This window comes from Miniopterus schreibersii (assembly GCF_964146895.1).
Source record: "Miniopterus schreibersii genome assembly, chromosome: 12".
In the NCBI taxonomy this organism is placed as follows: Eukaryota; Metazoa; Chordata; class Mammalia; order Chiroptera; family Miniopteridae; genus Miniopterus; species Miniopterus schreibersii.
Genome location: NC_138112.1, coordinates 71614054 through 71853924, shown reverse-complemented (window position 1 = coordinate 71853924; position 239871 = coordinate 71614054). Strand labels below are relative to the sequence as shown.

The 239871-nt window shown below is 60.3% G+C and overlaps 3 protein-coding genes and 1 long non-coding RNA gene across 6 annotated transcripts; 2 read left to right on the top strand and 2 right to left on the bottom strand.

Moving 5' to 3' along the window:
- Nucleotides 1-13699: 13699 nt before the first annotated feature.
- FADD (Fas associated via death domain) lies at nt 13700-19109 on the bottom strand. The gene is made up of 2 exons (XM_081152668.1): nt 18164-19109; nt 13700-15746 (listed from the first exon to the last, which is right to left on the bottom strand). The coding sequence occupies exons 1-2, from the start codon at nt 18981-18983 to the stop codon at nt 15394-15396; spliced, it is 1173 nt and encodes a 390-aa protein (XP_081008794.1). The 5' UTR covers nt 18984-19109; the 3' UTR covers nt 13700-15393.
- A 158-nt stretch (nt 19110-19267) lies between these two features.
- Nucleotides 19268-20659, top strand: LOC308564434. 2 transcript variants are annotated; one of them, XR_013999951.1, is made up of 3 exons: nt 19268-19328; nt 19403-19507; nt 19630-20659. It is a non-coding gene; the product is annotated as an uncharacterized lncRNA (long non-coding RNA). The 2 variants fall into 2 exon arrangements; XR_013999952.1 differs by lacking the exon at nt 19268-19328 and having other exon boundaries at nt 19335-19507.
- A 3588-nt stretch (nt 20660-24247) lies between these two features.
- ANO1 (anoctamin 1) lies at nt 24248-143865 on the bottom strand. Of its 2 annotated transcripts, XM_081154003.1 has the most exons (27): nt 143792-143865; nt 93205-93374; nt 87021-87350; nt 77513-77611; nt 76695-76846; nt 75153-75207; nt 71933-71984; nt 69661-69726; nt 69121-69176; nt 66914-66955; nt 61591-61655; nt 60653-60787; nt 56895-57055; nt 53131-53213; nt 49777-49848; nt 47097-47174; nt 45893-45967; nt 43294-43495; nt 43055-43166; nt 41916-41973; nt 40145-40245; nt 39176-39321; nt 35914-36066; nt 30833-30885; nt 29796-29980; nt 26804-26909; nt 24248-25865 (listed from the first exon to the last, which is right to left on the bottom strand). In XM_081154003.1, exons 1-27 carry the CDS (start codon nt 143847-143849, stop codon nt 25623-25625), a joined length of 3108 nt encoding a protein of 1035 aa, XP_081010129.1. In that variant the 5' UTR covers nt 143850-143865; the 3' UTR covers nt 24248-25622. The 2 variants fall into 2 exon arrangements, with proteins under 2 accessions (XP_081010129.1, XP_081010130.1); XM_081154004.1 differs by lacking the exons at nt 47097-47174; nt 49777-49848.
- Nucleotides 143866-217692: 73827 nt separating this feature from the next.
- FGF3 (fibroblast growth factor 3) lies at nt 217693-222849 on the top strand. Its single transcript, XM_081153864.1, has 3 exons — nt 217693-217916; nt 220182-220285; nt 222338-222849. The coding sequence occupies exons 1-3, from the start codon at nt 217700-217702 to the stop codon at nt 222677-222679; spliced, it is 663 nt and encodes a 220-aa protein (XP_081009990.1). The 5' UTR covers nt 217693-217699; the 3' UTR covers nt 222680-222849.
- Nucleotides 222850-239871: the final 17022 nt, after the last annotated feature.

Below are 239871 nucleotides of genomic sequence, written 5' to 3'. Positions count from 1 at the left end.
CTGTGGTGCAGACACGCCAGTGGTCTCCCCCTTCAGTGTTAGCTTCCGACCTCACTGCCATTTCCAAGGTGTGCCGGCTCTAGCCTAAGCTGGACGGCAGGGCGGGCCTAAGGCTCACGGTCCCAGCACCTTCTCCTGGTCCTGGGATGACGGGTGACGCTCCCAGCTTGGCTGGCACTGATGCGAACCCTGCCACTGCCCCTCCAGCCCAGCCTTCTCAGAACCGGCTGGCTGTGACTCAGGAGGAAGGAGGAATGGGGCCTGTTTCGTGCGCTGTGAGCATGGGGGTGGGGATTTTTGAAATTTGCATTGAAATATTGAGCTCTGAGCAATGCTTCCCTTGAGGCAGGGCCAGCGCAGAGCAGGGCTGTCAAGGAGCTCCCAGCCCCCGAAAGGTCACATCTCGTAGCCACCAACGCCGAACCAGAGGCGGCTCTGACCAGAATACAGAAGAACCCACGGTTGTGCCTGGAGGTGCTTCCACCACGGATTTCCAAGAACTGATCCCCAGAGAGGAGCCAGGCAGGCTCCGCGCCCGGGCTCTGGGCAGCGGCGGGCGGGGGCCGAGTGTTTGAGCCTCGCAGCTCACGGAGAGGCCTGTCCACTTAGCCCACGGCGCTGCCGAGCTCGGCCTTTTTACATCAGGCAGAGTGGGAACAGGCCCCGGCTCTTTCGGGGGACCTCTGGGAGTTTCCACCGTGGGAAGCTGGAGAGCAGATCCCCTCCCTGGGGACCAGAACAGGCCCTTCCCCAGGTCTGGGTGCAGAGAAGGTCCCAGCAGGTGTGGGGAAGGGGCCAGGGAGCAGTCTGTCCCTCTGTCTCTCTGTCTCAGTCTCCGTCAAGGAGCAGGTGCTCGGTCATCACCACAGAGCCTCCCGGCGGCCCAGTCCAGGTGACAAGCCAGTGACAGGGACAGCGTTTTCACGATGCTCTCAGCCACCACAGGGAAGGTCCCCACCCAGCCATTCCACCTGGAGTGACTGTCTTCCCAGCCCCGCTGGGCACCTCCCTGCCACCCAGCCCACCCCGCAGGCTCCTCTGGACCAGGGAAGAGGGGCCGGCCTCCCTGGCGGGACCGGATTCTCAGCCGCAGTGATTTCTGGAGGCCGACGGGGAGAGAAGAAACAGGACGGGCAGATCCCGGGAGGAGATTAGCCCTACGCGAGGAATTACCCAACGTTCCTTAATTACAGGGCGGACGGGGGCAGAGGAAAGGGCTGGGAGGAGAGCGGGACAGTAGCCAACTGCACTGGACAGGGGGGAGGCCGAGGGGGGGCCGAGCGGGTCGGGGTGGCAGGCGCTCGGCCACATGGTAGCCACCCGCAGGGGAAGCTCCAGCAGCCGCACAAGACCCCTCATCACACTGGGCCGCGGGGAGGCAAGGTCCCGTCCCACACGGGCCTCAGCTTGACCAGGAATCGAACCCACAACCCTCCGGTGTGCAGGCCGACGCTCTAGCCACTGAGCCACACCAGCCAGGGCTCACCTCTCCTCTTTTGCGTGAATGAACTATTTCATAATAAAACGTGTTTTAAGGGGCAGGGGACTCGGGAATCATGTTCTGCACACTCCAACCCGTGGCTCGGGTAGGTCTCCAAAGCTCTCTGAGCCTCAGTTTCCTCACCGGTCACACGGGGTAGATGACGGTGCCACCTTACAGAAGGGGACCATTGGCAGTGCCTGGCTGAGGCCAATGCCCAGGATGGGACCCCGGCGGGGAGAGTGGCATCCAGACCCGCAGCTCTTCCCTGTGGCAGCTCAGGTCCTTTCGGTAAGACAGGAAAAGTGGGCTCTTTTTGTTGCATAACTTAATTCCTTTTTACAATAGAACATACGCCTTCTGGTAAATACCTTAAATTCGGACAGGGGCCGGCCACAGTGCCTTGGCTCAAAGTCCACAGTGCTCACTGCACTACGGTCCCCATCCCTGCTGGTGGCTGAGGAACAGGCGCCCTCGGCCCCTGGCCCATCTCTCACAGGCGTTGTCAGCTCTGGACACCAGAAGGTGAGTGGTGCCCTGCGGCCCGGCCCACAGGCCCCTTCCTCCCTCACTGGGCCTTCTGGGACTACTCCAAGTAACGGCCAGCTTCTGGGGCAGGGGAGGCCATGGGACCGCTCTGATCACCCCCTGAGCCCTGTCCCTCCCCCTCCCCCTCAGCGCAAACAGAAGCCCTGCGCAGGGAGAGCCTGCCCACAGCAACGCTGGCTGAGTCAGATGACATCTTCCCTGGCTCCCAACACACTTGGAACAAAACCCACAGCTCACTGGGCTCCACTCCTACCGGCCTTCTCTGTGGCCCTCAAACCTGCTGGGCTGGTTCCCGCCCCAGGGCCTTTGCACTTGCTGCCCCTCCTTGCCCAGAACACTCTGACCTGGCTCTTCACGTCTCTCAGTCACTGAGTTCTCACGGCATAAAGTCACCTCTTGCTGGAGCTCACCCTGCCAGGTGGCCCCTTCCATCTGGCCTGCGGCCCCTCCTCCCTCTGCACCGGACCAGGACCGCCTTACCCTGCCCTCACTGGCTTTGGCTCTGGTGGGGAGGGGAGAAGCCAGGAGCCTCAGGCAGTGGAGCAATGAGCTTGGTCCTGGGAGGGGAAGGAGGGAGCCAGAGAATCAGGCGACTCCAGTTCAGCTACTGCAAGTCTACGTGGGTGACCGGATGGGAAGGTGCCACCTCAGGCCCAGGGAGAGCAGGGCAGTCTTCCTGGAAGAAGTCACGCTGGCCCGGCCGGCGTGGCTCAGAGACTGAGCATCGGCCTATGAACCAGGAGATCGTGATTCGATTCCCAGTGAGGCACAGGCCAGGGTTTCGGGCTTGATCCCCAGTGGGGGGCGTGCAGGAGGCAGCCGATCGATGACTCTCATCATTGATGTTTCTCTCTCCCTCTCCCCCTCCCTTGCTCTCTCTGAAATCAATAAAAAATAAAAAGAAGCAACGTCAAAGGAGGGTCAGGAAGAAGGAGACTCGGTCGTGTGCGGGGAGTGAGGGAAGGGGTCCGGGCGAGGGCTGAGGCAGGCAAGAAGGACTTGGGAGGCAAGTGCTCACTGAAGAGGCGGGGAGTCCTCTTGGCCCTTTGTTCCCTCTTCCCAAAGATCTGGGGGGACTCCTTTGGCTCTGCCTGAGGGAAGGGAAACCCCAGGAGGGAGAAGGTGGCTCCTCCTACCAGCTCCTTCTCTCCGTTCTCTGGGGCGCCCCAGGAGGCGGAGGGGCCCCCTTGCTCCCTTTCCCACGGCCCGCAGCAGGCTGCTCCCGCCCAGGGGCGCCGGCTCAGCTCCAGGGGAGCGTGGGACGCTGCGGGCTCCCCCGGGTCGGGCCCTGCAGCAACCTGCCTGCCCGGGGTTAACGAGCTCAGTGGCTCGTGAGAAAGACGATGAAGACGTCTAATAAAACCGAAGACCGCAGCCAAGCAGACCAGAACACCTCACCACCGGCCTTCCCCAGGGCTCCCGGCGGAGCAGAGCCCACGGAGACAGGCGGAGGGGAAGGGGAGCGAGTCCCGACGCGGGGACTCAGTGCTGGGAGGACAGAGCGCAATCGCGGCCACCCCGAGGTCTAGAAGGACCTGGCTTGGGGCCGGCACCTGCCCTTCGGACCTCTGATGCTCAGGCCCCTGTCCTATCCTCCCCAGAGCAGATCGCAGGCCTGACCAGGGTGGTTCCCACGGTCCCCCTGAAAGCAGCAGCCGATGACATTCCAGCACTTTGGATGACGAGTGGCAGTGGTCTGTGCAAAGCCACGTGCTCGGCGAGGCCCCGTGTCTCCACAGCCAGGCCACCTGGTCTGCGTATGTGCTGCCGGTTCCCCATTTTCTGGGTGACTCTGGGCAGGCAGCTTGCCCTCTCTGGTCTCCTTGCAGGGGTGACAGTGGTCCCGCTGGTACTATCAGTGCTGCAGTGCTCGGGCACTCCCACAGGGGGCCGCAGTCCATACCTGGGAAGGGCGCATGGCAGGGGCTCAACAGTCCCCAGCTGAGGTCAGGCATTTCTGCCTTCTCTGGGCACAGGGTGGTGGCCGCCAGGGGCAGATGCTCTACAGCTGCCAGGGCCATGGGTGCAGATGCCCACAGAGGTGGTGTGCCCTGCGGGCCCAGCGTGGGAATTTAAGAAGGCGCCCCGCTACTGTGGCCGAGAATCAGAGGGAGACCTTGGGGGCCAGGGCTCTTGCCAGACGAAAGCAGAGATGAAGGATCGGAAGTGAAAGCAGCAGATGGGAGCAGGTAGTGCCTGTCCCCCCAAACCCCCCACCCCCTGTGGGCGCCACTGGGCCAGCTCTGCTCTGGGCAGTGGATCCTGAACTGCAGTCGTCATTGTTACTGCTCAGTCTTCCTCTCTCTCTCTCCCTGCTCAGGAGGAACAGGTGTGTGTGTCCCAGGGGCTCCATGTGTGGCCTTGCCATGGGGATGGAGAGTGAAGGGGATCAGTATCGAGGTGAACAGGTGCCCCTTTTCCAACACTGGGGACTTGCGACAGATCCAACGCCCCGCCCAAGCCAGGAGGCCAGACCCCCATCACTGTTCACTTCACATGGGCATTGTATGCTACACGTGGGCACTGTCCTGGGAGCTGGCAGTGTCCCTTCACAGGGAATGTCCCCTATCGTCACCTGCCTGCTCTACCTTCAGGTCTCAGCTGAGATGCCTCTTCTCTGCAAGTCACGTGCCTGCACCATGTGCTCTGTGGAGCACGTTTACTCTACATGATCTATCAGAGCCCAGATGCTATAGAGTCAACTCCTTCTAATGGCATATCTCCTCCATCTGACAGTTATCTCCATGAGGGGAAGGACTGGGACTGTATTGTCATGATCTCCTACCCACCTGGCAGAGGACCTGGCACATCATGAGCATGCAATAAATAATGGATGAGTGGATGGCACTGTTGGGGTTGGATAAATGGTGGATGGATGAATGGATAGATGATGGATGGATGGATGGATGGACGGATGGACGGATGGATGGATGGTGGATGGATGGATGGATGGATGGTGGATGGATGGATGGTGGATGGATGGATGGTGGGTGGATGGTGGATGGATGATGGGTGGATGGATGGATGGATGGATGGGTGGATGGTGGATGGATGATGGGTGGATGGATGGATGGATGATGGGTGGATGGTGGATGGATGATGGGTGGATGGATGGATGATGGATCGACAGTGGATGGATGGATGGATGGATGGATGGTGGATGGATGGTGGATGGATGGATGGTGGATGGATGGTGGATGGATGGTGGATGGATGGTGGATGGTTGATGGATGGATGGATGGACGATGGATAGGAGGTTGGTTGGATGATATAGTATAAACAAAGGTGCCATGAGGGCGGCGGGGGGGGGGAGTCAGGGTTAACAGAAGGAGGATTATTAGAGGAGTCAAGAGGGCAGCACTCTGGTGATAGTTGCAACTTAATGAGCTTTTCCTCTTTGCCAAGCCCCAGTCTGGGTACATGTGTCACATGCCTTCATCCTCATGCCAGCCCTTGGAGTGAGTTATCTTCCCCTTTCCTAGACCTTGTTTCATTGGTAATTATTACTTTAATAAAAATTTAAATAAGGAACACTTGCTTGATACAGCATTTAAAAGGTGCAGTAAAAGTTCACTTTCCCCACTGCTGAGGCCCAGGCTGTTGTAGACACAGCAGCAGCTCAGTAAAACGTATCGAGTTGAGTATTTTACATGAAGAAACGGAAGCTCAGATTGCTTTGGGAACTCGCCCCACATCTCACCGTCACCTACTTCAGGTGTGTAATCAGGTTCCTCTCAACAGAGAGGGAGTGTGGTGCGGGGTGCGGGTGTGGGCGGGTAGGTGGGGGTTGTAGACAAAGGCTCAGTGGCAGGAAAGTCATGGTGCGTCCTGGGGATGGAGTGGAGGGTCGTGTCAGAAAACACGGTGAAGCTGGAGTTGGCACCAGGCCTTGAATGCTGGGCTGAGGAGGGAGCGACCATCCAGGCAGAGGAAAAGGGCAGATGTCATCTTTTTGGGGCTTGGAAGGCAGGAGGCCAGGGCGAGACGAGAAAGCTGATGTTGCAGTGGGGCCACCCAGAGCCGAGCCAGACGCACTCCCTAGGCCACCCTCTCACCGCCGGGCTCAGGGAAAGAACACGGTCCACGGCTCCTCGCTGGGCCCCGGGGCGGGAAGGGGAGCTGGTTCCCCACGAGGGGGGCGGCTCAGGCGGGGGCCGGGCGGGAGCGGCGCCCTCCCGAAGCTCCCAGCTGCCCGCCTGGGGGTGTGCACCGCCCGCTGACATTAGGTAGCAGTGAGGTAAGGGACTTGGCTCTAACAGCACTGAGTCACATGATGAGAAAGCCGGTCCCTTTTCCAATGTCCATCCATCCTGAACAAACCGAGGTTCAGTCTCACGGTTAAGCAGGCGAATGATGACTAATGTTTTTCGTTTTTTTAAAAACAAGAAGAGCAGCCCTCAGACTCAGAGCCTTGAAGAGCAGCCGAATCTATCGGTAGTTTCAGAATATTACCTTTTCACTGTGTTCGTTGCTACAGTCGTCTTCTACTTGCTCCAAGCGATGCTGTATGCATTTCAGTCGGTACGAGGTTGGTGGTAAGTTTCTGCGATCCCCGAGTCACAGTGGCTTCAATGCGAGATGGTTTCTGTCACACAGATGCAGCCCTGAGGTGAGCCTTCGGGGGCTGGTAGAGGCCCCACCATCCAGGCTCCTTCCACCTGTTGCTTTACCCCTCGTGGTCCAATATTGCTGCCAGTGCTCCAGCCACCATGCTTGCATCCCGGCCAAAAGGAAGGAAGGGGATGCTGCAGTGCTCATTTCCCTCCCTTTAGGGATACCTCTGGGATGTTCCAAATGTCATTTCGGTTCACATGCAGAACTTCATGGAATGGCCACCTCTGGCTGCGAGGGAAGTCGGAAAACAGCCTGGATTCTGGGCAGCCATCCACTCACCCCAAAATCAGGGATCTCACGTAAAACAGGAAGGTGTGAACAGGTACTGGGGACCCTAGTAAGTCTGCCGGGAACCGCTTTTCTTTCCTGATGGAGACATCAAGTTTTGTTTTTTAATCTACAGTTAAGTGAGGAAAGAGCATCACTTTAAAGAAAAGCTAAGTCATAAAAGAACAGGTGGAACCTGGCTGGCTCTGGGCTCAGCGAGGTTCAGGAAGCAGGCGGTGAATGCAGAAGATAACCTAAGGACCTGGGCGGAGTGGGGGCAGGTTCCATGCTTAGGGTGAGATCTCAGGCCCTGTGGGGAGAGCGGCCCGGAGCAGGAGAGATCAGAGGCAGGAGCCCCAGGGGAGCAAGTACTTGCTCCAGAAAAGAGACAGAAAGGGTCCGAGCCAGGCCGGGGAGCTGGGCGGCTGGAGAGCAGGGAGGCCGGGAGAGCAGGTGGGCCACCTGCCTGCTGAAAGGGACGCAGGGCTGGGCTCCCAGGAAAGCCCACCAGGCCCGGCGAGGAGGGACCTGGGGCATCAGCATCAGTTTGTTTGCTTTGGAAGTAGGAGCGCGGGTGGGGGAGCTGCCATGGGGTTTAGTTAGTTATCTTAAAATTTTATTATTATTTTTTAACCCTTACTTGAGGATATTTTTCCATTGCTTTTCAGAGAGAGTGGAAGGGGGAGAGAGAGACACATCGAGTGGCTGCCTCCCCCTGGGGACGGAGCCTGCAACCGAGGTACCTGCCCTTGGCTGGAACTGAACCCCGGACCCTTCAGGACGCAGGCCGACCCTGTAACCGCTGAGCCACACTAGCCAGGGCAGCCATGGGGTTTAAGAATAAGAAAGATTTGGAGCACAGGTGGTGAAGTGGAGACGGGATAGGTCAGCGGTCACCAGGTCAGAAGTGGCTGAGAGGCACGAAGGGGTCAGCTGAGCCACGCCCACGGGTGACCCTGAATAAGTACTTGGACAGAGCACTGCCCAGGGCGGGGCAGGGGGAGGGCTCCCGTGCTGGTGCTGACGTCGTCCGCATTGTCTCACTGTATCCTCACAGCGCAGTAAACCTGTCACCCTCTGTCCCCCGGATGGCGAGAGGAAGCTGCTCTCCATTGTCTTGGGCTTGCGACCAGCAGAGCAGAGCCATGTGGGGACTGAGCTTCCTGCACTGGTGCCCTGGTGCCCAGAACAGTGCCTGCCCTGCAGGATGGCCCCTGAGAATGAGGGAGGGAGGGAGGGAGGGAATGAGTGAGGGAATGAATGAGTGAGTGAGGGAATGAATGAGTGAGGGAATGAATGAGGGAGGGAATGAATGAGTGAGGGAGGGAATGAATGAGTGAGTGAGGGAATGAGTGAGGGAGGGAATGAATGAGTGAGGGAGGGAATGAATGAGTGAGGGAATGAGTGAGTGAGGGAATGAATGAGTGAGGGAGGGAATGAATGAGTGAGGGAATGAATGAGTGAAGGAATGAATGAGTGAGGGAATGAATGAGGGAATGAATGAGGGAATGAGTGAGGGAATGAATGAATGAGTGAGGGAATGAATGAGTGAGTGAGGGAATGAATGAGTGAGGGAATGAATGAATGAGTGAGGGAATGAATGAGTGAGGGAATGAATGAGTGAGGGAGGGAATGAATGAGTGAGTGAGGGAATGAGTGAGGGAGGGAATGAATGAGTGAGTGAGGGAATGAATGAGTGAGTGAGGGAATGAGTGAGGGAGGGAATGAATGAGTGAGGGAATGAGTGAGTGAGTGAGTGAGGGAATGAGTGAGTGAGTGAGCGAGCCAGCGAGTGAACGAGCCAGCGAGTGAACAGAAGGGGTGAACAGAAGGGTCCTTCTCTGGCCTCTGCGCTCAAACCTTCCCTAGCGAGCGAGCCTCACGGAACCCCCCTTCCTCCGGGAGGCAGCTCCCAGTGGGGAGCATCTGATTTTCCCAAAATAAGAGGGTGTGGGGACCGGAAGCGTGGCTCTCTGTGCTCCACCCTGGCGGCTCCAGGCAGGAAGCCAACGGACACATTTATTTCCAGCACCGGCCCTGCTTCGAGCAGAGTATTTTGGGAGCAAACGCGCCTTATTTTAGTTTTTGGGGTTGCTCGGTGCTGGGCAGACTCCGGGCCATTCACGCAGCTGGAGACCGCCCGCCCGCCTGCCCACCCGCCCGCCGGTGGTGAGCCAGACAGCCTCCCCTGGGAGCCGGACAGCCTGCGGACTGGGGTGGGCTCCTCCCGCGCCCCAGCTGGGCCACGTTCTGCGCCTGCCGGGTCCATCTGGGAGCAAGAAGGTTCTGCAGGGCAGGCCAGCTCCCAGCCCCCACGCCCCACCTGGGGCCAGTCACCAAACTCTGAAAGTTAAAGTACAACCCCTAGGAATCTGCTTGTTTTGTTTTCTCATTTTCCGATGAACAAGCACATTTTACTGGTTGAGCCACGCATGTAGTCATCTCAATGCCCTGCTTAAAATATATCGCTGACCCCTTTTGTCTAGAAGATAAAATCGAGGCCTTTCCTTCCGCCCCAGGCTTTGAACACTCTCCTGAACCTGCCTGGAACCAGCCCCACTGATCAGCTTCCTGCCTCCCAAACAAGCCCTCTACGTTCATGCCTCCTGGCCTTTGCACTTGCTGTTTTCTGAGCTTAAACTGCTCACCATCTGGTGAACTCCTACTTATCCTATGAAACCCAACTCAAAAGGCCCCTCTCTGAAACACAGTTATGTGTCCTGGGAATTGCATGGGCCTTGGAGTCAGGAGACTTCGGTTCCAGTCCTCGCCCCACCTGTGATCCGGCAAATTACTTCACCTCCCAGGACTCCAGTCTCTTCACTTGTCATTGTCCTGAATGTCAGGTACCACATCCTACTCATCCCCAAGTCCTGTCCTTCCTCCCCATTGCCTAAGACAGTTACTACCCCATGATGGTAATAAGTCAGCCATTAACTTCCCTGGTGTTTCAAGTTCTGCTCTAGGAAAGGTGGGGCACCCCCAGCTTTACTCATAGGAAATCCAGGGGTGGGGGTTCCACACCAGTGAGCAGTGAGTGCTCACAGGCAGGGCCACATTCCTCGGGTGGGTTGGCACTGGGTGCACAGTCACAGGGCTCCCAGCTGCGGAACTTAGTGGGTGGGCAGTCACAGGGCACCCAGCTGCGGAACTCAGTGGGTGAGCAGTCACAGGGTGCCCAGCTGCGGGGCTCGGCGGGTGTGCAGTCACAGGGTGCCCAGCTGCGGAACTCAGTGGGTGAGCAGTCACAGGGTGCCCAGCTGCGGGGCTCGGCGGGTGCAGTCGCAGGGTGCCCAGCTGCGGAACTCAGTGGGTGAGCAGTCACAGGGTGCCCAGCTGCGGAACTCAGTGGGTGAGCAGTCACAGGGTGCCCAGCTGCGGGGCTCAGCGGGTGCAGTCACAGGGTGCCCAGCTGCGGAACTCAGTGGGTGAGCAGTCACAGGGCGCCCAGCTGCCGGGCTCAGTGGGTGCACAATCGCAGGGCGCCCAGCTGTGGGGCTCGGCGGGTGTCAGAGGCAGCCCAGGTCCTCCTCCTGGGGAGGCCGTGAGCGCCACGCTCCGCCTGCCTGCGCCCAGGCGGAGGCGGGGGTGGGGGTGGGGGTGGTGGGAGGAAGGTGAATCACGCCCCCGTTTGTTTTACAAATTGGATGACGGAGCCTCTCAGATTAACCAGAAAACAAAACCAAAACCAAAACCCGAGTCCACCACCGACTCATGCCCAGACTGGAGGAGGGCCAGCTTCAGTCCAGGGCTCAGCTCCGGGCATCTGATTTGCCCCGAAGGTGACCACCCGCCTCCTCAGGAACACCCTCCCCGTTCCCTGAGCTCCGCATTGGCAGTGGGGGCAGTTGTCACCTGGGGGCCGGAACCCCACAAGACCACGAGGAGTCTCTGGAGCACTCTCCCCCTTGCCCCCAAGGCCTGGGCTCCCCTCCCCCGCCCCGGCTCCCAGTCCAGACCCGAAGGCCAGGTCGAGCCGGCAGTTCGAGTCCCTCAGTTGGTGAGGAAATGGTCCTCCTGCCCCCTCACTGCTGGGGCGACCTCAGGGCTCCGCCCAGGACTGAATCAGACTCCCCGTGGGTGGGCCTGGGCTTGGGCAGTTTGAATGCATTTCCAGAAGATTCTTCCTTGGGGCAGGTGCTCCACTCTCCTCTCCCTGGCCAGCAGGCACCCACACTCCCGAAGCTCTTACTCCAGCCCTGACGAGGCATCTCCTTGCCCAAGGGAACCCTCCCGTGCAAGCCCTGAGGGCGTCATCAGGACCCAGCATCCTTTTGTGGGCTGCCCCTGCCCCGGCCACTGGGTCCACTTCTCAGGGCACCACCACCTGCCCCAACCTCTCAGCACTGCCCCCTCTTTCTTCCCCATCTGCATGCCAGGCCCCAAGTACCCTGGAACCCGGTCCTGCTCGCCCTCGGCCTCCGCGCACTGTCCCGAGCCCCCTCCATTGTCCCGCCCTGGCCCATTCAGGCAGCCCGAGCCGGGTCCCCCTCTCCCTTCTCCAGGTCTCAGGCAGCCAGAGCAGCAAATCCGATCACACCGCCTCCCACCGGCACCTCCTCATGAGCAAAGCAAGCGGCTCAGCCACTCAGTGATGTTCCTCTTGGCTCTGCTGTCGGCTACGCCGGTGTCACTGTGATGGTGTGACAGCCCTGGGAACAAAGTAGAGGCCGATGGGTCCTTACTTGTGTCCCTACCCTCTGCTGTGGGAGCGAGTCACAGAGCCCTCACGGCACCTGGGAAGGAGGTGCCAGGACGTGCCATCTTGTAGATGGGTTCAATCGCCCAACGTCACCTCAAGCAGCTGCCGAGTAGCAGAGCTGCTGGCAGAGGAGAGAAAGCAGCTGTGCAGGCTGCTGGGCACACCTCCTGGGCATCGCTGTGCTGCGGACTAGTGCTGATCCCGAGGGGCCCGGGTGGCCTGGGAGCCCTTGGAGCCGGTCCCTCCAGCCGGAAACCCCCTGGAAGCAGGAACACTGACCCAGACTTAGCGATGAGCAAGGTTTTACAACAATGTTACTTCGATCCACACAAACAGGCCAGATGGCGGCTTATGCTCCCAGCCCTCGTAAACTCAGAACATCAATAAAATGACAAATTAGAGAGATGCCTGCAAATAGGATACAGTTTAGATGAATAGCATAATTAAACGGTTAATTTAATGGGAAGTATTTTATTGCTGTAAAACAGACATAAAATGTACCCCTTTCAGCCATGTTTAAACATCACTGAGCTGGCTCACAATGTTGTGCAACCATCGCCACCCTCCAGCCCCGAGCTCTGCCGTCTCCGAGCAGCTGCCCCAGCCAGCAGCACATGCAGTTTGGTGGGACAAAGTTGTCACCTCGTGTCTACACCGTCATCAGGAGGCCTTGTGCCCCCTGGAGTCTGGGGTGACACAAACGGCCGATGGTTTTCTATTTAACCCAAACCAGTAAAGCTGCACCCACGTCACGTGGCTCTCTCAACCAGGACCCCACTCACCCAGAGTCAGCTTCTGTTCCTGGTGACAATGTGGGGGGTACACACGTGTGTCTCTGGTCAGTGTCTTAATTTAGTCAGACTTAAACACTGAGGGCTTCTTTGATAAGGGATTTCCATTGCAGATCTTCCCTGTAAGAGACAAGTTCTGCCTTTGTATCTGCAGATGGAGGCTGGGCACTTTCTCAGGAGCACGTGACCCCAGCATGTCTGCTGTCCAGTTCCAGACACAACCCACACAGCAACCCCAGGGTTAGAAAGCGGTCCGAGCAATGACTCAGAAGGGTTATCATGGAAATAAAAATGCAAGACAGAAAAATGTGCAGAGAGCTTGCAGCTCTAAAAATACATTCCGGGGTCTGGGGATGGGGGATGGGTTAGAAGGGCTGGGATGGGCAGGAAAGAGCAGAGCCTGGTGTCCAGCAAGGGGGTGAGGCTCACAGGGGGAGGGGGGCGCGCAACAGCAGGAGAGGGGTGGGAAGGAGATGCCTGAGAGGTAGTCTGGTCTAGAGGAGCGGGTGCTGTTATACATTGGACAGGTAGCCCCGGGCAGGAGGCGGCTCAGGTCTGCACTTTAGGTGACTGGGCAGGTGGTGGTCCCAGGCACAGAACTGGGCAGGGATGGCATGGGGGATGCTGAGCTTGAGGTTTGCAGCAGGTACAATGCCTGCCCCCCAAGGTGCCCACGTCCTAGCCCCCACAACCTGTTATGTTCTCCTGCATGGCAAAAGGCGTACTCCTGGCAGCGGACAATATGGGTCGGGGTGCCTTAGGGAAAGATGCAGGAGGAATCAGGGACCTGGGGTGAGCGAGGCCAAGGGCCCCTGCTCCCTCAGGGACCCAGAGGGCTGTGGACGGGTGCTGGGAGGGGGTGTGCGGGAATGGCCAGTGGAAGGAAACAAAGAGCATTTCGAGGAGAGTGGTTGAGAGAAGTGTCAGATGCCCGGGGTTGAGCCTGAGCAGGTCTGCAATGGGCTTGCAGCCTGCAACCTCAGCAAGTGCTGGGAGGACAGGCTAGGTGAGGGCTCCCATGAGTGACCAGTGACCCTGGAGGTGGGGTGACCGACAGAGTCTGTGTGTGTCCAGGGAGCAGGCCGCTGCTGTGTGGAGGGGCAGAAGAGTGTGAACTGGGAAGACTCAGGAGGGGCGGGCTGAAGACCAGGGAGTTTACCCTTCGTTCCAGGAAGCAGTAGATCAAATTCCCCTTCGTTGGCCTGAAATCTGAGAAATGCAGGTCTTCCCCTTCTCAGGGGAAAAGGGCAGAGAGAACGAAACTCAGCCTTAACATCAGCTTTCAAGGCAACCACGTGATTCACCAGCACCTTTATTAGAAAAGTACATTTTTGTGATTGCAAAAAATGTGGTTTTTGTCAATTGCTACAAGAAATCCTTGTCCAGAACTTGTAGCAGCTCCCTACTTAGGGTGGGTGAATGTTGAGGACACGGCTCTGACTGGACACCAGTCACATCTGTCCCAGGAGGGGCTATGGAAAGACCCTGAATACTCGCCTGGGAGCAGCCTTCATCACCGGTGCATAAATGCTGTGTAGCAATCGGTTCATGCGTGGGGATGAGAAGTGACCCTCCAGAACCAGAGGCCCAAGTATCCTGAGACCATGAAAAGCAGCAGAACAGCCTGAGATCCCCCCAAGAGGAATGTCACTGCTCATTGTGAAGGCACCTAAGAAGCAAGTAGCCACAGATTTGAAAAATAGTTATTTCTCTAAGGCCCTGTGTAAGGAGATGGAACCCCAGAGGCAGAGCCCAAGGGCGATGCTGGGTCGGATTCGAAGCACATGCTCTTCAGGGGCAGAGCACCCACCAGTGTGGGTGACCACACACATCAGAGAAAATGTGGCAAACACAGTATAATAACTGACGTCAGAAAAGCCCATCTGTGCTTTTCTACACAGTGTATATATTTTCTCGTATGTTTCCTTCTTTACAAAGCTGGGGACACTGGGCCTCGAGGACAGGCTGCTTGTCCTGTTCAGCAAGCCTCACTCCTGGGCTCGGTGAGTCCCGTGAGAACCTCTTGACCACGAAGGGGCTAGCTTAACAAAGCTGCTTCCATCAGGCCTGGAGCCCAGCTTCAGGGGGCAATTTCTTGTGCAAGTTCATCCCGCTCTACAGCTCTGACCTAGGAGGGGCCCTAGCTGTGGGGCAGTTTCACGTCACCCACCATGTGCCCTAATCTCACCCACACGAAGCTCTGATTTGAGTTGCAAGACTCAGCAAAGGTGATGGGTGATCAAGTGCTTCCTGCCTGTGATGCTGGTACTGGAGGGGCCTGCAACCAGGCCTGTGATGGGCTGGCTAACACCTGTGTCCTGGGCAGTTTTGGGGGTGAACGGGGCAGGGCCACTTCTGTTCTGTGTGTTGCTGTGGCTCCAGCTCCAGGCACATGAAGTATCTGTTGAAGGTGTGGGGGCCCAAAGGCTGGATCCGAGCTTAGAGGGGACAGTGTGTCTAGGACCTCAGCAACCGCCAAGGCGATGCACGATATCCCACCACATGCAGCTTTGCCAAGGTCATAGCTGGAAGGCCTTCTGGTGCCTCTGGAGGGAGGCAGGGCCTAAGCGAGCCAGTGCTGCCCTCTGCAGGTCCGGGTTTGCTGGGGGTGACACTCCCCTCTTTAGAGGCCGGGTCAGCTGGGAGGAAATGCAGTCACTCACAGGCGGAGCCCAGAACCCCAGAACCGCTGCAACGGAGATCGCGGCTGAGACACGGCTCTTGAGAATGTGTGATGCAAAATCACAATAGAGACAGAGAATTATCTGCAACGGAGGTTTCTGCTGGGAAGGCATCTGCTCAACAGAAGCAGGAGGATGGCTTTTTAAAATGACAGGATTCCTAGCCCCTGGCCAATTGTTAACAGAAAGCTAGTGACTCTGACACAAAATAGTAACCACGGAACCACAGGGGTCATAGTCTGGGCCCCCAGAAGGTACCCGCCAAGTTCAGACTCTGGGGATGCTGTGGTCCTGGAGGGGAGCAGGGGGTCAGGAGACTCCTGGCGTGGGGGTGTCCAAGTCCCAGGACATGAGGGACAGTGTGCTGCCCGTGCTCTCGTTCTCGCGCTGGAGGCCCCGGGCCTGCTGGTCCTCCTCGACGAGGTCCGCCACCAGGTTGAGCCGGCAGGCCCGCAGCGCCTCCACCAAGTGGGCTGCGGCCGCGTTCTCCCCCGAGGAGCTCTTCCAGACACGCAGCGACTCCCGCACCTGTTCTGTCAGGTTCCGGGGATACTTCACCTCGATGGCGTCGATCTTGGAGTCAGACACTTTGAGCTGACGGGCCAGTCGTCTCCAGTCCTTCCCCACGTGGTCACATATGATGTCAAACGCTGCACAGAGGTCTAGGGGAGGGAAGGACAAGATGACTGACCAGAGGCTTTGGGGTGCTCCTCAGGAGACAGATAACCTGATGGGCTTCTCATGCTGACCCAAGTGCTGGGCACACAGAGGTCCTCCTGCAAAGGCCGAAGTCACCCGGTCGCAGAGGGGCCGGGAGGTCAGAGGCCCAATAGTAGCTTCTGATCCTCCCCAGCCAACGCTGCCTCAGAATACTACCCAGGAGGTATGGCCTGCTGGCGACCCCATGGCTGGGGCGGGCTGTAGTGAGGCTATCTGCTTAGGACAGGGGAACCGGAGGAAGGGGCTGGGAGTTGTCCGAAGGAAGGAAATGGGGTTACTTCCCTATCCCAACTGGAACTGTGGTCCTGAAAGGACATATCCATGTCAAACCCCTGGAACCACCAATGTTAACTTGTTTAGAAAAGGGCCTCTGCAGGTGTGATAGAGTTGAAGCCTTTGAGATGAGGTCATCCTAGATTATGCAGGACACTAAACCCAGTGACGAGTGTCCTGATAAGACATACACAGAAGAGGCCACGTGACCATGGAGGCAGAGACTGGAGTGATGTAGCTACAGCCAAGGATGCCTGGAGCCCCAGAAGCTGGATGAGGCAGGAAGGATCCTCCTCCAAAGCCTTAGGAGGGAGCGTGGCCCTGAGACACCTTGATTTCTGATTTTAGCTCCCAACTGTAAAAGTCCATTTCTGTTCCTTTAAGCCACCAAGTCTGTGGGGATTTGCATGGCGGCCCCAGATTGACCACCAGTCTCTAGTCCCTGGCTACCATGCTCTGAAGTGCTGAAGTTACTGCTGAGGTCAGTAAGCCGGGCACTATAGAAAACATAAGACTGTTCTGGAATGGGGAGGGAAAGGGGAGGAGGGAATGCTGCATGGACGGCTCCTACAAACTCTCATCTCCAGCTACAAGCCCGAGACACTTGTGTTATGATGACCGTTTGTACAAATAAGGAAAACGAGCACAGAGAAGGCCAGTGTTTTTCCCAGGTGACACAGCTAGACCACGGCACAGCCAGGATGCACAGCCCTGTGGGTCTGAATCATTAGGCTAAATCACCTTCTGCAAGAGTCACAAAGAATCACCCCTTATCAATCCCTGCACCGGCTCTCAACCTTCTAGTGCACTACCTACCCTCCAACATACAGTAACTACACACACAAAACACACACATAAACCTAAACTGCTATCTACAGCATGTGATCTGCCTTCTAAACATACCAGATCAGCGTTCTCCCTCACCAAATATCCTTGAAAATAGTTTTCCGATGTTCCAGTTTGTTTGCCTAGCACTGCGTGTGTGCATACATATAAATATATGAAACCTCAATTTGCCTACTCTTAGGCGGAGCTGTGCTGTCAGCCTGCCATCAGTGTCCCATTTATACCCTCTTTGGGTTCAATGATAGAATGACGGAGTCCAGGCTACAGCCCGAAGCCTGTGAGGGGTGCCCCAGGCTCTGAGAACACGGCCTTTGGCTGAGAAACTCCACTTAACTCCAGCCTCACTTTTACTCCTGGAAACCTCTGCAAGCCACAGGCGCAGGGGGCAGAGGGGGTGCCTGAGAGCGGGGTAGGCCCCGCTACACAGCGGACTCGATCGGAGGGGCAGTTTAGCGCCTAATACCCGCCGCCCGGAGGCCACAGTGCCCGGCTTCGGCCGCAGCTCCCAGCTCCGTCGGTGCCTGGCCAAGCAGTAGGGGCACAGCCCTGAGCCGACCCCGCCCCTGCAAAAGGGGGACGGCGGCGGGTGATGCACCAGGGACGGGCTTACTGTGAGCACTCACAGGTGACGCGCTGGCATCAGCGAGGGCAGGCCTGCCGGGCGCGCCCGTCGTTGCTGCTCGCCGCCGTCGGCGGGCAGCGGCTCCGGCTGGGCACCGAGCCCCGGCAGCGGGCAGGCTGCCCCCGACCCTTCCCCACCCAGCGGACAGCGACGCCTCTTCCTTCCGCGGGTTTTCTCATTTCCCCGGACCGAGCGGGAGGGCGGACACAGCACTGCGCTTGGGGGGGGGGGGTCCGCGCGCCGCACCCTAGGCTGAGTTCACTGTCCCGAGCTGTGCTTCCCCCGCGGGTGCCCGGAATCCCCGGCGGGCCAGAGGAAACCGCGCAAACGCCGACCTGGCCCCGCTCGGGCGCCCGGCAGACGCGCAACAACGCGGGCTGGGCGGGCGGATGGGCCCCGCGCCCCCGGCCCCCTCCTTCAGGCTGTGCCCCTCCCCCCGCCCGTTCCCCATCCCCCCGGCCCCCCGTTTCCCACCCCCTCCGCCCCTCCCCCGGCCGTACCCCATTCCCCGGCCCCCTCCCCTCGCCGTTCCCCCTCCCCCGCTCCCCGGCCCCTCCCTCGCCGTTCCCCCTCCCCCGCCCCCTCCCCCTCCCCCGCCCGGCCCCGGCCCGCGCCCACCTCGCTCCTCCGGCGCCGCCCGCCCCGCCGCGCCGCCCTCGTAGTCGTCCAGCAGCCGCAGCAGGTCCCGGCGCCGCAGGGAGGCCAGCAGCTCGCGCAGCAGCTCGGGGCGCTCGCCGTCCAGCTCGTTCTGCTCGAGCAGCACGGAGAAGAGGTCGACGCCGCTGCCCGCGCGCTCCAGCTTCCTCTTGCTGACGCGGCCCTGGCACAGGAACTTGAGCTGCGCCAGCTCGTCGCTCGAGAGCCCGCTGGACACGGCGTGCAGCAGCACCAGGAACCGGTCCATGGCGGGCGCGCGCCCCGCCCGCCGGCCTGCGCCCGGCTCTCCTCCGCGGGCTCCCTGGGCCCCAGCCCCGCGCCGCGACCCCGCCAGCGGAGGCCCAGCGGCACCGGCTCCCGGCTCCTTCCGCGTTTCGAGAGGACTCCGGAGACCGCGCAGGCGCCCTGAGCCCGAGCGGAGCCGTTTCCGCCTGGGGGCTGCGTCGGCCTCTGCGCCTGCGCCCTTCGGCAGGAAACCTGGGGCCTTGGGGTCCCGGGGCCGGCTGCCGGCGGGAGCGGGGGCGCCCCCTGCGGGAAGGGCCGTGCGGCCGCGGTAACAGGGGCGGCGGCTTGTTGGCACGCGCGGCGCCGCGTGTCCTCCGTGCCCCCGACGCCCGCGAGCGGGAGGCCGCGCGGGGTCACTCGGGGCGCACTTAGTGCCCTCTGACCTCGGGGTCGGACCGGGGCGCGCGCTGCTCCAGCGCCCTGGGCCGACTGGGTGCCGGCGGCGGTGCTGCGGCGCGCGGGACGCTGGGAAGGTCCCGGGCCGGAGCTTAGTCATCGGGACTGTTCACAGGAGGCGGGTCGAAAGGGGAAAGGGCGGGGCGCCCGAGGTCCCCGCACCCCGGCGGGGGGGGGGGGGTCCAGGGGCAGCAGGGGCCCAGCAGGTCTGCAGCGGGTTCCAGGGGCAGCAGGGACCCAGCAGGTCTGCAGCGGGTTCCAGGGGCAGCAGGGGCCCAGCAGGTCAGCAGCGGGTTCCAGGGGCAGCAGGGGCCCAGCAGGTCTGCAGCGGGTTCCAGGGGCAGCAGGGACCCAGCAGGTCAGCAGCGGGTTCCAGGGGCAGCAGGGACCCAGCAGGTCAGCAGCGGGTTCCAGGGGCAGCAGGGGCCCAGCAGGTCTGCAGCGGGTTCCAGGGGCAGCAGGGACCCAGCAGGTCAGCAGCGGGTTCCAGGGGCAGCAGGGGGCCCAGCAGGTCAGCAGGTTCTAGGAGCAACAGAGGGACCAGCAGGTCAGCAGCAGGTTCTAGGAGCAGCAGGGGGACCAGCAGGTCTGCAGCGGGTTCCAGGGGCAGCAGGGGCCCAGCAGGTCTGCAGCGGGTTCCAGGGGCAGCAGGGGCCCAGCAGGTCTGCAGCGGGTTCCAGGGGCAGCAGGGGCCCAGCAGGTCTGCAGCGGGTTCCAGGGGCAGCAGGGGCCCAGCAGGTCTGCAGCGGGTTCCAGGGGCAGCAGGGGCCCAGCAGGTCAGCAGCGGGTTCCAGGGGCAGCAGGGGCCCAGCAGGTCTGCAGCGGGTTCCAGGGGCAGCAGGGGCCCAGCAGGTCAGCAGCGGGTTCCAGGGGCAGCAGGGGCCCAGCAGGTCAGCAGCGGGTTCCAGGGGCAGCAGGGGCCCAGCAGGTCTGCAGCGGGTTCCAGGGGCAGCAGGGGCCCAGCAGGTCTGCAGCACGGCTGGGGCAGGTCAGGGCGGCAGGGGCAGGTCAGGGCAGGCGCAGATTAGGAAGGGCCTCACAGGCCAGGACGGCCGGCTTCTCCCCCTGAGATGGAGCCCCTGCAGAGTGTGAGGAGCAAAGGCATCTGAGTCACACACACACACACTTTTAATTGAGAGAGAACTCATATCCCGTGTAACTTACACTTTTGAAGTGTACTGTGGGCGAAAAGGGGCCACATGCTAAACTGGACAAGCTCAGGAAAGGCCTGCGGGCGGCCTTGCAAACTCAGAGACCTAAAGTAACCACAAGGATGGTCTGAAATGAACACTTTTTTACTAAAAGCAGCTTATGGTGGGCAGTTCTGTCCTAGGCTAGAATCTTCCCTGACAAAGGTTAATTTTCACCTTAACTGAGCCTGTCTTTTGTCTTTTGCATCTATGGTAACATATCGTTGGGATGTCAAAGTGATTTTCCTTTTTCCAGACCCTTCAAAGCCCAGGCCTTGCTCTGTGGAGACCACAAATCCCCTCATGGTTATTGAGTGAATTGCTGACTGTTAACTATCCTGCACCCACCTGAGAAACAAGCGTGTCCATCATTTGACTTTCTATCCGGTCCCAGAGGTTTCCCCGCTTTGCTTTCTCCCGCCTCGCTAACCTGTCACCCATGGATTTCATTTAACCCACTTACGTCTCCTCTTTTGATTGTAACGCATAAAACAAGGTGCAAAACTGCCAATCTCAAATCCGTTGAGATTCTGCTTCTTGGCAGGTGTCGACAGTTTGGCTCAAATAAACTCACACAAAAAAAGTCTTCACAGGCTTGAATGTTTTCTTACGTTAACATGATGATTCACCGGTTTTTCGTATATTCGTAAGATTGTCCAGCCCTCAACATTAGCTAATTTTAGGACATTTTCAATACCCCCAGTGGGAACCTGGCACCCATTAGCAGCCGCTTCCTTCTCGCCTCCTCCCCCCCAAACTGGGACTCACACCACTCGCCCCCCGCAAATGTTCAAGCCTCCACATTTGCGGCAGAGGGAAAGAGAAGGGCTCAGCCTTCTTTAGATTTGGGGGCTGGACATACACGAGAGGAACTGAGGGTGCTGCTGGGGTCTGAAGGATGGACTGTCCCTTGACTGACCTGGGAAGGCACAAGTGGCTGCGTTTGGGGGAGGACCTTCTAGAGATGTTGACTGGGAAGTGGGGTGCAGAGACCTGGGCAGAGATGCGAATTGGGGAGTATTCTGCAGATAGATGGTGTTTGTAATGGTTAATTTTATGTCGGCTTGACTGGGCTGGAGGCTGCCCCGTAGCTGGTAAACCATGTTTCTGGGCGTGTCTGTGAGGGTTCTGGGAGAGATGAGCACTTGAATCTGTAGACTGAGTCAGGCAGATGGGCCTCCCCGGGGGCGGGGGCACCATCCAGTCTGCCGAGGGTCCAAACAGAACAAAAAGGCAGGGCCCTCTCCGCTCTTACTGCCCTGAGACAGCGGTGCGCCTGGGTCTTGGATTTTGGGCTCAGCCTGGGACTCGCACCACTTGCGCCCCGCAATGTTCAAGCCTCCTGACTCGGACTGAACACACCACTGGCTTTCCTGGTCCCCCAGCTTGCAGACGGCAGGTGGAGGGACTTCCCGGCTCCCGTACCCCCCGAGCCAGTTCGTACAGCAACCCCCCCGTGCAGGTCTCTGTATTTCCCATCGGTTCTGTTTCTCTGGGACACCTGGACTCAAATAGTATTTCGAGTCACCTGTAGAGGGAGGGCAGGAGGGAAAGGGGACCAGTGGCTGAGCACTGGGGGTCCCTCCATGTAACTTGTCCGCAGAAATGTCCAATCAAGTCCTCTGCCCATATTTTTAAAAAATATGTTTTTATTGATTTTAGAGAGAGAGAGAGGAAGGCAGAGGGAGAGAGAAACATCGATCGGCTGACTCCTGCACGTCCCTTACTGGGGATCGGGCCGGAAACCTGGGCATGTGCCCCGACTGGAAATTGAGCCGGGGAACAGCCCTCAACCGACCGAGCCACACCGGCGGCCAGGCCTGCCCATTTTCACTTGGGTTGCTTGCCTTCTTGGGGCTGAGTTGAAGGGGTCACTTACATATTCCAGATATGAACCCCACATCAGGTAAGTGATATGCAAATGTTTCCTGCCATTGCGTGAAATACCGTTTCACGCTGTTGTGTCCTTTGGCGCACAGAAGTTTTAGCTTTTGATGAGGTCCAGTGTACAGGTTTTTCTTCCATGTTAGCGTGTTTTAAGGAGAAATAAAGGCATGTTTCACTGGTTTCCTGGATGCAAATCGGTCATTTGTGCGGCTGAGCAGCAGAGTTGTTCACCTCCCTGTTTCTGTCTCCACCCCTCAGCTCTTTTGTTTCCCCCTTTTTGGGTCTGTTTTGGTCTCTCTCATTCATGAGGATTCTGAGCTTTGCTTGGGGGTAGTTTTTTTTCCTAAAGAAAAAGCCTCCTTCCTGGGGGGCAGGGGTATGTGGCGGCCAGAATAACACCGCGCCCCCAAGATGTCCACATCCAAACCCCAGGCCTGGGAGTAGGTTAGTTCTCCCGGCAGGGGCGGTTCTGCAGGTGTGATGAAGATTAAGGATTTCGAGAGGGGGGTTTATCCTGGATTATTCCGGGGGACCCAATCTAACTAGAGAGGTGGCGGCTTGAGAAGGAAGGACGCCCCGCCATCGCTGGCTCGGAGATTGCGGGAGGGGCCGGCCCTGCCGACACCTTGACGTCGGCCCCGTGAGACCTGGCCAGACGTCTCACTTATGGAACTAGGGGTTAATCAACGTGCGTTGTTCGAAGCCACTACATTCGTGGTCATTTGCCCGGAGAGCAGACAGGTAGGCGGCGCTGCCCCCCAGCTGGGCCTTTTCCTCCGCGTGCAGAGCCTCAGGCGGGCGGCAGAGGGCGGCAGCCACCAACAAGCCAAACCAGGGACGGCGTTTGTGGCCCAGCGTGGACTTCCGTCAGGACCCTGGCTACAGCTGGGTGCGGAGGGGTGACCGGGAGGGAGCCCCCAGGGAGGCTTCCGAGGTGCCACGACACCCTGCTTCTGAGTCCTGGCTACAGAGGTGTGTGTGGGGGGGGCCATGTGGTTGTGCACTTAAGGTGCGTGCAGTTTTGGGTCGCATGTCTATAAAAATGGGGGGGTAGGGGTACAGGGGAAGGGAAGGGGAGAGTGAGAATGGATCACAGTGGATAAATAACGGCAGAGCTGAGGAAACCAGGCCTCAGTTTCACAAGGCTGCCTTTCCCAGGTGCGCCCCAGGGTCCTGGCCGCGGGGCTCACGCCGCCCGAGGAGGGCTGGCTGAGGTTCCTGTGCCGCCCAGTCAGTGCCCGGGGGGGCTCCTCTTCCAAAGGCTGTGGGAGGGTGGGCTGTGTGCTGCGGGCAGAGGCATGAGACCTTACCTTCCAGGCACCCCGACCCCCTCCACCAACACCCCTGCCAGCCCATTCCAAGGTCCACTCAGCTCAAAGGCAGAAAAGCTCGGTTGTCAGTCTGTCTGCCTGTCATCCACGCACCCATTCACCCATCTACCCACCCACCCGCTTATCCATCACCCATCCGTCTACCCACCTGTCTGTCCGCCTGTCCGTCCATCCGTCTATCCCAGCTCACAGGGCTGTGCTGCCCGCTGATGTTTGTTGCTAACAAATGTCCCTTCTTTCATGAAATGATGGTGGCTCTAGGTGGTGGTTGAAAAACAGGTGTCCCACTTACCCAAATGAAAACACTGGCGACTGTGGGCCAGTCCCCGAAAGGCTGGGGGGGAAGTTTAGCTCCGTGAAATCCCCAGTGCTACTCTGTTGGGTTGGTGGGGTCAGGGGTCAGGATTTGGGGCTCATGGAAGAGGCTGTTGGGAAGGTGTGACAACTCCCATCCTGACACACATGTGCACACACACATGCATACAAGCACATACAAACATGCACATATGTGCATGCACAAACCCCGACACGTGCACACGCAGAGGCACACACAAACGCATATGCACGCGCAAGCCCCTGCACACACGTGTACACGGACACATGCATGCACACACATGCACACGCAAGCCCCTGCACACACGTGCACACAGACACATGCATGCACACACATGCACACACATACCCACAGAGAGAGGAAGTCTCAGGAACACCTAGAGCATGTCATGTGTCCATCACCAAAGGAAACGGTGCCTCTAAGTCCGGCCCAAATTCACAGCTCAGCCACGGGGCTCAGGACATAGGAGACACCTCGGGAGCTCCCTCGGGCAGATGTCACCGGACAGCGTTCAGTGAGGAAAGTGTCACCCACCCACATTTACTCAGGAGAATGTCGAGCCACCGCCCTCCGGATCTGTGCACAGTCACTTAAAAAAAATGGTTTCCGTGAAAGGATTTTTGGTAATCACCTGGTTTTTAATACAAGATTCATATACAAAACCCCCGTTTCCAATGACTTCCTGTACACGAGAACACAAGCATCCCGATCGTGCGATTTCAGCAAACAAAGGACATCGCGGCGGCCTGCGGGCCCTGGCGGAGTTGGCAGCTGGAGGATCGAGGAGCGTCAGCCCCGCGCCGCCCCGGGCTGAAGCCGAGCGCGTGCCTCCCGCCTCCCCGCGCAGAGACCGCTCTCCCTGCGCCCCTGGGCGCCCGAGGAGCTCGGGGGAGCCTCCAGCCAGTCTACCTGCAAATCCGGTCCCCGCCACCCGCGAGACCTGTCTGCACGAGCTTTTAAAATCCTAACTGTCCAACAGGAACATTCCTGGGAGTAAAAATGTAGAGAAGTGTTACCAAAATAGAGGCCTTTATTCATAAAAATCTTTGGTAGTAACAGTATCTTAAATTCCTCTCAACGATATCTGGTTAACTAGTAAAAGAAATTCCTTCCACCTTTGAGCTACAGGAAAAACCCCTCAAATCCACCGTAGAGTAGATTGAAAAAAACTCAATAAATATCCTACAGCTGTCGACGGACCCCCTGGGAGCCGTAGGACTTCCCGAGACCCTGTCCCCCCAGAGATGCCTCCGAGTGACCTCTCGCTGTCTGTGGTCCTGTCCCGGGTTTTCCGCCCCCCCAGGAAAATGACAGCTGTGAGGTCGGCTCGCTGGGGTGGGCAGGTGTGTAGCTGACGGTGGGGACCCCCAACGGGCTGGTCGCCGGCTCCCTCGGGCCCTGCGCCCGCTGGCTCTCCGGGAGTAAGCCGGCCGCTCCCACGCCCGCTGACCCACGGGCCGGCCACCTGTCCTGGCCAGAGCGCCCGACTCGGAACCACGGGCAAGCGGCGAACACTGGCCCGCTCTCCCGACCTAGAGGCGGGCGGTCTCGGGGGCCGGGCCTCAAACGGCTCGCTCCTCGACCAAGTCTCTGGTCTCTTTCCACGCGGCACCAGCAGGTGCCCGGTGCCTGGCAGGCCGGCAGCACCTGTCAGGGCACCAGAAGGATTGAGGAAGGTGTGTCGGGGACCCCTCTGCTCTCCGCCGCCCCGGAGGAGACGCCGGGGCCAGACCCGCGGCTGCAAAGCGCAGGCCCCAGCTGTGCGATCGCCCCAGCCCAGCAATCACTGATTAACCTTGAATAGAAAAGATAAAAAAATTCCCTGCGTAATGGTTTTGTGCAAAAACAAGGGGAAGAAAAAAAAAAAACCAACAACAGAAAAAAGATTTAAAAAAATGTTGTCCTATCAGAAGGTGGCCGTCAAGGTTTGCCGCAAACGCAGGAGCCACCGGACCTGGTGGGGGTGGGGCGCCGCTGCCCGGAGAGGTGGCGGGGCGCTACAGGGCCCCCCCGCGGTACTCGGGGCCGTCCTGGCCGGCTCCGGGGCTGTGGTTGTTGCACGGCGCGTCCTTCCTCGGGGCCCTCTCCATCCACGTGTCCAGCAGCTGCTGCTTTCCCTGCTCCTCCCGCATGAACAGCTCGACCATGAGCACCTTCTGCTTGTGGACCTGCTGGCTGATGTCCTTGGGGATGTCCGGGATGACCCAGTCCACGAAGTCGCTCATGAACATGACCAGGTTCTGGAGGGAGAGTCAGCGGGTGGGCGTGGGGAGGAGGGCCCCGGGGAAGGCTCCCCACCTCTGCCCACCCGGCAGCGCCACCCCCCTGCCAGTGACCCCGTGGGCACCACCTTTGAGCTCCTGGCCCTGGTTTTCCAGAAGGTATCACCAAGGCAGGAAACCAGCCAGCAGCCCCTTGGGACATGCTTGCCAGCCTTCTTTTTAATAAATGTTTATTTATTGATTTTGAGAGAGGGAGAAAAGGGGGGGAACATCGATTTGTTCCATTGTTTATGCATTCATTGGTTGAATTCTTTCTTTTTTAAAAATATTTTTAAATTGACTTTTAGAGAGAGAGGAAGGGAGAGGGGGAGAGAGAGAAACATCAACCTGAGAGCGAAACCCTGAACGGCTGCCCCCTGCACGCCCCGCCACTGGGGATCCAGCCTGCAATGGGGCATGTGTCCTGACGGCCGGGAAGCGAACCTGCGGCCTTCTGAGGCATGGGACGACACCCAACCAACTGAGCCGCACCGGCCAGGGCCATGGGTTCAATTCTTGTATGTGCCTTGACCGGGGATCGAACCCTCAACCTTGGCGTATTGGGACAACGCTCTAACCCAACCTGAGCCACCCGGCCAGGGCGGCCACCCTTCTTGAAAGACTCTGAGCTCCGTAAATAGGAACCGTCTCTGAAGGATTCTGGATTCCGTGGCTGGGAGGCTTCAGACATGACCCGCTGGTCACGCATCACCAAGTAAGACAAGTACCAGGCTTTAAAGAAATTAGGAAAATAAAATAAAAACAGCACACACACGGGTGGAACTTAAACTGACGGATGACTCCGTGGGCACGTCCCCAGGTCTCCAGGCGCTGAGCCCTGAGGCCGGCCAGCTCCGGCCTCTCTCACCCTGTCTGACGTGAATTCTCAAACTCCTGGGTGCAGGGGCCCGACGTACCTGGAAGACAATGACGAAGGCCAGCCGCGCCGCCAGGACGGCCCAGAAGTCCTTGGAGATGTCGTACTTGTGTTCCGACCACGGGGGCTCCCGGTAGTCTTTGTACCTGCAAATGCCGCAGGAGTCGGGGGCTGCCAGAGGCCCTCGGGGTTCTGCCAGCGCCCTGGGCGCCTGAGCACCAGGGGAGAGGCAGTGGGGGCAGCCCAGTCATCCCGGGGGGCAGGGAGTCCCTCTCGTGTTGGAGGAGGTGGCCAGGGACCACTGTGGGCTGACGGGGCCCAGGGGCTTTGAGGAAATGAGGGCCCAGAAAGTCCCCGCCGTGGGCACACAGAGCGGGCTCTGCGACCATCAGGTGAAACCCTTTTATCCAAAAGAAGCCCCACCTGAAGCCCCGGTAGATCACACAGAGCAAGCGGGCTTCCCTGGCTGAAGTGGGTGGGGTGCCCTAAGCCTGGCTCCCCCTAACCTCCCCCCAGCCCCCACTGTCCACAAAATCCAGGCGGGGTCCCCTGAAACCCAGTTCGAAAACCACCTGCCCGGTCCGTCCCCTTTGTGGGGAAGCAAATGGAAATACAAAACATTTTCTCAAGGTGGCCTGCATACAAGTGGGGTGGTCGGGGCCTGTCAGGCAACTGCCCCTCGGGGCCCAGCGCCTGCGGCCTCCTGGCTGTTACCCCCTTACCTCTGCCTGATACCTGTCCGCCCCCTTCCCGGTTATCAAGTTCAGATGTTGCCTATTGACTTCCTGCTGGGAGAGACCAGCTCCTCACAGCCCCCCCCCCCCCCCCAGGCCCTGCCTCTGTCCCTCATTCCGAGATGATCTTTATTTATTGTCTGTCCACCGTTCCACCAGTGGGCGTGACGGGCACCTCCTGAGCTTCAGTTCTCTCCGTTCCCTTCCTCTTTCACAGAGGTCCAGAGATGCCCAGGACAGAGCCCGAGGTCCTGTCTCCACCTAGGCCCATCCAGCTGCTCCCTGAATTCAGAGGGCGCTTCGGCTTAAAGGGGCTGACACCACTCTGCACTGGAAACGCGCTGAGAAAAACCCCACAGTTTCCAGGTGAGGGACCCCCGCTGGTCCCTGAAAAGCTGATGTTAGAGACCAGGAGGGGTGGCACCTGGCTCTGTGAGCACAGCAGCCTGGCCTGCACCCAGAACCAGGAACTGCCTTGCTGTGTACCCCTGCGCCATCACCTGGCCTCTCTGGCCTCTGTCTGGCATTCCCTCACTTATTCCCATCATGGGCATTTATTGAGCAGCTACTACATGCCAGACCCCCATCCAGGGTGCAGATTCAGCAGGGAACGCAACAGACAGGGCCCCTCACCCACAGAGCTTTACGTCTGGAATGAGCTAGACGGGAAGGCTGAGCTGCCAACCCCAGAGATAGGACTGGGCTGGGAACACAGTCTGGTGCCAGCTGCTGAGCGACATGAAAGTTGCACAACCCGAACTCCGATGGGAACAGGCAGCCCGTGCTCTCCCAGCATCAGAAGCCACACACGTTTCTCCTCCCTCTTCTTTCTGTGCTCAAGGCCTGCTGCACCGGGACACTGGGAAATGTGTTTGGGTCACCTGGCAAACTCCTATGCATCCCTCAAAGCCCACTTACAGACCTGTCCAGATGCCACCCCCTGCACTGACCTCCATCAGAGATGATCTTATTTTTTCCTGGCTTGGCTCTCCTCAGCCACCTGCTAGCTGCCCGGGGAGGGTAGTAATGATCATGTCCTCTGTGGGGATGGCTGCGAGCCTCCCATGAGACAGGCCTGTTTTAGTGCAGGCACAGGTGGCAGCCAGCAGCATCACAGCTCTCGGCTCTGCTACGCCGCCTCTCTCACACCCACAGCCCCGGGCTGGGCTGGGCGCCACGCCTCCCGCTGCCAGCTCCTCTAGGAGGTGGGTTGACATGGGTGCGGCCGGTGCAGGCGTGGGGCTCCCAGCACCTGCAGCCCGTGATCACGGCCAGAGGACAGGGTGGACCTGGCTAAACTCGAATTCCCGGGAGTGCAGCGGTCTGGCCCACGGGGTTCCGCCTCCACGGGGGGAAAGCAACAAGACACTTAAAAATACGGGCCTTCGCCCTGTCTTCTTGTCTTCAGCCCCGAGCGGCCAGGACACCCCCACTGATGCATGGGACGGGGGGCTGCTTCCTTAACCAAGGCCTGTGACCCGCTTCCTGATCCTCAAACCCAAGGCTGACCCCACAGACACCAGCACTGGCACCTCTGAGGGGGGGTCCTAATGAAAGGACCACAGACCCCCCCTTCTTTCCTCTTAATCACTCTGCCTCTAAAATTCCCGTTTAGTTAAGTAGGTCAAGCCCGAGGGTGTCCTTGGCACGAATGTTCAGTGTGAAGGTGTCGGTGCTCCTGAGTGACGGGGCTCGGGCTCCGCCCGCCTGGCCCCTGGGACACCTGCCTGCGGTAGGACCAGGCAGGGGGTGGAATGGGTCGCCCTGCCCTTTCTCGGGTTTATGTGCCCACCTGTGTGTGTGTTGAAACACGGTCCCCTCCCTGACACAGAGCACACGGGGCACCACGTCACTGTTCCCTGATCACTCAGGGCCACCAGGAGTGTCTGCTGTTGCAACGGCACCAGCCACACCTGCAAAGTCCAGTGGACTCGGTCCTGGGCTTTTCCTGACTACTGGGCAAGAGACATTCCTGCCACTGGGGCCGCGGAGGGGAGGGTACAAAGCAGGAGCTCCTGGGGGGCCGTTCTGCCACCCAGGAGATGATGCCAGCACGGAGGAAACAAAGTTGGGAGGCAGCACCTGGAGAAGGCCCGATGGCAAGCTCTGGCGCCTGGATCCAGCCGTGCCTGAAGCTGTCATGGACTTCGTAGTTAAAGGTACTAAGGGATTTTTTTTTTTCCTGAAGCAAGATTGAGCTGCTCTGTGACTTGCCCCTGAAAGAATCCTGGCTCGAACCGGCTTCTCCCCGAAACCCAGCCAACAGGGCTCTTCACAGAGAGGGGCGAGCAGCAGTACCTGCAGATGTGCACCTCGTAGCCCAGGTCCAGGGGGTCGTTGGGGGCTGTGCCATCCTGGAAGTCGCTGACGTTGAAGGAGGAGAGGGTATGGTTGACGAAGCCGTGCATGGTCCCGTTCTTGCTGTACATGTAGAGGTACACCAGGCGGGGGATGAAGTCGGACGTGAAGGAGATCACAAACGCCTGGGCGGGCACAACGGGGGTGAGCGTGGGTCCTGCGTGCTGGGCCCGGCCACGCGACACACCCTGCCCGGAGTTAGCAATGTGATCGAGACGCCCAGTGAACAGATGAAGGGGGGTTGGGGGCGCTCCTGTCAGCCCCCCTGGCGGCCGGAGGAGCGGGAAGGCGTGGGATGAATGCTGGCAGCCTCTTACTGGCTGTGTGGCCTCGGGCAAGTCACCTAACCTCTCTGTGCCTCTATTTTCTTTTTGCCACACAGGGCTGACAACACCCACTGGACAATCCTCAGACCTTGTTTTCAATTTTTTTAAAAGATTTTTTTATTGACTTTTAGAGAGAGAGGGAGAGGGAGAGAGAGTTTAGGGAAACATCTATCGGCTGCCTCGTGTGCACCCCCTACTGGGGACCAAACCAAGCACATGTTCTTGGCTGGGAATCGAACCTGCGACCCTCTGGTGCCCAGGCTGACGCTCTAACCACTTAGCCACACTAGCCAGGGCACTTTTTTTTTTTTTAAAAAACACACACCAGCAGAATAATTGCCTATGAGGAATCTCTCTCAATGTCTCTCCGTCTCTCTCGCTCTCGTTTGTTCTCAGGACTCTGGGGAGAGAGTGGACTTAGGGGTCAAGGTGGGCATGCAGGAGACTTTCACTCAAGGTGGCAGAAAAAAGTTGAGGAGAATTTGTGATTCCCGCCCAGAGCCCCCCACAACGTCTCAACACGACCAAGGGACACTAACAAAGAGGAGACGCTGCCACCAGCCTGCAGCCGCACCCAGGTTGGAGGCAGAGGGTGCCCAGCTGCCCGGCAGCTCTGCCAGGGCCTCCCTTTGCCCGACGGATGTCACTTACGTTGATGATGACGGCAAGCTTCCCGACGCCTCTGAGAATGTTGTACCAGATTCCTGGGGCGGGGCGGGAGAAGCACAGGGTTAGAGAGGCTCCCGCAGCTGGTCTCGGGCCTCCGGCTGGCAGGCCGGTCTGGGGGCCCTCGGACACCTGCTGACGCCCGAGCCTGCGCGTGGCTCCTGCAGCTCCATCAGCTGTTTGTAAGCAAATCGTAGCTTCTAAACGAGGTGCTTAAAACCAGCTGGCCCTTAAGTGTCCCGAACAAGCCCCCGGGAACCTGTTTATATACTAACTGGTTTAGACAATGCCTTTTTTCTAGAAAGACAAAGGTTTGATTCAGGTGTAGCTCCCGCCCATATGAGCCCACGGCATGGAAACTTGGCCCGAGCCCATGAGGTTTGGTGCCTAGCACTATTAGACAGCTCTTTTTTTCTGTCTCTATATATACATACTTTTAAAAATATGTTTTTATTGATTTCAGAGAGAGGACGGGAGAGGGAAAGAGAGAGAGAAACATCAATGATGAGAGTCACTGATCGGCTGCCTCCTATATGCCCCCTGCTGGGGATCGAGCCCACAACCCGGGCATGTGCCCTGACCGGGAACTGAACTGCGATCTCCTGGATCCTAGGTTGACACGCAACCCCTGAGCCACACCGGCCGGGCATCTGTCCGTATTTTGGGACCGGCCTGAAGTAGTGACGGGGTCAGAGAGCAAAGCCAGGGCCCCCGGTGGGTGAGGCTGGGTCACGTCCTGGGTATAATGACCATTTCCCATAGCACCTGGTCCCAGGTGGGCAGAGGATCGCCGCCCTGCACCAGGAGCAGCTTGAGCTCCTCCATGGGCCCAGGAAGGAGGCACCTTATCTGGGGGCGCAGAGCAGGCCCTGCCAGTTAGGGCCTCCACGCTGTGACTCCTGGGAAGGGGCCCAGCACCCCCTGCCTGATCCCCACCCCACCCTAACCCAGTCCTGTTGGGCCAGGAACCCTGTTGCTGAGCCAGATTTGAGACGGACGATAACTGGTGCTTCTTGGAAAGGGCAGGAGAGGCCCGAGGCCCGTTAGTGTCATTGTCATTACTGAAGAATGGGGGGGGGGGGTGGAGTTTCTCTACCCGGGGTGGAGGCTGCTTCAGGCCGGGAGAACAGTGAGCTCCTGGGGCGCCTCCTAGCCCTGTTTTGGGGGTGCATGCTGATGGTCTGCAGAGACATGAGTTCAGGTCCCTGTGGCCCCGAAGCTAGAAACCATGGGCTTGGGGCAGCACCGAGGCCAGCGTGTGAGATGCTGAGCTCTCTTGCCCCCCCCAGCCCGGCCTGTGACAATTCTGTGACAGCAGCGACCGACCATGCCTGCATCAGCAGTCCCTGCACCCATGGGAGCTGTGACCTAATCCGGGTACAAGCTGGCTGTGGCTCCTGAGAGCAGGAACAGGGTCACAGGCACGTGGCTCCGTGGCCGTGAGAGCATTTTCCCATGGGTACCATTCACTCGTTCATGCAGGCCACCTGTGGGCCCAAGTCTGAGATCTCCAAGCTGGGGTGCTGGGCACGGGTGAGCCCGGGGAAGGCTGAGGTCTCCGGGTAGCGGGCTCCCGCGGGGGGCAGCCCCTGAGCTCAGCACGAGGAGACAGGTCTGTGGCCGGGCCAGTGACTGGCCCAATCAGCCAAGAAACGTGGCAGCAGGGAGCAGGTGGGCCAGCCTGAGCTTTCCAGAAGTTGGGAGCTAAGCCCGTCCTACAGGTGCCACAGTGTCTTCATGTGGTGGCCGGTGGTCTTCTGTGAGACCCCCACACCAGAATCATGGGGTCGTGCTTAAGGGCACCAGGGCACCAGACCAGCCTGTCTCGGGGTCTGACTCTCCCCCAGGCGCTTGGCCGCACTCCACAGCGGGAACCACCGCTCTGCGTGCTGATCCCCAGGAGCCAGGAAGATGCTCTCGGGGAAAATCTCTGGGTTTCCTTAACGAAACCTCGCAGGGCAAAGCTGCCTTCTTCTGGGCACCTCTGTCACTCTAGAGGCCCTAAGCCCCATTTCCAAGAACACGACAGGGAGGTGTTTAGTCACCCCTGACCACATGCAGCGCCGGAGCTGAATACAGGCAGGAGTTTGTTACCCGGAGGCTCTGCAGAAAGAGGCTGAGAGCAGGAAGCGCGTTCATCTGGTGTCAGAGGTCAGGGCTGGAAGCTGAAGCCGGTTCCCACGCACAGGGCTGGGTCCCCTGCGGCGATCGCCACGCCCCCTCTCCATGCCCAGGCAGGGCAATCGGGGCGCCGTGCCTTTGTGGCAGAGCTTGTCCCGGCCACCCCACCCCATGGGTGCAGGTCGCGGGGGCCACTGGGGCCCTCTGTCCCCTCGGGGCCCCGCATGGATCACAGAGAGAATACAAAAGCCTCTTCAAGGAAAGCTTACAGCAAAGCAAACCGGTGAAAGGAAGCAGATTATGTCTTCAACCAACCGTACAGGAACCGGGAAGCGAGAGGCTGATCTGCCAGGACCAGAAAAAACCCAGCAGCTGCGAGCCAAGCCCCCGCAGGCCCGCGGCCAAGCCTCGCTTGCGGTGGGAACACTGGCCGCAGTGGACCGTGGAGGCCGGAGGCTGCCCCAGGCTCCTCTCCCCCTGGTGGGTTTAGAGTTTTAGGATGTTGCCGCAGGGGACAGCGAGGGCTTTGCCAAACAACGGGCGCCAAGGCAAACACACGCCTGCCTGCCGGGGACTCGCCTGGGGCCTCCGGGCACCTGAGAATCGGGCCTTTGTAAGAAATGAGGGCCGGGGAGGCCATGCTCGCTCCTTTACTGCCACTGCCCGGGCTCCGGATTTCCCAGGGACTCTCCGGGGCGCCTGGCAGGCCACCCACTGCCCGGTGAGGCCTCTGGTGCCATCGGAGCTTCTCAAGGATCCGCTCCTCGTGGATGTGTGCAGAGCCGGTGACACAGCTCTGTCACCCCCCTGGCCTCGGTCTGCCATCTGGAAAGTGGGACCCAGGATCTGCCCAACCTTCCTCAAGAGGCTCCTCGGAGGCCCCGACCACAGATCACCCGGGAGAAGTTCAAGTCCAGGCCCACTTGCCAGGGTCGCCCGCGGAGCAGGCGCAGCGCATAACGGGCCTGCTGCGGAGTCTCAGTCTCCAGAGGGGCCCTGCAAACGCGGCCTGGGTTTGGGTGGCCCGTAGCGAAGACTGGCTTCTTACATTTTAACGTGTGAGATGAGAATGTGTGAGACCTGGCTGCTTGGACACGAGGACATGGCCTCCCGGTCCACGGAGACTGACCGTTGACTCCCGGGGGCTTTCACAGGCTCGGGTGCTGAGCTCGGACCGTGTCGGGGGGGCCACGGACGAGGCAGAACCAGGGGCCAGAAGGGGCCAGAAGGGACTCGGAGCGCCAGCTAGTTCAAGGGCCTCAGCAGCCGCTGCAAATCGCACGCGGAACCTTACAGGGAAGGGGCAGGGAGGGCGTCTGCGCTGAGACGGAGGGAAGCTAAGGTGTCAGAACGAGGGTGGTGGCCGCCACACTTGAGTCCTGGCTCCCACGTCCCTCCCCATGGAAAGCCAGGGTCTCCAGGCTCCTCTCAAAGCTGGGCCCCAGGTCCCCCCACGGATCCCACAGCTCGAATGTGGGGTTGCTCCTGAACCAGATGAAATCACCGACACGTGACCATGTCCGAGCCGGGGAGATGGAGATTTCCCACAGTTCACCCCAAGAGACCACCCTTGTGACGGAAGCTGGAGTCCCAGCCATCTCGGAGGTGGATGGTGGGGGTGGCGGGTCTGGCCACCATCGGGGGGTGGGCCGGCCAGCAGAGGCCCAGGCTCGGACCAAGGACAGGGATGGGATGGCCGGGGGGCAGTTCCAAAGAGGACAGAGGAGCTCCTGGCGGGGCTGATGGAGGCCCTGCATCGTGGCAACATCATACCTGGGCTACGAAACGGTGAAATGGGTAACTGACACCCTACGTGGGAAAGGCCCGGGGTGTCCTGTCACACAGCTACCCAGTCTCTATTCTGGTAAAAGGACAACATCTCCAGCATGCAATTCATTCCAAGAATTAGCACTGAAGTTCTGTCCCCGATACGACTGTTACATAACAGATATAATGAAAATATTTTTGTAATTCTCTAACTCAAGATAAAATCACAACACTTTTTTTTTTTTCTCCCATCATGAAAACTGGGTCCCAGTTTAAGCGGACTGACTTTAACACCTTGCTGACAGGTCACGATGGAAAAGTAGCCGGCAGCATGGGTGAGTCTGGCTTGAAACAGCCAGCCGGCAAGGTATTAAGATAAGACGGCAGGGTGCTTGTCGGTGCGGGCTGCCTCTGGCCGGGGTGCACGGGGCTCTGAGACCCACCACCCGATGTCCCCACATCCCTCACCACCCCTGGACAGGCAGGCACCCACACTGGCTTAAATGCCTCTGGTGACGGGGAGCTCACTACTTCACAAGAACCATTAGAAAGTTATTTCTTGTGCTGACATTAGATGTGTGAGCCCCCAAGGCCCAGCCTCTTGTTCACACGGGTGAGGAGCCCCTTAAAGACTTAAGGTTAAAGCGCTTGGGCTGCCCCTCAGCCCCGACCCCTACAGGCAATGGTCTTCCTTCATCAGGGGAAGGGGGGGGTCCTCCCTCCTTTCCTTTCTTTCTTGCGAACATGAAATGATTAAATGATACCCTACATAGGAAGCCCTTGTTAAGCAATTAACATGAGCTTCCCCGTCGGTCTAGCTCTGTGCTCTGGGGGGTGGTGCGCACAGATGTCCTGGTTGGGGAGGGGATGCTGAGGGTCACCAAAGGGAAGGACAGCGCTTGAACCTGGGGCCGTGGATGCTGAGACATATCCGCGACTAACTCTTGCCCAAATATTCTCATGGCCAATACATCTCAGGAGTCGGGAGGTGGGAGTGGGGGTGGGGGTGAAGGAGCCTTGGGGTCTTGCATCACCCCCGCCCAGGGTCTCTGAGTCTCCTTCCAGGAAAGGTGCAGCGAGGAGCCGTGGGGGCCCCGTGCCTGGCCCCACTTTGATGGCTCTGGCTCTTGCTCCCCCAACCCCGGCACGTGCTCTGACCCGCCCCGTGGGTCACTCACCGATGTCTTTGGCTCTGACGGCCACCGGCCTGCGCAGCTCCGTGACAAACTTCTTGGCATCCAGGCGGATCTCGATGATGTTATTCAGCAACGCGAACAGGGGGGCCAGGGGGAAGGACGCCACGAACAAGGTGACGAAGCCAAACTGGATGACTGTAGAGAGAGGGGACTGTCAGCACGCCTCACGCCGCCTCCTACATGGGGGTCCACTGCCCCACGAGCCCTGAGCTGACCGACTTGGTCTGGCTGGTGCCCTGCCTCAACCCTAACCCTAACCCTAAAACCCTAAAACCCTAAAACCCTAACCTAACCCTAACCCTAAAACCCTAACCCTAAAACCCTAACCCCAACCCCTCCCATGGGCTCCCTGCACACATGGAAGACGGTGACCGGGGAGTGTGGCTCTTGAACAATGGGAGTGAATCCCCTTATCACACATTTAATCTTATGTCAACATTAGAAATTTTTAATAAAAAAATAATACAAAGTAATACTGAATGTAAACTGTAATTGAAAAGCAAAGGAAATCATTACTAATGGGAAAAGGGCCCGTGAGCGCCAAGGCCCAGCCTCGGTCATCGTGCCTGGGCTGGGAGGGACCTCGAATAGGGCCCTAAGCTCCCATCAGCCACAGGGTCCTGGACGTGGGGGGCCTGCCAGCACATCCAGGGCCCCTTCCACCAGGCCCCGGGGAGCCAGGCAGGGACCACCACTGTCCAGGACGACAGGGCCCCTGCCTCAGGATCCTCCCTCTCACTCCTCATGAGCAGGCCGCCTGCCTCTGCGGCGTCTGCCGGGGGCGCTGCAGCCAGCACAGGGCTGGCGACCGGAGGGGACAGGGAAAGGTTGCTGAGCAGACCGAGTGGGGCTGCTGGTCCAGGAACTGCACACAGGACCCGGCCAAGGTGCCCCGTGCCAGGCGGTAAACAAGGAAGGGACAGAATGTCACCATGGGCCTGGGCAGCTGAGTGTGGCCATTGTCAGCTCAGCGGGGTGGGGTGGGGGCTCCATGTGGACGCTGGTCCTATCTGAAGGCTCTGGGGGTGATGGGGCCCTAGGACAAGCTCAGCACGCAGGCTCAGTGTGCAGGCCGGTGGGGGGGCTGCTGAGGCCGGGGCCATGGGCGCCCCCACTCCTGTTGCACTGATGGGCCAGGAATGGGGGTGGGAGGGAAGCTGGAGCCTCGATGGGGCTGGGGCAGGGATGGGCCATTCTCGGATGGGCCTTCGCTTCCTGTGTGCAGGCCCCTGTATGCCCTGGGTGCCAGCCTAGGGGGCCTCGAGGGGAAGAGGGGCAGCGGGTGCAGAGTGACCCCTGGGTGAACAGGACAGAGGTCTGGAAGACTCACACAGAGGGCCCCGGATGGGGCGCCCCTGGCCACTGCAGGAGCTTAGTTTAAACGCTGGTTCTCTGGCCCATCTCTGGTCTGAGCCAGGCAAGACCTGGGACTGTGGATTTTAAAACAAACCCCTGGGCCCAGCCGGGCATGGCTCAGCGGTTGAGCATCGACCTGGGATCCAGGCGATCGGGGTTCGATTCCTGTTCAGGGCATACGCCCGGGTTGCGGGTTCGATCCCCAGCAGGGGGCATGCAGGAGGCAGCCGATCAGTGACTCTCTCATCATTGATGTTTCTCTCCCTCTCCTTCCTCTCTCTGAAATCAATAAAGGTCTATTTAAAATAAATAAATAAATAAAAATAAAACAAACCCCTGGGCAAACGCAATCTGTGGGCGCTGTTCCGCGTGGGGAGGTGGTGAGGGGCAGGGCGACCTTGGGTGGAGGCTTCTGTTTTATCGCGAGCCTTCCCCGTGCTCCCGTTGGCCCAGCCGGTCCATATAAGTCCTCCCAGCTTCCCAGTGAGGCGTGGGGCACGGGTGGGCCGCCCCCTGGGTGGGCAGGAGGAGCCTGTCCCAAGATCTAATTTCATCAAACCCAGGGGGGACCATGGGACTCAACCTCCAGCCATCACAGAAATGAAAATCTGGGGAAACCTCCGTCTCAGCCCACCGCAGGCTGCCTCTCCCCTCCCCTCCACGCGGGCAGCAGGGGCGGCCCTGCTCCCGGCCCCAGGCTGAGCTGAACGGCCCACCTGCCTCTGGTTCAGCCTGGATTTTTATCCAAGCGGAAAACGGAGAACCTCATCCAAACGCAACACTGTCCCTTTGTTTGAAGCCTCAGCGCTCTGTCCCTTCCGAGTCAATGGCCCGGGGCTCCCTGCGCGATCGTCTGGGGAGCTGGGAGCCGCGTTCATGGACCAGCCGGGCCAACGGGCGCACAGGGAAGGCTCGCCGGCCACGAAGCAGACGCCCCCACCGAGGTCACCCTGCCCTCCCCGCCTCCCTCCCGCAGCAGCGCCTGGCTCCGTCTGTCCAGGGGTTTGTTTTATTTTATTTAATTTATTTTTAATCCTCACTCGAGGATATTTTTTTCCCCATTAACGTTTAGAGAGAGTGGAAGGAAGGGAGAGAGCGAGAGAGAAACATCGATGTGAGAGACACACTGATTGGTTGCCTCCCACAGGCGCCCCCGGTGGGGCCAGGGATGGAACCTACTACCCACGTGCATGCCCTTGACCGGGCATCAATCCCTCTGACTTTCAGTGCTCCCGCCAATGCTCTGACCGCTGAGCCACGCAGGCGGGGTGGGAACCAGCATTTAAAATAAGCCGTCCGTGGCGGCCAGGGCGCACCCCCCGCGGGACCCCTCTCTCCCTCATCCGTTCGTCCAGCAACACGCACTGAGGGCCCACTGCGTACCTGGACCTGTTCTGGGTGCAGGGGGGACTCTAGAAAGGAACGAGGGGAGCTGACAGCCAGCGGGTGATGGGAACCGTGAAGCAGGGGAGGGCAGCTGGGCGGCTGGGCAAGGCGGGGCTCCCCCCTCCCAGCAGTATGCTCAGGGAGACCCCCCGGGGTGGACATTCAGAGCCAACTCCTGGGGAAGGGACAGAGGGAGTCATGCAGGTATTAGGGGGAGAGCATTCCCGGCACCGCTAGTGCAAGTGGCCACCTGTGTCTAGGTGACAGAGGGGAGGCCTGTGTGGCCGGAGCGGAGGGAGGAGGTGGGGAGGGGAGACGGGCAGGGAGGCTCCGGGTGCTTGCCGGTGGCCGCACCTGGCCTCCCCCATCTGCCCCCGCTCCGCCCGAGAGCTCCGCGCCGCCCGGGCATCCTCCGGGCCCTGGCGGCCTGCGGGGACAGTGCGGGCGACCAGGCCCTGGGTGGAGGGCCGCCCCGGCCGCCCGCCCCGCGGCCCGCGCTCACTCATCTCCATGTACTCCGGGGTGAGGCCCGCGAAGGGCTCCAGCGTGAAGTCCGCCTCGTACCGCTGCTTCCTCTTCAGGTGCTCGCTCTGGGCGGCGGGGCTCTGGCGCTTCAGCCGCAGGTAGCGGATGAACTTCTTCATCTTCCTGAAAACGCCACGGCCCGGCCCTCAGTCAGGCTGCCGGGCGGGAGTCGGGGGCAAGGGTCCGCACCGGGCGCCGGGCTTCAGACTCCCGGGGCCGTCCTTGCTGTGGCCTGGGCCGGGCTGCTCTGCCCACGGTCCCCTTTGCCCTTTCCCCAGACGCAGGGTCAAGGGTCACCGTTTTGTTTGCGACATAAGGAAGCAGAGGCCCAGGAAGGGCGATGACTGCCCGAAATCACAGGGAGGCCCTGGCCGGTGTGGCTCAGGTCAGAGCGTCGCCCTGTGCACCGAGGCGTCTCGGGTTCGATGCCTGGTCAAGGGCACGCACCTGGGCTGCCGGTTCGATCCCCGGCCCTGGTCGGGCACGTGTGGGAGGCAACCAATCGATGTCTCTCTCTCTGCCTCTCCCCCTCCCTCCCACTCTGAGAAGCAATAGATAAAATATCCTCGGGGGAAGGTTAACAATAAATAAGAAGATCAATAAAATCATGGGGATCCCTGAGGGTGCTGGGGGTCTGGCTGTACCTAAGGGACCCTGGGAGAGAGGAAGCCAGTCCCAGGGCCTTGAAGAGGGACCCGGCCGCGGTTCCTGAAGGATGCTGGGAACGGAGGCCCAGCTTCCACCCGCAACCTCAGCACCCGTGGGTGCCCCGCATCCCCAGCCCGTCTGGGAGCCGAGTCACAGGCGCCCTCCCCTCCGCTATGGGGTGGTTACTGCCCTGTCCTCCCCCTCTGTCCGCGCCATGTCCCTGTGTCCCCCCGCCCTCCCCCCAGCCCCTGGCCCCCCGCGCCAGGCGCCCTCCCGCCCCTGGCCCCGCGGCACTCACGGGATGCCGATCTCGAAGAGGTTGTTCTGGATGAGCTGCTTGCCCAGCATGATGATGCTGAGCTGGATGCAGAGCTCCATCAGGCAGCCCCCCGGGGCGCACTGCGGGGAGGGCAGCTGTGAGACCCCGCCCCGGCCCGCCCCGCCCCGCCCGGGACACGGAGGGAACCGCAGCCCCCAGGGAGGGGAGCTCGGCCTTCGCGGGTGGGCCCGATCCCATCCTCCGCAAAGCCGGGTCCGCGTCCTAACCCCGGAACCTCCGAATGGGGCCTTATTTGGAAACAGGGTCTCTGCAGACGTGACCACATTAAGATGAGGTCACACGGGAGCAGAGTGGGCTCCCGTCCAGTGACTGGTGTCCTTATAAGAAGAGAGACGGACACACCGAGAGGCCGAGCGAAGCCGGAGGCAGAGTCCCAGTGACGCGTCCGCATGCGAGGGAGCCCCAAGGCTCGCCTGCGGCCCCCAGAAGCTGGGGGAGAGGCCTGGGGGAGCCCGCCCGCCACCTTCGGAAGGATACAGCCCTGCTGACACCTTGATTTTGGACACCCGGCCTCCAGAACCGTGAGAGAATCCCTTTCTGCTGTGCTGAGTCTCCCCGTCTGTGGTACTTCGTTCGGCCCCCGGGGAGCCTGTGCCCCTGGCCTGTGGGCTTGGGGCCGGGACCAGGCCCGGGGAGGGAGCACAGGCCAGGGCCAGGCGGGCAGCGCTGGGGCTGATCTCGGGCTCCCCTCCTCGCCCACGGCCAGTGCCCTGCCCCTCGCACCTGCTTCCTGTCCACAGGCCCTGCACGGCCCCGCAGGCCGGGGTCCACATAGTTGGGGTGCCACATGGTGAGCCGGCCAGCCACCTCTTCGAGGCCTAATGCCCTGTCCTTAGGGGCTTGTGTGGCCTCAGGCTGGGGGCCGGGCAGGTGTGACGGGTGAGCTTAACTCATCGGAGCAAACAGAACTCAGGGGACACTGGGTGACCCCCTGAGTACAGATGACCCTTCTCTGAGTCCCTGGTAAATCTTTTTATAAGTTTACTTTGCAGAGTCATCATGTCATTAAGAAGATGGTGATGTCCTTGGCTTTATTCTATTCTACAAAGGCACGTCCCCAACTCCTTCAAACACCGAAGAGTTCGACGGGGCGCCAGCGACGTGAAGGGCGCGTCACAGCCGAGAGCAATGCTGGGCTCTTCCCAAACACCCGACACTGTGGGTGAGGCCCGGGTCGGGACGTTCGGAGGCTGGCACTCAAGGGGTCGCACCTCTAGGCTGTGCCCTGGGCAACTAGATCGCCCTGTACCTGATGTCCACCCCAACCTTCTCTACCCTGTTTCGCAGGGTCTTTATCAGGGAGACACCCCCTGTTTTCCCAGAAGCCCAGTTATTCTGGGAGTTGAGCTGCTGACCATTTCCCCTGAGACCAGGGTCCCCAGCAGGCTCTGAAGCCTCCGCTTGGCCTTTACATCTCAGTGTTAAGGAGAAGGTAGCTGAGTTTAGTTTTTCCCTCATCTTAACCAAAGAGAAAAACATTCACGGCCTCATAGAAAAAGGGAAAAAATATCGGTGTCGTTTCGTTTCACCAAATATGAAGAGGCTCCTTTTAGGGGAATCTGTACGGACACCCCTAATGCTGTCAGAGCCAGGCCGCCACCTGGGGGGAGAGGGACCCCCAGGGGAAGGAGGGAAACTGCCGCCTGATAGGGAACCCGCCCCGTGTGCCCAGGGGACAGGAGGGGAATCGGAGCGGAGGGGGCACCGGGGGACGCGAGCATCTCCTTACCTCTTCCATGCGGAACGACCGGAAGATGTACACGTAGTCGCCCGGGCGTCCCACGAACCTGTCACGGTTGGGAGGCAGTTAGAGAGCAGGGACCCGGCTTGGGGACCCCAGAGGGAGGGGGGAGCAGAGCGGAGATTCCCGAAGTCACGGCCCCGAGTGCAGACAGAGGCTTCTCCCCGCCTGTTCCATTGGCTAAAAAACAACCCCTGGGGTTTCTGCTGGTCCAGTGCTTGTGTGGCTCCCACACCCACGCGGGGTAAGAAATGTAACAGGACATCAAGTGGCTGGGGGGACAGAAGGAGGGACCCCAGGAGGGGACTAAGGTCAGGCTGCCACCCGCCAGGGCAGGGCCACAGAACCCCCAGGGCCCTGGGTCAGGCGGGGTGGGGTGGTTCCTGGGGCTGCCCCTCAGCCTCCTGTGGGATGTGCGGGCTGAGGGACCCCCGGAGGGGCAGCTCCAGGGGCCTGGACCCCTTGGTGGGGCTCTGGGGCCCCCGGGTGGGAGGAGAGTCCAGGGTCTTGTAAATTACATGATGCCTTGGGAGGGGCTCTGGGGTCAGACCTGCCAGCCCCAGGGGTGGTAGGGAGTCTCGGGCGGGGGGGCCACAGGCCTCTCCGAGCCCAGGATGACTCCGAGGGTCAGGCATGGGGTTCACCCTGTCACCAGCCTGGGGCATCGAGCTGGGCAGCAGCCACACTTCGCGCACCTTCTCCACAGCCCTCGCCCTCAAGTCATTCCGACCCACTGTGGAAGAACCTGGAGCTCACTGGGGTCCTTGTTATCTGGGGTGCTTGTTATCTGGGGTCCTTGTTATCTGGGGTCCCCACTGCCGAGGGCCCTGCTATCTAGGGTTCCTTCTGTCTGGGGTCCCCACTGCCCAGGGTCCCTGCTGCCTGCGTCCCTGCCCCCTGGGGTCTCTATTATCCAGGGTTCCTGCTCCCTGGGGTCCCTGCTGTCCAGGGTGCCTGCTGTTTGGGGTCCCTGCTGACCGCGGCCCTACAGGAACCAGCACCCGGCGGCAGTGAGAACCACGCTGACTGCTCTGTCCTGGGCCAAGGTGGCCCCACGGGTAGGACACAGGGAGGGGAGCCCCACGGCACCGGGAGGGCCCGGGGGGGACAGGCTGCGAGGGTCCTACCGGCCCTTGAAGAAAGCCACGTAGAAGATGGGGGTGTAGGAATTGACGAACTTCAGCAGGAAGGCCTTGAAGATGAGCCTCTCCTCGAAGCTCTTCTCGGTCTTCGGGACCTCTGGAAGGGCGAGAGCGGGCCGCTGAGACGCCGGGCTGGCCGCGCCCTCGGCCCGGTGGGCTGCTCGGAGGCGGCGGCGCCTCAGGCCCGCGGCAGGAGGGAGGCCCGGCCCGGGCGCCGTGCTCACCGATCCTCGTGAGCCAGCGGGCGATGCAGCCGTAGACCTCGTCCAGCAGGATGATGACCACCAGGTTGAGGATGACCGCCGTGGCCGTGACCGTGACCCGGATGTTGGACCGCACGGAGGGCGAGGAGTTCATGGCCAAGGCGGCGGCGGTGGAGATCCTGTAGATGATCACGCCGAGGACGATGGCGAAGGTCACCGCGATCTGCAGAGGCGGAGGGGATGCCCGCTGGGCCGCCCGGTCTCACCGGCCCGCTCCCTGTGCCCCAGCCCAGCCCTTCCCCCACCCCAGGCTTCCCGTCACCCCCCACGCGTGGGGGCTTCGTGGCGTTAACTCCACAGACACGGGCGAGGGACTAGCTTCTGTTTTACAGAAGAGACGGAAGATCAGAGAGGTCAGGGAACCCGCCAGGTCACACAGCACACACGCTGGGATTCACCAGCCCGGCTGGGCGATGGATGGCAGGCTGACCACCGGGAGGGGGCTTCCCCCCAACCTGGTGACTGTGCGGACGCAGGGACACTCCTGGGTGGAGCACAGTTTAAGGGGGGTGGGTGGGGGACGGGGTGGTCTGATCCCGGGTGGGCGCTGCTGCAGGCCTGGCTGGGACAGTCAGATCGAACCCCTTTTCTCAACCTCTCTGGAGCCACCAACACCCTCTGGCTTGTCCCCAGGAGTGAGCCCCTTATCCTGCCAAACCCGCTGCTGGACTGGAACGTCCCATAAAGCTCGGGTCGGGGCGGCCTGAGACCGGGGTGGGGGCTGGCTGCGGTTACGTCTGTTCCGTGTGGAGCTGCCTGTCTGTCTGACTTCCTTTGCCTGTTCCTTGAAGACCCTCATTCGGCCAGAAGACCCTGTCCTCGCCCTGTCCTGCCCTAGGGCTGAGGCCACCTGCAAATCCGACCGCAAGGGGACACCGAGAGACGCAGGCTCCACGCTCCTCCCGCTCCCCCCTGCGTGCCCCGTGTGCTCGCACATTTACTCCCATCAGGGAGCGGAGGGGGCCCCGGCTCCCTAGGACGGTCCTGAGAGGCTCTGAGACAGTCCTGGGGCTCTCGGGGTACACTGGGCATCTGTAGCTGGGTTCACCTCTCAGGGACACCGCAGTCAGCAGGGTCTCCTAGCAAAGCTCTTATTTTGAACTTCGGGCTGTGACTCTGCTTCTGCTGGTGACTAACGGGTGACCACACCCTGCCCAAGAAACGGCTGTGGGCCCCCCCCCCCATGGAGGGGCCGCCCTGTAGGAGGTACAGGTACACTCCCCGCCGGGCCTGGGAACAGGGCTTTCCTCGGAACATCCCAGGCTCCTGCCAAGAGGCCCCTCCCGGGAAGGCCCCGCCCTGGCCTCGGAGATGCCCTTGTGCCAGCGCGCAGAGGGGCAGAGAAGGCGGCGGGGCCTGCAGGGTGACTCAGCACGGCTCCCCTCCCAGCGGAAGCGTTGGCACATCCCTGCGACAGGGAGCCCGATGCAGCCTCCCTGCCTGGGTACCTGGGTACAGTTCCCCTCTGGGAGGAAAGGGCCTCCAGGGCCGGGGTCTGGCTGGTGTGGTCACTCCAGTGCCTCTAGGACGGGGAACACGGGGCACATCGTGGACATGCAGCCAAAATCTATTCAGTGAATGGAGCTCCTGAGGGCTCGACAAAACTCACTGATGCATCCGATGGGGCCACCAGGACATCAAGGGCCAGTTCGCTCCCTGCCCACCATCCCGCCTGGGCTGGGGAGTGACATGCGCCCACGTCCCTTTCCCTGCAGCTAGAGGGGGCACAGGAAATGGTCTGACCAGTGAGACACAAGCAGAGGTTGCGGGCAGGTCTCTGGAAAGCTCCTTCCCCTTGGCCCTAACCCTGCCCCCTGCCTGGAGAGCAGAGGCGATGTTGGCGGTGGAGCAGCCCCGTTGTGACTGAGAGGAGGCACAGGGTGGGTGAGGCGGTCACTGAAGCCAGTGTCCTGTGGCTTTGTGGAGCTGCCAGCCCAGCCCTACGCTGCCCACTGCCTCACTCCTTATGTGAGGAACTTAAAGCTCCCCAAAAGGCCGTCCAAGGAAGTGACATGTAGCCAAGGGCTCCTTGCTGGGGTGCGGAAGGGCCCAGCCAGCCTCCCTGCCTCCTGCCACCTCCTCGCGGGTCCTTCTGCAAGGTCACTGCTGCTTCTCTGCCCGGCGCCTCGGTCTCCTGCTTCCCGCACCCCCTGCCCTGCGAGGTGAGCCCTGGGGAGGCTCCGGGCCGGGACCATGCCACCCTCAGGTTATCCCAGCACTGAGCCCAGAGCCTGTTCAGAGGGGACACTCGTGTGCCTTTGGGGCATGTGCTCCTGGGCCTTCTCAGTTTCGTCTTAAACAATGTCTGTGAAATCTGGTTGGAATGAAGAGTTATATGAACGTGCCACCGTCACAATGAAAGGTGGGCATCGGGGACCCCGGGAAATCATCTCACCGACCCCAGGGCATGTGGAGCCCCCCTGGGGACCACTGGGGAACTCCGGCTCCTTCCCATTCCAGGGGCGCCATCCCACGAGAGGACACCTGCCGCGGTGACGGCCGATCCCGGTGCAGGGAGAGGCTCCCTGAGGTCCTCCCGCCTCCACCTTCTGGAACTTACCATGAAGATGATGGACACCAAGTTGGTGAAGTAGGCTGGGAACCGGTCTCTCCAGGTCAGCTTCACCTTGTCGGTCTACAACATGGAACAGTGCTGGTCACTGTGGGAGCCGTCATGGTGGGGAGGTGTGTGTGTGTGTGTGCATGTGTGCGCGCGCATTTGCACACGTGTGTATGTGTGCTGTGTGCGTGCACGTGTGTTGTGCATGTGTCCACGTGTGTGCTGTGCACGTGTGTTGTGCATACCTATGTTATGCATGTGTGTGCATGTATATGTATGGTGCATGTGTGTGTGCGAGTGTGTGTTGTGCATGTGTGTGCATGCCTGTGTGTGTTGTGCGTGTGTGTGTATATGTATGGTGCATGTGTGTGCATGCGAGTGTGTGTGTGTGTTGTGCGTGTGTGTGCGTGTGTGTGTGCTTAGGTGCACACGAACTCAGACAACAGAAATACTTGGAAACACCTTAAAAAACCACATCTGCAGGTGATGCGCGGATGCAAACATCTAGTGTTCACAGAAACAGCGGGGGTCTCATGACCTAGGAAATGTCCTGTCACAACAGGAGCCACAGTCCTTTAAAATGGGCCTCTTCTAGTAATAGTAGTAATAATAATAATATAATAACAACATCGTCAAACGCTTTTCCAAGTCAGGCAGAGCCCCGTCGGGGGACGCCGCGGGGGCGCCCACCCCTCGCTGGCCGCTGGGCGCGAGGACGGAGGCGCCGGCCCCGGGGTGAGACGACAAGTCCAGGCGCCGCCTGCTGCGCGGCCACAGCGGGCCGCGGCGACACGCTCAGGAGGAACCTAAGCAGAAGCCTGTCCCTAACCTGGGGTGTTTCAGGAATCGGGTGGGATTTTAAATGGCAAAATGCCAGTGCTGGGTCCAAGACCGCCGCCGGGGACAGGACGCAGCAGGCCCCTCGCTCCGGGGCGGGCGACATGCATGTTAACGGGGAGACGGAGAACCGGCGGCAGGCGTGGTGACAAGCGCGGCTCGCGGCCCCCCCACGGCCCCACCTAGCCATGCAGTGGCATCTCCACACGCGTCACAGCCCGGGGGTGCGGCAGGGAGGCGGAGAAACACAACGTGAATGTTAAAAAAACAAAAACCAACACAAAAGTCAGAGTTTGTCGGGGGGGACGCAACGGACATTGGTCCTCACAGACAGTCAGACTCGCACGGCCCCGACACAGAAAGGTACCAATTTCACCCCCGCCATGGCTGTCTTAACCCTCTGCTTCCATTTGTTGGTAGACTCTTCTGGAATATTCCGGTGCTTCTGGGGGGGGGGGACAAGAGAGCACCACGGGTGAGGCAAGACCGCGCCCAGGCCCCCGTCGCCCCCGCGGTGCGCCTGCCGCCGAGGCCGATCCAGCTGCTGGGCGTCGCAAACCAGGGAGAGCTGGCAGGGACCCCGTCCTAACGGGAGGCTGTGACTCGGGGGCCGGCAAGGTCGCGGACCGAGACCCCCCACGGAGGCCCCGCGGGCTCCGAGATGCCCGGCTCCCGCGCCGGCCGCGTCACCCGCACGGCTCGCCGATGCAGACGCCGAGGGTGCTGAGCACCTGGTGCCAACAAGGAGGCCACCCGGAGCCGCGAGTTAATGTGCCGATTCATGGTTTTTTCCTAAACGAATCTGGTGCCACAGCTGGGGGGAAATTAGGACCGGAAAGGAGTCGCTGGGAGCCAGTGAAATAGAGAAAATAGGGTGTGGCCCCCAGAGGCCCAGGGGGCCTGGGGTCCCGTCACAGCCGCAGAAATGACCCCACCCCTTGCTGTTCTCAGGTGATCAAAGGTCTCTGGTCAAAGCCGAGAGGCGGAGTGAGCGGGGGTCTGACGGGCACTCCAGGCCCCCCCCAGACCCGCCGTCGGGGCTGGTTAAGTCCCTCCACTTAAGCAGACGTGACATGTGCCACACGGCAGCATTTATTTCCCCTCAGGAAGGGACGTAACACCTGTCTGTGCCCACGCTAAGAGGTGCCACTGTGAAGCCACGGGGTGCACTGTCCTGGGGCTGCCGCCCTGAGCGAGCAGTGGGGCTTTGGGGGCATGGTCCCCGCGCCTCTCCCTCAGGAGGGACGACAGGGCCTGGGGGGCAGAGGAGCCCCTCAAGGCCACGGCGGCTGCGCAGAAGGGAGCGTGCACGGGGCTCACGCCTCCTCATCGGTGAAACTGGAGACAGCCTCCTGATTGGGGGTGACGGCTCGTGCTTCTGTGGTTCTTTCCTCTGCACCCCGAGTCCCGCTCAGACTTGAAGTGTGTGTGTCCACAGAAGCGCACCCTCTCTGTGGCCGCAGGAGCGCTAAGCTGGATCCCTGCTGCCACGGACACTGGGGCCCACGAGGGGCCTCTACCCCCTAGATGGGATGCTGGCGACTGCAACCCCCTGGCCACTAGGAACCAGTAAACTCTGTCCATGCGAACAATGACAAGGAGAGATAAACTCAGGGGACTGTCCTAATCGGCCCCGGAGGCTGACAGTGCAAACGGGACAGCAGGCCCTGGAGCTGGGACGAGCATCCTTCAACTGTCCCGTCCCTCGGGCGCGGATGCGAACGTCCCGGCACAGTCAGGCGCTGACAGGGGCCCCGGGGCTCTGCGCTGGTCCCAGGCCATGTGAAAGCACCTCCATTAAAAACAGCCAAGCCCCGCCAGAGGCTTGTGAGGACTCAGGCTGCGCACTAAGACCGGACAACAGGTTTGGGGGGAAAAAGGGGAATTTACTATGAAAAGGCGATGGCCTCGAGAGCATCACAGAACCAACACTCCTCGGCCTCGTTCTCACGGCCTATGAGGGAAACAAGGAACTGGCCATGTGCTCAGGGGCCGGGCTGGGCAAGCCCTTCGCCGTCACTCTTCAGCACAGAACACGGGGGCGAGACGAGGGTCCGTGTGCCCCAAACAAGTCGCAAAGCTAGAGGGTCTCTGTGCTGAATGCTGGCTGAAGCTTGAGGTCACATTCAGGAGAGATCAAGACGATAGATCTGGAATAGGTTTGACGAACTACAGCCTATGGCCAAATCTGGCCCCCAGATTGTTTTTATAAATAAAGTTTTATTGGAACACAGCCGGGCCCATTTATTTACCTGTTGTCTCTGGCTGCTTTCAAGCTTCAGTGGCAGAATTAAGTAGTTGTCACAGAGGCCTGTAGAGCCTCTAAATATTTATTATCTGGCCCCTGTCTGGGGGACCGGCTTCCAGTCTACACTGTGGATGGACACACAGAGCTTGCTGAGCCCCGGTCTACACTGTGGATGGACACACAGAGCTTGCTGAGCCCCGGTCTACACTGTGGATGGACACACAGAGCTTGCTGAGCCCCGGTCTACACTGTGGATGGACACACAGAGCTTGCTGAGCCCCGGTCTACACTGTGGATGGACACACAGAGCTTGCTGAGCCCCGGTCTACACTGTGGATGGACACACAGAGCTTGCTGAGCCCCGGTCTACACTGTGGATGGACACACAGAGCTTGCTGAGCCCCGGTCTACACTGTGGATGGACACACAGAGCTTGCTGAGCCCCGGTCTACACTGTGGATGGACACACAGAGCTTGCTGAGCCCCGGTCTACACTGTGGATGGACACACAGAGCTTGCTGAGCCCCGGTCTACACTGTAGATGGACACACAGAGCTTGCTGAGCCCCAGTCTACACTGTAGATGGACACACAGAGCTTCCTGAGCCCCGGTCTACACTGTGGATGGACACACAGAGCTTGCAGAGCCCCGGTCTACACTCCTGATGAACACACAGAGCTTGCTGAGCCCCGGTCTACACTGTGGATGGACACACAGAGCTTGCTGAGCCCCGGTCTACACTCCTGATGAACACACAATGTTGGACTCTTGGGAAAACCATGAGCACTGGCCACCATACCTCTTTGTTCTTGGATTCTTTCCTAAGTGACTTCTCCAGAACTCTAGCTTCATACTCGGCCCTGGGGTGGTCCTGTGAAAGAAACCAGGTTGGCCTCGTTAATGGTGACTGAGAGATCCTCGCCGTGAGCACGCATGCGAGGTTCCGTCCACACATTTGCCCGGGGCGCCCTCTGGGGCCAGTTCACAGTGGGCTGTTTGTACCGTGTCTGATTCAGAACCCGCCGCGCGGCCTGTCCGGGATTCCCCCCCTCATTGGGACCCCAGCCCGTCGGGAAGCCGCAGAGCCTGGCTCCGTGTGCCCGAGGCAGCGAGGCCTGTGCCCGGCGGCCCCCTCCTCACTGTGAACACCCCGCTGTGAACTGGCCCCAAGGACAAGGGCGGGCTATGGGGGCGTGGGGGGGGAGAGACGCGGCCAGTGTCAGCAAGCGCAGACAGCCCGGGGGCCAGGCTCGGGGAGCCCAGGGCAGCTCAGCGAGGGGCGCGGGAACGGAGGAGGGTCAGAGAGGCCCAGGTGCGGGAAGCCGAGCCCCGCCCGCGGAAAGAGGCGAGAGACGGATGAAGCGCCAGAGAAGGTCCCTCTTCCCGGGAGAGAGGCTGCAGGGAGACAGAGCGACAAAAGGTTCCAAACCTTGACGGCCTCCTTCAGGGAACCGGAAACGTAGAAACAAAAACAGAAAGACTCCGTCACTTGCGTTGTTTTCAAAGGAACAGGCCACACCCTCTAAAGACCATTTTCTTATGAGCCGGGACGCGGGGGATGGACCCGGGTGGACGAGCAGCCCGCGGGGGCCGAGGCTAACGGCCGCTCGCTGCTTTAGGGTGACCGTTCACGCTGCCCCTTCTGTAGCTCGGTTGGTTTTGGAAAGTACCGGGCAAGAGCTGGACGGACTGTCTCAGTCTCGGCTAAAGGGGGCACACGGGCCGAGAGACGGGGCACAGGCCGAGAGACGGGGCACAGGCCGAGAGGTGGGACACAGGCCGAGAGGTGGGGCACACAGGCCGAGAGGTGGGGCACACAGGCCGAGAGGTGGGGCACAGGCCGAGAGATGGGGCACAGGCTGAGAGACGGGGCACAGGCCGAGAGGTGGGGCACAGGCCGAGAGGTGGGACACAGGCCGAGAGGTGGGGCACAGGCCGAGAGACGGGGCACAGGCTGAGAGACGGGGCACAGGCCGAGAGGTAGGGCACAGGCCGAGAGGTGGGGCACAGGCCGAGAGGTGGGACACAGGCCGAGAGGTGGGGCACAGGCCGAGAGGTGGGGCACAGGCTGAGAGACGGGGCACAGGCCGAGAGACGGGGCACAGGCCGAGAGGTGGGGCACAGGCCGAGAGGTGGGGCACAGGCCGAGAGGTGGGGCACAGGCCGAGAGGTGGGACACAGGCCGAGAGGTGGGGCACAGGGCGAGAGGTGGGGCACAGGCCGAGAGGTGGGGCACAGGCCGAGAGGTGGGACACAGGCCGAGAGGTGGGACATAGGCTGAGAGACGGGGCACAGGCCGAGAGGTGGGACACAGGCCGAGAGGTGGGGCACAGGCCGAGAGGTAGGGCACAGGCCGAGAGGTGGGGCACAGGCCGAGAGGTGGGGCACAGGCCGAGAGGTGGGACACAGGCCGAGAGGTGGGGCACAGGGCGAGAGGTGGGGCACAGGCCGAGAGGTGGGACACAGGCCGAGAGGTGGGACACAGGCCGAGAGGTGGGACACAGGCCGAGAGGTGGGATACAGGCCGAGAGGTGGGACACAGGCCGAGAGGTGGGGCACACAGGCTGAGAGGTGGGACACAGGCTCCTGCTCCTGGTGCCAGCACCGGGGCTCAGACTCCGTGGAGAGGCTGCCTTTATGCCGTGGATGATTCGCTCCCCAAAGGGTCCCTGGTCAGCTACGGGGGTGTGTGTGAAGGGGCCACTCACCCTGGGGACCTCATTTATTCCCCTTGGACCTCGTGCCCAAGGGCTCCAATCGCCACCCCAAAGTCAAGTGCCCGAGGGGTCGGGGGAAGGGATGATGGGACTGTCCCCCCCAACTTTCCCCGGCCACAGGGACATCATGAAGACCTTCTAAATCTTTTTCTAAAGCAGGACGACTCCTGCTTTTGTTGCAGCTGGATCCTCCCAACGGAAACGGTAACAAGGAAAGACCCTGCCCAGGTGGCTGGCTGACCCCGGCTCCGCCCCGGGGGACAGAGCGGCTCCCGCGCCTGGCTCACCCCTAAAGGGCTGCGTGTCAGCACACGGCCTGCATCTGTTCTGGTGTCGCCACGTGCGAGACGGGGCAACATGGAAGAGGGTTGAACACACAGGTGGCTGGCTAGCAGGTTACGGGTCGTGGGGAACTTCCTGCCCTAAGAGCTTCACACCCACTGCCCCTCTGGGACCCCCTCCAACCCTCTCGAGTGAGGGTCACAGTCCGCATTTGAGTAGGGCCGGGAGGCACAGAGAGGTTAGGCAACTTGGCCCACGTCACACAGCGAGGGCAGTGCCAAATCCGCATGGCACCCGGTGGCCTGGCCCCACCACTAAGCGCTGTGCCCCTCCCCACGGACTCCGGTCCCCTGGGCCCCCAGCAGCACTGTGAGCGCGGAGCCCGCAGGGGGCTGCGCTCGATCTGGCTGAAGAGTGGCCAGCGGACGCGGTGTCAGGAGGGAGCACGTGCGTGGGAGATGCAACAGGAATGCTGAAAAAGCGGCAGATTTTCACATCCCAGTGAAAACGCACAGGGCTCTCTCTCTTAAAAAACAAGCTCGGCAGTTTATAAAATTCAGTGGCGACCAGCACAGCCGCACCTTACGGCCCTGCCCGGTGCCCGGCCAGCCGAGGGGACCCCTTTCCTTTGCCATTCCCACTCGCCCCGGGGGGAGTTCCGGCTGGAGCTGCCCACGCGGGCGGCAGCGGCCCCGCTTCTCCGAGGAACCCCGGGGAGAGCCCCCAGCCGCCTCTCTTGGGAAAGGGACGCCGCGGGCATCTGGTTCTCCCTCCATCAGGAAGGGCTCTGCCCCGCTTCTCCGTCACGCCCAATTACTGGCTCCCAGAAGCGTGGTTTTGGCACCCGGGGCAAAGGCCCACAGCCGCTCTTGGGGACTTGGCCTCATGGGCGGTGGCGGTTCCCTCCCAGGCCCGCCCGGCCTCCCCCGGCCTCGATGAGGTCAGCGTGGTGAGCCGCCCGACCGCTGGCGGGTGGCACATCCCTGGGAGCGTGGGGATCAGAAACACCGACAGACATCACACGGCTGCCTGGTAACCGGGTGACTCAAACACGGGCGGAATGAGAGCAGGCGGGGCGGCCGCGCCTGGGCCGGGGCCGGGGCTCCCTGTGAGTTCCGGAGTGACGGGAGGGGGACCCGGCGCCACCCACTCACCTCCTCCTCTTCGAAGCCGGTGAGGTCCCAGCGGTAGTTGAGCCGCATCTGTTTCCGCTTCCAGTGCTCCATGAAGGTGGCGGCTGGGGGCAGGGAGGAAAGCGGAAAGTCAGGGGCCCGGCCGCCCCCCAAACACCAGATGACATAAAAGCTTTCTCCGCTTCTGCACCATTTGGTGAGTGAGGGAGACGTGGTGCTGGGCCCAGCGCGTGGCAGGAATTAACCCCTTCAGTCCTCCCAGCCACCCCGAGGCAGAGCCGACCCCTTTTCCATTTTACAGATGCAGACACTGAGGCCCGTGGCGATCAAGTCCTAGCCAAGGTTACTCATCCAGCCAGGGAGAGGCCAGGCAGGCTGGTCCCAGAGCCTGGGCTCTTAACCAGCCTGCTCCATTGATCTTGGGGGGGCCCCCAGGCCACAGGTGGAGTTTCTGTGGCCAGAAAGCGCGAGGGGCGGGCCAAGGCCACGCGCTGAAGCCTCAAGCCCACACACGTGGCCCGGCGGCTGAGCTGCACTCTCCAGCGCCACATCCTGCTGCGTGTTTCCAACACACTGAACACAGTTCAAATGCCGCCTCCTCCAGGAAGACTCTGACCCTTCTCCTAGGTTTCAGGAAGAAACTAGCTCCTCCTGGGACCGCTCCTGCTCACGGTGTCCACACTGCGCTCCACCACGACCCCTGTCCCACGTCAAGGGGCCCTTCTGGTGTGTGAGGCGGGGCGGGGCCTGGTTCACTCTGGGCTTTCTCAGACTGTGGGCCTGGGAGCCTCGGTATCAGAATCCCCCGGGGAGCTTTGCTAAAAATGCAGATTCCTGGGCCCCACGGGCTATGTCCGGAACAAGCCGTGCGGGTCGCCCTTGAGCACGAGGCGTGTGCAAACACTGACCTGTCCATCGCCTGTCTTCCTTCCACCCATCCCCGCATCAAATGAGCTGGCCGCATCCATCCCACGCCCGGGCCCTGTCTCGACCTGTCCACACTTCTTTCCACCCGGGCCTGACTCCAACGTCCCTAATTCTGGCTGCCTCCTCCGCTGGCTACGGAACCCCTCCCCTGAACGCGGCTGCTGTGACCTTGGCATGACCTTGCAGCTCCACCAGATGCCCTTGGCTCAGCCTCCCAGCTGTCTTTTGTGCCAGGTGGATCATCAGAGCCCCTCAGACCTGATGCTGGAGCCCCAGAGGCCACAGGGGCTCGGCTCTGACCGGTCTGGGTGCCTCTGCAGCTGCGCACAGACCAGCCCCAGCTCCCCAGGGAGGTCCGAGCTCCTAGGGGCTGGGGTCTGGTCTCCCAAACCTGTGGGCTCTGGGTGCAGGCCGGGCTCAATCACTCAGACTCCATCGGGGCAGGGCCACACACCCTCTTTAAAATGCAACACAACCCCCTGAGAGTAGAGACCAACTTCACGCACAGCGGTCCCCAACAGTCATATGTTTGCTCCACGACCCACCCATTTTTTGAGCGGAGATGGAGCCGCAGGAGCAGACTCCATCCTGCCTGCAGTGCTCCGTGGGGACGGGACTCAGGCACAAAGCTCCCGAGCCCTTCACTGTCTCACCAAGTCACCGGGCGCCCCCCTTATTTGTCCTGCGGACACGAGGTAGCTCATGAACCCGCCACTGGCCTTTTCAATTCCAGCAGGAAATCACAGCCTGGCCCTCCCTATGTCCCCACCCTGCTCAGGGCGACTCGGCTGTGTCACCCGTCCAGGCCCCTCGGACCCCGGGGAGGGGGTTTCCATCCTGCCTCTGCCATTTCATCAAAGCTGGGACCACCTTCCTCCGGCTTCTTAGAGCTGGGCTCAAGTCAAATAATTTCCTTTGTTCTGCACGACACTGACAAGCAGTTAAAACCCATGATTACGCCATGATTTCAGAAAATTGATCCCGGAGAAAGGCTAAACGGGGACTCAGAGTTGCTTCATGTGACACCGAATTTGTGGCTCTGAAATGTCAACCATTCCAGGCAGCAGGGAGCTGAGGTCTCTGGGACCAGAGCGCCAGCCCGAGAGAGTCGGGCCCCACCGCGCGTGGAAGCGAGATTAGGACAGCAGGCTGGGGCCATCCCGGGGACACAGCCCGCTCCCCTCCCACAGGAACAGGCTTGGGGCTGCTCCGTCCCTCTGCGAGCGGAAATATTAACAGCTCGAGGACGGAGAAAGGAAGGAAGGACACAGTGGGTGACGAAACACCCGTAGGAAGACAGTCCCCGAGAGGGTAATGAAAAAATAATTGAGCACGGGATTAAAAAACCAGCAACTCAAGATCTCTGCTAATTATGCTCGAAAGGGAGTGTGAAAGGCCCGGGGACAGAGGGACTGTCCCCCCCTCTACCCTGCGCAGGGGCGGCCGGCACATGCCTCTCAGCCCAGCAGGCTCTTTCCCGCTGCTTCTGCTTTGACTTCCAATAATCTCCTTTTTCCTAAAGTAAGAGCTTCACGGGAGCGGTTGGGTTTTTGGTTATTTCCCCCTGTGGGAATGTGCAGACCGAACTTGCCCTTGACTGCGTGACGGGCAGGTGCATTTGTGTCTCCCGGGGGGAAGTGGAGCTGGAGCAGGCGGGGGGCAGACAGCGGGGGGCAGACAGCGAAACAGGTTTGCCCTTTCCCTCCTGGGGGTTGTGGGGGTGCGGGTGGAGCCATCTGTTTCTCCCCCAAGGATGGGCTGTTGGTAAGGGCTGGCCAACACCTCTGAGGGTGTGAAGCGGCACTGCTTAGCACATAGTAGGTGCTCAGTAAAGAAGTGTGGAGCAAGCAAGCTGGCCGCATGGTGCGAGCTGAACGGCTGGCTGGCTGGCTGGGCAGCTCTCTACCCGAGTGCCCCTCACTGCCCGCTCTAGGTGAGTCTCTGCTCCCCCAGGAGGGCACAGAACAGGGCTCGGAGGACATGTGGATGGACAGCTGTGACGGGACATGGATCTGTCACATCTGTGATGAATCTGTTAGCTGTGTGATCTTGGGCAAGTCACCTAACCTCTCTGGGCTTCAGTGTCCTCATCAGAGACACTAACAGAGCCTCCCTCTGCTGTGCGCTGTTGTGGGGTCACTGGGAAACGCTGCGCAGAGCCTCCGCCAGGGCAACCAGGGGGCGCGCCCAGGTCCGAGGAGGAGAGTGGACCGTGAGCTGACCTGCGCTAAGGTGTTGAGGAGGGCGAGGCAGGCTGGGGAGGCGCAGCAGCAGGCTATGGGAGGGTATCGGGGGGATGGTCCCTGATGGACAGAGGATCCAGAGAGGCGGGGGTGGGGTAGGGTGGCAGTGGAGGGGGCACAGGTCAGGGACATGGGGACTTGGATCCTGGACCTGACATTTCAATCCTTGCCTTGGCCACTCGGGAGTTCAGTGACCCCGGGCAACCCAGGAGCCTCTCAGGGGCCCCGGCTTCCTCACCTGTGAAATGGGCACAAGCAACCCATAGGGATGCTGCAAGGATCTGATGAGACACGTGCCCCGGGGTCGGCTCAGGGAGGAATGCGGAGCCCTAGGCACTCCCTGCTCTACAGCAGCTGCTTCCTGGGCCAAGAGACCCCGGTCCCAGGGGAGATGTTGTTTCTGAGAGCAAAGCGCCCTCCCCGGCTTTTCCTAAGGGGCTCCAGGCTGGGTCGGAATAGGTCGTCCGTGTCTGCGACACAGCGAGACCCTGGGAACCGCAGATAAAGCGGGGGCGGGGATGCTTCCACAACCTCCCTGCGCGTTTATCCCCGGCACACGCTGCCTGTGGACAGCCCCAGGGAGGAAAGCAGCCCCCCGCCCCCTGCTGTGCTCACCCCAGAGGGCCATGAAGATGGAGAAGAAGACAGTGGCCGGGTTGTCGAACAGGTGGCTGGCGCGGGCCGTGGCGCAGGCCGAGCTCATCTTCCAGTAGCTGCAGGTCTTGTCGCACAGCGGGCACATGGTGATGTTGTGTCTCTGGTCGCACATCTCCATGCTGGGGGGGGGGGAGCCGCTGAGCGTCGGGCAGGGCTGTGTGGGGACCCCGCCAGTCCACGAGGGCCGGACGCCTCCCGGGAGCCAGGCCGGGGTGGGGAGCGTGCCGGGCCCGAGCCGGGGGACACAGAGAGCCTTGGTCCCTGCCGCGGCGGACACAGGGCAGGCAGCCCAGCCCGCTTCAGCCGGTGGCACGCCCCTCCTTGCCACCCCGGGCATGCGACACGTGCTCTCATATGGGGCCCCACGCTCAGAAGGGCCCCGGGCTCTTGCTTGGCTGTTCTGACCTTAAAATTCTTAATGATTGCCCCGGCCGGTGTGGCTAAGTGGTTAGAGCGTCGGCCTGCACACCACAAAGGGTCTCGGGTTCGATTTCCGGTCAAGGGCACGAGGACCTGGGTTGCAGGTTCGTTTCCCAGGCCCCGGTAGGGTGCGTGCAGGAGGCAACCAACTGATGTGTCTCTCTCACATCGATGTCTCTCTCTCTCTCTTTCTCCCCCTTCCTCCCTCCCTTCCACTCTAAAAATCAGTGGGGAAAAATATCCTCCGGTGAGCATTAACAAAACAAAGTGAAAATAAATCCTTAATGATTTTTGAACAACAGCCCTGCAGCTTCTGTAGCCAGCCCAGGTGTGACCCACCAGACCTGCCACGTGGCCAGAGAAGGGCACATGAGTGTTTAGACCAGAGAGGAAAAGTCACCTGCTCAGAGCCACACAGCGGAGGGGGAACTGAGCCCTGGTCTCTGTACCCACAAATCCTGTGCCCTGCACGGCTCATCTGCTGCTCAGAGGCCACAGGAGGGCTCCTCGCAGAGACTAGGAGACCTGGGCGCCGTGCCCCTGGCCGGGTCTTTAACCTTCTGGGAGATTAGGGGAGGGGCAGAACAAGGCCCCGCCAGCCCTGGCCCGCCCGGCCTCCTCCCCACCGACTTGGACAAGATGCGGGGCTCGCAGGGACCAGGCAGGAGTGCTCGCTCCCAGGGCTTAGACGGTTAGTCCGGGAGCAGCCGGGGGTGGGGGCGGTTTGCTCTGTTTCTAATTTCTGATGCATTTCATGCACAGAATCATGGCAGGCCCGCAGCCTGGGTGTCTGACGTCTGCGGGGTGGCTCCGGGGGCTCCTCTTCTCATCACGGCGGGCGTTCCGGCCTGTTCGTCCTCTCGGTTGCTTCACCGAGGGCTTACTGACAAGCTGTGCAGGGCAGTGTGGGCCCAGCTCTGTGTGGGGCACGAGGGGGCAAAGGCGGACGGTGGCCGAGCCTGCTGCCTCGGGGCGCCTGGGGAATTGTGCGGTGGGCGTGCACGAGGTGAGCGTGCGTGTGCGCCCAAGGGGCGAGCGGTGCGTGTGCGTGCATGCGTGCACGTGAGGGCGGGTGCCTGCAGCAGGCGGGGCAGGTGCAGCCAGCTAGCTCTGGATTGGTCTCTGCTCCACCACCGGGGACCTATGTGCCCTCAGGCAGGGGACTCAGACTCCCTGGGCCTCAGTTTCCCCATCTGCAGCATGGGGGTGCGGAGAGGGAAGCGCGCCCACGTGCCTGCGCTGTTGTCAGGAAGGCCCCACAGAGCGGAGGAGCCCTGGAATAGCGCTGGCACGCGCAGGCCACGCTCCGGCTCCGGGCAACCAGGCGCCAGGCGGGGAACACCAGGCGCCAGGCGGCCGCAGTGGTTTTGAAAGGAGGCCCGGGACCCGCCTTGGGGGGTCCGTCCCTTGCCCCTCCCGGGGCTTCCTGTCTCCTGGGGGCCTCTCCCAGAAGGAACCGGGGTGTGCGGGGCAGGACGCCCCAGGGAGGGCCGGGCCTTGCCTCTCTGCCCGCCGTGAGCCCCCGGGGCCGCCACAGTCCTCCCTGCCAGCACCAATGCCAGCCAGACGAACAGCCTTTTTCTGCCAGTTTTAAATCCTCTGCCTCCCCCTTCTCCCCCTTCAGCCAAAATCAAAACAAGGAATGGGATGGCTCGTTCTCTGGAGGGCGTGGAGGGGCAGATCAGACTCCCAGGGGAGCACCCCGAGTCGTAGGCAGAGGCCGAAGTCCCCGGAAAGTGCCGCCTGCCTCTCTGACCCTGGCGGCGCTGGCCTGGCCGGGACATTGCAGTGCCCTGCCGGGGAATGCACGCCCGCCTGGGAACAGCCTCAGCTGGCTCTGCGTCCCCTGGGGCGGGGGAGGGAAGGTGAAGTCCCCAGCGGCCTCCCAGGGGGACCACGAGGGCTCCCTACCTTCCACTGGCCACGTCCCTTGGGGTTTTAGAGTTAAATCCCCACCACATCAAGGCCACTGTCATCTTCGGCACAGTCACTCCTAAGCATAGTGACCTCACGTCACATTAGCAAACAAAGGGACAAGCTTTCTCCTGCCTGTGCCCAAAATAAGCCAGATTCCTGCAATGCTGGACGCTGGGCGGGTGGAGTATTTGGGGTGTTACTCATGTGTGAAAACATAATTTGCACAGAGGTTTACCGGATATGGCCTCTGCGCTGTGGGCCCCAACAAGCCGGTCTCCTCGCCAGGTAAAGGCTCACACGCTCTCTCCCGAGCGGAGAGCGGGGCACTTTCCAGGCCGCAGCTCGGCTTTAGAGCCGCGGGGCTGTGTCGTAGGAGACGGAACCCAGCAGATGTCCTAGAGAGACCGGGGGCTCCCGGGAGGCAGGGCCAGCGGGCGTCCGCCCTCGTAAGCGAGGGTCCGCCGCTACGCACAGTGGCCTAGAGTCTTCACACGCAACACGGTGTCTCTGGGTCAGTGTTGGCAGGTCTAGGGGACAACTGGAAAGGAAGGGAGACGTCTATGCACGCGGGGGGACGGGGTTCCCTGAGCTCGTACGACGTGACTCGTGTTCCGGCCGTCACTGGGAGACTCACCCCACTGCGCACAGGCCAGGCTGTCTCTGGGGCTCGGCCCCCGTCCCTGGGCTCCCGCGCCCGCCCGAACCCGTGGTGGGCGGCACGCAGCAGGAGCGTGGGCTCTGCGCCCGAGGCCTGGGCTGCGGTTCCCGCCACACTTAGAGACCCGGCCGGTGGGTCCCCACATTTCCTAACCTCACAAGGAGATAGTGAATTTCCCTGTCGCATAATTACTGAGAACAGGGGAAAGGAAACTTCAGAGGGAAACAGGAGCTGGTGTTTGTTTTCTGTGCGCTTTTTTTTGGTTATTTTGTTAATTCTCACCTGAGGATATTTTCCCCATTGATTTTTAGAGAGAGAGACATCGACGTCAGAGAGGCACATCAATTGGCTGCCTCCGGAACGCACCCCAACCGGGGCCTGGAATCGAACCTGCAACCCGGGGGGGTGCCCTTGACAGGAAATCGAACCCAAGACCCTCTGCTGCACCGTCCGACACTCTAACCACTGAGCCACGCCAGCCAGGGCTGTTTTCTGTCTGCTCTCGCCACTAAAATGTCTCCCAGGGTGTCCACGCCCGAAAAAGACACCTCGTCTTCAGCCTGCGATGAAGCCCCTTGCGCTGGGACCCTCCTCCTGACGGCGTGTGGCCCGCACGCCCCGTCTGGGGTGGAGTGTGTGTCGGGAGGGCTGGGGCCCGCGTCCCCAGGAGGCCTGCCGCGGGGCGCAGGCGTGTGCTGTGTCCTGGGACAGGCCCGCCTACCTGGGGATGTTGTCATCGACGGTGGCGCATCCGTAGAGGAAGACGATGACCCCGACCACGGACGCAGGGATGAGCATCTGGGTGTACACGCCCAGCCAGGCGAAGTACAGGCCGATCTTCTCCCCAAAGTACTTCCTGCAGAACCAAACAGAGACAGGCGCATCTCATCCTGCACCAGACATGTCCCGTCCCCTCCCCTGCAGGGAACAGATTGGGGCCACAGGTTCTCTGGACCAAGAAGTAGAGAGTGAGCGGGGCTCGGAGCCAGGCTGCCAGGTTTGGGGGTGCTCTCTGCTTTTCCTATGTCCGCCCCCTCTCTTCTCTGCCCCAGGAAGGTGGTCTGTGATGCATATGCTGGGGGGCTCGATGGAGGGCCCCGGGAGGCTGCCAGCTTCCTTCCACGTCCTGATCAGCCGAGAACTGGAACTTACTCAGGCCTGGAAGCACCAGGAGAGGCCACTGCTCCCCTTATTAAGCGTCTCTGACACCGTGATGGGTCTAAACGAATTTTCACGGGCTGAGCGCTGGTCCCCAGGGGACACACGCTGCTTCATCTGGTCCACCCGCCTTCCCGCCCTCAGGACAGAGGTCCTCTGGGACAGGACACCCTTTCAGGCAGCTCTTCTCTGCCTCTCAACACAGCGACGCAAGAACCTGGCCAGTCCCCGAGCTGAGTGAGGCCAGGCTGCGCGTTCAGGACCCGGCGAGCGTGACGAAAGGGCCCGCCCTCCGGCGAGTTCGCATGAACCCCGTAAACTGAGGCTGCTGGTCCTGCCAGGAGACCGTGGGCCCTCGACACAGCTCTTCAAGTTCCAACAGGTTCCCAGGTACCGAGCAGCCGGTGCAGTTGGGACACACGGGGACATTTACCCAACTGGCATCTGGCTCGGGACTTGCCTCCGCCAGCCGCCCGGGGAGCCCGGCCTGCTCCCTCTCACCTGACCAGGTCGATGGGCTGGTACTTGTAGAAGACGCCATAGCTCGCCCACTCTTCGTACAGGAGCTGGGAGAGAGAAAGCGGTGAGCGGCTGGAGAAAGTACAACGCCCCCAGGTTTCTTCCCAGAACCCGGGGCCGATGCTCTCAGCTCATAGGTGCATCATTCATTCATTCAACAAACACTTGCTGAGAGTCGGCCAGGTGTCGGGCACCGTGCTGGGCACCGTGCTTTCAGAGGTGAAATCGGCACACACAGCCCTGAGACCCGAGCCCCCATTCTGGTGGGGGAGATGGACACAGAAAAACTGGGTCACAGCGTTCAGGTCCGGTCAGGGTCCTGAAGAAGCCACCTCGGTGGGAGCTGAGCTGGCGCTGACGGCCAGCGATGGGGCGGAGACTCCCTGGGCAGGAATGAGCTACATGTTCGGGTGACGGTGGGGGTGGGAAAGACGTGGAATCCTCGCCCTTCCTGATCTGATCTGGAATTGATCTAAGACCCCTGACACTGTGAGGCTTTTCCATTTAGGTTTCCTGATTGTCCTTGTCACACACGGAACCATCGGGATAAAGGACAGAACCCACCAGGCTCTGGAGCAAAGAAATGCAAGTGGCAAAATTAAAAAAAAAAAATCTCATGGGATGCATAGGGCTCGGCGTTGATCTCCTGAGATGGGCTGTCTGATTAACACACTTAGTAAAATAAATGAAGTCTGCACACACCCCGTTACCCCCGGGCTGTAGGCAGGGCCGGTAATGAGCGCGACAGATCGGACGCCTTGTGTGAACACGCACAGGGTGTCCCAGGGAAACGCCGTGTCAGGGCTGCTGCCTGCAAGAACGAAATCCCACGTCCTGGGGTAACTAGCGCTCGCCCGGCCTTAACTCCGAGCCCGAGGTCACAGGGCTGGCTGCAGGGGAGCTGGGACCCACCGGGGGCCTTCCGTGCCTCGCTCACCTGTCTCGCCCGGGTCCTCTGGTCTCTACACTGCAGCTGGCCTTGTGCCCTTTCCCCTTTTCTTAATATTTAAATAAAAAAAAAATTTGGGGGGGAGGTCTCCTATACTCAATTAAAAAATTTTGGGGGGGGTTTCCTATGCTCAGGTTTTGCTGTGGCCCCATGAGAACATGCCCCATCTTATATCATCACCCCAAACACTCTATGCTATGGACTGAATGTTTGTGTCCCCAAAACTCGTGTTGGAGCCCTAACCCCCAATGGGACTGTATTTGGAGATGGGGGTTTTGGGAAGTAATCAAGGTTAAAGGAGGTATAAAAGTGGGTTTTGGATGTGATAGCACTGGTGTCCCTATAAGAAGGGTGTCCCTATAGGAAGGGACACTGGAGCTTCCCTTCTCCACGCACACGCAGGGAGGAAAGGCCATGTGGGGACACAGCAAGGAGGCGGCCGTCTGCATGCCCGGAAGCGAGCTCGCCCCTGAACGCCCCCGGCCGGCCCCTGGATCCTTGGCTTCCAGCCTCCAGAGCTGCGAGAATGAATGTGGGCTAAGCCCCAGCCACGTAGCTCCGTGACCCCAGCCTGAGCCGGCACACTCTCCCACGTTTCTAGGCACAAACGTATAAAACTGTGTAAGAGGCTCGCTGGGTGGGAGCAGCTTCCCCAGACCAGGGAGTCGGGGTCCCTGGCAATGGCCCTCCAGCCAGTTGCCCCCCTTCTGGGCTGCTCCCGCCGCTCTGAGAGGGAACACCGCCTCAGCGGGCCCCACGCCTCCCAAAGCAGGGAGGGAAATAACTTCGGCGTCTCAATAAATTACAAGCGAGCTGGCTGTCAGCGTCCCGGGTTAGCCTGCTCTGATCTTTATGGGGCGGCTGCCTCCAGACCTGCGGTCCTGCGAGTGGTACAAACAGGACGCATCCAGCACGACTCCGAGTCCCGAGGCCAGAATGGCAAGGCCTGCTGCTGGGGCGGGGGCGGGGGTCTCTGCAGCGGGAACTGGGATGCACGGCCGCCCCGCTGTGCCCCTGCGGGGGGGGGGCCTCCGGGGCAGACCTCTCTGAGCCCCTCGCGGGCGGTCCTGCGCAGACTCTAACCACTGAGTCCCGCGTGGGTGAGCTGGGTCCGGCCCTCCCGTCCGAGCCCCGGTGGGCAGCCAGGGATCCCTGCTCTGGGCCCCATGGTCACCTTTATACTGAAGGACCCTGTCCTTCCCACGGTCACAGAAGGAACCCAGACGGGCTAATGCACGTGAGGGGGTTCCGTGGGAGGCAGAGGGCTGGGGCTCCCTGTCTCACTGAGCCTGGTTATGCAGAAAGTGACGCAAAGCCCACGGTTTTACCCTGTAAACAGGGAGGCCTAAGCGGGCAAACTTTGATGAGACCGCACAGCCCCTCCGGTCCGGGCAGTTCCTCCCCCAGCTGAAATCAAGTCACTGATTTATACCACAGACAGGCAGGAGGTGCCCGGGGGGGGGGGGGGGCAGAGAGATCCTGGGAGGGAGAGAGGGAAGGAAGACAGGACAGGCAGGGGACGCACAGGGGGAGAAGCCACCAGAGCCTCTCGAAGGCATGGCCATGTCACACTAGTCACCGTGTTCCCAAACCTGCCCGGGGCACTGGCCCACAGCTGGCTGGCCACCCTCCACCTAGAGCTGCGACAAATGGGGGCACACCCCGATTTCTACACAAGCCACTTTGCCCTGGTGGAGTTTTCTTCCTGCCAAGGAGAGACCATCAATCACCCCGTAGCCGTCAAGGTAGAGAAACCTGACTTAAGATTTCCCTGTTACTGTTGGCAGGACTCCGCCGTGCACCCCGGCCTCCTGAGCAGGGTGGGAGGTGCCGGGGCCCTGGGTGGGGAGCCGGCGGCTCCAGTCACAGTGACCTAGAGCCTCCCGGCACCCAGGCCTCGGAGGGGTCTCGGCTCAACCTGCCAGCACTCTTCCCTCCCGCCCAGACCCCCCACCTGGGCCCGTGCACGCTGGGCACGGATGCAGTTCTTAATGGCTGTGTAGGTACTTGCCCCTTGCCATGTCCCCCCAGAACGGAGGCCCCAGGGAGACCAGGTTTGTCTGGTCTGTGTCATCCCCAACATCCCGAACAAGGCCCAGGGCAGATAACAGGTTTCCAGTAAGTAACTGCTGGGTGGATGGATGGATGGATGGATGGATGGATGGACAAAGGGAGGGAGTGAGGGAGAATGGGTCAGGGCCTGTGGCTCTCAGCCCGGCCCAGGATGCAGCCACCCTAATCCCCGTCTAAAGGAGGCGACGGTGCAGAGGGGGGAGCTGCAGCCACCCACAGTTACGGCCACGCCTGCCTCTGGCTGTGTCCCTGCCCCTCCAGCTCAGCACAGGACAATGGCCTTGGCTTACCTGTTTCCATCCTGTCCCCGAGGTCAGGGACCCAGGGCTCCTGTTATGGACAGGAGGCCACAGATCTTGTCATTGGAGAGGCCAAATAGTCAGAACCAGGTCCCTTAAGGTGGAGTTACCATGGGAAAGCGAGTTCTCTAGGTTCTGAATTAGGACCCAAACACCTGTCCAGGGCTCCCTCCCTCCTTCCGTTTTCCCTTATTCCATCCATCCATTCATTGTCCATTTGTCCATCCACCCATCCATCCATCCATCCACCCATCCATCCGCATACCCATCTACCCATCCGTCCACCCACCCATCCACCCATCCACCCATCCACCCGCATACCCATCTACCCATCCGTCCACCCACCCATCCACCCATCCACCCATCCATCCACCCATCCATCCACACACCCATCTACCCACCCGTCCACCCACCCACCCGTCCACCCACCCACCCATCCACCCATCCATCCATCCATCCACCCACCCACCCATCCACACACCCATCTAATACTCCCTGGCTACCGCCGTGGGCCAGGCCTTGCATTCGTTGCTGGGCCATAAAATTAAAAGGGGGTGGGTGGAGGGTGGGCAGCACTCCATGCATAGAGCACGGGCGGGTCTGGGTACACGCGGGGCCGTGTTTGCCGGGCTGGCACCCAGCAGTGTCCAGCGAATAGTTCCTGAAAAAAGCAACTGAACAAGAGAGTCTTGGCACAGAAGCGACCATCTCCCGGGGTGTCTTCAGATCAGCGAGGCAGCCGGGGTGGCTGGAGAGCGGCGAGGAGGGCGGGGGACGGGGGTGGAGGGGCCTGTGACCTGGAGGACAGGGTTGGGCCAGGAGGGGTGGCCGGTTCAAAAGGGTGAGAGAGAGGGGAAGGGGCTGGCCTCAGAGGCGAGGCTGGCCAGGCGGGGCTGGGAGGGGTGGGGGAGTTCGGCAAGTCATGGGGTCTCAGACGAATGCCAGATGTTCCACTAAAAATAACCAAATATGTAATTTTGCGCTAACTCAGATAGCATCTTCAGCTGGATTCCTGGGCGGGCAAGTTGGATCAAGTACCAGAGGTTTAAAAACACGGATGGGGGGCTGGGGGGAGGCGGGAACAGGGAACATTCCAGACCCAGAGGTTCCCGGCCCCTGTGATCTGGGACAAGGCTGCCATTGTGAGGTTCTCAGGGGAGCATCTCTACCCACCACCGTGGGAGGACCCGCTCTCGGGGCGAGAGGCAGGACAAGGGGCCCAAAGGGTCGGGGGCCCAGGGAGGGCTGCTCCCGAGGGGCGGGAGGCCTGAGCTTGTCGGGGAACCGAGAGGGGCGACAGGGAGCGAGGAGCGAGGCTGGTATCTGGGCGTGGGCACGTGGGCAGGAAGGCAGGGCAGAACCTTCCGGAGCGCGGAGGGGACCGGGAGAGCCGGCGGCGGTGGGAAGATGTTTACGGGGGGTGGGGGGGTGGATGAACAGAGCTTCCTGGAGAGCGGGGGGGGGGGGGGCTGGAATCAGGAACCAAACTGGGGAACCAAAGTGTGTCCACGAAACTAACTTGTCCGCTAGGAAGGGTTCCAGGCCAAGTAAGTCTGAGAAGCACTGGGTCGAACACCACTCAGCAGGTTTCCCCAGGGTGCTGCTGGGGGCCGTGGCTGTCCACGCAGCTGGCCACAGCGGCCCCCAAACTTATCTGCCCGGGAGCGGGGCAGGGGCGGGCCGATGCCGGCAAACACAGCCGGAGGTGGACTGTCCCGGGTAGGACACGGGTTCTCCCCCCAGCCGGGCCGGGGAGCCTTGAGGAGCACAGCCTTTCCCACGCTCACTACAGCCTGCCCCCGACGTTGCCGAGAATCAGAACGAGCAAAGGGCCAGCCAAGTGGGGTTCACCGGCGCTCCCCCAAACGCTGGAGCAGGAGCCTGCACCGCAGACGCCCACTGCGCGGCCTGCCCTGCCCCGGCCCTCCCGCGGCCCTGGGGTCCCTCCGGACCTGCCGGAGACCCCCCACTCGTGTCCACTTACTTTCCTGTCGTTGAACTCCACGTTCTCACCCTCATAGTCTCCCTGCGGGAAAAGGGAAAAGGGACATTGTCATCCGAGGGCGCTCTCAGGTGGCTCCCTCCCTTACGTTTCCAGTCAAACTCCCCAAGCACGCAGACACCATTAACATCGTCCTGGGGCGAAACTTCACACAGAGCAGAGGGGGACCAGGCCTCCCTCCTGACACCAAGTGCTCCGTGTGTCCTGTGAGCTCTGCCCTCCCCCCGACCCAGAGGCAAAGTCCCAGAAAGGACTGCAGTTAGATCCCTGGAGGTGGCTTGTGGGGCTGGGGAGTCTATCAACAGGGGGAACACATGGTCCACTCTGCAGGACGGTGCCAGTGTCCTGTCTCCAGTGCCCTGTTCTGGTGGGGCCCCTGTCACTCTCAGGTGCCCCAGGAGGGGCAATAAATGATGTGGTCGCTGCATGCAGAGATCAGGGAGCCCAAATCTCCCATTTTACAGATGGAAACATTGAGGCTCATTGACTTTCCTGAGGACAGAAAGCTGAAACTGATCAGACCTGGGACTCAGATCCCAGCTCCAAGTGCGATGGCAGAGGAAGGTCTAAAAGTCAAAAGTGAGTCCCATGTACCAGCGATGACACCAGTGACTAAGCAGGAGCCACCAGAGAGGGGCTCTGTGAGGGTCCAGCAGGGGTGGAGGGAGGGGCTGGTCCTGAGCATCGCCTGGCAGATAAAGCTCTGAGGCCTCCTGGAGGTCTGCCCACTGACCGTTCCACTCACCAGCTCCTTCCACGACCCCGCCGGCCCCGCCAGCCACCTCCGGGTGGGGGGACTGGACCACAGGCAAACCACCCGACGCCCTGGCCTTGGAATGGAGACGCTCCGAGAGCAGCGGGACCAGCTTCCCCAGAGTCTCCAAGGACCTCCCCTGCCCTGTAGCTCTTCTCATGGCTGAGACGGCCACATGGGTGCCGCAGCACCTCGTCTACCCAGAGGTCAGTTAGCTGGTGACCCCAAGGGGGTAGATGCTGTCCAGGGAGGAAGCCCGAAAGCTGCCGAGCGGCCAGTGGACACACTGATTACGGAGCCCTCCTGGGGGTCTCGCTCAGAGCACATGCCGCTCCGGCAGGTGTCCTCTGGCTGACAGATGTTCTCACTGAACGAATGAATGAATGAGTGAATGAATGAACGCAGTGAGCCAGGCATTGGAAGGGGGTGGCATCCGACGCTGTGGGCCATGCATGGAGGGAAGAGCATGACAGGCAGAAGGAACAGCATGCGTGAAGGCACAAATGTGGGAAAGCCGGTCGACCTCAAATCCCTACAGAGAGTGACAGGGGACAGGCGCAGGTCAGTGTTCTGGGGGGATGCCCCCCAGGTTCCAGCTCCCTCTCTCTGTTTGTCCAGCCACCGCTGCCGAAAACCCTTTCGTTTCTGCATCCCCTGACACCCACACTGGCCCTGGCAACGGGACAGGGCGGGACACTGAGGCTCAGAGAGAGCAAGGGGCTATTTCCACTGAAGACCCCAGGGAGTGTGGCCGGGACTGGTGTCTGGGTCCCTGGCCACCCAGGTCCACTCTCTCTCTCCTGCTTCTTGGCGCCTTGTCTTTGCAGCAATGCACATTTGGAAAGTTCGAGATCCTCTGTCCGGGGTTCCCACACTGCTCAGGCCCCACGGCCCATTCCCAGTGCCCCGCTGAACTCTAGCCCCTGTTTCCATAGATACAATGAGAAGGAATCATCTCGCTCTCTCCACCCCGAGCCAAGACAGCGTGGGCCGGGGCCACGGGCTATATTTGTCAGGGGGATCCCAGGGGGATTTGGAGATTCAGTTCAGGAGGCTGGCCACTCGCTCGGCAGAGATAGAAACACGCAGAGCCCGGGCCATTGCCAGAACCCGGGGGGGGGGGATGGGGGGGGGGCACCGAGCCAGAGCCAGGGAAGACAGGCAGTGGACCGGTGGCCCCGAGGTTCACACAGAGCCAGGGCAGAGTTTCTGCCACCAACGTTTCTGGTAGAATTGTTCTGCAGGAAAAGATGGGCCTGCGACTTCTCAGTCCCTGCTCGGGGGAACAGAGGAGGCCTGTGCGAGGCTGACATTTAAGGGAGAGCCAAAGCAGGAAGCCGAGACCGCAGGATAATGAGAGCTCCCTGGGGTGTGTGGCCCCCGGGGATCTGGCGAGGGTGACGCAGAGATAAACTGTGTTCTCAAGGTCACTTACATCGTGCAGGGGGTAGGCCGCCGAGTAAACGCCATTGGCCAGCAGGCTCGTGATGCCTTAAAAATAAAGGCAGAGAGAGGATTATGGACCAGGCCCGTCCTTGCTGCTCCGAGTTCAGACGGAGCCATCCCAGGACTGTCTCAATCACTGAGAATTTTCTGAAAGCTAACCGCACCTGGCCGCACAGAGCCCAGCCACCTTCCTGGGGCATCCTCCCCGAGTCCGACTAGACGTCAAGAACATGCTCTATTGGCAGAATTAGGAAGACACAGAGGAAACCCCGAGAGGAAGTTATGTCTGGCAGGAAGGAGGGATCCCCAAACCTGCCACTCACCAGCTACCCCGCCTGCTGGAGGGCAAGCCTGAGGATCAGAAGGATGGATTTTTGAGTGGTTAGAAAAAGCTGAATCATGAGAAAAATATGGATGGGAAGGAAAATTGATGGTGTCAGAAACACACATACAATTTGGAATTAGATTGCAGGTTGATTGGAACAGCTGAGGAGGAGGCCTGCAGCCCGCGGGGGGCAGAGGCACTTACCGTATTTACCACATTTTCGCCGTTTACTTAAAAGGGCAGAGTCCTTCTTTCTTCCCTCTCCTTGCCCTGTTTATACATCGGCTATTAGTTACATGCAAGTGGGCCTGAACCCATCAAAACTGCATTTGGGGGAGAGAGCGCCCTGTGGTCCAGTGTTCCTGGGGCAGTGGGATGAGAGCCAGGCCTTAATTTGCAGACCCCAGTCCCTGCACTGAATGCGTTGTAACAGTAACCACACCTGCACAGCCTGGACTCCAGAGGTGTGGACTTGGGCACCCAGCCCTGGAAGGAAGCACTGAGAGGGGAAGGCAGAGCCTGGCTATGTGTGGGGACGGGGATGCGGGCAGGGAGTGGGGGTCCTGGGACTCTGGTCCGGCTCCACACACATCTTTGGGATCTAGTGCTGTTGAGGGGTTTCCATGGAGCCCCTTGCTGGTCACAGAACTACCTGCCTGGCCCAAGAGGCCTTCTAGGTAATACGTGGGTCAGATTTGTCAGTGGCCTGGCCGGCCCACCTCTGCAACTGTGAGGCTGGTGGGAAGGGGACTCCCTGAAGTCCACTTAAAAACTGACCATGTCCTCGATCAGTGACCCGGAGTGGTCAGAGTACCTGAGGGCTGCTTGGAAATCCAGGCCAGAGAGAGGTGGGAGCACATGGCTAAGATCACACACAAGTGAGTGCGTCTGCGATGAGAAATGGACGTGGGGCGTGGTCCCGGCCGCTGGCTCCTCGCTGTTCCTGGGACGCTCTCGCCACAGAGCTGCCTGCGCACAGTGGCTCACCCCTCGCTTCCTTCGGGTCTGGGCCTCCTAACCCCCCAGCACTCCCCTGCACCCCCGGCAACGGGGTATCTGATTATTTCCTGTCTATTGCCCTCCCCCAGAACACAGACCCCTGGGGGCAGGGAGCACCTGGCATGGGCCTGGCAGGTGACAGCCTCATCACGTGCTGAGTGACTAGTCTGGAGGCCAGTAGGGCTTTCAGACAAGACGCCAATGGGAAATGGGGTGCAGAGAAGGCCTCGCGATTGATCAGCTGACACCAGCCCCACCGGAGAGATGGCGGGAACACTCAGAGCCCCCACCCCAGGGAGCACCTGCACCTAGTGGCCCCAGACTCCGGGCACTTGCACAGCGACCACAGGAGTTTCGTCCTTCGGGAAGGGGCCCTACAGGGAGCCTGAGCTCTGAGACGCAGCAGGGGGTCTAGACCCAAGTTTCCTCCCCCACTGGTGACCTGGGCCATTCTGGAGGCTCTCGCTCTGTTGAAGGTCGGCCGGGCCTATGGGGACAGTTTTCCTGGGCTCCTTTGACCCCTAGATGAGGCCCCACTCCCTCTGGCTTCGGACACGGGCTTAGAGATGTCAGGCCTGGAAAGGCGTCCTTGTGACCAGCCATCGGTCAAACCGGCCAGAGGACACAGAGCCGCCTGGCCCTGGAGGGTTTGTTCTCTCCGCCCTGTGTCCCTGGCTGTCACCTGCCCAGCGTTTTTTTTCTCCCGCCCTCCCTTTCCCTCCACGGCATCCTCCCTGGGTGGACAGCAGGCGAGCCAGGACTCTCGCTCCTGGACGCACAGGCTCCGGCTCCTAGACCCTCGGCCGCAGCCTCGCAGCCTTAGAGGCGTGTCCAGCGAGATCCACTGCAGGTCGGCACGGCCCTCGGCAGGCCTCACACAGCCCAGGAGGAGGGGAGCCGGCTAGGAAAGCCTCCCTCTGCTCTGAATGCTCCAGGTTAGTAAGCTGAGCCGGAAGCTGGGGGCAGGGGACCCGCGGCGCGGCCGATCCGGCCACATGCCCTGAGGGGTTAGGTTCTGTACAAGGGCCCCTGAGGAGCCCAGGTGGACGGTTCTGCGGCAGGTCCGGGAACCAGCGCGTGTGCTGAAGGGAGTGCCGTCCAGTGAGGCCTGGGGGGCTGCCCGGGCCTGGTGGGGGGCTGCCCGGGCCATCGCCCCGCTGGAGCCCTAACTACTTCCCGCTGGACTGTGAGGGTCAAGACAGGGTTAAGACACCTGGTTGCCCGCAGTGTCCAGCAGCCAGGATGCACCGCCTCGCACACGCCTCGCGCCAAGGAGCGGGGGCCCTCTGCGCGAGCGAGGAGCGCTGGGCTGGGCTGTAAAACCGCCCCCGGCTCCGGCCCGGCCGTGAAACTGTCACTCGGCCTAAATCACAACCCTCCAACCACTCCCCAGCCGCCCCCCCCCACGGAGACGCTCCCGAGGCGCGGTTACTGCTGGGAAACCAGCGCTGATGTCAAGCCCCAGAAATGCCCTTACCCATGCTGTACTTGGCCTTCGCACAGGTTGTTCTTTTCAGAATCTCGTAGACCTAGGGCGGAGGCAGGGGGGGCACAGTTACTCGGCCGCGGCGGCGGCAGGAGCCCGTGTGATCGCCTGCCAAGGCCTGCGGTGACCTCCCCCCCCACAGGGGACTTTTCTGAGGCTGCTGGGTCAGCAGGGCCGGGGGGGAGGGAGTTCGTGTTCCCAGGGATAAGTCGGCATTTCAAAGGGGGCCCATCTTTTACTGCCCTTCAGGCAGCACCCCTCCTCCGTGTCGTGCTGGCGTCGGGCTCAGCAGTTGTCCCGTGCACCCTGCGTGACGTTACCGGCTGAGAGGTGAGTCAGAATTCAGAGACCTGAGACCCAGCCAATAGGACCACTCCCGGTGTAGCCAGGAATGTTCCAGAAACCCGGTGTGGGCAGGTCTCAGGATTCCATTCTACGCTGTGAGGAGGCCGCGGAGCACAGGGCGCCCGACAGAAGCGCCCCTGAAGGGTCCCACCCCACCCCAGCTCTGTGCCCCATTTACTAACAAAGCATTTCGCTTGGTGGCCTTAGGAGCGCCGGCTGGGGAGTCTGCCTGCCTGGGTCTGAGACCAGCTGTGTGATCTTGGGCAGACTACCTCACCACCCCGTCTGCAAAATGGGATGAAAATAATCCACCCTACGCCACAGACATGTGGGGCAGAGCACACCAAGCCCCCCGCAGCCCCCGGTGATCCACTCGCTCGGGCACGGCCAATGGCCTTCCCGTGGACCCCCCAGGCCCGACTGTCTGTCCCACTAACCCCGGCCTCCTGGCTGTTCCTCTCACTCACCAAACCCTCTCCCAGAGCCTCAGGGCCTCCACTCTGGCTGTTCCTTCTGCCAGAAGCGCTTGTCCTGAGATCTAAACTAGAGGGACCACAGAGCACCCACCGTCCCTGCCACTCTGCCTTCTGTTCTCTCATCCGGGAGTGCATTCCTCCACCTGCCCTATTGCCTTCCCCGCCCACCAGTCTTGGGCACATCCCAGGTGCTCAATAACTGCCCACTGAATGAATGAATGAATGAATGAATGAATTACTGCCCACTCAGTTGGCTCCCTCCCCTCATCCCCCAAATCAGATTGGTGGCCTCTTCCTGACCACGCTGATTCTCCAGTAACCACCTCCTCCCATCCACCTGCAGTCACTGCCCCCATTCACAACCACCACCATGACTCTGCACCCGCTTTCCATCTGCCCTCCAGCCTGTCACGGGCAGTCATCTCTGTAGGACAGATCTGACCTTGCTCTACAACCTTCTATGGCTCCCTAGTGCCCAAAGGCTGAAGGTCTAAGTCCCAAGACCAGCACATCAGCTCCTTCCCTGCTGTTCCTGACTCCTACCCACCTACAATGACGTCACCCCAAGGCCAGATATTATTGGGACTCAAAAACCATGGAGTCTGACTAACCAAGGGCAAAGTTTTGAATCACCAAAGGGTTTACCTGGAGCACAGGCAGTTTACAAACTGGCCTTCAGGGTCTCTGGGAGAGAGTGACCCCACCCCACAGGTAAATGGAGTCATGGTGGTTCCGTGAATACTTACGCCCTGTCAGATTCGCTTTCTGCGACTTGGGGATCAGGGACTAAACTCAGTTTTATAGCAGATCCCCAATGAAAAGAGAAGTAGAGCTTTCGATTCGCATGTCCCCCCTCCCCCACCTCGGCCATCTCCCTGACAGCAGGAGCTAATTTACAAATTTGAACCTGCCCTTCGCTCTGGGGAGCATTCTGGCAGCCCCAGATAATGTAAGAAGTTGGGGTGCCCATACATATTGAAACACGGGCACGTGACTCAGCTAAAGCCCCGTCTCATCGGGGTGTAGGAAAGGGAAACGATTTAGGTTAAAACTGGGGGTTCTGCTTGGCAGGCGTGGCTCAGCGGTTGGGCATCAACCTATGAACCAGGAGATCACAGTGTGATTCCCGGTCAGGGCACAGGCCTGGGTTTCGGGCTCGATCCCCAGTGGGGGGCGTGCAGGAGGCAGCTGATCAATGTCTCTCTCATCATTGATGTTTCTGTCTCTCTCCTTTCCTCTCTCTGAAATCAATAAAGATGTATTAAAAAAAATAAAAAATAAATAACAAACAAAACAAAAAAAGTGGGTGTTTCTCTCAAGCAGTGGGCATCCCAGAGTTACCTCTGGGCACGTCTGCCCCAAGCTACAGCGGGGAGCTGATGTTTTGCATAGAGGAGCCCCTCTTTCTTTATAATTATGAGATTTAATTGCTAAAACTAATCAGTAACGCAGTTAATAATGGAAATCACAGCAGTGGCTCTATGTCCAGGTGGCCCCCGAGGAGGCTCGTGGCCGCTCTTCGAGCAGGAAGCCAGGATCACCCTTGTTCCCATGGTGGCTGGGTGACTCCCGAAGTCACGAGGCTGGGAGGGACAGGAGGGTGGGCGGGACCCGGATCTGCCTGTCCTGGCGGCGGCCGGAGCCCCCACACTGATGTGCCCCACAGCACCGCCTCCCGCCTGCCCACCGTCCAGTCTCGGACGTGGTTCGAGGGGCAGTTCTCCGCCCAAGGTCAGGCCCTGCCCCTCTCCCCGCCAGGCTGGGCTTTCTGGGCGGGGAGAGAGCAGAGCTGGCGGCTTGGCTGCCAGCTTAATTTCTTGTTTAGATAAAACTTGGGTCCTGAGCCACGCATGGCCCGGCCTGGCTGGCAGACAAGTTGGCGGCCGCTGGGTAAACATTAAACCAATACCTTGAATAGGGCAGCGTGGCCTGGTCAGGTTTCAAACCTCGGTTTGCTCGTCTGGCAGAGCCTGAGCTATCTACGCCAGGCCACCCGGCTCTGCTGCCACCTCCCATCACTCCCGCCTGCCCGCCGGCTGGGCACCCTCCGGGCCTCGGGCCCACCGTTAGGAACATGCAGATTCCTCCCAGGGTGGGTGGCAAGGGGCTGGCAGCTGTGCTGGGAACAGCCAGACAGACCCCGGGAAGCCAGCGGGAAGTCACCCGAGGGGTCTGGAATCCCTCTCCCTCCTTCCTGCCGCTCCCGCCCCCCCCCCCTCGCCGGGCATCCCCTGGGCCCCCCAAAGCTCTCTCGGGTTTTATTCTAATTATTTCTGTCACAGGCAATTAGAGCCCCTTCCACCCGGAGCAGTTTCTCAGAAATGAAATGATCATCCCTCTCCCCGGGGCCGCCTTTCGGAGAGGGAGCGATTCCCGAGTGAGACACTTACTATTGTGCTCCGGGTTTTGCTGTCAAAAAAGGAATCCTTGTCAGACAGGTCGAATCTGGGGAAATATGAGGAAGAGAGACGCACGGTTCACTGGAGCCGGGACCGCACCGGCCCGCGAGCTCCGACCGCGGCGCCCGCGAAGCCGTCCGCTGCCCAGGTGCGGCCAGACCCCGGGCGCTGGGAACAGCGCGTGTCTCCCCCACCTTCCCACAACCCCACATTCTCCAAGAGCCTGGGAGACCCTCAGGGGTGGGAAGTGACCCCAGAGACAAGAGTGCTCAGAGCTCTCCGCGGAGGACTGGCTTTCTCTTGGGGACGTCCTGAGAGGGCAGTTTGGTCTCCACCTCAACGCTGCTGGGGGGGGGGGGACGGTATCACTCCACCGGCGTGCGGTGCTTCCAGCACCTAAGATAATCCCCCTGCAACTCCTCGGGTCTGGTCCTGAGGCCTTGGGCCACCTTAAGGTTGCCTAATGCTTCTGAGGGCACAGGGATGTCTGCGGGTGGGTGACCCACTCCCCAAGGTAGATCCGGGAGGGCGGCTGGGGGAGCTCCATCCCCACGGAACCTCCAGATGAGCCTGGGCTGGGGGTGCCAGGGGGTAAGCAGGGCAGAGAGAGGGAGGCCGGGCCGGGGGCCTGGAGGCAGGTCTCCCGCTAACGGCCCGGAGCTCTGCCCTGGAGCTGGGGGGAGAAGCTGGGCTGGGATCACGCCTCCCCTGTTTCGTATTTCTTATCCTGGGACATGCGCGGAGTGAAGCCCGTGACCTCTGCTCCATGACGAACGTATTTGCCAGCGGAAGCCCCGGTTCTGGGCGGAGGCACAGGTCTCCACGGCCCATGAGAGCAGGGGTGTCGGGGAGCCCTCCCGCCCCCCGCGGCTCGCCATCCAAGTCCCACTGCGTTCCCAGAGCCCAAGCTTTCTATTCCCACCACTGCCCAGGCTCTCGCTCTGCCCTGCGAGGGCCCACGAGGCCTTGCAGCCGCCACTGCCCCAGGTGGCTATGCCCCACTGCCCCAGGGAGCAGGGGAGGAGGGAAGGCTCCAGAACAGGTCCGGCCCTGCCAGGCAACCTGCTGGCTGCTGCATCCCTGGGGCCCAGGACCCCAGCTGGGGCCGCTCTTCAGTTCCTGCCTCCCCAGCTGGGCAGCCGGCAGGAGGCCGCTCACCAGCCCCGCTCCTTGGACACATCCCAAAGGGGACAAGAGGGACGGAGCCGGGCAGGCTTGGGGGCTGTGATCCAAGGCCCACGCCTGCCCTCACTTGTGCCCTCGCTGGTGTCCCTAAGTGTCACCGGGCAGAACATCAAGACTCTTTGCCCCTTAGTTCCTTAGCGAAATGTGACCTCAGAAGGCATTTCAGGGCCTCAAGACCTCCAAGCTCTGAGAACAGGCTCCAGGGGCCAAAATTCCCACTTCTTTGAGGGACGGAGGACTTTGTCTGCGGAGGACTTTGTCCCACAACCTGCATTCCTCGGGTCATGGGCGATGACAGGGGAGGTCGCTGCCCAGCGGGCCCTCCAGGGAGGGGTTGGGGATACTTACAGGTGCTGCTTCTCCCTGGAGAAGGGGTAGGAGAGTCTCTTCATGGACTGGGGCCTGTGCTCCGCCACCCGGGGCTGGATGGGGTCTGTGATCTTCTGGAGCACGGAGTTGATTTTTTTCAGGAGGCCCCGGGGCTCGTTGATGTGGTACAGCTGCGGGTGAGACGGGGAGTCGGGGGGGGGGGTGTCATCTGCTGAGCTATCCCACCCCCCAAGATGGCATGTCCTGGGAACGCACCCCGGGGCCCGTCAGGGTGCTCCCTCCACGCCTGGGACCAGATAAACCTGGAAAGTTGCAGTGTGAGGAGAAGTTGGGCAAAAGAGAGACTACAATACCTTCCAGAAAACATCCCTGAACTTTACTTTTGTTTCAAAACAGGTGATCCAATGGATCCCAGGGGATCTGAGACGCCTGGACGGCTTCCTCCTGGCCACCCCCCCCCCTCCTGCCCTCACCCAGGAAGCCCCGGGCCTGGCTAAGCTTTGGGAGCACACAGTCGGATGGCATCTGAGCCGAATGGTTTCCAGAGACTAGAAAGAAAACCCCCAGCCGCTGGGAAATGGCGCTGCAATGAGCAATGAGCTGGCGGAGGCTTGGTGAGCATGGCACACCTAAGCGGGAAGGTTACCTGTGTGTGTATCACCGCACGTCTGCGCTCCCTGCCTCCGCCACCCCTGGGTGTGGGCTGGGGTCTCCGCGGAGGCGAGAGGCTCATGGGCTTTGGTAACAACGCAGAGCCTCTGGCCAGCATCTGACTGTGGCCCCTGCGCAGCCCTCGGCCCGGAGACCTGCCCCAGGGCAGACGCGTCCCCACCAACCTTCTTGGTCGGCATCTTCAGCTTCAGAAACTCAGCCTCTCTGCACAGCACGTTCCAGGGCGCGTGGATCTTCACAAACCCCACGCCGTGGATCTTAGTCTGGAGGGGAGAGGGGTTCTCAGTCAGCGTGGGACCAGGCAGTTTGTCAGGATCCATCACCTCACCCGCCCCTCTGGACAGGGCTCTGAGTCCCCTCCTGGCAGGTGGCTCAGGCGGCTGGGTCTCGCGGAACGGAGGGGAGCCAGGAGGGCCCTTCACAGAGGGGGGCACGGAGGCTGGGAGAGACCGAGTCAGGGCCTGGGCTGCGCAAAATGAAAACCAGAGCTGCCCTGTGGCCCAGCACTCCCACTTCTGGGAACATGGCCGAAGGAAGTGGGATCTGGAGCCTGGAGACACATCCACGCTCCCATGTTCACTGCAATGCTATTTGCAACAGCTGAGATGAGGAAGCGGCTAAGTGCCCACCGACAGAGGACTGGGTCAAGAAAATCCGTGCACGGAATATTATACAGCCACGAAAAAGAACGAGATCCTCCCATCTGCAATGCCACAGATGAACCTGGAGGACGCTATGCTCAGTGAGACGAGCCAGACAGAGGAAGGCAAATCCTGTATGATCTCACTTATATGTGGAATCTAAAAAAAAAGCTTATTTTCTAGAAACAGAGTAGAATGGCGGTTGCCAGGAGGTGGGGGAAGGGGAGCTGGAGAAAGGCTGGTCAAAGGGTACGAACACTCAGTTATATAAAAATTGAGCTGGGGAGATCTAATGGACAAGCGCACCCGAAAGCTGATGAAAGCACATCTCACCTGTTCCACACACACACACACACACACACACAGTTACCTTCATCTTGGAAATCGTCCCATGACGTATATGTATGTCAAACCATCACACGGTACACTTTAAATATACACAATTATATTTCCAAATGATTCCCGGATAACGCTGGGGACTAGGGCCTAGCGTCTCACAGCCAGAAAGCGTGGGGCCACATGCCCAGCAGGCGGTGCGGCCGGGAGTCCGAGGTCAGCCACGGACGAGATCCGCGACGTCCCAAAGGGTCTACGTCTCCTTTTCTCCCGACTCCCCCTTGAATTTCGTGCTCAGGAGAGTCCCTTTACCAGCGAACAGCGTCCGCACAGCACTGCCATGTTTCCTCATCAAAGACACGTGCAACCTACAAAGACCTTCCCATTGCCCCAAGGTTACTGGGGTGCCCCGCGGCACCGATGTCATCACACGGCGGCCCATGGCTGGGGGACTCAGGCCAGGTGGACACTGGGCGAGGCCACGGGACTCAGAGGCCCTGGGATCAGGTGGTCTGGGCATGAGTCCTGCCCTTCCCTGCCCTGTCCTGCCACATGTGGTCTCCAGCAAGTAACTCCACCTCTCTGAGGCCCTGTATCCTCACCTGCAAACCTGGGCAACACAGGACTTGCGTCATAGTTGGGGGAGGCCCCGGTGCCCAGCCTCGCGGCCGGCAGGAGAGGTCAGACAACAAGGGGCTGTTTCCTCTGCTCCGGGCCCCCTGTGCCCAGAAACGAGGCAGCTGAGACCATGCCTGCTATGTGGATGGACACCTTTGTCCAAGAAGGTTAAAACAGCTTCCCAGCCCTGGGAAGCCCTGGAGGGCACTGAGCCCCTGGCCCCGGTGACTCCCGGGCACCCTCGAGCAGGGAGAAATGGCCGTGAACAGCCCACGTGCGGGTTGAGCCGTCTCGGGCCGTCACAGGCCAGGTTTATTTCTGTGCACTGCTCATCCGCACGCAGACCCAAAATACCTCCTCTCGAGTCCGTGGAGACTTCTCTCAACGGCGGTCAGGGAGCTGGTGCCACGGCCGCCTCCCTGGGAAAACGCGCTCCTCTGTTGACGTGAGCAACGGGGTCTCTCCCAGGGAAACATCTGGCGGACTTGGGAAAGGGGTCATGGGACCAGCTCAGCAGGAACACACGGGGGATGTTTCAAAACACGGTGCCCAGCTTGACTGCAGCCTGCCCCAGTAGGAAGAAGGTGGGGGGCGCCAGGGCCCCCTTTCCAGTCAGAGGCCCCAGAGCAGTGAGAGCTGTCCCGACTTGGGCCCCTCATGCTGGGGAGTCTGGAGGCCACGGATGGGCCAGGGCCAGGGCCATGGTGCAGGGATTCTGCAAGGGGACAGAGTCAGGGTTCCCACAGGGCCCCCAACTAAATTAAGACACTGGCAAGAGACACACGTGTGTCATGAGATGTGAGCCCTCGGCCTTGGGTTGTGAAAGGATTAGATGGACGACAAACCAAAAAGGTTCTGCCAAGGACAGGAAGCTACTAAAGCACGACACGGCCAACTTGGAAATGGACTTAACAGAACTTCCAGAAACAAAGTGTCACAACGAGAATGAAACACTCCACAGACATGTTGGAAAATACTCAACCCCTCCAAGAAAAGGAAGACACGTGGGGTGGAGCAGGGGGATGCCGGTAACCAGACTCTCCAGAGAGAAAAAATAAACCCCGGCCTTGGTCTGCAGTTGTAGCATCTGCCCATTTCCGTGGTGTAAATACTCCCGCCATGGCCTACCGCAAGCCGCCAAAGGGTTAGCAACCAGTTGGCAGGCTCCTGATGAGCCAGAAAGAGCCAGAGTGGCACGGACTCCATCACAACGTCCACCTGGGACCTGGGTGGGGCTGTGCAACTGCCTTGGAGGGTTTTTAAAGACTTGGCTTTCAAAAGAATGTCCACTGTCCTAGGAGGTCTTGCTCAGTGGTTAGAGTGCCGGCCCGTGTGGGAGGCAACTAATGTGTGTCTCTCTCTCTCCCTCCCTTCCACTCTCTCTGAAAAGCAATGGAAGAAATATTCTCCAGTGAGGATTAAAAAAAAAAAATTAAAAAGCCTGGCCGGCTGTGGCTCAGCGGTTGAGCATGGACCTAGGATCCAGGAGATCGCAGTTCGATTCCCAGTCAGGACACATGCCCGGGTTGCCGGCTACATCCCCAAACGGGGGCGTGCAGGAGGCAACCGATCAATGACTCTCCCTTGTCATTGATGTTTCTATCTCTCTCTCTCCCTCTCCCTTCCTCTCTCTGAAATCAATATATAATTTTAAAAAATATTTAAAAATAAAAAGAATGTCTAGGATACACTTTAAGAAAAGTGTGTTTCCACAAACCAAGGCAGGCCCAAAGGAAGTCAGGTGGGTGTGCGAAAGCATCAGCAGAAGACTCAAAAGACATAAAACCTTTAGTGCAGAGAAATGAATGTGTAATAGTGGAATTATGAATGGAGAAAAGACGTCTTCGGGACTAGACTAGAGGTCCCTAACATCCCGCTAAGGGAGAGGCCCACCAGGGAGGCACTAAGCCTGGAAATAAGGGGGGGCTGGAAACTGCATGGTTTGGGGCAAAGAACATAAGGTTAGGAGCCGGGCCCCAGGTTCGAGAGCCAGTTCTGCCCCTGTTAGGCCCTGTGGGTCAGTTTCCCTGCTTCAGTCCTGAGCCTCAGTTCCTTTCTTTCCATCTGTAACGGGATCAATTCCTGGACCACCTACTCATGGTGGGGTTAGGGGGCTCACACGGGGTGGGGTGGGGTTTGCTTCCAAGCTGACAAGTCCCCTCAAAAATGTTTGTCACTCATTTGTTTTTATGTATCGCAATGTTGGGATTAGACCTCAGGTTCCTCAAAGTTGAGGACCCCCACCCCCAATGCTGGGGGCTGTGAGGAAGGGCTGCCAGGAGGGGCTGTCCCCACCCCTCCAGTGCCGAGGGCCCAGCTCTGTGGCCACCACAGTGAGCCGAGCCCCAAAGCCACCTTGGGACACCTGCCCACGCCCTCAAGGCCTCAGCTGGAAACTGCAAGAATCATGTCCCCTCCCTGGGACCATGACTACAGTGGCCCTACCCCTGTCACCTGGCGGTGTCTCCACCTGCAGGGAGACCCTTCCCCCCAGATCTCCTTCTGGCTCCCAACAGGCAGGAGGAAGGGTGGGAGCTGAAGTCCCCTGTGACCGTGAGCACAGCCGTCTGTGCCCCGGGGCTGGAGGCGAGGGGTGGTAACTCCCTCAGCCCTCTCCCACCACTTCCCGAGAAAGGAAGTACCGTCATCTCCATTTTACAGATGGGAAAACTGAGGTCCAGCAGGGGAAGCCCCATGCCCGAGGCTGCTCAGCCAGGAAGCGGCCAAGGGGCTCTGAGCCCGCGTGGGGGGCTCCGAGTCGGCGTCTTCACCGGCCCGTGACCTACCCTCTCCCGGGCTTGGTCTGGAAGCTGCCTCCATTCTCCCTCACTAGTTTCTCAAAAGGACAGTAATGAGGATGGGACACAGATGTCGCCGAGGGACGGACCACACCGGCTCCGCGGGAGGAACCCGAGCCAGCCGGCCAGCCGGGCGCACGGCGGGGCCCCGACGGCAGCGGGAACGCCGCCGGCAGACCTCCCAGGGCTCCAAGGTCCGCGGCCCTCGCGGTGCTGCCAGAGCCGGGGTCAGGTTCAACCTCGGGGCAGCGCGGGCCCCGCCACCCCCGGCACACACGGCCGGAGAGCAGTGTGTGGCCTCGGCAGCGGCCCACGGACATGAATAATGTCCCGCAGGCTTTGAGGCCCGACTGGAAAAATGCTGATGGGCTTCAGTTGAGAGGAAACATGTTGTCCGTTTGATGGGAATCCTGGACGCTGACCCCACTGCTGTGGGAGGGGGAGACGGAGATGGGGGGGGAAGGGGCACTTTCCTTCAGAAGGAAGGCGGGGCTCCTGCTTCAAGGACCCTTTTTCTTCCAGTCATTTCCTATCATAGGTGCCGTCCTGGGGGCCTCTTAGGCCCCTCATGTGTGGAATCTTTAAGGGTTGTCCTCTGGGTCAAGGTGCCAAAGGGTCCCCCAGGGTCTCCCTCTTCCAGGCATCTGGGGGGGCAGTTTTTGAATTGGGGTTCTCTGAGCACACAGTGTCTGGGTGGGGGGGAGGGTGGGGAACCCGTGGTCACAATCTGTGGGCCAACCTTCATCTGTCCCATACGTGGGGGTTATGACAGAGTGTCCCCGAGTCTCCAGCTGCCGGCACGGGTCTTAGACCCCCACCCTCCCACCCACGGGCTCTCTGCTCAGCGCACCAGTGCTGGGGGGCTGCCTCTGGCGCCCATGGTGGATGCGGAGCGTGGACACCAAGCCCCTTCCCTGAGGATGCTCTGCCAGCACGGGGGGAGAAGGCCTGGCACGCACGCTCCTCACGCTTCAACTGTCACCCAGGGGCGGCAGCCTCCCCACGCCCCAGGACCTGGTCAGAAACTCGGTCCTGGGCCCACCCTGCTGCATCAGAGCCCGCATTCTGACAGGCCACACGGGGGTCCTGTGCACATCCTGGCCCTGATGCCAAGGCTGGACCCCGCCCCTCAGGCCACCTGCCTTGCTCTGCCCCCAGCCATGACCACACCTCCCTGCCCAGGGCCAGTACCCCTGTGTGAGCCACCCTGCTCCTGGGGCCACTACTCCAGTGCAGCCTCAGCTGCTGTGCTGGTGAGTGGTGGTGAGTGGCGTCTCCAGAAAGAGACGCCCGTGTCCTAACCCCTGTACCTGAATGGGACCTTATTTGGAAAGAGGGTCTTTGCAGCTATACCCAGGTTAAGATAAAGTCATACCGGATGGTGGTGGGCCCTCAATCCAACAACCAGTGACCCTGTAAGAAGAGGCCCTGTGAAGACAGAGGCAGAGACTGACATGTCTCAGCCACAGCCAAGGGATGCCTGGAGCCCCAGGAGCTGGAAGAGGGAGGAAGGAGCCTCCCCTAGACCCTCAGGAGAGAGCGAGGCCCTGCCAGCGCCTCGATCACAGACTCCTGGCCTCATGAACTGGGAGAGAATACATTTGCGTTGTCTTAAGCCCCCAGCTTGGGGTCATTTGTTACGGCCGCCCCAGGAGACTAACCATTATGTGTCCCTAAAACCATCCCCCTCTGTGCCCTGAGCAGGCTGGTCTTCCACACGCCATCACGGGGTGTCTTCCCCACAGCAGACCCCCCGAGTCAGGGAGGAGGAAAAGCACTAGGGGCCCTGTCTGCGTGGGGCTCACGGCCCACCCTGCTCAGGAGCAGCACGGTGTAGCACCCGGGGGCCTCGGGGAACAAAGGCAGGTCACGTCGGCGCTGCTGGCGACCTCCACGGGGCCACGGGAGACTGGGCGAAACAGACAGTGCAGGAGGAGTGGCCATCGCACTCAGGTGGCCTTGTTTATTTGTCCTGTTTCCCCACCCCATCCCCAGCCTTTAAAACAGGGCCTCTCGATATTAGCCCGCAGAGGACATTTAGCAAAGTCTGGGGACATTCTGGGTTGCATGTGAGAGGGGCCAGAGATGCTGCTACATATGAGCTGCCAGCAGCTGAGGGTAGAAACCTGCTCAACGCAACAGTCCCTGCTCTCTGGGTGTCAGTGAGTGTTTGAGGACCCAATGGATTCCATGGACTTCTCTCCCCAGGAAGGTGCACCTAAGCCCCCAATTTTTTTTTCAGATTGGGTAAGATTGCGTAGCTGGGCTCTCTCGGAGGCTATCCTGTTCCCCAAACTACAAAGCCTCTCAGTCCTTGTAATCGGAGCGCACCCCGGGGACTGATTCATTAAGGGCGTCCCTCCCTTGAAGTAAACTCGCCAGCGGCTGTCTGCTAATCGCGCTGGCAGGGCCCGCACACACCTCAGAGGCTGCGTGAGCCCGAGCGGCCTTCAGACAGATTCTGGTCCCGCCTGTGTCGGAGACAGCAGGTGGGAGATCAGGCGAAGGCCTTTCCCAGCCACCTCGGGCCTGATGGCCTCCGGTGAGAGCTCTGGATTACAGGGGTCCTTATAAAACGCGTTCATTGTGGAGAGACTCCACCGGGAGATGGTCCGCACTCGACCTCAGTCGCTTTGAAAACTCGAACCGTCTAGTCTATACCACCATAGTGTTTTCATTTAGAAATGCTCCAGTCAGCTCTGGCAGGTTTGGCTCAGCGGTTAGAATGTCCGCCCAAGGACCACAGGGTCACGAGTTTGATTCCCGGTCAAGGCCATGTACCTCGGTTGCTGGTTCTCCATCCCCGGTAGGAGTGTGTGCGAGAGACAACCAGCCAATGTGTCTCTCTCATGTTGACATTTCTCTCTCCCTCCCACTCTCTCTAGAAATCAACGGAAAAAAGTATCCTCAGGTGAGGATTGAGAAAAGAAAAATAAAGGCCCAATCAGTGGCTGAAAAGCCTCTTTTAGTCACAGAGCCAAATTATAAATGACATTTGTGGGCCCTTTATTGGGGAAACCAGGCCTTTTCTTTGTGACAGTAACCAATGTCTTTATGTTTGCTTTTCACAAAGTTTTTAAAAACACCTGGCTCTTTCCTCTTTTCCTTCATGGGCACTGCGGCTCCCACTCCCCAGGAACCACAATCTCTGATATATTATATCCGTCAGTAAGAACTTGCCACGGGCCAGGCTCGGAGTTAATCACTTTGCACCTGACTCACGATTACCCAGTGATATAAACACCATGGTTATCTCCACTTGACACACAGGGAAACTGAGGCCTAAGCAGTGGAACACGTCTTGCAAAGGACGGGTAGAGGGTCTGGGATCCGGCCAGGGTCAGTGTGAATCACCAGACCTTGCGGGCCCTGTCAAGTCTGAGACTTCATAGTTGTAGTGAGGACAGATTGGCGGCCGCAAGAAATCCCTCGGTGGACAGACAAGCCCGCACCGCGCACCACGCTGAGCCCAAGCTCGAGGCTCTGCACTCCTGGCTCCCGTGAGAGCCTCTCCTGCCTCTGACGGAGCCGTCTGCTCCTCCAGTGAGAACGTGACATGTTGAAGTTGGCTCTGCATAGTGGCAGCATTGTTTCCACAAAGAGCCGCGGGGCTGGCCGGACGGAACAACACAGAAAGTCAGCAGGAAACCTGCTCTCTGTCGAGTGGCCCCAGCGCAGGTCTCAGACAACTCGGGAGGGCCAGCGCACACCTGTCCTGCAGCTGCTGCCCGGTGTCAGGGACAGAGGGCTCTGCAACCCTGTCGGGACCAAATCTTTGCTGCCTCATCATCAAAGCATTTTAAGGCCCCTCGCATGCCCTTGCAACTCCAACATCCCTGCAGCGGAAGCCACCCACACCTGGCAGGCAGCCCGGCCTCTAAAGGTGAACATAGCCCGGAGAGATGCTCCACGCTGAACACACAGGCCCTCGACCGGCCGGGATAGAAGGAGGTCCCCTGTGCATTTTTACTGCTTTTAGGGGATGTCCCCCGGGCTTGTCATGAAACATTGACCCCTAAAAGCATTGTTATTGCTGGACGCAAAGCATTCGTTATTGATTATGCTTCTCACCGATGAAATAGCAAGTTGACATCAGCTTTCATCTGACACACTCACAGGTGACCAGTAGCTTCCTAAGTTAACCTGCTCTGTTCTTAACGAGCTGTACAGACTTTTCCTGATTCTCTGTTAACCCTCACGGTGACAGCTCTGAGGGCTAGGGGCCTATCTCCAGTTTCAGGAAAGGCAGGGCCCGTGCACAGAGAGGTTAAGGGGTTGACGGGGGAGCACCAGCAAGCCCAGAGCTGCTAAGGCCCCTCTCTGCATCGCTGTGCCTCTCGCCACCAGGCAGCCCGGCCTGCTTGCCAGGTGGGCTCACCTTTTGCTCTCCCCCAAATCTTCCCCTTAGGAAGGTTCTCAGGATTTGCCAGGGAGCAGGGGCTCCAGAAAAGTGTCAGAGTCACAAGATTTCAGAGCACCAGGCCCCCAGGCATCAGTCAGGATGGCCTCCCGATTGGGAGAAACTGAGCCTCCAAGCAGGGCCAAGGCCGACCCCCAGGAAGACACCCAGGAGAGCTCCATCCTCTGTCCCTTGCCTGGGACACATCTTCCCAGGGAAGGCACTGACCAGAGCAGGAAAAAAGGCGTCCACCCTAAAGGTCATCGCTCGAAGGTCAGCCCTGCCCCAGAGCAGATGTGGCCTGGAGGGGGGTAGCTTGGGGCTCCCCAAAGCCATCCGGCAGCAATTTCTACCCAACCTTAACAAACAAGAGTGGCGGCCCCATCCACCTTCCCTGAGAACAGGTTTAAAGCTCAGAGGACACGCCCGGAACTTCTTACTAAGGACCAAGGCACGGCCCCGCCCGAAGGCCCCGCCCACGCCACGCCCACCTCCACCACCTCCAGCCGCTCCCCCCCCCGCCCATGCCTAGCCCCGCCCAGTCAGCACGCCCCGCCCACACCGAGCCCCGCCCAGTCAGCACGCCCCGCCCACACCGAGCCCCGCCCAGTCAGCACGCCCCGCCCACACCGAGCCCCGCCCAGTCAGCACGCCCCGCCCACACCGAGCCCCGCCCACACACCACGCCCAGCTGACACGCCACGCCCACACTGAGCCCCGCCCACACACCACGCCCAGCTGCCACGCCACGCCCACACTGAGCCCCGCCCACACACCACGCCCAGTCGACGCGCCCCGCCCACCTGCACCACGCCCAGACGTCACGCCCCGCCCACCTGCGCCCCGCCCACCGCGCCCACCCCTCGCCCACCCCGCGTACCTCCTCGTCGCGCTCCAGCTCCAGCCCGGCCTCCAGCAGGTTCCCCTCGTACTCCTCCCTGCGGAACCGCTTGTCGTCCTCGTGGAAGTCCAGCGGGGGCTCCGGGCCGCCCGCGCCCTCGGGGCTGCCCTTCCCGGGCAGGGGCCGGTCCTGGCGGCCGCGGGCGCCCAGCGCGGCGTCGTTCTGCAGCACCCTCCTGGCCAGGGTCCTGCTGCCCGAGGGCCTCTTGTGGTGGTAGACCAGCACGTAGTCCACCTTGCGCTTGCCGTCGCGGAAGTACAGCCCGTACTTGCACCTGGCGTCGGGGTCCACGGACAGCGAGTTCAGCAGCTGCGGGGGGAGAGGGGGGAGACCCACTCGCGCGCGGCCCTCCGAGGGAGCACGTGGCAAAGCGAACCACGTCATTCTCTCGGCCCCCAGTCAGTCACTCAACAGACAGCCAGCGTGGGCAGGGGCTGGGTCAGCCGCCTTCAGGCCACGGACCCTCGAGGAGACACTCGCTGCTAAGGACACATTAAGCCCCCAGGCAGGCCACCTGCCCTCGGAAGGCCTCCTGGTTCCAGGACCCAGAGCCGGGTGGCCCAGGGGACCAGATGGTTTGCAAAGGCAACCGGGGTCGCCCCCCAGGAGTGCCCCTCACGCAGGGTCGCAGGGTCGCAGGCAGAGCAGAGGCCCAGCCGGTGAGGGTTCCCGAGGTCACAGCCCTGAATCCCGCCTGCACACCCAGGGCGCTGCACCCCTCCACAGTCACTGGGACTTGTCTGTACTCAGGGCGCTCCGTGGAGGGGCAGTGGCCGAGCCCCAGGCCCCGCAGGCTCAAGGTCTGGCCTTGGACCCTCTCCACCTACGAGGCCTCGGGGGAGGCTCTCTACCCGCTCTGGGTCTCAGTGTCCATCTCTGTAAAATGGGAGGGTAGTATCAGCTGTCCACTGGCGGCCAAGGGGGTTATCTGAGCTACGGAACCGCCTGTGCCGGGCAGACTCTCCATCTAATTCCTGGGGCAGGCGCCTGGGGGCCATCCCGTCACCCTGCCCTTGATCTCGGTGCCAGCGGCAGAGGCTCCTTCTCCTCAGTATCTCAGGAATGTCAGAGAAGTGCAGAGTCACCGTGCGCTGGCGGCTAATCACGGTTTCTCTTCTTGCTGCGGAGTGGACGGAAGAGCCAGACCCGAAGGCTGCCCGGGGAAACCGCCGACCGGCGCTCAGGGAATGAACCACCGCTGGGCAGGGCGAGAACGCGGGCCGTGGTCAGGCCACGGTGGACAGGCGACCTCGGGGCGGGCAGGGCGTGAGCGCACACTGCCTGCTGCCAGCATCCTGGGCGCTCCAGACTCTGCGTCTGCACAGGTGCTCATCCCTGGTTTCCAGATGGGCACTGCCATCTTCAGAGCTGAGCTGGACTTGGCTGTTCATTCCCGTGTCCTGCCCCCACCACCTTCCCCAGCTTCCTGTCCCCCGGCCCCCCAACCCGGGGCCTACGCTGGAGCCAGGACATGTTCATCCCCTTGCGAGCGCTGTGCTCCCTAGCTGCATGCCCCCCCATACTTCCAGGCATGGGACAAATCCCCTGTCCTCCGTGATCTGGGGGTCCCTGACCACCCCTGCCTGTGCAGGTCTCGTGTACTGGGACTGCCTTGGAACCTTCCACTCAGGAGCTCTTAACTCACAGGGGCCTCTAAGCAGGGTGGCAGGATCCCTGAGGCCAGGGCCGGCAACTGCCCCCAAATCACCTCCATCCAGAACCTGCTATGCACACGGTGCGCTCGGCACCTGGTGTGGGCCCATCAATGCCCCTGGCTGGCTGGAATAATCACTACCACTGAACAAAGTGGGCAAACAGACCCTCAGAGAATGGGGGAGAAATTCAGAGGGACCCATCGAGCCAGAGAGCCGGGAAATAAACCTAGGGACAGCCCCAAACTCCCACCAACTCAAGACAGGAAGAGGTGCCAGGACGCTGGAGGACTCTGTCCACTGAGGCTGGATGGAGGACCCACAGGCCTGATGGTCTGGGGAGCACAGAAACATCCCCAAACATCTCGTCCCACCTGGGGAGTGGCAGCCCAGAGCCTGACCCCGTGGGCGCCCTCCTGCCTGAGTTCAGAGACCAGCTCTACCGCTACGGCCCAGGCCACAGCCTAATCTCTCTGTCCCCTGGATCCTTCCGAGGGAGTAACAAGACCTCCTTCGTCTGATATGACTTCCCTTAAAGGGCCGTTCGTTGCAAGGATTAAACGCGTTAATATACGTAAAGCGTTTACAACAGGTCCTCGCAGACGGTGAACCCGCAACAGAAGTTCGCTTTAAATGGGAAGTGGGACACAGAACAAAGACAGAGCTCGGGTAGGACAGGGAAAAACAATCTCGTGGTCACGGCGGACCACAAGTGGAAGATGGTGGTGCCGCCAAATCTAGATTTTAAAAAGTCATGAAAGGGAGCCGGATGCGCTGCCAGGACATGCAGGAGGCAGCACCAAGCATTGGTGTGAGTCCCAGATCCTGACCCCAGGCCTGGCCCTGTCACTGATTTGTAACCCTGGGCAGTTGCTCTGTCTTCATCTTGGCTTAACTTTATAAAGTGGGGACAATCCTACCCGAGTAAGGGTGAAGCGTCCTTCCTCCTACACTCGTGGGCGGGGAGGCCCCCGGGGTCTGGGGAGCAATTCTGAGCTGGGCTTAGAGGGGAGCTGGGGAGGCGGCCACACTGTGACGACCACAGAAGCTGCCGTGGTGGCCGTGTGACTCTACGGGCCCTTCCATGGAGCAGACTGAACTTGCAGCGGAAAGATGTGGGTGGACTGTGCGCATAACCTCCCACTTCAGAGGCTGGGGGAGGCTTCAGGGTGTTCTTTCCTGTCCCTAAGGAGAAGGCAGGTGGCTGTGGGGTAACGTGGTTGAATGGGTGGTTGTAGAATGAATGACAGAGGCTTGCGTTTTGTGCACCGTTACTGGTGGGGACCCCCAGGTGAAGGATACAGAAGCTGAGACCCAACGGGGCCAGCAACTTAAACACGACACCCCCTAGCGCTGAGCCTCAGCTGTCTCATCGGTGAGACTGGGACTAACCATCTCCACGTGGGTCGCACGATTCTTGTGAAGACAAGGTACGATTGATGGGAGATCTGAAAGTATTTTGAAGATCAATCCCCAGAATATTTGGGGGGAAGTGCTCCCGGAAGGAGCTTCCCCAACGAAGACAGAAAAATGATGGAAGAGAAATGGCTCCCTGAGGTTCCAGGGGGAGATGTCCAGGGACAAAGGCCCTGTCCCAAGCACCACAAACAGTGAGAGGAAAGGCCAACTCTGGGCCACAGCTGCCTCTTCAAACTCCCTCCCCAAACCCGGGGAAAAGAGCAGAAGAGGGGCCTGGAGCCCTTTGTCCACACCTGGGATACTCCTGGGACCCGATGCATTCATTTATTTGGCTTCTGACCTGGAGTTGGGGCTCCAGGAGCTGAATGACACATTCGTGTGAAACAGCCAGAGTCTCAAGGACCAAAGTCTCCATGACCATTCCACTCCTACACTCCCTTTTTTTTTTCTTTTCTGAAAATGGAGAAAATGAAACCAGTGGCCTGCCACATTTCTTTTGGTTCTGAATTTCAGATCCAAGGGGGGAGCCTCACTCTGAAACGTCATTATAATCCAAAAATTTTAAAAATTAAATCACTAGTACTATGTGTCAATTTCTGATGATGGGGCAAATTCTGTAATCTATAAGCAGATCACCTCCAACTGCAGATAAGCAGGGAAGAGCTCTTATCTCCCGGGCAGGCAGACGGATTCCAGCGTCAGGTGCCTCTCTGGGGTGTCTGGGCTTGTTGGGCCCACAGATGGGGCCACCGACAGCCGCCAGTGTGAAGGAGGAAAGAGGGAACCCTCGGAGAGGATCACAGAGAGCACTTTATGAAATAAACAGCGCCCAGCGTGGCCTCTCGCTTTTGAGTCACTTTACACCTCTCTGTAAAAGCAATGTAGTGCCTTTTAGCCTTGAATTTGGGGATGAGAGAGAGGCAAGGCACAGAGTCACGGGCAGGACAGGCAGCCCGCACGGGCCAAGCTTATTCTGCCCGCCGATTTAAATTCCATCCACACCGCATGCGTGGGAATCAGATAGGCACTTTCTGAAAAGCAGCCCACGCCCTCCGGCCTCTGCTTGCACAGAGCCTCTGTCACTGGGTGACTCAGGAGAGCAACTAAGCAACAATTAGTGGCCTCGGCTGTGCCAGGGATGCCCTGGGAGGTTCTCCGGTCACCCTGCCTGCCCTGCACAGACGGGCCCCAGCTCCCAGAGCTGCTGCTTCCGGCCGGTCCCGGGCCACCTCTCCTGCAGTCGGTGCCCGGTTCACAGCCCTCAAGCCCACCGTACCGGGAACGTGCCCACGGCAAGAGCTGTGTGCAAACTAAGAGTCAGCAGTCTCTCTGGGCTTGTTGCAGGTTTCCAGACTCGGAAGACCTTGAGGGAAGGGCCAGGCTGCCTGTCTGCAGACTTTGGGACCCTCACTAGGGTTTGGGGGAGACAGTTTCTGGATCCAGATAAGCAAGGGGGCGGGTCCCTGAATTAAGACTCCAGAGCCAGGGGCCACTGGGTTAAGGGCTACATTTCTTGTTTCAAGTCAAGTTGGGTCTACCCCTGGAATGCCCATTTCTCTCCCTGTCCTGAATGCCACCACTAGCTCACGCCTCCTACCTGGTGTCCTACGTGCCCACCTCTGGGCCTTTGCATATTCTAGCTCTTATCTGACATCCCCACCCCCCAGTACAGCTATAACCAGCTCTGTCTCCAGAATGCCCGTTCCTCAGGAGGCCACCTTCCTAGCTCTTCCCAGCTCTCTCCTCCGAGCCCCCAGGGTGACTGGGAACAGATCACCAGTCCCCGCTTGGCCTCTGTTTCCTCATCTGTAGTAACAGCACCCGCCCCCTACAGTTGTGAGAGTTAAATGAACTGATAGGCAGCATCTGGCGCAGTGCTATGAAGTGTCCCTTGCCACTGTCCTGGGTAACGCTCCATCACTGCTCCTTAAGCCCAGATGGGCGGGGCTTCCCTGTCTCCATCCTCATGGGGCCGCCCAGGACCCAGCACACAGCAGGCACACCGAGTTTCCAAAGCTCTCAAGGCCCATGGTTTTTATCACAGGCAGACCCTTCCCCACACTGTCTGCACCTCTGCCCAAGCCCAGCTACAGAGGAGCCTGGAGGTGACTGCAAGGAGCCCCGGCTGTGACCCAGGGGCTGCAAGGCCTTCCAGTCCCTGCCCTGCAGGGGCACCACATGGCAGGCACCTCCCTAGATGCCGGCGTCCAGCCCTGAGGCTACAGGCAGGCCAGGGCGATCCCAGGCTTGGTCAGGGCAAAGCTACCTGGCTGGGGCACTGGCATCCCCTGGGGAGGGGCCTTGGCCCTGGGGGGAGGGGAGTCTGTTGGGTGCAGATGGAGCAGCCCCAGGGTTCCCCTAGCTAAGGGCACCCATCTCAGACCTTCCCTCTTTGGGCAAACTTTGTTCAAACGTTAAGCCAAATCCCTCAGGGGCGAATTTTGCCCTTCACGGATCCCTTGACTGCTGGGTCTGGACCTGAGAAGGGGGGGGGGGGTGCAGCAGGGACCCCACAGAGGTCCCCAACCACGTGGCCGGCTCAGCGCTGGCCCACGCGGCCGGGCTGCCACCGAATCGGGTGCGGGTGCTGCGTGGGAACAGGGACCCGCGTGGGAAGAAGTCCCGCAGACCGGAGCCCGCCTGCTGCCCGGGGCGCTGGGAGTTCCCGTTCCCGGCAGCGCGCCCTGGGGACTCGGCGCGCCCGGGGCGGGCGAGGGACACGCCAGCGGCTCCAACGCCAGGGGGACGCAGCTGTCGCCGGAGAGTGGCGGTGCCGCGGGGCCTGGAGGCTGCCACCCTGCTCCAGCGGGGCAGCTACCCCCGCCCCACCCCACCCCACCCGCCCCACCCCCACCCGGGCTGCCCCGACCGGCACCAGCAGGGAGGGAATGTGCCCCCGGGGCCGCCCCGGCCGCGCTCTCCGGCTTGGGCCCCGGGCCCTGGGGTGAAGCGACTGCGAGCCTGGGCTGGAGCGAGGGGCGCCGCGCCCCGGACCCGCGTCCCCTGTGCACGGGTGGGCGCCACGAGCGCCCCCTCCCCGGGCGCGGCGCAGGTGCGCGCGCCCCCCCCCCCCCCCCCCCCGCCGCACTCACCGTGCCCTCGGCGGGCAGGTAGCCGATGTCCTCGATGGCGCAGATGTTGATGATGTGGACGCTGCGGTCCTCGGCCGGGAGCGTGGAGTACCTCTCGTTGACCCGCATCGCGGCTGCCTGCGCGCCCGCACCGCCGGGCGCGCCCTCCGGGTCCGCGGCCCCGGCGGCCTCTGCAAGCGGACACGCAGCGTTCGCGGGGCGCAGGGCCGGCCCCCGCGCCGCCCCGGCCCGCGCCCTGGCCCGCGCCCCCCGCCCCCCGCGCGCGCGGCTCCCTTTCCCCAAAGAGCGGCGTGAGCGCGCGGCCCGCTCGGCCCGGGCGGCGGCCGCGGTCAGACTTTCCGTAGAAATTTAAACACAGGAAGAAAGTATTGCTTCCTGCGGGCCCCCTCCGAGGGCTATTTTTATCCGGGGAAAGCGCCCCTCGGGGGGTGGCCGAGGCGTCCTAACTTGGGAGGAAACTCCGGGCGGCCCCCACCTTAAAGAAAAGTCTCCAAAAGCCGCGCTCGGGCGCCCGTCGCCGCGCTGGGGAGAGAGCTTCTGAGCGCGAGGTCAGGAATGCGCTCCTGCCTCTCCCCTCCGCCCGCCGGCGCCCGCCTCGCTCAGCCTCACCTCCTCCGGGGAGCCTCCCCTGCTTTCCGCGGGCCCGCCCTCCCCAGCGCCCGGCCCCGGCCCCTGCGGTCTCCCCCAGGGCAACACCCCCTGAGGTGGCCTGCAGCCCCTATTTATGGACCGCGTCGTATTCTGTGGCCGGGAACTAGCGGAGTCCCTTATCCAGCCCATCTCATTTAACCCCCACAGCCTGGCCCTCGTTTTGCAGAAGGGGACGGGGGCTGGAAGGCCAAGGGAGGGGGTGGGGTTCATGCCCAGCCGCCTGCACTCCCTGCACGACTCTCTACTGCCTCCTTGAGGGAGGGACAGCGACTCTGATGGCTCTCCTCCCAGGGGCGCCGGGCGCCTGGCACACAGTAGGTGCTCCTCCGGACAGGTTTTTCATCCTATATCCCTGCAGGAGGCCAGAGGTCTCCAGGGTTAGCCCCCAGGCTTAGTCCCCAGGGGTCACACTGGCAACCCTGCCCAGAGAGAATTAAGTCCCCCTTTCCTCTGCCTCCCTGCATCCTGTCTGTTGGTGGTGTGCGTGCACACGCGACAACGCCACCTCCTCCAGGAAGCTGTCCTGGATTGCCCCTCAGCCAAGCACAGGCCCAAGAACCTGCCTGTACCTCAGCTGCAGCACTTCCTTTCTTCACTCCACCTCACTTTACAAGGGTTCATACAGTTGACGCTCACTATCTGCTGGATGCGTGGCCACCGGGGAACACCGAGGGTCGACAGAAGAGGTTATAAAGCTGCCTTCCAAGGTCACCGTGTCAATAGCATGCCACAGTTCCAAGGGAGGATTCTGGGATCGGACAGGACGGGGTGGGGGAGATGGCATGCTCTGGCACTTTCCAGCCCTGCGACCTTGGGCCAGCCTCCCCTGCCCCACAGAGCACCTGTCTTCTCCCGTGAGCCCTCAGGAGCCCGTGAAGCTGCTGCTCGGTGCCAGGCATGGGGGAGGCTGGGCAGTGGTTGGCACTGTCACCCCTTCCCACCCCTTCCCCTCATTTAGGCTCAAATTTGTGAATTTCTTGGACTTGGAGAGGTGTGGGGAGGTTGCTCTGCCCTTGGGCTGGCCTTGCCAGAGGATGCTAAGTGGCCCTAAAGGACCCTTTGTCTGCACCTTGGACAGGGATGACAGGTTTGGAGAAGTGCGCCAGGCTGGCCAAGTCCCTGCCGGAAACAGCCCTCCGCGGCCTCGGCCCAGCCAGGGAGACCTCGCCCCTAAAAGTTCTCGTTTTTTTAGAGCCGGGAAGAATCTCACACACTCACACACACACACACACACACACACACACACACACACACAGGATTATGTAACTTCATCCGCTTCTTGTTAGTAAACAACCAAGATTGTGTAACCCTATCGCCGTCCTTCTAAATTTATTTTCAAGTACAAAGGGTCTCGCCGAAGTCTGCGAGGTATAATTTGTGAAACAGTAAATACACAATTCGTCAATCCCGGGGACGCTGGCACTCCCCAAAGTTTTGGAAGTTGATGTTTGACTTCTGACCCTGAGAGGGTGCTGAGCCCTTTTGGGGAGCTACAGGGTGGGGGAGAGTCTCTTCGGCATGGCAGCTCCCTCCTTCCTCCTGGGACAGTGCCCCCTATGGCTTTGACCAAGAAGCTGTGTTTCAACTCTCGTGTCCACGATTCACGCCTTAGCCAGATGTTCAAGACGTCCGCTTGTCCGTGAAGAGTCTTCTCTTGGCCACAGCTCAGCAGATTCCCTAGCTCTGCCCCTCTCCCTGCATCTCGCTTCCTCCCGCCCCTCCCTGTCTTCCCAGGTGCGTGGCCTGGAGGGCAGATGCGGTGGCCCCGTGCAGAGCTGGGGAATGGACGGCCAGCAAGGATCAATTCTGTCCCCAGGCCACTTACGGTCTGGGCTTAGGGCTCTTGGATCTTGGATGTCAGAGACCAACAAGAAGTAAAAGCATCCCACCAAGATCAGGGAGGGGCAACGGGATTCTTCTAGGCTGAGACACCTTCCCAGTTAGAGGACTCCGAAGGGCCCCTCTCGCGGTGGTGATTTTGGCCGCGTCACGCGGGCCACCTTGTTGGGATTCTGTCTCTACTCTGAGTTGCTAACCGCTTACAAACAGGCCCTCCAGGTAAACTGTTGCGTCAATTTTGCATTTTCTGTGTTTTGACTCAGTGATTCTCATCATTAAAAACCTAAAGGGATACCCCGGCTGGGGTGGCTCAGGGGTTGAAGGTTGACCCATGAACCAGGAGGTCGCGGTTTGATTCCCAGTCAGGGCACGTGCCCGGGTTGTGGGCTCGACCCTCAGCAGGGGCCGCGCAGGAGGCAGCCGACTGATGTTTCTCTCATCGATGTCTCTCCTTCTCCCTTCCCTTCTCTTTAAAAATCAATAAAAATGTATTTTTTTAAAAAAACACACAAAAAACCCAAAGGGACAGATTTCACCAGCAGGATTAATTCATGTGCTGGGAATTATGTGAATTAGTAAAGACCAGTCTCACTAGTCCAAACAATGCATTTGATTATGGGACATTTTAGGCTTCACAGCTCACCCTGGCCTGTCACCGTGTTGCCCTTTCGTGTCACTGTGATGTCACCCACCCTCGGGCACTTACGTCTTTGCTGACATTTTAATACCAGGAGTATAGGCACAAAGTGACAAGGGACACAGGAGTGGCTGAGCGAGCACTGGGGGAGTTAGAGGCTCAAAGGGCGCCCTTTCCAACAGCGTTTTATTTTCACGGTCAGTCTCGCCTCCTGGGCTGCAGAACCAGGCCTCTGGCTCGCCCGGCCCCGGCGGTCCAGGCCGGGGTTACTGCAGGGTGGTCTCTTCTAAGCTGGTGATCATGGGGGTCTTCTTGATGGGGGTTGCACCTCCCTCTGCCAGTGTGACGACGAAAAATGCCCCCAGACACTCACTGGTCCCCTGCGGGCCATGGCTCCCGGCTGCATTCTCAGGGGAGATTGAGGGGGGCGGTCGATCTTATCGCCCCGCATTTCTCAGATGAGAATGCGGAGGGCTGGAGAGGTGAAGTGTTTGGATTACATCACGGCCCAGAGGCAGGGCTCATTCCATGAATTCAACACCCGCTCTCACAGAATCCGAGAGCTCTCAGGTGGCAGGCTTGGTTTGTTCTCACAAAATACACAGACACCCCTGGGGCCACTCTGGCAGGCGGAGGGGCTGGAGGCTGCTCTCCCTGGGCCCAGCCACCCCTGCCCTGCCCTGCCCGGGGCAGGGCTCTCCCCAGTGCAGATCTCCATAGTACTCGGAGGCGCTAAATAAATGCAGTTGACTCATGGACAGCCAGCGGGTGGGGAAGGAGCCTGGAAGAAGTGAGCAGCGCATGACTCAGGGCTATTGTGAGCGCCAACGGCCACCAGCCCACCAGCCACCCGCCCCACTCCTGCTGGCTCTGTGCCCCCTTAGAGTCTCCAGTGGGCAATGCCTAATAGGTAGATGACCTAACGCGCTAAAAGGGACTTGGGGTGTAATTATCCCGGGGAAGACGTGCCTGGGGGGAGGAGGTTATAACAGAGAGACGGTGGGCGGGAGACGGGGTCACTGTCATTTCCTTCCCTTGATGAGGTCAGAATCCCCAGCACAGGCCTGGAGCTGCAGCTGGCAGGAGACTCCATGGCACGGAAACCGCCGGCCCAGCGCTCTGGAACGCGGCCAAAGCATGAAGTCCTGTCTGGGGGATTTTCCCCCCACAGGATCCATGGCTGTTGTTTCTATCTCAGCGTTTTCAGAGGCTGCCTTCTGAAAGTAATCCCTGAGAACTCCACAAACACGCCCGGGGTGGGTTAGAGCCTGCCAGCCGGCTCACACCCGCCACCTCCACCAGGAAGCCTTTCTGGTCGGCCTCACTTGCATTACTCATGTCAGTTCCGCTGGCCCCGCTCCAGGCGCTCGGGCTCCAGGCCCCCCCCATCCTGCCACGCTGCAGACGCCCCCGTTGTGTTCACTCATTGAACAAACCTGGTACCGAGCTTACTGTGGCCAGCACCGTGCCAAGCTCTCTACAAATCCTAACTCACCTTCTTACGTCCTTAAGGTGATGACCACTGTCTGCAAGTGGCTTCACACAGATGTCCCACCCAGCCACCCTGGTGGGGGCCCTTTCTTTGGATGCGTGGGGTGCAGTCCAGACGGAGTCTCCAACAGCTCCCTCCTCCCCAGCACGGCGGGAGTCCCGGCCCCGATCCCCATGAAGGCGGCCGCCTCTCCTAAGGAACCCTGTCATCCAGGGGATGGGGACTGGGGACGCACAGGGACAGGGGATGGGGCAGCCTCCCCTGCCCGGCAGGTCGTGGAAACTCCGCGTCATGGGCCCTGGCTCCAAGCTTCTCAAAGGGAAAGCCTTGGCCGCTGGTTTAGCTCTGTGTCCCGGGGCCGGGAGAGTAGATGAGCTTCAGGTTGTCCTGCTCTGAGGCCCAGCAACTGCCTCCCCTCGAGGCCCCATGAGGACCAAGGGCGCCGTGTCATGTACAGAAAGCATCTCCTCCCCCGGAGCTTCGCCCAGGGCACAGAGGCGGCGGGCTTTCCTCCAGAGGTGCGCTGTCCCCCAGATCCACGGGCCTCTGACATTCAAGAACCCCGGCTGCAGGCCCGAGGCCTAGACCGCGAGCCGGCATGGAGCCGGGACCCTGCTCTACTGAGAGTGGTGACCCACTGAAGCCGTTCCCAGCACACAGCCCAGGCCCTGCACCCTCCGCGTGTGTGTGAGTGTGTGTGTGTGTGTGCGCACGCTCACCCAAGAATGCTGGGGGGTGTGAGCCCACCGCACCTGCATCATTGCCCCCCTGGGGTCAGTGACCATGCATAGCCCTTAGTTTCCCTAGAGACCCATCTCCAGAGAGGCTGGACCCTGATGTCACAGACACTGGCACAGGCACTGGCTGGCACCCACTTGGCCCAGTGCAGCCTCACACAGCTGCCCTGAAGATCCAGTAAAGCCAGGGCCCCTGGACAGACAACGAGGTTTGGGTATCTCCATGAGAAGATGCCAACCCTTTCCCGGGAGACCCTGGGTCTGGGGTAAAAGATCTGGCTTTTCGTGGGACCATGAGTGGCCGTTCCCTGGACACCTTGGCGTCCGTCTGGTTGTGTCTACATGCTTGTGTGACTCGGTGCCCGCTTCTGTTTTGTGTCAGGGTTTCTCCTGGGGGGACACTGTGTCCTGTGTTCCCAGGGCCTGCCTGCTGGGCACCCAGCCAAAGCTATAGCCCGATGTCTTCGGGACACACGAATGAGCCAATGAACCAGGGGCTCACCGGCAAGTCAACGGAGTGCCCTGACCCAATGCTGGGTCAGAACCTCGCACCTCCATCAGGTGCCACCCCCCAGCCCCAGCCCCCAAGGGAATGAATCTCTCCATGTGCTCACGGAGGGCCTCTCGGACCCCGCGCCACAGCACCGCCTGCCCGGAACACGCAGTGAGCCACGCAGGTAACTGAGAGGTTCCCGGAGCCACGTGATGGATTAAGAACAATTGGGTGAAATTACCAGAATGTTTCACGTAGCCTACGGTATAAAAATACACATAATCAGCACGTAATCAGCATAAAAAGTATTCCTGGGGAACTGGGACTCCTTTCTCCCCGGTGAGCACTTGGAGCCTGGGGTGGGTTTTCCTAGCAGCACATCCCGGCTCGGGCGGGGCTCGAGGCCACGTGTGCTTGGGGACCGCGGGCCGGACGGGCCGGGTTAGCCGCGGGGCCTTGTATTAGTTCCAAAGGGGAGCCCATCGGATGGCTTTTATCTTCTGCCGCATATTTTGCTGTGTTTTCTAAGATCTGAACACAGATTAGTTTATCTTCGGGAAGAGAGAGAACATTGTTGAAGGCACTGGCTCACCCTGTACCCTGCAGACTTGCGTGAGACCCTTTTAAGGAAAAATGGCCAATGTGTTGGAGTTTTATGGGCACAGCACCAACTTAGAGACGACCACCCCTGCCTAAGGGCCCGCTGGAGGCCTGTTCGTGAACTATCTGGATGCGACAGTTACACAGCTGTTCTCAGGCTCTCAGTGGAGGGGGGAGTGAGCTCTCTGCTTCCCGACCGAAGGAGGTGCACCTGGGCCCCTAGGGGGTCCCCCGAGGGTCCTCCCTGTTGTGCTCAGAACCTGTGTCCGCCTCACCACGTGCACGCCATGTGCACACCACGTGCACACCGCGTCCAGCTGTCGGCCACGGCCCATCAAGTGCGGGGGAGGGGCGCCCGACCGAGCCGCCTCCCCTGGACTCCTGGACGCCGGGGTTAGGCCCATGCTCAAGCAGGTGGGTCCCGGGGAAGGACATGTGTCGGGCTCTTGCCCACCCCCCACCCCGGCTACTCTGATAGCACCGTGGTGGCTGGTTGGGGGCTCCATTCATTCACTCACCCATGATTTATCCACTCGCTGGGCAGCTCACTCACTGACTCGGTCACTTGCTGACCTGCTCACCAGGCGGCCATTCCTTCGTTAGCCCGCTCATTCCCTCGCGCCTTCCTGCCCACCCTCATGGCCCGCCATCATTCACCGCTCGCTCCCACGCTCATTCCCGCACTGCCCTCAGGGTCCTCAGCCCCCTTCCCAGCTCCTTGCCTCCGCGGACTTTGTCACCTTCCACCTCCAGCCTAACTCAGGTCCTTATCCTGCTTGTCATCTGCCCCCCTCCGATGCCAGCTCCAGGCTATTTTGTCGGGATTGAACGGCTCTAGATTTTTATGCGTGAAAATGATGCCAGAAGTGAGCCACAGGGACCCAGGAGAAAGGCACAGGATTAGGCCAGAGAGTCAACAGGGTTGGGCCCCAACACATTTTCTCTGTAAGAAGCAAAACGCCTGGAGCAGGGAGAGGAATCTCTATCTTTGCAGGAGACACTGATGACCTACAGCCAATCAACCCCTCTGCTCACGTAGGCACAACCCCAAGGCTCGCGTCCTATGAAGTTCAGAAGTACACACACACTCACACTCACACTCACACTCACACACACACTCACACACACACTCACTCACACACACTCACACACACTCTCACATACTCACACACACACTCACACATACACACTCACACAGTCACACACACACGCTCACACTCACATTCACACACTCACACTCACGCTCACACTCGCTCACACTCACACTCACACGCTCACACTCGCTCACACTCACACACACTCACACACACTCACACACACTCACACTCACACACTCACACACTCACTCACACACTCACACGCTCACACTCGCTCACACACACTCACACACACACACTCACACACACACTCACACACACTCACTCACACACACTCACACACACTCACACACACACTCACACACTCACACACACACTCACACACACACACACTCACACACTCACACACACACTCACACACACACACTCACACACTCACACACTCACACACTCACTCACACACACTCACACGCTCACACTCGCTCACACTCACACACACACTCACACACACACTCACACACACACTCACACACACTCACTCACACACACTCACACACACTCACACACACACTCACACACTCACACACACACTCACACACACACTCACACACACACTCACACACACACTCACACACTCACACACTCACACACACTCACACACACACACTCACACACTCACACACACACACTCACACACACACTCACACACACACCGGCTCACCCACAAAGGGTTAAAAATGGACCCAACGTGGGACCTTGTCGGTCACCTGTGTATAATTAGTGGTCCCGAAGTCCATCCAGAAGCTCACCCTGCTGACTACGCCCGTCACTGGGGTCCCAGGTCTGCGAGGGCCACCGGCCGCTGCCGGCCCCGCCTCTGCGTCCAGCTGCTGGCTTCCCAGAGCCGCCCGAGAGCCGGCTTCCCTGCTGCCGCTGCGGAGCCGCAGGTCTGAAACTGGACTTTCTGGAAAACCACACGTCTCCATTTTACCCCTGACCTTCCACCCGCCCCTAAGCAGCGAGAGGACAGGGGAGGAGCTGCTCAGTTTTTATTCCGGGATTTGGTTCTCAGCACCTTGAGGCGGCCTTAACCGCGGCCGCCCCCTCGGGCCTCCCCGAGACCAGCGCCGTGCCCCAGAGCCTCCTGTCTGCAGGACGGCGGCTCCTTCCAGCCCAGCCCAGCCCCAGCCCTGCAGGGACGGAGGGGACGCCCAGCCCAGCCTTTGTCCGGAGCATGGCAGTGCCCGGCTCCTCCCAGGAGGGAAGGAGAAACTCTGGCCGTGCCCGGAGGTGGACAGGGCCTTGTGTGAGCAGGTCCCTGTGAACAGTTTCCAGGGGAGCCGTCCTCCCATCCAGGGGCACGGACAGGCCAGCCAGCCTTTGTTAACGTGCCTTGGAGAAGACACGGCACGTGGCTGGTCCTTGGAGCTGGCCAGGTCTCCGCAGCACCAGCGACATTTGGGGCCCGCTTTCCGGAAGGAGACGGGTGGCAGCCTTCCCTTCCTGCTGCTCTGGGTCACCGCCCACAGCCTGTTTACCTTGGGGACCAGACAAAGGGGACTGTTTTCCCTTAAATGACCTCTGGCTGGGGCCTCGGGCATCCCCTCCCCAAGGCGCAGACAGTTGCCGATGGCCTCACAGGAGTTAATTCCCCCCCACTCCCCTGATCAAATATCGCCTTTCTGGAGAGCTCTCCTGGCCCTCGCCCCGCCCCGCCCCTCTCCCAGCACTTGTTACCTGACCTTTATTTTCCCTGCCCTGGGAACCCGGGGACCTTTGTCTGCCTTCTCTGCTGTGCTCTCAGCGCCCAGCGGAGCCCGGCTGCCGCAGGTCGCAGAAGAACTTGTCGGGAGCACACGAAAGCGTGTACTTTGCCAGTGTCCACGGATTCTAGCACCGTGAGGCGCAAAAACATTTCCAAGCTGACGGGGCCTCTGGAGGCAGTTCTGGAGGCCACAGGCCCAGCTGCCGCCAAGGCCCCGGTGACAAGCCTCGTGGGCCTCTAACTATGCCCTTCTCCGGGGAGGGAGCGGGGCTGGGCTCTCCAGGCAGGAGGTGCCCCCCACTCTGCCAGGCAATGGGCATAACCACTGAGGCCCCACTGTGTGCTGCCACTGAGCCCTGAGCCACGGACACCAGGGAGAGGCAGGCCTGCCTGCCCGGGGTTCACAGAAAACCGAGCAGCCGTGGCAGTGTGGACGGACCCCAGAAAGGAAGGTCACGTAGGTTCCAGAAGGTTCCCCAGAGGGAGTGGCTTCCCCGCTGAGCCGGGAAGGATCAGCAGGGACCAGGAAGACAAAGAGGGGGGGACGGCTGCCCCAAGGGGGAAGGCCTGGAGGCCAGGGCACCTGGGCCTGGCGGAGGCACAGGCGGGGACGGGCCGCCGGGAGGGGCGGTGGGTGCCCCCATCACAGGGTGCCCCTGAGGTGACACAGCTGGCACAGTGCCCAGGGGTTACAACGGCTGCATGGGAGCAGGGCAGAGGGATAGGAGGTGCCCGGGGTGACCAACGTGGGCAGCACCTGTCATCACTCGGGACACCAGAGGCAACCTGCCCCCGCCTTGTCACCCTGCCTTTCTTTTCTTGCGCCCTCCCCCTGGCATGTTGTTCATAAGGGTGGGCAGGCGTTTCCCCTCTGGACTAACAGTGTTCGTGGGCCCAGGACTGTCTGGGTCCCTGTGATGCTGGCGCCTCCTCCCACCAAGTGCCAGGGGCCTGTGGGGACCTCCGGTCTGCTGAGCGTGGACTGTCACGGCGACGGGCCGGCCTGCACCCTGCACCCGGGAGCACGTTGAACTCCACAGAAGAGAAGCCTTCTCCCCGCCAGGACCAGGGGGGAGCCACGGTTGGCTGCCCTGCCCCCTGCCCCTGCCCCCTGCCCCTGCCCCTTCAATCGCCAAGGGGAGGAAGACACAGCCTGCCTTTGGCCCCGATACAGCAGCTGCTTGATAGACGGGCGTGGACTTCAAGAAGCCTCTATCGGGATAGAACTTTCCAGAGAACCCAATGGCAGCACCAGGCAGCGGCCTCCTCTTTCCGGGCCCCTCCCTGCCTGCCCGCGGTGTGTCCTTGGACCCATTATGTAGGATCCGGGGTCCCCGTTTCCTCGTTGGTCCCCATCACAGACAGGCTGTTGGGATGCACGGGTCCTGCATGGAACGCCAGCTCAGCACCCGGACACCGGGGACCCCCTGCGATGACATGAGGAGCTCAGCATCTGGCCGCCGGCTGGTCACAGCCGTTTATCATGACAATTATCCCAGATGCAGAGGGGGGTGCACAGGAGCACAGCCATCTGGGCCAGGGACCCCCACACCCGGCCTCTCAGCCACCCCTCGCTCCCACGGTGGACATTCATTCATTCGTCCACCGGACGCCTCCGAGCGCCGGGCACAGAGCACCTGCTGAGACTCGGAGCGGACGCGGCGGCCCGGTCCCTGTTCCCACGGGGCCCACCTCTCGGCGGGGGAGGCAGAGAGCAAACGGGCAAACAGGAATATCAGAGGGTGGTGGCAGCGAGGGGCAGGCAGTGCAGGACGGCAGGCTACGGGTGTGGGTGGGACCCAGAACGCGAGTTTTAGTCAAGGGCCCCCGCGCCGGAGCTGGCACAAACCCTGACAGCAGGCAAGGCAAGGCTGCCTCCGGTGACCGCTGACCCCAAGAGGTCCCAGCCCCCGAGACAGAGACCTCGCTGCCTCAGGGAGGGGGCAGCCGAGTGCCCGGGGGCAGCTCTGCTCGTCTCGGGGGAGCCCGCTCTGCAAACCGGCCCCGCTTCCGCGATTCACACCCGGACCCGGGAAGTAAAACATCAAAGATTCAGTGTCCGCGGAATCTTACAGCTCCCCGGGTCTCGTCCCCACCCAGCCGAGCAGCCCCAGCTCTCTGTCCTTGGTGATGCCACAAATCACTCTCAACCATATCTATTTAAAGCCCTTTGTCCCAAAACATGGACAGTGTGCAAACTAAGCGAGGCCTTGGGGTTAGCAGCTTGCGAGTGTGGGCGCCGGGGCTTAGAGAGGACCTCCAAGGCCCACCTCCCCTCCGCCCGCTGCTCCTGTTCTGCTGGAACTGCCCCAAGCGCCTCTACTGTGGCCCCAAGCTTTTCACTGGCATAGGCAACAAATGTCCTGGGGAAAGGCAAACTCCTGGTCTAATTCATACTAAGGTGTAAATGACTTTCTTTTCCCTAAATTACTTGGATAGGTGAACAAGGCCGCCAGCATTGGGCCCACGAACATCTGGAGACGGGGAAAGTGGAGAAAGGGAAAGAACTTCCCACAGATGCGGGAAAGGGAAGCAGGAAGTGGTTTGGGGGGGGCACAAGGAAAACCTTTCTTTCCTGCTGGTCTGGCCTGGACTGATGCAGCCCTTCACTGCCCACTGACCTGACTTCGGAGGTCAGCATCTGTCTGATCCCCGGGGGCCATTTTAAAGCTCCCCTCAGTCCAGGGCAACCATCTGAAAGATCTCTCCAGAGCCAAAATAGGACCAAGAACAAAGGGGGAAAATGGTTAAGCTTGACGGAGGGCCACGCCCCCGGGAACTGAGAAAGCTGTTGCTCAGATAAGCACCTGGGCCCTGGAGTTTTCCTTTTCACCTGTGTGGCCACTGGACAGCCAGCTGGGGTGGGGGCGGAGGAGAAGCATGGGCCCCTCCCGACGGACGGGGCCCCTCCCGACGACGGGGCCTGGGTGTGAGTGCGCAGAGGGTAAGCGGTCACCGTGCTCCAGCTCCAGGGGCACCGGCTGCGAGACTCCCACCCTGAGCCAGACCTATGCCTGCGGCGGGGCCTCCAACTCATCAACATGCTACGTGCGGGGCCCTGACGGCAGCAGGAAGGAACCGCCCGATATGTCACGTCCTTCCCTCCGTGAGCCGGGAACGTGCGGCCCGGCTCGAGCCCTCTCTGCGGCCATCACAAAACCACCTGCAAGCTAGGAAAAGTGACCTCAGCAGTGGATTCCTCCGGGCCACTTCCCAAGCGTGGGGCTTCTGTCCCGATGAAGGAAGGGGAACCAAAGGAGGGAGGGGGAGAGAGAACTGAGCAAGCGAGGGAAGGGAGGGAAACAGACGGAGCAAGGCTCCTGGGGACAGAGAAGACCCGCATCGCAGAGCAAAGACGGGCGAGGAGCCCGAGGGGCCGGTCGGGACCCTCCAAGTCGCATCTCGGTGCTGGTGGTGGCCTGATTGTGATTTATCAGAAAACGACCGAGACGGGGAGAGGAAGACCTGATATGCCTGGGTCGTATTTCTCTGGAACAAACGGGGTTCTGGGCTGGGGTGGGGGGCACGGGACGTGGGCTCTTCAGAGACTCGCAGGCGCTCTCCGGTGAACGCATTTCTCCTTATCACGGGTAAGGAGACACCGGGAAGAGAGTGGGCGAGGCGCCTGGGGACGGCTGGGCTTCCCTGCAAAGGGGAATGGATGCCTGTGCCCAAGACTCATTACCATAAACTCAGTCTTATCTGGAAGAGAAGCGGGGATCACTCAGCAAAAAGGCCGCCTTGGCCGCAAGGCCGCTGGTCGGCTGCCCGCGGAGGAGCTGGGCGGGCCCTGGTGGGATCAGAGGACCTGGGCCCAGGAGCCAGGATCGCTTTCCCAGCGACGCTCCTGCCCCTCCTGCTCCCCTCCTGCTTTCGTTCCACAACACGCTAGGCCTGGGACAGTGCCTGCCCCAGGGAAGCGCAGGGTCTCGGCTGGTGTTTATAAAATGAGGGTCCAGGCTGCCCTGCCTCACCTGGGAGCTTTAAAGAGCACAGATGGGGCTTCACAGTCAGACACTTTCAGCACCCCCAGGGGCCCCGAGGGCGGCCAGGTGGGCAAGATTCAGCTCATTAGGTCTTCAGGGTCTCCTAGAGGACGGGCTCCCCGGGGAAGGTTCCCTGGAGCACGCCCCCACCTTTTACAGACCTTTGTAAGTGTGTCAGGGCTGTGGTGCCTTCGCACAGCAAAAGGCTCTTGTCCCAACTCTGTCCCTGTATTTGGGCCTCACTGCTGCTTTTTTTTTTTTTTTTTTATCATCTAAGGATATGTTTGTTTTTTTAAAAATTAATTTTAGAGAGAGAAAAAGGGAGAGAGGGAGAAAGCAAAAACCATTCATGTGAAAGAGAGACATCGTTCCATTGCCTCCGGTACACGCCCCGACCCGAGATGGAGCCCACAACCTGAGTATGTGCCCCGACAGGGAATCAGCCCCGCAACCTGTTGGTGCACTAGACGCTCCGACCAGCTGGGCCGCCCGGCCAGGCCAGCCCACTGCATCTACGTCATTAGATAGAAAGTCACTTCTCTGTTTTCCAAGTACCCGTGGCTGTGTCCCAGTGGCTCATCCTCACTTGAGGTCTACGGAGGACACGGCACAGGTACCATTAGACCCACTTTGCAGTAGAGGAACCTCAGGCCCTGACAGGTTCGGGACTCACTCAAGATCATGCAGTTGGAAGCAGCAGCAGCAGAAGTAAGAGCCCTCCCCTACCCCAGACCCCCTAATCAAGCCTTCCTTCCACTGTTGGTCTGAAATTGCAACTCTCGCAGCCACACTCTGTGTCCACCCCTCTGAGGCATGAGAGAGTCTGCAGGGGGCAGCTGTTAAGGCCCATAACAGGAGCTCTGCTTCCAGCCACAACAGAGTGGTGACTGGGTAGGGTGCTCTTTCCATCAAGAGAAACTATAGGAGCTGGACAAAAACAAAAACAAAAACAGAAAAACCTAGACATGGGAATGTCTTGGAGGACAGCCAGGACAGACAGGACTTGAGGGCTAAGATCCCAGAGAGAAAGAAACCACAGAAACATGAGCCTAGCATCCTGCTTCGTGGATTTCGGCAGTCTCTGGATGCTAGGGAAGCAAGAATTGGAGTTGAGGGTCCACCAAGGAGGTGTGTATGTGTGTGTGTGGGGGGAGTCCAGGTAAATCCTCCAGCTTTTAACCAAGAACCCTAAAGTTACATTTCAGAAAGAGACCAGCCTTCCCCAAATCCTGAGGTCTAGACTCAAATCATCTCCATGCCTGATAGAAGCAAGCTGATCCATCCATATCCTGCCTGCCAAAGAAACCACAGTCCTCTCTGGAGAAAGCAAACATCATCCAAAATCCACCCTCACCCCCCATTTTTCACACACAATATCCAGAGTCAGTGAAAAATTACCACGAGTGCTGGGAAGCTGGGTCAAACAATGAAAAATTAAGCAAAACAAACAATAGAAATAGACTGACAGTAGATACAGATGCTGAAGGTTATTGGACACATGCATTCATATGTGAAAGAAAATAAATGAAAATATGGAAAATTTCACCAAAGAACTGGAGCCTGCAAATAACACTGAATGGAAATTGTAAAATAAAAAGTGGGAATCCAAAGGATGAGCAGAAGAGCAGGTTAGCATGGAGGAGGTCAGTAAACTGGAACACAGTTTAGTAGAAAATATTCTACTTGAAGCACAGAGGGAGAAAGTAAAAGTACATAAAACATAAAAGACCAAGGGAGACATACAAATTTGGGTGAATATGCCTAACGTGTGTGCTGCAGGAGTTCCAGAGAAAGAGGAGAGAGAAAGGGGTCAGAAGCAATATTTGGAAAGAGTTTGATCAAGAGTCTTCCACAACTGATGAAAGATACCAGGCCACGTTTAATTTTGGATATGAGGGGCTCTGTAAGCTCAAGTGGACACATACAAAGAAAACCACAGGTAGGCACATCATAGTGAAACCGGTGAAAACGAAGACAAGGAGAGAGAATTTTAAAAACAGCCAGGAGGTGGGGGTGGAGGGGGGGAAGACACTATTTTCAAAAGATCAACAATCATGCTGACATTTTCACAGAAACAATGGAAGCCAAAGACAATAGAATGGCTTATTTAAATTTCTGGAAGGAAACAATGGCCAATTTAGGATTCTATACCTAGAGAAAGTATCTTTCAAAAATGAAAGGGTAACTATGTGGGCAAATCCAAATGACTATTGATTATTTAGAATGGCAATAATGCCTTATGGGGGTTAAAACAGAAATAGAAATAATACATGACAAATGGTAAGAGGGGTCAATAAAGTGAAAACATATAAGGTTTTGGCATTGTCAAAAGTGAGAGGTAAAAGCACTATTTTAAGACATACTCTAAAAAGCAAAGGATGCATTTGAATAGAATGATAAAGGAATGTATAACCGATCAGACGACAGTTGAGAAATTGGGATAAAAAATTAGATTAATGGAAAAGAAGTTAAAAATGTCCAAAGAAACAAATGAGACAAATAAAAACAAAGAGTAAGATGGTGGGTGTAAACCTAGCTATACAGATAATTATATTAAATATAAATGGGCTAAATACTCCAACGCAAAAGTATCAGTCTAGATTTTTAAAACCTTTATATTATTAACAGAAGACAGTCTTTAATATAAAGACTCAAAATGAGGACAAGTTGGGGGGATAGAAGAACTATATACCCAGTGAACACAAGCTATGGCGTAGCTATCCTAATATCAAATAAGGTGGATTTCAAAGGATGACATTTCCCAGAGGTAAAAAGGGATGTTTTATAACTATATCAATTCAACAGAAAGACATAACAATTCTAAATTATATTTACCTCAAAAAGCATGAAGCAAAATTGGACAGAACTAAGATATATAATCATCATAATTGTGTATTTTAACTGTTAAAATTGAACAAAGCTCTTTCAGTAAATGGTAGAATTGCAGCAAAAAGAAATCAACTGAAATGACAGACAACGCACACCATTTGCCACAACGGCCCGTGCTGGACCATAAAGCACGTTTCGAAGGACCAAATGCTGTGCTCTGACCACGAGGAAACAAATAACGACCAATAACAAAAAACAGTGATAAAAATTCCCAAGCATTTGGAAATTAACTGTAACCCTTTTGAATAATCACAGGTCTAAGAAGAATTCACTACGAAAATATGAAGGCATTTTGACCTGCCTAAAATAAAAATATGGTGTTTTATACCATATTATGTTGTTATATGCAGATAAACCTGTGCTTGAAGAATTAGATGCGCTCACCAACAGGAAGAAAGGCCGAGAATCAGTCCCCTAAGTGCTCGTATCGAGAGGCAAGAAAAACACAACAGCAAGTCAAACCCAAAGTAGAAGGGAGTAAATTATTTTTTTTAAAAAGGGCGTCAGTGATTTAGAGAACAGATATATCAGGCAGGAGGAGGAATGAGCAAAACTGAAAGCTAGTTCTTTTTGGAAAGACTCATCGTGTTGATAAAGCTCTATCAAGACTCAGGCAGCCCTTAGTAAGAGCAGGCCCCGTGCCCTATATCTAATGCTTAAGTTGGAAATCAAGCCAACAAGCGTAAAGATTCTTCAATGCCCCTGTTTTGAGAAATATACCTTCAGACAACAGAGAAGGTAAGGTTCAATTTTTTAAAAATTTATTATTATTTTTAATCTTCACCCAAGGACATGATTAGAGAGAGAGAGAGAAACGTCGATCGGTTGCCTTCTATATGCACCCCAACAGGGGACTGAACCCCCGACCCAAGTATGTGCCTTGTCCCAGAATCAAACCAGCAACCTTTTGGTGTGCAGGTTGATGCGCCAACTGACTGAGCCATACCGGTCGGGCAGTAAGGCTGCAAATTTAGAGGCTTCAAACTCCTTGGAGATCTGTGCCTGAAGCTGGGGAGAGGGGGAGACGGTGCCTGCCCCCCACTCTTGCCACCCAGGCACCATCTGGTACCACGAGGGACCTGCACATTCCTGCTCTGACCACAGCCCACAGACAGTGGCCCTCAGCTGCCCACGGGGCCTGTGCAGCGTGCCCTGATCTGCCCTCGAGAGGAGACAGCGGTCCAGGGCGGGGGGCCATTAGGCTCTGGATGGGGGCTGGGCATCTGGGTACCGGTCTTTGCGGCCCGAGTGTCCGAATGCGGTCTCAGAATTAACAGTGTATTACGTGCAAGGACAGGTAGACGGGCAAAGGGAGCAAAGCAGAGAGACCAGCGACAGACCTACACGTCCACCGTTATTTCGTTTACTGCAAAGTCACCACTGGAGGAGGGGTCATCTTTGGACTCAATCAATGTGTGGACCCCCACGGGGAGAAAGGTGAGCCCTGACCTCCCAGTTGACACCATGCACAAGGCCAATTCCAGATGTGGAAAGTAAAACAGCAGAGCCCCCAGAAGATATCACAGGAGTTGACCCTCCTGACCTCTTAGCAGGACACAGAAAACACCGACCACAAAGGAAAAGATCCATGCACTGAACCCTGTTCAGGTTCAGAACCCGTGTTGATCAAAAGTCGTCACTCAGCAAATGCAAAGGGAGTCACGGAGTGGAGAAGACAGGGCAATACATACACCTCCAAGGACTTGCATCCAAAAAATATATATGTAAAAAAAAAACTCTTACAAAGGAATAAAAAAAGACAAACCCAACTTTAAAAGGTGCTTGTACCAGCCCTTCCCCGGAGAGGCCCTCCCAAGGGCCTGTGTGTGTATGACACGGTGGTGGCCACCACTTGTGCGCAGAGAGCAAGCAACAACCTCCTCGAGCGTCCACAGTACACGCCATGGATCATCGGCTCAGCGCAAAGCCAAACCGAGCGGAGAATCCCGAGCCTCTGGATTGCACGTGGGGTCCTGGACATCTCCCACGGGACGTCTCCCGCGCCACAGATACAAGTTTCAATGAGCCCGACAGCTTTGGGGAACCTGGCGGTAACGACTGAAGCTGAGCAGTTCCGCTCCTCGGTGCAAGCCCAGTGGCGGGTGTGCGGACTTAACTGGCAGACAGTTCAAGAGTGTTCTCGGCAGCATCTTCCTCGGAGCCCCTGACTGGCACCGGCTCGGGTGCCCATCCGGAGAGCTGGGTGCACTCACAGGATGGGACGCTCCAGAGCGTGACCATGAGCAGCTGTTAACGTTCAGCGATGTGGGCAGGTCACGCCGATGCAATGTTGAGCAAAAGCCAGATGCCACCACGTTCCAAGGCAGGCGGACTGACCACGTGGTGGTGGGTGGGCAGGTGGGGGCGGGGGCGTCGTGAGGGGGCTTCTGGGCAGCCGACGATACTCTCAGCTGCTCTGGGTGGTGCTTACCAGGCGAATCCACCTTGTACAAATTCATCAACTATGAGCTTCGGATCTGTGCACTTTTACCGCCCGCTTTACTTCAATAAAAAATGTTTCCCTCAAGATAACACCATGCGGAAGACGCTGGTGGGTTCCTGGAGCACAGAGTCCAGTTAACGCTGTCGGTCACCAGACGGGTACGAGGTCTCCATCCTCCAAGGAACTTCCAAACGTCCCCTCTCTGAAGTTTCCCCCAGCCCTGCATATCCCCATTTTACAGACCAGGAGATGGAGGTCACAGATGTGAAAGGACCTGCCCAAGGTCACACAGTTAGCGATGGTGGGTCAGGATTCGAACCTGGGACCCTCTCCCTTTCTAAAGTGAACCACCCTCGAGGGGGGACAGTGCCGAGAGCCTCAGGCACGTGTTGATTTAAGCAGTAACCATCTGTGAGGCACCCATAGGGGCATGGTTCTTAGGTTCCAGAGGAAAGTAGAGAAGGTGGGGAGTGGGGCCACCTGCTGAGAGAGAAGACTCAGGTGCACATGGTGGGAACGTTCCCCAGGAAAGGTGCCAGCGTGGGCACCTGACACCTTGTGGGAGCTGGGCCCAGGGAGCAGCACCGGGGAGGGGGAGGGTCAGAGAAGGTTCTGGAAGGAGAAGGCTCAGGGCTGACTAAGGACCAGAGGAGGGGGCTCCATGCGAGGGCCAAGCAGGGCCCGTGGCCCTGAATTTGGAGTGGGGGTGGCCTGCAGTTGAACGGGGAGCTGCCCCCGCTCTGGGAGGAGCTGGGCCCTGCCCCGCCCCTGGCCTGTGCCGTCCAGCTTCTCTATGTCAATAGTCGCACAATTCAGACCCACCTACTGCAGGTACAGAAAGAGCTGTGTTATCACAGCTGCCGGGCCGAGGGCAGGCTGTCATCCTGTCACTTGCCCCAAGCAGGTTACTGCAGGTTTCCACGTTAAGGGACCGGGGCCAGGAGGAAATCGCCAGGTGACCCTCCAGTGATTTTCCCGGGAGGCAGTGCGTCCTCTGCAGAGATGGGGGGATCCCTCCTGAAACGCCCAGGTGCCGTAGCTGCGGCCAAACACTGAGAGCACGTGTACGCACAGAAGAGCAGTGGGCATGTGGCTCACTCATTCGCTCCCTCCCTCCCTGGAAGACTTACCCCATCTGTTACCTTTTAGCATTTGTCTAGTGAGCTAAATTCAAGACTAATATTTATAAAATCCGCCCCCAGCGCCCATACCAGTGCCTGGAACATTGTAGGGCTCAGTGAATGAACCAACTACAGCGTATTTGGTGCTGACTCTATAACGGGCATTACACTTTGGTCATCTTCGAGAAAAGCTTTAGGCAGGGACTCTTATCCCCATTTGACAGATGAGGAAACTGAGGCAGAGAGACAAAATCACTTGGCCAAGGTCACCCAGCCGTAAACAGTCGACTTGGGGCTTGAAACTGCAGAGCAGAGGCCCCAGGACAGACGGGCCCAGGATGCCCGGATGCCCGCTGCCCTGCTGGGCCTCGTGGGAAGCAGCGGAAGGGCAGGCGGGGGGGTGGGGGGAGGCTGAGGTTCCTGATCCGATTTCACGCCAGGTCACGGCTCACTTTGCTGAGCTGGGCTTTTGGCTCCTTGCCGGACCTTGAGTTTCCACCTCCCAGGTATCGCAGCCAACTCCCAGCATAAGCCACCGAAATCAATCAGAGGCCGTCGCCGGCGGCGATTGCTGGGAAAGCGCCGCGGTTCAGGAAGAAAACACATCCTGCTGGGCCGGGAAGCGCGGGCCGGGTGTTCACAAGGCACACACACAGGCCCGAGAAACAAGGCACGGCCCTGCCATTCGAGAAGAACCAGTTTCCCCGGCAAACCCGGTGCCCAGAATCCTGCCTGGCCGCCTTCCCGAGTGGCAGCGGGGCCACCAGGTGGGATCGTTTCCCGACGGGCAGAAGCCAAGGGCCGAGCCGGAGGCCTCCAGCGGGCGCCCAACAGCACCTAGCGGCTGGGACGGCAACTGCGGCCCTGCTGTGCCCGCCTCTGGGGACAGAGGGGGGGCAGGGGAAGGGAAGGGGGGGACGGGAGGGGGGAGATGCGCCGAGAACACCCAAGACAAAGTGCATTTCATCCCTCCCGCTTCCCGACGTGCAATCTCACCTCTAATCAATAAGCCGCACCCCGCTCATTGCCTAACCTCAAGGGCCTGACGAAACGCAGCAGAGGTGGCGTCTCCAACCCTTTCTGAAGCGAGGTGGGGAAGAAATGAATATAAACGAATCCTTAAAAGCACTATCCTGCATGAACCTTCAACTCTATTCAACCTTAAAAGCCGCTAAAACAGCTAATAAATTGATACCGTTTAGAGGCGCAAGATGGGTTATTAAATAGAAAAATGTTTACTATGCTTCAAAAATTCAAATCCATAAGTTCACCCATCGGGTAAATGTTTAGCTGGAAGTTCAGGGGCAAAGCTAAACAGTTGGAGTAAAGTGGAATTAAGCCTTACGATTTTGTTTTACTTTGAGTATAGATGGAAGGCAAAAATAATATCTCATAAAACGGAAAGTTTCTATTTTCACCAAAATATTTGGAAAAGTGATTTTATTTTTCATTTGGATACTTCGATTCAATGTAACTTTCTCGAGGGACGTTTCAGAGGAGTCCTGAGCTAGAGTGTATCTGGCTTTGGTTATTATTTAAAACATTCATTCCACGAAGATATAATTTGTTTCAAAAAGTGTCAGACCAGCCAGAAAGGGCCTGTAAAGCGGCGCTTTTAAAATCCGATGACTCCAGGGGAAATTCCATTCCCTCTCTCATCTGACCAGGTCTCAGGCCCCGGCCTCACGCCTTGGGGACTGCGCCCGCCGGTCAAGCCCTTCATTCCTGAGTTTCCTTCTGGGCCTTTCTTATGATAGTGATCTTATGATGGTAATCGCCAAACTTATTTTAAAGAGTGTCACAGGGAAGGACAAATGTCAAGGAAAGGTCATCATAATTCAAAACTGTACAGAAGTTTTCGCCTTTTGTGTCTGTTTTCAGTTGAGAGGAAAGTCCTCAGAGACCCAGGCCGTAACCAGCAGCTATTCTTCAGAGTCCGTCTTCGGTCTTTTTCTTCCTCTGCCCCAACCGTGGAAACAGTTCTCTCCTCGGTGATCCTGTCTCCTCCCTGCTCTGTCCAGTCTTGGCCTCACACATGGCAGCTTCCTCTCCAATCATTTCAAAGATTCTTAGGTCTTTGATGTGTTTCAATCTATTGGGGCCATTATGCTGATTTTCTCCTAGAATTAATTATTATTATTATTTTTAGAATAGTTTTAGCTTTACAGAAAAACTGAGGAGACAGGACGGAGAGAGTCTCCATACCCCCAGCACCCAATTTCCCGCTGCTAACGTCTTACATCATGCGGTGCGCTGGTTACAAGGAATGAGCCGATACCGATACATTGTTATTCAAGTCTGTACTTCATCAGGTTTTCTTAGTTGTTACTTATTCTTTGTAACTTTCTTAGTTGTTACTTTCTTAGTTGTTACTTATTCTTTGTAACTTTCTTAGTTGTTACCTTCTTAGTTGTTACTTATCCTTTCTCTGTCCCAGGGCTCCATCCAGGACACCACATAATATCGTTTTTCTCTTTGATGTCCTAGTGGCCTCCTCTCTGGCCAGCGGAGCCCCCGTGACCGTCTGACCCACCCAGGAAGCTGTGAGCACTTCTTGGCCTTGTGGCCCAACCAGATGCCTCCGGCTTCTTTGGGTCCTTGCTCACCCGGGGACCTGGACTCTGCCATGTCCCACAGCATCCCGGGCGGGCTCATCTGTAAATTGCCACATCCCCGGAAAAGCCAGAAATGAGAACTCACCACATTGTGTTTCTCTCTTTATGTCTGAGCCGCTCTGGTGAGATTCTCAGCCAGGGAGGGTCTGCTCGGCTCTCTGGGGCACAGAGGCCCCTGTGCGCATTGTTAGGGGGTCCGGAGACAGAGTCCTGGGTGGACATCGGGTGACAGCCAGCTACTGTGAGTGCCACCCTGACATTTTTCCAGCTGACACTTGAGTCAGTAAAAGGAAAACCCATCAACTGCTCCACCAGGGACCACATAGGCTGCCACGTCATTTAAAAAAAACAGAAAGTGGGCAAAGCAGCCGGGACCCCGCCTTCTGCCCCCAGGTACCCCTGCGCTCCCTGCGTGGCCACGTGACTCACTCAACCAGGGGGTGCTGGTGAGCTAGGGGCTGAACCCCCTGTCCCTCTCCTGCTCCTGGCTTCCTAACCACGTCACCTAAGGTAACATCACATATCCCAGACATGGGAAGGCCGGAGGGCAGAGCGAGCTGCATTCCTCCCTCTCGAGGCCGGTCCCCAAGTGAGCGAGAACCCACATCTTCACCGTGGCTGTCACACAGGCGGAGTCACCTTCCCACGGGGCCCGTGGCCCTTGGCTCTGCTGCTTGGCTCCGCTGGTGGGGAGAGCTGGGGAGTCGGGCACACGGCTCCCCCGTGGGCAGGGTCACGAGTGCTCGCCTGTGTCTGCAACGCGGCCGTTGCCCTGAGCGAGCGGCCCTGCCGCGCCCCGGCCCCGAAACCAGCCATTTCTCGGAGAAGCCAGGTTCCCCTTAGTGAACAGCGGCCTCCGGAAGCGAAGATCTAGGTAACGGGTGTGCTCACTGCTTCTGGTTTGTTGGAAATTTCATAAAAACGGGGATTGAAACCCAAGGCAGGGAGCGGCCGGAGCCTCGGGGAGTCCCACGTTCCTTTCTCGTGACAAGAAGACGCTGCAGGGTATGAGCTGCTCCAGTGTCCCCACCGCCGGGTCCCGTCTCACGTCGGCGAAACCCGTCTCCCACTAACGCGCGGAGTCCCCGCGTGCAGCTCTGTCCCGGGGCGGACGGCACAGCGGCCACGACCACAGAACGCCCGCAGGGAGCCCTCACGCGAACAGCGACCGCGGCCATGCTGTCACCGAGCGCCCCCTTCCTCTCACGATTGCGACTGCGGCATTTCTCCGTGACGCTCAGCAAGGCTGCCGGCCTCGCCGCGCGCACTCGGTCCCGACGTGAGGCCGACCGGCCGGGGAGCACTGAAACTTCTGACTCAGTTACACGTGTAGACGCATAAGCCCAGCCGTCAGATCCCGAGTGGAAAGAGCAGAGAGGTCGCGGAGCAGCCCCCGCGGGCAGTACAGGCGCCGAGGTTGGCACCGGGCGCCCTTTGCTCGCGCTCCTGTTCCCAGCTGCCACGCGGCCCTCACACGACCCATGTTTTCCACAGTCCGGCTGAAACGTGACGTGAGGGCCAGTGTTGCTTGTGATTTGAAGGGCACCTGGGGTGGGCACCCTTCCTCCCAGAGCCCGCGCGTGGGGGCCAGCCCAGCACAGAGCTCCATGGAGTCCAGGCTGGGAGGCAAAGGAAAGCCCACCCACGTGGACGTGTTCTCAGACCCGGGTCCCCGGCACCAGGTCCCACCCGGCTCCTGGGACCTCTCCACCGACAGCCCCTTCAGCTGTGCTGTTTAGAAAGTTCGTTCTCGGTTTAATTAAACACTTGCTGACGGCTCCTTTATAATGTTTGCCGGCTCTCCTGCGCCCTGCCTTCCTGGGCCACCGGGAGCCCGGGCAGCCAGCTCACAGCCCGTCCTTCCGACGGCCTCATCTCTCTCTCACGGGGGCTCTGCCACGGCCACCGGCCCGTCTCCGTGGAACGTGGCTCTGCATCCTCTCGTGTTCGTGTTCTGCCTTCAGAACATGCTCCTGAGGTCAAAGCCCTTCCACCAACTCTGAGCGGCCACACGGACGGCCCCTCTCCCGCAGCACGAGGAACATCCGAGGCTTTCTCTGTGGGTGGGAACCCGAGGCCGCCACGAAAGGAGCTCTGTGACCGAGACAAGTTCTTAACTGCCTCAGTTTCCCCCTCTGCCCGTGGGAAGTCACTGTGCCCCTCCAGGGCTGCTGTGAGCGACCACTCAGGGCGTGGGACGGTTCCCGCGAGCCCAGCCCTGGGAAGCGCTCGGCCAGCGCCAGCTGCTGAGTGTGCTGCCTGGCGTGTGCTGCCCAGCGGCCTTGGACACATGCTCGGGGAGTATTTTTTCAGGTCTTCAAACCTGTCCCCAGACACCTGCTCCCGCCTGGGTACCAGGCAGCTCTGCGGGGGCACAGCCTAGGCTGGCTGGGAAGTGGACCCCGTTTCTCTTCCCCACTGACCCTCGGTGCTCACGGGCACAGGGAAGAGGCTCAGCCCTGGGCTCTGGCCCCGCCGGCCCCGGCTCATCAGTGTCAGGAGCCGGACACTGGGCCCCTGGGAGCAGAGGAAGGTGTGGCCACGAGATCCTGCTGTCCTGCCCCTTCCTGGTCTGGGATGAGGCGAGGACAATGCATTTGTCGGTTCAGCAAATATTGACCGAGCCGCCCGCTGCTCCCCTGGGCCCGCCCCCCCATGGCTGACGCTCTCCTGGCTCCATTCTACCTCTTTAAAAATTTACCCTGGGAGATGCAAAGCCCCCGCGCTTTACACCACGGCGTGCGCCGAAACGCGAACTTTCCTGCTAGTTTGGGACGAGTGCCCGCTGCCCACCTCAAGGTGGCCCCTGTCCAGCCTCAGCAGCCCCCGTCCGACGGCGAGACCGCCGCTCGTGGCCGGCACAGAATGAACTTGGGGGGGGGATCAATGCGGAGTCACTGTTTCTCTCTCAGTGAATAATTTATGGCGGGTTGGACGCTGCACTGACCGGGAGAGCAGGAGGGCAGCTCCCGCTCCCGGCCCGGCCCGGCCCGGCGGTGCCCAGCGACCTTGAGGCCTGCGTGCGCCCGTGCGCCTCCCCTGCCCCAACCCTGGGCACCGGGAACTGCTCTCTGCCCTCCGAGCTCCCGCGACGCCATTCCCGCCCCTCCCAGGCGGCACGTGCCACTCTCTACCTCGGCTTCCTCACGACTTGGCCGCTTGTCTTATTTTCCAGACCAGGCGATGCCCGTTTTCTATAAAGGACCAGACAGTAAATGTTTTAGGCACCGGGTCCCCGGACAGGGCTGAGGGGAGGCTGGGGGGGAGGCGAGTTGGCTCTGAGCTCAGAGCTGACACCGGGCGCATGCCACCCGCGTCTCCCCCGCAGGAAGGGCGCTGGGCCGGAGAGTGGGGACCGAAGGAGACGGCAGGGAGGGACCGGCTCACATCTGCGCACAGAGCAAGGTCTGCACTGTGCCGCGGCCTCCACCCGGGGCCTCCGTTCGTCTCTTCTGTGACAATTCGGTCCCCCTCCCTCTCTCCACAGGGAGCCTGCACCCCTTTCTCTCTGAAAGCACAGGAGCCGACGCCCACTCCCAGGCGAGCAGAGCAGCTGAGACAGCGCAGGGCCCGGGACTGCTCCTCCCTTGTCCAGAAAGGAACCCGCAGGTCATGGCTCCTCTCGGGAACCGCACGTGGACCAGAGCCGGGAAGGCCCCTGGATGCCTCCCTCCCGCCCCCACCCGGCAGGTTCTGTGGGTCAGACCCTCAAATACGCCCAAACCCACCCCCCTGTCCACGTCCATGGGCCTGTCTCTGTCCTCTGGTCCTCAGATGGCCCAGGCCTTTCGCAGCCCAAGCGGCTCTGCGGGGCTCCCCACCCCGCCCTTTCCTGATGCCTGGCCCAGCAGCTCCAGGACCCGACCGCAGCCCCGTATTTCTGCCCCTGTGCATGGGCCACAGTCGGAACTGTCCCTGCCTGTCCCTGCCTGTCCCTGCCAGCTCCCTTGCAGAATGCCCTGCCTGCCACATCTGAGTGGCTCTCCCTGGGGCCCCCGAGGCCGGCGCGGGGCGCCCATCACACACTAGCCCTCAGTACGCGCCGTGGGGTGAACCGACGAGTAAGGGGTGGACAGGGGGCGAGGGGTGAGCGGCGCAGACGGTGCTGCTCGGGCTCCCTGGGAGTCTAAGGTGCTTCCACGGGCAGAAAGGAAGCGTCAGACCCCAAGGAGCCCCGAGTCCGAAGCATCCCGGGCTGCAACGCGGGGGGCCTGGGCCCGAGTCGGCCGGGCAGCCTGGCCAGTGCCGGGGGCCGCGGCTGCCCCACGGATACCTGTGCTGAGGGCCACGCCCAGGACACTGACGGTGTTTGGAGCGTCTCCAGCTCACCTCCCCCGGCTGTGCTCCCCCTCCCACCTTAAACAGGGGACCCGAGATCCCTCCTTCTGTCCCTCTGCCGGTCTCTGGCCTCCTGGAGTCCCCCCACCCCCACCCCCAACCCCGCTCTCAAGGGCGCACCTCAACCGGGCCTCTCTCCTCTGCACCTCCTGTCCTGGGTTCCTTCCCACTGGACTAGCGGCTGCGGTCAGCTGGATAGTGTCCCTAAAGGTGTCCACGTCCTAACCTCCGGGACCTGTGAATGTCCCGTTACGTGGCACAGGCCCTTGCAAATGTGACCACCTTAAGGCTCTTGGAATGGGGATATTCTTGGATTATCTGGGCCCTAAACACCATCTCACGTGTCCTTGTAAGAGGGAGGCAGAGGGACATCTGACTACAGATGAGGCAGAGGTGGGGGGGATGTGACCACAAGCTGGGAAAGGGGGAGTCTCCCGGGGAGCACGGCCCTGCTGACACCTTGGTTCTGAATTTCTGGTGCCAGACCGCGAGGGTAAATGTCTGCTCTCTCAGGCCATCAGTTCGTGGTCGTTTGTTCCGGTGGCCACAGGGAGCCACTACGTGGTCCCAGCAGGGCACCGGGACGCTCTCGGAGGCCTGTGCCATGACCTTTAACCTTCACAGCTTTGACCCTACTGGGCCGTGTCACAAATCGCTGATGTGGTGGGGACTGTTTGCTGGGATGGAGGCGGCTGCAGGGGGAGCCCTCCCTGAGCGCTCAGAGGGTCCTTGGCTGTAGGAAGCCCTGACACAGGGCGTTGGCCCCTGAGCCCGGAAGGGGCTGCTGGTGCAGCGGGTGGTCCCTCTTCCTCCCTTCAACTGGAGGCTGGCCCCCAACCCCAGGCCCTGCTCATGGCCTTGTCCCCTGAGCCAGGGGTCTGCATGCTAGGGGGGAAAAGGAGGGGAGGGGAGGGGAAGGAAGGGCAGAGGAGGGGAGGGGAAAGGAGGGGAGGGGATAGCAAGTGCAAAGGTCCTGGGGTGCAAACACACCAGGTGCGACTGCTGGACCTCTTGAAGAGAGCTGTTCTCTATGGGGGGCCCAGCCCACTGTGTGAAACTCCTCCACCCAGCTTCCGCTCCCTGGATTTTGCTGTCAGCACTTTGGTTCCTTGAGGAGCCACCACTGTCCCCTCTCAGCCCACATGGTTTAGGGACAGTAGACTCTCCCCGAGCTCCAGGAGTGGCCATGGGATCTGCTTCTGGTCAGTCACAGCTTAGCATTCCCCAGGCCATGGTGACTCCTCTAGGGATGGTCACGGACCTAAGTCAGGGCAACCAGAGCTGACCTTGGAGCTCTTGCTGTGGGTCCCGGTGCTCTCAGTCCACTGGGGCTGCAAAGGGTGGAGGCAGGAGGTGTGCTGAGGGTGGACCCAGCCCAAAGAGGAGCAGAGCCAAGAGATGGAGAAAGATGGAAGTTTGCAGACACTGAGTCCCTGGATCCAGCTATGCCTGAAGCTGATGCAGGGCTTTCGGTCACTTACAACCTAAACGATCCTGAACCCCGTGCATTCTCTCATTTGGTCTCCATGTGGTGAGCTCCCCATATTTAAAGCACAAACTTGAACCGCAGGCCGGTTTCCTGCCTGGTCTTCCTCTCAGCAGCACACAGGCCAGACGGCCTGGGAGAGAGACACACACACTCCTATGCAGATTCTAGAAGCCAAGTTCTACATGAATTCGTTACCACAGTCTTTATTATTGTAAGCCATCTAGTGATGGTTTAAATATTTGGCATTTCTTAAAATAAACGGAGGTCTTTGCAGATGGGTCGTCTTGCAGTCTGGGCGCGAGGCCGTGACTCCAAACCCAGCGCAGAACAAAGGCCGACCTCCACGCGCTCTGACAGTGGCAGTGACCGGGCCTCCTCGGTACCCGTCCGACCTCAGCCCTGGAGGTAAACAAAGGGGCCCTTGCCCCCTCCTCACGGGTCCTGAGGTCACCCACACTTGGGGGAGGTGCCCTTTGCCTCCTCCCCGTGGGCCTTCGTCGCATATGTTAGCAATGGGAGGACAGGGTATGAAGAAATCCACCCGGCCGGCTGGAATCCAGCCCCACGCTGCTCAGCCCCCAAGGGACTGGCTCTGCCACCTCCTGGTGCACGGAAGACCCAGGACTGGGGAGCCTCGGACACCTCTCCCCTCAACTCCGAATGTCCCATGTGTTTCCTGGGGCTGTTGTGACAAATCCCAGAAACTTACTGGCTTAAAATAACACACATTTATCGTCTTACGGTTCTGAAAGCCAGAGTCCACAGTGGGCTAAAAGCAAGGCATCGCCAGGGCCCCGCTGCTCCTGGAAGCTCTGCGGCCGAGATCATGGCCCGGCCTCCTCTGGCTCCTCGAGGCACCTGTGTTCCTTGGCTCGTGGCCCGTCCCCCATCTTCAAAGCCAGTGACCGGTGACACCTCACGGGAACCCCTGCTCCCACTCACATCTGCCTCTGAGCCCTCTGTCACATGTTATTTTTTTTTCTCTCTCACCCGAGGATGTTTTTACCATTGATTTTTGGAGAGAGTGGAAGGGAGGGAGAGGGAGAGAGAGAGAAACATCGATGTGCAAGAGACACATCGACTGGTTGCCTCCCGCATGCACCCGCCTGGGGCTGAACCTGCAACCCAGGTGCCTGCCCTTGACCAGGAATTGAACCTGCGACCCTTCAGTGAGTGGGCCGGCGCTCTAACCACTGAGCCACACCAGCCAGGACGCCTCTGCCACACTTAAGGGCCCCGTGGTTCCACTGGACCCGCCCGAATCGTCCTGGGTGATCTCCCCACGCCAAGGCCAGCTGATCAGCTGCCTTCATGCCACCCGCAGCCTCGATCCCCCCTTGACATGCACAGTAAACATTCACAGGTGCCAGGGATCAGCACGTGGGCACCTATGGGGGCCTCGTTCCGCCTGCTGCACCCACCAAGTGTGCACCCACCAAAAGTGGGGAAAAGACTTGAGCAGAAGATGTGTAGGGCCCTTTGTCCATTCACTCACTCACTCATTCATTCAACAAATACGCAGTGCCCCCCAAAACGTACACTCGCTTTAACAGCTGCTAACTCACTCAAGTTTCGCTCCTTTTCAGGCTTAACTGACTTGAAATAATGGGTGAAGCCAGCCCAAGCGTTGAACAAAGAAAACGTATCCTAAAGGGCCACTGCACTTTTTTTTATGGGGACACATAAAAGATCAAGTTTATGGTACAAAAGCGGGAACCGCCGATGCACTGAAATGATTCCTGACGTCGGCGACTCCGTTGCTTCGTGTTATCAGCAGGGCCTAGGCCAGACGGTCATCCGTTAATGAAAAAAATTATTCATTTCTGTAGGTTCTTTTAAAAGTTGAAAATGAACTGTGTGCTAATAAACAGCGACTTTAGAGTCATTCAAACTGTGGATACCTTTTGGGGGGATACCCTGCATTCATTGAGGACCTACTGGGTGCCAGGCCCTATGGGTCCTGGGCGATACAGCAATGGAGAGGCCAGGCCAAGTTCCCACCCTCCTGGGTCCTTTAGCTAAAACAGAGAAGTGAAATGACCCCTCTCCGAATCCGTCCCGAGCGCAAGCTGCTGTTTCCTGCCATGTCCCCCCACCCCCCCACCCCCTCGGGCATCCTCGGGCCAGCCTGGGAAGCCCTGTTTTTCTCGGGGAGTCAGTTCTGCCTGGGAAGGAACTGCCAGAGGGCAGGGAGTGGGGCGAGGAGGGCGGCCTGGTTCTGAGGAAAAGCAGCGGTTTCTCAGGTCGCGTTGGTGAGAACGCCCGGGCACGCCTGGCCTCCGCGTCTCCTGTTTGTCCTGACACTCTGGTCTGCGGGGGGAACAAGCTCTCAGGAGACGGCGGCTGGGATTTAAAATCCTGGGACGGCTCCTTCAGCTCCGGCTCACACGCTCCTGCGGGCTGGGGCGCCCGCGCGGGAAAGCGAGGGCCCCGCGGCCTGGGGGCGGCAGCAGGGCCCGGGTCAGGGTTCCACGGACTCTCCCTGCGCCTCTCTGGAGCCTCCCGGGCCGGAGCCCGGCTCCCGGGGCCTCGCCCGCCCAGCCCCCGGCCGAAGCTTAATCCACGCGTGGGAAACGCCGAGGGGCGGGCGGGTCGGCTGAGTGGGAGCATTAAAAATAATGAGGCGCTTTAAATGAACACAGGTTCTGGCTAGAGTGTGAACCGAGCGTGGGTTTATTTTAAAATATACTTTCTTTCCCATCCTGTCTCTGTTTAATCTCTTCTGATAGAGCTAAAAAAAACCCTAAAAAAACAAAAAACCTTACTCTACAGAGCTTAAAAGGGGACGCCGGGGAGGGGCGGCTAAAATACAGCTCGAAACAGCAGGCTCACCGGCCGCAGCTGTCTGCGCCACGGGGCCGAGCGAACATTCGTTGGATCGCCGAGCAAACCGACACCTGAAATTCTCCGTGAAGCCCAGAGTCTGGGCGCCTGCGTGGGATCGGCACGTACGAAAGTTCCATCATTTCTCTTACTCTTTCCCCAGATCGATATTTTTTTTTTATTTTCTAGATAATTCTATGGCTGCACAATGGGAACAACACTAACTTTGGAGTCAGGGAGATCGGGGTTCGAATCCCGCCCTCCCTCAGCAGCCGCGTGAGCTTGGGCACGTCTTCCTACTTCTCTGAGAAATAAACGCCAATCCCCACAGGTGCGTCCCGGCGCTGAGACCTGACAGGTCTGCAAAGGAAGCGCCGAGCGCCGCGCCCGGCTCCCAGTGACCGCGTGACAGTCGTCACCGCTGGCAGTGATTGTGCTGTGACAGTGTGGGCCACCCAGCCAATTTTCCAATAAAGACGGCTTTTAGCTTCTTCAAACAGTCAAGTCCTTCAGCGCACAGAGAATCATTTCATTCTGTGCCTCGTCCCGATTTAGGGTGACAACTCCGGCTCAGGTCCTGCTTTCTGACCTGTAGCTGGACCTCCGGAGACTGGGGGAGACTCAAGGAGATGCCTGGGGGGCTTGGCTCAGGTCCCTGGGGTTGGGGGAAGGTGGACCGGAGTCTGGGTTGTGCTTCAGAAGTGTCTCTGGCAAGAGGCTGGCTGGAGAGTCCTGGGCAGTGGGGAGGGGGCTGCCCCCATTCACTACAGGGATGTAGGGGGCGGACGGGGCAATGGTGTCCGAGAGGCTTCTACGGACCAGAAGTGACCTCGGGAGGGAGCCAGGCAGGAGCGAAGAGACCCTGTGTGTTACTACCAGCGGCAGATGCCTGGGGGGTTCAAGTGGGACATTTTCGTTACATCTGGGTCTAAAAACCCCTCAGAAGTATCCTCAAAAGAGCCAACTTCAAGCATCTACCCGGCCAGATATACAAGCCCACAGAGCTAGTGCCTCCTGGCCCTGCGGCCTCCACCCCCTCGGCCTGCCCTGCAGGGTCCAAGGGCTGGAGACCGGGAGGAGAGGGAGGAGGGGCCCGGTAGGGAAATGGGGCAAGGGCAGTGAGCCCCCCTCCCAGCCGAGGCCGCACCTGAAGCTGCTGGGCTGGAGCAGTGAGAAACGATGCTGCCACGTGAACTCTCACCCGGGACTGGGCGTTTTAATTCTTCATAGAGAAACCAGTGCTTTTGTGAGTAAACACGACTGGGAAAGCATTTATTATGACAGTGACCAGAAAGTCCTGGGGCCTGCCCTAGAGTTACCCAGGGGCCGGGAAGACCAGCTCCAGACAGTGGTAGGCGGGTCAGCTGGCTCTCGGAAACAAACAAATCAGACCTGATTTATAGTGTTTGCCGATTATGTGGTGTAAATATTCCCACCGTGGCCGAATTCAGGCTACTAGTGTGACGTCACCAATGCAGCACTGGGAAGAGATATACACAGATGGCTCTTATGATTGGGTGTGAGCTAATGTGAACCTGTGTGAGCCAATGTGAGTCCTAGGAGCTGGTGTGAGCTGCTGTGAACTAGTGTGAGCTGGTGTGAGCTGGTGAGAGCTGGTGAGAGCTGGTGTGAACTAGTGAGAGCTGGTGTGAGCTGGTGAGAGCTGGTGAGAGCTGGTGTGAGCTGGTGTGAACTAGTGAGAGCTGGTGAGAGCTGGTGTGAGCTGGTGAGAGCTGGTGTGAACTAGTGTGAGCTGGTGAGAGCTGATGAGAGCTGGTGTGAACTAGTGTTAGCTGGTGAGAGCTGGTATGAGCTGTTTAGAGCCGGTGTGAACTGGTGAGAGCTGGTGTGAATTAGTGTGAGCCGGTGAGAGCTGGTGTGAGCTGGTGAGAGCTGGTGTGAACCAGTGTGAGCTGCTGAGAGCTGGTGAGAGCTGCAGAGAGCTGGCTTCAGCACACCCTGATAGCAGTGGGGAAAGAATGGCACCGTTCTCGCTGTGCCTTCGGGAGTCCTGCTCCTTTAATGTAACAGTGTCCCCGCTTTCCTTTCCTCCAGAACACTCCCATCCCTCATGCTTTGTGCACATGCAGGGGGTTTTCCTTCTCTCTCTGCACCCCAAGGTGCGTGAGAACAGGGACACTGTTCCTGGTGTCTGTCTAGGGAAACAGGCGGTGAGGAAAACAACATGGATCCTTGTCCGTAGCAGGTGGCGTTCTAGCGGGAAGGAGGGCCGGGGGCAGGAAAGGGGAATGAGGTAGGATGGTAGAGCGAGAGGTGGTGATAAGGCAGGGACGGGGGCTCCAGGGCAGAGGCTGCCAGCTGGGATGGGTGCCTGGGAAATGGCCTGATTTCTACCAGAACAAGCAGAAGCCCTGTGTCGCCGGCTCTGGCCGTTTCTCCTTTGCCCACAACGTCCAGGGTGCAAGTCACCTTGAGGCTCGCAGCCCCGCCGTGGGGGCCTGGCCGGGCTTCAACCCCTTCAATCCCTCCGCAGGCCCGACAGCCTGGGCAGAAAACTGTGCAGGAAGACCCCTGAGGCTGCCCCTGCCCCCGACAAGTTCCTAGGCGGGAGCGGCCCCGTGGGGCCTGACAATGTTCTGCTTTCACTTGTGTGATGTCCTGTCCTTATCACCCTGGGCCTGCCCCATCCTTTGACAGAAATCAAATCACTGAAGTGGGATAGAAGGAAGGGGCTCGACTCCCTCATTCTCACTTTGCCTCCAAATCTGGGGGAAAGGCACAAATGACCACAACTTTCTGTCTCTCTTTTTGCTCCCACAGGACTCTCCTCAACTGCATCTTTAGTTTTGCTAAAATGCACATTGGAAAAGTCAGGGACAAATGGGTGGATGGACAATTGGATGGATGGATGGACGGATGGATGGATGGATGGATGACAAACAGATGCATGGATGGGTGGGTGGGTAGATGGGTGGGTGGATGGATGAATGGATGGATGGACGGACGGACGGACGGACGGACGGACGGACGGATGGATGGATGGATGGATGGATGGATGGATGGGTGGACGGATGGACAAACGGATGGGTGGGTGGGTGGATGGATGGATGAATGGTTGGATGGATGGATGGATGGATGGATGGATGGATGGACGGACAGATGGATGGATGGATGGGTGGGTGGGTGGGTGGATGGATGAATGAATGGATATGATACACTTATGAACAAATGGTTGGATGGGTGGATAACCATCCCCAGTGAAAACATCTCCAGTGGGCAGCAACTCTGTCGGCAGCTGTGTGCTCGGAGCCCTCTGCCGAAGCCCTGGGCAGCGCGGACGCCGCAGCAATGAGTCAGCTCTACGCTCTGCTGGTCATTGGGAAGAGCTAAGAATATATCTCTGAGGCTTTTATCGATGAGGGAAATGGTGGGCTTCTTTAAATATTTATGCTTCTAAAGTGCTAACGTTTGGAAACACCTAAAAAATGCTCCCAACTGTGATGTATGGCCTTCAAATGCCTGCTCAAGGCCATCCAGCTCTATGAAAAGGGGAAAATTTAATTATTTGAAAATGAGTGGCAGACATTTCCCCGGCACCAGAAGGAAATGTGAGAAAAGTCCTGGTGCTTGTACCCTGGTGTGTGGGCAGCTGGCACAAGCCAGGGTGGTGGCTGCTTGGGGCTGCCAGAGCCCATGGGTGCTCCTCTGAGACCTGTAAGGTCAGACGGAGGCCGGGTGGGTCCCAAAAGTGTCACCCATCTTACAAGGCAATGAATGTCCCAATACCTGTGTACTCCCAAAGGTCAATTCCCACTCCCACCCCCTCAACGGCTGTGCCCCAGCCAGACTCTTTGCCTTTCAGTCCCTCCGTCCTGCTCTCTCCCCTTCAGGCCTTTGCATGTACTGTTCCCTCTGCTTGGAACACCCTTCCTGTACCCTTCAGCCTGACTAACTCCTAATCATCCTGTAGGTTGTCAGCAGAAAGGTCACTGCCTCCAGGAAGCCCTCCTGAAATCCCCCCAATACATTACATCAGCCTCTCCTTCCACTCTTCTCTGGCACTGGGCACTTCCCTGTACATTCGATCTGCACTCACAGAGTGCCTGCTGTGTACAGGCCAGTGCCAAGCCCCTGGGAGTGTGGCAGTGAGCTGATGTCCTCGTGGAGGTCAGAGTAATACCCACTATAAATGCAGAGCGGGATGCTGGGAAGACCCTCCAACAACAACCAAACAGCCTGGGGGCCCAGGGGACGGGTTGGCACACCCAGGTGAGTGGTCGGAAAGGGGTCTGAGGATATGCAGTGCGGAGTGAGCTGTGTGGCCCTCGGGGGAGCATGTCCCAGACAGGAGTGACAGCAAGGACCAGGGCCTGAGGTTGGAGGGGTGAGGAGGCCTGTGGGCCCCTCCCACCTGCTTCTGTTGTTGCTTGGGTGTCTGTCTGTCTATCTTTCTCATGATAGTGCAGTTCCCTCCAGGTCCCTGCTGCCCTGTCCTGTGGCTGCCCTGGTTGCCGGCCCCTCACCTGCATCTGGAGGTCCCTCGGGCCTTTGCTGAGAGTTTCTCCAATTCCCCTCCCCTGCTGCCATGGAGCCGGTCCCCTGGGAGGGTCGAGAAACTCAGCCTAGAGAAGGAAGCCACTTGCCGTGGTCAGACATTAGCAGCAGCAGCTGCAGGAGGGCCCAGGTGGTGCCTGCAGAGGCCCCGAATATGTGTCTCCCCCACCTCGGACCCGGAGGGGCAACCCCGGGCAAGTGGAAGCAAAGATGCTAGATTAGTGCTGAGCACTAGGGGTGCCCCAGCTGTGTGGCTGAGACGAAAGCTCCCTGTGGGGCTGATCTGTGTCCCCTCAAAAGGCCTATGTTGGATCCCTGACCCCCAACACCTCCGAATGTGACTGTATTTGGAAACAGAACCTTTAAAGAGGTGATTAAGGTAAAACGAGGTCACTGGGGTGGGTTCTCACCCAGCGTGACTGGGTTCCTAAAAGAAGGGGAGGTCAGGACACGGACACACACAGAGGGACAACCATGTGGGGACACGGAGAAGACGGTTGTCTACAAGCCCAGGAGAGAGGCCTCAGGAGGACCAGTCCTGTGACACCTGGATCAACTCCGGCCTCCAGGACTGGGGACAGTAAATGTCTGTGACTCAAGCCGCCATCCATGGGACTGTGTTACAGCTGCTACAGCAAAGTAATTCATTTCCCTCTAAGGGAAAAACGGACATGAAACGCAGTGCCAAAGAGGCGGGCAAACACCATAGCTTCTTAAAAGAGCCAACCGCTCGTCAATAGCATGGCAGTGCCATAAAGACCGACACACAGGCCACCGGACAGAAGAGAGCCCAGGAAAACCCTCGAGTGCAGGGTCACACGATCTTCGACAGGGAGCTAAGACCATCCGGTGGCCTTTTCGCCAAATGGGTTGGGAGACCTGGTCATCCACATGCAAGAGGGGGGACCTGGACCCCTACCTCACACCACATACGAAAATCAACACAACATGGATCCAGGACCTAAATGTAAGACTTGAACCTATAAAACTCCAAGAAGAAAACATCCGGGAAGAGCTTCAGGACATAGGATTTGGGGATGATTTCTTGAATACGCCACCGAAACACGGGCCACAAGGGTGAAAATAAACCAGTGGGGCCGCGTCAAGCAAAACCTGCACATCGAAGGAAACCGTCGACAGAGCGCAAGGCAACCCACGCAGAGAGAAAACATTTGCAAGCCATTTGTGTGACCAGGAGTTAACATGCAGATTGTATAAAAAAAACAAAAACCCAAAACACCTACAACTCAAAAACAACCCCCCCAAAATCTGATTAAAAAGTGGGCAAAGGACCTGACTAGATGTTTCTCCAAAGGAGAGATACAAACGGCCAACAAGCAAACGTAAGACGCTCAACATCACCCATCATCTGCGAAACGCAAGTCAAAACACCCACAAGAGACCCCCTGGCGCCCATTACAACGGCTACAATTAAAAAAACGGAGCATAGCAAGTGCTGGCGACCACGTGGAGAAGGCGGAGCCTCGGGCGCCGCTGGTGGGGGTGCCAAACGGGGCAGCCGCTGCGGAGGGCAGTGTGGAGGTTCCTCGGGGACCTAAAGACAGAACTGCCGTCGGATCCAGAGGCCCCGCATGCGGGTAAATATCCAGACGATCGAGAGCAGGCCCCTGAGGAGATGTCTGCACACCCAGGTCCGCCCATCATCACTCGCGATAGCCGCGAAGTGAAGCAACCCCAGGGCCCATCGACCGAAGAGCGGACAAAGCGCGTGGCCATCCGCACGGGGAATATTGTTCAGCCCTCAGCAGGAAGGGGCTCTGACGCCCGCTGCGACGTGGGTGGACCTTGAGGACACTGTGCCGAGGAAAGGAGCCCGACGCAGAAGGACACGTCCTGCGTGGTCCCGCCTCCAGAGGATCTGAAGCAGACAAACTGTAGAAACAAAACAGAGGATGGTGGTGCCCGGAGCTGGGGCGGAGGGGGGGGGGGGGTGTTGCTATTCGGTGGGGACCGAGTTTCCGTTTTGCAAGATGCAGAAGTTGCAGAGACCGGCGGCAGGCAGTCCACACGGCCGCGCCGCACACTTCAAATGGTCCAGACAGCGCATCTGATGTTGTGCTTTTTACTGCAATAAAAAGAAAGCGCTAAGGGCTCCTTGGAGGATCAGAGTGTGTGGGAAGGGGCGGTGCGTGGGCGTCGGGACAGGGCGCGGGCTGAGGAGAGGCGGGCGGGAAGGGAGCCGCGCGTGGGTCAAATTCCCAGGCGGCAGGTGGACACGGCGGAGCCCAGCCCAGGCCATCCCTGGACGTGGCCAGTTCGCTGAACAGAGCCGGGGGCAGGCAGGTTTGGGTTCCTACAGGGAAGACACGGGCGGGTGGGAGCCGCGAGGGGTGAAATGCGATGGGAGGGAGAGGGCAAGGCTGGCGGCTGGGGCGGGTGCTCGGCTCAGGAGCGGTGTGGGTACCGGGTGGGACGCGAGCTCCTGGAGCGCCCGCCGTGTGCTGGTCGGTGTGCACAGGTGGGAAGTCAGCCGACAGGTGGCGATGACGGGGGACAGGTGGGCCAGCCCAGGGGCCAGGGCTCGGCTCCACCTGTTTCAGGCTCAAAGGGCTCTCTTCCCGGGAACATCATCTTTGGTTTCTTAACTGGCGGCAGTGGCAGCCAAGAGCTACTAGAAGTTCCCTCTGAAGTTTGCTGGGAGTTTGCGTGTGGCCTTCAACGGCCGAGGTTTCACAGGGGCTCGGGTGCCTGGCACGGGGAGGGGACCCCGCCCTGGGGCTGCCTCGGATCCCGGAGAAGACAAAATCTGCTCCCCAACCCCACGTCGGCACAAACCGTTTGACAGGCTGTAAGGCGGAAACGGATTTATCACTCTGTCCACAACTGTTTCCAATGTTTAAAAAATGGGTTGCTTGCCGTTAAAAGAGAAACAGTCCCGGAGGGGCAGCCCCGTCAGGTAACTATTATTAAAAGCAATCAAAATGCACGCGCTCCCGGGCGGACGAGGCTCGGTGCACGCGCTGAGCAAGGGGCAGAAAGCACCCCGTGTGCTCAGAGGAGCCGCTCTCGCAGGGCGCAGCCTCCCTGCTGTTACTCACGGGAACTTTCCGTTTTGAATTCTTTGGAACTGGCAGACACATCTGATTGGCCCACTCGTTGTGAATCGTGCACAGGAAGTAAAACGGGGGGGGGGGGGCATGGTTTTATTTATAGAAAGCTCATTTTTGCTACTTATCAAAAAATAAACACAGCCCACCTCACACTAAAAATATGCATCTGAAGATCAACAATGAGGCCATGCTTGGCCGACTCGGCAGAGACGTGGAGATTTCAGACCACGGGCATTTCTCAGGCGCTCCTCGAATGAGCCGGGACACGATGCCAACAAGCTTTTTTTTCGTTAACATTTTAAGCAACATGCCACCTCCTCCCCAGTTCTGAAACTGGCCACAAAAAGCCTCCTGCTCTGATACATTAGTTCAAGCTGTGTGACCTCTGCCAAGTCACTTGACCTCTCTGAGCCACCGTTTCTTTGTAGAATGGGGACAGTGGAGTCTACCTTTCAGGAATGCTATGAGGGGTAAACGAGACCATAAACCCAAAATAAAGTTCTGAAAGCAAGAGAGCTGCTCAGTGACCAGGAGCGAACACCGTAAGGCACTCATGGTTGGAATTCCGACACCAATTCTAATTCCACGGGTCAGGGCTGGCCCACACGCTGGTGGAGTCAGCCCCACGTGGGGCCACCGTGTTGAATGTCTAGGAGCCACGAAAGGACGTTTGCCGAGACTAAAAGAAACCAGGGCGGCGCGACTGGACAGTCCTAGGGCTCCGTGGTCTATTTTAAAGGCAGAGCCACGGAGGGGCCCGTGGTCACAAGCCGCGCAGTGTCTCGACGTGTCTTACCGCCTGCTTCCACCTGCTCGGGCCTGGAGCGCTGCGCGGCGCACGGTCCCGCCGTGTGGATTGAACCCCGAGCCCGCCGCCTCCTAACGGCTGGACGGGGGCTGTTTTCTCCCTGTGAGTGGGGAGGGAACAGCTCCCTCATCAGGTTCAATGACCGGTGCTGAGATGACCCACGTAAAGCGCACACCCAGCCTCCGGTGTGTGGTCACACAGTCAGTCTCAGCCGACACAGCTACTGACGGCGACGGCATTTCAGAATCTTTCTCTCCACTTGAATGTGTTTCACTCACCACTGGAACCCCCACACCCAGCGCAAATCACACGCTCAACAAACACTGGCCTGCAAGGCAGGAGCGTGCGCTGCCCTCGGGGAGGAAGCCTCGCGAGGGGGGGATAACGCCGTGTGGCGACCAGCCCACTGGAGGACCTGGGCTGCGGGGACACTGTTGGGCTCCTGATGAGCTCCTGGGATGGAGCAGGGGGAGAATGGCTCCTTGTGGGGTGTCCACAGGTAGAACTCACCCCTCACTGTGAGCACTTAGGCTGTTCCCAATGTTTTACTGTTCTGTCGGAAACATTCATGGCCTACCTCCTGCTCAATCAATTCCTTAGAATATGTTTCCAGAATGGAATGATGGGATCACGTGTGAACATCTGTTTTATTCACTTCATCATCCATCCATTCATCATCCATCCATCCATCCACCTACTCACCACCCATCCATCCATCCATCCATCCATCCATCCATCCATCTATCCACTTACCATCATCCATCCATCATCTATCCATCTACTCACCACCCATCCATCATCCATCCATCCATCCATCATCTATCCATCTACTCACCACCCATCCATCATCCATCCATCCATCATCTATCCATCTACTCACCATCCATCCATCCATCCACTTACCATCCATCCATCATCCATTCATCCATCTATCTACTCACCATCCATCCATCATTCATCCATCTACCATCCATTCACCATCCATCCATCATCCATCATCCATCTACTCACCATCCATCCATCATCCATCATCCATCTACTCACCATCCATCCATCATCCATTCATCCATCTATCTACTCACCATCCATCCATCATCCATTCATCCATCCATCTACTCACCATCCATCCATCATCCACCCATCCACCACCAATTCACAATCCGTAATCTACCCATCTACCCATCCACCATCAATTCATCCATTCATCCATCCATCTTGTGCTCAGAAAATCTTCCCCCAAAATCACATAAATACCAATCTTATTTTCTTCTAGAATATCTTTGATATTTTTTTACACTTAAAAACTTAATGCATCCAGAATTCATTTTGGTACATTTTGGGTGTCAGACAGGAACCCAGCTTTGTTTTTCTTCAGTGGTTGGTGGTTATTCCCACCAACAGAGAGCTCCAACCTCTCTCGGGACTCAACTTCATCCAGATTTTCCCTAACACTCTGTCCTGACTGGTAGCTTCCAGTCAGAATTTGAAAATAGTTTGAACACCCCTCCCAAAGCTGAGTGTCTTATTAGAATTACATTTCACTTATAGATCATCTTAGAATTTGTGTCTTTACAACACTGACCTCATTCATGCTTGAAGAGTGACCCTGGCTTATTTCACTCAGCATAATATTCTCCAGGTCCATCCACACTGTCCCAAAGGGTACGAGATCCTTCTTTACAGCTGCGTAGTATCCATGGTGTGAATGTCCCACAGCTTTTGATCCACTCATCTACTGACGGGCACTTGGGCTGGTTCCAGATCTTAGCTACTGTAAACTGTGCTGCTATGAACATGGGGGTGCATATATTCTTTCTGATGAGTGTTTCAGGATTCTTAGGATACATTCCTAGAAGCGGGATCACTGGGTCACATGGCAGCTCCATATTTAACTTTTTGAGGACCCTCCACACTGTTTTCCACAGTGGCCGCCCCAGTCTGCATTCCCACCAGCAGTGCCCCAGGGCTCCCCTTTCCCCACACCCTCACCAGCACATGTCGTTTGTTGATTTGTTGATGGAGCCATTCTGACAGGTGCGAGGTGACACCTCATTGTGGTTTTAATTTGCATCTCTGATGATTAGCGACGTCGAGCATTTTCACATGTATCTCTTGGCCATCCGTATGTCCTCTCTGGAGAAGTGTCTATTTAAGTCCTTTGCCCATTTCTTAATTGGGTTGCTTGTCTTCCTCTTGCTGAGTGCTATGAGTTCTTTGTACACTTTGGAAATTAGCCCCTTATCAGATGTATCCTTGGCAAATATGTTTTCCCAGACCGTGGGGTTCCTTTGTGTTTTGAGGCTGTTTTCTTTTGCTGTGCAGAAGCCTTTTAGTTTGATGTAGTCCCATTTGTTTATTTTTTCCTTTGTTTCTCTTGCCCCAGGAGATGTATCAGTGAAAAGTCTACTACGTGGGATGCCTGTGACTTTACTGCCCATGTTTTCTTCCAGGATTTTTATGGTTTCACAACTTACATTTAAGTCTTTTGTCCATTTTGAGTTTATTTTTGTGTATGGTGAAAGCTGGTGGTCGAGTTTCATTTTTTTGCATGTAGCTGTCCAATTTTCCCAGCACCACTTATTGAAGAGACCGTCCTTACTCCACTGGATGCTCTGCCTCCTCTGTCAAATTGGAGAGCATTTTAAGTAAAGCCCGTGACAGCTGCTCATGTAAGAAATATTTAAACCTGGAAAGAATCCTTGTGATTTTATGAGTCAAACTGTCAACAATCGCCAGTATAGGATAGTTAATGATTAATAATTAATGCGACATAAATACTAATGAGAGGTTTTGTAGTTTATAGTCTGGTGTATTGGCTGTGTCCCGAGTGGTCCGGAAAAGGGGAAGTTATCTTGGCCTTTTTTAAAGGCATGTTGCCACAGGTGTAAAAGACAATAGACAAGCTTAGCTAGGTGACGCCTGGCTGCCGCGAGGGAGGAATCTAGTCTAGGACATCACTATCGGCCATAAACTGCTTTAGTTTACAAAGTTCTGGTTTTTTACTATCCTCTGAGGTGGTTTCAGGTCTCCAAGTCAACGAGGCCGTCCGGCGGCCATTGCCTGAGCTCATCAGGTTAGTCCTGGGCCCCTCTGCAGTCAGACGCCTCCCTTTCTGGCCTAAATTCAGTCCGTTGAGATTTTGCTCCCCTGTGTATGTCGACAGTTTGGCTAAAATAACCTCAAATACAGGCTAGATGCCACCTGTCGGGTGGCCCGGCAGGGTTCTCTTTGTTCTCTACTAGTTTGATTAGATGCTTCTGACTCTGTTTCCAGCTCCTCCAGAATGCAGGGAGGCGCATATCCCGTGCCCACCTCTCGGGACACTGCCAGTCTCTGGAGATAGTGCCCGCCGCTCGCGACACTGGCCTCTGCTTGTGACACTGGCTGCCTTTCGCGAGAGTATTGCCTCTTAGGGTACTGCCCGCCTCTCCCCATGGTGCCCGCCTCTCCCGATGGCGCCCGCCTCCCACTATAGCGCCCGCCTCTCCCCACGGCGCCCGCCTCTCCCCACGGCGCCCGCCTCTCCCGACGGCGCCCGCCTCTCCCGATGGCGCCCGCCTCTCACTATAGTGCCCGCCTCTCCCTATAGTGCCCGCCTCTCCCCATAGTGCCCGCCTCTCCCTATAGTGCCCGCCTCTCGCTATAGCGCCCGCCTCTCACTATAGTGCCCGCCTCTCAGATACTGGCTGCCTCCAGCCAGGTGGATGGAGCGGATTGGGAGGGTCTCTTACAGAGACGTCTAAGGCAAGAGGAGAAGGGGACAGGGACACCCGGGGGGGGGGGTGCTCCAGGGAGGGGCTGCTGTGTGACACCCCGGTGGCCGCCGCCTGGGGGTGGCTGGAGAGAGCCCTGGCTGACCCTGTGGCTCCGCCTGCCGTGGGCCTGGGCTCGCTCCGGGCCCTCTCTGCCCCTGCCCTTCGCTTCCTTCATTTCCCCCTTCACCCTGATGTTATTTTACGCTGTTTTCTTATATTTTTCCCACATGCGTAAGTGGACTGTCATCTTTTATTTGGGAGATGCGAGGACGAAGCAGGGTATTTTTTAAAAAAACCAGCAGTAAGTGTGAAGTGTGAAGCAGCCGAGGTGTGCCCTGGGGCCACCCACACTGTCCCCGAGGGCACAGCCGATTTGCTCGGAATTAACTAACAGGGCGGGTCCCCTGGCCGGAGAACAGAGCAGAGAGGACAGCACACCCTCAGCTCTGCAGGTGGCTGCACCCCCCCCCCCCGGGGGCGCCGTTGCGCGAGGTGCGCCGGTTGTTCCTCCTTCAGGCCTCCTGCCCGCGGCCTCTCGGCATGTGGGCATCATGTGGGCATCATGGGGTCCCTGCATTTTCCACACTAACTGCCCTCTAACGACAGCTACCCCCACTCAGCTGAAGGGGCGGCGTCCCTCCTCTCTTCGAGGGCGGCAGGAAACAGGTGGCACTAGGCTGACCTTCCAGCTTGGTGTCCAGTGTAGCCTCTGAAGGGACCGTCACAGTGACCATCCTTACGCACTAACCTCCTCCTTAGCTTAGGGAGGCGGGGAGAGAGCACGGGACACCCAAGGTCAGCACACAGGCGCTCTAGTCCCAGCTCTGCCACCAAGTGCTGTGTGACCCCAGGAATATCCCTCAACCTCTCTGCGCCTCCGCTTCCTTCTGCTACCTAAAGGTTGGACCTGGAGCTTTCAAATTCAGGGGCCCCCAGGGGACACACGGGACATACGTTAGCCTCCGTAGGGCAGAAAAGCACCCGTTCTGGTGAATATTTATTATGATCGATGACAATTATTTTAAAATTTCCCTTTGAAATGGAAGCTGCAGAGCCTCTGCATGTCCACGAGGTGGTCAGTTGAGGTCAAGACTCCATTTATCACACTTGTAACCACTCTGGAACTTTGGCCAAACGAGTGTTTGTTTGAAACTGTATCCTTTGTCAGATACTGTTTAATTTATAACCACACTGTGCCGGCCGCGTAAGGAGCGCTGCGGTTACAATGTTAGGTCAGGGAGAGCCCGCGTGCCACGGTTACCCGGTGCATTCACTGCAGGGCGCTTTCCTAAGCTGACGGCTGTCATCTAAAACCATCTATGGCCTGTCATAAACCTCCAGATCTGCCAACACCGAGGGTCAAGAGAGGAACTGGTAACTACAGGGCGGAGCCTGCCCGCGCCCGCAGCCCGGCGAGGTCGGGTCACGGGGCGCGGCGCCCTGAGAGCGCGCGCCTGGCGCGAGGCCTGAGCGGGCACCGCCCCCCGGGGGCCTCCCCAACCCACAACCCGGGGCTCACTGTGACAAAAACGTTCCAGTTAAGGCCATCCTGCAAAAGCACCGCACAGTCCTCCCCCGAACGGTCTGGGTCATCAAAGACAAAGACGGTCAGAAGCTGTCACCGCCCAGGGGGGCCTCAGGACACAGCACGGAGCGTAACTCGGGCCCTGGATGGGGTCCCGGGACAGGAAAGGACATTAGGCAAAAGCCAAGGAAACGGGCCGGAGGACAGAAGTTAGTTGATACAATGTGTCCACGTCGGTTCATTGCCTGTGACAATGTCTCACACGGAGGTAAGACGTTAACGACGGGAAACCTGCTGTGGGTCTTTGGGAACTTTCTGTCCTAACTTTGTAATAATTCTGTAAATCTGAAACTGTTTGAAAGGAAAAAAGTTTATTTAAACAAAAACAGAGTAACGATGGCGACAATGATCCCGTTGGAACCGGCCGGGAGCGAGCCCCGTCGCCTGCCCGCCGGGTCCCCTGGCCGCGGGAGCTCCCGCAGAGCGGCCTGAACCCCCAGAACCCACCCTCGGAGGTCCTTCGGCACAAACAAGTCGCCAAAAGTACAAAACCAACAGGCTGGTTCTTACAACGCGTCGTGGGAGATGACGGAAGTAGCCTGGAGCTATGTTTCAGGTGACAACCCGAAACCGGTCATACTGAGGACCGATTTTAATTTATAAATAACCTACATCTGTTTACAGAGATAGGTGGCCCACAATCGTTATCTGGAGCGCTGTCTGCCTCCCTGCTGTCCGTCTATCCGTCCACCCTCCTATGTAGGAGCTGGAAACCTTTCTACACTAGACCCATATCCGTTCTTCACCGAAAATAGTGTCTTTCTCATGGAGCCCAAAGATGAAACACGACGGCGTGTTTACCTCCCAGGAGCTGTTGCAAAAACACTGGGGAAGGGTTGCCCGAGCCCCGTGGGTGACCCTGAGCGAGCGCGGAATGGGAGAGGCGGTGAGCCCACCTGCGGGGCCCGGGAGGCCACTAAGCTGGGGGGACACAGACGGCCCGTGCGGAGGCACCAGTGAGGGGACAGGCACGGGGAACAGCGGGCAGGTTCCAGAACCACGCAGGCAGTGGCACCGCCCGGACCAGGCGCGGGGCGGAATGTGGGGGCGCGGGGAGGGCGGGGGGCGGTGAACAGGCTTACAGCTTTGTGACGCACAGGCGTGGGGCAGAGGGACCCGGGCCCGAGCCCAGAGGACGCGGCGGGGCCTAGAAACAGAGCTCTCCGGACTCCAGCCCCGGCCACCGCCAGGGCCGCAGGTAGCACCCGGGGGCCTTCCGGGCCTGGCCCACCGCCTGCGCCCACGCTCCCATCTGCGCCGGTCCCGGGAACACAAGCCGCCTCTGCTCTCCCAGCTCCCACCCAGAGCTCCGTTCCCGCCCGCACCGAGGTGCCGTGTCACCGCGTAAAAGAGATCATTACACACCCGAGGCCGGACCTGGGCACAGGCCGTCCCACGAGCGTGGGCAGCAAGGGCTAAATCTCGGCTGCCGAGGGCGATGTTTGCGCGCCACGCCCGGGGGCAAACAAAAACGGGTGCGGCCCACAGCTCCCTGGGAGGCTGGGGCAGGGTGGGGGCGGGCGCGGCTGTGTGGGAACCCGGAGCCCAGCCCGATCTCGGTGAAAGGCCCAGAGGGCAGCAGGTGTCCCCTGGGCTTGGTTACAGGCCCTTCGGAGGGCTGAGTGCTCGGAACCAGTCCTTTGGCTGCCCAATGGCCACGTGGGCATTGCCACAGATTTCCGAGGGTCGGAGGCTTTTAACACCTCATTATGCAGCATGAAAACCCCGACATGAGGCGTGTGCCAGTGCTGATGGCTTGGGCTGTGACTGACGCCCCGCGGAACCAACCTGCTGGGGCTCCGGCGGCAGGCCCGCCCCAGGTCTGCCTGCTCCTCCCAGAGCTGTGGACTCAGGAGCCGGGTTTGGAAGGACCAGGGGGTGGCCCTGGGGACCCAGTACCAGTCCTCCTCTGCGTGTCCTCCGGTCTAAGTGTCAGGGTTCCCCCTGGCACAGCCGGGCGTGCCCCGCCCAGCCTGCGCGACTGACGGGCACTCTTGGCTGCGTGAACAAGGGCACGTCAGCGCTCTGTGCCTCGGTTCCCTCCTCTGTCAAAAGGGGCTCATAATACTACCGACCGAACGAGCGAGTATTAAAGGATGTGCCACACGTAAGGGCTTGCGACGGTCTCCCTCCATCTACCCGCCCGCCCGGCCGCCCCGCCACGCCGGGCCCTGTGCTCCGGCGAGAGGAGCGAGTCCCTGGGGAGGCCGATGTGCAGGGCGCGGTTCACAGAGGCCCGACCTGACCTGCTGCGCGCTTTCAAGGAAGCGACAGCTGAGCCCCCAGGTCAGCAGCTCGGGGATGAGGCGACGGGTCTCCCAGGACGGACCGGCCTCGGCACACAGCGCCAGAGTGTGCCAGAGTCAGGGACCTTCCACATTCAAGTCACAGCACAAACCGGCCCGGGCTGTAAACCCCCGAGAGGAAGGGCTGCGGCTACCCTGTGGCTCCAGCTCCTGACCCTGCGACTGGCCCAGCAGGGGAGCAAGTGGGACTGGATGGGGCGCCACAGGCGGGGGCACAAGACATTACTCAGGTTGTCCCGTCACAGCACAGAGAACACGTTATATGTGGGAAGACATCGAAGGACGTTGTCAAGAAAGTGAAAAGACGACCTACAGGGGGCGAGGGAATACTCGCAAATCACATCACCGCCAAGGGTTTCATACCCAGAATATATAAAGAGCTCCTACAATCCAACAACAAAAGGCGACCCATAAAAACAGGCAAAGGGATTAAACTGATGTACAAAGAAGAGATGCGAGCGGCCAGGGAGCCGTGCCAAGGTGCCCAACATCGGCGGCCAGCGGGCACATGTAGGTCAAAACCGCAGTGAGATACCACGTCGCCCCCACCAGGGCGGCCGCGATCGAAATAACCACTCACGCGACTGCGTAGCAAGCGTTGGTCAGGACGGGGAGGCGCCGGGACCCCCGCACCCGCGGAGCCGGGTGGTGGGCGCAGACGGGCTCAACCTGACACGTGCGCAGGCGCTCGTCGCGGCCTGTGAGCCGTCGCGGAAAGTGACTCGGGCCCACTGCGGGCGGAACAGGCCACGCGGGGCCTCTACGCCCAGCGGGCCCCGGCCTCGGGAAATAAGGGCGTCCAGACGCGCTGCACGGACGGACCTTGGAAACACGGGAAGGGCAACAGGCCGGGCACGAAAGGGCAGACACGGTGTGATTCCACCCGCGCGAAGTTTCTACAGCAGTCAAGTTCACAGAGACAGGAGAGGAGGTTACCGGACGGCGGGAGGGGAGGGGAATGCAGTCATCGCTTAATGGGCCCCAAGTTTCTCCTTGTGGTGACAAAAAAGAAGTTTTAGAGATAGATGGTGGCGACGGTGTCGTAACATTGCGAGTAGGCTCAATGTCCCCGAACTGTACACTTAGAAATGATTAAAATGTTTTGCTATATATTTAACCTCAATTTTAAAAAAAACCCAAAAACATAAAACGAAAAGGCAGCCCCTCCCCTACCCCCACCAGACCTGTGTCCTGTGCAACCCAGAAATCTCAGCGCTGTCCCTGAGGCCTCTCTCACCCTCACACCCACATCCAGCGGTCCCCACCACCCGCTGGCCCTGACCCCCACCTCTCCCCCCCGTGTGTGCAGCCTCTCGCACCCGGGTTACGGCGAGCGGAGCCTTGGCCCCTGCCCGCTCAGCCTGTCCTCTGCGGAGCAGCCAGAGGATTCCGCCTAAACTGAAGTCCGCTCCCGCCCCTCCCTGCTCCAGGCCCCTCCAGCGGCTCCTGTGTCGCCCAAGTCCCTGCAGTGACCAAAGGCCCGTCGCAATCTGACTGCCCCCCCCCCCCCCGCTCCCTCCTTTCTCCCCACACTGCCTCCAGGAACCCACCTGGCATGTTGCAGGCGCTCTGGGTAAGAGGCTTTTCACTGGCTGTTCCCTCTGCCCGGATGCTCTTCCCCCCCTTGCTGCCCCTGGGCGAGGGCACCCCGACCACCCTGCTTGGGCTCGCCCTGCTCCTGCTCAGTGTTTCTTCCTGACACATAGCACTGAGCCAGCACACGAGATGTTTAATTAGGTACTTTTGATGGTCAAGAAAGCTTCGGGAGGGCCACGCCTTTGTCTGCCCTGTCCCCTGCTGTGTCCCAAGCCCTGAGGACACAGTGCCCGGCACCCAGCCAGCCCATAACTGTTCCACGAACAGGCGAAGGAAAGACTCAGGAGGGAGGCTCTCCCGTCCCCGTCCCCACCGAGAGGGTAAATTAACGGCTGCTTGGGCTTTGGAGCCTGCCTCTGCCACTTGGCCGCCGTTTGACCTTCAGTTACTATGGCTCGGGGCCTCAGTCTCCTCACCCACGCATGGGGAAAACAGCGGGGTCCACCGCACAGAGTGAGCGAGGACTGCCCGGGATGACACGGGACGACACACGTCCGCTCAGCGGGTCAGCTGTCTGCCCCCCCCCCTCGCCGGCTTCCCTCCCTCCCTCCAAGCCCAGCGCCATCCCCATCCGTGTAGAGACGCACAGAGGACAGCCCAGCAGGGTTCTGTGGGGTGGGCAGGAGCGTGTTAGCCTCCACCTGCCCTTGCAGGAGGCACAGACCTGGGCTTATGAACAAAGACTTGGGCCTCTTACTAAGCAGTGAGGGAGCTGGCGGGGAAACCGGGGCGGGAGGCGGAGGCGTCTGGTGAAGCAGTCGATGGCCCTGATGGCCCTGGGGGGGGGGGGGTGAGAATGAGCTGGACCCAGGACACGTCGCAAGGCCTCAGGGACTTCGCATCTGGGGCTCAGGGCCCCGCTGATTTCAAGGCCCCCTGAGAGCAGGACGGTTTGGCCTGGCCCTCGGGCGACTTCTCAGGCCCTGCCCTCCCCTCCGGCACCCAGCTCCCGCCTCCCAGCCCCGGCTCTTCCTCCTGGGCTGGTAATCGGATGAGCGCACAGGGTCCCGTCTAGAAAGAAGCCCAACTGGGCCGTTTAAGCAGCGGACCCCGGGAGAGGTTTCTCCTCGAAATCCAAAAAGAAAAGACGGGGGTGGGCTGGGGAGCAGAGAGGGAGAGGCATCCTGAACACAGGGCGTCCCAGGCTATAGTTAGGGCTCCAGCCCGAGGTGGCATCGGAGGGCAGGGCACAGAGTCCAACGGGGAGGAACCGGCCTCGGAATTAAATAAACCGAGGGCGGCCGCAGCCCCCGGTTCCCCATCCCGCTCGCTCCCAGGTTTATTAAGTAACCTCTGAACTGGGAGGGGAAACCGTCCAGGAAGCATTGCCTGGGCCATTTATTTTAAAATTATTGGTATAAAAATATCCAGGGTCGTGATTGATGTGCAGGGAGAGGCCCGGGAAGCGAGGGAGTCCCCCTCCCAGCCCGCCCAGCCTCCTCGCCCCCCCCCTCGCCTGCAGTTTCCATTATAACTTCAAGTCCGAGTAGTTACTTTATATCGCAAATAAATCTCCAGAATAGCACGGAAATATTGTGTGTATTAATAGCGCCTGTAAAAACATCCGAAATCCTTCCATCCGCTCGCGGGGGGGACACGGCGGGCTGAGGGGTGGGGGTGAGGGGGTGGGGGTAAGGGGTGGGGGTGAGGGGTGGGGGGTGGGGGTGAAGGGGTGCCCTCCAGGGACCGGGACACCTCCAGAGGCCGCCCCCAGCCCCAGCCCCTGCCCAGCCTCGGCCCGACTGCCTTCCCTCCATCTGTGGGTGCCCCTGGGACCTGCGGCTGACAAAGTGCCCCCCACACCCGGTCCCCGCCAAGGAGCCCGGGATCCCTGTCTCCGCCTCTCCCGAGCCCCTCAGCCGCGGGAAAGCCGCAGTCCCCGGGCGCGCTCAGGGCCCCTGGCCCCCCACCCTCCCGCGGGGCCCTGGAGACTCACGGGGTGCAGGGTCCTCCTCGGGGTTCAGCCCCTCGAGGCCGATGTCGCCCTCCAGCATGGCTCGGCTCCGGGGCGCAGGGGCGCGCGGGCTCCAGGAGAGGGGGGCTTGGTCTTCGGGGGCTCTGAAGGCCGGGGTCCCAGCCCCGCCGGCCCGGGACAGCACCCCTCCTCCCGTGCGGACGCAGGACGCGAAGCCGCGCGCGCCCCGGAGGCAACCTCGGCCTCCCGGCCGGCCCACTCCTCCCCTGCGCTCGGGCGGGGGTCCCCGCCGGCCTCCCGCCCCTGGGGGCCACCTGCGGGCGCCGCCCTCGCCCCGCCCCGCGGCCCCGGCGAGCGCAGCGCGCGGGACGCTGGAGCCGGAGCAGCCGCGCCCCCCGCTCCCCGCGCGCCCCGCCTCCCCCGCGGGCGGCTCCACGGCCCGCGGCCTCTTATCAGCCGCGGCAGCCGGGGGCCCAGAGCAGCCCCGCGGGGAAGGGCGCCCCCAGCCAGGCCCCCGGGGGAGGGCGCCCCTGGGCGAGGGCGGGGGAGCGCGCACAGCTCCACGTGGGGCGAGTCCCTGGGTGGCCCGTCCAGGGAGCGCGCTCGGACCCCACCCCCGGGCCAGGGAGGCTGCGGGTCACAGGGCAAGTGCCGGCTAACGGTGAACCCCAGCCGAGGAAGAGCTTGGACTCTGGGTGAAGAGAGAACTGACCCCCGGACAGGAGAAATCCTGTTACAGAAGAGAGGCCGAGAAACCCCGCGGGGGTGGGGGCCAGGCAGGGGACCCACATCCTGCCCCCCAGCGCTGGGCTGGGGTCCCAGGTGCCACCCTCCAGCCTGTACACGGTCAGAAGGCCAGGTCTGGACAGTTCAGCGTCTGCCAGAGACGCGGGCACCAGGCGAGCGCGGGGGAGAGCCACGGGGAGGCCCCTCCTGGGTCTGTCCAAACCTCACACCCAGGACACCGCAGACTAACCCGGTAAATGCTGAGCAGAACTGCCTTAAACAGGTGGCTCGTGTAAGGGGCTCCCCAGCCCCAGCACAGCACTGGCAGGACAGGGGCCGCCCGCGTTGGCATTTCGAAAGGTCATCTCACACTTTCTGCACAGCAAGGAAGAGCCAGGCGGGTGCTGGGAGCCCTCCTGCGCCGGGGACCCCCAAGTCACCTGCCAAGTCAACACTCCACAAGCCACCAGCCTCTCGTGAAGACAGACCGAGCCACCCCGTGGGGACAGGAGACAGGCCACATCCACATGAAAGGAGCCTGCATCGTGGCGGGGGGTGCCGGCCCCTCCGATCCGCCCGGGGCCTGCTGGGATTGGCGCCGCGTGCCCTGCTCTGGGCGGAAACTCCTGGTAGCAGCAAAACCACAGGGAAATGTCTCCGGCCCAGCCCAGGCCTCCCTGTCCCCCACCCAACGTGCTACGAGCAGAGGATCCCAGTGCCCTTGCTCCCAGCAGCCCGGGAGGAAGGTGACCTGCCAGTGTCGTCAGGACTCATCCCCTTTCAGGGGGACTGAGAGACCGGGAGCCGGGCGCCAGCGGGGCCTCTTGTCCCCGCGGAGGAGGGCTCACCTGTGGGCTGAGGGCCCGTCTCCCGCCCCAGGGGGCAGAGCGGCCCTTGCGGGGCCACGGGAGTGCCACACAGCTGGCCCACCTGACCCCAACCCCTGCCCTGTGGGAATCGAGATAAAAACTCACTTTCTTGGAAGGGCCTGGTGGCCGCCGTGATACATGGCAATAGTTCAGTTGTGTAAATACACAGAGAAAATTTTAGAATTCTAACCCCTGGAATGATGAACTGTAAACCGAAAAGGCTCAGGGGGAAATGTAAACACGGCCGGGCTATTTTTAACGCCCATTGTTTACCTTTTTGGGCCAGGGATGGGCCATTGTGCGCTGGGCCAGCTTAAAAATGCACATTATTTAGTGCATTCTTATTAGCAGAGGTATGTTAAACAGCCGTGAATAGATGTGGCTCGCTCCGACTGGAGCCATTTTCCCTTTTCGTTTTCTTGGCCCGATCACGCTGCTCTGGTGAAACCCCCGGCGTGGGACGCGTGCAAGGGCCGGTGGTAGACGGAGGCCGGCTGAGCGATCGTTCCCTCTCTCCAGTTTGAAAGGATATTTCAGTAAATTCCCAAACCAGCTCGTTTTTACCAAGACTGGTTTCGGCTGCTATTTTGGTCAGTGTTGCCAGGCGAGAGGGATGCCAGGCCAGGGAGAGTCGGGGCTCCCACGTGGCCCGAGCGGGGACAGTGCCCTGGGAGGAGATGGAGCCCCGCGAGGCGGGCAGGAGCGGCCTGCCTGTGCCAGGGGATGTTTATGTCGAAAGCAGACTGGGGCAAGCGGACTGGCGCGGGGAGGTGACACGCCTGTCATCGCAGCCACAGCCATCATTACGGACACAGCAATCACGCCACACGATGCTTATAATCATGGTTTCCCTTTTGGGGAGGCGGGCGGGGGGGAGAGACGGCAGCTCCCGGCGAGGCGGGGGCCAGCGCTCGCCCCAAGGTCGGGTTTAAAATAGGCCTCGCGGGGTGAGGCCCGGCCCGCTGGGGGCACAGGCTCAGCCCTCCTGGACCCCGGGGCCTCCTGGAGACTGTGAACTTGCACGTGACTTGGGGCCACCACCAGTAGCACCCGAGTGTCCACGGCTCCCCGCTGCTGCTCAGGGGCCTGTCAGGGGCCAGAACTGACTGGACAAGCTGAGTGTCACGAAGCCAAAAACTGGCTCCCTCGGCACCACCTGCAGCAGCCCAGCCCGGAGTGTCACCTGCCCCCTGCCCCCACCGTCACTGGTCCTCTGCACAGGAACAGGTCATGGGTCATTTCCGTACTGATTTCTCGTAGTCTCCGGAGGGCTGTTTTCAATTCACCCGGGTTCCCTGAGCACCTGTCTCGGTGAGGCCCCGGCTCAGGGTCGGGGGGGGGGGGGGGAGGGGGGGGGGACCGAGCAGGGCGAGGCCCCAGCCCGGAGCAGAGCCGGCAGGCGGGAGATAAGCCAGGTGGTGCAGGAATTAAGGCCGGGGCCTCGCAGGGAAACCAAGCGGCTGGAACCGTGTCCCGGACAAGCTCCTCGGACCTTGGTTTGTGCATCTGAGGAAAGGGCCTTGGCTGGAGCCGCCCAGGGGGCTGTGAAGCTGCGAAGAGAACCAGCTTCCAGCCCAGAACCTGGCTCTCGTCAGCGCTGGACTGGAGGGTGTCACTGCTGCTGTGTGTGTCACACTCCCGTCGCCAGGCAGGGCCCGGCTGGGACGCTGAGATTCGGGGAGCAGCTTGGAGCCGGCAGTGGCCCCTGACCTGGGGGCGGCTGGGGGGTGGGGGTTTCTCCGGGTTGAGGGTGGCCCGTGAAGAGGCGGGGTGCCGCCTGGCTTCCCCGAGGAGCCTGTTTGTTTAACAAGCACTTGGCCAGCACTCACTCTGCTTGGTTAGAAAACCCACTCTCTGCAGGGTGTGCTGGTATCATTCCCACTTTACAGATGAGGAAACTGAGGCTCAGAGAGGTGAAATCACTTGCCCGAGGTCACACAGCAGCCAGTGTGAGAGCTGGACTCAACCCCAGGCAGCCTGGCTCCAGAGTCGGCGAACAAACTGAGCCTGTGCTCAGGTCCAAACCCAGCCTTTCCCAGCACCCGCCATCCACGCCCCATGTCTCTGACTGGAGCCCGAGCTGGGAGCCTCCAGGGCTATGATTTACTTCATAGTTTTCTTTAATTTAGCTCACTTTTTTTAAAAAAATCCTCACCCAAGGATACATGTGGTTTTTAAATTGATTTTCTAGAGAGAGAAACATTGATCAGTTGCCTCCGGTATGTGCCCCGACCAGGGATCGAACCCACAACCTTTTGGTGTCTCTGATGACGCTCCAACCAACTGAGCCACCCGGCCAGGGCTCCAGCTCCCTTTTCCAACTTTTTTGGGCTATTTTTATTTTTAATTGTGGTAAAACATACATGGCATAAAATTTGCCACTTTGACGATTTTTAGGTGACTGCTCTGGGGGCACTGAAGTTCATTCATGTCGGTGGGAAGCCTCGTTGACCACAGCACCGTCCTCTTCCCAAACCCAAGCTCTGTCCCCATGAAATCCCCCCCCCCCCCCCCCCCCCCCCGTCCCACTGTCTGTCTCTATGAATCTCACGCCCCCAGAGACCCTCCTCTGAGCGGGGTCACACGGGACGCGTCCTGCTGGGTCCGGTGTCTTTCACGCAGCCCAGTGCTCTCAGGTTCATCCACATGGTTGTGGGATTCAGAATTTTCTCTTTTTTAAAAAACGAAAAAGCTCATCAAACTTGATTTGTAAAGAACCCAGCGTTGCTATTGGAAATGGAACGTTGGACTCACTGGCCACGCAGACAAGGCGATGGTCGAATAGAGCAAAATTTAAAAATGCAGGGACGTTCACTTCGGCCTGGGCACCCTGCTGGGGGCCGGCCGGGAGCCTGACGGTGCCGCTGAGCGGGGACCGACCGGGCCTCCCGACCCCAGGCCGAGACTTTCTCCCCAACATGCTCCAAAGTCCGCAAGACAACCGGAGACCTAGTGCATTCCCAGCCGGGGCGGCGCCCCCTGCGGCCCGAGGCCTGGCGCCGCCTGGAACCGGCCCCCTTTGCACTGAAGCGGGCGCGGGGAGCCCCAGGGCCGGGGTGCCGCATCGGGGGGACGCCCCAAATCGCGACGGGAACTTCTGTGCACTACCCAGGTTCTGCGAGGCGACGCTGGCCCCGTCGCGTCGGCCGCCTGCCCGCTCAGGAGCCGAGGCCTGGGGTTAAACGCTCGCGCTCGAGGGGCTCCTGACGTGACCGCAGCCAGGCGAGGCGGGAGCTCCTGTCCCCGCTGCCCAGGGACCGGACGGCGCGCCCAAGTCCGCGCAGCCTCTAGGTGGCAGGACCAGGAGTCGAATCCAAGCGCAACGGATTCTAGAACTTTCCGGTCAGTTCCAGGACCGCCCCCACCGCCCCAGCCAAGCCGGGGGGTGAGCGCGGTGGGCCCAGCGCCGCAGCTGCAGGGGCGGCAGGAAGGCGCTGGGAACGATGGGAAGGGCCCCACTGCGTCCTCTGGACCTGCCGCGTCCCAAATCCGGGCTGGCGCCGCTGGGCGCCCCCCGCCCGGCCCGGCCGAGCGCCTGCAGGGTGCACCCTGCGCCCGCAGCCTCCGGGAGTGACTGGCGACTCGCCGCCCGTGGACCCTCGAGGCTGCCCCGGTGGCCCGCGCTTTCGGAATTGAAGGGGAGCTAATGAATGGCGCAAATATTTACGCTCAAAGCCCCACCGGAGGAAACACTGCTGGGGTTTTTCAGAGTGAGTAACACAGCCGCCGAGGCTCTGGCAGCAAAGCAGAGGCGAGGCTGTGGCTCCGGGGGAGCCTGACGCTGCCCGAGGGGGGTAGGAGGCTACGGAAAGTCTCAGGTATTCAGCACACCCGGGGCTTGTCCCCAAGCGCCATTCCGCAGAGACGGCGGGCTTCCTTCTGCGGTCGGCGACGAGGTGCCGCCCGGGAGGGTCGCCGCTCACGGGTCTGCTTAGTAGGGAGACAGCGGCCGGCAGCGGGCCCGGGCGGGCCTCCGTCAGGCGCCCCATCGGAGACCGCTTCAGGCCTGCCACCCGGCCCGGGGGCTTGCCTGGCTAAGGGCCATCGGGCGGCTGGGTGCCAGGCCCGCCAAGAGCAGGAGGCCGCCTCGGTGGCCCAAATGCCTCACTCACCCTCGTCTGCAGTGTGGGTGGGCGGTGACAGGCCCCAGGGCGAGCGAGCTCGGGTCGGGTTGCTGCTGGGGACACAGCTGCCCAGCTCCGCGGCCGGGGCCCTCGAGTGTCCCCGCGAGAGTGTCCCCCGGGGAGCAAGTGCAGCGGCTCCGAGGGAAGGCTGTGCTGCGTTCCCAGGCGTGGGAGGGAACCCGAGAGGCACAGCAGAACCCGACCCGTTTATCTCCAAAGCGCCGGGAGCCGCCAGGACGCTGCGCCCACGGGGTCTGGGCGTGGGGCGCACAAAGCGCAGTCATCTCGGGGGACGGACGGCCCGACGGGGAGTAGGCGTCCATTGTCCTTCAAAAGCAGAGGGTAAGTCACGTCCCCAGGCCACCCTGTTGCCCCATTTATGATGCATCTGATGGTAAAATCTCGCACTCAGAGCATCAGCCCAGGGCCCCGGGGGCTGGCCTGCCGCTGGGGTCCCCGTGTGGCCTAGTGCAGGGGCAGCGAGTCCTGCGGGGGGGGGGCACTTGCCCGTCCCCTCCCGGCTCTCCCAGGCCGCCTTCATCGCTGCCTCACGGGGCCTTCCTTCCATCACGACCTTTTCCAGATGGGCAGCCAGACTGAGCGCCTGTGGCTCACAGCCAGGGATTCTGACCCATGGAAATCGCAACTTGCACTCACACCCCAAATCCGCTGGTCTCCGGCACCTTCCTTCCGAGCCACTGGTGTGGTCTTGTTTTGGGGACACGAGGTCGTATAATGGCTCTCGTTTCCTCCTAGACTTGGCCGCTGGGGTGCTCAGAGACCACATGGGAGGTGCGTCAGGGCCAAGAGCACAGGCCGTCCCCCGGGCCGGGAGGCCACTGACGGGCACCCACCGGCCCCTTGTCAGCTCGGCAATCTTGGGCAAGCGCCTTTTCCTTTCTGTGCCTCAGTTTCCTTGTCTGTGAAATGGGAATCCATTACTGTGCCTCCCGCCATCACTGGCTCGGACAGCAAGTGAGCAAAACCGCGGAGACACCGCGTGTCTTCCCCGTGGCAGCCGTTCAGAGGGTGCCGATGGTTACGTTTCACCCCCTTACGTGCAGAACCCTGCTTTCCTGTGCCTCGTCCAAGCTTCCGAGGGATTTCACTGCTGGAGGAATGTTAAGGAGCTTAGTAAGCTAAGCGGCGCCCTTTAGGCCAGGTGGCCTCACAGAGCACCTGCTCCGGCAGATCAGGCGACATCTGCGCCCCAGAGCAGCCCCTGGAATCGCCGAGTCAGAGAACTGAGTGTTTTTCATCTTTCGAGTCTTTAAGGACCGACAGGAAATACTGAGGAGCGCGGACAGCTTCAGGCCGTAAATGTCTGTGAACGGCTCACATAGCCCCGGCACAGGTCCAGATACGGAGGGCACAGGGCTCTGAAAAGTCTTTGCCACTTTGGAAATTATATTCTTACACGAGACGAGAACAAGCGAATGATCCTGCTGGGGAGCGAGGGGGGGCTGGAGAAAAGGGAAGCAGGGCGAGGGGACCGAGAATGACCAGATGCCACAGACCCGGGTCAGGGGAGGGACGTTTGCACCAAGGTCTGAGTAAATCGGGAGGGAGGCCTGTAGGTGGCCGGGGAAGGACATTCCAGGCGCAGAACAGCTGAGCAAAGGCCCTGGGGGCAGCTGGCCATTACTTTTACAACAGGCTGAATTGCCCCAGGAATGCAGGCGGGAGGAAGGATGTAGACTCCGCCTGGATTTATAAACAGATCTTCGGGCACCACCCAGGTAACTATTGATACAGTGTATTTACACAGAAGTATCTTATCATGGGGCAGTGTGAAAGTGACCAGAAAATCCAAGTGGCCACAAACTGTTTTACAGCACCGGGAGGGTGACACATAGGGTGTTAATCACGCACTTTACAGTTTCCAGTGGGAGGGAAAATACAGATGGTTGTGCATTGGAAGGAGCCCTCGTGGTTTGCCAAGACTGAAACATGTATCCAAATGTTTTGCCAGGACTGAAACATGTATCCAAATGTTTTGCCAGGACTGAAACATGTATCCAAATGTTTTGCCAGGACTGAAACATATGTATCCAAATGACTATGTACCCACCTTAAAAAAAAAAAATGAGGTGCACACGGCTCCCTCTGTGCATCTGACACCTAGATAACGCCGGCATTTCCAAACACAGCCGAGGAGTCAAACACCCCAGCGCTTTCCCTGAACTTGCCCGTACTTTTCCTTCCAGTGGAATCATTTACCCGAAGCAGAGGAGATGGGGACCAGCCATCCCATTTTATAGATGAGACACCGAGGCTTAGAGGGAGGAGGAGAAGCCCAGGTCCCTGGTTAATCGATGGCACCAGGACGAGAAATTGTCCTAAACCCACCTCACAGGCTGCCAATTGCTACCCCCTTCTCCAATATTTATTCTTTACCTTTTTCTTAGTAAAACAACACCTAGTTTTCAGCTGCAATGACTACTCAGAAAAAACACAGCATTCCTGGCCATCCTTGCAGCTTGGTGTGGCCATGGGACTAAGTTCAGGGCAGTGGAAATGAGTGAGGGTGTGTGGGCACCTTTCTGGGAGGGAGGGTACCTTCTTTGCCTCCTGTCATTCCTGGACTGGAATGCATATGTGATGGCTTGAGCTCCAGCAGCCACTTTGGGCCATGAGGCAGATGCCTTTGCTGAGCATGGCAGAGCAGTCTGAGAGAAGGACCCTGGGTCTCTGATGATTTTTGGGAATCCTTCTGCCAGCCCTGGAATCCTGAAATGCCCACCTCTAGACTTCTCTTACATGAGAGAAAATTACTCCGACCTTTTTAAAGATAGCTTTTTTGTCCCTTGCTGCTGAACCAACACAGGCCTTCCCTGAGTGTCCGCTCCCTGCAATGTGGCTATTTACTCAACCCCTTCATGATGATAGAGATGAAGGAACAGCCCCAGAGAGGGGGCGTGAACTGTCTGAGGTCACAGAGTCCTCTTACATAAACATTTCTCTCCAGACCTGTGTGAAATAAGTGCAAAAGCAAATAGCCCTGGCCTCCAGTGTGCAGGCCAAGACCAGGGCCTGGAGAACATTTCCCAACAGGATGTTCACACGACAACTAACCGATGGGGCCGGTGACACTTTGAAAGCCGTGGCCTCTGTGGCTGCTGTCAGCCCAGCCCTGCCCCACCCTCCCCAAGAACACACTGCAGGGCCCGGGCTCTGAGGAAACAATTCCCCGCAGGGTCAGACAGTTGAGTTCACTGGTCCATCGAGCTCTGATGGAGCTTCTGATGTGTAGCGTCACCCGTCCCGGGTTCTCCTCGGGGCCGAGAGGTTCCCAAGGCCTCCTTCCCTCCCTCTTCCTATTTGTCTGCATCTCCTGCCTCCTCACAGGGACCCCGGCTCTGATGGCCGAGAGAGAGAGCGCTCGCCCCCACGTTCCTGCCACGGGGCCTGGCAAAGCTCCGCGCCGCCTCCTCCCCTGACCTTGAGGTCCCTCAGTGGCATTTCACAACGTATCCTCCGGGCAAGGAGAGGCCAGTTCTCCCTACAGGCGGATACTTAGGGCCTCCTTCCGAAGAGGAAATAGAGGCGGCAGCCAGAGAGGCCCTTCCCAGCTCCCCGCCAGACCGTGAGCACCACCAGGGAAAATGCTGCCCACGCAGCCTGGTCTTCCAGGATCCTCTGCGGTGGGGACAGACCCATTTTGCAGAAGAGGAAGCTGAGAGCTGGGAGGCTGGTTTGTCCCGGGTCACAGCAGCTAGGCTGTCCCAGCACCAGGATCTAGCCCTGCCTCAGATCAGAGCCTGAGTCTCCCTATCGCCCTTTCCAGCCCTTACCCTGGGAGGAAGTCATCACCCCAGGCCCTGAAAGGGAAACCTGGACCTCAGGTGACAGCTGGAGGAAGAGAGTGGCTTCTCACTGCCAGCCGTGTACCCCCATTCCTTGCTCGGGACCCCCTCACAGTCCCTGCATGGTCCTTTGCTGACCCATGACTGTCCAGCATCCCACAGTCAAGCCCGTTTCCATTGAGCCTGGAGTCACAGAAGAGGCTTAGGCTAACCTGATTTATACTAGGGTGTGATTGACTGATACATGTCTGTTTCCCTTTAGAGATGCCGGCATTATAATCAAGGGCTCTGAGAACCTAGAGCTTAGTGACAAGGGAATGAAGGTGGAAGGATGCAGCTTCCAACAGCATAACAAGGGTGGTAGTGTTTTTTCAGGGGGTGGCATCCAGTCCTATGCTGACAGAAGGAAGGTAGTTAAGTCCAGGTCAGATGTCCATGGGCTGTGCCGTTTGCATAGGAGTGTCACTCACTATGCAGCTCGTGGACGCAAATCCCAGCCAGGAAGTGCTCCTGAACCTGGAGATGTCCGTGCTTGTCCCCTCCCGATGCAGATGAGTGAACACTGCACCCCAGCCCCCTGAAGGGACCCCAGCGGGCTGCTGTCCTGCCTGCCTTCACCCTCTCAATTAAACAGCTTATGTCTTTGGTCTAAGACGGCCTTTCCCAGAATCCCGAGCCCCCCCCCCCCATGTGCATCAGGCTGGTCCCTGCCACCTGGAGAGGGAGGGACTCTGCCTTACGGTGACAATGACAGAGCGATGCCACCACACCGCTGACGGACTGGCCGAGGGCCACGGAGGAGGAAACGGCAGTGCAGGGATCTCAAAAGTTTGGCAAAACTTTGTTGCTATTTGAGGGCTTCTCTGTAAACACTCGATTGCTCAATGCGCATCCCTCCTTCCTCGGCCCTGACTCTCAGGCGCTCTCAGAACAAACCAAAAATAAAAGTCAGCCCTTTTCCAGCTAATTCATTCATCCTTGCAAATCCTCGCTGGGTCCCCTGGTCCTCGGAACTCATCTCCCAGAGGAGGCAGAGGCCCCAGAGACAGAGGTCATCCCGGGGTGCTCCGGCCTTGGCAAGGGAGTCTCTGGGAAGGCAGCTGCCCCATGGACTCTGACCTCTAACCTCTGACCTTTGAGGGGGTACACAGAGTGGGGGACACTGAGGACCACCTCCTGTCCCCTCTGTCCTATGGGAGAGGATGCCCCAGCTCCTGTCCTGGATTCCCTTTGGAGGGCCAGGGGTGGGGGGTCAGCTTCCTCCCTCGTTCACCCCTAGAAGGAGGGAGGCACCCACTCACTCATCCACCCCTAGATGGAGGGATGGCACCCACTCACTCACCCCTAGGTGGAGGGAGGCACCCACCCACTCATCCACCCCTAGGTGGAGGGATGGCACCCACTCACTCACCCCTAGAAGGAGGGAGGCACCCACCCACTCATCCACCCCTAGGTGGAGGGAGGCACCCACCCACTCATCCACCCCTAGGTGGAGGGATGGCACCCACTCACTCACCCCTAGGTGGAGGGAGGCACCCACCCACTCATCCACCCCTAGGTGGAGGGATGGCACCCATCCATTCACTCGTCAAAGGACGGAGGGTGGGGCTGGTCAGGTCTTGGACTCAGTGGCTGGATTCCCGTGAGACTAGAGAAGGGCTCTGTTTTCAGAAATGCCCTCTGCCCTGCCCCAAAGCGTCCCCAGCTGGTCCCTGATGCCAGGAGGGCCCTCAGAGTGCCCCCCTTTCCGATCACGGTCCCCTCTGGAAGGATGGAAAGCTGGGTGCTAACAGCTGGGAGGCGGAGCCTTGTGCTCTCCCTGAGCTCGTGGTCCTTGCCCACCTGGGGGGCTGGGAGAGGCCGCGCCCGCCTCACCAGGGGCACGGACACTGCTCACTGTGTGTCGCTCGGAGCAGGATCTGCTGTGGTCCTGGAGGCTGGGCCCAGAGCTGGGGAGCAGCTGCCCAGGCCCCAAGTGAGGAGAAGGGCGGGCGGGGACCAGCCCCATCTCTGCAGTCTCAATCCCCCCTTCACGGCGTCCCTCCTGCTACACAGGAGGCTCTGGAGAGAGGCCGTCACTCAGCCCTGAGGCCACCAGCTGTGTGACTCCCCGGGGATGACTTCCTCTCTCTGGGCCTCAGCTTTACTCTTAGTTGAAATGGGATCATAGCAGCACTTACAGGAGCCAGGCCCGGTACTTAGAGCCCTTAATGCAGCGCAGGTGTTTCTCCACCCAGAGTCCTTTGGAGTGGATGCTATTATTAGCCCCATTTTACTGATGAGTAAACCAAGGCACAGAGATGTGCAGTAACCTCCTCTAGACAGCCCAGCTGGGAAACAGGAGCTGGGGTCGAACTCAGGGTCTGGCCCCAAAGCTGCCGCGGCATCGGGCCGACCTCCTGGGGCCCCGCGCGGCGCAAACGTATCACTGCCCGAGGCTCACCGGACGGCCCAACAGCGCTCAACACCCGCAGAACGGCGGTTCTCAATGGGGGGAGATGGCGTGTGCCTTCCAGGGACACCGGGCAATGTCTGGGGACATTTTTGGGTCGTCACAACAGAGGGTAGGGTACCGCTGGCCTCTCGTGGGTGGAGGCCAGGTTTGCAGCTAAACCCCTGGGGTGCACAGGACGGCCCCGCGGGACTGGAACGGCCCAGCCCTGAAACGTCAGCAGCACCCGGGTGAGAAGCCTGGGCCGCGGCCTAGAAGGCGCCTTCATTAATGTACCACCCATGGGCCTGCCCACCCTGGGCGCTTTCCCCAGCCGGGCCGGGCTGGGCACTGCCGGGCGCCGCGTTCCCCGGGTCCTCCCTGCACCCTCCCAGGGGCACCGAGGGCAGCCTGGGCTGGGCTGGCGGCGATGGGTCGGCGCTCCCCTGGCCTCCACCGCATGGACCCCACCCGCTCCTTACTTGCCAGCAGAGGGTCCAGCGCCGTCTCCTCCATTCGCGCACCTCCGGCGCCCCGGCCTCGGGTGGGCGCCGGGTCCCCGCAGCAGGTGGGGTGGGCGCCGGTCCGCGCGACACCTCTGTGTGGGAATCCTGGCGAGGTGGCCGAGGCGGCTCCCGAGCGAGCGGGGTTTGCGGAGTGAGTCAGCGGGCGAGAGGCTTCGCAGGCAGGTGTTGCCCGTGAGCTAATCATTAACGCGCAGCTCCGACGCTTCCCGGGGTCCCGCGTGGCATCTGCCAGCCTTAGCCGTTAGCCGTGGTCCTGCGGGACCCACCCCACCGGGGCTCAGCTCGGCCTGGTTATCTGCAGAGGGGGAGGGCCAGTGCCCGGGACCCTCCCTCCCGCTGGCCACAGGGCTTCCGCTCTGGAAGGGCGGGTGGTTGAAGGAGCGGGGTCCCCTTTCCCAGCCGGCACTAACCCCCTGACCGGCGACGGGCCCTCAGGTCACCCTGCCGTCCTTTCCTAAGCACCTCTTCCGTTCCCCAAGCTGTGCCAGCTCCGGGATGGGCATCATCTCCTGGAAGACTCTCGCCAGCCTGCGAAAGAGGGCGTGTGTGTCTCCGGGCCACGGGCGATGGGGGCGAGGCCCGGGCAGGCGGCTGTCCAGGGACAGGCCTGTGAGCAGCACGGGAGGAAAGAGGGAGTCATTGCCTCTCTGGGGGGCCCCGTTTCGCACCTGGCAAGGGAGCCCCGAGGCGCGCAGGGCTGAGGGAAGGGCACGCAGAGACGCGCCGAGCACCGGCCTCCGCGCAGGGCGGGCGCTCGGTGAACGCTGCTGCTTCCCAGGGGCGTCTCCAGGCCAGGGGTCCTGGCTGCTCTGCTCACTGGCGCTGGGTGACCGGTTATGTCCGGGGACTTGGCCGAAGCCACAGGGCAGGACAGAGCCTCAAGGCAGGAGGGTCTGACTCCCGATGACCTGCCTTAAACAGAGATGCATGCGGCCCGGGATATCGTTCACCGTCTGGGAAAGTGACTCGCCTTCCTTTAGCGGGGGTCTGACAGCAGCCGTCCCGGGAGTGGCCGCAGGGCTCCGTCCACGTGGGCTCCAGGCCAGCTGAGCTCCCGACGTGTCACCGCCGGTGCAGATGACAGCAGAGCCCTGGCTGCGGGGACAGAGCGGCTGCTTGGCATTCACGCGTGTCGCTCTCCTGATTGGAGGGGGGCCCGAGGGCGTGGACAGGAGTGGCAGGTGGGTGAGGGAATGGAGGGAGGCCTCCCCCGGCAGGGTTGGGGGAGGCTCTGAGGGGCAGGGGACTTTGGGGGGTGGCAGGGGGCTTTTGGGGGTGGCAGGGCAGAAAAGCTGAGGGCTGATTGCTGTTGGCCTCCCCAGAAGTCAATTCTGGGCTCAAGCATTTCGTTCTCAAGCTGGTCCCGGCTCCCTCGGCCACTGCGGACCCAGCCCACGCGGCCTCACGTGAATCGAGAGAGGCGAACCGGAGGCTGTCCTTGGAGAGATGCAGCGACGCGGCCAACTCATTCGCTCGCTCCCCCGCTTGGCCGTTCACTCATTCGGCACTTACTCACTCTCCCCTCCAGAAAGCATGCCCCGAGCACCTGGACGACAGAAAGGATGCTCTGGGGCAGACAGCAGAGGTGAAAGTAGCGGGTTCCTGGCCTCGAGCAGTGCCTGGGGCACAGGGTGCCAAGGGCACGGCGGGCGGGACGCGCTCGAGAGGCCCACGCCACGGGCGGGACTGCGCCCCTGCGTCCGTCCTGTGCCACCCGGGCCTCATCCCAGGCGCTAAGCGTGGTCTCGGCTGACGGCGCCGGTCCCGCCGAATCCCCTGGGTGAGCGTGTTCTTGGCTGTGGGTTGGGGTAGTCCCCGGGCCGGGTGCAAATGCCAGCAAGTTGAAGCTCTGTTTAGGCTTTAAAGCCTCCTAATGGGTTTTCAACATTTACACTTGTCTTATTAACACCAATTGCTGAGACCCGGCCCTGGCAACCGTGCCGGTCATTTTATAAATACTGTCAGCGCGGAAGGTCACCCGCAGTTCTCAGCAGCGCCAACATTCAGGTTTGCAAAATAAAGTTTGAAATGCATTCCCTGGGCAGAAAAAGTTACCTTGCCAATAGAGCTGCGAGGTTTGCCCTTTCAGGGGTGCCTGTTTTCGCTCAGGCCCTGCAATAAAACTTTAGGGGCTCCCCGACCCTTTAAATCACGCGTGTGAACGTTTACAGCCGGGATGTGCCAGGACGCGGGAGGCCCGGGGGCGAGACGGGGTCGCCGCTCAGGCCTGTGTTTGAAGCGTGATGGATGTTGTTTCTGCGAGGACGTGGCAACTGGCTGTGGGCAGAGTTATGGGCGCTGGGAACGGGGAGCCGGGGAGCCCTGCGCCTCTCCCTGTGCCCCTGGAGCGCAGCTCGCGGGGCATAAACAGAAATGTAATATGGCCTTATATGGTCACAGAGCCGAGTCATCACTCGCGAGGCCTCTTTGCCTTCGACTGTGCGAGAAAGGACCAGGCGGTGGAATGCGGGGGCTGCCTGGGCGGGCCCTGCGGGGGCTCCAGGACCCCCGTTTGGACGCAGCCCCTGGGGCCTGGTGCTGACAGGCTGCTTATGCCGGGTCAGGGCTGTTGTCCCCGAATCTGGGGCTCCTGGAGAACCCCTGTTTCTTTGCGGTTTCTGTGGAGTCACCCAGGTCTTAAACAGAAGAACCAGTTGTCTGGAAGCGGAGCGGGATGGAGGAATGGGAGGCGCCCCCACATTTCAGGGAGGTCAAGAAATGCACCAAACACGGGCGGGAAAGCAAAGCGAGGGGTCCACTGTGGCCACGGTCCCTGGGAGGCCAGGCTCTGGGCTCAGCGCCTGCCACGGGCCCTGACAGAGAAGTGAGGTGGCTCCGGGGCTCATGGAGGAGGGTGGACCGTGGACCATCGGCTTCCATTGGAGGGAGGATGGCTGGGGTCCTGGGGCTTGAACCCAAGCCCATGACAGCTACACAGAGGACGCCCGTCTCCTCCCAGACAGCCCCGTGAAGTCCCCCTTCAGAGCCAGTGGCCTGAGCCTCCTGGCCCAGGGACAGAGCACTCATCCTACCCATCTGGGGGGGGCTGGCCTCGTGGGAAAGGTGGCCGTCCCCGGAGGGCATCCTCTCAGTCCCACTCTCCATGCCTGGGCGTCCCTCCCGGGGCTGATCTGAGCTGGACCGGACACTGAGTCACAAGGAAATGAAAACACAAAGGGGCTGTGACTCAGCGGGTGGCCCAGAGTGGGCAGGAAGCCCCCGTGCACAACCTGGGGGTGGGGTGGGGCCAGGCTGATATTGGAGGACCCTGGGCTGGGGGGCACCAGGCAGGGCCACACAGGCCATGGGGTGGAGTCTGGCATTTTTCAGCTGAAAAGGTGAGTTCTGGGGAGGAAGGTGGCCAGGCCTTGAGCGGCCCTCCAGGGTCACTCTGGCTGCTGCCCGGCTCCCGTCTGCGGGACAGTGCCAGGAGTGCAAAGGTGCCCGGGCTGCCCGTTTCCTGTCCTGGTACCTGCTGCCTTGAACAGGTGAAACTCGGGAAAGAGGCCACCTGGGGTCCCCTGCAGCTCGAGGGGCCATCCCGTGGGCAGGTTTTACTCCCCTACACACAGGTGTCCTCACCTGTTGAATGGAGATGTGATGGGACATCTTCAAGCCCAAGCGAGTGAGAGGCCTTAGGACATGGCTTGTGCAGGGCCGCCCGGGTGGGCGGCGGGGCCGGGGGTGCTCTTAGCGCAGACCCCTGCGCCCCCGGCCGCCGCATCCAGAAACCAGGCAGGCGGCCTTGGGGACGGCAAAGGGGGCGGAGGGTAGTTTTCCGTGGGCTTCCCACTGGCCCTTCTATAAATCTCATTTTCTCCTCAGATGTTGATGCCAACCTGGCCCATCTGGCCAGTGAGAAAGGTGACACCTGAAGAAGCTAAGCGACTTGGCTGAAGCCACGAGGGCCTGGATCCAGGTCTCCGGGGCCGGCCTCAGCGTCGGGACCCTGGGGGTGTCTGAGCTGGGGAAGCCAAGGCCACCCCCCAACCCCCGCGACCAGGCTGGGCTCCTTCTGGGTGAGGAGACGAGGCTGGGTCTCCAGAAACATCTTTGGAAAGTTTAACAAATTCCCCTCATTAAATGATTGGGGGGGCAGGTGCGATGTGAGCATCTGATCTGAGAGTTGTTCCTCCTTCAAAAACCCTTCCGATAGCTGAGAAGAGTGGATTGTGTTCTGCCCATTAACCTTGAGCCCCACTTACCGCTTTCCGGCACGTTACGCGGTTATTTTGCATTGTCGGCAAGAACGCCCGGGGCGGCGGGGTTGGCGGGGTTGGCGGGGTTGGCGGGCGTCCCTCAGGTGTGTTCGTTGGGATCGCAGTGTCTTGTACAGAGAGGCCCGAGAGAACCAGAAGAGTGGTGTCCCCCACCACCTCAGCGTCCTGTCCTGCGGGCTGGATTCCTGGGGACATGCACAGGAGGCCTTATTTGGGATTACTGAGCTCCATGGATTTTATGGGCATCGAACCCTTGCTCTCAGGGCTGCGTCTGAGCTTTGGTTTCTGCGGTGGGTGATGGGGGTCTCGTGGGTGGGAGGCTGCGAGTGCCAGGGAGATGCTGGCAAGCCCGGCCACCTTGGGCTGGACTCTGGTCCTTGAGGCCTCAGTATCCTCACCTGCAAGCTGGGGACCATAATTTCCAATACCAGGCGCCACCGTTCTGAGTGCTGCCTTGGTCTTTCTCCGGGCAGCCTGGCCAGATCCTGGCTCCATCACTGACCCCTCCTGCCTCCGTTTCCCCATGGAGTCTGTGGGTGTAAGTGCTCAGAGCAGTGGCCTGGGGACGCCTGGGTCAATCAGCCTTGCTGGCCCCCGGGAGGGCTGTGGAGGACCAAGGGGCCCGATTGGGAAGGACACAGAGGTGCCTTCCCCAGGCGGGTCCCCCTCTTCACCACACCCCAAGCCGTCCCAAGAGCCAGAGGTGGCTGGAGCTGGCCTCCCTCCAAGTAGGCCGCTGCGCTGCCCGGTGCCAGCGTGCCTGCAGCCGGCCGGGCCCTCGCCTGTGATGCCAGCGTCCAGGAATGCTCGGCCACAGCCTTCAGGCTCCTCTCCGGGAGCTCATGCATTGCAGCCGAAAAGATAAATAAAGGCCGTCAGCTGCGCTCCGGCCGCCTGCCCCGCGGGTGCGGCATCTGCAGGCCCAGGGAGCCACCGGCACACGATGGTGCCGCACAACAGAGCTGGCTGCTCCGGTTAAAAATGGGGTGTGAAGGGAGCCCGGCGGGGGGCGGGCCCGGGCACTGGCCTGACCCCACCTGACCCTGGTCTGGTGCATCTGGGCTCCTACAGGCCCTGGATCATCCCCCCCGCCCTGCACCACCCAGAGCCCTTCGTCTCTCCCTCCTCCTCTCTCCTCTCCTGTCTCTGTCTCTGTCTCTGTCTCTCTGTCTCTGTCTCTCTCTCTGTCTCTCTGTCTCTGTATCTCTGTCTCTCTGTCTCTGTCTCTCTGTCTCTGTCTCTCTGTCTCTGTATCTCTCTCTGTCTCTATCTCTGTCTCTCTGTCTCTGTATCTCTCTCTGTCTCTATCTCTGTCTCTCTGTCTTTGCCTCTCTGTCTCTCTGTCCCTGTCTCTCTGTCTCTTATCTCTGTCCCTTCCTCTCTGTCTCTCTGTCCCTGTCTCTCTGTCTCCCTGTCTCTGTCTCTCTGTTCCTATCTTTGTCTCTCTCCCCGGCCCACTCTCGGCTACACCGAGACTCCCGGAGGCCTGGGCGCAGCAGGCTCCGTGGCCCTCCCCTTGGCCACTGGCCGCGACGGCTGGTGCAGAGAGAACAGGAGACTCGGGGAAGCTGAAACACCTCCCGCCGGTCCGCAGGGGTTTGGATAAAGGCATATTTGAATTAAAATGAGCCCCGACTAGGTCTAGAAGCCTTGACGTTAGAAAGAAAAAAAGGGGAGACGTTAAATTAAATCCGTGCCCCTAATTTTACCTCATTAACCAAGAACGCATCATTCCGGGGGCTTTGACCTAGATGGGATCCAAGGGCGCTCGGATTCGAGAAAAGCCAGTGACAGAGCCCAGGCCCAGGGCTCCAGGAGACGGAGGGAAGAACTCCTGTGTCAGAGTGGTGACCCCACAGTCACGCAGAGCCCGAGCTTGGGACCCCGCGGTCACATGGAGCCCGCACTTGAGGGGCTCAGGGTTGGGCAACGCTCTGACAGTTCTTAATTGTATCTTTGAACTTGCGTTTGGAGGAGGAGGCGCGGGCTCAGGGCGCGGGCGGAGGCGCTGGGAGCCAGGTGCAGCGAGTTTCGAGTACAAGCGAACGCCCGAGCTCCGAGGCACCGCGACGTGGGGTTCAGCAGAGTATGGGGGCGCCTCCAAACGGAGCAAGTGGACCTCCCAGCCCCCAGGGGGCGCAGTCTCAGAGAGCGCACTGCCCTGCGAGGAGCCACCCCCTCCCCGTCCTTCCCACCCGGGTCCTGTGTCATCGGGACCCTGGCGATGGGAAGGAAAGGGGAAGAAGTGACAGAACGCGGCGGAGACAGGTGTGCGATGTCCCCGCTGCTCTCGTAACAACAGAAGCGCACCTGCGTGTCCCTTCTCAGGGACGCGGGCCCACGGCGCCTTGCCATCCCTGCCCGGGTTGTCCTCTAAGGACCTGCCTCCCGCTCTGCTCCAGGAGGGATTTGGTTGCTTGAGTCACCTGGGAGTCCCCGGAGGACGCCTGGCCCTCAGCCGCGGGGCGGCTGTCCTTTAGCAAGTCTGGCCTGACCTCGCCTTGGCCTTGCCGGGCTGCACAGGCGAGCTGCCCCCGGGGCCGGGCCCGTGCAGGCGTCCTGCACCCGCAGAGCAGCACTTGGCTTGCCCCAGGCCCTTCCCACCATTGACGCGACAGGCCACTGAGGCCCGCACCCTTGGGGGGCAAGGAATCCCCCTCCCGAGTCCCAGGTCAGTGGGGGGGCAGAAACGCTCTGGTGCCCCACAGAGTCACCCCTCGCCAGCCGGCGCCCTGAGGAGCTGGCCTACCCGGGTGGCACGTGGCCCCGTGGCCTTGCCCTGGCTTCCAGTCGGGTTGACCAAGAGAGAGCCTGGCAGGGGACCAAGAGGTTGAGGGATTTGCCGCCGGGTCCTTCCCTGCAGTGGCCGAGTTCCTCTACCTGAGGGGCAGTGCCATCGGTGGCCTGTCCTGCAGCCAAAGCTTCATCCTGTTTGGTGACGCCCTCCCCTGACCCCTTCATTCTGGAGACAGATGGGCTGCCAGCCCCGGGGACCCTGGGCACTCCCCATCATTAGTTTCTCTTTTCTCTGTTCACACCTTGAAAACTGATCCAATTCATTAAATGCTCGGACCCCCTTCTGAGGGTGTCATCTCTCCTCATTCAAGCTTTTCTGGGGAGGCCTCAGCCCTCGCAGAGGCCGCTCTGCTCCGGGCCGGGCGGTGCAGGCTATGAATGGGCTCTTTCTCTGTTTAAAATTGTCCTGCCTTACGGCCACTCCCTGTCCTGAGGACACACCAGCCTCCCTCGGCTCTGTTCAGTGAGTCAGCCCTGTAGCTGGGGGGGACAGCATGCCGGCCCTCTGTCCCTGCCCTCCAGCAGGGCGGTCTTGGAGGTTCCAGCCCCTCCCTGTCCCGGTCTTTGCTCCCTAGGTACACCTGGTGACTCAGGGCCCCCTGACAAGCAGGCCCGGACGTGAACCTGTGCCCTCCTGTTTGACTCCAGGTGGGGCTCAGATCTACAGGGAGAGCCCAGGGCTTGGAGACGGGGTGAGGGGCAGGGCTGGGGGACAGCTCTCCTTACCCTCCGCTCACAGACATGGAGAGGGGCAAGTCAGGGGGCCTTTCCCCACCCCGATTGCCCAAAGGGCAGTGTGTGCGGGGTGCTCGCTGAGGTTCTCTTTCTCAGCTCAGAATCCCTGCTCAGCCCACCGTGAGGGGACCTGCAGCCCCGCCCGGGGGCCCGCCCTGGCTGCGGATTGGAATCACCTGGAGAGTTTTTAGAAGCAGAGGTGCCAGTGCCGTCCAAGGTCATACAGAACCAGGCTCACAAGGGATTTCAAGGAAACACCCGAGGGCCTGGGCATGTGGCCTGGGTGGGGCCGGTCAGCTCTGGCAGGACCGTAGGATGGGCCAAGACGGGGCAGCCGCCCTGTGCCGGGAACACCTGAGTCACCTGGGATGGTTTTACTCAGAAGCACAAGGTGAGGCCTGCGGTGTTTCCATGAACTGTAACACTTGGGGCGTCCGGGACTGGGGTTTCCAAATGTTCTGACATGTTCTGGAATGGGCTGTGTGCCTGGATGGGACCACAGACCACTTTCGGTTTTCACCTGTTTTGTTTTTATAGCTGCAGAAAATGTGGAAATGCTGGAATCGATGGGTTGGGAACCCCTTGTCCATGTTGCGGGGCTCTGCCTTGGGTGGTTGCAAGCCATTTCTGCATCCACTCACCCACCAATCTTACCATCCATGCACCCATCCACCCACCCATTTGTCTACCCACCTATCCACCTACCTGCCCACCCACATATCCATCCATCTGTCCATCCTACCTCTGCCCATCCATCTATCCATCCAACTTTCCTCCCTCCCTCCCATCCGGTAAGTAGTTGCTGAGCACCTGCCATCTCTACTCTCCCTGAGTGGGGTCCGCTGGGAAGTGGGTCTCTCCCGATTGAGGCCCCTCGGCGCCTCCTACAGTCATGGGCAGTAACCCAGCCTCACCGGGAGGCCCAGCTCTCTAAGTTGTGCTCAGTCCAGGTTCAATACGTTAAGGCAGGTGAGTGGAGCCAGCTTGATTCCAGGTAGGAGATGACCCCTGAGGTCGGGGGGAAGGAGGCGGGTGTGCACCGAGGAAGGTGGCTCCGTTTTGCCCCAGGGGCTCCTGCCCTCTAGCCCAGGAGCAGGAAGCCCCACAGAGAGCAGGCAGGGGTCCTAAGAGTGTATTATTCCCCTGGGGCCTGGGGGTACAGTCTTCTCCCGGCCCCAGGCCCCTCTGACCAGAGGAGGCCAGACCCAAAGCCCTGCCCCCAGCACCTGGCTGGTGCTGACCTGGGCCACCCAAGCCCTGGAGGGCGGCAGCCTGTCACGAAGCTCCACTGTGAGTGCTCATTCTGATCACTGGGCCTCTGCCTCAGTTTCCCTCAGCGACCCAGCCCCTTCTTCAAGGGTGCCCTATGGGGAGCAAGGTTCTTGAGTCTTTTGGTGACAAGCCCAGAGCTGTGAGATCAGGACAGTGAGAGGAGCCCGGAGTGGCCTCGGAGGACGTCCCTGAGCCTCTCGGCGGGAGTCTTCCGCTGCTGCTCCTCTCCAGGGCCCAGCCTGGAGCGGGTCCCAGCACCGGCTTCCGGGCCTGGCCTGGGTCAGTCCCTGTAACAGCCTCCCCGGGGGACCTGCACTGCGGGAGGGGCGGCGTGGGAACCGGCCGGGCAGCCGCGGGGCCTGTTCCGATGCAGACCCCCTTTCCCTCTGGCCTGGCCCCCGGGGGAGGAGGGAGGGAAGCCTGGCAGAGCAATGTTCTGTCCCCGTTTTCCACGTGTGCCATGGGATCGGCCAGTCCCCACAGCCACTCAGGCCCCCCAGGCCCCACGCAGTAGGAATTCCACACTCAGAGTTATTCTCTAACAGGGTCCCTTCAGGGCTCTGCCTCCCGCCTGCCAGGCCGGGGTCACCTGACCTCCACAGGGTCTCAGCGGTGATGAACTTGTGCTGTGTCCTTGGGGCCAGCAGTGGCCTGTCCTTATAGGCTCAGGGCTCATCCTCAGCACCTTGGACCTCTGGGACCCTCCAGCCTGCTGATCGGTCCCCATACTCCAACACTGGCCTATAGGGGTCTCTATGGGTCACCAGCAGGCAATGCCTGGAGGAATATTTGGCTGCCAAACCTGGGAGTGGGAGCGCTATTGGCATCTAGCAGGTGAAGGCCAGGGAGGCTGCTCAGCACCCTGCAGGGCGCAGGACAGCCCTCTCCCCGTCCCTGCAGCAAAAAATGTTCTGGCCTCAAACATCAGTAGCGCTGAGTGAGTAGCAAGAACCTCAGTGGTGGGTTGATCTTGGGGTCCCTGTGGTTCCCATGGTCCTGGCACTCACTCTGGCCCCTCTGGGCCGAGGGCACTGGCCCACAGTTTGTTTTTAACTGATTTCAGAGAGAGGAAGGGAGAGGGAGAGAGACAGAAACATCAATGAGAGAGTCATCCATCGGCTGCCTCCTGCATGCCTCCTACTGGGGACCAAGCCCACAACCCGGGCATGTGGCCTGTCTGGGAATTGAACCTGTGACCTTGTGGTTCCCAGGTCGACACTCAACCACTGAGCCACACTAGCTGGGCTGACCCACTGTTTTCCTGTCTTCCCAAAGATTTGCTGTGGGCCCCGAGCTGCACTGTTGGAACACAAAGGAGAGTGAAACCAAAACACGGGCAGGGACAGGACGTGCCAGGAGGGACAGAGCTGAGCACGGGGCAGTTCCAGCTCAGCGTGATCCCTGCCCCCAGGGGGGTGATGGGGCAGCTTCCCCAGCAAGGCGTTGGATCTGCCCCATGGACATGGCTTTGGGGTGGACCAGGACAAACCAGCCAAAGGGCATCGCACGTGCAAAGGGCCTGAGGAGTGACCCCTTGAGGGGTTAACACCACCTGTCTGAGCTGAGAAGACAGGAAGAGGGAAAGCCCCCCCCCCCCCCCCCCCGCCAGGGTCTTGGGATCAGGCCCAGCCTGGGAGCCCGCGACTGCTCCGTTAGACACCCTCGGCCCTCCTGGGTGTCCCGGGTCCCCAGTCCACATCCATCCAGTCTTGTCGCTTCACTGTCTTGGGGAAAGAATGCTGCCGGCAGCCAGGCCATGAGCACGGGCTCAGGAAGTGAAAGAAAGGGCAAATGCTGGGATCAGTGCCCCGGCGGTGCGCAGAGGACCCCCCCATTCCCGCAGGGCAGCCGGAAGCCCGGCCCGGGCTGCCTGCACTAACAAGCCTTGGAGTCGGCCCAGCTCCCAGGACTGAGTGACAGGGTCGCGGGACGCGGCACAGCGGCCGACCCTGGCGGTCAGGAGTCTGTGCCCAGCCACGTGTCCCCGCGGCCCCAGCAGGGCGGGCACCGGGAGGCCGGGCACTGGTCCTCGCAGGTCTGCGCACTTTCTCTGCCCCTGCCGCACGGCGGGTCCTCACACTTGGCGGTGAACTTCCCGGCGGAGATAATATCCTAGCAACCCCGGAGCCGACGGCCGGAGGGAGCCGCGGGGCTATTCACACTGCACCGGGGTTCAGACAGCTTCCCAAAGCCTGTCCCGGGCGCGGGGCTAGGAGCCGGCGGCTGACTTCCGAGGGCCGTGAACTCCAGGCTTTCGACAGCCCCTGGCGCTGGGAGGCTGCCCGGCGGGCAGTCTGGGCCCCGGGGCTGCGGGCGCCCGGCTCACGGCTGCTGGTCCCTCGAGGGAAGCGTGCGTGTCTGGGGCGGGGCCGGGACGCCCGGGGCGGGTGAGGAGTGAAGGGCTCCGTGGGCAAGAGGAGGGCGTGTGCTTTTACTAACGACCACGGTTGACATCGTGGCGACTGTTCCTTTACTGTTATTGGTGTTCGGAGAGATCCAGGCCTAGTGCAGAAAAAACACCCCATAAATAAATAAAAAAGGAAAGAACGAGCTCCCAGAAGAGGCTCCCGGGCCACCACCAGCACGAGCCTCTCAGGGGCGGCTGGAGGCCCTCGGACTCCCCTTTCCCGCCTGGCCTGGCAGACGGGCGGCGTTCGAGATGGTCCCTGAGTAGCTAGGACGAGCCCGAGACGAGCCTAGATGGACCTGTACCACGAGCCAGCGCTAAACCACAGTCATTTTAAGCCACTCCAATCCGGGGGCTGTTTTGTTATTGCGGCACAGCCTACCCTGCACCGACTCGTCCAAGCTCTTGTGGATTTGTAAAAGCATTTTATTCGTCGAGGAGATTAGCTCTTAATCTACAGCATGAATGACAAGGGGGTTATAGTTAATTCTTGGCACTGGGCTGTCTTTGCCATTCGAAGATTAAAGTTTTTGCAAAGTCTGGTTTAACCATGTTTCTCTCGTGGATTTGCGTGTGTGCGTGGGAAGGCCTTGACTTCTCCAAAAAGTTTTTTGTTGTGTTTTTTTTTTAATTCTTTCTGTTTTCTTTTCATTTTATGGCTTTATGGAGGGATCACTCATATACCATAAGATCTACCCGTTTAAAGTGTATACTCAGAGTTGTACGAAGTAACCACAACCGAATTTTTGTGTATTTTCACCCTCTCGAGGAGAAACCTGGCCCCAATTAGTGGTCATCTCCTGTCCCTACCTCCCCTGGCTGGGCAAGGGCGGGTCTGCCGGCCGGTCCCGGGCCGAGTGTCGGGTCAGATGCAGTCGCGTGGCCCGAGTGTCCCCCGACCGGCGTCCTCCGCCCGGCGCAGCTCCGAGCCTCACGCAGGCTGCAGCGGGAGGGGCGCTCGCGTCCTCTCCGTGGCTGAGGGTCCCGCTTCCTCGGCTGAGGGACGTTTGGGTTGCTTCTGATCCGGGGCTGCCGTGAATAGCGCGTTATCTGTTAATCGCCTGTCGACACTCCTCTATTTGTGTTTTCTTACCGGCGTCTGTGTGGGAGCACGTGCGACCCCTTTCGTCTTAATTTCACTCATTTTCCTGCATTTTCCCTCCAAAGAGCCTGCTCGGCCGCCCCTTTCCTGGAACAGGCCACTCCGAGGCTCACTCGGCCTTGCCTGGCCCGAGGTCCTTTGCTCCCCCCCCATCTTATCCCTGCATCGGCTCTCGCGGCCCCACTCACTCCCCGGCCGTGGTGTGGGGAATGCGCCGGAAGGGGCGAGGGCGCCCAGCTGTTGCAGGGGTCTGGGGGCCAGACCGTGGCCGACCCCAGGAAGCGGGGAGTGGGAGGGCTGAGCACTGGGGGGAGCCTGAGAGCTGCTGGGATCGGCGGGACCCGGGGGTCAGGGCACACATTTCCCCGCTTCTCTCTCTAACACTCCTCCCAGGGGCACAGGAATCGGGCAGAGCTACGAGGCCCACGACGGGCTTGAAATGTTTATTCACAAGCTATCAACTCTGCCTTACACCTCATGCCTGGTCTCTGCAAAACCCTGCGCGAGAAAGGAGACCCGGCTCAGAGGCCGCAGCGAGGGGCAGCCGGAGGGGCCAGGCCCCCAGCTGGCCCTGCTCCTGCCCCGCACGGAGGCTGGGGGGCAGCAGTTGGCCCGCGGAGGGTCTGGCAGCCCCGGTGGGGCCTGGACAAGCTGCCCGGACCCAGGGGCTGACCTGGGGGGGCTGGTGGCCAGAGCCCACCTTCCCCCAGATGCTAAAAGAAAGGAAAATCTAGAAAAACCCAGTTCTCTCCAGGTGCATTTCGTGTTGTCTAGTTTTCTGTTTGTTTAGTTTTTTTGTGTTTTTTTTTGCATTGTCTCTTTTTGAAAATAGAGTGTTTTGGTGAGAGGGGACCCCAAAGACCACCTTAGTCCCCTGGCCTTCAAGCTGCTCAGCACAGGGGGGACACGGGGGAGGCCAGCGGAGGTCTCCCCAGTGCCTGCAAGCCCAGGTTCATCTGCGTCCCACACCGCATCCCTGCCCCCTGAAGGCAGGCACAGCATCTCGGGCGGGGGTCCCGTCCCCGGTGTGAAGGTTTTACTCGTCTACATTCAGCCACGAGGTCGAGCCCATCCCATGCCAATGCCTCCTGAGACTCTGAGCCCCTGAGAGCCGGAGCAGCGGGGGGGGTCCAGCCGCCGGGACGCAGGGGTCTCCTACAGGCCCCGGGCCCCAGGCCAGCGCCGGCTTCCTCCAGCCCGCTCTTGGCTCCGCTGCCCCTTGGTCACTGGGCGCAGCGGGTCTGACCCAGCCAGCGTCTGGGCATCGGGGGAAGGCGCGCCCAGCGTCGGGCAGCCAGGCGCAGAAGCGAGTACAGATCAGAGAAGCGAGGTCCCGAGTGCGGGGCGCTGGGACCCACGGGCACACGTGCGTGGCCATCTCCTGGGCGCCGCCCTGTGCCGGCGCCCACAGCTGCAGCTCGGGGTCTGCGGCGGCTGGGAGGCCGGGAAAGATGGTGGGTGAAGGGCCCGCGAGCCCCGTGAGGTGGGCAGCCATAGTTCCCCTCAGGTCACTCCCACACCCACCCCGAAACCCCGAGGGAGCCACAGGGTGAGCGCGACCCCACCGTGGCGCCCGCCCCCCCTCCCAGGCGTGGGGAGCAGTGTGTGTCCGCGGCCAGCTCCTAAATCCCTTAATCTTCTTATTCCTCATGGGAAGGCTCCAGGCATTCTTTCATATAAGAAAAGAAAGAAACCTGACAAGTTTCTTAAACAGCATTCTCTCTTTTAACCCCTGATTGCCGGTAGGATTGTTTCCCGCTGGGGCCACTGACGGGCCCTCCCGGGTGTTGAGGATGTGAGGCTGGGGAGACCGAGCGCAGGTGCCTGTGACTAGAGCCCCGGCACACGCCTGGCCCCTGGTGTGGGGACAGAGGACAATGTGGGGACCGAGGGCAGAAGGTGCCTCCGATGGGCACCCGCTGGGAGGCGGCTCTCAGGGCCCCACCTTAGTCACGCTGATGCGGAAGGTCAGGTGCGGGAGCTGAGCCCCCGGAGGCTCTAGCCGGTGCCCCCGGGGATCTGACTCAGTCTGTCCCCGGCCTGGCATTGGGGAAGCCGGGCTGCAGGGGACCAGGGGGCAAGACAGATACAGCCCGGTCCCTGGGAAGCTGGCCACCTGGAGGGGAGGGTAAGAGATGGGCCCCAGTGGGAAACGTCACCCCAGGACCGAGGCAGCGACGTGCGGACGCCGCGAGCCCGGCTGCTTTCACTGGGCCTGGTGGTTTCCCGGGTCCCCGCTCTGCAGCGTCTGCCAGTGCTCTGAGCTCCTCGGGGCCGGGGAGGAGCTCGGAGACCCAGCCCCCCCGCCTCCTGCCACCCGCCCCAGGTGAGCACGGGGACAGGAAACCTCAGGTGCATCTCGGATGTGCCCGCCCGTGAGCTGAGCCGTGGGGGGGGCCTCCACCTCCGTCCTGTCCGCGGGTCCAGGAGGCCAGGCAGCTGCCAGCAATCAGCCTTTTGCAAATGACCGTGTTGGGACTTGGTTAGACAGCGATGTTGGGTGGAAGCTCCAGGCCCTGCTTGTCCTTCCAATTTATTTCCTCCTGAAACTGGGCCCCTGGGCTGGGCAGCCGGCTTGTGGGATGTGGGGGACCATCTTCCCACCAGATGGGGCGCTGGGACTTTAACCAAAGCCAGGCTGTGTTCCTGGGGCCCTGGGAGCCCAGAGACAAAGCTAGAGGAGGGCCACACCTCCATGATGTCCCCTGGAGGGGGCACATCCCCTGGAGGGGGCACGTCCCCTCCCTACCCGGCTCCTTTCCTTCTAGGATCCAGCCTACCCTGCGGGGCCCTTGAGTCCCACAGCCCAGGGCCAGGCAGGATGTCCCAGCTGACCCCCCCCCCCGTTGTTTTCCTGTGTTGGGAGGACCATGGGGGATCGGCAGTGGGACAGGCGGCCTCCTGGAGCCTGGAGACCCCAGGATTGGGGGAAATCTGCGGCAGGAGCATCTTCCCGCCCCGCTCTTCCCAGGGGTGTGGATGGGCCACAGGTTCCGGCCAGTGGAGAGGTGTGACCCCCCCACTGGTGGCAGGAGGAAGGCATTTATCATCACAGAAGGATCTGGCCGCTGGTGTGTTTATCGAGAGGAAGGAAATGAATGCTTTTCATCTCTTCCCGGCGGCGTCTGGCCGATCTGCCAGCCGGGATTTTAAATAGCATGTTGCGCGTCTGTCAGGACCTGTTTTGTGTCTCTGCGGAGCCCTGGGCTCATCGCTCCCTGGTGTTGCGCTTTATTGCTCCTTCCTCTGTTAAGTAAACTCTGTCATACATTTACTTCTTGCTGGAGCTGAGTTTAGAAGTCTGTCCCGGCAACATGGGCCAGCAGGCAAGGCTCTGTCCTTGGCTGGTGTCCACAGTGGACTACCCAGGACATCTGGGCCTGAGGGGTGCAGCTGGGAGGCCCCTAACCTTCCAGATTTCCATGCCAGGGAATAAGTAGTAGAGTCTCACCTGCCAACTGGCATGGAGATCGCTAGAGCGGGATTGCCCAAACCAGCAGCCCACGCCAGTCTGTTCACTGCTGGCCAACAGGCTCATGCAGCTGAGAGTGCCATCCAAATGAGCTGCTATGGCATCTGCACCCCCAGTCTCCCCCAAGGCAAAGTGACCCAGGGGTGAGACCATAGGGCAAGCAACCTTCCTTCAATCCATCCATTTGTCCATCTATCCATCCATCTACCTGTCCATCCACCCATTTATCTATTCTTCCATCCATCCATCATCCACTCATCCATCCATCCATCATCCACTCATTCATCCATCCATCCATCCATCCATTCTTCCATCCATCCATCATCCATCATCCACTCATCCATCCATCCATCATCCATCCATCCATCCATCCATCATCCATCCATCATCCACTCATCCATCCATCCATCCTTCCATCCATCCATCCATCCATCCATCATCCATCCATTCATCATCCACTTATCCATCCATCCATCCTTCCATCCATCCATCCATCATCCATCCATCCATCCATCCATCCATCCATCCATCATCCATCCATTCATCATCCACTCATCCATCCACCCATCATCCATCCATCCATCCATCATCCACCTATCATCCATCCATCCATCATCCATCCATCCATCCATCCACCCACCCACCCATCATCCATCCATCCATCCATCCATCCATCCATCCATCCATCATCCATCCATCCATCCATCCATCCATCATCCATCCATCCATCCATCCATCATCCATCCATCCATCCATCCATCCATCCATCATCCATCCATCCATCCATCCATCCATCCATCATCCATCCATCCATCCATCATCCATCCATCCATCCATCCATCCATCATCCATCCATCCATCCATCCATCCATCATCCATCCATCCATCCATCCATCCATCCATCATCCATCCATCCATCCATCCATCCACCCATCATCCATCCATCATCCATCATCCACTCATCCATCCATTATCCATCAATCAATCCATCCACCCATCCATCCATCCACCCATGGAGGCACTATCATTTCAGATGTCTCCATGGGCTGGACACCTCACAGGCCCAAGGGAACGATGCCCCAAGGCCCCTCTTGGCTGTGGGGAGAGGGGGCCTCAGTCTCAGATGGTGATAAGGGGTTGGGGTAGCTGTGGGGCAGCCCCAGGCTGTGCCTGGGAGGGAGGGGGTGCGCATTCTGCTGCAGCTCTCAGGAACCATGGCTTTGATGGGTTTCTTCCCTGCTCTCTCCAGAGCTTAAGACCAGTAGGGCTCAGGGCACCCAGAGCCCTTTGGGGTCTCAGGCCAGGTTCCCCACTAAGCCTGAGGGCCTCTTGTGGGGAAAGTGTCAGGCCTGGGTCCGCCTTTCGTCACCCACCTCTCTGACTGCCACGGGCCATGCCCAGCAGCCTTGGGTCCCCTGGGCCTTCTGGTGGCCATGTTTCCAGAACCAGCCCAAGGGCGCTGTTCCTGGGTGTTTTTCTTGGGCCACGTTCTGCTGGTTCTCAGGTCCTACATCTGCTGCTGCTCAGGGCCCAGTGCACCCCTGCCTGGGGGCCATGGGGCTTTGGGGGCTCTGAAGGGTCAGGAGCTGTGCCCTGAGCCACCAGCTGGCCTGAGACCCCCCTCTCAGAGAAATGGGGTGGGGGAGGGTGACAGCTGATGAACCCAAACAGGAGACACTGAGGGCAAGGGCCGATAGCAGTGCCACTCACCGTGAATCGCCTTCCACCCGCCCCCAGGGGCACTGAGCCCAAACCAGACCTCGGAATAAAGACGCAGCTTTCCAAGCCCCACTATCTGGAAAGAATTGCTCCAAGGGCGTGGGGACGTGACACCTACTTCCTGTCCCACCCACCGACTCTGTCCTGGGCACGCCCAGAGCTCTCCAGCCTTTGCCATGCGGTGCCCTGCGCTCCCCGGAGTGTGCTGGTTCCACCCATCAGGGAGTCCGGGTCCCAGGCATGTGCCAGCTTGCGGGGGCCTTGAGGAGGCTCCATGGAAGCTGGGGGTGACTGCAGAAGAACCCCAGGCAGGGACTCACCCTGAGGCAGGAGGACGCAGCAGGGAGCCCGCAGGGGTCCATGGGGGGGGTGGCTCCTGGGGCAGCTGGGGACAACACAGAGGACCCCGCCCTGGAATGCTGGGGGAGTGTTGTGTGTATGTGTACATGCGTGTGTGTACATGCATGTGTGTTTACATGCAAGTGTGTGTGCACATGCAAGCAGGTGTGCATGTATGTGTGTGGGTGCATTTGTGTTAGTGTGTGCACACGTCATGAGTGCTCATGAACTGTGTGCATGTGAGTGAGCAGTGTGTGCACACGTGTGTAAATGTGAGTGGATCTGTATGTGTATGTGTGTGTGTCTCTGTGTGTATGTGCACTGGTGTGAGTGTGTGTGAGTTGTGTTTGTGTGTGCATACGTGTGTTAGTACGCTGTGTCTGCGTGTGTGCACATGTGAGCGCACGTGTCTGTGGAAGCACCAGGCAGCCATGCCATGTGGAGTGAAGTAGCCTTGAGGCCAAATGGGGCGCAGGCGTTGTCCCCCTCCCAGGTTCCACCATTGGGGCCTCCCAGTAATCTGGGCAGGGACAGGAGTAAAGGGGGACAGTGGCCTCGGGGAGGAGGGAAACCAGGGGTCTGGGGAGGAGGCGAGTCACGGAGGGTTGGCAGAAGCATATTGGTGGGACTTCACAGCAGGACCCAGGCTGGAGGACGGGCCGCCATGGCCTTTCATCGGGGCTTCATCCTGGGAGCCCCTCCTTAGATTTGTAGGAATGGGAAGTGGGGTCTGGAAGGGGCCAGGCCCACGCTCACGGCCTAGCGGTAACCCTGGTGAACCCCTGCCAGGAGCGAGGCGGGTGCGTGGGACCAGCGGATGCCCTGGAGGTGAGACCGATGCTGCCCCCTGGTGGGGGCTCGCCCCCCCCCCCCCCCCCCCCCCCCCCCCGGCGGCCTGTAATTTAAAATTCCCCATTCACAACTTCGCAGCAACCCCCCGAGGCTTTGATAGAAGATGCGACGTGTATACACCAGGCCTTCCAGTGAGGCTGAAGGGTCCAGTGGCCTCGCACTGGGGGACAGAGAGGTGGGGACAACACTGCTATCTATTCCCCCTCACCCTCTGAGGCGGGGCTGTGGGGCAGGCTCTGCTGATAGCTAACAGGATCCAGACTTCACCCCCAACCTCTCCACCTGACCCCACTGTCCACTCTGCACACGTCACAGCAGGGAAACTGAGGCTCACGGGGAGGACTGGCCGTCCCAATCACCAGCATGGGGCGTTTGCCTTGCCCCTAAGCTGTTAATCCCAGTGCTCAGGACCCTGAGAAGCTGGAGACTGAGCAGACGTCTGGTGCTGGCCATCTCATGGGGTGGGGGACACACTCCGTGGGGGCAGAGAGCACTCCCTACAGCAAAAAGCCCAGGGCCGGGGCCGCGGCCTTGCTGAGCTGTTTCTGCCGAGATCAGGAGCCCCGGGGCCTGCCTGCCCCGGCGGGGGCCTGGATAGACGGCCTCGGGAGGGCAAGGCCGGCATGCAGTCGGTGCTCATTTCTAATAAGTCCCTTGGGCGCCAACTGTGTGCCAGGTCTGTGACCCCAAAGCTGTCCATAGCTTAGTCCCAGAACCTGCAAATACGTGGCCTTACGCGGCGAGGGCTTTGCCGGTGGGATGGAGTTAAGGATCCTGAGATGGGAAGTCGTCTCGATTTTCTGGGTGGGCCCCGTGTCATCACGAGGTCCTCGTAAGAGGGAGGCAGGAGGGTCTGAATCAGAGAAGAGATGTGACCGCGGAGCAGAGGCCAGGGCAAGAGGGAGTGACCTGAAGACACCGCAGTGCTGGTGTTGAAGACGGGGGACTGGGCCACTAGCCAACAAATGTGGGCGTCCGGAATGGATTCCCGCCTGAGCCCCAGGAGGAAGCGGCCTGTGGGCCTGGATGCTGGTCCGTGAGACTTCTGCCCTCCAGCTGGTAGAGGGTAAATCCATGGCGTTTCAAGCCGGTAAATTTGTGGTTGTTTCTGTCAGCAGATAGGAAACCAACACAGGTCCCATCTAGGATGTGGTTTAGTGTCCTCTAAACGAGACAGGGCACGTGGGGCTGATTCCACGGCGTCACATCACCCCCCACCCCATCCAGAGGACTCCGGCCCGCTTTGCGCAGGCCCCAACGCTGAGGTGCGGCGACCCTGGGGGAACCGAAGCAGCCTCAGTTTCCCCGGGAAGCTGCTCCCACTCTCGTCCGCCTGGCTGCCCGAGGACAGACGGAGGCTGGGGGCTGAGGGCTGGGACTTAGAGCTCAGAGCCCCCAAAGGGCTGTTGCTATTGACACGGCCTCGCCCCGGCCCCGCCTGCTCCTGCCCCTGAGCCTGCCAAGAGCGACCCAGCGGGAAATAATAGAACGTTCCTTTTGGCCGTGTTTCCTCCTATTTTTAAACCATTTCCTTTTTTCCCATCACTTTTTGCACGTGGAAAAGGGGCCGGGAGCGATGCCCCCAGCCTGTTCCGACATTCTCGCGGGTGGCACAGAATCCTGGCCCTGCACACCAAGCCCCACTTTACGGAGGGGAACACTGAGGCCCAGAGCGGAAGGGACTCGGCCAGCGTCACTGGGCTGCTGAGGCTTCAGGGGCTGCGTCCAGACCCGGTGCCCCGAAGCCAGCGGCGGGCTGTTTCCCGCGACGCCATGCTGCCCCCTGGAGGCGAGTCTGGTTTTCCAGGCGGTGCCAAGCCGCCCGGAGCTGAGCGGCTCCTCTGAGCATCGCTCCTCTGCTCCCCCGTCAGATGCAGAGCCAGGCCCAACGTGATGGGTTACTCAGGGAGCAGACTGCGTTGCTTGGACATAGCCAGTCACAATGTGGGGTGACTGGGAGCTGGCTCCCCTCTGTGGAGGGAGCGGGGAGTGAACAGAGTGACAGCCCAGGAGTCTGGGAACTGGGCGGCAATTTTCATATGGGGCTTAAAAATGTAACACTGGGCGCTTTGTGTCTTTGCTTAATGAAAATGTGTTGAGTCTCCTACCATGTGCAGGGCCTGGAGACAGAGCAGAGAGTGGCCTTCCAGCAGTGGGAAGGACGCCAGTGACATTGTCATGGAGACTGAGACACAGAGGGTGGTCCTGAAGCTAAGACCAGCTCTGGGGGAGACGTTTCCAGGCAGACGGAACAGCACGTGCAAAGGTCCTGAGGCGGGAAATAGCCCACGATGTTCGAGGGCCAGCAGGAGAGTGTGCGTGGCCGGTGAGGGCGGGGGCACGTCTCAGGGCTGTGAGGTCCCGGGGCGGGGTTGGAGGCCCGGTGAAAAGTGGGCAGTGGGTGGGGCTCCACAGGGTGTGGCCATGCGTCTAGAGCACAAGGCTGTGGGCCTGCATCGGCCTAAAGGTCTGGGGAGAACAGAAAGGAAGAGGCGCAGAGAGCGGGAGGAACTTCGGACTCAAGGTCAGGCACCAGTGTCCCCGAAACAACCTCGGCTCCCACGCACTTGCCACGCCCAGGCCCCGGCCCGAGCGCCTTGCCTGTTACCCCACGGAATCCACAACAGCTCTGGGGCAGGTACGGTTCCTTACAGATGGGGAAACTGAGGCACAGAGAGTTAGCAGATTGGCCCAAGTCCCGAAGCGGGTGGTGCCGGCGGTCCGGGTGGAGGGCTGTGTTCTCTCAGGTGCCGGGTGGCGCCTCTCCAGGGCCCGAGCCCCTCGCTCCTCGCTCCCTGGCCCCTCCCTGCCCTGGCTTCGCCCCCAGCCCTGGGCCCCAGCTGCTCACAACCTCAGCTCAGTTCTGTCTTCTTTTTCTAGGCATTTGGGGACTTGGGCTCCCCAGGGCAGAGAAAAAGCGGGTCCAATGTTTGATGACATATTTTTGTACTGTGTCTTCCCTCCAAGATGGTTAGGTTCCTGAGGGCAGAGACTCGGTCCCCAAGGGTAGGAACCGTGCCTGTCTTGCTGACCACTATCTCCCAGCACCTAGCACAGGCCTGGCACCTAGTAGGGGCTCGGGGAGTGTTTGCTGAATGAAAGGAGGTGTGAACCGACGCGCAGGGGCCCTCACACCCGTCAGGAAAGCAACATTTGCTCTCATTCTTTCAAAAGCATGTTCGTACCAGGGAAGGCTGACTTCTGGGGAGTGTTCTCCTGCCCAGTCTTCTGTAGCGCCTGCACCTTCATTCAACTTTTTCCCTTTTTGCCTTGGCTGCTAGGAAGCTCCGAGCCGGCTTGCATAGCCAAGGGCTGTAGTATCTCCCTCGGGCTCCGGAGCAGTTACCCCCCCTCTGCCCCCCTCTGCCCTCCTGCTCTCTTCCTGATTTCCTTCCTAACTGCCTTTCATTACCTGCCACCTCCACTGAGCAGAGAGTGGGCAGGTGACAAGCAGGACAAGAGGGAAAGGCATGCAGGGAAGCGGCGCTGGGCGAGAGGGACAGAGGCAGGGAGGCCCCACCCCCGGGCTGGCCCTGGGCACCCTTGACTGCCCACCTGGCCTCCCGGGCCTTGGGGAGCCAGCTCCAGATCCCCAGAGGACAGCAGATAAGATCCTGCCAGATAAGGATCCATTGACCCCGGACGTGAAGGAGCCCGACTTACACGGGAATAAAATACCAGGTGCGGGTGGGTGTGGAACTTCCGGAGAGACTTCCCAGCCTGGCACCGCCTGGCAGGGACGCCAGGCAAAGGTGGGGACAAACAGGAAATTCCAGGCCCGACCCCGCCCGCAGGAGAGGCGGCCTTGGAGGCCCCGTGGCCTTAGAGAGTGGCCTGGCCTCCGGGGCCCCTGGTGGGTGTGAGGCTCCGAGGAGAGAGCCCGTGGAGGTGCCTCGTACCCTGTGGGGGGCTGTGCTCCTACTGCAGGCTGGCTCAGGGTGACTCCCGGGTGCTACCCCAAGGGCTCCTGAGCTCGGCCGATGGGCCCAGCCATCCTCATTTGAGACCATTTGTCCCCAGTGAAGGGACATGTAGGGCCCGGCCTGGGTGCCCCTGTCCCACTGCTGGGGGCGGGGCAGGAGGTGGAGGCTGACAGTCACAGAGATGTGGGGTTCAGTCTTGTGTTGGGGCCACCACCCTCTGCAGTATGTGTGGGGGGTGGGGGGTGTTCCACCTGCTGGGCCTTCCCAGCCCCCAGTCCCGGGGAACCTGGGGTGCTCAGGCCTGAGTCCGAATGTACCAGTTTGGGTGTGAGCCCAGCCCATGTCCTCACACCTGAGAGGGTGCCCAGGGCCCAGCCCCACAGGTTCCCATCCGGCAGGTATGGGTGGCCGGCTGCTGGCTCTGTGGGGAGTGGGTCCAGGGCAGTGACGCCCCTGTGCCCCTCCACCTGGCCCAGCGCTGGGCACACAGGGCATGTGGGCAGACACTATTTGCCTGTGAGTGAAGGGTGCTGCTTGGGTCCTCCCATATCCCTGGGGGACCCAGCCCCAAAGAGGGGGCTCTGGGGCCTCAGGAGGTCCAAGGAATCACTTGAGGTCCCCTGGCAGGTGAGTGGGCCTTTGGGTGCCCACCTGGGAGTCTCTTGGGCCCCGGCTGACGCCGCGGCCCCGGGAGACAGAGGTTCCAGTAGGCTGCCTGCTTGCTCAGGAGCCCGGGGCCTCTGCTCACGCGGTTCTGAGCCGCCCTCCAGGGGGCAGTGCCTGCCTGGGACCGGCCTTCGGGAGGGCCATGGCCTCCCTCCGGGCTCAGGTGACTGGAATCTCCAGTGCCCTGGACCCTCGGGAACAGGCTAGGGGAGGAGGGGGGTGTCCAAGGGGAGCGCCCGGAGCCAAAGGGGGTGGGGACTTGGAGGGCGGCAGCCCCCTCCCCACCCCCAGGCTTGGGGGCGGCTCTGGGGACCAGGGCTTTCTTCCTGATGCCCAGTCCACGGCCTGACGGGTGAGGTGCGCTCTCAGAATCAAGCCCACCCTCCTGGCTCGATGCCCCTGGGGCTCTGCTTCCCACTGGGGAAGGGAGAGAAACAGGGGGGGCGTCTGCAGGGGACGGTGCACCCCCAGGGGAGCCGGGAAGTCAGCTGGGAAGGCAGGCGGAGACCTCCGTCTGGACCACACTTTCCAGGGTCTCCACGTCTCACTTTCTCATCTCCTCTGGATCTTGACTCGGATGTCACCTGCCTGGTGAGCCCTTCCCTGGCCACCTGGTTAAAAACTGAGGCTCCAGCACTGGCCAGCGTGGCTCAGTGTTTAGAGCACCAGCCCTTGAACTAAATGGAGGGTCTCGGGTTCGATTCTGGCCAAGGGCACGCACGTCGGTTGCAAGGCTTCATCCCTGGTCCCGGTCGAGGTGTGTGCTGGAGGCGACCAGTGAATGTGTCTCTCTCACATCAACGTTTCTCTCTCTCTGTCCCCCTTCCACTCTCTCTGAGAAGCAATGGAAAAAATATCCTCAGGTGAGAATTAAAAAAACAAACCCGAGGCTCCATCCCTCCCCCGGACACACGCGCACCCATTTCCTCCAGAAGTTTCCTGCTGGGATCTCTCTCCATAAAATGGACCACACGTTCTGCCTGCCTGTCACGTTTATTGTCTGTTTGCCCCACTGGAGTGGAGGGACTGCGTCTGTCTCAGGCTCTGCCGTGTCCCCAGCAACCCTGGTACCGCACAGGAGATGCTCAACAAATATTTGTTGAATGAGTGGATCCAGGGGCTGGAGGTGGAACCTCTCAGCTGGCAGCACCCAGGCCCAGGGGCTCAGCCTGGCCCTGAGCACCCTTCAGGAGGGACCAGGGATCAGGCTCCCAGAACCTCCCATGAAGGAGCCACTCGGGTCAGACCACTCTGGTTGCTTTACAGGACCCTGGGCACAGCCACCTCCTGTGGTTCCCCAGGTGGAGGCTCATTTTACAGGTGAGGAAACTGAGGCTGGGAGCCGGTGGAAGCCCCAGGCCCAGGGCTGTGCCACCCCCACAGGCCGGATGGTGGAGACCGGGCTGGTAGGATCAGGTGCGCCTCGAGGGTGTCAGGAGACCGAAGGGGGATATAAGAAGAGGCCTGGGGGACTGGGACACCCCAGGGTCTCCCTCTCAGAGTCTCATCTCCCTGTCACCGCCCCTGGCTCTGCTCCCACTTCCAGGTGGGTAACCCCAGGTCCCCACAGGGCCCATGCAGCTGCTGAGCCAGGGCTGGCACAGGGCCCATCCCTTTCTAAGGGAAGAAACCTCAGGCACCCCCTACCACCAGGCGCCTCCAGAGATCACCCCCACGTCCCCAGAAGCCAACTGTCCTTGTAAAAGCATAAACCAGTGACTGGCGGCGAGAGGCGGCTGCAGATAAGAGAGACCTTTACGACCAGATAAGCTGACAAGAGCGTCTGGCCCCTAACTTTGGTCTAGCAGCAGGCCCGGGCCGGGGGCAGCCGTGCCCAGCTGGGCTTGCGAGAGAGGAAAGGACAGAGGTGGGCTCCCCGGGCTGGCCCCTCAGGAGTCAGAGGTGTGGGAGCAGCTGGGGGCGGGGGGCTGGCCTTGCTAGTTGCCCAGCACCCCAGCCCTGGGTTCGAGAGGACTGCGGGTCAGGGCTCACCAGGCGGCACTGGGTAGGGGTCACGGTCCTCTCTGAGCGGAATCCATCACCCACAGCATGCCGTGTGTCTTACAGCTGTGGGGGGTCCTTCCCAAACTGGTGTGCCTCGGAACCTCAGGCTCTCGCCAGGCAGCAGACTTCTGGGTCCCATCCCCGGAGGCTCAGATGAGGTGTGTGGGAGGTGAAGGCCTCTGACTAATAGCGCCCTGAGGATGCCCTTGAACCGGGGCAGATGCTCTGCTCTGGCCATTCCTTTCTCTTTGTATTTTTTTTTCTCCAAAGGGAAGTGGACAGGATAAGAGGGAGCGAGGCTGTCGGGGAGGCAGCGTCCCACGGGGCCCCTGTGCCGCGAGCCTGCTGCGAGGCACCCAGGTCTTCAGCCAAGACTCAGGGGCAGCTGGGCCTGGGGCCCCTGACCTGGCGCAGGGATGCTCGGCCGCCAGCCGGGCACAGCTCTCAAGGGCTCCCCCTAGAGGAGGCCGCGGGCACGGGCGCTGAAGGCAGGGCTTTCCCTAGGGGCCCAGGCGGCCTGAGCTGTCGTGATTTTTGGAAAGTAAATACATTTTTAAAAAGACTAGAAGGAAATAAGCTAACAGGTTAAAGTGGAAAATTCTGGGTGGGAATATACATGATGGCTACTTTTTCCTTGGTTTTTTTCTGAAATAGTCCGATTGTAAAACATACTGTTATAGCCCCACCCCCTCTCTCTGTCCCCGGAGGTGGCTGGAGCACATGTGGCAGCCCCCCGGGTCTGAGTTCCCCGGAGATAGGACTAGAAGGTTATTTATTAGCCAGGCCATACAAACGGGGAAGCCGGCCAGGAACAGGAGTTTCCTTGAGTTTGGCCCAGGAATGGCTCACTCCTGTGACTCAGCAGGGGCTTCCGGTGGCGACAAGGGACATGCCCTGCAGGTCACTGACCCCACCAGCCACCCAGGAGCTCACTCGACAGCCACCTCAGAGCCAGTGCCGACCCCGATCCAGCTCTGCGTGGTCACCCTGGGGTGTGGTGGGGGCTGGGACCTGGGCATGTGCCCAAACTGGGGACAAGGGGGCATTTCTATCCTTTCCTTTCCCAGGGCTTCTCTGATTCCTCGGTTTGCTGTCCATCCTGGGACAGGCCTCACAGTGCGAGCTGGCCGTGTCCATCCTGGGACAGGCCTCACAGTGTGAGCTGGCCGTGTCCATCCTGGGACAGGCCTCACAGTGTGAACTGGCCGTGTCCATCCTGGGACAGGCCTGACAGTGTGAGCTGGCCATGTCCACCCTGGGACAGGCCTGATAGTGTGAGCTGGCCATGTCCACCCTGGGACAGGTCTCACAGTGCGAGCTGGCCGTGTCCATCCTGGGACAGGCCTGACAGTGTGAGCTGGCCGTGTCCATCCTGGGACAGGCCTCACAGTGCGAGCTGGCCGTGTCCATCCTGGGACAGGCCTGACAGTGTGAGCTGGCCGTGTCCATCCTGGGACAGGCCTGACAGTGTGAGCTGGCCGTGTCCATCCTGGGACAGGCCTCACAGTGCGAGCTGGCATCAGCTGCACCCACCAGGGAGAGCCAGCAGGCGAAAAGCGGGTGCGGGCCTGGAGCCCGCCCTCCCGGGCGCGGAGGCCTCGTGAGGAAACCTGGGTTGTTCCCACACCGCACCGTGTTCCTCTCATTTCGTGTTTGCTGGGTTATGCGGGACGTTGGCACTGGGGTAAGCTGACTGACGGGCACATGGGAACTCTCTGTTCCGTCTTAGCCACTTCTTAGTAACTGAAATGATTCCAAAACAGAAAGTTTACTTTAAGACTAGAACTCTATTAAAAGTGAGGCGAGGAGTGAACTCTATGACAAACTCACATCTGTTAGAGACGCACGTGTGACCCTCTGCTGTAGGTGGGGTCAGGGGCCGGACACGCGCTCCTGTCTGGACCCGGACAGAATGTAGGGCCGGCGGTTCCGAAGACCCTGAGCACCAGGCGGCACGGGAGAGGCGCTCCCCGGGTTCCACCATCACTCGCTCCTGGTCGGGCTACATCCCGGTTCCACCGTCGACCCCCCTCGGGTGGGCCATCTGCCTCCGCCGGGACCCTGATGGACACATGTCACTGGAACCAACAATAACAACGCCTACAGCAATGACAATAAATGTTTTCAGATGTGGAAGCTGAGGCCGGGGGAGCAGAGTAGCAGGGTCAGCATCCAAGTCAAGGATTCTGGAGGGGCAAGGAAGCCAGGGGCCTTCTCCTAGGACTGGACCCTCGGTGGGTCCCCGGATGGGCGCCTTGACCCTTGCCCCCGGCCATGCAGCTCACACGCCTGTGCCCCGGAGGGCTGAGCACCATTGGCCAGCGGTGGCAGGTTGTCACTGGCAGGATCTTTACCTCGGTGGCCTAAGCTTTGCCCGAGAGTTACCCCGGTGGTCAGGTGACTTGCGGGTTTCTTTCTGTTTCCTTTCTGTTCAGACAGAGAATCCGAAAGGCGAGTCAGCGGTCCCCGGGTGACAGAGGACAAGCTAAAAATACCAGCAATAAACAAACAAAGCAGGTCAGTGGTCGGCAGCGTGAGACAGCACGTCCAGGTGCCCCAAGGCCGCGGTTTATGGGTCGGTGGCCCAAAGAGTGCCATGCCCGAGATAAAGGCGGGCAGTGTCCTGCTGGGCAAGGACACCGTGACCCACATCAAGTCATCACCCTCCGGGAGGCCGCACCTTCCCGGCCAGAACACCTTCCGCGTGCTTCCTGACAGGGTGCCGGGCCTCTGAGACTCGGGTGGGCATGGGGCTGGCGCTGGGCACTGAGCCACGACCGGACACCCTCCCGCTGGGAGGTTCCTTATCCGAACCAGACAGAACAATCACGGGGCCGCTGTTAGGTGATTACTCTCGGCGTGTTATCAGCTTGAACTCTTGGGCAGAGAGGTGCCTGTGCCCGGGAGCCAGTGCTATTGGGCAAGGTGGGCCCCTCCGCACCCCTGCCCCAGGGGAGGGGGCATTCAGGGCGAGGGCGAGGACTGGAGGACCGCAGGAGGGGTCCTGTTTGGTCTTCAGTATCAGGATTTTAACCAAAAATAAAGGCATCAGTTACTATTTCAGTGGGTTGATCTCAAATAACCTTGGGAAGGCGGTGGAAGCTTTCAGAGCCTCCGTGCGAGGCAAACTGGGGTGATAACAGGGCTGCTTCCTTGTGCTATTGAGAAGGTTCCAGAAGAGCCCGTAGGATTTAGCGCCCTCACAGAGCCTGGCTCGCAGTAGGTGCTTGACAACGGACACTTGTGCCTGTTATGGGCACAGCTCTCATTTTGCTAATTTCACAGTCGTAAGGAAATTGGGACGGACACAGAGGTCCCTGCCCGGGGCCCGGGGTGGGGGCTCGGCCGTCCCCTCCGCTGTATTTCCCAGGCTCCCTCCTCACTGCGCTGGCACCGCTTCTCCTGGGCAACTAGGCGCTTCCTCCCGGGGGACCCAGGGTGCAGCCTGGCAGGGGTGGGGGTGCGGGACTGGCAGGCCATCTTGCAAAGCGAGCCCCCAACCGCATCATACAGCCGTTTACTTGGGGTGGAGTGCGTACAGGGCCACGGTCACCCCCCACCCCACGTCTCCGCCTTCCAAGGATGCGGCTGCTGGTCTGGCCCAGCTTTTCTGCACCAGACACAACGCATCCTGTGCTTTTAAAAGCCACGTTTGCACGTGACCTCAGAGCTTCGGTCAGAAGGTTCAGTCCTGTCCCTGCATCCACCAGGCCCGCGGCAGGCAGGCCGTGGGGCAGGGCCCCTCGGGATCCTTGCAGGGAGGTCTGGATGTAGGGTGCTGAGGCCCATCCCATTGGCTCTGCGCATCCTCTGACCAGGGAGAGCCTTCAGCCAGAAGCCAGGGGCCGGGAGCTGGGGCTGCAGAAGCCGGGACTGCGAGGCCTCACCTCACCGGTGCCCAGCAAAGGGAGGCCCTGCCCAGGCGCCTGGGGAAGAGAGGGTCCCGTTCCCAGGCACCCAGTCATTAGCAGAGAGGGCTCTAGAGCGCGAGCCAATATGTTTCCCTGTTATTTCTCCTCTTAGATCCAATAAGGAGACAGGCCAACGGCAAAGCTTGACGAACCCCTCGGCGTATCTCTGTCGGGGAGACCGGCATGGGATCCGCTGACAGAGACCCGTTTCCAAGCCTCCGGGCTCCCATCAGCGCTCGATCAGCAATTAGCAGATGTCACAGCCCCTCCTCTCCGCTCAGGCTGCTGGAGATGTCAGATTCCTGCCAGGCCCCACATCTTGATCTAAACCGTCTTTCTGGGGGCCTCGGGGGAAATTAACATCATGCCAGCCGAGAGCACCCCGGAGCCGGAGCCGGAGCCGGAGCCCGAGCGCGCCACGCCCTCCCCGGGAGGGAACTCAGCCGCGGGACTAACGCGCCCGCACCCACAGCGAAAGGTTAATTGGTGCGGAGCAGATGATGGAAGTCTCGGGGCTGTTCCCGCCTCCCACGCCTTTGGAACCGGGTCCCTGGTCCCACGCTGCGCACGCCGGGTCCACGGCGGGGCTCCCCTGCCCTCCCGGGAGGACACCCCAGGCCCTGAGATGAAGCCCAAAGTGAAGCGTGTTTAGAGCCGGGGCGGTCAGATGCCAGTGCGAAGCCAGCGCCCCTCCGCCCCCTGGCACTGACAGCACTTACTGTACACCCCGCGCTGGGCTGGCGCTTCGCACGAATTAAATTTCATTTAACTTAGCTCAGTAAGTTCTGTTACTGTCGCCGCTTTGTGGGTAAGGGCAGGATGGCACAGTGACTGTCCCCCAACTTGGTCATTTGCTCACTGAATATCCTGAGCGCTCACCCCTGAGGGCCGGGAGCGGGGGTGGGGAGCGGAGCCCTGCCTCAGAGCTCAGAGTGCCCGGAGGGGAAGGTGAGGGGTGCTGAAGGGGGTTCTGGGCACTGCCCAATCCCAGGGGTCAGGAGGTCTGGGTGGGGCTGGACACCCAGCATTTCTCCCAGGCCCCCAGGCGGGCGGTGGCGGCAGAGCAAGAGCCCCCGGTGCTGATCTCTAAGCAGCCAGGTGGAGATGCCCAGGGGTGCCTGGCCTCAGGCCTCTCGCAGGGGGGTGGCCCAAGTGAGGACGGGCGACCCCGACACAGGTGAGCATCAGTGTAACAGCCCAGCTCACAGAGGTGAGTGAAGTTCAGGGAGAGAGGAGCTTCCTAAAGTCCCCAGTGCCCGGGGCACCCAGGCCCCTGGGAGCCAGCGCAGGGCCGTGAGGAGGGAAGGGGTGTAGCTCCAGACCAGAGCGCCCGCCGCTCCCAAACCAGAGGGTGGCTGAGCGCCCGCCCCAGGGTCCTGCCCAGCGGGGGGGGGGGGGGGGGGTCCAGTTGGTGTCAGCCCAGCTCCACGGCGGCTCTAGGAGAAAAGTCCCCAAAGGAAAGGAGCCACCACCCGCCTGGGGCCTGGGCCTGCTGCTTCCACAAGGTGGCGCTCTTTTGCGGGGTTTGTGGGTCTCGTTTCCTTTATTTGCAACCTGAGCGCGGGGACCCCGGGGTCTTCTCCAGGCTGGGTGAGGTTCGTGTCGTGTGCGTGAGCTGAGCGTGTGCAGCGTGTGCACCTGGTCATGTGTGCGTCTCTGTTTGCCCACGGGGTGTACGCTCCCGTGTGCGTGTGTGTGCACCTGTGCGGCTATGTGTACATACATGTGTGCTTGCCGTGAGCCCTGTCTGCGTGTGCAGGTCTGCCTGGGCCTACGTGCTTGTGTGCAGATGCACACACAGGCGTAGCCTTATGCTTGTTGACTGACTGCAATTTGGGTTGAAGGAAAATGTCTCGGAGCCCAGAACATTCTGTGCCCACACCCCCTGCAGGCCCCGCCTGGGGGAGGACAGGCCGTGGGGCGGGTCCTGCCGGAAACGGAGCCACGTGCGCCGAGGGCCCCGGGCTCCTGCCCGAGACGATGGGTCTCATCCTCGACGGTGGGAGCTCTGCAGAGTCCTATGTGGTGGCCACTCCGGCCCCTGGAATGTCCCAGTTGGTACAAATTACTGGTTTGGAGGCCCGAGTGCCTGCGGTCGGGGTCCGGGTGGCGGAGAGAGGGGCTGACCCGAGGTGCATTCTGACCCGCGGCCGAGGCATTAATTACTGAAATGACTGCGTATCATCAAATCAAAGGCCCCGCTTGGGAATTAAGCTCGGATTAGCCCCTGCGCTGCTTCCTGTAGAATCAAAACCATTTGGTTGGGGAGCGGACACCCCGAGGGGAGCCGAGAAGAAAGCCCCGGTGGCCGGCGCGTCTCCTGTCCCTCGTCCCCCATCTCCCGTCCCCCGAGGCAGGGCCCCGGTGCCTGCTGGGGAGGGGCTGCCGGTCCCCCGGCCCCTGCTGCCCACCCCTGTGGCCGGAATGGAAACCTCAGGCTCTGGGAAGTCGCTTCACCGCGATGGCCTCTCATCCCTGTGCTCTGGCAGCGGCCCAGCCTGCGGTGGAAGTTTCTGGAACACCAGGGCGGAGGGAGAAGCTATTTGCTAACCTGGTGGATCCCTGGGCATCCTGTCTCTGCTGTGGTGTCCCCGGGGTACTGATGCTACTCTAGGGGCCACGTGCCATCCGAGCTGGCCCTGCGGTGGCCAGGGCAGCCCTGGTGACCACCGTGAATGCAGAACAGGTTGTTCTGGGGGCCACCGAGGGGCCCGCAGAGGGCACACCTCTGCCCAGGGCAGCAAATTCTGTGCGGGGTCTGCAAGTGGATCTGCCCCGACCGGCGGCCCGGCGGTGGCCATGGCACTCACGGGGCCACGTGGGTGTCCCACAGGGACCCACACTGACACTGACACCTCCAAGGAAAAACTGGGCCCTCAGGAGCCCCATCCTGAGATCCAGCCGGCGGGGGGCTGAAGGGGCGGCGTGGCTCCGTCAGGTGGGCCTGGGAGGCCGAGGGCGACAGGCGAGGGGTGGGCAGGCCCGTGGGACACTTACTGGGTTTGGGAGGTCACGGCTGTTGTGGGCGAGGTGAGGAGCCTTCAGGAGGAGGCTAAGCCACGGGCAGGCCTGGGTGGGGCAGGGCCGTTTCAGTTCAAAACCACCCAGGCGGCCCGCCCCTTTCTGCAGGGTCCACGGCGCTGAGACCCCCCGAGACAGGAAAGGAGCATCGTCTGGTGGGAAGACGATGGAAACCTGCTGCAACCGTCCTCGAGGCCTTGGCTTCCCCGCCTGTGAAATGGGCGAGGACCGGCCCTGCCCACCCACCTCCCGGCATCTGCGACGCCCGGGGAAGGGCTGGGTCAGCCTGGCTCCCACTGAACAAATGAAGCCAGACCGGCCCGTGACCCCAACAACAAGGGGGGCCGGGACCCCCAGCTCCCTGGCTTCTCCTGAGACACCGGAAAAGACCAAGATGCAATACCGCCGGGTTGCTTTTAACAAACATTTTAGCCCCTCCAAGAATGCCCGTCCCGTCTCTTCCAAAGCCCCCTCAGGGAAGGCAGCCCTGGCTTTTGGAAGGGGCCTGGCCGGGGCCATGGTCGCAGCTGCCCTGGTCTGGGGAGGGGGTGGGGGGTGCGAGGCTCATAGAAGAAACCCTCCCCACCCCTTCTTGGTCCTGGGTCTCCACAGGACACCGTGCCTGGGTGACTGGGGCCATTCCAGTGCCTCTCTCAAGAAAACGCCATTTGGCTCATCAAAGCCATTCTGTCCCTGGCTGGGCCCAATTCGCACCTCGCTGCAGGTCGTTGAGCAGGCGGAGGGGCTGGACCGGCTTTATGACAGGCAGGGCGGCCTTGCAGCCTTCATCCGGGGCCTGCCCTGGAGGGGGCAGAGCCGGCACCTTTTGGAGCCCGTGTTGGGGTCTGCCCCTCTCTGCACGCCCCCATCCTGCCCCACACCAGCCAGCAGGAGGGAGGTCACTGGGAGCCAGCTCTGAGGACACAACCAGGGTCACAGGCCTAGGAAGTGGCCACCAGGAGGGGGTGGCAGCCCCTGCAGGATGTGTTGAGGCCCCCAGAAGGTCTCTCCATGGCAGCCGGAGGGATCTTTCCAAAAGCAGATGGACCACAACTCCTCCAGCTTAACCTTCCAGAGCTTTCTGTCAGACGCCAGTCCCGGCTGGCCCGGGCTCTAGCTCACAGGGTCCCTCCCCCCTCTCACAGGTCCTCTGCCCCCTGGAGCACCCTCCCCAGCTCCATCATCACCTCCCCAGGTAGGTCTTCCTGCCCGGCCGCGCCCTGCTAAGTCTCTCAGCCCAGGTTTCACGGTTCCATCAACATCTGTCTTCCCTGCAGAATTCTCGGCTCCCTGGGGAGACACCCCAGTGGTGTTTGCTCACAGCTATGTCCCCGACCCCACAGCAAGCCTTAGGGCACAGCAGATGCCCCCCAAACGTCTGGGTGGAGTGATGTTTGCAAGTGTCGGTGAGCACGTGGGGGGGGGGGGGCTGCTGTGCCCTGGCAGGCGGAGGGGCCCCAGGAGGGACCTTTCCATGCAGGACGCAACCTCCCTGCCCCCATCGCAGTGAGGGGCTGGGGCAGGCGAAGCCCGGGTGGAGGCCTTAATGGGCTCAAGCTGGGCAGAGCCCTGGGCTCCAGCCTGAGTATCTCCTCCAGGCCCTCGTCCGCCACTGGCCCAGCCAGGGAGGCGAGGCTGGGGCTCTACAGTTACCACAGCATCCCCAGGGCCCCCCGAGGAGACTGGGCTCAGTCCTGCTCTGAGTGTGTCCCAGTCAGGCACAGGCAAGACGCGAGTGGCCCGGGGCACCGCTCCCTCTCCCGCCACCCGGCTTATCGGCCCCTGCCCGCCCTCGGCCGCCGCTGGTCTGCCTGCGGCTGTAGACCTGCCTGGTCCCCGGGCGGCGCCTCTCACTGAGCGATGGTCCAGGCCCCCCACGCTGTAGCGTGTGCCAGGGCTTTGTTCCTGCTTGCGGCTGAGTAATATTCCATCCCACGGGCGGGCCACATGCTGCTTGTCCTGTTAGCTGAGGGACCCTGAGCTGTCTCCCTGTGGGGCTGTGTTGGTCACGCTGCTGTGAGCCCCTGCGCACGAGCTTCTACCCTGCGATGTTCTAGAATCTAGAGATTCCAGGCGAATGGGCCGGTGATTTCCTGGGCCCTACATAGTGGGGGGGGGGGCAGCAAATAGACAAAGAGACTAGTTTAGATTGTGGAAGGTGCCCCAGAGCCAATGGGGGTGATATGCAGGACATCTGGGGCCGGGAGGGGACCAGGAAGCCCGGGGTGCAGTGCTGGGGACCGCTTGCTTGGTGCTGTGTGGCCCACCTGGTGTCCACCGAGACACTCAGCAGCACCCTAGCGCAGGCGGGGCCCAGGGCATGGGTTTTGGGGAAAATGTCCTTTGCGGTGGCACCAGGCCTGCAAGCCTTGGACCCTGCACTCCCGGCCCAGAGCCTGGAGCTGCGTGGAGCTGCGTGGAGCCGTGTGGATGAGGGGCAGCTGGCGGGACTTATAATTAGGCGGAAATCGCGGGGCTGCCCCCGGGACGCGCACAGGAGGGCCGTGGGCCGGCCCAGCCTCCGCCTCCAGTCCGAGCTGGTGTAATAAACAGTGAAATAAAACAGCTGAGGAGCTTCTCAGTCGGCCTGGGCTCCTCACTAAGTGGTGGGCGGTTTCCCATTTTCTCAAAATAAGTTCTTTCCATGGCCCTGTGGCCAGGGAGTCTGAGCCCCCACAGGACCAAAGCCCCCTGGCTGCTAGGACACTGCTGGGGACACCAGGAAAAGTTCCCTCAGTCGCAGAGCCCACTGTCTCCTCTGGCACCAGAAAGGCCCAGGTGCCTGGCCCGCCACCCTGCCAGCTTTGAACTGCTCCCCAGGGGCGGGGGGCCCTTCCCTCGGGGCAGACCTCCCTCCCTCCGGAACCTCCCCGATAAGCCACCTCGGCAGCGTGGCCTCAGCGCAGCCACTCACCACTCGCAGCAGCCGGGATGGCATTTAGCCTCGGAGCCTGGCCGTCTGCTCCGCAACACGGGGCGTCTCCACCGGGTTCAAGGGAGTTGTTTGGGAAGCACTCCGCAGGGCACTTGGTTTGTGGGGGCCTGAGCAGCCCTGACCCCCAAAGTCCACTGTCCAGGCGCTCGCAGGGGCTCTGGACTCGGGATTGTCGTGGTGGGAGGCAGGCCGGGAAGGGGGCGGCTCTGCTGTGAGGAGCACCTGGCCCTGCCTTGGGCATTTCCCAGATGCTAATTTAAATTAAGGATCCTGCCTCCTCTCCGAGTTCCAGGGTCTGCTCGGCTCACGTCAGCCCATTGCACCTTTACAGAAACCCGGGGGGGGGGGCACTGAGCCATTGCCCCTTCCACAGAAGTGGACACGGGCACAAAACAGTCAGGGCCACCTGGCAGGCCCAGGCCAGACCCAGGACCCAGGTGCCTTGCTCTTTCATCTCTGCCCCACCCCACCCCACCCCAGGACTTTACAGAGGTGATTAAGGTAAAATGAGGCCACCGGGGTGGGTCCTAATCCAAGTGACTGGGGTCCTTATTAGAAAAGATCAGGACACGACACAGAGGGATGACCATCTGAGGACGCGGGGAGAAGACGGTCATCAACACGCCACGGAGAGAGGCCTCAGGAGGGGCCAGCCCTGCGACACCTGGGCCTCGGACTCCAGCCTATAGGACAGGGCAGTGCATGTCTGTGGTTTAACCCCCCAGTCTGCGGGACTTTTCTGTGGCCACTCGAGCTGACTCCTACAGCTAGGGATACGTTGGTCTTGTCTCCTGATCTTTCTCAGGAGGTCCTCCCTACCACCACCCCCAACCATGGCCCGTGAGTGGTCAAGAGGAAGGACATATATTATCATTAAGTTCCCTAGATGTGCTGCCACACACTCTCCTCATTAACCCTGTGATCCAGGGCTACATTTTAAATCAGACCCGAGCACAGAGACGCTGAGTGACCGGCCCAGCCTCACACAGCATCACAGCACTGCTTCCAACCTCTTGCCTCCTGGCTGCAGGGGCTGGCGAGCAGGGCAGGGTGAGACAGGCCCTGGGGTGGCTGGCCATCTCGGGGGCCTGCATCCCCGCACTGTCTCACACAGACCGCTCTTAGGGTCCATCCATCTGGGCCTGTGTGCTTTGGTGCCAGTGGGCATGATGACACTGAGGTTTGGCTGGCCTGAAGCAAAATAGGGGCCCGAAGTTTCTAGAAGCTTGCTCCTGCCACCCAGCATTACCAGGCACCCCAGCAATGTGCCCACAAGCTGTTTGCTGATAAGCTACTTGTAAATGGGGAGGAGCCGCAGTGATTAACGCTATTAAGTGATAAGTGTTGATATGTGTGGAGCGGCCCAGGCGAGCTCGCCTGGTGATCAGAGAGCTGGCAGCTGCGCCCAGCCCTGGAGCTGGGCTGTAGGTGTGCGGAGCCTGGGGGCTCCTCGCCTCACAGGCCAAGCTCTGGCCTTGTCCGGGCCTCAGATTCTCCGCACCATCTTTTATCAATTGGTTGGTTTGTTTCTAAACAATTAATAGACTATTTTTAGTACAGTTTTAGATTTATAGGACAATTGAGCTAATAGTACATAGAGCTCCATATACTGCCCCCAGTCTCCCCTGTTGTTAACATCTTGCATTAATCTGGTGTTTGTTACAATGGATGGACCGGTACTGATACACTGTTGTTAGCTGAAGTCTACAGTTTATACTGATACATTGTTGTTAGCTGAAGTCTACAGTTTATACAGATACATTGTTGTTAGCTAGAGTCTACAGTTTATACTGATACATTGTTGTTAGCTAGAGTCTACAGTTTATACTGATACATTGTTGTTAGCTAGAGTCTACAGTTTATAGTGATACATTGTTGTTAGCTGAAGTCTACAGTTTATACTGATACATTGTTGTTAGTTGAAGTCTACAGTTTATAGTGATACATTGTTGTTAGCTGAAGTCTACAGTTTACCTTGGGGTTCACTCCTCCTGTTGTACCGTTCGGTGGGTTTGCCAAATGTAGGGCACACCCGATATTACACAGAACATTTCATGGCCCTAAATCTCCCCGCTTCACACTGTCCTTAAAGTGGGCAACAAGCCAGGCTCCAGGTGACACGGCAGCTGCCTGCTGTGTGTCAAAGTCATCTGGTTGGTTGTGAATCTCTAACATGAAAGGGGCAAAGAGTCCATGTGTCTCAGAGGAGCTGAGACGGAGGGTGGGGCAGCCTCAGAGCACAGAGGTCTGGGGTTGCACAGCCCTGCTGAGGTGCCCACAGCAGCTGCACCTGTTATGGTCCCTGGGACCTTGGGCCAGTCACTCCATCTCTTTAAGCCTCAGCTACTCCTCTGTAAACTGGGGAGAGCTGTGTTTCGCTTGTCTACCGCAGGAGCTTGGTGTCTGGCTCTGGTAAGAAAACCGCCTTTGCAGCACGTAATCAGGCCAGCTCCTCCTGGACCCGGGGACCTTCCTGCTGTCCTCCTGTCCCCTGACCTGCAGGCCACCCCCTCACACACAGCAGGTGGGTACCCACACACCTGGTATTTCCTGGGGGAAGCTGGGAGCTGGGCTCACAGCTCATCAGAGTGGGTATTTGGAAACTGAGCCCAACCCGCTAACAACCCATCGCTGAGACCGCAACTCCCAGCCCACAGACGGAGAGACCCTCTGCAGCTACCCGCCGCCCTCTCAGCTCTCAGCTCTCACCCTTCTCTCCAGGCTCCAGCTGCCACAGGACCTTTGCACATGCTCAGTTTACAGCAATCCTGCCTGTCCACCTTGCCTGGCTAGTACCTTCCTTCAGTTAGGTGGGTGGCTTTATATTTTGTGTCCTGTCCTCCAGGGCTCTTCTCTCACCCATATCTGCCGTTACCTCATCTCCCCTATCAGACTGTCATGGGGGCCCCTAGGGGTGGATGAAACTAGCCAAGGGAAAGCCAGCTCTGCTCAAATGGAAACAGATGCTAGGCCACAGGAGGTGGGCAGCCTGGAACAGGGGACTGTCACTGTCACTGTCACTGAGAGCTGTGTGTGCCCCTCATCACTGGTTGTCAAACAACCCTGACATTGTATAAATGTTGGTAAGTCAAGAGTTACTTGTCACCAGTCGGTGACAAGGGCCTCTGCCCTGCCAGCTCGTGAGCAACCATAGAGCACAGGTGGGGAACATGTCCTGGGCCAAGTCACCTGAGCCTCAGTTTCCCCATCTATAAAATGGGGTGATGGCTCTAGTCCCACTTGATGGGGTTGACAAAGGCATCAGGGTGACGGGGGTCTGCCAGCTTGGTGCCTGATGCTGGGAACGTTGGGAACATTCAATAAACTGTGTCCCCAGTTTTGATAAAGGGGCCAGACCCACTGGGAACAGGACATTGAAGGGTGCCGGTCAGTGAGCTCCAGCCTGCCCCACCCCCACCGGTCAGGACCGTGAGGAGCCTGGGTGGGTGGAGGGGGTGCTGAGGCTCTGCTGTCACTTCAGCACTGTGATGGCTCCTTTGAAGGTGCTGAGACTGACAGTCCCTTTTCGGCCAGTGAGGGGCTCGGCCTGGGAGCTGGCACCCTGTCACCGGGGCGTGACTGGGGAGAGGGCCTCCCCTCTGCGGCCGGAGACAATGGGGGCCGCGGCCGGCCGCGGGGCTGGCATAGCCGGCTGCCAGGGAAGCGGAACCTTCCTGTGCCCCCGCCCTCGGAGAAACCCAATCCGGGGGCACAGCCCCGGCCGGAGAGGGGGCGCCCCTGGGCCTTCGGGCTGCGGTGTGCTCATGGTAATTTGAGGGCTTCCACGGGGGGGGGGGGGGTCCTGATCATTTGATGTGGCAATTAGCGAGGGGACTTTTGTCGTCCGGAAGACACAGCCGCCCACTTCAATCACGCTGTTTATGCCCCACAGAAGCCAAACAGCCCGGCACAGATAACGGCGGACTTCAAACAGCCCAGGTCGCTGGCCCCAGGACCGAGGGGCTGTGCTGCGCCCCCCGCCTTCCGCGCAGCCAAAGCGGGACTTTTCCCACGAGAAATTCCGGCCTTAGTGGCGTCAGATAATAAGGCCGGCGCTCGCCCACCAGAGCGCTTTTCATGTGGGTACATGGCTCGTGGGGGGGGGGGGCAACTCATTTCTCCCTCATTGAAAGGGCTTGTGCCCCCCCCAAGTGGGGTGGCCCAGGTGGCCCCTGGATGCCCGCAAGGGCCCGGGTCCCTGTCCCCTTGCAGGGCTGGCAGCTTGGAACTTGGGCTTTGGGCCCAGAGGGAGCCCCCTTTTACAGGGAGTTCCACTGTGGCTTAGACGGTGACAACATTGAGGACGTCGTCTGCCTCAACTATTTGTGCTGCCAGGCCCGGGGCCAGCACAGCATGCAAGCCTCAGCTCGGATGCAACCTCCTGCCAACACCTGAGGGTTCACGGACCCAGCTGGGGGACTCGCTCGAGGTCACACATGGGACAGTTGGGGCAGCCCGAGGGGAGACCCTGGGACCGACACCCAGCCTGCCTCTCGCGGCTAAGGGCTGACGGAGACCCTGCCGGACCTTGCCATCAGGAAAGTGGACCTCACACCAAACCCCGGCTGCTGCCAGAGTGTCGGGGGTCTCAAGGGCGGAGCAGAGAGGGGCCTCAGCCCCAGTGCCACGGTTAGTGGAAGCTCAGCCACTGTCCCGCCAGCCCCCGGGGCCTTGGTTCCCTCCCCGGGAGATGGAGCAGGAGAGTGGGAGCAGATGCCAGGCCCTGGGCGGTCTCCTCTCTCTGCTCTCTCCATGCCGGCCTCTGGCATCTGACCCCTGGCCCCTCACAGTCTGCTGTTGCGGCGGGAACAGGTAGGGGACAAAAACGGCTGCTGGGATATCTGTGCCCACCCCTGTCCGAGCCAGGTGTCCCGAGTGCTCATAAAACACACAGATGTGTCCTTCCTGGTGAAACAAATCCACGCCTTCACTCACTGGTGGGTCTATTCCTTCTAGGCCACCAGTGTGCCACCTGCTGTGGACAGGCTGGTGCTGAGACAGAAGAGGGACCTACTTTGCCAGAAGTGACACTTGGTGGGGTGACTCCGGGCCATTTCTGAGGGAGGCCATTGTCATGTCTGCTGGTGGAGCTGGAGGGAACTGGAAATGAAACATCTGGGGGGTTGGAGGTGGACAGGCAAACAGCAGGAGCTTACTGGAGTACCAACAGGGGGAGGTCCGGGCGGACTTCCTGGAGGAGGTTACCATGGCTGAGTGGACTCCTGGGAGTGGGTTGGCTGCAGCAGGCCAGGGTCTCTGGACGGAAGTACAGCCAGGGCTTGCTCCTTGTGTCCTGGGCTCTTCTTGAGGGGCCGCTCTTGGCAGGGGCCTCAGCCGGTGCTGATCCCAGTTTCCTCAGCATCTTCAGCAGTGTGGAGTGTCGGGGCTCAGGTTCCTCTGCCACAGGGCACCTGCTGTGTCATGGTCTGGGCGGGGCAGGAGACAGGAGCCTGAGGTGAGGACCCAGCTCTGTGACCTGCTTGCCGTGTGGCCCTGGGTAGGAAGCCGCCCCTCTCTGGGCTAGCAGCTCCTCTCTCCCTGACACCCAGAGAATAAGTCGTCAGTAAATGAGGAGGTGGGATCCTGACCTGGGACTCGGACCCCGAACCTCCCCCCTCCGTGCCAGGCTCAAGGGCCCTCACCTGATGTCATCCTGTCCACACATCCGCCGGCTCCAGCGGGGCGCCCGCCTGGAAGTCACTCTCACTCCTGGGGCGGGGGACAGGGACTGAGTCAGTCTGGGCCCCCCCCCCCCCCCCCCCCCCGGCCCTGGGAACACGCCCGGCTGAGATGTGAGCAGGGCCCTATTGCTCCCAGGGGACCGAGGGGGCAGCCTCGGGGCGGCAGCAGGCGGGCCTTTTCCTCCCTGTGCAGGGGGAGGCCGGGCGGCTGGGCCGCTCGCAGGAGCCGCAGCTCCTTCCCTGCTCGGGAAGCAGGATCGCACCTGGGACTAGAACCGCAGTTTTGAATTTTTTCAAGGTCCGTGACTGACCTGAACAGTGACAGCCTCCCACAGGGCGGCGATGGCATGTTTGCAGAGGGTCACCCTGGCACCGCCTGCTGGGGCCGGGCACTCTGTCCATCTCTGTGTGACCTGAGGCCTGAGGCCAGGCCTGCCGGCGTCCCCGTGCTCCCGGCCCAGGCCCGCAGGCCCAGCCCACACTGGCCGTTCGCCAAGGGGAGAGTCCGTCTGTAACTTCAACGCTGCGGACGGTACAGGCCTGGACCCAGCCCGCCCGCCTGCCCCGCCTCGGGGACAGGGGTGACCCGCAGGAAGGACTAGGAGGAAGGCTGGAGCAGAGGCCTGGCCCAGCCTCACATCCACTCGGCGTGAGCTCATAGAGCCGGGCATATTCCCAGGAGAGGAAGGTGCCCGGCCAGGTGGAGGCAGCCGGGATGCCCAGTGGTGCAGCCCGCTGGCCGGATCTCTAGAGGCCAAGTCTGAAGTTAGCAGGGATTCGGGGCTTCAGGGATCCTCAGGGGCAGACACCCCTGGCTGCCACAGGGCGGTAAGGGGGCTTCCCCACCCCGCAGAAGAACCCCCGGGGACCAGGGAGTTGCCGCCACTCCTTTGGTGATCAGTCAAGACTTCTGCATCTGTCCCCACAGAAAGGCTCCGGGGGGGGGGAGAGGCCCCCGGGGACAGGCCTTTGACGCCTCCTGGACACAGGCTGAAGTAGTCGGCTCTAAGACAGCAATTTGTCACCTCATTATGAGTTTGATGGATGAGCGAGGGGCTGGGACGGCAGTCCTTCAGGAGCAGCAGGTCCTCGGCCGCCCGGAGGGCCGGTGACACGGGACACAATGTTCCGGGACCGCCCGCCTGCCCGGTGCGGTGACAGGACCCTCAAAGGAAATGCAGCCGCTGCAGAAGGGATTCGCGCTCGGCCTTCTGTGGCGCTGAGGTCGGCTTTTATTCGGCGGTTGAAGAAAGGGCCACCGGCTCCTTGTTGTCTCTGGGAATGCGGTCCCCGTGGGCCACCGGCCCTCCGACCGGCACGCACGGGGCCGCTCCTTGTTCTGAGGAGCATCCGGAGGCCCAGGCTGCAGCTGGGGCCACAACCCCTCCGGGGCTGGGCTTGGCTCCCGAGGGGAGACGGGCTCCGGCCACCACGCCTGCAGCGGGAGGTAGTGCCAGGGCCCCACCGTGCCCCGTCCCACCCCAAGGTCATCGGACAGAGAGCGGGAGCAGGGGTTGGCTGGGATCTTGCCACCGTGGAAACATGACCTCCTATGGGCTGTTCCCATCGGCATTTGGTTCCACCCCACTGGGCCCTCGTGCTGCGAGAGTGGGATCGAACTCCCGACGCCCCTTCCCTGCTCCCCAGGCGACTGCGCTCTGGTCTCCAGGCTGGGGCAGGCACACAGGTCTCCAGAGCTGGACACCACAGGGTGAACTGAAAGAATGGTTGTCTTGCCGGGCCGGGCGCGGCTCGGCGGTGGGGCATCGACCCAGGATCCAGGAGATGGAGGGTCAGGGCGCAGGCCGGGTTGCAGGCTCGATTCCCAGCAGGGAGCGTGCAGCAGGCAGCCAGTCTATGACTCTCTCTCATCATGGATGTTTCCATCTCTCTCTCCCTCTCCCTTCCTCTCTCTGAAATCAATAAAGAAAACATAAAAATTAAATAAATTAACTCATGAATAAGGCAGGAAAGCAAACGCAGCTGCAAGCACCAACCTCTCCCACTTCAGACAACAGCTGTCCCCGGGCTGAGCCACTTCCACCAAGCTCGAGGCTCTGAGCGGGAAAGGGAGCGAAGGCTCCAGAGGTGCTGCAGAGCCTCACCTCCGCCGGAAACAGGCAGGGTGAGCGCGGGGCCCCACTGTGCTGACAAGGGTCCTGAGACCCACGGGAGCAGGGAGCAGCCCCGAGCCTGCCTCCGGGCAGCTCAGCTGGCGTTTGCAGACTTGATTTTCAAATGCCCCGTCTCTGGACCGAGCCCTTCTTGCTCGAGGGCCTATGGCCCAGCCATGACCTGCTGCATGGTGGGGGTCCCCAGAGGCCTCCAAAGCCAGGCTCCAGGCTCCAATGCTCCAGCCCCAGCATTTCCCAGAGCAGCCTTGGCCGTGCTCCAGGCCTTCTCGGGCGCAGGGTGAGCAGGACAGACTGAGCTCAGGGGCACGTGTCTGGTGTGGTCGGTGCAGGGGGCAGGCAGTCCTGGGGTCTTGCTGCTCCCCTAAGGTTGTAGGGAACGCATCTCTGAGGTGACGATTAAGTGTGATGAAACTCCCCCTGCTTCTCCTAACAACATTTGTGGTATACTTAGGGCCCACCTGCATAATTCAGGATAATCTCCCATCTCGACATGTTTAACATCATCACATCTGCAAAGTCCCTTTCACCATATAAGGTCAAGGTCAAGGTCACATTCATAGGGTCCGGAGATGAGGACCGAGATATCTTGGGGGCCATGACTCAGCTTACATCTTGGTTATCTCCCCACCACACTGGAATGAAACCTCAGTGAAGGCAGGGATTAATTTTTTTCTTTAAGTACAGTAAATGCACAAATTATGAGGGGAACACCTTGGTGATTTTCACACTGAACACACTGTGTTTGAGAATCAGAACGTCTCCCTCACCAGAGGCCTCGCTCAGGAAGCAGGGCATATGTTTGTGTCTGTCGTGGTCTCTGCAATACCCTTGGAACAGGACCCGCCCCAGGCGGCATTTGATGGACACCTGGGGAGTAAGAGGAATTCTGAGCCCGGGGGAGACATGAAGGCAGGATCGTGTGAGTCTGGGCAAATCTCCATTCCTCTGGGCCTCAGCTTTCTCCCCTGCGAGAGGAGGATCTCAGCAGCTCCCGTTTTACAAGATGTCTTGAGCATTAAGTGAGATGATGCACGTAAAGCCCCTGGAACAGAGCTTGGCACACAGTAGGTGTTCAGCACACGTGAACGTGAGTGCTGATGTTGCACAGGAAAAGGGAAGTCTTTTGCAGTCTGGGGAGCTGTGTCGTGGAGAGGTGACCTGGACGTGCAGGTTCGGGGCGTGGCTGAGAGCAGTCTGGGCAATGCGGAGCTCCTAGGTGCCCTTAAAAGCTCCCCACTGTGGGGCGTGCAGCACCATGCTCCTGGGGTGCAGGGCAGTCCCAGCTCTGCTCGGCCCCTTACCTAGATGCCCCAGGTGCTTTTCTGAACTTGATGGGTTGATTTTTATGCCCCCCTTGGGTGACCCAAGGAAAGTCCTCTTGCACTCAGAGCCCAGGGTTACCTGGATACTTGCACCCACCTTCCATATCTGCTTACCTGGAGCCAGAATTTGGACAGGTGGAGAGCAGAGAAGAGGCGATGCGTGAGCAAAGGTGAATGGGGGAACAGGCAGGAACTTTGAAAAAAAATGGTCTCTTCTGTAAACTAATTTCAGGTGAGGTAGATCCGCCTCCTCACGCAGCTGCAAAGGTCCCCGATTCCACTTGATTGACAAGAGCATTTACCTGTGGATCCTACGTCCCTCAGCTGGTTTTGGTCCCTGTAGCTCCTGTTGGTGACTGCACCACCCGACGCAGGGCTGCTGGCTGAAACCTACTCTGCCTCAGCCCACCGGAGGTCACTGACCCGCCTGCACGTTGGCATAAAAACAATCGGGTGTTACCACTTTGTCATTCAAAGAATCATTTAAAGAAAAGGAAGTGAATTTTTTATATGAACACATCACGCCCAGTTTTCTAAATATTTGCACACAACTGCATCTCTGCCCTGAGGGCACAGGGCCCCTTGTTCCCCATAAGAACACACCTGGTCAGTTGGGCCCAGCCATGCCCTCTCTCTGCCCTCAGAGCACTCAGTTGCCCCCAGACGCAACTGCCTGAGTACTGGGAGGCTCCTCCTGGGCGGGGCTCCCCAGGCCAGGGCCACCCCCTCATATCTGGATGACCACAGACATCTCCAGTGTCTTCCCCTCAGCGTGGCTATGAGGTCCTGTGTGACTGTCTCCCACCTCCGTCTCAGACCTCAGCACCACCACTCACCCTGTGGCTGCTGTCACCAGTGACCACAAACTTGGTGGCTTAAAACAGCAAGAATTTATTCGCTCACAGTTGAATTCCAGATGTTTACATTCAAGTTGTCGGCAGGGCTGTGCTCCCTGCGAAGGGTCCGCGGGAGGACGCTTCCTGTTCCCTCCAGCTCTGCGGGCCGTTTGCAATCCTTGGCTCCAACCGCTGTCTCCATGGTCACGTGGCCTCCTGCTCCGCTCTGTCTCTCCCCCATGTGTCTCTCTTCTAAGGACAGGTGTGATCGCTCTCAGGGCCCACCCAGATAAGCCAGGATCCATGCCTCCTCTCAAGATTCTTAACTGCATCACACCCTGTGCCGTACGAGGTAATTCTCACAGGTTCCAGGAACGGGAACAGGTAGGAAGTAGGTCCGTGAAGAGGCAGGTGAGGTCACAGGGCAGAGGGAAAGACCTAGAGGTGGGAGGGAGCATGAACATGGTACGTCAGGAATTCGGACATTGGCATACCTTTGGGGGGGCCACATTCAACTCCATGCATGCCCCAGTGTTCACACAACCTCAGCTCCCTGACCCCTGGCCCTTCCTCACATGTATGAAGCACATTCCCAAGGCCCTTCTCCCCTCTGATAGACTGCCCCCCCCAACCCCACCCCTGGTGGCCTGGTCTAGCCCTTTATGCAGGACTTACCTGCAGAGGTCACCTCCGCTCTTTCTAAACAGCACAACCCGGCTGTTCTCCATCCATTGTCTGTCTTTTTCACCTCCTGACTTGAACACATTCGCATGTTTATTGTTTTATTTCCTGCCTCACTCGCGCAGAATGAATGCTCCACAGGGCAGGGACACAGGTGAGCATGCCCGCAGCACAGGTGAGCAACCGGCACTGGCGTGACGCTCTGCGGTCATCGGCAACCCTGGCCGTTTCTATCTTTCTGCTCCTCCCTCCTCAGCGTGTGACTTCCTTTCTTGTGTCCTCATGATCCAAGACGGTTGCTCTAGCTCCAGCCATCCTGTTGGCATCCCAGGCAGGGGGAGGAAGACAGAGGGAAGGGCAAAAAGGATTTTCTTCAAAATCCCCTCCGATAACTTCTGCTCACATCCCATTGGCTGCATCGCCTCCAGGGCTTCTGTTGCTAAAGAAAGGGAGGGGGGATCGAAGAGGCCGCTGGCTGACTCTGCACATCTGGGGGTCTAAGCCCACGTCATCTAGTTCTGGGTACCTGTGAATCTCAGGAATCCACTTAAGAATTAGAGTAGCTGCTTCAGTTCAAGGTGGTATCAAGGGGTGTGGGGTCGTTGGAAAGAGCGTGAGAATGGGGGTCAGGAGCCTCGGATGCCGGGTCCAGCTCTGCCACTCACTGCTCTGTGACTTTGGGTTAGCTCCTGCCTTTCCTGTGCCTATAAAGAGGACATTGGAATAGATGCTCAGCGGTGATAGCATCTCAGCCTTCACCATGGTCTTCACCATCCCCATCTTCACCACCATCTTCTTCATCTTCTTCATCATCTTGGCCATCTTCATGGTGATCACACCTTTACCATTGGCATCAGTATCGTCATCTTCCTCACACCCATCACCACCAGCAGCAGCATCGCCTCACCAGCGTCATCTTTGCCACGGGCTTCGTATCTTCATCGCCATCACCACCACCATCATCCTCCCAGCTCACCCTGAGCACCCAGCGTGTATCGGGCGTCGTACATCACACGCGGCATCTCAATACATCCTTACGGCAGTTGGGGCCTGGAGGTGTGACTTTCTACCACCACTTCCACTTTTAAAATGAGGAAACCGAGGCTCACACAGGGTAAGGGACCCACCACAGGCATGGAACATACCAGAGCCAAAACGCAAACCGGATCTCTCTGTCTCCCAAGGCCCCGGCGCTGGGTTCCCTCTGCGGGGTTCCAGCCTCAGCTGCCACCCACCCTGTGACCTGTGACCTCGAAGCCCTGACCTTACCCAAGTGCTGACAGAGCCTCTATGTGAATTGCTTCATAGCCAATTAGCCCCTTCCCCGGGCCCACTCCTTCGCCCCCCCAAAGCTTGAGTCAGGAGCCCCTTCCTTTCTTTCGGTTGGGATGGGAGGGCTCCCTGCTTCAAAGTCAGCCTTCCCGGGCAGGGCCTGCCTATTGATGATGCCAAATTATCAAAGGGCCACATCAAAGCCTGCCAAGGTGGCTTTCAGATGGGCAATTTACAAAACAAAAAAGGAAGCCTGGGCTGTGGGAGGGGTAGGGGCCAGGCTGGTGAAGCCCTGCTTGAAAGTGTTGGCTAAGAAGTTGATTTTGCTGCTAAAAGTGAGAGGTCGCAGAGCCACTCCCCCGCCCCCAGCCTCATCAGCGCCTCCAGACATGGGATCTAGGTTGCCCCTGCCCATGCGGGACTCTGGGTACCAGACGGGAAGGCCTCTAGTGCCAGGGGAGCAGGGAAAGTGAGTAAGGTGCAAAATCCACACCTTCTCTAGACCCAGAAGGGTGGCTGCGACTCCTCCAGCTCAGCTGCAAGTGCTCTTGAGTACAAATGGCCCGGGAGTCCCTAGGATAAAGGCCCTCAGCTGTGGCTGTTGGCAGTGGTCCTCAGGGTGCTACAGGGTGCTCCTAAACTTTCTGTCTCCTCTGAGCTCACAGCCGGGCCCATGAAGCTCATTTGGCCCCTCCCAGATGAGGTGCTAGCTGCTGCTAAGTGCAGCGCCTGGACTGGGCTCCTCTTGGTGTCCCCCCACCCTGAAAGTCAGGTTTGCTCTGTAGCCCACTTTCTATTCACCATTGACAACAGCTATAATTTTCTGAGAACTTAAAATAGGCTAAACAATTGAATCATCACGATCACCATCATTACCATCATCACCTTCATCATCACCATAATACTATCACCATCACCATCATCACCATCACCATCATTACCATCACCATCACCATCATCTCCACCATCACCACCATCATCACCATCACCATCATCACCATGTTCTCCACCATCACCATCATCACTGTAATTACCATCATCACCATCACCATCACCACCATCATCATCACTATCACCACCATCATCATCATCATCACCACCATCATCATCACTATCATCACCATCATCATCACCATCATCACCATCGTCATTTCCACCATCATCACCATCATCACCATCGCCATCATCTCCACCATCACCATCACCACCATCACCATGTTCTCCACCATCACCATCATCACTGTAATTACCATCATCACCATCACCATCATCACCATCATCATCACCATCATCACCATCACCACCATCACCATCACCATCATCACCATCACCATCACCATCATCACCATCATCATCACCATCGCCATCATCTCCACCATCATCACCATCACCACCATTACCATCACCATCATCACCATCATCACCATCATCACCATCACCACCATCATCACCATCATCACCATCATCATCGCCATCATCTCCATTATCGTCACCATCGCACCATTATCATTCTGTTGTTGTTTTTAGCTAAGATCATGCTTGTTCTCTGCCAACACTGTTCTGAAGACGTTGTACGGGCTAAGTCATTGGTCCTGACAGCAGCCCTGCGAGGAGGGTGCCGTTATCAAGATCCCCGTTTTATAGAGGCGGAACTGAGGCCTAGATTGGGTAAACAGCTTACCCAAGACCACTCAGCTGGTAAGTGGCAGGGTTGGGACTAGAACTCAGGTCCGTCTGACTCCAAACATCTGCTCTGTGGCTTCTGGATTCAGCAGGGACTCCATGGTGGACTCGACTCCGGGTGGACAGTCGGTAGAATGAGCAAGACTGTAAAGGCTTCTGTAGAACATCCTCTCATCCTGAAGGGACGGGGGGGGGGGGGGGTCTGTCCTGAGCATCGGAAACTGAGCGCCTGCTCGCAGACACGGGGACCTGGGTTTCCTGGGGCATCCTGGGGGCTGCCTCTCATGAGCATGGGAAGTGCGGCAAAGCAGCAAAGGCATGCTTGTCACCAGGCTGCGAGCTACAGCCTGGACTGTGGGAAGCTGCCAGTCCCGTGGGTGTGTGTTGATCGCTGAGAAAAGTGATTGTGCTAATAACCTGTACATAAATGTCAAGGTAGGTAATTGTGAGGCCGGCAAGTGTGCACTCCAGAGGGCAGGCGGCAGCCGGACACTCCCGGGCTCGTTGTGCGTGGGAGCCCACGGTTGGAGCACTCCCTGAAGGGCCCATCTGTGGACAGATACCCCTGTTGGCCCTGGAGCGCGGCGTGGGTGTGCACTGGCGCAGGCTGGGGGTCAGCCCTGCGGGGGGCATGGCCTCCTTTGCATACTGCACCCTCCTATCTCACGCACGGGGGAGGGAGCCCCGGCAGCCTGGCTCGGGCACAGGCTCCGGAATCAGGTTGCCTGTGTTCAGATTCTGGGTGCCGGCCTCACAGCTGAGCAAGCTCCCCGGCCTCTCCAGGGCTCGGCGTCCTCAGCTGTAAACGGGGATTATGACGATGGTGTCGTGGTCGAGGGGGAATGCCTCGAGCCCAGTGTTTAGAGTAAGTTTGGCACGGGCACGGGCTTCCTCGACGTTGGCCACCCTCTGCCCACGTTGTGGAAGAACTTCGCTGGGATCCACTCCGTGATCCTGACCACAGCCCTGCAAGGCGGGCACCTTGTCATTACCCCTCTTATAGATGCGGGGCCGGGGCTGCGGTGGCTCTTGTTGCTGTTTCCCATGTGGCTGTTGGTGTTGGTGTTGGTGTTGCCGTTGCTGGTGTTGCTGGTGGTGCTGGTGTTTCCCATGTTGCTGTTGGTGTTGGTGTTGCTGGTGTTGCTGTCGGTGTTTCTGTGGGCATTGCTCTGGGTGTCAACGGTGCCCACAATGTTGCTGGTAGGAAGCAGGTGGCCAGTGGCCCGTGGGCATCCCGTTTGCCTGTGGTGCCCCCCTCCAGGGGGAGCTGCTGCTCAGCTCCATGTGCGACCCACCGCGGCTCTTCCTCCCACAGCAGGGCTCCTGGCAGAGCCCAGGGCTGCCAGGCAGGGCGGGGAGGGGCAGCCCTGCCAGCGGCGCTGTGGGCCGGCCTGGCACCCGTGTGGCTCAAGGTGCGCCAGACTGCAGCTGGCCCCCGCCCCCAGCTTTCTTCTCTCTCCTTTTTGTTCGGGCCCTTTTGATTTGGGAACAAGGCCCCTTTATGTGGCGCGGGGCCTGGCCAGGCCGCCCGGTCCCACCCAGGGCTGGGGATTTCCTTTTCATCTGGCACTGGGAGCCAGGGCTCGAGCGAGAGCGGGAGGGATTTGGTGGTGTCACAAAACCTGGGTGACTCAGCTTTCAGTGGGGCATTGTGGCCTCGCGGCTCTGACATTTTAAGTGGGAATCGCAACAAAGGGGAGCCAGGGTGGCGGGGCGGTAATGCTGCTCTCGGGGGCTCTTAATGGCGGGGCTCTCCAGGGCGCGCCCGCTGAAAGGAGGCCCCTCTCCCAGGAGGACTATTCCATTTCGGTGGGAGGACTGGCCTGTGACCCCGGCCTCTTAAGGGTGACATTGAGTAGGGCTGCTGTCTGGGGGGGTGGTCTGCCGCCGGCTCCTTGCCCCCACCCAGCGGCCCCTCAGCTGTCCTCGGTCCCTGGAGCTTCCCACGGGGGGCCGCAGCCGCTCCGGCCGCGGTCCCGGCAGAGGCGCTCGGCAGGCCTCCGGCCCAGGTCCTGTGAGCCGGCCTCGGGGGCTGGAGCTCGGGGCCCCCGGCGGCTCGGGAGCCTGAGCGGGAGGAGGTTCCCCATGGCGAGGCCTGTGAAGGGACCGGCCATCGAGGACATCCTGTGAGAGCGTAAGAACCGTGCCCCCCCAAAGACTTCTCCACCCCCAACCCCCAGAACCTGCGAATGGAGCCTTATTGGGAAATAGGGTCTTTATAGATGTGACCAAGTTAAGATGAGGTCACACTGGAGGAGGTGGCCCTGATCCAATGACTGGTGTCCCTTTTTTTTTAAAATCCTCACTTGAGGATATTCTCTCCGTTGCTTTTCAGAGAGAGTGGGGGGGGGGGCACTGATGTGAGAGAGACACAGCGACTGGCTGCCTCCCGCACACACCCTGACCAGGGCCGAGCCTGCCGCCAAGTTCCGTGCCCTTGGCCAGAATCGAACCCGGGACCCTTCAGTCCGCCGGCCGACACTCTAACCACTGAGCCAAACCAGCTAGGGCTCTTTTGTTTTTATCTTGTTGACATCATTACCGATGTCCCCGTTTTCCCTGCCATCTGCCCGCCTCCCCCCGGCTCCCGCGCCCCCTCCCCGGCCCTCGCCACACTGCTGTCTGCGTCCACGGGCTGTGCACAGATGCTCTTTGGCTCATCCCTTCCCCGTCTCCCACTCCCCACCCCCTGACTGGTGTCCTTATAAGGACAGATTAAACAGATGCCCGCAGGACAGAAGGCCATGTGACGATGGGGGCAGAGGCCGGAGGGATGTAGCCACAAGCCAAGGAGCCCCCAGAGCCCCAGATGCTGGGAGAGACAAGGAGGGCTCCTCCCGCCCCCAGAGCCTCTGACGCCGGCGTGAGGTCAGACCGCCAGCCTCCGGAACTGTGACAGGTGAATCTCTGTCCTTTCAAGCCCCAAGTCTGTGGCCCTTCGTGTTACAGCCGCCCCAGGACACTGAGACCAAAAGCTAGCCGTCACTCTGCCAGTCCCCATCCGCAGGCCCAGGAGCCTCCCACGGCCGAGTGTCTGAGGTAGGGCCGTGCACACTGCTCAGCTGAGCTGTTGGGAGGGGACCCCGTTCCCACGGCTGCCCGCCTGCCCCGCCCCTGAGACTGGACCAGCTCCTCCAGTTACAGTGTCACCATGAAAGGGGTCCCCAGCCCCGATTACTCATCGTTTTAGGCACTTACGCAAAGTCCTCCCGGCCCCTCACAATGCCCGATCGGCCCCTCCGGACGGAGCCTTTTCTCTTTCCGGCTTTGAAGGTGAATGAATTTTCAAGGCCACAGCATCCCTTTAAAACCAGACAAATGGGGGTGGGGATGGTTGGAGTCCAGAACGCCCTGAAGGAGTGTCCCGTGTGTGCCCCGAAGCCGCCTCCCTGCGCCCCACTGGAGGGCAGGCCCAGGGAGGTCAGCAGCTCGGAGCTGGGCCTGGGTCCCAGGGTTCCAGTGCCAGCGAGAGAAGCCCCCGGAGCATCGGGCTGTAAAAACCAGCGGGATTGAGGCTGCGGGACACGGAGGCTGCTGGAGTCCCAGGGGGCCCTCTTAAAGGACCCGCACACGGACTTACTGAGACCCCTCCCTCTGAGCTCCAAAGGCACCTGGGTACTGGGGGAGGAACTGAACTGTTGGGCATCAGGGCGAGAGCTGGGAGACAGCTTTCTCCCAGACAGAAGCGAAGCCGGGGCCCCTGCTCCTTTTCTGAGACCCCCAACCCTCAGGGAGTGGACAGGACCTGAGGCTCCATGAGCCTGGCTCACGCGGTTTGCCCCGCCCGGGTCACTCCCCGAGACTCCGCCCCAACTCCACGCTGTTCCCCCGGCTCCTCAGGGGGGACCTCTGCCGTCCAGACACTTCTCCCCGTTTTTATTTATCCGGAACACGTGGCTGTGGGGCCGCGGGTTCCGGCTCCGCCCCTCCTACCAGCCTCCGTGTGGCTTCTTCCCTGTGTCCTTAGCTGTGGGACGGCCACTGGGCTGGGTTTCGGGCGGCTCTGAACGGTGGCTGCCGGGCAGGTCGGCCGTAATTCTTACGAGGTCGTGAGAGGGTGCGCGTACCGAGGCCGCCACGGGACCAGAACCCCTGCTGAAGCACTTTTAGGGCTACGCTCTAATCAGGGCGGGTGACACTGGTCTCCATTCTCGAGAAGGGTGTGATGTTTCCTTTGAAATAAACTTAAGTTAAAAAATAAAAATCAGTCCTTTTGTTCTTTCCACTGTCGAGGTGTCTTGGTGGGATTCCCAGCTGCCGTGAGCCCGGCAGGGGCGAGCCTGCTGCACCCCCAGACCCGGGATCTGGGGATGGCGGCTCTTGAGGGAGCTGGTGTGAATCCAGGCACAGCCCAGACAGACGGAAAGCCACGGCCAGCGGGCCTGGGCCGCTCCTCGCCTGCCGAGGACGGGCCACCAGAGGCCCCTCACGGGGGCTGCAAGGGCTGAAGGGCCGTGGCTTTTGATATTGTTCCAACACTCACTACCTGTGGGGCCATTCTAAGGGGTTTGTCATCACGAAAACCCTATGAGGTTACTATTATCATGTGTCCATTTCATAGATGTGGAAACAGGCACAGAATGGGTCGGTCCGAGGACAGAGGCTGACTGCGTTGTGCAGGCCGTGTCAAGGCCCGCGTGGACGTGTGGGCACCCGTAGCTGTGACACAAGTGTCCCCAAACTCTTTGCACCGGTGTAAACAGCTCCGGTGGCTGCAGTCTCCTCAGAGACTGGACCTGCTGGACGTCTGGGGGTTTCCAATTTATAGAGTCTGAGCCTCGACCTCCCTGGAAGCACAGCTGCCGGCCCGTCCCCTCCACAAGGCGAGTGCTGGGAGTTAGCGCACTTCGCCTGCTGGATTCGGAGCTGGAGAAATGCCTGCGAGGGGCCGGAGTCTGCCGGGGCCACGGAGCATCTGGTGTCCCGCATGGAGCAGCGAACCTGGGCGCTGGTGACCCAGGACGCTCCCGCGTGCCCCGCTAAATGCCGTTTTTCTTTCGGGACTCCTGTCCCCCATCCTGAGCCCGGATAATGGGCCCCTTCCTCTCATTCCCGGCACCTGAGTGAGCCGGAGAATCCGACAGGAATTTTAAAGTGACACTTGAAAGAAACCCATTCATGGGGGAGTGAGTTATTTTTGTTGTAAAGACAATGGTGAGCGAGCAGGAGAGGAAGCGGAGGGGCCCCTCCCGGCCCCATTCCTCCCGCTGCTCGCTGGCGTCCTGCTCTGCGTCCGCCGCCTGCCGGGACCTGGCCCAGGTAACAGGCCGGAGCGGGGTTTTAAGCTATAAAATATGTCTATGTTTTTCTGTTTGCAAACAAAATGCTACACGTACAGCGTCGAATTCTGCTTCCCACTTGCTCCGCTTGCTTTCTGCACAGGACACGATCTTCACTTTCCCCTTTAGGCCGCACAGTGTACAATCCTGCGGGCGCCGGGGCCCGGCTGGCGCACACACCCTGGGGCTGGCTCCCGGCGCTGAGCACCTGCAGGCCGGTTGCTTGGCCTCTCTGTGCCTTAGTTTTTTAATCTTTGAAATGAGGCTACTCGTAGCCCCTGCCCACTAGGGCTGTGAGGAGGATTATATGCGTTAATATTTATAAGATGCTTCCAAGGACACAGTGTGTGTCTCCGGGGCTATACCCTATTGTCAGGCTCTGGCTGTGCCCACCCGACGGCTACAGATCACAGCCAGAGGAGCAGCGCCGCCTGGCTCTCTCTCCCTTGCCGATGTCATCCGCTCCTGGGCGCGGGTCCCTCTCTGGCCCTCGGTGTCTTCGTCTGTGCAATGGAACGCACACTCTCTACCTGTTGGGTGCACAGGTCTCGGGTGTGATGCAGCGGAGGGTGGGCGTGGAAGGGAAGGTATGGCCCAAACCTTTCCCCATCCCAGGACCAGTGATGGGTTACATCTTAGGACAGAGATGGCCTGTCCAAGGTTCAGGCCACTCCCTGCATTCACAGTTTGGGGGAAAATAAAACTTGAGAGATTTGGAGCAGAGGAGGGGCCCGCGATGCTCACCCGGTGGTTAAGTGATGAGAAAGCCACTTCCTTCCTTCTGGGGTATCTGCACCTTCTGGTCCCTCGGGCACAGGTCCCAGGCCCTGGGTCCCCTCTGGCTTCTGTGACTTCCCTGTCCTTTCCCCATCCCAGCAATGGGTTACACCCTAGGACAGAGATGGCCTGTCCAAGGTTCAGGCCACTCCCTGCATTCACAGTGGCTTGAAATCTAAAAGCGAAAATCAAAGCGAGATGAACGTATACAAACAATAACCTAGTTTCCGGTGGGGAGGCTGCCCCCTCCCCCCGTGGGCATTCTCCCTCCTCCTGGCCCTCCAGGCGGCCACCGCCGCGGGCTCTGAGCTCCCCTGGGGCCACGAGGGCTGGTGGGGTGCTCTTGGCGTCTCCCAGGGAGTGAGGCATGGCCGGCCGCCCAGGCTCTCAGGCCTAAAAGTAACCTGGAAACCTGACCTTGGGGGACAGGGGGAGGGATGTCGGTGATTTTCCAAGGCATAGGGCCCGTGAGGTCGGCCCTCTGGTTGGCTCCCTTTGGGGAAAGGTGGACTCGTGGGGTCCCAACCTCAGCAGAGGCAGGAGCTCCCCGGCTGGGGAAGGCAGAAGCGATGGAGAAGCGCTCAGCTCTCCGGGGGTCGGGCGGCGCTGGCAGCCCGCAGCCCACAGCCCACAGTGGGTCCGCCCATCTCGAGGGGTGGTTCACAGGGCCCCCTGTTATCTTCCGAGGCGATGGGGCCGCAGCGAGGGGCGACCCACCCAGGGGGAGGAGGAGAGGGGGAGGAGCAGAGAGCAGAGCAGCTGGCTGAGAGCTCCCCTCCCCGGCTGCGCAATCCCCGCAGCAGCCTCACGAGGGCACCGCTGTTGTGCCCATTCTGCAGATGCATAGACTTTGGGGGAGGTTACATCCCCACCCGACTGCGGGGTTTTGGAAGAAGAGGCGCTGGGGCCCATGCCTCGGGCAGGAGGAAGCCCAGCTCCCGGAAGACCGCAGACGGGAGGCCAGCTGCAGGCCCTGCCGGGTGGCAGGGGTGACCGTGGGGCGCACACTGGCGAGGGTCACGTACGATCACGTGGGTGCAGCCCCGGTCCTGGAGCACAGCTCACTGTTGGGACTATTTCTGTTATTTCCCTCGGAATCTGCCAGCCCCTCCCTGAGGGCCTCTGACCACCCGTTCTCAGCCTGGCTCCAAAGACGCGGCCAAATACCCGCTGTCTCCACGCCAGGTGGGGCTGGGGCCCTGCCACCCCTCACCCCGCTACACATGGGTGGCTAGTAGGTGCCAAGTGGGGGACGTGGGGGAAGGGAGGGTGCCCTTCCTTTGATTCGAAAATAGGTTTGACCTGTCAAAAAAGACCACTGTGGTCTGGTTCGTCTACATGGTATTTATAGATCAGATGGAGAGCCGGGGAGTGGCGGCTGCTTGGTTAGAGCGTTGTCCTGCTCAGCCAAGGCTGCAGGTTCGAACCCCGGTCGGGCACATACTAGAAGCAACCAATGGTGCGTGGGTAAGTGGAGCAACAAATCGATGTTTCTCTCTCTCTCCCCCCTTCCTCTCTCTCTCTCAAATCAGTAAATAAATATTTTAAAACAAAAACAAAAACCCCAGTGGGTTTCCATGGGCATCGCAGGAGGCACGTGGTATCCGCAAGGGAGTCCCGCGAGGACTGGGCAGGTGGGCCCCCCAACCAGGTCCCTCCGGGCAGGGCCAAGGAACCGGTTGGAGCCGTGGGGCCCGGGTTCGTCTTTGCTGCGGGTCTTTGCTGGGGCCAGGCTGTGAAATGCGGCTCTGTCTGGGTACGAGGCACAAGGAGCACCGTATTTAACGCTCATCAGCGGTGGTCACAGTGCAGGTGAGCAAACCCAAGTTTTGCAAATGCGACTGCAGAGCCCCCAGAGAGGACAGCAACCACGGGAGGGCACCTCTCTGCTTTCTTTGCCAGGAGCTCTGTTTTAGGGGACCCGCGATCCCCAAACTCTCCTGTGAGCCCCACATTCGCAGTGGGGGTGGGGGTGGGGCGAGGCCTGGCACTCTGGGCAGTTCTTCCCTCGTCCTGGTTGACTCACAATCCGCAGTCCATCGCGCCTGCCGCGAGCTTGTATTTCAAGGCTCCTGCCCCGGCAGTTCTATAGGAGGCTCGGGGAGCCCACAGCACAGCGTTTTCCCACGGCAGACTGGGGGGCGGGCGGCAGAGCCCAGAAGAGCTGGGGGAAGTGGAGGCCTCGAGGAGAAGCACGCCTGTCCCTGGGGATGGGGTCGGGACGCTGCTCCTTGCGCCTCACCTGCCCTGGCGGCCCCTGCTGCTCCAGCCGACCCTGCCTCCCGCCCAGCCTCCCACTGCCCGGCCACAGGCACCAGGATGGCGGGGGCTGAGGTGGACAGGGCTGCCTGCCTCTGCAGCCCCCAGGAGACAGCGGGAAGCTGCCCCCAGGCCTGGGTGGCGGGACAGCCCGTGGGGGAGGGGAGACCCCCTCTGCCTGGGATGCTGGGAGCTTCCAGGTGAGATGCAGCGGGTCTTGCAGGAACAGCATGTGTTTCTAGAAGGGAAGGGTGAGGTGCCCAAGTGGAGCAAACAGCACATGCAAAGTCCAGGATGGGGCTGATGGTGGGGGTGGGGGTGGGGGGGGATTTTGTGGCTCTGGTTTGCTTCCAGAGCTCTTATCAGTCTCTGCCAGGCCATAATCCCGGGGGTGCAATCACAGCCTGTTGTGGATGAAGGGCCAGGTGGCCAAGGTGAGGCCGACGGATGAAGGTTCCAGTCGCCTTGGCTCACCTCCCAGCTGTGTGACCTTGGGCAAGTCTCTTTAGGTCTCTGAGACTCCGTTTCTCATCTGTAAGGCAGGGGAAGGAGGGCTGCCATAGGACTTGTGTCCCCACTGGCTCCGGCTGGCACTGGAGGCCCGGGCTTTCTCCCACTGCTCTGGGGAGCACAATTAGAGTGAGTTTGGGACCTGGAGCCAGCACCCCATCTGATAGTCACCCGTATGGGCAGGCTGGGACTGTATCACAAGACACCGCTCTGTGCCGTCCCTTCCCCTGGCTCCCTCTCCAGGGGAAGGGTCTGGAGATTGAGGCCTGAACCTGAGGGCGAGGTCACAGGATGTCAGCCAGGTACCAGAGAGGCTGGGAGGGGACCCGGGGGTGGGGACACCCAGAGCAGAGGTCTCGGGACTGCTGGTGAGGTGGGCGGGGGCCAGGCCTGGGGGTGACCAGGCTGGGGTCTGGAAGAGACCAATTAGTCAAATGGCTACAGTGACCATTTGGAAGCAATTAACAGGGTCGTTATTACCACATCCCCCCCACCTGGTTCTGTATGGAGCGGGAGGGCGGAGGTCGCCTGGGGTGTGGGCTGCGTGGGTGCTTCTGCCCGGCCCAGCCCAGCAGGGCTCTGGGAGTGAGACCCAAGCCCTGCCCGAAAGATGCCACGGAGCCAGGGGCCTTCCCCCCGCGGGGCCTAAGCCTCGAGGGCAGCCGGGCAATGTCCAGAGCCAAGCCAAGGCCCTCGGGGGCGTCCCAGGTGCTTCCCGGGCCAGGAAGGCAGGGGTCAGGGAGAATTAAAGAGGAGGCCGCAGTGGTGGGTGAGCGAGGGCCTGGGGCCCGGAGGAGAGGCTGTGGGCAGCGGGCTGGGGTGCAGGCAGGGGGGCGAGTGCTCCCAGCGCCAGCCGAGGATGGGGCTGCAGGGCCTCGGATGGCAGCCCCTGCTCTGGGGAGCGGAGGAAGCAGGGCCCAGCGAGTTTACCGCCGGGCAGAGTCACACTGGAAGGGATAGCATGCCGCGGGTGCCCGCCGTCCTTGCGTGACTGTTGACTGTGCCCTATCGCCCCTAAGGCACCACGGTTTACATAGCAACTGTGGTCCCCTATAGATGGGCCTGCTCTGCACTAATTCTGCTGAGTTTCTCTCACTATATCTGAGACATTTCATACAGGAGCCAGCATCTCTGAGGAGCAATGCTACGTGGCCAAGGCCACAGGGCAAGGAACTGGTCTGGTCATTTATTCATTCATTCATTCTTCATTCAAGGAGTAGGGCTACCGTCTAGGAGCTGTGGGAACAACAGTGGACAAAGGCCGACCCTCCCGCCTTCCTGGCTTCCCCCAGTTCCAGGGTGCAGGCAGACTAGGGGGTGGGCTCGGGCTGAGCCACAGTGGGCAGGATCGAAGCTAGTCCTGGGGCACCATCGGGCGGCGTGAAGAGGGGCGAGGCTGCAAACCCTGAGCTGCTTCCGTAGAATTGTTCTGGCCCCTCCGCATCTTCCCGAGGGGACCCCAGGGGAGGAAGCCGAGGCCTCTACAGCAAAGGGGCGTCTTGTCTTCCCCCAACCCAGCGGACTGTGCCTGCTCTCATGCTCTGAAATTAATTCTCTCTCTGAATTCCACGCCCGCCGCTCTCCCTCTCTTGTCTCCTCTGGACACCCCCTCGGGAGGCACCTGTCTGACTCAGGGCAGAGCTAATGGCCTTAGGGACACCCATAGCCCTCACTGTGTGTGCCTCTGCACTCTCACAGGAAACCAAGTGACCAGCAGTCTCAGGCCAGGTCTGTGGGTGGAGCCCAGATGGGCAAGTTCCCCTCTTGGCTCTGTCCCCAGGGCCTGTCCTCTGTCCCGGGTGAAGCAGGCTCCATTATTAAGAGTCTGGGGCTCTAGCAATTGGTGGCCTGGTCTTTAGACTGTCCTGGTGGTGGACAGATACTGGCCAGGAGCCACCTCCCCAGGGACTGAGGGACCGTGTGATCCCCTTCAGATGCCCTCCCCCCGGCCCTCAGGCACTGACCATGCCGGGGTGGGCTCACTGAGGACACAGTGGCCTGTTTGTGTCAGGCCAAATGATGAGAAATGTCCCAGTGGGGTGTGCCAGCCCCTGCAGTGCAACGGAGCCCCTGTGCCCGGCACGCCTGCCCCTCCCCTGGGCAGGACGCAGGTCCCAAATCCTGATACAGGTGGGTGAGAGGAAGGACACCAGCCGGGCTCATCCCGGAGCCCCTGAACCTGGAGCCAAGACTGTGGCCTACACCACCGGATCCCACAGGGCCCGTCCCCATCCCTGCCCTGGCCCCCTGTGCCACCCCCTTGCCATGGAGCCAGCCCCTGCTTGAGCCGGTGTCAGTGTCTGATGGCCGAGGGCCAGGGGGCTGCTGGGGGACAGAGGCCAGGGAACAAGCGCAGGGCGTGGGGTGTGACTTCCCCAACCTCTATCCCCTCTACGCCCCTCTTCTCAGGGGTCCACGGGAGAGGGTTTCGCTGCTGCCCCTGACCCACCAGGCAGGGGGTTCCATAGCCCCTCCTATCCCACTTCTCTCCCCTCCCCTCCCTGTGGCCACCAGACTCCCTGCTTTTCTCCGGGGACCACTCCCTGCCCTCTTGGTGTCCGTTTCTGCGTCTTGGTCTCTCTCTGCCGCACTCTCTCCGGTTCTTCCTCCCTCTGCCTGACCCTCTGGCTCTCTGGGGCTTCCTGCCCCCCTGCTCCCCTTTCTCCGGCTCTCCAGTCCTCGCAGCCGCTCCCTCCAGACCCTGGGAGACGCCCCCCACCCCCGACGTGCGAAACCCCCGCTTCCGGATCTGCCCGGCTGGGGTGCGAGGCCGGATAACGCGCTTCCCGGAGGGTCCCCCTCGCCCGGGCGCGGCGCACGGAGCCCCGGCTCCAGCAGGGACCCCGGGCGGACGCGGGCACATGCCGGGGCCCCCCACGCGCGCCCGCGCCCGCGCCCCGCGCCCCGGGCCCTCCCCGCCAGCGCCGTCCGGGCCCCTTCATTATGCGCCGCCTCCAATGGGCGTTTGTCAGCGCGACTTCCCCGCAAGTTGTTTTCGCGGACATCAGTCATCGGCGGCGTCCCCATTGTGCCGGGCGATTGATGGGGGGCGGGAGGGGGTGACAGGGCCCGGGGCGGCCGCCTCGAGGCCTCGGTCTATAATTTTCGGAGGCGTAATTGGTCTGGGGGAGGGGGCGGGGCGGGGCGGGGCGGGGAGGGACCTCGCGGGGCCCGGCGGGCGCGGGGGCGCGGGGCGCGCGGCGGAGCCAGGCGGCCGCTCGACGGCGGCGCGCGGGGGCGAGTGTGCGCGGGCGGCGCGGCCCGAACCCCGCGCCCGCCGGGCTCCCCGCCCGCCCCTCCCGCGCCTCCGCCCGGGGACCGGGTCGGCCTTTTGTTGCCGAACGGTCTTTTCTTACAGCGCTTTGCGCAGCAACGGAAATTTCACCCGATCCTGGGTGAAAATTGAAGGAGATCCCCGCTCCCCCTCCCTCTCCCTCCGCCTCGCTCCCGCTCTCCCCCGCCCCCCGCTCCCCTCCCCCCTCCCCCTCCCCCTCCCCCTCCCCCCTCCTCCCCACCCTTTCCGCGGAGCCGCGTCCGCACCGCCCGGGGGAGCCGCCCGCGCCTCGCCGGGCTCCGCCGCCCCTTCCATGGGAGCCGCGCTCGCCGGCAGCCGGCGCGGGGCGGGCGCGATGCCGCGATGGGCCTGATCTGGCTGCTGCTGCTCAGCCTGCTGGAGCCCGGCGGGCCCGCGGGCCCCGGGGCGCGGCTGCGGCGCGATGCGGGCGGGCGCGGCGGCGTCTACGAGCACCTCGGCGGGGCCCCGCGGCGCCGCAAGCTCTACTGTGCCACCAAGTACCACCTCCAGCTGCACCCGAGCGGCCGCGTCAACGGCAGCCTGGAGCACAGCGCCTACAGTGAGTGTCCGCCGGGGGCGCGGGCCGGGGGGGGGGGCGCGGCGGGGGCCCCGAAAGCTCCTCGCCGCCCGCAGGCCCGGGGTCTGCCTCCCCGACCGAGGGAGGGCCGAGGGGCGCTGGGCTGGGGTGGGGCGCACAGCCCGAGAGGAGGGGCTGCTGTCGGCTGTCGCGCGAGCCGGCCCGGCCGAAGCTGCCCCCCGCCCGATCTGCCCCCTGCCTGAGTCTGCCCCCCGCCCGAAGCTGCCCCCGCCCGAAGCTGTCCCCCGCCCGATCTGCCCCCCGCGCGAATCTGCCCCCCGCCCGAATCTGCCCCCCGCCCGAATCTGCCCCCCGCCCGAATCTGCCCCCCGCCCGAATCTGCCCCCCGCCCGAATCTACCCCCCGCCCGAATCTGCCCCCGCCCGGCGCTGGCCGGAGGGGGCGGCGGCTGCCCGGGCGCCCCGCGTGGCTGACTCGGCGGCCGGACACGTCTGAGCTCTCGGGTTTTTGGGGGAAAGGCGCTCGGACAAGACACTATCACGCTCTTTACTATCTCGAGGACCTCTCCCCCTGCCACACCCGGGGCGCCCCCCCCGGCCCCCCCCCCGCTCGGGCCGCCCAGGGGGCCGCCCAGCGCCGCTGCCTCGGGGCGGAAGGTGCTCGGGGGCCGCAGACGGACCCCCCCACCCACCCCCCGTGGACCCTGCAGCGCCCCCGCCTCCGCCCTGGCCCCCGAGCGGCCGGCAGGACGGGAGCCTCGGGCCCCGCGGGCCACCCGCCCGGCTCTGGAGGCGCAGAGACGCGGGGCCCCGCGGCGAGAACCCGCGGCCTGGGCCGCGCTCTGGCCGCCGGGCCCGCCTCGTCTGCGCCCCTCCCGGAGGAGCGCACGGCCTCCGGACTCCCCGCGGCTGCGCCGGGCGGGCGCGTGGGACCCGAGCTTAGCGCCGGGGCCGCGGCGGGGAGCGTGGGAGTGGGCGCGGGGCTCGGGTCCGCTGGGGGGAGCGTGGGCGTGGGCGCGGGGCTCGGGTCCGCTGGGGGGAGCGTGGGCGTGGGCGCGGGCCCCGGGTCCGCCGGCCGACGCGCGCACCGGGCGCGCGCAGGAAGCGGTTGGGTGGGTTCGGGCGGCGGCGGGAAACCGCTGCTTCCTGCGAGGGCGTTTTCCGAGGAGGCCCCGGGGCCGCGCGGTGGAGACCGACTGTCGCCAGGGCTGCCCCGCGCGCGGGGCCGGGCCACCGAGCGCCCCTGCTCGCCTCCCAGGGGCGCCCCGCTTCTCTCCAAGCTCGGTCTCCCCTCCGGAGTCTCAGAGCATCCGCCTTTTGGGGGGTACCCAAGGCGGGCAGCCGGGAGCCGGAGGAGGGCACGCGCCTGCCGTCGCTCCTCTCCCGCATCCTGGTCGCGTTTCTCTGGTCCCCGCCCAGCCCGCGCCCAGGGGACGCCAGAGGCCCGTAGCCTGCACCCCCACCCCAGCGCTTTGGAGACCCTGGGATCCCTGCCCAGATCACCCCTCAGCTGGCTAGAGAGGCGCCCCCCGGAGAGGCGACCAGCGGCACCCCATCCCCCTCGGAGCTGTTCTCAGGACAATGGCCCCACCCGGGCCTTTGTTGCCCCCCCTCTCCCCCAAGGAAAAGGGCTCTTAGGTCCAGAAGGAAACGCTGCCTTGGTGGAGATGAAACTCTCCGACACCCAGTGGGGAGCGGGCGCTCCCAACCTGCCTCCCTTTGTGAGCTCCGGGGTCTAACCCAGCGGGACCTCTCCCACCGCCTGGGACAGTCGTCTCCCGCCCAGGTCCAACGCCTTCGGGTTTAGGTGACACCCTCCGTGTGCCGTCTGGATCGTGTTACCACCCAGGGCCCCAGCTTTCCCACCCCAGGACCCCATGGCACCGCGGTCCAGGTGCAGCTAGTGTCTGCAGCCCGAGTCTGAATCCAGGTCAAACACATGCGTGCGTCTGGCCGGCGGCAATCTCAGCAGTCTTATGACACTAGCTGGCAAGGTTGTCTCCACGGCCTTGAAGGCCACGGTGGGCGGCTGGCTAGAGTGGGGTGTGCAATTGGGAGCTTTATTCTAGCCCCCCTCCAGGTTTGAACTCTCCCCCTTGGAGCCCTCCCCTGCCGCTCCACCTTTACGCCTCCTGCCCGGGATTTTCTCTCTCCCCTGAACTTCCAAAGTCGCCCTCCTGGGGGTGCGTTTCAGCTTTGGGCAGGACTGTCAGGCACTTGGCCCTCACGCCTCGCCCTGTGCTGGGCGAGAGGCGGGCCGAGTGATGAGCCCCCCGCCTCTCCCCAGGCATCCTGGAGATCACAGCGGTGGAGGTGGGCATTGTGGCCATCAAGGGGCTCTTCTCCGGGCGGTACCTGGCCATGAACAAGAGAGGGCGGCTCTACGCCTCGGTGAGTCCAGCCTCTCGTGCGGGTGGGCACGGGTGGAGCAGCCGTCCCCTGGCACGGCAGCCGGTTCTCCCTCTCTCTAGGCAGAGAGCGAGAGCTGTCAGCTCCTAGGAGGGAGCCCAGGGGAAGGGAGACGGGACCATGGCCCAGGCACCCCGGCGGGAGCCCAGTCTACCCACCGCCAGGGCTTCCACAGCAGGAAAGGGTCCTGGGTCTCTGGGCGGGGGCGGGGGCGGGGGTGGGGGCGGGGGCGGGCCCTTCCCCCAGGACGGGGTGGGGGATACACGGAGGAAAGCCCACGTAACTAGGAAATGTGCTCCCTCCAACTACTCATTACGTGCAATTCGGCTGATACCTTCTTGGGCAATGAGAGGTTTTCCATCCGCACGTAACCTAGACGACGCAGCCCCAGGACCATCTCCGAGCAGTTACCTCCCTCCACTGGGGTTTGCAGGGGAGGCCCCGCCACCTTTGAAGTCGGGAAAGCGCCATCCAGCGGGGCTGCAGGAAGACCTGCCCTAGGCCGATTAGCTCCTCACAGGCCGCCCCGTTTGGCTAACGCTGGGCTGCACCCGTCTGCTCGGGCCCAGCGGCCACTGGGGAGGCTGGATCTGGGAGGAGGGCCCTGGGGGGGCCTCTCTCTCCCCTCAGTGTGGTTTACAAGGTCCTGCCCTTAGCCCGGGGTCTGGTCTGAGTTTTCCGTGAGGTCGAGTGTGGCTTCCCGGTCCCTAGGGCACCGTGCCCCTGGTGTCAACTGAGCTGAACTGACTTTCTGTTCTTGAAACAGCCTCAGACCTGTCCCTTCAGAGAGGGGACACCCAGGGAGGAGGTCTCGTTGGCCTGAAGTGATGGTGACCCACGGAGGGCCTCCCGTCCACACTGGGGACACCCACAGAGTAGGGCAGGGACGGCTGAATTGAGAGGGGGAGCCTAAGCCTACTGCCACCTCTTTCATGGGCGACCCAGGCTCCGGGCTCTGGGGGCAGAGCAAAGCATGAGCTGCGTGACCCCGGTGGGTCAGAGCCCACCCGTGGCTTCCGTCCCCGAGAGCTGACGGCGCTGGCTTGGGGGAGGGAGGAAGAGAGGTCCCGGCTTCACCGGGGGCGAGCCAGGAGGTCCAGCCGTGAGGTGTGGAACCTTCCAGAGAGCCAGCAGGAGAGGTCTCGCTGCCCTGCAGAAACCTGGGAGGGGAGGCGGCCAGGTGCCACCCTGTTACTGCCACCCAGGTCCCCGTGCAAAGCACTGCCAGCTGGCCTGCGAGTGCTGTTCCCACCGCCCTGCCCCTTGGCTGGCTGGGTCCCCTAGTCTTTGCCGTGAACCTCCCGTTCACCCCATGCCAGCTCATCCGTTATGGGGCTCCATGGCCATTGCACCCCGACAGCTCCCAGTCCCAGCCCAACCTCCCATCCACCCATCTACCCATCTGCCCCTCCCTCAACCTGTGGGGCAGGGCCAGAGGCCGAGGCAGCGGCTTTCTGAGTTCAGGCCCAGAGCCGGGACCCTCGCTGGGTCTCTAGTGGGACCCCACTGTGTCCCCCCCTTCCCTTCAATGCTCTTTTCCTTCTTCCTCGGTTATGTGATGTCTTCTGGGACGCCACCCCCCCCCCCCCCGGTCCACTTGCCACCCCTGCCTCGTGCCACCAGCAGACATTTAGGGAACTTGGGTCACGCAGGCCCTGCCTCTGTTGGCCCTGCGCTGGGGACACCCTCCAATGTCAGTGCCCGTGGAGGGCAAGGGAGGGTGGGGGCCCGAGAGGGGAGCAGGGAGAGGCGCTCCTCCCAAGGTGCTCAGGAAACCTGGGCGGAGGAAGAGGCGCTGAGCTGAAGCCCAAAGGCAAGTTCACCAGACAAAGGCAGGAGGAAGGGCCCCCCCGGCCCCCCCACCCCCCACCCCCACCCCTGGCCCGGGCAGAGGTGTGGAGGGCACAGCGCAGGGGCCTGGGCTGGGTGAGCAGCCAGAGTGGGCAGGAGCTGGGGGGCGTTGAGGAGGAAGCCGGCCCCGCGCCTGTGTGGCCCCCCGGCCGCTGACCGTGGCGTGTCCCCCGGAACCCGCAGGAGGACTACAACGCGGAGTGCGAGTTCGTGGAGCGGATCCACGAGCTGGGCTACAACACGTACGCGTCCCGGCTGTACCGGACGGTGCCCGGCGGACCGGGGGCCCGGCGCCAGCCCGGTGCCGAGAGACTGTGGTACGTGTCGGTCAACGGCAAGGGCCGGCCCCGCCGTGGCTTCAGGACGCGCCGCACGCAGAAGTCCTCGCTCTTCCTGCCCCGCGTGCTGGACCACAGGGACCACGAGATGGTGCGGCTGCTCCAGGGCGGCCCCCCCCAACCCCCCGGCGAGGACGCCCGGCCCCGGCGACGACAGCGACACAGGGGCCAGGGAGGCCGCGCTTAGCCACCGGCCGGGTGGAGCCGAGGCCTTGGCATCCCGGGCCCGCAGGCGTGGGCCAGCCCGTGGCTGAGCGTCCCACGTCCATCATAGAACTGCCTCTCCCCACGTGTCCCTGTCCCCTCCCCTGCTGCCATTGGGACACATCCCCCCCCTTCCTGATTCTCTAAAACAAGCCTCAGGGGGCCGGGGCAGGACTCTGAGGAGCTGCTGCTCTGAAGGAAGACACTCGTGGGCCTGCACTGGCCAGGAGTCCCCACCCGCGGGGACGACCCTACCCATGGGGACGACCGGCAGAGCTCGGGGTCCCGGCCACCGAGGAGGCTCCCCAAAGCTCAGCTGTGGGACAGCTTGGGGGGTGCGTAATCCGAACATTAAAGTATTTTACCTGCCATGTTATTTAATAGATCACGATGCAATTTTTACGCGAACACATTTGCTGGCGAGGACAGTGGAGCGTGTGCCACGCCACTGAGATGCGAGATCGTATCCTGAGAAGCCGGGCTCTAGATGCATTCAGTCCCCTGGTTCTGAAAGTTACTGTTTTTTAAAAGCAATAGATGGTCCGTGTGGGTGGATGAAAGGCTAATGCGTGGGGGGGGGGTGTGCACACGCGCACGTGCTCGTGAATCCCGTGACCGGCTGCAGACATCTATGTGGGCACCTGTGCGCGTGTGCGTGTGTCTCTGTGCTCCTGGTTGTAGCTGTCCTGAGCGTGCGTGTGTGGAGGCAGAGAAGGAGAGGTGCGCTTTGATTAAAATCCCAGGAAATCCCTCCCCGGGGAAGCTTCGCGGGCAGTTGCGAGCCCCTGCGCAGTGCCAGGTGCGCGCCAGGCCTCCTCCCTCGAGCTGCCTGGGCCTGGAGCGTCTCTGCCTTCGCCTAAGGAGGCCGAGGGTGACGCTTGGAGCTTTAAGTTAGTATTTAAGACAGACTCCACGAGAGAGCGTGTGTTTTCCAAGCCCCTCTTCGGGCCACGCAGATTCATTTTGGGCGTGGGCCGGAGGGGGTGGCAGGTTGGGTCGTTTTGTTTTTTACGTATGAAAATGAACCCCAACGGGAGGAAGCATTTGACGCCAGACAAAAGCACTTAAGGAAATGTAGTGACTCCAGCCTGGTACAGGTTGGAGCTGCTGCGGCAGGGACTTTGGGGGCCGGCCTGGGGGGGGGGGGCAGAGGGTAGTCACGCCCGACTCGCAGCTGGGGAAGCTGAGGCTTGGAGGAGGTCCGGCCCTGGCTGCCCTGGGTGCCTGCTGCAGGCTGCGGGGCAAGGGCCTGTGCCAAGTTGGGTCCACAGGTGTCCTGCTTTAACTCCACATCCTGACCAGCACCGCCTGGTCCCAGGAGGCCCCTGCTGGACAAGGCACCCGCCCCAAAGCCACCCCGTGGATCGAGGAGCTGCGGAAGAGGGAATGCGAAAGGGGTAGGGGCTGTGGGCACGGGGTGGCAGCTCCTGGGAAAGGTAAACACAGACTCGGCCCGGGACCCCCCACCCGCTCCTGGGAATGTACCCCAGACGACGGAAGGCAGGGACTCCACAGGTGTGTGCACGGCCACGTGCATCCTGGTGCTGGTCCCGGCCATCAAGAGGTGGGAACAGACCAAGCCCGTCGGTGGATGAATGACCAGCAAGATGTCCATCCACACAATGGGGCACTGCCCAGGCTTAAAAGGAAGGGAGCCCGGGCGGTGTGGCTCAGTGGTTAGAGCATCAGCCCAAGGACTGGGGGGTCCCGGGTTTGATTCCGGCCAAGGGCACGCACCTCGGCTCAGGCTCGATCCCCGGCCTTGGTCTGGGCAGGTAGGGGAGGCGACCAAGCGATGTGTCTCTGTCACATGCATGTTTCTCTCTCTCTCTCTCTCTCCCATTCTTCCTGAAAAAGCAATGGGAAAAATGTCCTCGAGTGAGGATTTTAAAATAAAGGAGGGGGGTTCTGACACCCGCAACCATGTGGACCAGCCTTGAGGACACTGTGCTGAGGGAATGGGCCGGACACAGAAGGACACATCCTGTGCGACTCCACTCACAGGAGGTCCCTAGAGGAGTCGAGTTCATACAAAGGATGGTGGGGGCCAGGCGCTGGGGGAGGGGCAGGGAGTTTGTGTTTAATGGGGACAGACCTTCAATCCCCACTGAAGACGACCGAGTCCCGGAGATGGTGGCGGTGATGGCTTAACGCCGTGAAGCTGTGCAGGGGAAACACTGTGCAGGGAAAAACATCAGAAAACACTACGGCACCCTGACTGCGGGAGTCGTGTGCGTCCCCCGTGAAAGGTAGAGAGACCATGTGGGTCAGTTGGATGAGCACCGTCCAAGAGGTCACCAGTCCAGTTCCCTGTCTGGCCACGTGCCCGGGTTTCAGGCTCGATCCCCAGCAGGGGGCGTGCAGGAGGCAGCCCATCAAATGACTCTCATCACTGATGTTTCCATCTCTCTCTCCCTCTCCCTCTCTCTAAATTCAATAAAAATATATATTTTTAAAAAGTAGATAGACGGAAGCATCAAAGGTGCCCAGTAAACAGTGCTGAATACATTTATTTATTTTTTTTAAAAAGAGCCTTTTAGGCGTGGCCAGCTGGTCGCCACTATCTCCCCAGAGCTGACCGGGAGAGGCCGCCAGGTGGGCCACTCCGCTCGCCCAGACCTGGTCCACTCCCCACCTGTCCCCAGGAGGAGGCAGCCCTGCCTGTGTGAAGCCAACAGGTCGGGGCCCCCGGCCTGGCCCCTGAGTCCCAGCCCTGGGCGGCCCTCTCTGATGGGGACCAGGACCAGCCGGGGTGACCGGCTTCAGCTGCTCCGAGCGGGCCTTTGAACCCCTTGGTGGGTTCAGAGGCCTCCCGCCCCCCTGGGGGTTGAAGGACCCGGAAAGACGAGCCAGCAGGTCTATAATTAGCGCCCACCCATTGGAGGGTGACCTTGCCGGGGTTGCATTCCAGGACCGAGCCAGATATAGCATCTGGGGCTGACCCTGTCCCCTCTCGGGCTGCAACAGCTGGACGCCCAGGGCAGCCCACAGAGAGCCCGAGCCCTGCCGGCTGCAGATCACACCTCAGAGCCCGACCTGGGGACAGGGGCTGCCTGATGGGCAGAGGCGGCGGTGCTGGACACGGCCTCGGCCACTTCTGCGGTGTCACGACTGATCACCAGAGCCCAGGGCCAGCCTCTGCCTCTCCCGAGCCTCAGTTCCCCATCTGTCAATGGGCTCCCACAGTGGTGGCCAGGATTCGCTGAGGAGACTCAGACACGGAGTGGTCTAGAAATAACAGTGTCACAGCCACGAGTGGATGGGGCGAGCAGGCACTGCTGTTTCCAGGGGGGTCTGGGAGATGCACTGGGGAGAGAGTGTGCACCCCCGTTCCCGTTCTGCAGCGCCCTCTCACTGGGTGAGCTGACAGGTGGAGTGAATGGAGGGCCATGAGGGCGCACAGAGAGCACCGAAGGCAAGCTGGGGATTTCTGGGGAATCCCATGCCTTGGAAGGTTAGTTTCAAGTTAGAAATTTCCAAAATTCATTTATAGTCATTGATAAAATAAATAAATACATTTATCTGCCTTTTGTACAGTTCAGCAGAATGGCACTGAATTCTCCATCCACCCATCCATCCATCCATCTCCATCCATCTATCCATCTCCATCCATCCATCCATCCACCCATCTCCATCCATCCATCCATCCATCCATCCATCTCCATCCATCCATCCATCCATCCATCTCCATCCATCCATCCATCATTCATCCATCCATCTCCATCCATCCATCCATCTCCATCCATCCATCCATCCATCCATCCATCCATCCATCCATCTCCATCCATCATCCATCTATCCATCTCCATCCATCCATCTCCATCCATCCATCCATCCATCCATCCACCCATCCATCCATCCATCATCCATCCATCTCCATCTATCCATCATCCATCCATCATCCACCCATCCATCCATCCATCATCCACCGATTCATCCATCCATTCACCCATTTCTCCATCCATACTACATCCATGTGTCCATTCATCCGCCCATCTGTCCACCTCTCCTTCTGTCCAAGCATCCATCTACCATCCATCCGCCCAGCCACCCACGCCTCTGCCATCCCTCCATGGAGCATGGACTGGTCAAGCGCCAGGCCTGCTGGGCAGGCAGCTATTCAGGTAAAGCAGCTTGGCCTTGTCCACGAGGAGCTCGCAGCTCGGGGGTGGCAGAAGCACAGCTCTAGAATCGCAGGTTTGGAGCAGTGACTTGGAGAAATTCAGGAAAAACCAGGTAGCTCCCTGCTAGTGAGGACGATGGGTTCATCAGCAGCAGCCAGGACCCTGTTCTTGAGAACTGGTGCCTGTGACCAGCCAGCCACCATACAGGTGACAATCTGACAACATTCTCAGCTGCCTTCAGAGCTCAACTGGGACATGGAAAGGTCCAGACTGAACGGCTGGGGACAGGGTGGGGGAGACGGGGCAGAGAAAGAGCTGGCTTCAGGGCAAGGGGTGTTTGGGGTCACTGGCCTTAGAGTTAGGGTCTCCATCAAGGCCGGTCCAGGCTCGATGGCCCCTCACGCGCCATGCCCTGCAGCCTTAGACAGCAGAGCGCCCGGCCAGGCCGGGCTGCCCAGGCCCAGCGGGGGGGACGTCCCCGGCTCCCCCAGGAGGACAGGGCCATGCCGGAGCCCCTGCCCTTTGCCCTCCCTGAGTCCCTGGGGACGCCGGCTGAATATGTGAAGAGGAGGGGCTGTCAGAGAAGCCTGCCTGCCTGCGTGGTTCTTAGGAACGGGTTTCTTGTTCCTTTACGCGACCTCCCTCCCCTCCCCCCCTGCACTCTCACCGCGCCAGCAGGTTCACCTGAATGCCCCAATCCTTGCCTCTGGGAGCAGGCTGGCCCCCCGAGCCTCCAGCAAGCCTTGGTGCTATTTCAGGAGCGCTCTCCTTGCCAGGTTGATCTTCTGGGCCCCCTGCCCCCGTCCCGTGTCCCTCACCCTTTCCCCACTGCTCGGCCACAGGACCTCTGCACGTGCCGCCTGCGGGACTATCCTTCCTCTGCTTCCCACCTGGCTGCTGCTTCTCCACCTTCACTTCTCAGGTGTCGCCTCCCCAGAGAGACCTGTGACTACTCTATCCAAAATCGGGTCCCCTCTTATTTCTCCTCACAAGGCCTTGTTATTTTGTTCACAGATCCCTGCCCGATCTATAATTATCTAGTTAATTGTACAGTCGCTGCTGGCCCCCACCAGTCACCCACCTGGGGCCGAGGCACCTGGCCTACTTATCTCCAAACCACATCGCCTGAGGGTTGCTCACAGGCCCAGTCCCTCCGAGAACCCCTGGCCCACCCCCGAGGAAAAAACGGGGGCTGTGGTGGGAAGCTCTGGGGTCCACATGCCCTGGACCCTGAGGGCCCCGGGATGTGGGCAGAACCCCAGGGGCATCTGCTACTATCTGTCAGTACCTTTTGCAGGTGAGAAAACTGAGGCTCAAAGAGATTAAACAGTTTTCTTAAGGTCACACAGCCAATGAGGGGCATGTCAGGATGGGTCCCAAGGTCACTCCAGCTACAACACTTTACTACCACTCGACATGGTACCCAGGCCAGGCGGGACACCAGGGGGTGGGCACAGTGGTGCAGCCGCTTGAGGAAACAGCCTGGCAGTTCTGCAAAATATTACAGTTACCCAGCAATGCCACCCCTAAAACACCCGAGAGGCGGAAGCCATGTCACACGAAACCTGCCCGCAAATGTCCCTGGCAGCATTCTGCATAGTAGCCAAAGAGCGAAAGCCACCCACTGGCATCAACCGATGACCAGGTAAACCGTGTGTGCTCCAGCCACGCGGTGAAAGGCTACCTGTCCACAAAAAGTAAAGAGGTGCCAATATGTCCTGCAATGCGGGGGGGAACCCCAAAAACATTATACTGAACAAAGGAAGTTTGACCCAAAAGGCCACACACTCAATGATTCCACTTTATGAAACATCCAGAATTAGGAAATCCATGGAGACAGGGGCTGCAGGGAGCTGGGGGAATCGGGGGCGGATCGTGGGCACGGGGCTCCTCTTGGGGGTGGCGAGAGTGTCCTAACACTGATTATGTTGATGGCTGCCCGAGGCCCTGAATATAAACCCAGCGAAGCGCACACCCTCAGGGGTGACTTGTACGGTGGGAAGATTGTATCTCAACACGTTTTACTGTCACAGCCGCGTCCGAAAGTCTCCCGGTGAGTGTGGAACTGGGTGGGCCCTCCCCGGGCTTTGGGGACCAGCCCCTCCCCGGGCTTTGGGGACCAGCCCAGACAGGAGGTGGGGGCTGGGTTGTCCCCAGGAGGCTGGGAGGGCACCCCTGCCTGCAGTACCGGGGCCGCCCAGCAGGTGGCAGTGACCTCAGCCGCAAGCCCCAGGAGGCCTAGCTGACCAGAGGGCCTGGGCTGCCCAGTCCTGGAGGGTGGCGCGGTGCCTCCCGCCCGCTGTTTGTGACATGCTCCCGGCGCCCGCTGGGTCACTCTGGGTCAGGCACTTGGGGATGAGTCGGTCAGCAGTTCAGGAATGACTAAACCCGGGGGACAGGACAGTGGTGACCATCGCAGCCTGCGGGCTAGGATGACACACGGAGGGCAGAGGGCCTTCTCCCCAGGCAGGGGTGCAGAGCATGACCAGGAGCAGGCAGTGGGCCTGGGCGCTGGGCGTGCAGTCGGCGCCCACTCCTGCTGACCGGCCAGGAAACCGAGAGCGGCGCCCCCTGATGAGAACCGGTTTATCTGTCCAAAATGATGGTGGTAATAATAGTGGGGGGGGGGGGGAGAAACATGTGTTGGGCCCTTGCCCTGCTCGGCACCCTGTCACTGTGATTGCTGTCCACCCCCCAGCAATCTGAGTTGGGTTCAGACTTGCCCAAGGCCACACAGTTTCCAAGGGGGTGCAGCCCACGTTTGAACCCAGCCACCTGGCTCCAGAGCCCTGCTGGCCTCGGGCTCAGGTTGTCTTAAGGAGGGGATCACATCATGTTTTTGTCTCAGGGTCCTTGACTTAAACCAGTGGTTCTCAAAATGGGGTAACCGGACCTGGATTTGGCTAGAAGTGTGTTCCCAGGCCCCACTCCAGATCTGGGAATCAGAAGGCAGGGGGAGGGCCCAGCCATCCGCATTAACAGGTGCTCCGGGTGAGGGAGCCTGTCTTAAAGGGACCTGCCCATGAACTGCTCACACTAAGTTAGCTCATAAAGCACTTTGCTATGGGCAGGGTGGTTTTCACCCATCCTCACTCTGAATTTTCCTGGTCACTCTGCAAAGCTGGCCGTTATGATCCCCATTTTGCAGATGGAGAGACTGAGGCACAGGTCCCTAGTGGTAAGGCAAGAGCTTAGAAAGAGGCTGGGTCTGAGAGGTCGCTGTGCCTGCTGCCCTGTGGACAGACAAGGGTCCTGGGGAACACGGCTGTACTCCCAACATGTACACTCTCTGTGTGGGTTAGAGGGCAGGTGGAGAGCTGGTCAGCTCTCCAGCCAGGCATGTGGGCCTCAGGGAAGGCTTTGCCACTGAAATATGGGCATCACTGTCTGGGGCCACCTCAGACCCTCTGCTGAAAGAAGACGGGCAGAGAAGATGGGGTCACAGTTCTTTTGAAGGTCAGCCGTACCTCATCTGGGGTACCCCCGCCCCCATCATCAGGAGGCTGGGTCCTTCCAATACTCAACCCCACCTGCACCCCCACATTGAAGGTGCTTTTGGAACCAATCCTGGTCCCAGCTGAACTTCCCAGAGTATCAGTTTTCCCTCTATGGGTTAGTACCCAGCTCAGCTACACGGGTCAGAAAACTGAAGATAAATAAATGTTAGACAAGATGAAAGTGTACTTTTTCCTGTAAGGAAGGAGGCTGCTCCTCATTTTTTAGAGACCCAGCTTCCTCCTGTCTTTTTCCTTCATATTCATCATATGGTTTTGGCCTCATGGTACACAATGGCTGCTTGGGCTCCAGCCACCCCATCCACGTTCCACCCAATAGCGGCAAAGAAAAGAAGACGTCTCCCAGACGCCACACGCACAAGTGCTGCTTACCCGCCACCGGCAGAGCTCGGTCACACGGCTGCTCCAAGCTGCAAGGGAGGCTGGGAAATGCGGTCTTTACTCCAGGCAGTGATACGCCAGGCAAAGCTCGGTTTCCTTTACTAAGAAGAAAAGAGAGAAAGGACATCAGGGGTCTCTGCCTCCTTAGATTCCTCCCTCGCCCGTGTGCCCCACAGGGCCTTCGAGTCCCTCCTGCCCTGACGGCTTCTTCAAAGGTGAGGAGCACAGAGGAGAATGCTTGGCCGCGTGGATGTCCTCCCTGCTGCCGAGTGGCATGAAGATTTATTGCCAGCCCAGCCCGAGACCACCTGCTGGAGGTCAGAGCCCCTGTAGGTCCCACGGAGCCGGCCGTGGCCCAAGGATGCGCAGGGTGCTGAGCGGCTGTCCTCAGAGGCCCTTCCCTGGGCGGGGGCAGGAGCTGGGACCCTCACCTGTCATTCCCACTCTCCCCTGGAGTGGGGCCATTGCGAACTGCCAGCCAGGCCAGCGCCTTCCTCAGAACCACAGCCCCAAGGGAGTAGGGAGGGTGGGGGGTGCTCCCGGGTCCTGAGGGGGCACGTATGCCAGGCCCTGACTCTGGCACAGCCTGCGGAGCTGACCGGCTGTGATGCTGGAAGTTCCAGGGACAGGTGTCCTGGGAGCTCAGCCGGGGCAGCACTGGGCACTCGCTGGGCTTACATAGGAGCCAGGCCCCGTGTGGACAGTCCAGTAGTGTCTCCCTGGCAAAGGGGACAGGATGGATACCCCCCCGCATGGAGGGGCTGAGGCGGGCATGGGGGAAGGGGGCGCTGGACCAGGAATGTCCTGCTCGCAGTGGCTGACAACCCCCTGAGACACTTGCCTCATAGAGCCCCAGGCCCCTTGCTCGGGCCTCACCATTATTCTTATTGTCATCCCTGTCTGGCCAATGAAACAAACAGTTCAGAGAGATGAAGCCACCTGCCTGAGGTCACACAGCACTGGATCTTAATGGTCAGAGCACAGGCCGGTCAGACAGACCTGAGTTCAAATGTGACTCACCGTGGCGGGGATGGGACAGTTGCTTTGCTCCTCTGAGCCTTTCTTCCTGTAAAATGGGGGTGCCTATTTGTGTCCCCCCTATAGAGAACCCTGTGGGATACTCGGGTGAGAAGGGCCAGGTGGGTCTCTGGGAGCCTGGGGTCCTTTAGGAGATGCTGCTGAGGGGGATGAGGCTGGGACTCTGCTCCTGGTTAAAGAGGAGGTGACCGCTTGTCACTGGGGAGCCACCACCATCAGGGCCAGCCCCCTCCCTGCGTCCCACCACGAGGACGTAGCTCTGTCCTCAGGCCTGGCGCTGTGGCCGTCACCGTGGCCGCTCTGGCAGCAGATGGAGCTGTCCCCCTCCAGTTCCTCCCACAGATGCTGACCTGGGTGCCAGCCGGCCCTGGCAGGGAGAGGAGGCGGGCCAGTCCTGTCCTGGGCCTGCACTGGGACTCTATGGAGGCCCCCGGGCCATCGGTGAGGGACAAAGAGCTACTCCGAGGTGAAGGGAGCACTTCCCACTCCCTAAGGCAGCCTGATGGGGGGAGCAGTCATGGGGCCGGACAGCAGGTGACAGTCTGGCCAAGATCTGCTGGGGAGGTGACATCCAAGCTGAGACCTGAGAAAGGCTCATGCAAAGAGGGTCACCAGCAAGTGCAATGTCCCCAATCTGGGCGAGAATCCTGGCCCCGGGCAGGAGCAGCCAGGCCAGCTGAGGGGTCCCCAGACCGGGGGCCGCGGGTACGAGGTGCAGTGGGCAGACGCCCTGCTGGAGACTCTGCATTTTGTTCTGAGTGTGGTCAGGGGCCATGAGTCCGGGGCCAGGCTCTAAAGGCAGGGGCAGGGCCCCTCTGTGCTTGCGAGGGGACCTCACCCTTGGCCCACCCTGGGAACAAGAGCCCTGCTGCTCCCGGGGGGCCGCCTGTGCCCCTGCAGCTGCCACCCTCCTCCCAGGGCTCCCCGCACACCAGGCCCTCCCTCGACCTCCTGCCCACCTGAGTGGGCAGGGCCTGGCCTGCCAGCCCCCAGCCCCCGTCTCCTCACAAGCCGACAGCAAGAACCACGAGGCGATGCCCCGAGTGTGTGACCGGGCTTCATGCTGACAGTCGTCAGCCGCTCGGGCTCCTGGGAAAACCATCGGGACCCCGCGAGATACCCAGGCCTGGGCAGGAGCCACTCACAGCCACTCGCGGAGACATCGTCGGCCCTGGAGGGCGTCAGAGGCTCAGGAATCAAAACCTAGAACCAAACCGTCGCGGAAAGAGGCCAAGTCTGAGAAACTGTCACGGCAAAGGGAGCCTCAGGAGACGGGGCAGCTAAATGTGGTGTCCAGACGGGGTCCTGGAACCAAAAAAGGGACAGTAGGTAAAATTAAGGAAATCTGCTTAAAGCAGGCCTTAGTCAACAATAATGTCGGGTCGTTCGTGGGACCGAACGTCCCGGTGTCACTACAGGAGGCTGGGGCGGGGGCCAGAGGAGCTCCCTGGACTGTTCCGTAACTTTTCTATGAATCCAAAACTATTATAAAATTAAAAGTTTATTAATGAACGAAATAGGAGTCCGGTATCGTTGCTGCCTCTCAGATTAGCACAGCAGGAAAGAAACAAAACCAAACAAAACTGCAGCTTCCCCAGGGCCGGCGAGGACGCGGTTGAACGGACGGCCTGCAGCCCCAACTCCTGGCCTGAGTGCGGATTCTGCTCCCGCAGAGCGCACCCCAGACGCAGAAACAAATGTTTATGCACAGAGATGTTCATCACGGCGTTGTTTATAACAGCAAAGAAAAACCCGGCGACCGCCCAGTAACAGAAAGGGGGGCGAGCGGTTGAGTAACCCACGGGGCAGCAGCCTCTCCGCAGCCCGGCGCCCCCGGACCACGTGGTGGTGGGAAAACGGGGGGCCGGCCGAGTGAGTGAGAACAAACATTGCATTTGCAAGTGATTCATTCATTCGGCTGTTCCTTCGGCAAATAAATATTTACCGAAGCCTTGGCTGAGCCGGGCAGCCCCTGTACTTAGCAGCTGGGGTGTCCTGGGAGAAGCGGGGCCAGCTGCTGTCGCCCCAGGGGAAGGGCGCAGAGGGGGGTAACTACGCTGGACCCTGGGGCCGGGGAGGGGCTTCTAAGGCCACCGGAGTGGGGGGCGAGACAGCTCCCGGGGACGAGCTGCCTTTGAGCCGGCCTCGGACTCCCAGAGAGGGTGGGAGGGAGTCCTCCAGGCCTGGCTGGCCGTCCCTTCGGTGGGGACTGTGCAGGGAAACCAGGTGGGAGCACAGCCGAGGCCGTCGGATCCTCTCCATCAGGCGCGGGGAGCCACGGAGGGCAAAGAGGCGACGGCCAGATCAGATTGCTTTCCCGCGCCCCTCAGGAGCCCGCATTGTGGCCGCCCGCTCACCGTGACCGCGCCCTCTCCCAGAGGAAGCGGCCAGCCCCCCAGGGCCTATCGGGGTCTCCATCTCCAGGGGCCTTTCTGCTGCCGGATTCCTGGCCCGGGTGATCAGGATGGACGGAGGCTGGGCCCCTCCCGAGTGCCACGGTCACTGCTTCTGGCATGTCCACATCCCCTGCCCCCTGGGACCACAATGGCTCGTGAGAAACCAAACATCCCGGGGCCGACTGGACATCCGTCCTCGGCCCAGCCCTGGGTCCTGGGAAGCAGAGTGACCCAGCGAGGGGGCCCAGGGCGCGACGGAGGCCCGGCAAGAGGCCCGCTTGCCCCTGCCACGGAGCACCCGTGCCGAAGAGGTCCCACGGCCGGGCCCTGGCGCCAGCAAATGCCCCCAGAGTGCCTGGCGAGGACATCAGGCCACCAACCAACCTTCCACAGGGGTCTCGCCTCCTCCCCAGGTTCCTGTGGAATCCCCACCACAGGGTCTGAGGCTCAGAGAGGGCGCGACTTGCCTGAGGTCACACAGCAGGGGGTTAGGAGAGTGGAGCTCCCCAGAGGTCCCATCCCCTCGGAGCCACAGCCGGGGGGTCTGTTCCCAAGCCCTCCGGCAAGGCCACCGGGAAAGTGAGCGAGCTGGAAGACAGACAAAACATGCACGCAAAATAAAGCCGCGAGCCCACGGAAACGCCGCCTTGGAAAGACTCGGGCCAGACGCCGTCAGGTCAGGGTGGGCAGGGCCTGGGTGCTGTGAGGGTGCTGAGCTCCCATTTCCTGGGGGTACCTTACAATGGTCCGCCCTCCGCGCCCTGGCTGACTCCAGTGCGGCGCCTAGTTCCCGGGTCCCGCTCTGGTTTCTGATTCTTTACACAGCATGACAGGATTTCTGTTATATTTACGGCACGGAGCCTAATTTCAAGGAGGATTTGCAGGCTCCACGGGCTCCTTGAATTACAGTTAATCATCCCGGTTTGCATGTGACTGGCTGCGTTGCCTCAGTTTCCTCCTCTGCTCCGGGAGCTGTGAGGTCTACACGAGACAAGCAGGTGCCCTGGAACGCGCTCAGCAGTCACTGCCACCAGGGTGTGTGCCCGGTATGTTGTTCCTGGGGCTACCGAAGCAGACTGGGCGCCCACGGAGACTCGGAGAGGCCCGAGTGGGCTCGCGGTGAAGTGAGGCCCCGTGACCGCTCCGTCCACCAGGGCCCTGCACGCCCATTCCTGTAAGCGGGGTCTCCCAGATGCCCAGCCACACCCACGGTTTATGTGTTCCCTGTGGCAGATCTGAGCGGTGGGGACAGAGGCTGTGTGGCCCCAAAAGCTCCAAATACTTTACCTGGCTCCTTCCAGCGCGGGTGGCCCCTGCCCTGCTCCGTGGCAGCAGCTCTTAGACAGATGGGGGAGCATCTTCAATTCTCCAATCGCTGCTTTTTGCTCTCAAGATTAAAAAGCCTCCCCCAGCCTGCGAGACCCCTGTGACCCACCTCCCCAGCCTTCATCTCCATGGCGTGCCCGAGCCCCCCCTTCCTGCTCGGCACCCCGGCCACCACCTTCAGTTCCTCCGGCGCTATGGGCGCAGGGGGCCCAGGCTGGCCATTGGGTTGCACAGGTCAAGGACAAATTTCCAGGCCCAGCCGGAACCCTTGGGTCCCAGCAGGACATTAGGAAGACAACCATAGGGGGCCCAGAACCCACCACAAGTTTGGCTTAAGGTCGGATAAAAGGACAAGGTCTTTTCTGCCACCCCCAGGCCTGGCGTGGTGCTGGGAGCCAGGACGCAAACCTTTGCCCGCGTGGATGTGCTCACAGGAGCCAGAGAGCCCCGCCTTTAACACAAAGCACGTGCCCCACCCGACCCACCCAGCAGCCTTTCAAAGCCCCACGGCCTCCCTGGGCCGCCTGCCTTTCCCCAGCGGCCTCCGTGTCTCGCCTCCAGGCTTCGCACACGCTCTGCCAGGTCGCCCTCCCCACCCCACTCCAACCTTAGCTTCAGGTTGACCAGAGGCCTCACCCCCTCAGACTTCACCCACAGGACCTCTGGTTTCCCTTCTGAATCCTCCAGCTCTGGGTAACTCCTCCTCCCTCCGGAAGGGCAGCTCTATCTCTCCCGTGTCCCGGTGCCTGGAACAGTGCCTGGAACAGAGCCTGCACGCGCAGAAGCGCAGCCAATGTTTGTTGAATGACTTACTGAGCTTCCAAGTAGACAAAATGCCCCCTGCACTCCGGGGCCGACACCATCACAAAGCATTGTGACGACCAGGGTCAGACTAGGAGGAAGGGGCGGTCGAGATGGGTGGACCATTTAGGGGAAGCCCTGGAGCTGAAGGGAGGGGTCCCACTGAGTTTAGTGGACGGCTGGCGTTTCAGGTACCAGGTGGCAGGTGACACACCTGAGCCGTTTTCCAATCTGATGTCTTGGGAAGACAGCCGGGCATCTTTAGTAAAAGCTGAAGTAGCATCGCTTAATTGCTGGAATTCCCGACGCAACGCTTATCAAAGGACCCAAACCACTCAGGTGTGCCAGGCCTCCGTGGGCTCCTCTGGCCGCCTCTGGCCGCAGAAACGCACAGGACAAGGGCTCAGTGGTCAGAGCTGGTTTCAGGAGCTCGGCTGCAGGGAGGGCGCCCGGGACACATTACTGACCAGGAGACTCTTCTCCCCAGACGTGCGCCCGCGGAGTGGCCCTGCATTGGCGCTGGCCCGGCCGTTGCTGTTTGATTCCCTCGGGCTTACTGGCCGCCTCCCGCAGCTGGCCCCCGGGGTTTCACAATGAAAGTAAGAGCATCTGTGAAGCTGAAACTCCGGGGCAGCTCGGTGGGTCGGCCAGATTTTAGATTTTATTTCGGTTTCGGCCCCACGTTTGCTGTCGGTATTTGGGTGGGGCCCTCGCCACAGCTACACATGCCGGGGTCTGGGTTTGACCTGAATGAGCTCCCGGGAAGGAGCCTGGCCAGTCGGACCTGGTCCTCAGGGAGTGACCTCTGGGCTGGGAGCATCTATTTTAAAGGACGCTGCCATTTGGTCTTTGCCAAAATAGTTGAAAGAAGACCCCAGAATAGCAGACTGGGTCTGCCCCGGCTTAGAGCCGCATCTTGGGCTCAGAGGCAGGCGTGGGGGGCGTCAAAGAGCAGGCCGCCGAGGCCGAGACCAGCCTCTCGCCCTGAGGCCAGAGGCCCAGGCATGGCCTTGGGCCTCCCCGGAGGGCCAGCGCGTCCCTGGCCTCGAAGCGGCAGGAGGGTCCCACGGGGTGATGTCAGAGGCGGGACTGGCTCAGGAGAGCTAAGCCCAAGAGGTGTCGCCTCCTTTAGGCATTAACTCCTGTCATCCTCTCAATGCGACCCATTTCAGAGATTGGAAGACTGAGGACGAGAATCTGGCCAAGACCTCACAGCCAGAGTAAGGGGTAGAGCCAGGCGGTCCACCCAGCCCCAGGGGACCCATCGATGGCAGCCGTAGTGACAATGCTGGAACAAGACAATGCCACCTACGGCGGTGGTGCCTCCGGCTGTTCCCTGAGCCCTGGGGGTCCCCTGTTCCTCTCAGGAGCCTGGCACCCCTACCCGAGCAGGAGACGAGCGTGCAGAAGTGGGCCCTAAAGCAAGCCAAGGGCGACCTCGCAGGACACGGCCAATGGGACAGACCCTGGAGGACCAGTGGCTTCCTGCGACCTGACAGGTGTCGGCTTCTGGGAGGATTTTTCCAGGACGCGTTTGACTCAGTCGGGTTTGCTTTGCCCACACCGACTGCAGACACCCAGGGAAGACGTAGCTCAGCATAGGGAGAGACTCGGACGTCACCACCCTCTGGGCCTCCGGTCCCTCGGTGGTAAGCAGGGTGGGTGACACCTGCCCGCTCCAGGGTGTTGAGGACTGAATGAGAAACGGGCTCCTGAGATGGGTGCACCAGCCCCCTGCAGGCCTGCTGCCTTCCCCAACCACCCTGGGCTCCTGTCCTGGTTGCTGGGTCCTGCCCAGACTCGACCCTGGGCCCCGGGGTCACTCTCACGATGTGTCAAATGTCACCCTCTAAACCGCCAGCCTCAGAGCCAGCACCCCAGCTGGCCAGGCAGGACTGGTCACCAGGAGCCCCTGGCTGCCCACGGGGAGGCCGGCATCAGCTCAAGCCAGCAGCCAGGCGGCTCTCAGGACTCCCAGTGCTTGGCGGGTGACAGTGGAATGGGGAAGGTGACGTGCGAGGCCATCTGCCCGGCGTGCACCCTGCATCCCAATGCCGTCATCAAGAGTGTCTCCTTTCTGGACCCACAGGCCTGCGCCGGACTCCCTGTGATGGCGGTTGGGCTGGAGAGGTCAGGCAGGGCCTCCGGAAAGGTCAAGTTTGAGCTGAGGTTTGCAAGGCGAGTAGCTACCCAGGCAGGAAGGGGAAGGGTCCCCTCTCCAAAACGTCTCTGCCCCATCCCCATGTCACACCTGCCAGACTCCCCTGGCCTGTAAACCGAAGGGACAGATGACCTGGTGCCAAATATGTGCCGTCCCAGGACAGACACCCGCCCCATAGGCTTCAGGCCCCAGGGGCTCCTCTCCCCTTGCCCACCTCCCTTCACAGTGACCTTTCTCCCACAGTGACCTTTCACCCTGCCCAGGCCTCACCTCCAGGCAGCAAACAAAGGGACAGGGTGACATAGCCGGTGTCACCCCTTCCAGCTCTCCCAGACCAGGCGGCAGCCCCCTGCTGGGGCGGAAAGAGGCCAGTTTGGCCGGTGCTGGGGGCTGCGGGGGGGGGGGGGGGCACGGCGATTTCATTCAACGGCCTTGTGTCCCAGGTCCCTCTCCCATGAGGCCAGGAAAGCGAGCAGAGACCACGGCCGCCCTGAGACCAGCGGGCACCCAGCTCCAGGCAGAGACCTGGCCCCTTCTCTGCCCGTCTGCAGCCTCACTCAGAGTCGGGGGGTTTGCCACAGACTCGTGTTAACTGGCTCCTCAAAACTGAAAGACGCCCGATGTCTGCCAGCTGTAGCCGGACGTGGCCCCTCGCCCCAGGACTGGCTTTGCCCACGAACTCCGCTGGCACCGGGAGGGGACTTCCCATGTTGGATGAACGAAGGGCGTAGCTCTTCTGTGAACAATGACCACGTGCGATAATTGGGGGGCCCGTCCTCCATCAGATCGAACTTCGCCTGTGCTGTTTACCGGTCCAGGATTTGATAGCATGTGCATGATGTTTTGATCGACTGTGTATTAGTAACTGTGACGAAAACAAAATCCAGAGCAAGAATGTTTCCTGCTAATTAATGGTCACAAGAAATTCAATTTTTTAAAATATTTGGATTCATAGAAATAGTTTGGTCCCAGAGAATTATGATAGAATGTTCAAAAAAGATTTTCGAGGTTAAAATGACCTTAAAATTTGGGTAAGATTGATGGGGGAAATAGAGTGGAAATGTGATCAGGAAGAAAACAAAGGAGAGAGTTTAAGGATTTGGGGCAGTTGGGGTAAACCTTGTTCATGATATTTTCTAAAAAACAAAAAGATGGCAGAGAGCGAACTGTTGTGGTTCTAGACGTCCTTGGGTACCTTTAAAAGAGCAGCAGGAATTTCCTTTTACAATGTCGACCTTTAGAACACACGAGAGATTATGTTCTTTGCAACTATTTATGACAATTTTTCAATTTCAACGTGAAAAAGGACCGGGGAGCCAGCTCGTTCACGCACAGGAGAGGGAAACTGACCCTGAGGATGGGGGCCAAGGCTGAGAAGGAGCCAGGGTCCCTGGTGGACACCTGCCGCCAGGGCAGGAAAGAAGCCTGGCTGA

What these genes read in the sequence shown, in the direction of transcription:
- ANO1 (XM_081154003.1), bottom strand. Translation starts at nt 143,849, where the DNA reads ATGCTGGAGGGCGACATCGGCCTCGAGGGGCTGAACCCCGAGGAGGAC. An exon ending in ACCTGCCCGCCGAGGGCACG is followed by an intron (nt 87,351 to 93,204) that starts GTGAGTGCGGCG and finishes CTCCCCCCGCAG; the next exon opens with CTGCTGAACTCGCTGTCCGT. An exon ending in CGTCAGAGCCAAAGACATCG is followed by an intron (nt 30,886 to 35,913) that starts GTGAGTGACCCA and finishes GCCCCGCCCCAG; the next exon opens with GAATCTGGTACAACATTCTC.
- FGF3 (XM_081153864.1), top strand. Translation starts at nt 217,700, where the DNA reads ATGGGCCTGATCTGGCTGCTGCTGCTCAGCCTGCTGGAGCCCGGCGGG. An exon ending in CCTGGAGCACAGCGCCTACA is followed by an intron (nt 217,917 to 220,181) that starts GTGAGTGTCCGC and finishes GCCTCTCCCCAG; the next exon opens with GCATCCTGGAGATCACAGCG. An exon ending in GAGGGCGGCTCTACGCCTCG is followed by an intron (nt 220,286 to 222,337) that starts GTGAGTCCAGCC and finishes CGGAACCCGCAG; the next exon opens with GAGGACTACAACGCGGAGTG.
- FADD (XM_081152668.1), bottom strand. Translation starts at nt 18,983, where the DNA reads ATGACTAAGCTCCGGCCCGGGACCTTCCCAGCGTCCCGCGCGCCGCAG. An exon ending in GGCGGCGCCGGAGGAGCGAG is followed by an intron (nt 15,747 to 18,163) that starts GTGGGCGCGGGC and finishes TCCCTCCCCTAG; the next exon opens with ACCTCTGTGCAGCGTTTGAC.